The 287610-nt window shown below is 45.6% G+C and overlaps 2 protein-coding genes across 10 annotated transcripts; one reads left to right on the forward strand and one right to left on the reverse strand.

Moving 5' to 3' along the window:
* Window positions 1-28407: 28407 nt before the first annotated feature.
* P3H2 (prolyl 3-hydroxylase 2) lies at window positions 28408-81630 on the forward strand. Of its 2 annotated transcripts, none has more exons than XM_052687452.1 (15): window positions 28408-28899; window positions 69483-69629; window positions 70463-70652; window positions 73063-73194; window positions 74075-74217; window positions 75417-75506; window positions 75727-75767; window positions 76159-76253; window positions 78496-78623; window positions 78918-79016; window positions 79093-79243; window positions 79729-79846; window positions 80305-80380; window positions 80572-80712; window positions 81423-81630. In XM_052687452.1, the coding sequence occupies exons 1-15, from the start codon at window positions 28456-28458 to the stop codon at window positions 81513-81515; spliced, it is 2088 nt and encodes a 695-aa protein (XP_052543412.1). In that variant the 5' UTR covers window positions 28408-28455; the 3' UTR covers window positions 81516-81630. The 2 variants fall into 2 exon arrangements, with proteins under 2 accessions (XP_052543412.1, XP_052543413.1); XM_052687453.1 differs by having other exon boundaries at window positions 28409-28899; window positions 78921-79016.
* Window positions 81631-88298: 6668 nt separating this feature from the next.
* On the reverse strand, window positions 88299-199007 carry TP63 (tumor protein p63). Of its 8 annotated transcripts, none has more exons than XM_052687459.1 (14): window positions 198899-199007; window positions 167466-167594; window positions 167049-167181; window positions 136959-137213; window positions 110712-110898; window positions 108866-108981; window positions 108421-108530; window positions 107409-107545; window positions 106498-106580; window positions 105487-105623; window positions 94564-94721; window positions 93575-93719; window positions 92604-92697; window positions 88299-91338 (listed from the first exon to the last, which is right to left on the reverse strand). In XM_052687459.1, exons 2-14 carry the CDS (start codon window positions 167537-167539, stop codon window positions 91042-91044), a joined length of 1926 nt encoding a protein of 641 aa, XP_052543419.1. In that variant the 5' UTR covers window positions 167540-167594; window positions 198899-199007; the 3' UTR covers window positions 88299-91041. The 8 variants fall into 8 exon arrangements, with proteins under 8 accessions (XP_052543419.1, XP_052543416.1, XP_052543414.1 ...); XM_052687456.1 differs by lacking the exon at window positions 198899-199007 and adding an exon at window positions 183684-184051 and having other exon boundaries at window positions 107421-107545; XM_052687454.1 differs by lacking the exon at window positions 198899-199007 and adding an exon at window positions 183684-183866.
* Window positions 199008-287610: the final 88603 nt, after the last annotated feature.

A 287610-nucleotide genomic window follows, 5' to 3' on the forward strand; every position in this document is an offset into this window, starting at 1 on the left:
TTTAGGGTCTGTGGTTCCTACAGTGACTTGCTGAAGACACCAGGAGACCCTGACCATGAGAACCCGTGGGTACTTCCGTGGGTCTGTACACTAGGCAGCCTGTTGGCTTTGCCCTGGGCACGAGAACTGCCTTCTGTTCCTGCCTGATTCATCAGTCAGTCCCAATTTTGTATCAGGGACCTGAATTTTGATGTAAAGTTTCCCATATAAAGGTTTGTTGTTTTTATTTCAATTTTTGCCTTGCCCAGGGCTGCCAGACTGGGCTGTGGCAGTGTGTCACGTTATGGGACATTGCACAAGTTCTTTCTTAACCTGATGTGCCTTTCACCACAGCATCACAACTCTGGGAGGTGCATTGTGGGCTTTTGTCCAGGAGTCACAATCATTTTAGATGGAAAGGATTTAAAGGCCATCTGATTCAACTCTCTGCAATGAACAGGGTACCTGCAGCTCCCTCAGGTACTCAGAGCCCCATTCCCCTGATATTGGGTGTCTGCAGGGATGGGGCACCCACCACCTCTAGGCATCATGTTCTAGGAAGGTGGAAGATGTCTCTGCTCTGACAAAGGACTGTGCCTTCACATCAGGCTGAGAACAAATAATCTCATCACAGTTTACAACATGCTCTAGCAATCCCAGTAAGGACTCCCAGAACTGAGAGCTACAAAACCAGCCTTTCTCTGTGCCCTACAGTTTGCAGACAGCTTTTCATGGTGAAAAAGCTGAGACCACAGTACAGGAGGCAGGGAGGGGAATACAGCTGGTTCCAAGCTTTCTCACTTCCTTCCCTCCTAGGAGACTCAGCTACCCAAAAGCTGCTGTTATTTTTAATGTTATTTTTAATTTGCGAGTGGCACAGAAGGTCCAGCAGGTGGGAGGGTGGGATGCTGCACTCCCAGCCCTGTGCTCCCGCCTGCCCTGTATCAGTTCCCCAGCAGCACAGCAGCAGGGGGGCTGTGAAAACAACTTCAGCCAAGAGGAAAAAAAGCAAGAAATAGCATTCTTATTACAAGGTAAACAGCTTTAAGTCAGTCTTAGGGGAGTAGAAACAGCACAGCCCTGATAGGTTTCTCTGCCCACAGCCCTGGACGGGTGCTGGAACATGCTCCACCCTCTGCTTGTGTAACACTTCCCGTGCCACAGCTGTAAATAATCATTTACCTGTGTGTGCTGTGTTCTGGGGGGGACTTTTCTTGACTTTGGTTGCGTAGAGATGTGTGTGCAGAGCGGTGCCATGGGGCAGTGTGGGAGCCCATAGCTTCAGGTTGCTCCTGAGAGCTCACTGCCAGTGAGGGGGATGGGAGAATGTGGGCTGCTTCAGTTGTTTTTTTCCAGAGAAAAGAGCTTAACAGTTCATTTTAATTATTCTTTTGGTTTTGTTCTTTTTTTCCCTTTTTTTTTCTTTTTTTTTTTTTTCCTCAGACCTGTGATTGCATTTCTCCACACTTCTCAGTTCTGTGGAAAAGGCCTGGTGAAATCACATCCACCATAACAAGTCTGCCAGGCTGCCTGCTTGCTTGTTTACCTGCTTAAGGACTTCCCAGCAGGTGCTCTGGGGAATTGTCTGAGCGGTTCCTCATTTCAGGTGCTCAGAAACTGGGGGACAGCGTGGAGATTCCCATACTTCCCTTCATGCATTTAGTTGGAGGCACAAGCTAACATGAAAAAAGGCAGCTTTCAGTGTATGCATGGGATGGAGAGGTTGTCCTCCCCCAAAGAAACACCTGTGCTCAAACATCTCCCTGCACAAATGCCTGGAGACACATGTCCCATGCCCTGCAGAGCTCCCTGGGTGCACTCAGCGTGCTGTGATGGGACCAGGACTATGCCTGAGCATGTGGCCCCATGCAAGGAGCAGAGGAGCTGACTTTCTTCAGGGAGGGATGTGCTCCTGGTCTGGCAAGAAGAGCCTGCACAAGAGGGAGTCTAATTTACAGTGCCCTGTAATTTGCTGATGCCATAATATGTTTAGCTTGGGGAAAAGGCTCTGTTGATACTAACGTGTTTGCTCACATCGGAGCTGCGGTATGTTCTATCAGCATGAAAAACAACAACAGACTGGGCTGGGCTGGGTTAGCCTTGCAAAAATAACGGGGCAGAAGAGCAGGAGCTGGGCTGGGAGTGAGCCTACCAGGGCTGCCTTAAAGGGGAACAGCCTGCAAGCCCCTCAGCTGGGCACTGAGAGCCTCCCTAGCTTCTGCTGCAGGAACACTGGCTCTTGGGTGAGCTATTGCCCAGACAGACAGACAGCAAATAGTTACTGTGTTGCAAATCGGTCTTGTTCTGGGATACAGTATTGTCCTCTTCATTTGCCTACCAGGTTAATAAATCAGTTATTACACACACCTGTGCTGCGCTTGAGCTCACGGAACTGCAGCTCTTGAGCCCCACAGACTGAGAAAATGCCAACTCTGGAGCAAGTTCACAGAATCATAGCATGGCTTGAGCTGGAAGGGACTTTAAATCCCACCCTGCCCAACCTCCTGTCGTGGGCTGGCTGCCCCCACCAGCTCAGGCTGCCCTGGGCCCAGCTAACCTGGCCTTGAGCACCTCCAGGGCTGGGGCACCCACAGCTCTCTGAACAACTGTACCAGGGCTTTACCACCCTCTGAGCAAAGAATTTCTGCCTAAATGTCTAAGCTGAATTTCCCTTTTAGTTTAAATGTCACCTGTGCTGGTGCTCTAACCTTCAGCTCAGGAGAAAGACAAGAGGACCATGCTTGTGGCACTGGTGAGAACTGCAGGTCAGTAAACCTTTCGGGTTTTCTGCTGAATTTCTCATAAACTGGAACAAAACAATAACTCTGTCTGGTGTTTTAGGGGAGAGAAGGTCCAAGGCTGCAGAAAAATGACAAGCCTTTCCTTGTACACACCTAATTCTGCTAAAGGCATGAATTATTCCTGACACAGAGCAGCTCTTATCTCCACACCACCATGCTTTAATAGGAATTTCCTTACAATCTTTCTCCAGAACTAGTTCTGAAATGTGATGACATCATGACCCAAGTTGGGAGCAGACAAAAATTGCTGCGATAGAATCACATTTTGTGTGAACCCTTTCCCAAGGAAGACAAGCAAGGTGTATCAGATTGAGTTAAAAACATTAATTACGGCAATAACAGCAGTTCAAAATGTGGCAGGCCTCTCAGGACTTGTTGGTTACCACAGATCACAATGTCAATATTGCAAAAGTGTCTTTTGTTTCCATCATAATCAAGCTGTCTAGCACTGAATAATGGACTGGTGGAGGCTGCCTCTTTTTATCTTGGCATGCACAAAGCTTAGCAGTGTGTGTCAACACAAAGAACACTTGAAAGATTGCATTGCTTTGTCTGCCTGGGCCCAAAAACACAGGGTTTGGAGGAGATTCAAGCTGATTCCTAAAGTACCTGGTCCAAGCCAGCTCACCCCCTTTTAACATGGGCAAGCTCGCTTATCTGTGTTCTGGCTTCCAGAGGTTAGCCCTCCCTTTCCTCCTATTATCCACCTGGATAATGAAATGTGTGCTGTGCTGAAGGGGGGCAGTGGCACATTGTATGTGAACTGGCAGCTATTCCCATCAGTGCCCTGCTAACCCTGATTCCTCCAGTACCGTACGAATAGCAGCATTCCCCAGACCATCAATCCATTGCTTCAGTTTAGCTTTGTCAGGTGCTGTGTAAACAACTCAGAGCTGGAAAAATAAGTAATGTATCAAGGGTGGGACAGACCAAATGTCTGCACTTCAATTAGTTTTCTCATGCATGACTGGAGGCCAATAACAGCACTGGTGATGTTCAGTAACCCTGAGCACACACCATGAACCTGGACTCCCTTTCTGGAGGTAACTTGGCTGTTCCTACTGATGGTAAAGAAATTGTATCTATAGGGATATGAGAGCAAATAAAGTGCGGAGGGATAAATGGGGTGAGAAGGTGCCTCTGTGTGCCAGGTATTCAATAACATCTGAGCTACAACAAGTTTATTGGTGACAAGGTAAACGGGCAGAAGATCAGTCCTTTGAGGTTTACTGAAAACACAGTTCAGAGCAGGCCTGGGCAACTTGGAGGCTGGGGGCTCTCATTTCTCTGGCCATGGTGTGGTCACTCCTGGAGCCCAGCCAGGGGCTGTATGACCCCCGATCCCTATCAGCAAACCCTTTGTGGCTCCTAGGAATGTGTCCTGACCGCAGCCCATCCCCAGTTCAGTCGGTGCAGCATTCCTTACAGAATAGCTGCAGATCCCACACGAAGCACAGGGCAAGCACTGCTCCCTTCCTGCCAGAGGGGAGATTTACAAACGCAGCATTACAAGTGGCTCCATAAAGACATTTACAGAAAGGCCTCTGCGGTCCTTTTTCCACTTTGATGGGCAGTTTTGATTCAAATCTGGACAAATAGGAGCTGGAAGTGGTGATTACAGCATCGATGCCTTCCCATGGGAGATTATTCCAGAACTTCTCACTTACTGCTCTTTTTCAGAAGAACAGAAAGAATTTCAGAAGAAATGCTGATGAAAGCAGAACAATCACTCTTCCTCTCCCCTTGGAATTCATCTGCAAAACAACTTACAGTGCAGCAAACCGAAACCAGAAAGGTTCCTCTCAGGGCAGCGCCTTTTCTACTCGAGAGCAGTTGAGGTGATTTCCTATGAAAGGCTGTTTTTTCTCTGCATCTCTGATTGTGATTTCCTTCTCAGAATGACTGACCACACCTGAATGATGACACCTGAAGATGCAGCTGCTGATGGATGTACCTAAGGTGCAGTGGGGAAACTGGGAACAGCACCCAGCAGAGCAAGGGAGCATCCCCCTGGGCTCTGATCCCAGTGCTCCCATCCTTCCCATATCCCTTGGTGCTATGGTCTCCTCAGTGTCAGACATTTATTTTTTCCAAGTAGATGCTTACATATGAATTTAGTTCTGGCCAAAAGTGGTAAGCTTGGTGCTGGGAGGCTGCTGCATGCACAGTGACCAGAAGAATGGGGTGGGGGCAATGCCAGCTGCCCACGCACTGGCTGACCCAGGCAGGTGGGAAGGGAGTCTCTAAGCTCCCAGCCACAAACCTGTGGGGTGGTGAAGGGTGGTTACTACGATGACGGTATCTCTTCCAAAGAAGACAGGAAGAATGTGGTAGGTGCAATCTGGGACATGTTCCCACACCCATCTGTGTATACTTACACTCATTCAGCTCGAAAGTACAACGAAGCTTGATGGTAGCAATTAAAAGGAGCACCAGTATCTGCTCTTACTCATCTGTGAAAACCAGTTATTCTGTTACAATCAGTAAAACTTTAAGCTAGACTTTCAGGACAACTCCATCTTTTGGAAGCGCTGTGCCTGTGTGCGGGCAGCTTTCCAGCAGGGTGAGGTGGAACAATTTGCAGTGGGGAACAGGTTCCTGTTCCAAGCAGGACCTGCAGGGCTACAAGTGTGTTGGTGCCAGCGTGCACACGTGTGGGGACATATGCTGGGCTCACTCTGCAAGGGCAGATGCCAGAAGGTTGGAGAGAGTCACAGCATGTGCTCAAAAAGGGCTTCTAACAGCACTAACAGGGTATGGAAACTTGGGAGTGCTGCCATTTGTGGGGTGATTTCTGTTATTGTTATGTTGTGTTCCCACTGGGTAAAAGACTAAATCCACTTGTTTGTTGTAACAGCACAGGAAGGGAAGAGGCTTTCCTTTTATCCTGCTATTACAGCTACCTTTGTCATTGCATCCCTTTCCTCAGCTGCTTGAGGTTTGTATTCAGATGTGAAGTTCTTGTCCGTAGTTACCATCTGGTAAACAGTTACAGGCCACAGCTGCATTTATCTAGATGAAATTAAGCAAAACAGCAGATCAAAGACACAGCACATTTACCTTCCCCAAATCAGTACAGGAAGAGGTGCATTGGTCCCTCTCAGAAAAGGGTCCCTCTCTTGGTTCTGGCCATAAAACTGCCCCAAATGTGGCTGAGGAGCTTCTGACAGTACTCGTGGTGAGCCCATGCTCCATTTGGAGCTCTCATCAGTCCGCATCCAGGAAAGATCCCAATCTCTCCTAACTGTTACTGCTGGAAAATGCCATCACGTTTCCAGATCTGAAGGTGCCCCAGGGCAGCCCATGGCTATGGACTCTCACCATTCACCAAAACTTTTGACTGAGCCCTATCTCCATTGGATAACCAAGCCACCCGATCCCCATCTTGAATAGCAGTCACTCCCGAAAATGAAAGCAAGCTTATTTACTGATGTCAGCTGCCCATTTCTCAATGCACTCTTTGGAACTGTTGAATCATCCAGGAGGACGCTCCCCTTTTCTGTTAAGGTCAGGATCAGTTTCAGTGGGAGCAGGCAAGGTGCCCAGCAGAGCTGGCACAGGGCTGCAGGAAAGCTGCCCACATCTTTCTCTGCCATATCCCCTCTGCAATTCTCACACTGGTTGTGAGCTCAGTCACATGGCAGCAAGGCAGGGACAACTCCCCTGGACAGCTAAAGGAGCTCAGGTGTACCAGATGAGCAGCATCTGCCTGAGATTTCTTTTTTAAAACGATGCTTTTCTGATGCAAATAATTCATTTTGGTAAAGGTAGGTGCTGCCCCAGGACTTGTTGTAATTTGGGTCACAAACAAGGGATGGCTGCGAGGCTCAGAGCTTCACCTAACTTTAGAAACAGTTTCATATCTCTCTTCCAGCTAAAACAATGAGGACTTTTCTTTGTGCTCCTGTTCTCAGACAAACTCCCTTTGTTCTGGTGCAGTTTCTCCTCCTCTGGAATTTGCTGTCCCAAGAGTCTCACTGGGTCATGCTTAGGCTTGCTGCAATGCCAGCATCTCAGAAATCTGATGAAACCTCCACGAGCCCCCACTCCCCTTGTGTGTTTGTACCTAAATAGAAAGTTAGGGAGCCAATTTTGTGCAGTAAAAGTATTGGTCCAGGAGCACAGGGCAAGGAGCTGGGAGTGGCGATGGAGAAATCCCACTTGCTGGAGCCAGCCAGGTAAAGCAGAATGGGGGTGACGTGGTCCATGCCATGATGGTGTCTTATACAAACAGGCACACCTGGAGCGGGGGACACAGAACTGCCACCAGCCCAAGGTGAGGGCACTCCCTCAGGAACCCATCTGCAGCTTCTGAGCCAGCCAGAGGAGGAAGGCAAATCTTCCACCTCTCACGTGGACACCAGCCCCTGCACGTGCTCCTCTTCAACTCGGCCCTATTTTTGGCTTCGGGCACACCTGTGGGAGAGGCTGAGATTGAGTTCCTGAGACCCTGTGCTGTGCCATAGCACAGTTTGGTGACAGCTCAGGCTGCTGCTGGCTGCAGGGACACCCATACCCACCCACTGCGACCAGTCCTGATGGCTGACTCAACTACACTCCACTATTCACTTGCACTGAGAAGCTCCTTGTACATCACAGTGTTGCTTCCAACCCAGCTGAATCAGACAGTGGTTGGAGGCATCGCTCTGGGATTTATGGATTTGGGTGCAAACATCACGCTGCGCTGTCTGGGGACACTGTCTGAATGGCAACACTCACTGCAATGTGTAGGGCCACAAAGCTCTGCCCCAGGCTGCCCAGAGAGGTAGTGGGTGTCTTGCCCCTGGAGATACTCAGGGTCAAAGGGCTGGGCTCTGAGCACCTGGTGGAGATGTAGGCGTCGCTGTTCATTGCACGGGGTTGGACCAGATGGCCTTTAAAAGTCCCTTCCAACTCAAACAGTTCTATGATTGTCCGTCTTCTGTAAGAACCCTCTTCAGTGTCATTACCACGTATGGGGATACAGAATCAGGGCACCTGGAAGCCAGCATCATTGGACAGAACAAAGCTTCAACAGAAGAGATTGCTTCTGTCTATACCTGGAGGCAGAAGGGGGTAGGTTCAGGGATCCTGCCTTGAACCCATTCTTTTGCTCTTGTCTGGTCTGCCCTCGCTCTCAGGCTTTGTGGGAGCAGACCTAAAGTTTCAGGAAGCATCTCATTAAATTTTCCGTGTTTTGTAACAGTGTGACTCACCCTCAAGGCCTCTGTTTGCCATCACTGTATGCCAAATGGAGCACACATCCTTGCTGGCCCCAGAGTCCAGAGCAGGGGGCAGCACCAAAACCTCATCAGCTTCCTCCCTGCCCCCACCCCAAAAATGTCCCTTTGCAGCTTTTAGGCACAAACATGAATGCACATGAAAGGGCAGTGGGTGGGTGTGCAGAATAATAAGCAGGTCTGGTAGCAGCAGCCGAACGAGTCGGGCAGGTCTGGGGAGGCAATAGGAGGCAAGCAAGCTGAAACACTCAGGAAGGTGAGATGTAATTACAATCCCTCTGCACTGGGACATTCAGCAGCACCGCAGCAGTGTCACACGATGGGGAATTAGGCCCCAAGAGTCAACATGTTTACAGCCCCATGTTTGTGCTAGATGAGCCAGGAGATGGGTGAGAAGGACGTAGGGGGGAGATGTTTTCTTTATTTTGTCCAAACCTAAGTATATTTTGGATTTTCCCCATTTTCTATTGTGCATCAGGTGCATTTATGCTAAAGGGACTGCAAAGCAAAGATGAAATGAAGGTCCAGAGCCCAAGAAAGCCAATTCTGCCTAGCTGTTGGGGAGCGAAGATGCCAGAGCATCTCCATTGAATATCCTCTGGAAGCACACTGCTCACTGACACAGCCCTTGCTCGTTTTCTTTCTTTAGCTCTGTGAGATTTGCAATCTTGGCTGCACAGCCACACAACAGCAAAAGAGATGGATGGAGGGATGGCCATCATGAGCTCAAGCAAAGTTAAAAGCAAATCAGAGATGTAGCTTAACCTAACAAGGCATCACCCTGGAGTCAAAGAGCAAAAGCATTTTCACATTTCTCAGCCTCTGCAGGTGAAAAAGGAAATGAAATCAAAGGGAAAAAATAACAAGCAGGGAAATGTTGAAAGCTTTCATGCTTTCATGCTTTCATTCATCACAAGCAGGCGAAGGAGGGGGTCATCTGCCCCTTTATACGGTCTGTGTAAGAGCTAGATCCTTCTTCATTCTGAACCAAGGGAAGTTTTCCTTTTGCATTAAAAAAAAAAGCAACAAAACCCAAACATAATCAGGGCCATGATTTTTAAAAAGCTGAAATCCCAGGCTTGTTTTAGAAACAGATCCAAAAGCATGTGCTCACTGCGATTATCTACACCGGCAGTGTTTTCAGACATGTGGACTTCAGGAAAACAATAGCAAGCTCTGTTATCAGCACAAAGGAGGATCAGTTTGGAATTACCATACCTGTAACGTGGGCAGCTCAGAGGGCTCCCATTTGCTCTGCTATTCAGCCCTGAATTTACTTAAAACATTCCTGGAAAAAAAAAAAGAGAGAGAGAGAAAAAAAAAGGGGGGGAGTCTGGGGGTGCATTCCAAACTGCAGTGTGAGCAGCTAAACACTGCTTTTGCTTCAAACCCGGCGACTGTTCTGCCAGTGGAAATGGATGGCTTTAGAAGTAGGTAAAAACAACAGATGGGGGGGGGTTATATGAGCTCTGGGAACAGAAGAGGGAGCTGCAGCTTGAATGCAAAGACTACACAAGGTGAAGAGTTGTGGATGTGGCCCTGGTATGATGTTTCCCTGGGAAAGGTTGAGACCTCTTCAGAGAATCATAGGATAGTTTGAGTTGTAAGTGTCCCTAAAAGGCCATCTGTTCCACCTCCCTGCAACGAACAGGGAGGGACACCTACAGCTCCATCAGGTGCTCGTGCCATCCAGCCTGACCTTGGGTGTCTCCAAGGATGGGGCATCTGCCATCTCTCTGGGCAACCTGTGCCAGTGTTTCATTGTCCTTCTTGTAAAAAACTTATTTATATCCACATTTAAAACATAGGAACACCTCCCTGTATGACAAGCTATGCCAGGCACGTAGTGACATTGCTTAACCAAATTGCCAGGAGACTCTGAAAACCATCTCAGGGGCTCTTGGGTCCTTAAACCAAGGGCTGTGAACTCATGGTGGCCTGAGCCTGTGTGGCGTGTTACCACTGGTGACAGGCCAGCTGGTGATCCTGTGGCAGAGCAGAGCCCACCACAAATGGTTGAGAGTTCAGCCGCCAGCACAGGTACAGTTATCTGTAGCAGCCATCAAGGCTCCTGTGATTATCAAGGGGAAGAAACCAGTAGCAAGGTGCGATTCAGCCAACCCATCCGACACAGCATCTCCTGTGCCATCCCTTCAACAAACCCTGTCACCTGTATGGGTGATCCCTTGGCATCATCTGGAAGCAGCAATGAGCTTGTGTCACCTTATCTGCACTATCTCAGCTGTGCCTTTGGTTTCTCCATCTGGCAGAGGAGGAGCTGGGAGCTGCAGCAGGTGTGGTTCATGAGCTCTGCAGCTTGTTGTGCCATTACAGTGGGTAAGCCCCATGATGCCTATTAGTAATCACATATATAAAACACCAGGATATTTAGCAGCTAAGGCAGTGTGTGAGTAGGGTGCTTGTGTGCTTCTAGTCCTTGGATCTTGCTGGGGTCTCCCAATTCAGTGCTGACCCGAGATGGATGATAGCAAGCCAAGGTAATGTGCCTTGCTGCAGGGCTTTCCCCTGTGTGGGGTGCAGGTTCCTGTGCCTCCTTGGCAGCCTTATCTTGAGAAATTAACAAGCCAGCAAGAAGGGACTTGTGATGGAGATAGGGCACGAAGAGGAGGGTGATCTTGGAAAGGAAGGGAATGGGCTTTGCTGAAGGTTGAGGGGCAGAGCCTGGAGGTTTGGCTGCAGGGGATGATGCTCATGAAGGTGTAGGGTGAGAAGGTTAAAGCAGAGTGTGGGGCTGCTGCAGGAACCACCTCTGATGTATGTCCTGTGGCTGGTAGAAACAAGCTCTTGTGTGTGTAGAAGAAAGGGTGCATCCTAGTCAATAGCAGTTAATTAAGGAATGAGCTGGTAGGGTCCACACCAAACTTGGTGAGGCTTGAGAGTGAGCTGCTCCTGTGGGGCTGGGCAAGCCATGCAGCCAGTTTGTGCCCTGATCTGCTCTGATTAAAGTTTGGCTGCATTTCCAGCCAAATGAACCCAACTGATAAATAAGACAGCCAGCTGTGTATTTACCTTCCAACCTTGGCCAGTGCAGACATGCTTTACAAAGCCAGGCCCAGCTCCAGCAAGAGGGGGAGTGCCTGAGAATGCTGTGGTGAGGGTATGGGAGGATTTATAACTGTTGTGATAGCGGCTGCTTGGTCATCTGAGCTCAAGAAGCATCCCAGATCCTTTTTCTCCCTTGTGTGGCCTCCCAAGGAGCGGGATGCTGCGGAGCAGCCGAGCCCGTGGAACAAACTGCTGGAGATGCGTGAGCCTGCTGCTCCCAGCTGCCGCTGGGATGCTGGGCTCCCGCTGCTCCCAAAGCAGAGCGGACACTGCAGCCACCCGGGCGGCCGCGGAACTGCGCCCGGCTGGAGCGGAGCGGTTGCTCCGTGCGAGGCCAGGCTGAGCGCTTCGTACTGCCTGGAGAGGGGTCTGGGAGTTGTAGGGTTTTTTCCTTTGTTTCTTCACAAAACGTGGTTGTTTGTGGTTGTTTTTTTTTTTTCCTCCCTCTTCCTCAAAGATCACAGAGATTCGTGGCAGCAGGTGGAGTTTTTTTTCTTCTCCTTTAAGAAAAATATAAGGTTCAGGAAGGGAGGGTTTTGCTGGAGGAGACAAATCTGAGGAGAGGGTCTCCCCTAGCAGCTCCTGTGGTCAGGGTCAGCCTCTCTGGGTCAGTGGGACTGAATATTTACGCTGATTGCAAAGCCTGGTGTGGAGAGGCTGCCTTATAGCTCCGTGTTGTGGCAGTGTTGCTCTCTGCCTTAAACTGTACAGAATGCACTTTTCCTGAGCAGGTGTGCTGACATGTTTTGTGGCTATTTGTATGAGGACTTGTGCTTTTAGCAGGGCACTTTTCCCACTATTTGTTGGGTTTTCTTTTCCATCTCACTTAGAAGACCAGCAGCAAAGTGTCATCTTTTTCCTCCAAAGGAAACAGTCTCTGCGCAAATGGGGAACCTCAACCATCCTGTGCCAAAATCGGTGACCAAGGCAGCATTGCCTCTCCTGCACCCTGGTGATCCCTTGCCCAGTTCCTCTCCAGGCCTGTGGGCGTAGTGGGTGCTGCCTGTATTCCTGGTCTGCTTGTATAGCTCCATCTGCAGGTGCTGATCCTGCATAGACGCTGCACTGGCTCTCCAGAGCGTAGGTTTCCAGCTGGGCTGTTAATCAGCACAGGACTTGCATGCTCTGTCTGGATGATTCTGCTGAGTCCTTGCCCTTATTGCAACACAGAGGTGCTGTTTCCAATTGTCCCAACCATCTGCATAGCATGTCAGGCCCTTTGAACTGAACTCTCAGATCCTTCAGACCATATCAAGACAGAATTTCAGCAGGACATTAAGGAGATATTAGTCATCTAGCTGTGAGGAGAGGAAGGCTGTGTGGTGTTCTGACCCCTGCCAGGTGTGCACGCACCTAGGACTGGATGGTCTTCCCCCATGGCCAGCTCCTGCCTGTGACCCTCAGGTCTGTCTGCTCCCTGCGAGACCCTCACATCCATGTTTTTGAACTCCCCAGCAGTTTTCTTATTGCTGGGTTTCTCTAGGGACATAGGAAGGCAGTCCGAGGAGCATGCAGGAGTTCCTATTCCCATCCTGTATTTGGGAACTGCTGTTTCTGAAGTTTAGGCTTAGAGTAATATCACCATTTGTGAGATAAATGGGGAATATTTCTGCTTAAGCATCACTTGCTTGAATCTGTTATGGGGGTTAACTAATTAATCCCTGCAATGTGCTGTAGACATCTGAAATAGAATGATAATATTACTGTCTCCAGTGCATGCAAATGATATTCACTTTAATTCTTAACTTAAAGATGACATCTCTCATGAGGACTCCCAGAAGAGTTTTTGTGCCCTTCTGCGTATGTGATCTTGTTGGGGCTGATGGGACCCTGTTTTCTAGCAGTCAAGTGTGGCTCTTTCATCATCTGACCCAGATCCCATCATGTGGATTTCTGGCCCCTGGGCTGAGCCTGGTGCTGTACTTGACACACTGAGCTGCTGTTAGCCTTGTGGCAGGCTAATGAGAAGCACACGAGCAGCAGCATTCCACTGACACTTCACACACAGTGAATCTAAGTAGAGTGATCTGAAGCAGAGCTCTGATAGCTTCAGAACTGAAAGAATGCAGTTATAAAGGTTGTGTGGTGAGAAAACGAGGCCAAGCTAGCAGGATAAGGGTATGCCTGCTCAGTGCAGGGATAGGGAGCTGCTCAGCGTCCCGGGCAGAGCTGTGGGGAAGCTGGGGGGCAGCAGAGGAGCAGGGTTGGCAGGCAGAGGCAGCAACCTGGCTCTGCTGTAGCTGAGACAGGAGACTACAAAGCAAGCAGCAGTGATTGCCTAGGTTACATTGGCACACAGGGCCTGGTGCTGTCCTAAATAACCCTGGGCATGCCACTAGCAGCAGCTTTTCATCCCTACTTAGTGCCCAGCCTGTAGCTGAGGGGAGGAATTTATGTAGAGCCCATTTGGCCTCTTTCTTTCCCTCTGTTCTTGCATACCCCACTTGAATGCAGGGGCGGCTGTGTACCCGACTTGCAGGGAATGGAAGGCTGGCGACTGAGCCAGAAGGGAGGCATTGTGCACTGCTAATCCCCTTAAGCCTACACTTGTCAATAAAAGGCATGACTTTGCTCTAAAAGTATGTTTTCTGCCTCCTCCGTGCAGCCGGGCTGCTTTGTCCCTTGTAATGCTGACTGGCTTTTCCAGGGGCTGCCAGCTGGAACTCTGGGCACTGGCATGGAGCTGTGACAGAGCACCTTCATCCTGGGTTTTGTCTGCCTTGCACAGCATTGAGTCTTGTTACACAAGAGCGATGCAAACATAATCCCTATAGTCCAATCAAGTTCATTTTCCTTTCTGCATTCCCCTGTTACAGTGAGATGCTTCAAGAGGGAGCAGTGGAGTGAAGGGCTGAGGTATTTCTCCACACTGTCTCACTGCTTTGGCAGGATGGAACAGTGCTGGGTGGGATGTGTGCATGTGGAAAACTTGGGGTGGGTTTTTGGCCCTGTGTTGTAGAGCCTTGAACCAGGACCAGAGCCAAGTGTGCATGCCCACACTTGGGAGTGCAAGGTCTCCCCCGTGGCCTGCTCTTGCCTGAGACACTCTGGGGTTTTGGTGTCCCCTCAGGTCTGGGGATTCTGCCTGCCCCCAGAAGGATCCTCACAGCTTTCTCTTGGTCTTCCCCTGCTCTGATATCTATTTTAAGCAATTCTCCCTTGCTTTCTTTCCCTATGAAATCGGCCCCAGAGGAGGAGATGGTAGCAGCCTCGTGGGCAGACAGAGCTGCAGCAAAAGTTGGGGAAGGGGCCAGTGTATCACTTAAGTTCCCCTACAATCACTGCTCTTCAATGCATCTCAAGTTCTTCCTGCAACACAAACTTTTTTCTTGTTTGCTACCCTGGTCTGTCTCTAGCAGTTCCCCACCTACCTGCTATACACTCCTATATCCTCTTGCCCTAGGCTCCCTTCCTTCAGGAAGGGAGGGAAGATACTGTTGCTTCCTGTGGGATAGGGATAGCTGCTAGAGGTGTTGGGGGTGCAGTTCTGCAAGGAGCACCTGTGTCTCCATTTGGAAGGTGCTTTTCTTACATGGACCACACAAAACCAGCATCTCTCAAAGGGCCTGATCCAGAAATCTTGTGCTCTGCCTGTGGGGGGAAAAAAAAACACAATACAAAACACTCAGTTAAACTACAAGCTGAAGCTGAGGCTCCCAGGAGAGCCAGGAAAAATAGGCAGAAGTAATGAGACTAATTCATTTATCATCTTGCACTGGGAACCATCCATATGGCAGTAAACCAGCTAAGAGCTTTTCCTCTTTTTTTGCTCCAGTGCATGCTGCTCCTTCAGCTCCACAGCTGCCACTGTTTGCAGCACCAAGCTATAGAAGAGTAAGATGCTCATAAATTACAAATACTTCCTCTGAAGGTGCACTTTGCTGCTGCAGTTTGCAAAGTGCCATGACTTTTTTCTCCCTGCACCCATTGTAGCCACGAGGCTGAGAACAAGGTGAGTGGGAAGCATTCAAACTCTGAGTGGTTACAGAAATAGGAGTAATAGGAGTGTATTATTCAATGCTCCAATCCGGCCCAAGCCGAGCTTTGCTCCATGTGCATGCAGCAAGCAAAAGTTGGCCTTAGCTTTCATCAATCACACTTGAGGCCAAATCCTGTTTTACTTATGGCAGTTCTCCAATCAACTGGAGTAGACCAGGACTGACACACAATCTCACTAATGTTTCACATAGCCATACTTCTTATTGCAACATGATGGTCTTATTAGCGGTGGGAAGGCTTCAGAAACATGCAGAACACATGCAGGTAATTTGGGGTTTCCAATCTTGGGAATATTTGCACCCATTGATGTCAGTGGGATAGCTACCACTGCTTCCAGCGTGTGCTGGAATGCCTCTGCATCTTTTGGCTGAACAAATCCAACTGACTTAAGTAGAAGGAGGCATAGGTTTTCTGTTGGGGAAAATAATAAGCAGCAGTGAGTTCTGAAACTGGTTGTATTTATCACCTAGGTGTCTTTTATGCAAAAAAAAAAAAAAAAAAAAATCTTGCATAGGAGGAAAAAACTTTTTTTTCATTGTTAAAGTTCTGGGCATTTGGGGAGCTATGGGTTACCTTGAAGTGGTGATTTGTTGGGAATCGGGGTGCTTCTTTACTCCATCCTGGATCAGACAAGCTGGTACTTCTATTCTGAGCCAAGACTTGAAATCATAGAATTGATAATGTTGGAAAAGATCTCTAAGATCATCAAGTCTGACTGTCAACCCATCGCCACCACTGTATTCCTAATTATTCAGTAAAGGAGCCAAAAGCTCCATTCTCTTCTGGGTCAGAGGTGAGTTTCTGTTTGCAGTGTCAGCTTCTCATTCCCAGCTTAGTGAAGTAAGTACAATTTTGAGAGGTGCCTGGCTTCCTTTTTTCCCTTTTTTTTTAACCAAGGAAAGTTGCTCTTGCAAGGTATGAGGTTGATTCACTGCCTCCTGTGACCTTGAGAGGCAAGTCATTACAAGGGGATCATCTGTGTGGTGGGGTGAGATGTTTCCAGGAGAGCTTGGGAATCTTGGGCAAGATACAGAAATATCTTGATAAGGAAATGTTTATTTATTAGATATAAGCAGTTCTTTAAAGTCATGAAAGAAACTGCCTTTTGAGATTTTTTTTTCTCAGGGAACTTCACATTTTTCTAATAGGTGATAGAGAGAACTCTTTCCATTATCAAATCCTTGCAGCTGCCCCCAGCCAGAGGATTGTTTTCCCTGTAGTGTGTTTTCCTTTTTTATTATTATTTCATCCCTTTAATATTCCTTGCTTGTATTTCTTCAGCTCATAGCTACAGAAAGTAGCTTCAGCTGTTGCTGTCCTGCAGCCAAACTGATGTGTTCTGTGTAGGAGGCAGTATCCCGTGAGTGACCTTACAGTGACTTCACTTGGTGCCTCACAGTAACCTAGAGATACCGATGCTGTAAAAAGTAGGTTTAGTGAGAGGTGTAAATACAAATGCCATGAGATCACATATTCCAAACTATAACTGCTGCAAACTTTTGGAAGAAAATCTACTCAAAGTCCTCCTGGAAAAAGCTGTCAAGCACTTCATAAATTTTTCCACAACCCCAAATATGCCATGCATCAAACAGGCTTCTTTCAGAAAGTGGAGCTGTGACCCCATGAGGTCTGGACATCAGATTGCTTGTAACCCTTCCAGGATGGAGAATGGGAAGGGCTATCTTGAGGCTATGAATAAGGCTAAGGATACCATGATCTCATGGTATTCTTAGATGCCTATCCTCAGGATCCATCAGGGATGTCATGCAAGACCATCAGGAAGAAGACATCTAAGTTATTGCTCCACAATGTGAGCCTGTTGTGCCACGCAGCAACTTCCTTTGCCTAGGGAATGGTACCCGACCTGGCTACTTGCCTGCAGTCCCAGCAGAAATGCTGGGTCTTGGGATGGATCATGAAATTGTGCCATTCAGTCCAGCACAGGTCCTGGGTAACGAAGAGGTATACTGGCAAGAGAAGTCTTTGCTGGAAACTGCGTTGAACTTCTGCCTTTCTGGGCTCAGGTGCCATCAGTGGATCTAGGGCTCATATGCATACATACCCGCTTGTTTAATCTTGCTTTCTTTCCCTTATAGATTCATTAAAGTTGGAAAAGTCCTCTGTAGTGGGAATATTAAGTCATGGCTTGAAATAGTGATTGAGTATCTGGTGGAAGGCAGGGCCAACCTGGGGGAGCTCAGGTGCATCCAATGTACCTGAGTGATCGGAAGGGGTGAAGCCAGGATCCACCCCTTCCCAGTCCTCATTTAAGTGTTGGCAGTGGGAACAAGGGTATCTCATCTGGAGATCCTTGCCTGCTTGAAGTCTTCCAAATGTAAGCAAATTTTCTTCCTTCATTTCTGCATCCCTCGCTGCTGCATTTGGGTTTGTCCTCGTTTGCTGCAGCCAAAGACTTTGTCACCTCACTATTATTGCTGTACTTTCCATCACATTAGTGTTACAACCTCTAAGATCATAAAATTCAACTATAAAACCATCACCGCTATGCTCACTAAATAATCATTGCATCCACTAAACCATCAGCACTGGGATGGAGCCTGATCTGGAAATGCTTGGCCCCGTTAGGATGGCATCAATGCAGTCCCACGTTCACCCAGCTGAGCCCTTTTATTAGAAGAAATCAAACCAGAGGGAGGATAGTTGAGGGAGGATAGTTGAAGCAGGACTCCCAGCACCTCATTGCCCTTGTTCTGAAGCTATCATCCTTCAGTGGAGATAAACCACCCTGGCAGATGCACCTGCTTGCATTCAGAGTAGCCAACATCTGCTGTGCAAATGCTTTAGTGGCAGTTAACCCAGCTGTAAAAGGGATGCGTGTGATGACAATTGCAGGATGGCCATAGGAGGGTCAGTGCACTTTACAGCCTACCTCAACCCCCCCCACGGGATCTCTTAGGGTTTTGTTAGTGTCTGGTGATGTTGCAGGCAATCAAAAAGAATTATGAGCTTAATTAAAAACCACCATCATCATTTAACTGGGCATAATGATGCTACCCAACCTGCAATTTGCGCAGCGTTTAAACAGTCACTGTTTCAAATGAGAAGAATGGTTGGGAACTGTTTTACAATTCAGGGGAAAGCAGCATGTCCAGTCCTCCAGCTCTTCTCCTTCCAGCACGAAGGATGGACATCTACTGCATGAATGGGCAGCACCTCCCAGCAGAAGATCTCTCTGTATCTCTGTTGAGCACTTTGAGCTAAAGGTTTCCATGTGGGCTGTCTGCCTCAGGCATTTCTGCATTTTAGGGAAGTTTCAGCTGTAATCATCCCATTTTCTGTGGCTAAGATTTGGGATAGATATCTGGTTCTGAGCATTCTTCTCTCTGATCTGTTGAGTAAACAAAATGCTGCCTAAGCTTGGAGGTTTGGCAGGATGTGATCACCTTGAGAATGAAATTTGCTGCTTTCTCCAGCTTTGGCTGAGTTATAGATGCTTGAAAACTTTTTGGTAGCACTTGCTCAGGAGGTCAGCATTGCCTGTGGATGCTGAGGGCTCATTGATGCAGCTGACATTAATAGAATTTGTCTTAGATCTGTTCAGTACATTTTCATTTTTTATGTAGTGATCTTATTTATTTTCTTTTATTTAGCAGCCATCCATACGCTATCTTGTCTCAGCTATCTCTGGGAGTCTGGAATGGGGCTTTCTCACAAAGCAACCACCTTTGCACAACATTAAGCTTATTTTCAAAGTATATGATTCTGAGGCTTTTCAGGCATGACTCACAAATTCCTGGTGACAAATGTGCTGAGGTTTGTCTGAGATGAGGTCAGCTTTCATGAAGGACAAATGCTGCAGAGGGGGTTAGCTGTTAACTGGGTTGCCATCCCTTGTGTGTAGGAAGAGGCACGCCAGGTCCAGCACAGGCATGGTGGCAAGGGCAAACACAAGAAACTGCCACCTTCTCCTTTCACCACCTATCCCTACTGAGTTTATATCTGGAAGCAAAAATATCAGCAGTTCCTTGGAATTTGGTCAGTGCTGACAGCCATGTGGCACACTAATAGGGATGGAAGCAGACAGAAAAACAGGGAAACGCTGCAGGCAGCACTAATGTCAGACCTGCTTTTGTTTTAGCTTTCAAGGTGTTTTTTCAAATTTTGTTATGTTCAGCAGTTAAAAACCGCATTCATTTATTCATAACAGCGTATTGGACGTCCCTGTTCTTGTTTTGATTTCTAGGCATTTGTGAGTTTTAATAAGATTTTGTGTTTGTTTAGGCAATTATTGCCCACCCAATTGAAAGATAATGGGACGCTGTAGCCTTGCCAAGAGTTTTTATACTTCGATAAAACAACGAGCAATTTACACAAGGCAGTAAAACAGTACCCCGCATGCCTAGTGAAGGAAAACAAAGCAGTATTTGAAATGTCTAGCTTGGAAAATAATCCACCCTTACTCAATGCACTCCATAAAAAAAGGGGCACAAAATCCCCCTTGCGCTTCCCTTTTCCCAGAAGCTTGGAAAATTAGCACAAGTTGCTCCTGAAGGTCCTGTAACACGTTGCTGTCTACAGACAGCAGACTGACTGCTTGTTCAGACTGCCAAAGGAGCGTAGGCATGATCACACACTGTGTTATCACTGATTTCTCCTCTCTCTGGGTCAGAGTAGCACTCTCATAGTCTGCTGGTGGTGCTCCTTTCAAACACCATCAAACCCAGCATTTCCAAGCATATATTATTTCAAAAGCTACTAGCTGTGTTCACATGAGGTACCCAAAGATCAGTATCCAGCTGTGGTTTGGGGCTTTTTTAATTTTTTTTTTTTTTTTTAAGGGCTTCATCTCCTCCCAGCTGTTAACCCTTTGGGAATGCCACATGCTCTGTTTGGAATTGCTGTGCTGACCTTTCTTTTGGAGCACCCTCTGGTCTTAAGCAGCTGCAGCTCAGTTATCCTTCTGGCTGGTCACAACTGGGGCTGTTCAAAGAAATAAATACACAGTTCAGCCAGCTGCAGAGCTGGGTTCACAGCCATCTTTCTTGACAAAGGATAAGGTCAGAACCTTCTTAAACAGAAACACGCCCTGGCACAAGGATTAAAGCTTTCACGTATCTCTTTTGCTGTTAAAATCCCACTTCTCATGAGAAACCTCCCTCCTCCTTCCATAAAGCTTCCAGCCCTCGAGTCACCCGATTGTCAGTGGATGATGGATTAATGCAGCAAAAGCTGCTGAAGCTTTTAGCTCTCCTTCTCTGGGCATCTACTTCAAACAGCACCCTTGGCCTGGCACACTGAGGAAACTTCACTCCTAATCCTGAAGGCTTTGCTGGGGGGGAGATGCCTGTGAGACCAGATCACTGTTCTCTACAGAAATTAGAGGGGTCAAAGAAGTAAGCACACTCTAATTTCTAACAGCTGAAACCTTTGATTCAGGGAGCTGATACAAAAGCAGCACTGTCTATAACTTACTTTTCCTTTCCTATATTACAGCAACAGGAAAATGAAGGAAATCAGAGCCCTTGCTACTGTATTCAGAGGTCTTCTACCCCCAGCTGCCATACTGAATCTCTTTTTGGACACGTCCCAGAAGTAATGCAGTCTAGGAGAGAGGGAGAAAATACACTCTGAACTCTATTTTTAGTGGCTGCATAAGCCTGAGATGTGCTCCACCCTTGCCACCCAACCATCCTCAGCCAAATAAGGTCCTGGAAGAACTCCTGAAGTTGTAGTGAATACCCTGTGCCACGCAGCCCTGAGAGAACCTGGGGTGCTCTCCTTTGGTGTCTGGCTCTGTAAGGGATTTCACCACGTGAGGTCTCAGGGGAGAGAAGCAGGACAACTAGTCCTGCTGCACAACACCCTGAGTGTTGGGAGTCTGTTCCCTTGGAGAAATAGTTGTTAATCCAGTGACATTGCAGCTGGGAACAGAGGTGAATTTTCTTCCTGTTCTTCAGCACTGTTTCTCTTCTGTAATTTCTCTAATTATAGGAAACATTTCAGTGAGACAGGATATTTCATCCTCTTGCTTCATTATCACCATCTGGACTTGCTGCTAATTCCATACACTCCCTAGCTGATGTTAGCCACCCAATGCAGTGTCGCTACCAGTGTGCAGCTGGCATTCCTGGCACTACCAAGGGAAGTAGAAGGTGGACCAGGAAAGATAAAGGCAATTTCTGATCTTTCAGATCAGAAGAAAACTGGCGTCATTATGCATCCTTACACCATTGCTCCATCATGCATCAGTCCCATGTTTCAATACTCAGCTTTTCTCTAATTGTCCCCAGACCACATAGCTGGCTTTGGTACCTCATCTCCAGAATTACACCCATGTGAGGAGAGACCAGGACCCTGGGAGGTCTGTGGGTTACACCAAATGTTAGCAATTCAACTTCTGCTTCCTTTCCCAGGGGTAATTTCCTTTAAGATGTTTTTTTTTCTGGGGATGTCCTGGGTTGGGTCCCCCCTCACATCTGGCTGGGAAGAAGTGGGCCAGCAACTTGTCTGCTGAGCAGCTGCAATGAAGTGAGTTTTATGTCTATAGCATTAGCAGAGCATTTTAGGATTCTCTAGAATGAAAACTACTGCCATATAAATCTAGCACCTTGCAGTAAAAATGATTCTGCCAAATGCACTATGCACTATTTAGTTTTAACCAGATCTGGGCCTATATCTCTCCTTAGTCTGGAGAAGCAGAGGCTCAGGGGAGACCTTATCGCTCTTTACAGATCCCTGAAAGGAAGTTGTAGTGAAATGGGGGGTCGGCCTCTTCTCTCAGATAACTGTAATAGGACAAGAGGTAATGACTGTAAGTTGTGCCAGGGGAGGTTCAGGTTGGATGTTAGGAATCACTTCTTCTCAGAAAGAGTGGTGGTGCACTGGCACAGGGCTGCCCAGGGAGGTGGTGGAGTCACCATCCTTCGAGGTGTTCAGGAGCCTTGCAGATGTGGCACTGTGGGATGTGGTTAGTGGGCATGGTGGGGATGGATTAATGGTTGGACTAGAAGATCTTGAACAAGTGGTCTTTTTCAACCTTTTATGTCAGTGATCTGCCCCAAATCACCCTCATTAAGATTTTTCTATTCCTTTTTGAGGAGATCAGGGAGCAGGCACAGAGCTAACCTGGCTTGTACATAAGCACATGCCATTTCTTCCAGTTTCTCCTGCATTGTGGAGAATTGGCCAGCGGATGGTTGAGTTACGCTTCTTGGTTGGATTAGTCAGAGCTGCATCAGTGCACAAGAAAGATGGACTGTAAAAGGGAAGCCACAGGAAACTCGATCCTAGTGAAATAAACGAGCTCAATGTTGTTTATAGCCTCTCACAACACCCCCACATCCCCTTGCCTACTCACAGAATCATAAAGATGAAAACGAGGAAGGTCTGGCTGCACGAGAGCTGCACGCGGGCTTCCCGCTCTGCCTGCGCCAAGGGCCGCTTGCTGGGCCTGGCAGTGCTCCTGGATGGGCTTCTTCCAGCAAGTTCCTCTGCAGCACCCGCTGCCACGGCCAAATTCAGGCTTAGTTTCCTCCGTGGATTTTTGCTACTTCTTGAGCTTCCCTCAGAGCTCTCTTCTTTCCTTTGATGTTGTGTCTAGGATGTTGGGTTCCTGCTGCTACGCTTCTCTGCTCACTTGTGTAGAGATGTCATCCTCAGATGCCTCTTCTCCAAGTCTGGCATTTCCTTCATTCTTCCCACACTATACTGGGGTCTGGAGTGTGTGGAGAAAGGAAATATTTACCCCTGGAGACCCAGTTGTTGCTAGACAGCACAGGGGAAATGTCTGTGGATGAAAATCTGTTGCCAGCAATTGCAGTTTGGAGCAGGTTGCAGCATCTGCCTGAGCTGGCTTGACAGCCCAGAGATTTTACATGATTGTTTCTTAGGACATTCTAAAGTGTGGAATGACATTTTGAGGCTGGACCAGAAGCGATAAAGGCAATGACAAAAATAATAAGTGCATTAAGGTGACCAGATTATTCAGTAGTGTGTAGGAAAAATAAGCATAAGGTCATGCAAAAATGTGATTCTCCCGTGTCACTCAGCAACTCAGTCTTTACTGCTAGCAGAAGCTGCCCCACTGCAAGCAACACAGCTGCCGGCACAAGGAGACCTGGGAAGCAAAGCCAACAGGTGCTCACTTCAAAGATTTTCATGTTCATGAATTGTAATGTGCTGATAAAAAACCTCAAAGCAGGTTTGTTGGGTGTAATGTGTCTCTTCTGTCTCCTTTCACACCGTGGGCACAGTGCACTTGCTGGATGGAAATGCCATCTGTGGCTCTGTCTCTCCTGGATGAAACCTTCACACCTTCCTCAAACAGGCCAATAGTCAGTCCACCTGCATCCAGTCTTTTGCATGGGTCCTCCTAAAGCTATGACTGGGCTCCATCTGTGTGCACACGTGCAGCCCTTAACTCGTCCTTTGGCAATGTCACTGACATCAGCCCAATTACACCAGTCATGAATTGGACCCTGTTTACACTCTGAAACTGCCATAGCTGACAGCCAAAGTTCAGACTGTTATACAATGAAACCATTCACACGTCTCATTAACTCTGCACTATGCACTGAAAATAACCACGCCACATGATTCTGTGATTTTCTCCATTTATATCATTTATAATGCTTTTTCCTCTTCAGAACAGCGACTCTCAATATTGGAAACATTTTAGGCTGTCAGTGTAGCAGAAGTGCGACGTAGAGCAGAAAATAGTAACTATTTGGTGTTGTATTAATTGTCTTCATCTTAAATAATACACTCCATGAAGGTATTTTAAACCCAAGCTCAAAGACGTAGGCTTGTGGCCAACTTCTCTGAGACACCAGTGCGCCTGTGGTTGTATATTTTATACTTTTTGAACTTTATTTTTATTGGTTTTTAATTTATAATGGCAGTAAAGTACAGTCCAAGTTTCTGAGTAAGCAAAGTGTACAAGCACTTGGAATTTTATAAACTTATACTGTTGCCTACACATGGGAAGACACAAGAGTCTTCTGCTCATACGATTTATATTATTGTATTTCTCTGCTGAGTGCCAGCAACAAGCCTTGTGTTGTACATGACTGTGCTCTTGTATAAAGGTTTGTATAACAGATCCAGCACGTGAATATCTGGAAATCACAAAGCGCTTGCAAAGTAAAGCATATGTTCCCAGCCTTGAGAGGCACAATAGAGGGATTGCTGCAGAGATGGCTCTGGGGGTTTGCTTTGGTTTGTGCTCCAGGAAAGAAGAAATGGTGGATTCTAGAGCTAAAAACCTATTCCAAAGGAGGCAGATGTACAGTAAGTCCCATGCAACAAAGCAGAGAGATGGGCTGGGCCAGGACGAAGAAACAAATGAGCTGCCAAGGCTGGTATTAACAATGGAGTGTAGCACAGAGTGGAAAAGCAAACCTTTCACTGGGTGCTGAAAGGGAGGATATGAGATGGTTATGAGTTTGTGTGAGGAAAGATACACAGGTGAATGATGCATTTAGAGCAATGTAAGTGTAAGCAAAGCTTTGTTGGCAATCATTTCATCCGTATGCAAAAGTAATGTGGGAAGTCATGAAAAAGAGACTGTTGGCAGCTCAATATGAGAGGACATACATTGAAGTAATGCCAGGTCAGAGGAATGTTAGGGCAGAGGATGTCTCAGGTGCTTGTGATTGATTGTAGGTTATGGAAGCAGAGCATATGTTTGATTACAGGTTAGATATGTTTGGGAGAAGAAAAACAAAGAGAGCTGTTCACAGATCCTGAGCATGGATCAAATAGAAAAATTGCTAGAAATAAGTAAAAGGAGTCTATTTCATATTGCTAGAAGGAAGTAAAAGTGAAAAGGGTTTTGGAGGAAAAATTAAAGACCTCCTGTTCACCCGTGCTGAACTCAAGTCACTGGTGAGCCATCCTGAGCAACATGTCAGAGACAGACTGAAAGAAAGAATGGAACAAGAGGCAGGTGGGGAAGCAGATTTGTAAGCTGTCATCAATGAAACAACAGATACAATTCAGAGGAGATGGGGTGGCCATGCACCTTCTATTTTCTCCATCCTTACATTGTTCTGTTGCAATGAGCATTCATCTTGCAATAAATAAGAATAATAACTTAAAGAGAATGTTCTTCCTTTGGTTTCTCATTATTTCACCCCTCCTGAAGCTAAAATATTTTTGTTCCTGATGATAGATTTTTTTTTCCTAGAAAAATGGTCCCAAAATGTGATGCACAACTATTACTGCATCAAATCTTCTGATGTTCATTTCCTGTCATCCATTGACATCCACAATCACTCCCACTCCTTGAATAAAGAAAGGAGATGGGCAGATGGAGACATTCGACAGAATTCAGGTCTGTTTTTAGGTCTAAATCATGAAGTACTTCAGTAATGGTTTTGATATATTCAATAAAACCTGTACCTATATATATTATGCAAGGATCAAAGCCCTTCAATGAGGCTACGTTGTATTTTTCCATCTGTTTCAAAATTCCCTCACTAAAGTACATGGCTGAAGAGGTCACCTGTGTTTGATTTGGGAATTATAAAGTTTGTTCATGAATTAACTAGGAAGGCAAGTCTACAAATGAAACAGAGAGGGCTTGAAACATAGGTCTGCTTGTAAAATGCATGTTGAAAAGCCATTTTGAAAGACATCCTAAAATCTGCTCTTATCTTGTTGCCAAGTCATCAGTGGTTTGACCCACATATCAGAACTTTCCTTAAAAAATAATAATTAAAAAAAGCTTCAGATGAATCTATTTACGCAGGAAAAAGTCTTTCAAAACAACTGCACAGGGGCCAGGATCAACATCTGAACACGGGGTGAGTTGTAACATATTTAGAATTATTCCTTTCATTAGAGGCATGAGGGCTATCTCAGGCATCCTGGGGACTGATTTGGAGTTGAAATGTCCTAAAGCAGTGACTGCCTTGTTGGGTCAAATCCTGCCTTTGTACATGCAAAGCTTCTAATTCCAACTCATTTCCACGCTGTTGCTGCCACACAGGACTATACTAAGGTGAACCCACCATTTCCAGTGCCACTCTGGTGTGGCTGTAGCAGCTGCATTGCTGAATTGGTATGATTCAGATCTTCTGCAAGGAGACGAAACCCACTCCGAGGACCACCAAACTTTTTTCCATCTGATGTTTGCCTTTCCATTTATGCAGTGAATAGACACATGGAAAAAACAGTGATTGCTCCAACAACTGCATTTGAGACGCCTGGGGTTCAGTTCCGTCTGTGTGCCAACTCTTGCTGAGCTCTGAGCAATTAGGTAGCAATGAAGCATCAAGGTGAGGAAAAGCACAAACTATTGTGAACAAAGAAAACATGACCTTAAGCAGAAGGATTGTAGAGCGAGGTCGGGGGAGACTGGTGCCAGAGTGAATGGGAGTCTGCAGAGAAACACTTTTGAGAGTGTGCAGTGGAATTGCACTACAGGATGTCAGAACTAAGAATTTTTCTTTACTGTTCTGAAAAGGATTTTTTTTTTTTTTTTTTTTTAATGACAGAAACATCTGGATCAGAAAATGTAGCAGGCTGAAATAAAGCATTTTGTTTTGTTTTGTTCTCTCTCCACTCATTTATGCACTTTCTGCATTCCTTCCTGCGCAGGGCCTCAGTGTTATCACTGCGCACACAGAGATGCTGCTGATGTGGAAACAACATGGAATTACATACAGTACTTTTGCAGATAGATCATTTCGGCTGCATCTTTCACAAAGCCCAGCCAAGGAGACAGGTGTTTTATCACTGTGTTTTGGAGACAGATGACCCCAATCTAAACTTGCATGCTCACCAGTCGTGCGTCTGTCTTGTGTCTAGGCAGCAAATCCTCACAGAGACCTTTGAGAAGGTTGAAATAGCCTTCCTATAACCTCATATCCATGCCCCAGGAGTGCTGATTACACTTTCCTTGGGAAGGGCTTTATCTGGACATAAGAACTCATACTAAATGGGCAAGTGCTTGTAGCACATACCTTTCTCAAGGGGACCTCCTTCACTGTGTTTGGTTCCAGGAGAAAGGACACCCAAAACTTTGTGCCAAGGTACAAGAAAGCAACAAGGAAGAGCACTATGAAAGCTTTGCTGGATGGGAAAGCTCTTCACCAAGAACTTATGTAAATTTTCAGCTGTGTGGGAAGAAAACTTTCCTGATGTGAAGCTATTGTGAACAAGGCTCCACAGTGTGATGCATTGCCCAAAATAAGAATGCTGAATCCTGCTTCTGATCCTGGACTTAGCAGCAGAGAATGGGAACAATGTGACTGAAGCCACAAGAACAGCAGGGGGAGAAGCTCAGCAGGACCATCAGGAACACCTGGTACTATGCACTAATGAAAACTGGACCAAATGGGTTTGAGACATCTCCCATTTGCTGCTATTTCAGTCTGTGAAGGGATAGCCAGCTGCTATAGAGATGTTCCTGAAATGTCTGCAGTAACTATAGCCACAGTCCCTGGTGAGAGACCCTATGGAGCACAGTGCACAGGTCTGCACAGGTTTTAGAGCGTTCAAGCACAGAACAGCTTCTAATGAGATGAAGGATTTGCCCATTCAATCTCACTTAGGAAAAGCTGATTTCAGCCAAATTAACCTTGTTAATATTAAAGACATCTTGCTGACAGGTGTTCAACACTGAGCTTATTGAAAATGCCAAGTAAGATGTGTGTGTGTGTCACAGGGCCATGTTGCCAAATGTCTCGTCACAAGAATGCCTTAAAATTCATACAAACATGAGTAACATTTTGGCATGGCAGGGTTTTCCAGCACTAGAAGAGAGAAACCCTGGAGGAAGTGAGACGTACATGCAGCTGGGAGCTGAAAGAGCTGCAGCAGCCACTCGCTGTGACCATCCCCGATGATTTATCTGCAGAATTCCCAGCAGCAGGAGGCTGTTGGGGCAAGAGGGCACAGCGAGAAACGGCTCTAAGCAGAAGCCTCGCAGAAGGGCATCCTGCAAGCAGTGATGCTGGGACGTAGGAGGGGGGCAAGAACGGCAGAGGAGTGAAGAATCATAGAATCATAGAATCGAATCATAGAATCATAGCACTAATAAGTGCTGCACTGCAGGGGGGAAAGGGAGGGGTTATCAATTTAACAAAGAAGGAAAGGAAAGGAAAAAGGGATTGAAAAAATAAAGGAAAAGGGGAAAAAGAAATAAGAAAAAGGAAAAAGGAAAAAAGAAAGGGGAAAGGTAAAAAGGAAGGGAAAAAGGAAGGGAAAAAGGAAAAAGGAAAGGAAAACATCAGGGCGATTTGCAGAGCGTGGAGTAGGGATGCTCTGCGCCGCGGTTGCTCCCTCTGCGGGGGGGCCGGGGCGGGGCGGGCCGGCGGCGCGGGGCCCTTTAAGAGGTGCGGGCCGGGGGAGGGCGCGCAGGGAGCCGGGCTGGGATACCGCCGCGTCGCTGCTATCGCCACCGAGCCGGTGCTCGTGCGGCGGGCATGGCACCGAGGTGCCGGCCTTGGGGGGCCGTGCTGCTGCTCGCGGCGGCGCTGCCCGCGGCGTGCGGGAACTGCGGAGAGGAGGGCGGCCCGCTGGAGCCCTTCGACGCGCTGTACGCCAGCGGCGTGGAAGCGTACTACGGCGGCGACTTCGCGGGCGCGGCGCGGTGCCTGGAACGAGCGCTGCGCAGCCGGCGGGAGCTGCGGGCGGAGCGGCTGCGGTGCCGGCGGCGCTGCCGGGGGCAGGTGCGGCTGGCGGCGCTGGGAGCGGGGTCCGCCGGGGAGCTGCCCTTCTTCGGGGCGCTGCTGCGGCGCGCCGACTGCCTGCGGAGCTGCGAGGAACCGCGCCTGGGAGCCGCTTCCCGGCACCGCGCCGCCGAGGAGGTGCGCGCTGACTTCCAGCGCAGGGTGCCCTACAGCTACCTGCAGCGCGCCTACATCCAGGTAGGCACCCGCTGCCCGCCCCGGGGGATGGCCTCGCCTCCGTCCTCCTGCGTCTCACGTGCTGTCCTCGCCTTCAGCTCCGTCGAACCCAGGTGTTGTCCCTGTCCCTTCTCACTGTCGTGCACAGGCTGGGGTTCGCAGCGCAGGCTCAGTCCTGGTGCTTCTTTTGGTTGGATGTGCTTCGTTTCTCCATCTCAGAGTGCTTTTGTTTGGCTTTAGTGTTGTGTAGTATAATTCTGAAAAGGCTGCCTTTGGCTGCTTGGCAGAGAGAAGCCCCACAGAGCTCCACTCTAACACCCGGATGCCCCGTGCAGGGGAACTTTGCCTCTGATGCAAAGTGAGCTGATGCCGTGCTTGCTCCAAGGGTGAGGAGTGTGCGTGGCTGCGCGGTATACAGGCTCTGCTATCCAATGGTCTTCATCCCGCTGTGTGATGCAGAATCCTTTGTGTGATGCCGTGCAGTCAGTGTTTAGCAGCCTCTGTCATCTGAAGTATCCTTCCCTAATACCGATCACTTCTGCCTTATAGATGTTGCCTTCTGTCATAAAAATGACATTCTTCATCTACTTTTTTTTCCCCTTTCTTTTGGCGAAGAAACCTCACAGCTGGGTAGTTAAAGGGACTTTTCTAGTTCAGAACCTGTGCTCCATAAGGCAAGTACCTGCAGTAAGTCTTCCTGTCCACGTGGGAATTTTATTTCATGCCAAGCCGAATGTATAAAACATCTCTGGGATATTTCCTCCTCAATTTCTGCTTCATCTAAGCGCAGTCATAACCTTTTTGTTGCTAAAGGCAACTTGAGAGGTGAAGACCTGCACAGCTGAGCAAGGGGGGGAGAGGAGGGGTCTACTGAAATCTGCTTCCACTTGGAGAAGTAAACCTCTGTCTTAGGCAGTGCTGTGACTGACAGCAGTAGAACAAGGAGGTGAATCGGCTCCTGCTTTTTAAAACCTTCTGAAATACAACAGCTGTGTTGCTTTAGCTATAGTTCCTTTTTGTCATTGCCTTAATGTCATTTTTGCAAGTCAGAGGATGGAAATGCCTTGGCTTTAACTCTGGTGTGCATGTGCAGAGCTCCTGAAAGAAATCCTGGGAGAGAACTGAAGCTGTAATTTGGCATGCGCTGAGGCCAAGTGAAGCTAGTGGAATTTTCCTGAGGTCCTTACCCTGAAAGATGCTCTGGCTGTGCAGTGTCACTGTGTGTGGGAAGTGACACTAAATTTGTCATGATAAAAATGATTTATTTTTATGAACTCAAAACCTTTCCCAGAGTCACGAAGGTTGGCTCATGCTAAGCTCATCAAACAACTTTCTTTTGATCTAGGGAATGAGATTTCTGAAATAGGAAACAAAATAAGCTAAAATTGGTATACAGAATTCCACACGATTGTGAGTCATGGTCTGTCTTCTACTTCTGGATCTGATGTTTTTATTTTCTCATTTAAAAATGTATTGTAAACTTATCAAAGCAACGTGTTGAGAAGAGCCTTTTTTTCTTGTGTATAAGTCATCTTAATTTGCTTTTTGCAGTGTCTGGAGATTTATGTTAATTCTAACACTTGGACCTTCCCCCTCTCTGATGGTGAAAGGGCTGTTATTGCTACCTGCATGGGTGCCCAGGTGTCAGGCAGGTACTGTTTGAATGGAGCTGTTCTGTTTTAGTACCTCTTCTTTAACTCTTTCTGTACACCAGCTGCTCTTGGGGTCCTGGCTGGCTTTGTAAGCAGTGCTGAGACCAGCTCTGTCCTTCTGAGGAAGCTGTAACACTTTGTCACACATCATCTGGATTGCTCTTTCCACCTGCCTCAGCAGCTCTGCATGCAGCAGAAAATGTCCCATGCTGGGTTTGTCTGCGCTTTCACATACATGAGATCTCACATCCAGCACCAGCGCGTGCTCTGATGCAAACCATCCTCCTGTGCCAAGGCTGAGTGAACACTTTGGCATGTCCCCTGAGGGCTGGGAAGCACCTACAGGGAGACCTTGCTGCAGCATCCACTTGGCTTTCTGGCTGCAAGGGTGTGCTGCAAGAAAGGGCTCACATAGAGTATGACTGCTGGTGGTGCCTCTCCCTGGCTGTTTGACCCCTATTTTGCTCCTTGAAACCAAAAAGAAAAGAAGGTTGAACATCCTGCTCTGTGTCCTGTTTGGTCCCTCTACAGGGTGTATGAGAAGCCCTGGCCAGTGGGCATGCACATGAGGTCTGGCTGGTTGAATGGAGATGATGGTATCGATGTGTTTGAGGAGGAGCAGCCTACAGTGTGCTTTCCATCACCCTCTGCCAATGGCTCTGTGTTTGTTTGGTTCTCAGGAGGAGAGAGATGTGTCCCTTTGGGAGGGAATGACACAGCAAGGAATAGATTTAAAAATAAAAAAGGGAAAAAGAATGGAAGGGGAGAGGGGAAAAAAAAAAAAAGAAAAAGAAAAAAAGGAAGGGTTTGACACTCATGCAGTGCTTTGAAAAATGGTGCTGAATAAACATGAGCTAATCCTTGCAGCACTCCTGTGGGGTATGAAAAGCAAAGGCTTTGATTCCTGCTGGACAGATGCACTGGCCAAGGTCTGGCTTGCAGTGTGTGAGTCTGGGTGCTTTGGGGTAGCAGAACCATGGCTCTACCCATGCCTCAGCTCCATCACTGCTCTGGACTGATGAATTGGTGGAGAACTGATGTTAGGATTTTAGATTAGGGGCTTTGGTGCATCCAGGACCAGTGGCAGCCCCGAGCTGTGCTGCTCCTGCTGCTGAGTAGTGCTAGAGATGCTGCTGCATGGAGCGCTGTGGAGAAGCAGGGGTGGTATGGTTAGATCAAATGCTTATATTCTTATCTCTATGGATATGACCTATTAGTCATTAAATCTGTGCCATCCTATTAATTCCCTAAATTATTTCCTGCAGTAGCTTCTGTCATGTCCAAAAGGCATAAGGATAGTTTGCTTGATGCGGATGGCTTTCTTTGGTAGCATTCAATGAAATACCCTCTAGACTTGGCAGATGGGTGTGAGGGGGTGTCTCTGCTCTCTGAAATATTTTTATTAATCACATCCTCCTCACTTTGCTGCCTGAGTCATCTTGTTTCTGTTAAAACCTAGCCTGCAGGCTGTGATGTTTCTAGCCACCCCCTTTCTTGGGCTTTTTAGCTTTGAGAGCAAGCAGAAGAGGAAGCCACACACCATGAGAGTGGGGCTGCTGACTCAGCAGCCTGTTGCTCTTCTCTGAGTGATGCCACGTCACTGATGGAGCAAAAGGTGCAAGACTCTGACCCTGTCTTGCTTATTCTTTGTGCCGAGTTCCTCCTTGCCATGTCTGTCTTGTTACTTCAGTTCCTAGACAGTGTTATCATCAGAATTTCACACATTGCAAACATTAAACATTAGCGGTTATAGTTTTTTTGTGTTGGAGAAGAGACTGTTTATTTGTTCTTTAAAGTTGCTTATTTTTTCTGAAAATCTTTCACTGTTCATATGGATTTCATACAAGCAGCTTAATCTTTCTAGTAGCTGTGGGTGGGGAGAACTGCAGTCTTCTCTGCTGGGCTTCCAGTTCAGCAGTTCAGCAGTGCTGAAGGTTCTGCCAGGTGTGTGTCCTTGGGTTGTACCATATTTTCTTGCCTGCTTGTACTGCTGTAAGATTTCCAAAATGCAACATAGACACAACAATGACTTGATGAGATAACAGAGGGGGGGCAAAGTGATAAATGGGAAGGAAGGAGCAGAGTGGGAGCTTGAACTCGTGGAAAGATTTGTAGTACAGGTTATAGCCCTTCTCCAGTTCTGCCTTTTTAAAACTCCGTTTGTGGACATTCAAACTCAAGGCATGGACCTGTACGCATAAAATTAGGCCTCTGACCACTCCATGCTGACCTCTCAGTCTTTTGCCAGTGCTTATGTGAGATTTGCTATCAGCCACACTTGTCCAGGCACTTGCAGTCAGCTTGAGGCTCTTTTCAAGACATCTCTACCAAATTCTTTCCATCTCAAGTAGCTCCTTGCTGCCTGTCTCTGAGGTGTTGTGCTGTGCCAGAGTCTTTTGTCTCATTGACAGAAATCTGGAGTATTCACCTAGAAATTGTGGAGTAATCTGGATCAGCACCAGTGTGGTTACTTGCTAATTTGGCTTGTTTCACTCAAGCTCCGATGAAACTTTCCATGAAAGTTTGTTCAGTTTTCTGTGTGCTGCAATTCCACGTGGACTTCAAGGGTACTGTCTTGGGATGTGCTGCAGCCTGTGGAAGAAGGGTGGTAATCTCACTTGTGGCATCTCATGGGTAGTGATGTGGAATAAGGTACAAAATCCCACTGCGTACAGGTCTCTGTATGCAAGAAGCCAATTCCCATTCCAGCCACCACCTATGTGCAGTGTCCTCGTTTGGTCAGCCTTGTTTTCACTGGGTTTACATGGCACATCCCAGACAAAGACCTATCATAGAGCTGTCAGATAATCATTATTATTAGGATTATTACTGCTGAAGGTATTTATTTATCTTTAATCTTGAAAGTTGGTGTTACTCAGATACAGGATATATAATAGATCCCAGGAGTAATCTTTCAAAGTTCCCTTTATTTAGTTTCTCTGAAAGAGCATTCCTGGCTCTCACTAGAGGGTAAATGTTAGTGCTCAGGCATTTAAAATTATGTGGACAAAAATAAACTCAGTTTATAGGATGGAAAATTCTTAATGGTGGGGTCAGTGTTCTGGGCTCAGGGCAGGTCTGAATATGCTTGTTCTTGCTGACCTACACCAACCTGCTGTGAAGGGAGCTGCTGACTCCAGTGGGGTTGCCTGTGGTGTGACATACCACATTGCTTTGAGTTTGTGGGAGCTGTAAATAAATTCCCTCTTACTATGAGTTTCATGGTGAAACTAATAAACCTTAGATGCTCAGAAGGGGATTTTAGTATTCTTCACTTTGATGAAATGGTGGAACCAATTGGAAATTACTTGAGGCTGCCTCATTGTCTTCACAGGAAAGTCAGTCTTCCTTTTTCAGATTATTTCTGCTCTGTCTCCAACAGAAACTAATTGCAGCCAGCCTTCAGGTTGGTGCTGTAGTAAAAGTTAGACAAAGTGATTGTGATGGTTTGCTGCTGGTGGTGGAAGGATGCAGCCAGTTAGTGCAAGCTGGTTTTAGGCCCATGAAGCTCACTTTATGCAGCCTGGTAATGAGCCATTTGATGGCCAGAGCTACTTTTTTGTCTTGCCAAGTTCCTCTTTCTCACCTCATTGCTATGCAGCAGTGCCAGGACTCCAAAACAACTGCTGGCGGGACCCAGCCTGCAAAACTTATCTGTCTTTTGGAGAGGGAAAAATGGTAAATCTGGATTCCTCCTTATTTCTTGGCGTTCTCTAGTGCTGGGCCTTGGATGATGGAGAAGACAGTGCTGTGACTTGCACAGTTTCACTGGATCGTTTGGGGCCTTGTCCTGAGAGCATCCCAGCACAGGAGCTGGGCTGCCATCCCACCTCAGACAAAGTAATGAACCAATAGCACTTTTGAACCCTCTGCCTTTAGAGACCAAAGTCCTGCTGTGTGAGGCTTTATGTTGTCATCTGGAAGCAAGCCCTGCCCTGCTGCGCTGTCTCCATGCTTCCCCAGGTTTCCTGCCCCTTGCCCTTCACACGTCTCCTGAGAACCTTTTGGCACTGCTTGGCTGCTGAGCTGCTCTATGCACCCTGGAGTTCATTAAATGCCTTTTTGCACTGCCTGCTAATTCTCTTCTGTATGTCCTAGTGAGTCCTGCTCCGACTTCTGCTGAGTCCTCTTGTTGTCCTTGGCCACAGGAATAACTAATGGCAGCTGATAATGAGCTGCATGTGAATGAGAAGTGCTATTTAGCCCTACTAAGCAAATTTGTGCCCAGTACTTACTAGCTGTGCCTGAAGTTTCAGCAAGGATTATTCCCATTTCCTCATATGAGTGGTGATTTCATCATGGATAGTGTGGGCAGTAATGAGAAGCCATCATTTCAGTAACTGAGCCGCCTGCTGCCAATGTGCTGAGTGCTGCAGGAGCCCTGCTAGTGGGCCCTGGAGGTGCAAGCAGTGCTTGACATCTGGAGCAAGGGATTTGGGGCTCATTATCCTTGTTTCTTTTTCTTTTTTTAATTATTTTTTCTTTGAGGTGATTTAAATTGTTCACGGTGATTGGGCTTGTGCCCACAGTGTAGGGACCTTTGCACTTTGCATGGGGCATATTTTTCTGCATGTAGTCCAGACCAGAGGTCATGTTGAGTTTGATTTCATCTACATGAACCTGCAGTGACCCAGCCGGTGCCTATGGAGTTTATCTCCATTTACACAGTGGAAACTGAGGTCAGAATTTGGCCTGTGCTTATTAGCAGTAACTGATGGCAGGAGTGAGAGTGTGAGGTTCTTTGGATGCTTTCATTTCTAGCCAACGTATTGGCAGTAAGGTATTGATGTTTTTACTTCTTGGCCATGGAGGGTGATGGCTGATGACGGCAGGGGCTTTGCCTGTGTGTGGGTTCAGGCAGCAAGGAGCTGCTCCTCATCAGCTCTGAGCCAGCCCTCCTCCTTCCCATGACAACTGGACGGTTGAACAGACTCTCCAGAGCTGACGTCAAGGGTCAGGGGTTTGGCCACTGAATAATTACAGCAACAAAAATAGCATCCCCTCTCCACCCCTTCCTTCCCACACACTCCTGCTGAATCCCTGTTCATAAATGTCCTTTTTTTTTCCTCCTGTTCTTGGATGGGAAGCAAAACCCACATGTATTAGCTGGAACATATGGCAGAGTTTGGCTGCAGCCCATCAGTTGCGAAGGCCAAATACTTGCTTGTAGCTTCTTGCTCATTAAAAAAGGAGAAAAAAAAAAAAAAAGAAAAAGCTGAAGAGTGGGGAGAAAGAGAAGAACACGTTCTTTCAAGATTGGATGAAAGGCTGAGTCTGTGTTCGTGCTGAGATGGGAAGTAGATAGGGTGTGGGACAGCATGCTGCTCCTGCTGCCATGCCAAGGAGCACGTCCATGGCAGCACAGAAGGGACAGGCTGGCCATTGAGGTCAGCTCTGTGCTGGCAGCTGCCACTGTCCCACATGGATGCAGGCTCTCTTGTCACGCCTTGTAAAATGTCTGCTTCCAGTGTTTGATTGCATGTTTTGGAGATGTTGGTTGTAGGGAGCAGTGCAAAGTGCTGTGCTGCTTTGTTCAAAAGTGTACTGCATGTGTCTGAGCTTGCTTTAGTGTTGTGAGCACAGTTACTGCAACACATTACTGGTGTAACTGGGCTTGGACACAGCGTGGCAGTGAGGAAGAGTTGCTGCTATTCCAAGTAGCACTGTCCTTCCTTTTCATGGAGTTTTGCACCAAAGAGGAGCATGCAACTGCCTTGGGTCTTGCATATGCTTCTCACCTATTCAGAACAGGGAGATTTGGTGATGGAGTAAGAAAAAGATCAGGAAAATGGCAACAAAAACACCAATGTGCTGCTTTCCATCCTGGTTTTCTCAGGTCAGCTCTGGTTGTGGCTATGATCTCATACTGTGTCCCCACAGAAACAAGAGCCTGTTAAGATTAGGTAGGGCACTGCTTAAACATGTAGCTCTTTGAGGTCTGGACCAGATTCCAATGGGAGTGATGAGGATGTGTGCTGTAGTGCATTGCCCAGGCCAGCAGCAGGACAGGGGATGCAATGTCCTTTGAAGATGGAGCCAACAGTGTCCCTTCCCAGAAAAGATCAGTGTGGTACAGAGAGAAAGAGGTTGGAAAATATGCTTGAAAATATTTGCTGAAGGTGTTGCTGTGACTGCACAGGGACTAAGCTGGAGTCTGTTGATTCCCTTGCTTAGAAAGCTATGTTTTTAAAGTGGCTTTTGCCAAGGCACTGCCTGTTCTGAGGCTCATATGTGTGTATAATATATATATATATATATATATTTTGGGGCATCCGTGTCCTGAGTTACTCTTTGGAAGCAGATGGGAATCTGTGAAGTTTCAGTGAAAGTCTGAAAGAAAGAGCACTGACTGGCCCTGCATTGCACTGCAGTGATGCTGGAGACCAGCCCTGTGCAGGGCTGTTGGTGTCATCCAGGGTCTGTGATAAAGCAAATGCTGGAGAGATGGGCAGGAAAGATCCTGGTGTCTTATCTCCATTTTTTTCCTTACAGAACTGTGTAATAAGCATTTTTTTTCCCCGAATACACTGGTATTCCTGAAATGCCTTATTAAACAGAACATTTCAATTTGTTCTCAGAAGTCTCTCTAGGGATAACAAATGGTAAAAGGACTTTTGGAGTTGTGTAAGTGTGATTAAGGATTGCTTAGAGGAGAATCACGTAGCTTTTGGGAAAGGCTTTTTGCTTCCTGGAGCTGTTCCCAAATCTGTGGTCCCTTGTGAAGGCAGGGGGTTGGAACAGGGCTTGCTGCAGCCTGTGCAAGTGATGCCGGGGCATCTCAAGCTATGCCTTGCTATTAGCCACAGATACACCTATATGCAAACCATGACCTGCTTTGGCTGTGTTCATGCCTTGTGACTGCAGGGCGGGTGCAGTGGTGAGGAGTGAGGTGGTTGGGTGTGCTCAGGCAGCCCTCTCCTCTCACTGCATGCCCAGGCTCCCAGTGCAGCCAGCACAGAGTTGAATCACTCTCATGCTTGGTCACTTCTGTTCTCTTTGCTTTAAATACCAACGTCTCTTGGAAGCCGCTTGTTTCCCTCTTCCCTTGGTTGGCAGCTTCACTCCATTTCTTTTAACATAAGCATTGCATCCTGGTGTCTGGATTCTGGCAACACTGCTGCTTCTCTGGAGCTGACTCTGCGAGGTCAGCCTGCTTGAGGGTGTCTCTTCCTCCAGCCACCTTGGCTTGTATTGTTCCTGCTAATAAAAGCATTATCTCAGTCTGCATCCTTTTACGAGGAAGGCAAACAGCAAATAAAAGAGCAGCGTGTGGTTGTAGGAAGCAGCATTTGTCAACTGTGCATCCCTTCTGCGCGGTGCCGGCTGTGCTGTGAGCTGCTGGGTGCTTGCTGCTGCGTGCTCGGCGGGTGTCCAGCTGGAAGCACTCCCTGCAGCTTCTATTTCTGTGCTGGGCTTTTACAGCCATGCTTCCCACTGCTTGGATTTGCTGCCTGCCACTGTGTTTTAATGCTGGACTAGAATCTCATTCCAGTGGCCTGGGTGCAATTAGGACAAAACATGCAGCATCAGTGTCCACCTGAGCCTGGTGATTGTCCAGTTGTTCCCCAGTGCCACACAATGGAGCCATGGCAATGGTGTGCAATGTGAGTTGCAGAACTGTGGCAGCTGTGGGGATGGGATGTGCCCAGCTCAGGTCTGAGGGTAACCCAAGGGAATTCCCCATCGTGGGGGCTTGCTCCAGCCTGGCTGCTGTTTAGATTGTTTTCATTCACATCCAAAACCTCTGGAAAATGACTTTTGCACTGCAGTAAGAGGCTTCCCACAGGAGTGTTTGTAGCTCCAAATCACTGTTATTTTAATCAGTGTGCTTCTGTTTTATAAATGTAATTTTGGATACCAGCTTTGAAATCTCACTAGGTGATAGAATCATAAATATACCATATTTAGACTTTAGTGTTTTCTGAAACCAGGTAGAGAGACCTGAATAACCATCCATGTGTCTGGAATTTGTTCTTAGAAAGTTACAGTGCTTAAAGCTGTCACGGCTCTGCCAGCAGCCAGATCTTCAAAAGTGCAGCGTGGAAGCCATCCTGCCCTTCATGTTTCTTTTGAGAAGTATCAGATAGGAAAGGTTTGCATACTTGGGGCACATTGTTTACATTCCTGTTGCCTTGCTGTTAGAAATGTTAGAGTTCAGCTCCATAGTGGAATAGTCAGCGCAGTCAGATGGCGGAGCTCTCTTTGATGTTGCAGCTAGCCTGTGCTGAACAGCAGAGTCCCACTAAGTGGGGTGAACAATTCTGCTCTTGCACATTTTGGATGTGCATCTGCAGGCTCTTTCCATGTGGGATTTTTCCGTGTGCTCAGACATGCATGGAGCTGGGGTGATGTGCTGTGTAATGGCATAGGTACATCTATTCTTTAATCTCAAGGCACTGAGCTGGATGTCGGTAGTTTAAACGGAAGGGAATGTGACTCAGCTTCTGCACAAAGACCTAGCTGAGCTGGTACCTGTATCAGCTGAGGACTTGCATAATGGCTTGGGTTGATGCCTGATGATGTGCCGAAGCACGACAAATGCACAGTATGTTGAGCTGTGTGTTTCCACCACTTAATGCTGGGTTTCCATTTTGCATCTTTTACCACCAACATCTCTGCTTGTTCTGGGTTCAGAAAACCTTAGCTGCGTAGGGGGGTTGCTTTGGTCGCCTTAGGGTGGCCCTTGCAAAAGAGAGTTGGTCTGACTACAGAATGAAGGATGCTGAGCAGCTGGTTGCAAGCTAAGGGAGATATGAGTGGCTGATTTCCCTTTAGATGTTACGTGTGATGTGATAGCTGGAGGAAGAATCAATGCAAATCAGTCTGCAGTGTTTACTCTGTTTTATGTGGGAGCAGGTGTCCTAGAGGGGTGCTGCTGTGACTAAGAGGGAAATGGCTGGGACTGATCCTAACCAGCCCAGGTTCATCAGGTGGGGAGGCAGTGCTCCATCCTTCACTTACTCATCAAGTGAAATGATGTGCAGGAATTGTGCACCACACACTTGGAACTGGGAGACATAACCAGTGTCACGTGTTTGGAGAGCATTGGTTGCACTGCATGATGTCGGTGTATGCTGTGACTGAACTCCAAGAGGAAGAGCGAGCGTAAGCAGGAGCAGATGAATTTTAAATGTTCTGCTCTTACAGAAACAAGTCCAATTTATGGAAGCAGTTTGCTCCAAGTCAGAAGTTCTCCCTGGTTTATTAGGGAAGTGTGACCTGGCCGTTCCGGTAGAAACAGGTGACTGTTCACACCTTGCAAAGCAGGAGACCTACGTGAGCCACAGGCCAGTTTCAGACACAACCCATTTGGTGGACACCTTACCAAGGAGGTAGACACCTTACAGCCTCTGTGTTTTGGCAGCAATCAGCTAACACTAGTTGTTAGGCAGTCTGATTACCTTTACAGAGATATTTTTGACATTGCCACCTTTTATTTTATTCCAGATGTTTTGCTCTGAGCTGCTACAGCTCAAAAACTGGCGACATGCAAGTGGCCTAGAGAGGCCTTTGTATCTCTTTTCTTGCTGAACCTCATCAGCAAAATCCCTGCAGTCAGCACAACCTGCTGCCAACAGGCAGAACCATACTCCTTTACTGCAGCTTATCCCATCTGCTTCTGTGCTGTGTGAGAATGGGCACTACGAGGGACTCTCCCTTTACAGCAAAACATACCTATTTTTCATTTATGTTTGTTTTAAAAGAGGGGGAAAAAAGAAGTCTCTGCTGGAAAAATACTTATTTCAACATCCAGTGAGTTTTTTTGGAAAGTAGATATTCTGCTTCATTTCACATCCGTGGAATAAACTGTAATTTCAGCTGTGGAGCACGTCTCAGTTTGTCTTTCCCCCATGGGAGAGCAAAAAGAGAAATGTGAGAAAAGTGGAGGAGGGTACAGAAACCGCAGAGAAATCCAGGGGGAGAGGAGCTGCAGCACTGAAAGGAGCATACTTCTGAGCCAAACCCAAAAAGGAGATGGTGGCTCCCACAGAGGGGCACTCACCTGTTTTGAGGGTTCTGGAGAAAAGTGGTGATGGATGCAGTTTGTCCTGGAAGGAGAAACTTGCTGAAAAGCTGGGTTTGAAGTTGGTGTAGAGAAACTGGTATGATGGTTTGTTATATAGATGGGAGCAGCCAAGCAGGGCTCTGCTGCAGCTGGGGAAGAGCATCTTAACCTGTTCATTAACAGCCTTTCTGCTACAAAAGAAGGTTTCCAGGGGCTTCTGGCCTCTGCTTTAGTTAAAAGGATACAGAGTCACAAAGGTTGAAAAAGACTAGTAAGATCGTCTAGTCCAGCCCCACATATCCCCACCATGCCCACTAACCTGTGTCCTTTAGAGCCACATCTACCCTGTTCTTGAACACCTGCAGGGACAGTGACTCCACCACCTCCCTGGGCACCATGTTCCAATAAGTATATGACTTAGTGTCCTCTGCTTTGCCCTAGCCAGTTACAGATCTGTCAGTATAGTAATCTGCTCTGTAAGGGATTTTGCAGAGCTGGGCTGGGAGTCATGTAGATTTGGGAGATCTTAGAGCTTGCTCATACATAGGAATTCACGTGCACTTGTGGGTAAAGAACTTTAGGAAAGAAAATAACAGTTGTATTCCTTGAATCCTTCAGAGTTCCCTACTGGAGGAAAACTTGGCAAAAATATGGCGATGTGAATTTGTAAATGTTTGCTTCTTTGTTTGCCTTTGCTCATATCCCTGGAGGAATGAAGTCATTTGTTTGATTTGCCCTGCTGCCTCGCGCTCCTACTCGTGAATGGTAGGGAACAAGGCTGTATGAATAGTCTGGCCATGTGTGGTTTTGAAAGACGTGTTCGCTTGCACATTGTTGTCCGGATAGCGTGGCTGGCTCTGAAATCTCATCAGTAAGGCTTTTGAGTAACTTAAAACCTTTCTAGTAGATGCTTGACATTTCTTCCACTCTGACATTGTGTAAGCCCCTGTTGAAGTCTTATTACCTCAGTAACCATAGAAAAGCGGCTGCCTTTTCACTCAAATCTTCACCACAAGGGTCTGGATTCATATTCTTTTTTTTCCTAGAAGGCAGAACACAGCTTATTGTAGTCTAAGTACAGGGTAGGAGGCCAAGTTCACATATGGATCTGGGTGGTGGTCATGCTGAAGATGGAATACGAATGTGTCTTTTCCTTTGGCTATGTCTGGACAACCTTGCACTAAATATGAAGAAAGCCTGTATAATTTTCAACATAAATAGGATATTTAGCTTTTTTTGGAGTGGCTTATAAAGGCCAGTCCTGACCAGCTGCTGTTTCATGGGTATTTTCCATGCTTTAAATAACCCCAGAGCTTCTTCCTGTGCTCCAGTGGGAGTTCTTCCCCATCTTTTCTCTGAAACTTCCTGCAGACCTTCAAGTGTTGCTTTAGGGATTCATCTCAGGGTCTGTGTGGGACTGTGGGTTGGGCAATCACGCGATTTCCATGAAATCTGAAGGAGCAATATGGAATCATTAAGGTTGGAAAAGACTGCTAAATAACATCTAGTCCAGCTGTCAACCCACCACTACCATGCCCTCTAAGCTTCATTTCCCTGCAGACAGACTTCAGCCCTACCCAGGGCAGCAGTGTCCTTCTTCCTGCCGCTTACCAAGCCCCAGTCAGGTTGTTTCCAACATGACTCATCCTGCTACTGGTACACAGACCACAGAAGCTACCTAGGAGAAGCTTAGCCTGTTGCTTTAGCCCATTTCATCCCAGGAGATGGTGACAATATGTGGCACTGTTATGTGGAGAGATTGAAATCTCTTTCTGAAAATTTGAGGCAAGCCTCTGCCAGCAGCCAATACACTGAGCTGCTGGGACCTTTCCTTTCACTTGGATACTGCAAGGACTCTTTAGCATCAGGAATGATTTTAATTTTGGCCTTTTGTAGGCTTTTTTATTTTATTTATATATATATATACACGTAGGTTGCCTTCTAGACAACAGAAATCAATGGCAAAATGATCATCAAGTGAAAAGTTTTAGACCGAAACCCCCAAACTCTCAGTTTAAATGTAGTCAACTTCTACTTCTCTGTGCTAGAGAGAGGAAAAGAAAAAGCCCTTTTTAGACATCAGACAATGCATGATATGTGTCTCCTCACACACTCTCATTTTCAGTTGTTTTTTTCCCTTCTCTTTTTTTGGTTCAGACACCTATAAAATTAAGGGATTGTTATTTTTGGCACAAAATCATTCCTATTTTCAGAAGCATCCAGAGCTGCCTCCAACACTGCAGTTACTGCTGCCGGGGGAATCGGTGCCAGGCAGCTGCTCTCTATTTTGGGGGAATTTAAGAAAATCTCACAGTGCTTAGCTGGTGCTTTATGTTTATGAAAGCCTTTGTTTTCTCCCTCAGAGACTCATTAATCACATTATTTGTGGCTTAAGCAGCAACTTAGCAATCAGATGGAAATGATTGATGTTATTTGATCGTATCTGATACAAAGTTATTGAAGCGTGAAAAGAGAAGAAGACTGAGAAAGGAAAGGTGCTGCTACTGTATGTGCTGCAGGGGATGTAATGCTGGAAGTTTCCTAAACTGAGTGAATAAGCACACAAAGCTCATCTAACAGCTTTCCATTTCATGCTGGTGATGGTTTTTTTGGTGTGGATTTCCTCCCCCCCCCCCCCCCCCAGCTAATGATTTTTTCATCTGTCACCTGTGCAGAGCCAATAATGGGCTGACAGACCTCTAGAGTTGGTGGGCTCAGCAGTGCTTGCACAGATGTGGCAGATAAACTGCTGAGAGGTGAAATGAGGAATGGATCTCACTTTGAGACTGGGTGCACAGCCTGCCTGGCATCAGCCACCCACCCCTCAGTAAAGTGAAAATGTCCGAAGAAGTTGAAAGCTTGAGCATATGCTTTGCTGTCTATCACACCATGCTTCTTAGAATTATCCAGTTTAGAATAAAAGGCCCTAGGAAACTGCCTTCCATAAAGTATGCAAAGTGGAAATGAGGCATAGCAGGGTAGCAATGGCAGATTGACCCGTGGGGCTGCTCTGTACCCTGCTACAGACAGAATAGTTCTCTTCAAGGACCTGAAGTCCACCTCTCTCTTTTCATGTTTAAATTGATTTCTGTCCTCTTTGTACAGCTGTTCCAGCTCGTGTGCAGGTGGGAGGTTTTGCTTGACACAGTTTCATTGCAGGTAACTGTGTAAAGGGAAAGCTTTACTGCACCCTGGGGATCAGGCTTCACTGTGTGCCTACACAGGCAGACAACAATTATCTCTTCGTTAGCAGACTGAGTGTTTGATTTAACCTGGTTGTGGGGCAGCAGGTGTGAATTGCCGCCTGCAACTTGTGTTTCTTCTGGCTCTCCTTCCCACGCTGGCCACTCTATGGTTAATAATGATTCTGTGATTCTGGTAAGCACAGCAACCTGTTTCTAGATAGCGGTTCTGGTGTGACTGAGCCAAATCCAAACAGGACATAAGGGGGCACAACTCTGTGTCTTTCCTTAGTATTTCCAGGATAGAGGTTTGCCAGTTCTTTCATTGGCAGTAGATTCGGGAACTGCTTCCCGTAGGTCAGCTGACATTTCAGATTCCCTATGGAGAAAATCTTGCCTTAAGCTACTAGATAGGGAAGAAAGATATTTTTATTTCACCTTTCTTTCATGTCCTGTTAGACTGCTTGTTAAGAATCTGGTTATGCCACAATTGCACGTTTTTGCAAGGAGAGGAGGAGGCTCTTGGTGGCCATAGATGCTGTCATACCCCCTCGATGCTTGCAGAGTCAAACAGATGCAGCCCAGAGATGATGGAGGTTGCATCTTAGACTTGCAGACCTCCCAGTTGGTTGTCACTGCTTCAGCCAGAAATAGCATTTAAGGGCCTTGATTCATCCCCAGATATTTCCCTCAGGGAAATTGCAGAGGAGGATCCTGGGTTTTTTTGTGTATTTTCTGTGCAGGAAGCATGGAAAGTTGAGGATCAACAGGAGATTGATTCTGTTACTTCAAGAGCTCATCATTTGAAGCTCTGGCAGGCAGCTCTGCAATGTATGGGATCTTGTAACTGCTTCCAGCTCTTAGCCCTGTACTGGGATATGGGCCTTGCTGTTACTGGCACTGTGTCAAGGAGGCAGCACTGATTAATAGGTCAGAGTGGAAATACCAGCTTGGCTTTCTCTGGAAAGCTGCAGAATGGACCATACCCTCACTGAGGGCCACTTGTTTACAATGTTTTGAAGCCAGAAACCTGAAGTTTGGCATATCATCCTCTAGGACACCAACTAGGTACGTTTTCAGAAGCTATGAGCTTCCATGAACCTCCTGTTGGTGTTCCACAGGCGAACCCTGGTGATGGCCTCTGCCTTCAGCCTTGGAAAGTAACTGTCTGTGACGCTGGGAAACCTGGCTGGGCTGGGAACTTAATGCAGTGCTGGAATGGAAGGGTAGATGGGGAAGATGGTGGAAGATGCCTATATTGTGTCTGTTGTCCAAAAGAGATTGTTTTCAGGAAGAGAGGAGCTATACTTTCATGGTTTTGCTTATAGGCAACCAACCTGGAATGGAGCCTGGAAAATATAGTCATTGGCTTTTTCATTTTTGATTATGTACTACCCCTTCATCTGCTCGTTGGCCCCTTGAGAAAGAGCAGAACTCTGGTTTATTTTTCATGTCCCAGCCAGGGCAGCCTAGTCTCATGGAAACTGGATCCTTACAGAAGAAAAACGGAGAGGGTTTTTTCTTTGCCATTTACCTTGCTGGAAAAGAAGAACTGAAGGGCTGGAAGTGAGGTACATCATCCTCTGCTTAATGTGCATTGTCTAGTGTTCTTTGGGATGAATCCCAGATTCGTTTGGCTATTTTTATCCTGAAAGGTGTGAAGTACTAATCTGAATTTCATCAGGTAACTTGTTGATGCTGCTCAACAATAGGCACTACTGTAGAGATGTCCCAGCATGACTTGGTGAGGGAACAGATGGAGGCCCAGCAGCAGCTCTGGGGAGAGTAGTGAGTTAGGCTGAAGCTGCAGGTACAAGCTGGGGAGAAGGCTGATGCAGACAGCAATGCCTGTGGCTTCAGTGAGGTCAGGATCCCAGCCACACAATGTATAGATGACCATGTACAATGATAAACCTAGTGTGCAGAGATGTTGCTGCACTAGGGCTGAGCTTGAGGCACTGATCTTGCGCTACAGATCAATTTGCCTCTCTTTCAAAGATACCCGTGGCATCAATTAAGCAACTGCTGTTCATCAGCCTCTTTCCCACGCCCGTTGCAGTTCATAGGTTCATAGAGTGCACTGCACAGCACGAAATCGGAGGTCATGCGCTGCCCAGCCACCTCAGGACTCCTTTGCCTTCAGGTTTCAGGAGTCAGAGTTGGAAGAGAATCATTTTCCCACCTGGACTTCCTAGTTTGGATGGCGGGAACCTTCTTAGGGATTCCAATCTTAATTGGGAATTTTCTGTTTCAGTTAAAAGCCCTTTCAGATAAACTTGAGCCACATTCCAGATGTGTCATAAACTCCTCCCTGCTATCCTGCTCCTTTGAAGCTCCTTGCAATGAGCAGACTGTTACCATGCAGTGTAGAAACCACATTCGGATTTTCTAGTGAGAAAACCTTTTTGTCCCAGGGCTTTTGTTATTGCTGCTGTTACTCTTAGTAACATTGTGTGCACTAGAAAACAGATGATTAATGTCATGGAGGGGTGGGGGGAGAGGCTTGTTGTTGTTGTCTTGTTTTTAGGCAACTGACAGAACAGCTGTATGCAGTTAGAGTAAAGGTCCCTAGGAGTGTCTGGCAGTGGGCATTCAGAGGACTGGAACAGAGAAGATGTGATGCTTTCCTCAAATTCTCACTGGCCTCTAGAATTTGTGGCTGTGAGTTTTTTCCCTTCTGTGAGTTTGTGTGGCTGCTGTTGAACTTAAAGGTTTTGCAGTCATGCCTCCTTTGGGGAGGGGTTCCAAGTGAGATAACGCTCTGTATGAAGACATGCCACTGTGCCTTTGAAACTCTCACCTCCTCGTGTGTGGTAATAGCTGTAAGTTGTGTCAGGGGAGGTTCAAGTTGGATATTAGGAAATGTTTCTTCTCACAGTGAAGAAAGAAGCAGTGGTGCACTGGCACAGGCTGCCCAGGGAGGTGGTGGAGTCACCATCCTTAGAGGTGTTCAGGAACCATAGAGATGTGGCACTGAGGGACGTGGTCATTGGGCATGTTGGAAATGGGTTGGTAGTTGGATTCAGTGATCTTAGAGGTCTTTCCAATCTCAGGGTTTCTATGGTATTCTTTGATGACATGATTTTGATACTCTAGTGGACTTTCTTTCATTTGTGTTCACTTTTCCCAAAGCACAGACATTACATTTCTGGTCCTGTATCCTGCAGTGGGGTTGCTGGTACCCCAAGATACACTGTTTGCTTGAGCAGCCCACGTTGTTCACATTCTTCTCGTGTTTACATTTCTGCAGAAAACAGTTTATTTTTTTGCAGGTGCATTAGCTGTGGCTTAAGCTTAAAAACAGGTAGGGCTAAAGAGGTAACGTTTCCTGGGGAAGAACACTTGCAGGAAGGGCTCTTCTTACTGAGGGACCTGCTGCAGATGCAGACCAAGGGTTGATGCTGCTTACCTATGAGTGCTGACAATACGTGTGAATGCACAGATGTTTTGGAGGCTACAGGACAAAGGCAGCACTTCCTGCTGGAGATGACTGATTTGCTGAAGAAGTTGTATTCAGGGCCAAAAGAGCAAGACTCCTGCAGGTGCTTTATTGTAGTTTTTGTTTGTGTGTGTTTTTTAGAGATTTTACTGATTTAATGCTTTTTATTGTTCAGTATTACAGCGGGAATTTCCCATTCCTGTGGTGAGAAAGTTGGTTATGTTCAGCCCCTTTAATGGTGCAATGTTCAATGACTGCTCTGCCAATGGGCACAAGATGTGATGCTGATGCCTGCTCCATCAGGTTGGAAAAAAGCAGAATGCCTAAGGAGGAGTCCAGAGCAGGGGCAGAGCTGTGGGGAACTGCTCTGCAAGCAGACTCTCCTGCCTTGCTGAGCCCTGGTTCGTGGGGTAGGATTGACTGCACAGCACAGATGAGTGCCTTGCTAGTTTGTTGAGTTGCCTGTGGTCACCCTGACAAGCAAATTCCCCTCTGCTGGATAATGAATTATCAGATCCAGACAGAGGAAGTCTCTCATCATTCTCCTCCTCTGAGGTAACTCGGTTACTTTATAAATTAGCTTGTTTTACAAACAAAGAGCACGGAATACAAGAACGGTTGTTAAAAATGTGCTCCAAATAGTACTCAAGTGGATGGAAACTTAATATAGGTCGGATCATTGTGCCAAATTCCAACTGTCCAGATTGGATAGCTGGCTTTATGCTTTCCTAAATCCCTTCTCAGATGTAAGCATCGTTAAGCTGCACAACTCATGCATCTCTATTTTAATAATTTCTACGGAAAAAGCCACACAGAGTACGTGCTCCTTTAATTTGAACCTCTTAGATGAGCTCTCCTTAAAAATAGCTTCTATTATCTATGACGTCAAGGAGAGCTGATAAACTTTCCTTTCCTTTTTTCTCTTTTTTCCTTTTTCCTCTCCTCTCCTTGGTATGATGGGGGAGTTAAAGTTCATTTGTTTATGGTGAGCACATTTTGTCAGCCTTCCAGGCAGCAAGTAGTGCTTGGCAGGGTGAAGCCTGCATAAGCCAAAAATTATAAATGCTTTGAAATTAAGGTTGTATGCTCCCAATTTCAGTTTTTATAGGAGGAAAAATGATTGCTTCATGTTACAGAAGGAAAGTGGAAGAAGTGGAGAAAATCCAGTGTTTCAAGCAAGGCTTAATCCAAGAAAGGTTTCCAAATGAGTGCTGTCAGCTTGTGGGCTTCCAGAAGAGGACGTGAGCTCTGCAGCATGCTCATGTGGCCGGGCTGCAGCTCTGCTGCTGGCATGATAACCTGACTATGCCATGTCCAAAACTGGGAAGCCCCATCATGAAATCATGAAGGGCTCTTCACGCTGCTTAGACTGTTTAGACAAAGGCTTTGGGAGGAGAGGGATGAGAATGGGTATCTTCCATTGATGTCCTCAAGCAGCTGTGGCAAGGAAGGTGCAGGAGGTCTATCTGAAAGGTGTTTTTCCTGTAAATTCTGGATTGCAGTGAAACCTAGGTGTGAAGAGGGCACTTGTGCATGTAACATATAAGATGTTCTGTGGTCATGCTGGAATTTAATAGGATCAGAGAATCATTTGAGTTGGAAGGGCCCCTTAAAGGCCATCTGGTCCAACCCACTGCACTGAACAGGGACACCCACAGCTCCATCAGAGCCCCATCCAGCCTGACCTTGGGTGTCAGATAAAAACTTGCATAAATCTCTGGGTTCAAAATAAATTGCTGTAGGGGTTGAAGGGTGATTTAGGGGTGAAGTGATAGGGTTTAATGGAAGAGCTGACTTTGATACGCTTTGTGAATTGAAAAAAGATCCTGGGGGGAAAAAAAGCCAACACAGTAAATTTTTTTCAGGAGCTGGCCACCAACATTCAAATACCAGCTATGGCTTTACCCTATGGTGTGACGTAGCAACCCCATTTAGCAGTATGTTGCAATTAAGGTGTCAGTTCCTCCTCTGAAACAGAGAGATCAAAGACTTTCAGAAAATGCTTCCTTCCCACATGGAGGGCTATTCCTAGTATTATTTTTGGAACTGGGGTTACCATAAATTTTCCAGGAAGAAAATTGTGAATCTCAGTGCTCCACAGGCCATCTGCTTAATTTCTTCCCTCCTCCTCCCCCCTCCTTTTTTTTTCTTCTTCCTATTTTTTTTTCTTTTCTTCTTTTTGAGACATTTTGGAGCCTGCATGTAATCAGACTGTTGTGTTGACTGATTCTGGCATGTTGCAGGACAAACACCTTGTATGCTGGACCACATGTGGGGCAGCTAATGAGGTGTCTGCAAGCAGAGTGTGAAAACCTGAAGCTGCGGCAAAGGTTTGGAATTTGATACCTCTTGAGGTCATGGAAATTAGTGCGTTAAGCAGAAGAGAACGTGCAGATTTGGGGAAAAGTGCATTAAAGGCAGTACGTGGGTTAGAAATGAGGGGTTACTTTGAAATATTTTATTCAGCTGTTGGTAGGAAGTAAGGTTGTCACTGTGCTGATGGGAACGAGCTGGGAATTGTGAGCTGTGTCACAGCTGTGACCAGAGTCCCTACCAAGGAGCACAGCTGCCAGCAGCCACAGAAAGAAGGCTGATGAGCAGGAGAGTGAGGTCCCTGGAGAAACTCTCATGGTGCTTCTTCACCTTTGTGGCAGCATTCTCCCAAAATAGCGTGCAATGTTTTGGAAGTACCTCAGAATACCTCAGGAGCTGGATTCAGTGATCCTAATGGTCCTTTCCAATGGGGATACTCTATGATAAGTGGATTTTCCTGTATCTTACTAGCACTAAGTGTTGAAGTGTTGCCATAATCTAGACAGACAGATAACTATTTGAAATGGACTTTCTCACTTTAGGGCTTTTGCATTTCTTTGGGACAGTGCTCTTCATTCATCTTCCTTGGGGAAACTCCGTGTGTTTGTTTTCCTCTTGCCTGTTTGGCACGTTGAAGCAAAATGATGTGGTTGACCTCCAGGGTTGCAGATAAAGCCTAATTTCCAGCCCCAATTAATTTAGGATAGCTGCAGGAAAATCTCAGAATCGCTGTAGATATAGCAGATAAAAGCAGAAGATGAATAGCTTGAAGAGGTTTAGCACTTTGGAAATTTGTAAATATTCAGCTGAGAGAGAAGTGGAGCATGGATGTGTGACAGATTTACTGAGTGTCCTTGGCAATATTCACCCTTACTGAAGCAGAGAGGGAGCAGCCACAATGATTTGAAAACAAACAAACAAACATGAAATCTCTTTGAATTTTGCTTATGGCTTCCCTGGCTGCATAGATCATAGCATGGCTCGGGTCAGAAGGGACCTTAAAGCCCATCTGCTTCCAACCCCCTGCTGTGGGCTGGTTGCCCCCCACCAGATCAGGGCCCCATCCAGTCCACTAAACTTCCAGTGGTGGTGTTCCTCTTCTATCATCCAGGCTCTGCAGTAATCACTCTTGCTTCTCCCAGCATCCCTGCTTATCCTGCTGTGCAGAAGCAGAGGCTCTAATGGAGTGAAGCTGCAGAAATTCATTTGGAGGCACAGGGTAATTAGTGACCAGGTTGTTTACATATCAAGCTTCCCCTTTCTGACCCAGCATATTTGGCAGTCAACCAGAGTCGCTGGTTTCATGCTGAAGCCAGCCTTTTCTCAAGGAACAGCAATCTCAGCTGTGAGAGAAGAGCTTAAAAAATGTGTTGCCTAATTGCTATCGTTTAATTGGAAGGAAGAGTGTGCCAGCACTGCCTCTTGGCTATGCTGTGGAAGGGGGAAGCAAAGCTGAGTGCTCAGGAAGCCTGGAGCAACATGGTTTTGTGTGGGTCTGCACAACGTTGTTGAACTTCCTCACTAGGTGTGAAGTTTTCTTTCTCCTGTGCCTTCTATTTTTTTGTCTCTGGTATAGATTGGAAGGGCTCTCCAGGCTTATGTCATAGGACTTTTTAATTTCTTGATGGGATTTTCCTACCTTGTGCAGTTGGAATTTGAGACCCAGATGCGGGATAGGTTGCACTGCTTTGGGCTTGGCTGCAGGGTCTGCTCCTGGGAACTGGAGGCTGAGCAGCCCTGGCTATGGCCACTGGTGGGAAATGCAAGCAGGGAGGTGTTGGACTGCAAATTCCATGGCCACCTACATCCATCCAGTGTGCTGAGCTGCGGTGGGGAGGCTGATTTTAAGCTGAACACCCACATGTGCCTCTTGGATGGCTGTGGAGTGGGCAAGAGGTATGAATGAGCGGTGTGCTCTTTGTCTTTCTGGAGACAAACATGCAGCCACTAACCTTGCGATCCATCTGCAGAAATACCCTCAGCCTTCGCCGTCGTTAAATGGCTGTTCAGACTTGGAAGGAAGGATGAAGATATAAGATCAAAGGTAAATGGATGAATGAGGCTGTGGGTCTCTGCCATCTGCTGAATGCATCACAGGTAGTGGGTCTGGCTGTGGTGCAGCTTCAAAATTCCCTATGTCTCTCATTTGGGAGGAATCACAGTGCCTGCATTACATCACTGCTGGAGTACGCAGGCTGCACTGCAATAGGTTTTATTCTTTTTCCAGATCAGCTTTTAATCCACTTATTTTTCAGTAGGCAGTTTGAATGTAAATGGATGTAATTAAAGGTACGTTTCCCAGCTGGACAAAGGGCAAGGTGGAGGAAGGCAGCTGGCCTGGGGAGAGGTGTGATGGTTTTGAAACAGGCTGCTGGGAGGTGCTCTGCTTCTTGGCTTGGAGTTGGTGAGCATCCAGCAAGGGAGGTGACAGGGAAAGTGTGGTTTGTCCTTATGTGAATGGCCTTGATCAGAATCCTCCTGTTCTCTGCAACAGCGTATGGGACTCAGCAGAGGAAGTGGTGAGAAAATGATTGTCTGAGATCCTTGTTACTTTGATTGCATGTGTATATATGTCATGCTGTTGCTGTAGATGTGTTGCAGTTATGTGATCTGATAACATGCCATGTAATGAGCTCTTAAGGTCGTTGGGTATTGGACTCATTCACCATTTTGCTGGATTAATCCAAATAAGAAAGTTGTTGAGCTGTGTGTTTGTTATTGCTTTCCCACCCAAGATTCTGGTATACCAGTTGCTTGTGCAGCGTGGTCACCAAATTTCTAAGGGACATTGCCAGCTCACAGAGACACAGCAAGGTGAAAATACCTTGTCAAAGTCTTAAGTTCTTTTCAATTATTTCTGGACCTCAGGTTTTGCAATTCCAGTTAAGGAACATCTGAGCCTGCAAATTACAGGGTTCTGTCAGACTTGTGTTCCTCAAGTGGGCTATTTCTTAAATGAAGTCTGCACCTGCATCTGAGCACAAGGAGGAGGCATGGTTCCACCTTGCTCTTTTCCAAGTACCCAACAGTCAGCAAATTTGCAGGAAGGGGGAAAATCTGCCTTGGCCCAAAAATTCTTCCTCTGTGACCAGCCAGGAGTGGTGTCTGGCTGACCTTCACCCTATTGCTGCCATTGCTCAGCTTGAAATCTGGACAGTAGAAATACAAAAAAACCATTGAAAATTACCTTCAAAAATGACCAGTGGCAAGGTTATAGATGGGCTCCAGTTCAACTACTGGAAGATTCAGAGATAAGCAAGCTGTTTATACCACTAGAGCTGTTGACCACTGCTGGTGTCCACCTGCTGGTGCATGTGTCTTCAACTCTGCATTTCTTCTCTTTTCCTGCAGCCAAACCTGAAACATTAATGCATGCTGAAGGAGTAGCGTGAGGGTCATGGCTCTAGCTGCTGACAACTGCTTCTGTTGCAGCCACGGGGCCAGGGGCATAAGAGATGGGGGGGCCCCCAGTCTGGAGCAAGGCGAGGTTAGAGCTGTCCTGTTCCCATGCTGGGAGCAGCAGGGAAGAGAGGGGAGTCAGTATTTCCAGCCTTGGCTTTTTATGCTTTATTACTGCTGCTTTCAGCAGCCTTGTTTGGCAGGAGGAGCAGGAGGGGGGCTGCAAACAATGGCTGCTCACATTTTCCAGCTGTCAGATATTTAATGACATTAACTCCCCAGCCCCCATTCCCCCTTTTTGGTAAGATTTTGTCTTTTTCCTCCAGCACAGCCTGCTGAAGCACTGCCAGTTGTGACCCAAGTCCTGGCTCTGATGACTCCCCTTCCCCTCCTACTCAGCCAGTGTGGGATGGGGGTCCCTGGCCTCTCCCTCCCCTTGAGGAGCTCTAAGTGTACATTAGGAGGATGTGTGGGAGGGAAGTTTCTCCTTGAAAACAAGGAGATAATTTGTTCTCTGTATGGAAGGGACATCAGTTCTATGTATGGACTACTGAAAGCATCAGAAACCATCCAGTCCTGGCATCTGGGAGCACTGGTCCTGGCCCAGTATCTGAGCATGTTGAGTGAGTAATTGATGGGAGCAGAGTCCACAGCAAGTGAATTTACAGCAAGTCTACTGCAACATTGGAACATTCTTAGGGGCTACAGCTGCCTTGTTTGTTCAGTCATTCCTGCAAATAAACAGGCAATTTCAGTTCAGCCTTTCTTGTGGTAAGGATGGTGGAGGAGGAGACAACATGGAGAAGAAAAGGGAAAGATACTTTGGACTCTGCTTAGCTCTGACTTCTGGAGATGAGATACGTTGCAGGATCAGTCACTGAGCTGAATGCTGCCTGACAGTAGTTTGGAGTGTGTTTTAGTGGCCCTCGGAGGTGGAAAGTGAGGCTGTTCTTCCTCCAGTGGAGCAGAGTGGGTGAGAAGCAGCATCTCTGGCTCGTGCCTCAAGGGGCTGGTGGTGGCCTGGAGGAGACACCAATTCACCAGCAATGTGGAGGTGGAAGCATGGGAGGATTCCCAGGACCTGAGGGTAGGAGTTGATAGCCTGTGCTTCGTGGACCTCCCAGTGGTCAAATGAAGGCTTTGAGCACTGAGGACACTCGGAGATCTGCGTTCCTGGAGACACCACATTATTGCAGACTGTTTCACGTGGGATTTTTCCTGTTTGCATCATTTTCCGCTTGACTGCCAGTGAAAGCAATATATGGGTTTGATATTAGCAGCAGTAGAAAGACCTAATCAGACCTTTTCTTCCCTTGACAGTATCTGCCCTGCCAGCCTGGGAGATGATCCAGCACTTCTGGCCAGTTGTGCAGGAATGGCCCAAGGGCTGTGGGACAGCATCTTGCTTCTGTTCCCAATGCTTGTCCCACTTCTTTGTCCCAGAAGGGCTGTGTGAAAAAATGGTTCTGGCTTGGTGAGCCTCCTTGCCTTGAATTGACATCACCCCACATTGCTTCGTGGCTATCAGGTCTCAGACGTGGGCTGGAACTTGGCAAACATTTTAGGTATAGCTGTGGGTGCAGAATCTACTGTTCTGTCTTGTGGGAAGCGTCCTGGACCAGGGACATAAACATAGAACAGGGTTCAGGTTTCCTTTTGCTGTAATTGCTGATGAGATGTGCATCCTCTGTCAGCTGTTATCTTGCCAGCTAAAAAGCAGTTGATCCTTGTTAGGGTCATTTGTTATGATGCTTAAAGTAAGAGAAATATGGATTTCTACCTGGCACTACGTAAGCTGTGGAGTCAGCCTTTACCCCTGAGGACAGACAATGCATAGGAATCCCCAGGAGCAGTGCCATCTGCTTTCCCATGGTTGTACCTTTAGACTTAGGAGGTCTGCTGCTGTCTGGACTGGTTATAAGTATTGATGCTTTCTTGCATCTGTACATGGACTCAAGAACATTCAGCATTATACTACCATACTGCCTGTCCTGGGGTGACTGCAGTGATGCTCAGTGCTGACACCTCCTGCACCCTGCACATCCATCTCCTCTCCCCTGCCAGAGCCACCTCTCTGCTCGAGAGCAAGACAGGCACCTTCTTGCTCATTGTGCAGGGCTTTCTCTCATTTTATTTCACCAGCTTTCTAATTTAAGTCTCCTTGTTACTGTCTCGCTCCAGAACTACTTCTTTGGCAGGGCCAAGCGGGTGAGTCACGGCCATGGGCTGTGATCCTGTCTCCTGCTTTGGATGCAGCACTGCTGCTGGGCTGGGCAACACAACCAGAGAGCTCCAGTGCCTCAGCAGGGACAAGTCCTGGGAGAAGGACAGGTCCCTAGAAGCAGGGGGAGTAAATGAGTACACTGAGAACAGAGCACCTATTCTGGCATGTGAACCCAGAGTTCTTCCTCTTACACTGCCTTCCAACCAGAGGGCTGTGAGCTTGCTGTGTAACCCCAGCAAACTGCTCCCAAAGGAATGGCCACTCCTAGAAGTAAAACTGTGTGGGAGACACATCTGTGCAGTGGCTGTCTCTAACATGAGAAAGTCCTGGAAAATTAAACCAGATTGTAAACAGAGTTGTTCCTTAGGGGTGGGATGGGTTTGGTAGAATTTGTGCTGATTCGGGGCATCCTTTCAAAAAAACCCCTAGGTTTTGTTCATTCTGCTGTTACCAAGTCTTGTACCAAGCCTGATAAGCAGAAATACCCCCTCACCTGTACTGAGTCTCCTTTCTGTGCTCCTGCAATGCATCCTGCACTGCCCAGGTGGGAGACAGCATTAGGTTCTAGGTAGTAGCATCGTAGAATAGAATCATTGAATCCTTAAGGTTGGAAAAGGTTGGTAAGGCCATCTAGTCCAACAGTCAACCCATCCATAGCATGCCCACTAGCCACGTCCCTCAGTGCCACATCTCCATGGTTCTTGAACATCTCCAGGGATAGTGATTCCACCACCTCAATGGGCAGCTCATGCCAATGCTTCCCCACTCTTCCTGTGAGAAAAAATGTTTCCAGAAATCCAGCCTGAATTTCCCCTGGCACAGCTTAAGGCCATCACCTCTCATTCTATTGCCATCACATGGGAGAGAAGGCCAACTCCAACCTCTCCACAATCTCCTTTCAGTTTCAATTTGTAGAGAGCAATAAGGTCTGCCCTGAGCCTCCTCTTCTTCAGACTGAGCAATCCCAGTTCCTTCAGCCATTCCTCTTAAGACTTTTGCTTCCCAGTTCCATTCCTCCTCTCTGGACGCACTCCAGGGCCTCAGTGTCTTTCTAGTAGTGAGGGGTCCAGAACTGAACACTTTATTTGACATGCTGAGTACAGAGGGGCAGTTACCTCCTGCTGGCTGCAGACTGAGAAGTGCCATAGCTTACAATCTTGAAGATTTCCAGGCTAGCATCAAGCATGGCGTGTGCTGGACAGACAACATTGTGCCTATTGAGCACATTTTGGGACAGAATACTGTTTTCATGGTGGGAGAAAGGAAAGGGAGGCTGGTGATCTGGTGTTGTATCGGCAGCTGTCTGGTAAGCTGGTTCCCTAGGGATGGGGGTCGCCCACATTGACAGGTCCTGTGGGAGGCTATTGCTCAGCAGGGTGGGTAGCGAGCCCTCTCTCCTCGCTGCTGTTTCAAAGAAAGCTTTTCAAGTAACGTGGGAGTCTGAAATTACCCTGCTGTGGTGTGTCAGCTGTTGACACAGCAACATGACTGTATGTCATCACTTATTTCCTGCCTGAGGAGTCGTAAAGCCTTTTCACATTATTTGGGCCCATGTGCTTTCCAAAAGCTGAGCTTTATTGTATGCCTCTTGTCCTTGCTGTCCTTCTCTTCCCAACTGGTCTCTGGAACGTTCCCTTTTTTGCATTCTTGAGCTCTGCAGCATGAGGACTCCCTGAAGCCTTCAGTTGGTTTTGCCTGGGAGAAGCCCAGGTTGGACATTAGGAAAAATTTCTTCTCAAAAAGAGTAGTGGGGGATTGACAAAGGCTGCCCAAGGAAGTAGTGGAGTCACCATCCCTGGAAGTGTTCAGGAACCATGGAGATGTGGCGCTGATGGACATGGTTAGTGGGCATAGTGGGGTTGGTGGTTGAACTGAATGATCTTAATGGTCTTTTCCAACCTTAAGGGTTTTGTGATTCTACCTGCTCTCTCTAGGCCACTGTCATAATATAAATAAATAACAGCGTTTCTATGGGGGGGTTAATAAGGACTCCTACTTTCTTGTGCAGTTAGTGGACTTGGAAGTCTGACCACTTTCTGCATGCAGCCTGAGACCAGAAGTGCTTGCAAGCTCAGTTGACCTGTTGGACACAAAAGAAAAGTGAGCAGTATGACAAACAAGTGAGAGGTGGATGTTGCCTTGAAGCCCTGGTTTGAAGTATCCAGGCATGGTAGAGCAGCCTTAGCATGTGCCTGGAGGGTAGTGTGAATATCAAGCTGCAGAAAGCTGCCCATTGTCCTATCCATGCCCTGGTGATGCCCAGGTGTGAAGGCTCAGCTGGAGCCACTGGTTTTTGTGATGCTTCACACAAAGCATCACTGTTTTTTTGTTTTTTTGTTTTTTATTCTGCTAGAAGGGTCAAAAGCTTCTGCTACTGTTTTTAGATTGATGTAAAATCCAGCCTAGGCTTCCTGAAGGATTGGAGGTGGATGTTTTTTCTTCTGACACAAGACGGCATTTTTTCTGCTTTGCTGTCCCATATATCATTGCTTTTCACTATGCCAGCGTCAGGACAAGTCGCTCTGTGCAACTGGGAATCAGACATATGGATGGTCTCATGCTAAACGTCTTTGGAGAGCTGCTGAAGAAGGAGCTTGGCTCAGGTCTTATGTCAAGTGGGACGAGGGAAGGAAATGCCTCCAACTTGTTTGTGGTCTGGCAGCTGGAGAGCTTTCTGCTGCTGTCACTGGAAACCATATATTTTCTTTTAATGCTTGCCTCATTCCTGAGATGTTTCTGCAGTGTGCCAGCACTGGAGCTCAGCAGATCAGCTGGGTGCGATCTGCAGACCCAGAGGCTCTGACACTGCTCAGCACGGGGCTGGAGAGATGGGCAGTGTGACCGGAGAGCCTCCAAAGGGAACCCTTGTGTTAGAGTGGCGTGACAGTGCTTGAATCCTCACTTTCCATTCACTCTTCATCATAAGGAGCATCCTGCACCCCATAAACATGGCATGAACCCCTGAGGGACACACTTGCACAGAGCAGTGCCAGGGAGAAGGGAGGAATGTTGCTGTCATTTCAAACATCTGCAGCTAGCAACCCACAGTGCTGAATGCAGAGCTGGTGATAGTTATGCCACTCTGCCCACGTATCCATTTGACTGACCAAATCACCATTTAGGTCTTGTGGGCTTTGTTCTGTGGCCCAGATTTACTTTGGATGGAAAGCCGAATGTTTCCAGCATAGTTACACCTGGGATGATTTATGCTTTGAGTCAGCCTCAGCAATGACCAAAACACATTTGTCAACAGTTCTCCATATTTATACTTTCTAAGGCTTTTTTTCTTTTCATTTTTTATAGGAAGTACACTCTTTAAGTAGTCTTTTTTAGTAGTCTAGCAGATGAAAGGTTTTCCATTGGCTTCTTGAAATGAACAGCTGTTGTTCACCACATTGAACAAAAAGACCTTGTGACAAGAATGTCCAAAGTGATTCTTAAAGAAAAATAAGATAGGAAGCAAGAAAAAGAAAACCAGAAGTTAAAGACAACATTACGGTTAGATGCATGTACCAGGGAGTGAGCCCTGGGGTGAGCCTTGTGGGTGCCATTAGCTCCAAGCTGCCCCACTGCTTTCTGTTACTTCAGTTCCATCTTGTGCCCCACTCAGTTGCAGCCCTGGTGGTCATCAGTAAGTAAATTATAGGAACTTGGTGAACTCAACAATGATTAGGTTCACTACATATAATTAGCATTATTTTCTTTCAGAATCCCTGCACTGCTGCATCTGTGTCTTTAAGCTAGGGAAAACCCAGACCTGGTACCAGACAGTGAGAGAGGCAGTTCCTATGACTTCATTCACGTCATGTGCTGTCACTGGAGCTGTTTGCAGTGTTTTCATTACTAAAAAAAATAATTTTTTGAGGGTTTCTGGTTTTGCAAAATTGGTTTTCAACAAACGGAAACATTTGCAGAAAGCAGGGGTGAATCAACATCTGGCAATTCCCTCAGCCACCAGATTTTTTTTCTTTTTTTCTTTGTGGATAATTGCAAAAAATTTTAAGTGAAGTATCTGTGCAGATAGAACCCTCACTGTCTGGGCGTGATTGATTAGGGATGCTTGCACTTTTCCTAATTCTCTTACTTAATCCTGGCACCATCTGCCTTTTCAGTCCTGGCTATTTCCACTGGAGATGGAGCAATTCTCTGCTAAGGGCAGGAGTCACCCACCCATGTTGGATGGATGGACAGACAGACTAGGGGGGAGTAGGCAGCCGCCCCTTCCTGGCCACAGCTCTGGGCAGCAGAACAGTAGTGAACCTCACCCTATTTGACTTCTGTGTAGATCTGTGTCTCTATAAACAGCCTTTTATGGTATTTGCCTTTCAAAGAGAAACCCGGGTGGGGATGGGAACAGTGACAAAGAGCCACTTATAAGGATTGAGGGAGCTCTTGCAGGAGACCAGTGCGTAATTTTAGATGAACAGAAAAATTTTGCAATGTCTTAAGTCCTGAAATGTCATCTGAGGTATTTAAATGCTGTCATTCAGCCTCCCAGCTACCAGAGTCAGGAGGTTTGCGCTGCTGTTGGACGGTGAAACTGAACCATAGAGAAGCTTAGAGACTTCTTGAAGGATTCCCAGCGAGTCAGAAGCCGAGCCAGGAATTAAAAGCAGAAATCCAGGCTGCCCGGCCCCAGTGCTGTGTTCAAACAGTGACTTCTTACAGGATGCTGACTGCAACTGTGTCCTCAGCTGGTCAGGCAGAGAGCTGTCCCACAGCCTCCTTCTCCTGTGTGGGGCAGGCGGAACGGAGTAAGCAGTGATGGAATAAATACCTGCTTCATTCCTGCAGGGCATGCACACATCCTTCAGGATGTTGTGGCAATGAGAGCTGGGAAATGAAGAGGCCAGCACTGGTTGGGGAGCCTGTGGGGATAATCAAAGTGTCAAAGGCTTTAATGATGAGTATACAGATGACATCAGTGGCTCTTCCCTTGTCCATTGATGCAGTTAAACCACAGTAGAATAGAGTTGGTCAAGCAGGACTTTTTTCCTTGGTGAAATCATGACTTGGTGACACCACAGCCTGGATTGTGGCTGGTATCCAGCCTGTCTGCATCTATATCTGTCCCTGATGGAATAATCAGTGCAAAGTGTCTATCCACTCAGCAGCAGATGTCAGGGCATTCTATCTGTTGTTTGTTACGTCAGTGCAGTGTGGGCTTCGAAGGGGCTCAGCAGCCTCTCTGAGCTCCAAGCCCACCGCAGAGACTTGCAGATGCTGTCTGATGGGCTGAGGTGGGCAGGTCCATGCTGCATGGCACTGCAGGGGCTGTGAACAATGCCAAGGGTCTGCCCTGCTCTGTGTGCAGCTTCAGGAATAGTTTTCCTGCTGCTGGATTGCAGATTTGCTTAAAAATTGGGCTCAAGTAGAGGCACTTGGGAGGGCCACAGCCCCGCTCCCCTGGGCATGTTGGCTGAGGGCTGCTCTTAGCAGGGCAGGCAGCAGCTCACACAGTGAAACCTATGCAGCAGCAGATCTTATAAGTCCATTACTGTGCAATTGTAGGGCTTTTTGTACGCTAATTAACCAGCAGTTTGATTTGAAGGCGATATGTCGTGTTCCATTACAAACAGGCAATTGTAACTCAACATCCTGGCCCTGTGGCTCAACAAGAGGCATGAAAGTGCTGCTCTGTGTGCAGGTCACTTGGCAAAGGCTCTCTCATCCCCCTCTTGGATTAAATGTCATGATGGAAAGATGGAGCCTAGAGGGCTGGTTTCATTCCTTCCTGGAATGAATCTGGAGATCAGAGCTGGCAACCCTGTGATCTGGTTGTGATTTGAGGGAGACGTTGGACTCCTTACCTACAAGCTGGGGAAAGTGATACCCCTTCAGGGGCCCTCCAGGTTCAGCTAGGATTAATAAAGGAGGGAGGGAGATGAAGTAGCTGTGACATTTTGTTTTTATTATTAATGATGTAGAGCAAAGCCAGGACATCTCTGTGAATTATCACTCTGGTTTGCCTATGGATTTGGCTGCATTTTTCCCATCCTCTACCCTCTGCTAATCAGAGCAAAGTTTGACTTTGCAGAGGAAGGGCTCAGAAAGCACCATTTCTCATTGTCTGAACAAAAACCTGAGCATTTCCTGGAGTAATTAGGTCCAGGCTCTCAGGAAATGAAGCCCGTCTAGTTGATAAGTGTTTAGCAGTGATTACCAAGCTACGGCTGGGGAAAGCAAGCAAAGTGTTTTCATTTCAGAAACGGCAAATCCAGCTGAGACTTGTGGTGTGTGTCATGTATGGAGGCAGTTGTCCAAATGGTATGTGGCCCTGCTGGCTGCAGCATGAGCCAGATTTACCCTGGAACAGCTCCACAAGAGATGACAGCAGGGTTGCACCATGAATCTGAGCTGTGTGTGCCCCTGGGTGAGGATGGGGATGTCATTCTGGAGGCTGGTGTTGTTCTCCTCAAAGCCAGAATTTCTCAAATTAGTATTAGTGGTCAGCAGAGCTTGCAGAGCTGGAATAGGGTAAGAGTAACATTTGGAAGAATGGGATAAGGTTGTCTCCAAGTGAAATACCTGCTTCTTCAGCAATGTTGGGTAAGTTGATAGAGAAAGCACAGAAATATGGCTTTATCAGTATGGTTTTGTGCCTAAGTCAACCTCAGCTGCAACAACCCCACATCTTCTGAAAACTCTAATGTAGCCTAGCAGCAAGTCTTGCTCAGCCGTACATCTGCTCTGCTGGAAATAATACACTGATGTCTTAAAATCTCCTACATCTCTTCTTTATTGCAGTTTATATAAATGTCTTCCAGAAAGGATTACGCAGCTCAGTGGAGGATAGGTCCAAGGGTGGCTTTAAGCACAGTGGTATAGAGGCAACTCCCAGTTCAGGAAACCTATGAGCTGCTGTTTGCAGTGATGATGCTCTGTGTGAAGGTCCCCATGTACTTGCTCCATCCTGGTGCACTGGTCTCTCCTGGGAGCTTTTAGACTGATCCAGCTTGGCAGCCCATACAGACAGTGCACTTTGCAAGACCTTTCTCGTATTTTCCAAAACAACCAACGTTATACTGCAGAACTGTGGATATATTTTCATTTCCCTCTTTATACCTTTTCCCTTTCTCAACAAGCTTTGCTTCCTGCTAAATGCAGTGGAATGCTGGCCCAGTGACTGCTGTGTCTGTCAGCTCAGCATAGAAGTTTCTTTGCAAAAAATGACAGTTTTTTTAAAGTCTTTACAAGATGTTCATTTAATTGGAGTGATGATGTGATGTTTTGCTTAATGAGGCCTGCAGTGCTGTATTGTCCAGCACCATCATGATGGTTTCCATGCATTCAACAATTGGGATTCATAATCCATTGGTTAATAATCCAATCCTGGAGAAGATACTCCAGAAATGTTGTGTCAGGGGAAAAGATGGTCATCAAAAACATTTCCTTAAAGACTTACGAGGCTTTGGGATGTGGTGGAGATATGTATGTATGCTATGAGTCTGTTTTCTCTTTGGGATTTAGTTTGTTTCCTTTTTCCTGTGCTGTCTTGCAGTTGCTTGGTGCAGAAGGAGATAAGAAGCTCTTTCTGGGATACGGCCCAGTGCTGTTTGCAGCCCACCCCCAGGGTTACGCATCCTGCTTTTTAAACGAATACTCTGGTACTTGTTTGTTTAATAAAATAATCTGACCTCAGTCACTTTTGGGAGTGGTTGGTGCCTTCTGTAAGAAATAGCCTTTCTATTGCAAAAGAGAAAAGCAGGGAGAGGCAGACTTCAGGCTCAGCACAGGGTTTCAATAAGCTGTTTGACAAAACTCCTGGGCTGCAAGAATGGGCATCATTTTGTCCACCATATCAGCCTGGCTTTCTGACTCTGGGATGCTCGTGAGTAATCCTTGCATGCTCATGTAGAGGCAGGCATTTTCTAGGGGCAAACAGGGCTGCTTGGAGGATCTGTTGTAACAGCAGACAAGTAGATTCATTTTCAAGGAAAGCTTTGGCCTCTGATGGGCATTCAGCAGCTCATCACATCCAAGGCTTTTAGAAGGTGCTGAGCCATTGCTAAAGCCTGGAAAGGGAGGAAATTTCTGCTTTAAGAATTCTTTTTGTCTCAGATTTTTGTGTTGTGTTTTTCTGAAGTGCTTTCGTTTTTATTTCTATGGAGATATCAGTGGGGAAGCAGCTTTGTCAGGAGTCTGCTGCAGTGCTTGATGTTATCAAGCAGTTGCAGTGTCCCAGGGTGCTGTCAGGGCAGCAGGATGCAAGAGGAAATCCACATCTGAACTGGAAGGCTGCTGCTCTGTGGGCCTCAAGGAAGGAAGATAGAGAAAAACAGGAAAACAAAGAATCTGGAGACAGCCCCTGGGCATTCTGGTCATTTTGGATCTGATCTCTGAGTTGCATTGCTGCATGCTTGCATACATAGCAGGGAAGTGCTGTTGGTGCTACAAAGGCAGAAGTAGCTGCTGTTGTACTTTCTTCTTAGCACATGGATGGCATCAGCCTGACAGGCACAGCCACCACCTGTGTAGCATTTATTCATCACTTCAGTCCCAGGAGCATAACCCCCATCCTCTTGTTGGGAGGAGGTTGCATACTGCTGGTATTGTAATGACTTCCTTTCCTGATGGGACCTGCTGCAGTGTGTTCTCGCCTTTGCCTTCACTGTTATAAACACTGCAAGTTTGTTTCCATGCAGATGTGGATCCCTGTGTTGTGGATGACACTTGTATTTGATCCTAGGTTCTGTGAGGCTGCCTGCGAAAGCACCGTCCTGATCCTGTTCCAAGTGCCTCCTGTCCCATCCCTGTGTCGTCGCATCTGTTCAGTTCTCTCTTCACAGATGAGCTGGCTTTGTTTCTGGTCCACATCAAACGCTCTTGGGTTGCTAAGGCTGGAAGACTTTGTGGAAAGGAAAAAGAATGTGATGTTGTTTTAAAGGTTGTGCCCAACCTTGAAAACTCTGTTGTAGAGATTTTGATTTTTTTCTTCTTTTTGCCAGGAGAGTCCACACTGTATTGTAGGAATTTTTCCTCATTAAGAATGCTATTTCTTACACAGCATAGCCATCATCAGAGTGTGTTAAATGCAGCCAAGTGTTTACATAGGACAGAATTTTGCCTGGAAGTGTTTTTCACAGTGGGTCAGGCCAAAGTTCAGTAAACACAAGCACGTTTCCCACTGCTTGCTGCATGGATGAGTTCTGCAGTGCATCAGTATGTTTGGGATTTATGTGGGAAGGGACTTTCCTGCTGGGAAATGGCTTAGCAAGAAGTCACTTGCCATGAGTAATGACCTGCTGCACATGAGGTGTTGGTTGTACCATGGGTGCATTTAAGCATATAATGCAGCAGCACAAACATGCTGAAATCTTTGTTATTAGTGTCTGGGAAGAGTTTTTAAAAGTGTGCTGGAGAGGAAGGGAGGGACGACCGCTCTTCCAAAGAGTGGTGATGCACTGGCACAGGCTGCTCAGGGAGGTGGTGGAGTCCCCTCTCTAGGCATTAAGAGCTGTAGAGATGTGGCACTGAGGGATGTGGTCAGTGGGCATGGTGGGATGAGTTGGTTGTTGGACTGGATGATTTTTGTGGTCTTTTATAACCTTACTAATTCTATGATTCTGCAATGTGTTGGAAAGAAGGGACCAAGGTGCTTTCTGGCTCTGAGCTTCAAAATGAGTTTGTCTTACTATAACTTAAGAGCACTCTAGTGCTAATCTTAACCAAGATCTCTGGCAGAGAAGAGTTCTTGTGTTTCACAGTGCACTCTTGGCACTTGGCGGATGCGGTTTGCCCACTCTGCACATCCACGTGAAGACTTATATAAAACAGCACCAGTGTGGCTCAAGTAGGAGGTCTGTTAGAATGTCTGCTTTCTTTCTTGGTTAATTGAAGGAAAAAATTGTTCCATGAAGCCTGTTGGTTTGCTCAGCTCAGTTTTAAGTTTCCAAGTATCTGCCACTTGCTTTAGATTAATCCAGTCAGCTCTTTTGACCATGCACTACCAATCCACATGTTTGTGTGCTGAAAAACTGTCTGCTGGAATAACAAAGAAACCCAAACACTTCCTAGGTTTCCTTTCTCGTGAGACATTCCTTCTCTGCCAGTTCTCCAGACGGGGTCTGCGGGCAGCTCAGGCACCTTTCTGCCAGCATACACGTCCATCAGCAGACGGAAAATTTCCTGATCAGCTCCTCCTCCTCCATTTGCAGTAATAAAACAGTTGAGACGAGGTCACACGTTATTTATAGCCATCTCATGCTACTTGCTTCTACTCGCCCAGGCAGTAATCTTTGCGCAGACACAGCAAGATTAATCCTTCACGACACCAAACCCTTTATTCCCCTTGTTATCTGTGCTTACCCGCTCCTGAAAGCAGAGCCGTGTGTGCTAAGCCTTTGATAAAACACAGCAGCAGTGGAACTGTGGAAAAGTTTTTTTAAAGAAACAACGTCAGGGGCTGGCCGGAAGGTTTGAGACCTTTCAGGGTCAGGTGAGTGGTTTGAGATTTGTTCTCTGCAGTTCCACACCAAACTCATTCACAGAGCTGTTCCCTGAGGTGTTATACAGAAACTGCAGGGTTATGGGGGATCTGCCCCATTTCCCAGTGTGTAAAGCTTCTTTTACTCCCAGTGAAGAAGTTTAAATTCCAAGTGTCTTGCATGCTGAAGATACCTGGAACAGGTTGAGTTATGACTGTGGTCTTTTAAAAACCGTCTGGATGTGATGCTCAGGGATATGATACAGAGGTGGTTTGTTAGTATGGTTAAGGTTGAGTTGGCCTTGATGGTCTTGAAGGTCTTCTCCAACCTGAGCAATTCTGTGATTCTGTGATTGCAATTGTAGCTGTAGATGTCCTTGTTTGTTGCAGGGGAGTTGGACCAGTGACCTTTAATGGTCCCTTCCAACTCAAACAATTCTGTGATTCTAATTGCCATTGTCTGATAACAGGTTCAGTGGCGTGGGAATTCGTTGTCAAAAGTTGAGTTCTTGGTTATATCATGTACCATCACCCTTCTCTCAACTAGGCAGAATCAACTGTGCAGTAGCATTGAGGTACAGCTGAGACACAGATTGTGCTGCCTGGTACATCCAGGCCAGTGATGTCTCTCATAGGAATGGAATAAGCATCTGCAGTTTGCTCAGTTTCTTTGATCTTAAGTTTTGTTTCTTAAAATCATCTTCAATTTTTCCATGGGAAAAAAAAAATGTTTTTCAATATCAAAACCCAGAAACACTTAAAAATTATGTTTTCCCCTTCTTGGCTCTGTCTGTTGTCATGGCAAAGTCAACATGGACAGGGTGCTCCAGGTCTGCCTCGTTGCTGATGTTCTGACCTGGTGCGTCTCCTTTGGCTGACGTACCCAGGGCTTGGTGCGAAGTTGCAGCAGCATTCCAGAGATCTCAACCCAATAATGTGAACAAGGAGATCTTAGAGCACATACCAAGGTTGTGCTTCCACTGTTGTCATTTTTTCCTTGCTGATTTTCCTTCAGCCTTGGTTAGTATGCTATGTTTTACATTCACATTATGTCCTGAGAGCCCTACAAAGATCAAAATCTGCTTGTGTAACGTGCTTTTCTTACAGTCCCTGGGTTACTTGGCATCTAAATAAACAATCTGATTCCCCTGTAGGATAAATACTTTTTTTTTTTTTTTTTTTTTTTAAATATTGTTACTCATTTAAAACAATGGAAAATCAGGCGCAAGGAAAACAAAGTGATTTTTCCAGTGACTGCACAATGAGATTGCGACAGGGCCAGGAACTGAGTCCAGGTGCCCTGAGTCCCAGCCCAGGCCTTTAAACACCAAAATATCCCTCAGTGCCTAGTGAATTTGGCAAAGGCTTCCCCAAAGTGTTTCATAATTAATGTCAGTGCAACTCTCTGAACGTGTCTTACTTACCAGTTAGGAATTTGCTTTTATATACAGACATCCACTTAGTAACTCCCCCAACCTTAGCAGCTGTTGGCTTCTTTGTGTTGCTTGAGTCTTTCTAAGGCAAGTGTGGGACATGATAAATTGAGAAGTGTTGAGTTGGAATGCTCTGCTTTGAGTCCGCTTAGCAAAATCAAAAGGTCATCTCTGCTGTGAGGAGTCAGTGAGACGAGGCATGGGGTGAGCCTTGTTTTGAGGGAAAGGGAGTCCTGTTGTGTCTAGAATTCAGACTTTGCCTATCTCATGGGGATGAGTTTTATCCAGGAAAAGCTAAGCCCGTCCTAGGATCTGTGACAATTTTCAGCAGCTTTCTGGAAAGGATGGTCTATCCCACGACCAGCTGACACCACTTGCCTCTCATGGGAGTCCCCCCTTGCTGAGTGTCTGCTTTCTTTTAAGTCTGCGTGTGCAGGATGCTGCCAGAACAGAAGGGACATCTGTGGTGTGGAAGGATGTAATTTCTCTGAGCAACCTTTGGATCAGGTCAGAAGCTCTGTCCAACAAACCTGTTGCTGTGTTACAGCCTCTCTGATTGCAGGCTGCAGTGGCGCTTCTGCATACACTCAGCGTGACCTGAAAATTCCCACTGTGAGATGCTCTGATCAGTACTTTATACGTACCAGACACTATCCAGCTGAGATGTGCTTTTTTCCAGGATGGGATTATGTTGAAATGAGTTTTTAGAGGATGGGATATACATTTCTGAATAAGAATTTCTCTCTTTCTTTTTTTAATTTCTTTTTTATTTCTACATGGAAAGGGTTGGGGTTTTTTATGTGCTGTCTCTGCTCAGACATTCTTACAGTGATTTTGCCCTCTTGCTGAGAAGTCAAGGCCTTATTCTCCGGAGTGGATGCTGGGGAAGCACTCTTAGGCAGAGTCAGTTCTGGAACTAAATGCGGGTGCTTTGCAGCCTGCAATTGAAAGAAACCCCAGAGTCAGAATCTGCATTAAAAGGAGTTTCTTAGCATTGGGAAGTCAGAGAATCAAGAGCTTGAGAGAGATCTGGTGCCGAGTCTCTGAATTTGGTTCTCATCTTTGCTCCAGTTTCTGGTTCAACACTGGGAAAATGACTTAAGGTATCTGTGAGGCAGAAGAAACAGAATTGCCAGTGGGAAATGCCAAGGGATGAACTGTTACAGATCCTCTCCTGGCAGTAAAAGCTTCTCTGTACCCACTGTCAGCACAGAGCTAATCCTGGAAATCTTCTAAAGTTTGCACAAGGCAAATTTTCTGCATTTCTATGGGCTGTGCAGCACAGTGGTGCTTCGGTGTTCAAAGAGCAGCTCTCGGGGGTGGGTGGGAGCCAGGATCTCAGCTCTTTGTCAGAGGTATTCGTGCGTGCATCCTCAGCCAGCCCTGCCCTGGCCTTGCTGGGAATTTGGACTGTGCTTGAGCAGCAAAACAGCAGAGCAGGTGGACTGGTTGTTCCTCCCATAGGTCTTCATGTGGCTGTGAGTCCCTGGGCTGTCCCCTGTGAAAGCCGTGGGCTTACGAAGGAACATAAACTGCTCTTCAAGGCAGATGTTGCTGCTAATATTTGTCCCAATATCTCCAAGTCACAGGGAGTAATGACTGTGACAGCAATTGCTTGTTTGATACCAGAGAGCTAATTTCACAACCCCTGATGGATTTGGTGATCCCAAGACTTCCTACTTTATATTTTAATGCACCTGATGGAGCTGTGGGTATCCCTGTTCAGTGCAGGGAGTTGGACCAGATGGCCTTTAAGGTCCCTTCCAAATCAAACAATCCTACAATTCTGTGACTTCATTAGATTTGCTGAGTGATTTGACGTGTACTTGCTGCTTCCAGAGGGACTCCCCCTGCCCAGCTGAACTGAAGCCACGGCTTTGCCATTTTGGATGTCAGTTGGACATATGTGCATGCCTCAAGCAGGATGGGCTTGAGGGAACCTCCTCAGCATGCAGATGTTCTCTGCCCCTGTCTCTGCACCTTGCTGTTGGGCAGAGGCATTGCTTTCCTTCAGGAGCAAGTGTCTCAGCTGAGTGACATCTGTCGTGATGGGTCATGCAGATGTCCACCTGAACATCTGGCCTGCTCCCTGCGCTTCTGCAGCTGTGGATGTGTGGAGGACTGTGTCTGTATTTGTTTAGGAGGTTTTCTCTGTCATGACACTAATGTCTGGTCTCATTCATGAACTTAAAAACCCAAAATAACTCTATGCGTCAAGGTAAACTCCTTCTTAACTCTCTGTCGTCATCAGCAGAGTTCAGTCTTTTGTAACTGTACACATCTGAGCAAAATAAATGGTCTCAAGTCCCCAGCCATTTTCTGTAGACTCTGCATTCAGGTTTACCTTGCTTATCCCTTCACTGCCCAGCCCATTTGTTTCTAAAAGGTGTCCAGGTACATCTCTCAGCAGATAGCATCATAGAATCAAAGGATGGCTTGGGTTGGAAAGGATCTCAAAGGTCATCTAGTTCTAACTCTCATAAACAGCTGTACATCACCAACTTGAATGGTCTTTCTTACCTTGTTACAGCTGAACAAACTGGAGGAGGCAGCAAACGCAGCTCACACCTTCTTCATGGCAAACCCTGAGCACATGGAGATACAGCAGGACATTGAGAACTACAAAACAACAGCGGGGAAAGTTAGCTTGATCGACCGGGAGGCCAAGCCGCACATGGTGAGTCTGAGCTGAAGAGGTGCCTGGGTTAAGTGTCAGTCTGGACAAAAGAGATTTGGAGGCCAAGAGAGCATCGTCTATGAATGGAGAGATTCTTGCCAAGGTCCATGTTACAATACAGCAAAACAAACTTTCCCTTTCAGAGCTCTTCTTTAAGCCAAGTCAGCTCCTGTTTTTCACAGCGCTGCCTACTGTTTTTGTGATGGCTCTGTCCCCATTTCAGTCCCTCCCTTCAGGGAGCTCCTAGGTCATTTGTGTCAATTACATACCAGAAGCTCTGATGGGTGCCCTCCTTCGCACTAATGAGCAGATCCTGGCTCATGTATGTTTCCTACAGGCTGGGTTCTCCCACTGGGGCAGGGCACAGTTGTGCTGGTGACAGTGCATGGTGACAGTCAAGGGACAGCTTTTTGTGCTTCTCTAAGGTGAAAGGCCAACATGAACACCAGAGCCATCTCCACCTTCTGATTTCACAAGATACTAGGAAGCTGGAGTGGCAACTTGACTGCCTTTTCCATTGGCATTCATTGTCATTGTTGGGTAAAAGGGTTATAACAGAGAAAAGAGTGCATAATCCAGCAGTGGTTCTCAGGGTGCTCTAAGCATAGAGGAGTTCAGAAGAGCATTTAGGCAGATCTACAAAATACAGGTAGTCCAAAAGTCCGCTGATGGCTTAAGTGTGGTTTGGTGCAAGTGCTTACGCCTGGTAGATAACTAAGGAGACAAGTTTTGTCCTTGCCCACTTGTACTTCTTCCAAAAAGCACCCATGGTTCAGGGGCAGGTTGCTGTGGTCTGTATCTGCTTATTGTCCTGTCTCCTGCTGGTTTCTCAGGAGGATTACAGTGCTGGGGTCAGGCACTACGACAAGGAGGAGTACGGGTTGGCCATTGCCTACTTGGAGCGTGCACTGGAAGGGTACTATGCTGAGGATGAGGATTGCCAGATCATGTGCGAGGGACCACAGAGGTTTGAGGAACATGAATACCTGGAGTATAAGGCTGGCCTCTACGAAGCTATTGCAGGTGAGATCTTTTCACATCTTACTGGTTCTCACCCAATGGACTGTCAGTGTTTTTAACTGTTGAGTTTGGGCTGTGGAGCAGAAATGCTAAGTCACAGCTTGAACTGGTGATTGAGCACCTGGTGGGAAGGTAGGACTAACCCAAGGAATCTCAGGTGCATGCAATGTACCTGAGTGCCCTGAGGGTGTGGAGCCAGCACTCACCCCTTCCCAGACCTCATTTAAGGGTTAGCAGTGGGGGTGAGAGTATCTTGCTGGAGATCCCTGCCTATCTGAGGCCTTCCAAAGGTAAGCAAATTTTCTTCCTTTGTTGTTGCATACATGGCTGCTGTATCTGGACTTGTACCTATTTGCTGCAGTCTGGGACTTTGCCACCTCTCTATTATTGCCGTACTTTCTGTCATGTTTTTACATTACAGTCTGTTGGCTGAGTTTGCTGAAATGTCTTTTCTCCCCTTGCTGCTTTTAGTGAGTAATGCTGCAGGATTAAGACCAGAAAGTGCAAATGTAGAGGATAGGGAACCAGGGCATCTCATTCTGGTCCTGAGTAGAAGAAACTGAACTGGAAGAATAATGCAGGTGTGTGGGGCATCAGCAGCATTCAGTTAAGACTGAAGTAAAGGTGCTTTAGCGTGAACTGCCTTGGTTTCCCCCTGTACACAGTCTCACTGCAATTAATAATTAGACTTTACTGGTTATATTTACTCTGATTTTCTGTGCATATGAAGAGAGCAGCTGAGTTGTCTTGGCCCTGCTCCAGATGGGCAGGAAAGTTGCCAAAAAGGCTCAGGACGTAGATTCCTTCCCATCCAAAGGAATGGATTTGTCATTAGTGGAGGCCCACCTAAGTATGATCTTGTCTGAAGTCTCTGGACAGAATTGAACATGGCTATGCAATCTTTGGATTTGCATGTGAGTGAGCCAGAGGGGATTAAAACTGTTTATTATCTCTGGGAATAAGATTTCACGTAATTAGTTGTAAGGGGTAGAAGAGCAATAAATTAAGAATTGTTTGCTGGCAGAACTCTTATTTATCTGCTCTTGGTCTTGGAGTTGTATCATACATTGGAGTTTTGCTTCTTTCATGGGAAGTATTTCACTCAGATGCAGATTGTTTTTGGTTTTGCATAGTTCTGCTTGCCTAGCGACAAGAAATCTAATGGAACCTACCAAGATGAGAAACCAGTGACATATGAACGTGCTCCCTCCACGTGTTCAGGCCAGGCTGCAGGGGGCTTTGGGCAGCCTGATGTAGTGGGAGAAGGACTTAGTTGGAAGGGACCTTTTAAAAGGCCATCTAGTCCAACCTAAACCTATGGATTATTGCTATAGAACAGGATGAGTGTTTACATTTCTCCAAAGCCCCGTTCTTTTTTCAGCTAATTTGCTGTGCCACTGCAAGGGGTGGAAACACTCACACTTCCCCACCCAGGGACAGATGCATTTCAGTGCACTGATTCCAGTATATACAGCCTGTTCCTTGGGTACCCTGACAGTGCTGACTGAAAGCAGTGCTTGTCAATGATGGATTTTTCCAGGTCTGGGGATGCTTAAAGAGGTTGAAAGGACAACAAAATTATTTATGTCCCTTGTCTTCTTGCTTTCCTTAATGCAAACCCTGGATGTATATTGTAAATCAGGCAGCTGCTCAGGCTACCTGCTTGGAGAAAATGGGGGCTGTTTCGAGTTTCCAATTGATTTCAGCACAAATTCCTCCGGCTGTTTTCTTGGCAGCTCCAAGAAGTGCTTTGGTAGCTGAGCACATGTTTTTTTTCAAGCCTGCGTTTGTTTCTGAAAGTTTTTTAATAGCGTACAGAAACAGAGCGAGCAAAGTAGATTTGTACATGCACTGCAGCAAAGGCTCCAAACGGGAATCAGATGTCAGCTTTGGCTTCGGCGTCATCCAGCTGGTACAGTGCCTGAATTGTGTACTCCCACCGATCAGAAAACGTGCTGATGGCAGATGTTTACCGCGTGCTTTCGTTACCCCAGGAGATAATGTTGAGGAGCAATGAGTGCATGGATTTTGCTGCCAACGTGAGCTGATTGGCGCTGGGAAAGTGGCCACACTGTCCTCACACTTTTCTTGCTTTGTGGTTGTCCTTGGAGTTGGCTCTTGGGTTGAGCCCCTACCTGTCACCTACCCTTCACTTTCCTGAGCAGTGGTGGCATCTCCTGGGGCGCAAAAGAGGTGCTCAGGCTCCCTCTACAGTTGGCAGAAGGAGAACAGCACTTCTCAGGGATGGGCAAAATGTGGTTGTGGCTCTCTGTTGGCTTTGGAAAGGAAGCTGAGCTTGTTCCTCTAGGTGCTCAGTTGCTGCTGGGCCAGGACTGCATGTCCTTCAGCCTGGGATGCGTGATGGCTGTCTGTATGGGTGCCAGCATCATCATTTTCCTCTTTCTCCTGTCAGATCACTACATGCAAGTCCTGGCCTGCAAACATGACTGTGTCCGAGAACTCGCCACGCGCTCGGGCCGCATCTCACCCATCGAAAACTTCCTTCCCCTCCACTACGACTACCTCCAGTTTGCCTATTACAGAGGTAAGGCTCATCTTCCTGCTCCTTACAGCTCCTGTGTGTTGCTGGGCTTTGTTCAGGTATGATTTGTTTCATGGGACATCAGGATGTTTCCCCGTGATGTCCGTGCTACCACAATACAGTGGCGTGGTCTGAAAGAATTAGGAAGCAAAGGGTAGGGGAAGCTCTGTTCAAAGTCCTTTTCCTCTCAGATCAGCTGAAATGCACTGTTACGTATTACATTGAAATACTAAAAGCATTTTAAACCACTAGCCAGGTTTTAAAAGCCCAAGCTTAAACATGATTATTCTAAAAGAGGCTGTTCTTTTGGGGGATCCTTTCATTTGGTTTTCAGTATTAAAATTTTGGGGGATATATAAATTCACAGCTTTCTGAAACCCATAAGGAGTTACAAGTTTATTTACGTAGATTGCTCCAAAAAGTAGTGCCTTCTATTTATTTCCATGGAAAGTACAACAAAAAGCACAGTAATGCTATTTGATAGAGCAGGTTCTCAGCTGTGGAACACCACTGTTCAACACAGTTACCACCATTAGCTGTGCTTTTTCATCAGTTTTGTGGTCCTGCCTGGTATTTTGTTGCGTTCTGTTCTAAAAAAGAAAGTCTAGGCAGAATTCTGACTATTACATATGATGGATGCTTTCCTGAAAAGGGCGGAATGAGTGAGGGTCAACATTTAGGTTCAAATCAAATGCTTCTTCATTCATCAGTGCAGTGGGAAGAGAGCTGGAGGAGTCAGTAGTGTTACACACATAGTGTGCAGCCTTTTAAAAAGCTTTATTTTCCAAAATGAGAGGTTTAATGAATTGGTGGAGAACCCCCCCAGAGAGCAGCTGCACGTGGGGAAGGCTGTGCCCCTAACACCTGCTGTGTTATCTCCCAGTTGGTGACTATGTGAAAGCCCTGGAGTGTGCCAGGACCTACCTCCTCTTCCACCCAGATGATGAAGATGTCTTGGAGAACGCAGCTTATTATGAGGGCCTCTTGGAAGGCACCCTGGATCCAGCCACTATCAGGCCCAGAAAGGTGAGGTTGAGTATCCCATACAGGGTTTAACAAAACCATCTGCTAGGAATTAGAGCAGCTTAGCAGCTTGGCAGCTTTCCCACACAGGCATCTCTTTGAAAGCAAATGTGGAGCTGCTGGGTCAGTGGAGATATGCTGATGGTAATGATGGAAGTCCAGAGCACGAGGGAGAAACTGGAGAGCAGGATCTTCTGTAAATGGAACCGTCAGCTTAGCAAAGCCTGAGGAAGGGTGGTGAGGGCAATGTCCTTGTGCCTCAAGCAGAAGCTTTCCCTTCCCTCTGTTCTGGAGGAGATGTGGAGGAGGAATGCAACGAGGCACTGAGCAGAGGGTAACTTCTGTTAAGAGAGTGCTGGGAAATATTTTCCCAAGGGAAGTTTGGGATGCCAGCGTTAATGCTCAAGTTGCTGCCTTGGAGTTGAGTGCTCAGCCTGTCCTGTAGGGAGCAGGATGAGGCTGGAGTCAGGCAAGCAGGCAGTGTTTTTCAGTCATCCAGAGGGATGGGCTTCAGGGCATCTTCATCCTCAGGCTCAGGGCTGCTGTTCTCAAGGTGCAAAAGAGCAGTTTCTCCTGTCCCATCACAGCCTTGCAGAGGCTTATTCCCGTTGGAGAGGTGGGCAGGAAATGGGTGTTCCATTCCTTAGGGAATTTAGTGAAGTGCTTGGAAATAGAGAGGTTAAAGAAGAAAACAAGAATAATCATTGTCTCTACTCAGAGAGCAGATCCAGGGGAAAAAAGAGATGCTGAGAAAAGCATTTCAATGTTATCCTTTGGTTTGAAGTTTTCTGTGACAATTGCTTTTACTTTGCGAAGTAGGATAAAGCCCAGTATTTTGTTTATAAGTCTTTCATTAAAAAAGAAAGCCTTGTCTGGATGATTTCCACCTTTATGATGGCCATCCAGTATCCCAGGCTGCAATGCTGCTGCCTGTGAGAAGGACAGGGAAACTGAGGCACAGCCCAGCCAAGGCCCTTGCTCCAGCAGCCTGGGCTTTCCTCCTGCTCTGGGTTCCACTAGTCACTGTCTTGCTCAGCTATTCAGAGGTTTTCCATGGTGCTATTCATACGTATTTGGGGATGTTATGCTTCCTGAGATTGCTTTAAGGCATGACCTAACCATCCCCCAGGTTAGAATAATAGAATATCCCAAGTTGGAAGAGATTCCACGTGCAACATCCTCTCTTCTCCTGTTCCTTTCAGGAAGCAAAAGCATTACTGCGTCGGCACAAGCTGGAGTCCCACCTCCTGCGGGTGGCTGCAGTTGGTCTGGGGTTCACCTACACGGAGCCGGTAAGGCCTGAGTCTGCTGCTGTGGGGCATTCAGGGGTTCACAGCCATAGGACCATCTTGGACCTCTTCCTATTGTAAAGTGAGTCCTGAGTGGGTGACTGAGGATCTGAGTCTTGGGCTGGTGTGTCCATTACTGGGAAATGGCAAAGCAAGGGAGGCAGCCAGGAGTGAAGGCTGTGTGTGGATGTCAAGTTAAGATCAGCCTTCTTTCTTCCCTCAGAACTACTGGAAGAGGTACGGTGCCCGCCAAGATGAGCACAGGTGAGCTGGCACCTCATTCAGGTCCCTGTGGAATGGCTGTGGTGGAGATAGCCATTCACAGCCTTCCCATCACACTGCATGGCCATGACGGGTGTTCCCACAGTTGGGTTCCTCAAAACAGACAGTGGAGCAGAGGGAAGTTGGTGGATAAAGCCAGCACTGCTCTTGAAGGGTTTGTTGGTAGCTCTGCTTTGCTGGTAGAAACTGTTATTCCCATTACTAAAAAAAAGCCTTTGGTTTTTCATTGGGTTTCTACTTGTGACATCTGTATGAAACGTTAATTTGCGTTGTTTTTAACATAGTGGCTTGTGATATATGCAAGGAACATAACTCCTAGACCTGGAGACCTGTGACCAAAGTCACAATGTTCCTCTTCTCTCTTGCTTCTCAGTGTCCCGTCAGGTATTAGCAGTGAGCCAGAGGATGGGCCCCGGCTGTCCCTAACAAAGAAACCTGCACCAAAACCAGATCGAGAGCTGAAGGAGGGTAAGTCCAATGAAAACGTGTCAGTAAAATCAGAGGATGTTTTTACTATTGCTACAGACTGGCAGCTGAGCATGATGGCCAATCCTACCTGAGCAGTAAGCTTTCCATCAGGTGCTTTTGAAGGATGTTCCCTATTGTGTGGGCTGCAGGAGGATGCTGTCAGCCTTAGCTTTGGGGAACACTGGCTTTGCTAAATGGGCTGGATTGCACTGCATTAACAACCACTTCTGTTTGCAGACTGGCTTGTTACATCATACTTTGGCTTCCCCCAAATGACTTAGTTTTAATTCCCATCGGCAGGGTTTTCAACTGATTTCAGCATATTCTCAGCAGCCACAGAAAATACCATAACGTCTTCTACTAACAGATGAGGTTTCCCTTGTAACAATTTAGAAAAACTAGGTTGTGGCCAAATACCAATACATGCTCCTCACTGCAAAACAACAGGATCTCAGGCCAGGAGGTGTTCTGTGGGCCAGCTCCACAGCAGCTGGCAGGTGAACCTCTGTGTAATCCAATGGATGGAAGAAATTCACAGCTTTCTGTGGCCCAAGTTCTCTCTTGCTGCTCAGTATCTTGTTCAGAGTCATTTCCCCTTCTTTAGCCACACACATAAAGTAGGAGGACACTGAAGAGCTGCTTAAGCCAAGCAATAAGCTTGCTTATTTATATTTGTTGGTTTGTTTGCCTTTGCAATGAAATAATTTCACTGTCTTTCTCTATGCTGTGCTTTTATTCTTGCTGGTTAATTTACAGAGAAAATGAAACGTTTCAAAGAACGGAAAGTATTTTTGTCTACCCTGCTGCTTTATTTCTTTCTATTTCCCTTTTTCTCTTGGAAAGAGAAAAGGTCAGAAGAGGAAAAGAAAGATGTGCTTTAATGTTGTGCTTCACTTTTATACTGAATTCTTTCACCCCTCCCCTCTTCTATTGGTTCCTTTGCTTCCAAAAGCCCAAAGAATTCCATGGTATCTTTGGGGTGATTTTTTTTTTATTATTATTATTATTATTTTTATTTTTTTCACAGAGCATACATGTGGATCTTTTGATCTCAACCCTGGATCCGTGGCTCTCTTTCCAAAACAAACCTATTGCAACTGTATCCTTAGGAAATGTAAAAGCCCACTAAGTCATAATGCACCACGGATCCTGGAGCATGCTCTGGCTTCTTGAAAAGCAGCCCAGCTTTTATTAAATAATAAATTTAAATAATCCCTATCCATCTCTCCTATTTTAAATGAACAGTGAGAAAGTGGTTGCCAAGGGCTGATCCATGGGTTAATGTGTTGTGTGCTCTGAACCAGGGCAGAGCAGAATGGAACGTGACTGGAGAAGGGTAGAGGAGCTCTGGTGTTGGTTCTGTGGCTTGTTTGGTTCAGGGCAGTCAGGATTAGGAAATGTTATCATAAAATATTATCATTATCATGTTGTGTTTAAAACTAAAGGGTTAAGTGACATGACACTGAACAATACAAACTAATTATAATATTGGGAAATGAAGAGAGATCTATATATAAAAGCCACGACACCTGGTTCCCATTTCCAAGGCAGATTATTATTATTATTATTATTATTATTATTTGGAGAGCAATTGAGAAAGAGGAATGATACTACATGTTGGACAAGATGATCTTAGTGGTCTTTTCCAACCTTAATGATTCTATGATCCAGGCAAGAGTGAGGGATTGTTGCATTGAATGGATGACTGTGGCAGTTCCATGGCTGCTGCAGGGGGCAAAGATTGTCCTCAGGGTCCCTTGGCTCTTAAATTCCCTAGTGGGATCAAGCACAAGTGATGTTTATTGCAAACCACCCATGTATTGGGTTTTCTACATGAGTAAAAGGCAAAAATACCCGCTGAGGATAATGGCAGAAAGTGGTTTTGTGTGCCAAGCCATCAGCAGTCACACAAGGAAATGCAGCGGACAGGAGAGTGAGGTTAGCCAGTGTCTCTTATTGTATCCTGTTGGGTTCTGGCATTTTCAGGATGCATTTGCAAGGCACTGCTAACGAGAATGTGGGAAGTGCTGACGCTCTTGCAGCAAATTGTTCTCACCTCTGGGTGTTTCCATTGCTTCTGTTTCTTTTGTTGTTGATGTGAAGCCAAGCTCTTCTCTCTGCTGTAAAGCCATTTCCCTGGAAGCACACCCAATGACTTCAGCTGGCCCTCAGCCATGGTACAAGATGTCAGTAAGGCCGGGTCATGTTCAGCAGGGTTGTTTTGTGTCTCTCTTTCCATCAGGGGGTCCGCTTCTCTACAGCGATGTGAAGTTTGTCTACAACTCACAGCAGCTGAATGGCACCCAACGAGTGCTACTGGACAACGTCATCTCAGAGGAGCAGTGCCGGGAGCTTCACAGAGTGGCCAGTGTGAGTGGGTTGTGTCTGTGGGGGATGTGGCTGCTTTGTGGGGTCGGTATTAGATGTCTCACAAATGATTGACTTGTCAGAGGTGGTTCAGGGAGGCTCAGGGCTTGCTCCTTGATCCTGAGTGTTGCAAATGGTGGGATGCTGGTGGAGGGCATTCAGATGCTTATCCTGATAATATACCCTTAGCTCCTCCTTGGGCTGGTCCTGGGGGATTAGGGAAGAGGGTCCTAGTTGATTGCTTTGCAAAACTTTCCCCCCCTGCTTCACAATCACCCATGTTTGTGTCTGTCCTAGCAGGGGATCATGTTGGCTGGAGATGGCTATAGGGGCAAAACCTCTCCCCATACCCCAAATGAGAGATTTGAAGGTGCCACTGTCCTCAAAGCCCTCAAGGTAGAGTCCCCTTTTCTCCTCTCCTTCTCCCTCTAGCTTGCACGGCACTAACTCCTCACCCTTTGTCCCTGCCCAGTATGGTTATGAGGGCCGTGTCCCACTGAAGAGCGCCCGGCTCTTCTACGACATCAGTGAGAAGGCCCGCAGGATCGTCGAGTCCTACTTCATGCTCAACTCCACGCTCTACTTCTCCTACACGCACCTGGTGTGCCGCACCGCTCTCTCTGGTGAGCCCTGGGGTAGCACTGGGTAGCACTGTTGAGTCCCCCATGGGGGGTGATGGCGTGGCAAGTGGGGATGTGAGTTTGGGATTCTCTCTCTGTTGTTTGGTGGTTGAAGTGATGGCCAAGAGCTGGGTGAAGTCACGCATCTGTAGTGTTGGCACTGCTGTCCCAAACAAGCTGGGGTTTCTCTTGCTCTTCGTGTCTCCAACTCTTCCTCCTTTCTCTTCTCTTTCCTCTGTCTCGCTGTCCCTTCTTTCTGTCTCCCAGCCCTCCATCTCGCTTCCCATCAATCACAAACAAGAAAAGCTGTGTGAATCTGACTCCTCAGGTTTGCCTTTTCTCCCCAACATTTTCTTTGCTCCTTTTGCTTGTCCACACCACCTGGAGAGGGGCCAGGGCATGCTGCCTCCATGACAGATCTCACACAGCATGGCGTTGCCACTTCATCCACCCCTTCTTCCCCCCTTCCTCCCCATGGCCCTGCCTAGGCCAGCAGGAGAGGAGGAACGACCTGAGCCACCCCATCCATGCTGACAACTGCCTCCTGGACCCTGAGGCCAATGAGTGCTGGAAGGAGCCTCCTGCCTACACCTTTCGGGACTACAGGTAGGAAGGACAGGGCTGCCCGTGTATTTTGCCCCAGGCTGAGCACGCTGCTGCAAGTCTGTAAACCCTAAAGCTGGTGCATCCCAGTGATGGCAGAAGTGACATCCAGTGGATCCTTGCTAATAGCAGCAAGCATTATGGCTAAGCTGCAAGCTGAAGTTTAACTGTAATAGCTCTGCAGTATTTTAGGGTAGGGAGGACCCAGTGTGGCCTTCAGAACTGTAAGTCTTTGAGGCTTTTTTTGGTGCAAAATGGAAGGGTGGAAGCCTGATGTGACTTGGGACATTCTGAGACTTGTCTCCTGGTCAGGGCTGATATGCTGATAATCAGCTATGGCTCCAAACCATTGGGCAAGATTGCTCTGGCTGATGTAGGAGGAAGTAGAGAGAGCTGTCACCCTTCTATCCTATGATAGACCCAGAGCAGTGACCTCCACAGGGCGTTCCTTCTTTCCACAGTGCCCTCCTCTACATGAATGCAGATTTTGAAGGCGGTGAATTCATTTTCACTGAGATGGACGCCAAAACAGTGACGGTAAGTCAGTGCCCTTTCCTGGCTGAGCTGAATGCAGCAGGTAGTTGCTGAGATGCATCCTGGTCAGTTCAGAGACTGCACCGTGCAGGAACCCTACAAGGTCCTGGAGCCAGACACCCAGCAGAGCCCTGAGCCACATGGAATGCAGACATGGCCAGTGCGTGCCACCTTCATTGCCTGTTTTCCTGCAGGCATCCATCAAGCCCAAGTGTGGACGAATGGTCAGCTTCTCGTCGGGTGGTGAGAATCCACACGGGGTGAAGGCAGTTACCAAAGGCCAACGTTGTGCTGTGGCTTTGTGGTTTACCTTGGACCCACTTTACAGAGAGCTGGTGAGTCTCTCCATTGCAACTTGAGGGGGAGATAGCAGGCACCCAGAGCATCCTTAGCCTGTGGTCCCGCTGTGTCTACTTCCATTCCCACGAGGGACACGAGGACACAAGGAGCTCTTAAGGGACCCCAGAGCAGTTTTCTCAGGCTGGGTTCGGATGCTGCATGGGATGGTGAGCAGAGTGCTGGAGGGCTGTGTGTAAGGCTGGGGCTGTCCGTTCCTGACACCTAGTGGCCAATAATCCGATGCACGGGAGCAGCCTGGGTGATAAAGGGAGCTTATAAGCAGGAGGGAAGATAACTTTTTACTGGAGTAGATACTGATAAGGCAAGGGGGAAGTACTTTAAACTGAAAGAGGGGAGAGCTAGATTCGATGTTAGGTGGAAATTTTTGACTGAGATGGCAGTGAGGTACTGACACAGGCTGCCTGGAGAGGTTGTGGATGCCTCATTCCTGGAGACTTTCAAGGCCAGGTGGATGGTGATAAGGGATTTGCAGTATGTCAGCTGTGCTCCATTCACCACAGCACCTTGGGAGGGAGGGAGGAGGGAATTAGGTATTGAGGGGAACAGCGACTTGGATTCATTCTGCCCAGCAAATCCTCATCACAAATGCCCTCCTTGTGCACTGAAGGTCGTGGGAGGAGATGTGTGCTGTGCTGGGTGAGTGCTGAGGCTCTGCTTTGTGGTTTCTCCCCTTCCCTTCTTGCAGGAGCGAATCCAGGCAGACGAGGTGATCGCCATGTTGGACCAGGAGCACCTAGGACCCAGTGAAATGAACATCAACCCAAAGGATGAGCTATGAACTAGGCCAAAGACTTTTTCTATTAAATATTTATTTAATATTGTTAATCTTATTAGAACCTTTTTCTATTTTTGTACAGAGATGCTGTATAAATTAACAGGTTAATATGATTGTGGAGTTTTTGGGAGTGCCTTTTCTGCAGTTAGCACAGCTCTCAGTGGGACCCCTCATCCCTGTACCAGCATCTCCTACTCGGACTGTCTTTGCTGCTGGGGTTCCCTGTCCTTCCTGAGCACTGCTTTCAGCCCTGCTGTACCCCTTAGAGGACCCCTCTTATCTTCCTCAACCAGAAGCAGCTGCTTCTCTTTAGCCTCTGCTAGAGAAATGTCTCAGGTGTGCTGATGGATCTTTCCCTTTCTGTGCTAAGCTGTGGCTAGAGACCTAGCAGTGCTGCCACAGAAACCACTGCCAGGGTCTTGGTTGGAGCTTACCTCCCTGAGGAGCTTCATTTTGCTCCCAGCTGCTTTTCTCCATGTTTTTTCAGTGCCTTATACTCCCCTCAGCCAGCACTGCCATTAAAACAGGCGGTGGAGACTTGGCTTTGTTCTTCCTTCTTTCAGCCTTAGCTGTGGTCTTGTTCCCTCGTCTCACTGGCCCCAGTGCCAGGGGCAAGGATAGTCTTTGCAGGGGGAGATCTTATGATCGTCATCAAATGGCTTAGGTTGGAAGGAACCTTAAAGCTCCATGCTCCAACCCCCTGCAGTGCCCTCTGGATAAACACTTGGCCAGGCTCAGGAGGAGATGCCATTACCCCATGGAAATCATGGAAGATGGAAGGTTGATGTGCTCCACCTCTTCAGCTGCTGCAGTGGCAGGCGAGAACACTGTGAGTGCCCCCAGGCTGCTGGTGTGCTTTGGTTCCTGGACCTCACCTCCCATCCCTTGAGGCTGTTCAAGTGCTGCAGCAGGTTGCCTTCCCAAGAAAAGACTCATGGTAATTACTTACCAGCCCTTTGTTTAACACAGCCCAAGGAGGTACTGGAAAGCAATGGGTGGCAGCTGGAAAGCAGAATCACAGGGTCTGTTGTCCCCTCTATCCCCTCCCCATCACAGCCTGGGCTTGGCTCCTGTGCTGCACCCTGACCCTGGTCTGTGCTGCTCCCAGGAGCTGGTTTGCTGCTGCAGTGTTAACTTGAGCTGTGCCTAAATCCAGGGCAAATAAAACAAATGAGACACCAAATTTGGGCTTGTGTGTCTTTATCGAAGTATGAGAGGGGGAGAGGGGGGCTCCTCCTGGACCTGCTCATTTCAGGGTTTCTTCCCTGGACACACATGGTGCTGCTGGAAAAGCAACAGAGAGTTCAGCTTCTTGGGACCTAGCTGCAAACACAGGATTCCTCAGCCCTGAAGCCTGAGGAAGGGCTCTGGGCACCCAGGGCTCTATCTTCATGCTGCTCTTTCCCATGAATCAGAGGCACTTTTCCAGCATTTTCTTCTGGTGAAGTCTCTCTTCGGAGGAAAACTTTAACTTCTACAGCAATAGTGGAGGTAAAGGCCAGGCTTCTTAGAGTAAGGCTGGCACATGCACCAAGATGCAGTGCAGGCTTTTGAGTCTCTTTAATTCTGTGAGTGGAGAGGCCTGGAGGCTGCGAGGGAAACAGTCTGCCCCAAGGGCAGCCACATATCCGAAAAATGGAAGATAGCAGGAAAACCCAGACTGTGCATGTATTACTCCCTGGGATGCTCCTGCCCCTGCCAGGCTGCTACCAGCTGCTCCCCAAAGCCCCTACAAGAAGCAGCTCCCTACCAGTGCCTTGCAGATGTGGCTGATGTGTGTTTGAGAGCATTTTTGCTCCTTCAACCCTGACTGAGCCCCCGAAGCTGCACCCACAGCTCCATTTCTTTTCATTAATAGAAGAGTGCCCCTTCTGGCCTTAATCATCAGTGCAGGCTGGATGAGCAGGGCTGATGCATGACAGCTGAGAAAGGAAATATATATATAATAAAAGAACCAACATAGGAGAATTTGAAAGTATTTGAAAACCAGTGGTTCTGTGCATGCGTGTCTGTGTGTGGCTGTTGCTCTGTGAGGTGCGGTTCAATGCAGATGCTCAGGTTGGGGTTGATTTTGACACCTTCTGGTTGGTATGAGTCAGAGCAGTCACCCCACACCAAGGGCTGTGGCAGCAGAAGGTGGAATGGATGCCTCCAAGTGCAATTCTCCAGCGATGAGGCCAAAGCACTGGGAGCTGTCTGTTTACCCGGAGGTAGTTAGACCTGTCCCCTTTATTTCCCAGGAGCCAAAGGAGAGCAGCAGTTTCATTCAGGGCTGAGCCTTGGCCAGGAGATGCTGAAGGAGTTGGGATGAAAAACCATCATTAAGGAGGGGATAAAAAAAAGAAGTTGTTCCACCCATCCACACCCTTGTCCTACCTTGGGGAAAAGGGGGCAAAACAGCTGGCTGTGGTAACGCTGGCAGTGAGATGAAAATGGGCTCATCCCACTTTGGAGAAGAATTATGTTAGAAAAGAAAGAAAAAAGCACTTCTCCCTTTGGTTTCCACAACTGGAAGCCCACATCTCACCCCCTACCTGCAAGAGAAGTGCTGCGCTGTGGGTATGGCCCACACAGCCCTGCTGCCTCACAGCTGCACACTGGTGGAGCTAATGCCCATCATTTCTGCACAACCTCGGTCCCGGAGCCCATGGTTGGCACCCAGAGACAGCTGCCTGCTCCTGGGGAGGCCACAACAGGGGAAAACAAAACTCACCAGCACCTCGAAGGCACCTGGGGTTGTTTGTTCACCTCTCCTTTCGTTTCAACACCTCAGAGCTGGCAGTGTGCTGCAGCAGTGCTGCCAGCACCGAGATTGCTGTATGTGAGCTGCTGGCCAACTAGGGTGGATGGGTGGAGACTGATTTTTCCCTTTATTTGTGTTTCCAAAAATCCCTTCTGGCTCTGGGTGAGGCAGCAGGAGCTGCATGGTTTCAGGTCTGTCTCCTGGTGACAGTTACCTGCCTACAGCTCCTCTGAGCAAGGCGCTGGGCAAGGAATGCCCTCAGCCTCTCCCCACTGCACTTTTCTTCTTCCTTTTTCACTCTCTAGCGAGTCCTGAAAACAGCTCCAATGTGAGGCAGACATTCCAAATGTGAGAAATGACAGAGGAAGCCTTTCCCTGATGCAGCCCATAGAAGCAGGAAGGGATGGGGCTGGCTGAGGTCTGCCATAAACTCTAGCTTGAGCATAAGTGTCTTACACTCACCAGGCTCCAACCGGTGTTGGTGCTCACTGACTTCAGCTCTCCCTGATGCCTTCAACTTCACCATGCAGATCCCTCCCTGCACTGCTGTTTTCCTCCGAAATACTTCCTGTTCTGGGAAACATCCATTAGGGCTCCTTGCTTTGTCCTCTAGGCAGATATGCACCAGTCACCATGGCCCTGGGACACTGCAGCACAATGACCTGGCACTCTTAGAATCACAGAACATCCTGAGTTGGAAAAGACCCGCAAGGATCATTGAGTCCAACCCTTGGCTTCACACAAGACCACCCAGAATCCAAACCCTATGTCTGAGAGCATTGTTCATACACTGCTTGAGCTCTGGCAAGCTTAGTGCCACAACCACCGTCCTGGGGAGGCTGTTCCAGCACCTGACCACTCTCTTGGGAAGATCTACTGGGTTGAAGGGAGCAACAGACAATTGTGGGCAGATACAGGGCCCTCCACCACTACCCACAAGAGAGGTGTCCTGCCCTTCTACCAGTCCCACATGGCTTCCCAGTCAGCACTGCTCTTCTTCAGTCACAACAGGGATGCTCATACTCTTCCAGAGCAGCACAGATGGAGGGAATCAGCTCTCACCACTCCCAAGACCTCTCTGTGCAGCAGAAGGACGAGCTTACACAGGACACAACATACCCACCAACTGTCCTTGCCTGCCTTCTGGTGTCCCTGGCAGGGATCTCTGTTATAGCCAGTTTCCTCCCCCCTCAGGCACCTCTGTAACCCCAGACAACCACTGCCTGTGGCCAGACCACGCAATTCCTACCTGAGCAGTTGCCTGCTGACAGCTTCTCCTCCCCCTGGGGGCAGTGAGGGCAGGTGGGGCACATCCAGCCACCCCTCCACCTGAGTCACCACTCTTACAGTTGAGCAAATCCAAAGCACGCATGTGGTTTAGGCACCACTTTTACCACCAGCCCTCAGCCTTCCGTGCACAGCACAGCTGCTGGAAGCTCCCAGCCACTGCCTTCCTTACCAGTTTTTTTGCACATTGGCACTTAGCCCCATGCTGGATGTGACCCTCAAGCTCTCACCACCCCCATACCCACGCCAGTGGCACTTGGTTGCCTCCTTGGCACACCGTATCCATGCCTTTATCTCCCATTTCGCCATGACGCATGGATAATTCGATGCAATTGTGCACCCACCCACACCTTTAATTAATCAGATTTCTTTTTTTTTTTTTTCCATGTGGCACTGTGCAATATTTTCTTTCCTAACTGCAGAGTGCTGGGAGCTGTTGTAACATTTCTTACCCAATTCCAGTGCTGAGGGCTATGCAGCCCAGAAGTTGGATGGCATGTGTAGAAATCTTCAGCACCATCTCCAGAGGCCATTTCCAAGGAATCAGAAGCTGAATTAATCAGACGCTTGCTGAGGGATTTGGGAAAATAAAAACAACCAACACAAAACAACCATAAACAAAACCCAACATCCCTGCCAACAAACAAAAGCAATTTCAGGAGAAAAACAAGAAGAAAGCAGCTGAATCCCCAAGGTGCCATTTAGGAAAAACAGGAGGAAATCAGAGACCAGCACCTGCACTGCCCATCTCCGAGCACAGCATGTACCATCCTCCCTCTCTCCCCATCTCCTCCTTATAAAATATCTCCATTCCCACACTGCAGTGGGCACCTGTCCACTGCAAGGAGCAGCTCTCCCCTTTGCCCTTCTCCCACCCCAAAACCACACTACAGCCATGCTTAGCTCTGAAAGCACACAGCTGGCAGGGAGCCCCAGGGTGGCAGCACCCTGCAGGTGCACAGTACAGAGCTGCAGGCAGGTGGGCCCTGGCAGGGTGCCTGACTCCCCACCCAGACTGGCTCAGCTGGGTGCTGCCGTGGGAGCCCCACACTGAGCTGCAGAGCCAGGTGCTGCTGTGGGAGTTCCTGGCTGGGAAGGTAAAGCGCATTTCAGCCTGGTTGCTGCGGGGTGATGCTGCATGGGGGAACAATGGAGGGCTGCAGCCTCCAGGGTGGGAGGGAGGGAGGCTGTCCCCGGCTTGCTGTAGGAGGAGCGGCCCCAGGAGCCCCGAGTGCGGCCCCGGCAGAGGGCAGTGGTGCCCCGACCGTAGCGCTCCACAGCGGTACGGAACCCATGCAAAAGAATGGGTCAGCACGACAGGGACAGAGCAGCAACCCATTTCTTTCTTTTTAATTAAAAGAAAAGAAGGAGAAGAAGAAGGGGAGGAGAGGAGAAGAAGGGGAAAAGAAAAAAAAGGAAAAAAAAGAAAAAAAAATAAAAGCCTCTGCCTGCATGGAAGCCCCCCATGTCCAGCTGATGGCTGTTGGAAGAGACAATGTAAGCATCCCCCTCACATGCCGTCATGGTTGGTAGCAGCCCAGCTGCCTTAGATAAGTACTAAGCATGCCAGGATGCACCCACCTCGTGTCAGAGCATGCAGCCCCAGCGATGGAGGAAGTGGCACAGCCAAAAGAGCCAAGGGCTGCAGTGATTATGGTAGTAAAGGAGAAAAACAAAAAAAAAAAAAACACCCTTCATACCTGTGAAGGAATTATCCCATTATCCAAAGACAAGATTCCAGCAGATCCATATATATACGGCTGGTGAAAAGCAGCAGTGTGGGATTCCTCAGCACATAAACCCTTGCTGTAATATAAGCCAAAGTTATTAATCCAGCAATGGTTCATAGTTACTGCAATCAACAGCAAACACATTTCAAGCTTACCTTGTTCACAGAAACCAAAATCCTCTTTTACCTGATTCAGTTAGCTCGTCTGGAGGCATGGAGCTGAAACAGCAAGTTCCTGCATTCCCAGCAGCACTTCTCTCTTTGAGAGCAGCTTGTTAGCTTTTTTTTAATGCCACATTTGAGCACCCCCTGGCTGTCACAGCAGAACCCAGAGTGGAACGATGCCTCCAGGCAGCAATACCCAAAGACAGGAGCTTCTCTGGCCAAGAACAGCAACAGAAGCAACTGAAAACGAAGGAAATCAGAGAGGTATTCCCTGGGTAATGGTAAGCATGGAATTAACTCCCACAGGGAAGAATGGAGTTTTCCTCTCGAGAGATCTTTATAGGGGTGGTTTTGTTTTGTTTTGTTTGTTTGTTTTTAAACAGACCTTTTGTTGCCTTCCTGAGCCCTTCCACAAGCTCAGAAAGTCATGGGAGACAGATATGAGCTCTGTGCAGAAGCCACTGATGGTGTTACTGTCAAGCTCCATATGACTCAACACTCCAGACAGACCAAAATTCAAACATACAGACATACTTCCAATGGAGAAAGGGAAGTCAGCTCAAGGCATGCACACACAGAGGGAATTCTCCCTCTGGAGTATCTGCAGGGAGGCAGACACCTTCCTGGTGCAACTAAATGGGCCCAATATGAGACAGCACAAAACCATCTCCACAGCCCCTGCGCTGGGCCAAGTCAGGACTGCAGAAGCAGCCACCAAGGAGTGCCTATAGGGATTAAAGGGCACGCACACAGAGGAGACACTGTCACAGTCCCAGCTGCTCAGCTGGATAAGCGACAAACTCTCCTGCTCATTTCCAAGGAGGCGCACAGGCAAGAAAAGAAACTGCTTGGGAATGGGATGTCATTTTCAATCTGGCTTTTATTTTCATTGACTTCAACAACAAGGCGTTCCAAAACAGACACAAGACCTGGTAGAGGAAACCCTGTCATTACTAGAAGCATCAGTGGACTCTCAGCTCAATTTTCTGATAGGCTTTGATATATCAAAACAACAACAACAACAACAACAACAACAACAAACCAACAACAAAATCACAGCTCTACAGGGGAGGGTAAAAGCTGCAGCTGTTCAAACTCGCTTGAAGATTCCAGGTACACAGAAGTACGCTCCATAGTGGTACATAGAAAAGTTTTCACAGCATATATTTTAATCACTAGTGATGCAGCAGCAAAGCTCCATCTCACTGCTGAACTGAAAAGCAGATACTGACGATTTTGTGCCCAGACTGCGGGCACAGCATTAACCTTTATAGTAGTCAGAAGCTTGTTCCTAGAACGAAGAGACTTTTTGCATCAATATCTTACAATACTGAAGCAGCTCCGAAGGATTACACAATGGAGATGCAAAACCGCAGAGGGCACAAACCTGGTTCCCTGCCAGGAACCTACAGAGTACCCACACTAACACTGCCCTGCCTAACACATCCCTGCTGAATTAATTCTCGTGTGGAGTCAGGAGGCTGACTCGCTTCTCTTGTAGCATACTAGGAAGAGAAAAAAAAAGACATAGTAAGTTTTCACACTGAGCATGTTAAATACTTTGAAATCTAGGACGCTGCTCTTTGAAGTGTTACAAAACAAAGTGATAAAACAGGCTCTCAGTTACCTGCCCCTTCCTCTCAACTGCAAAGTAACACAGGAATCTCAGTATGAAAAATACAAATATATTTGTCGAGTGGCAAGTCATTTGTTACAAAGTATACTGTAAGCATTTGGCATAAAAATAATAATTAAAAAAAAAAAAACAGAACAAAAATGAAAAAACATTTTATTGTGGTTCTGTCACACCCGGTAGCCCAAGAAAAAATAAAAAAAAAAATGGCATGTTATGCTGTAGGAAACAAATTACACATACAAAAAAATATATATATACACACTTTACAAGGTAACCATCTTGCAGTACCGTTCAGAGCTATCCAAAACTAGGCTTGCACAGTTACCAAAAGGCAGTCTTTGAATGCAACCTGGCACAAGGGACAGACAGAGGATGCTAACCGTGTTACATCCACATAGAGGCACACAGCAGGGCCCAGAAAAACACCTCTGCATTGAAACCAGATTCGTTGGTTGTAACAAGGTAAGAGGACAAGTTATTTAAAAGCTGCTTTTTCTATCTTTCTCCAGTAAAGAACCAAACAGCAAACAAGCCTCAGACTTACTGTTAGCAGTAAAAGCCAACTTGAAAGCAGCCGTGCTTAGTTGAGCCTCTTTAGATTTGTTTCCGTACGTCAGCCTCACTACCTTGGCCAATATAAATGTGAAAACACGTACTCTGTTCAGTTGCTTGTCCACAGACACTGGCAGTCATAGAGGAAATGCCTCAGAGCACAGCTGCTGTTTAACCAATGAAGAAAAACAGAAAAATCATTTCAGTTCATGTAAACAGGACTTTTTGCAGTAGCAGTACCAAAGAACTGGTGCTTGTTCCAAGGCTGTTGGAAAAGATACAAATATTTATTTACTCTCCACTTCCAGTTGCTGATCATGTAGTCACCAGCAACAGAACAGACTCCAGTTATTGCAGGCATCGCTAAGGACAGCTCTACCTTTAACTGGCAGGAAACCAATCTAACAAGATCTACGTGAAGGACTGCCTGGGTTTAAGGTGGCCAAAGCCCTGCAATCAGCGTGCAGCTCCTGTTTTGTCCTCTGTTCAACTGGAGGACAGGCAGGCAAATCCTTCTGCTAAACTAACCAGGCAGCACATGTTGCAAAGCCTAATTCTCTAGCTTAAATGTCAGTAGTAGTACAGAATGGTGAACAACGGGTGGGGGACAAGTCTGAATTATTGATGGCTGCATTTGTATTTATATCCTGAAATAAGTAAACCAGGAAATGCAAGGAAGTCTACATTCAAGATGAGAAGACAGCAGATTGCTTTTGTTTTTTTTTCCCTGTGGAACACAAAGGAATAAGAAGAAGTTTGTTGCAGGAGGTCGTAAGTGCTGGCCTGTCCAGCAAAGTGCACGTGCTGTCTCCGCTGGAGAATATTACACACGAACAGAGCACTGAGCTCTGTGGGAAGAGGCTGTTTAAGTGCAATGTTCAGCAGACCAATTCCCATTTGGTTTTTGGGATGAGCTGTCAGTTTGGGGTTTAGCGACTTTGGTCTTTTCTTTTTTGATTATTTTTTTTTGATTATTATTATTTTTTAAATGGGGCTTTTTAAAACTTATTCTAACCATCCCGGCTTTTCAAAGTGGGACTGCTGGATGAGAGAGAGACAGCTTGCAGGTCAGGACACTCACAAGGTGTACGAGGGTTGGAAAGTCAAGGAAAGAAGCCCCTCTTCCCACCAAAAAAAAAGGAAACCAGGAAACAAGAACAACACCTTCTTACGAAGGCCGACACCTTTTGAGGAAACACCACCCGCCGTCCCCCTTCGCTCAGCTCCTTCTGTCGCAAGAGCTGGGGTGGAGGTCGCGGTCCAGGAGTGTGACCTAGACAGCATCAAGGGCATAAGTAGCGTGAGCGAGCAAGGAGGCTCCCGCCGCCCTTCATCCAGGGATACAGTAGCAGAAGGAAGACAAATGAAGGGCTGAGCAGTTCACGTCCGAGGCGGGGTGGAGCGACGTTGGTGGGGCTCACTCCCCTTCCTCCTTGATGCGTTGCTGTTTGTTGCGCCGGGCATCCATGTCGAAGTTGAAGTCGTTCCACTCGTCGCGGGGCGGGAAGGAAATGGTCTGGCGGAGAGTGAAACGGACAGCATCGATGACCCGCTCCCCCCGGGTTTCGCTGGAGCCCACGCTGACGGTGGAGGCACCGCTGGGAGTACGCAGGAGGTGGGGAGGAGAGGAGAAGTCATGGAGCTGCCGGTGGTCCAGGATGCCCTTCCAGATGGCGTGGCGGAACTGCTCCGGGATCTTGAGGCTCACCAGATCCTGCAAGGCAAGGAGCAGGGCTTAACGGGGCAGTCCCTGGGCAATCCGGAGGGGCTGGACTCCGGTAGAAGCAGTAGAAGCAGCCTCTGGGCCTCTCTGCTCATGCTTATGGTTAACCCGTGGTGGCTGCGATGCGCTACAGAAGCCACTAATCCTGAAGGTGGTTGTTTGCTGGCTCACCACTTCTGAACAAGCACATGGAGCTGAGAGGCAGCAAGGACTGATGACCCAAGGTCCGTTCTGAGGTGACACATTCATGCATAAGGTATGATGACCTAAAGCTACAAGTTTAACTGGACTGTAGGCCTCCAAAACACTGTGGAGAGTTCTGCAGGTTGTCTGTGGTGGGGGGATGCTGGACTGCAGAAGTTCAACAGCTTTGAAAACTTCAGTGTTTATTTCAAAGCCTGCAAAAGGATTTTACAATTAAAGTTTGGGCTCCAGTACTCAAAACTCTGGGTCTGATGCTATTAAAACTGCCTTAATTACTCAAACAAACCCAAAATTTAGGACAGAAGCCTAAACTTGAAGAAATATTTGGACTTTGAGGCCCTGTATTCTCTACAGGTACGTTACCTGAGGGCAGCATTACCTAGCTCTGGGAAATGTGATACTGGCTTTTGGAAAAAAAAACAAAAACGAAAACAACCAGCTTTGGTTAATTTGGGTAAGCTTTTCTAATTAGAGCATCAGCAGAAGGCAGGCAGCCCACTCTAGAAAGCATTATAGCCTTGCAAAGTCTTGGGGCAGAAATGGGAGGGCCAGCTCTCCAGAGAGCAGTGGCGCAGGAGAGGAGGAAGCAACCCTGCAAGAAGAGCCATGCAAGAGAAAGGAGAGCTGGGCTGAGATGCCAGTGGCAAGAGAAGATCTTTAAAGCAAGGCCAGAGAACAAGAGCAGGGAGAGAAAAATGCAGACCACTTTTGGACAGCCTACTTGTCTGCAGGCGAGTGAGGCGTTTCAGGGCAGTGTAAACTGAAACCAAGCCTTGCAGAATTAACAGGCGTGTGGGCTAGGGCCGCTCTGGGGGCTAAAAAGGACAGCAGTGGGAAGGAAGAGGTACTCTCTTTGTGCTAGACAAGGCAGTTACAACACTAGTGCTGGCATTGTGTCCAGCTTCTTTTTACCTGCCAGTATATCTTCTCTGGTGTGCAACAGCCTTAAATCCAACAAATCACCAAAAATAAAATACTGAGCCTGGATTTCTGACTTGGTCCTACATCAGGGCCAAGAGCGCAAACAAAGGAAATGGTGAGGAGTTACTTACATCCATGGAGTAATGCTCAATCTGATAGATGGTGGTCAGCCCTTGGGTCGTGAAATAATCCACACAGGATGAGCAGCCCAACCTCGCTAAGAAGCTGCAGAGGAGGAAGGAAGGAAGGAGAGAGAAAAAAGGATCACCCTGGCTGCAACAGCCCAAACCACAGAAAAACCAAACAAACAGCCAACCTGCAGCAACAGGAGATGAAGCTTTTACCCTTTGCTTGACCTTCTCCAAGTCATCCCAGGCCAGCAAGCCACATAGCTGCCGTATCAAATGAATGAGGGAGTCCTTTAAGCTTGCTGCCTAGCAGACAACCCTCATGACAGCACTTTGCAGTAGTCAAAAGCTGATGCTGCAGCCCAGATCTTGGGGCAGGAAGGCTCATAAGATCCATTCTGCCAGCTCGCTTCACCCAGAAGGCAGCTGAGCCCACGGCAGCACATCACATAGATCGAGGTTGTCACCAAAGCAGTTGTTTTGGGGCTCAGACACATCACACACCCAAATTCACATCAGCATATTCCTCTCTAAGCAAAAAGGATCATGGGGAGCATCTTTCAACCTGTTCAACTTAATGGAGGGCAAAGGGGCCACATCAATAGGGAGGTTGGATGCATTCCTGACCCCAGTCACAGCTTACTGCAAGTACACAGGAGAAAAAGATACTAGTGCCAATAAAAACATCTACAAGATGCCCTGTCTTAGTGCAGGGTGCCCTCAGCTCCACCAGTCCAGCAGATGCTGCATCCTTTGGCTTTCATGCAGTCCTTCAATCCCTGTTTCTCTCAGTTGCTCAGAGGTGGGGAGTTTGAGGCTTGGGTGCCCAGAGGGTGCCAACCTCAGGACTGCCAAACCCACCAGATCCAGTGCTCCGGGAGAATGGAGTGAGGAACCCAGCAGGGCCCTTCAGGGTCCCAGCACGACTCCTCTGCTCCCCAAAGGTGGGAGATGTGCAGCCTGCTTCTGCTCACCTGACAATGCTGCAGTCTGTGGGGTATGGAGGAGGGGGAGTGCAGTGGGACGTTGAAGGCATGGAGAGGGGAGGAGGCAGCGCCTGTGTGGGGCTGAGGCCATTCATGTCGCCGGTCATGGCCATGTGGGTGCCCATCATGGGAACTAGAGAAGAGAAGGAGGAAGCACATTGTTATCAAAGCATCCCTGCACCCTGCTTCACTCCCAGCACAGCACAATCACAGCCCAAACAGCCTTGAACTGTTGCAGAGTAGGCTGCTGACATATTTAAGGCTTCAATGACTGTACAAAGACCAGATGACATACTGTTCTTCTGCTGCTCTCCTTTTACTGAAGCTACTGCTGATAGCATTGCCTCTGCATCACCTTTCATTGCGAGCAGGCTCAGCAACAAACCTCAATGAGCTGCGGGCATCTCGTCTTTCTTTGCTGCAGGAAAGGAGAGGAACTGAGCCAGCAGAGTAACCCAATACAGAAGCCAAAGAGTTTTGTTTCAGAGACACTGAGCACCCAAAGGGGGATCAGCAACAGGTGTGGGCGAGAGCCCAGCACTTTCGAAATACAACAACAACAAAAAAAAGCATCTTTTAGATCCCAGAACCATGTCTGTCATCCTGGATTTACAGGGCTGCTGAGCAGTCTTCAGCAGCCAGGAGGAAGCAGGTTACAGAGCTGCAAGCTGCAGATATTTCCTCTGAAACTAAGAAGTGCTTTAATTGAAGTGAGGGGAAAAGTTTGCCAACATTTCCAACTCCTCTGCTGGGAAAGGAAGATGAAACACCTTGAAAGACAGACAGCAGTGCGGCCAACAAGATTTGCATTGAGAAGGGGCTCTGTCATCCCTGTGAGACTCAGAGCAAGATGCTGAAGGCCTGGAAAAGGGGGGTGATTTCCCTGTGGCACAATAGCACCTCAGAGATACAGTCTCCTTCCCCAGATTAGCAGGGAACATGCAGAGAGCAGGAGAAAGAGGAGGAGGGTCTCTTACTGTTTGTTCCCATGCCGTCAGGGATGGTGGTTGGGGTCAGTGCGTTGCGCTGCTGGGGGTTTATGAGCTGGCTGACAGAGGGCAGCTTGTTCATGCTATTCATCTTGCTGAGAGGTGGCGAGTTGGAGCCATAGGATGACTGTGACTGAATGGAGGTCCTGCAAAAGAAAGAGGTATTACAACAGGAATCACAGCACTTGATCAGGAGTGCGCATCCAAGAGAATACATTTCTCTGTTTGAGGCAGAGCTGAGCTACTGCTAGTGAAATTACCAACAGCATGGGAGAGCTGCAGCTGAATATCATTGGAGAAGAACTAAGAGATTTCCCAGAGGTTCTGGGGATTCAAGGTACAAAATAGGGAAAAACTGAAGAAAAAAGAAGCTTTGCTTTTGGTTCTGATTTTTTCTTTAAGGAAAACATTTCCACATAGCTTTTACTGTTGAAGAGAACATGAGTTGAAGAGAACATATGCAAAGCCAGCTAACAGTTGCTAGAACTTGGAAAAAAAATATTTCCGTGCCAAGCTCTCTGTGGTCAAATGCTTTTTCAAAAGAAAAAGAACTGAGAAAGCTATCTCATGCCATCCTATCTAATCCTAAAATCTGATTTCAGACAATTTTCAGAGCAGGAAGCATTTATCACCTTTTTTTTTTCCTCCAAAATTCAGTCGTTCACATAATCAAACTATTACCACGTGTATATGTAAAAATCAGAGGCTCTTTGCTCAGGACAGACTCCCCACACCTCAGGGAACAAGGTGCTGAGATGCAGCTTTTGCTGGTGTTGAAGAGAACTTGGCATCCAGACCCTGCAGGCTGCTTGCGGAGAGTATCAGATTCCTGCAACCATTCAACAACAGACTGACCTCCCTCAAACCCAGACAGCCCCAGACTCCATCCAGCATATCCATGAACAGAGCCAGAGGCTTGCTGGCAAGCTCCTCCCTCCCCAGCCTCAACAGGGCTGCAATCCCACCTCATAAGCAATCCCTGGGGCTGCTTAAGAACAGCAGCCCAGCTTTCAGCTTGGGTTACGCCTATGGCAGCCCATCCTGAGTGGGGTCTTAGCTGGAATATGTAGAACACGATCATTGAAGTGGGCCCACCAGCACACTTGGCAGAGGGCTGCCGTGCCAATAGAGCAGGTTCTCTCTCTGCATACCAAGGGCATTCACAAGACTGGGCAAAGACACTCAGGAAGCAGGCACACTTCCCAAACATGACATACCCTCACAAGCCCGCTGGAGATCGGTGCTCACTCAGCAGCAGTGCATGTGAAAGGGCACATTCCCTCTTATTTCCCACCGGGAAACTTGTCTATCTGGGTATAACTGGCTACACACCAATTCCTGGGAACTGGCTTTCCTTCCACGCAAAGGGAACAGTTACTGCTTACAATAAGTGCAAAGGAAAAAAGTGCAAAGTGCTTATTCCTGGTAATTTATTAAAGCCTTCAGCGCTCAAGGTCAAGTCTCATACAATTACACTGTCTCCAACTTCCTGCACTTTCAAAGCTCGTGATGTTGGGTGGAGAAACATCTATGCTAACAGGCTAGAATATCTAAGGCCATGAAAAAATGTTAGCTAATTACACAATTATAGGAGGTACTGAAGGGTGTGAACTGTCCTTCGGCAGTGAAGATGCAGGACAAGATCCAGCAAACTTCATAGACTCAAGGAAGTAGAAAGCACAAGAAGCTTCACAAATTAATATTAATGACAGCATCAACTCCCAGGGGGAAGTGAAACCAAGCCATGAAGTTCAGGCCCAACTTTTGAGAGTGAAGAGAACGATTCAGATCAGAGGTTTCAGCTCGCCAATTACAAAGTTAAGGCTAGCCATAAAATTCAAGTTAGATGGACTCCATCCTTAACTCAAAAGGCCTCTGGATTTAGGACTAGAATTAATATTTCTATTTTACAAGTTTATGAACCCAGCCTGAGCTTCAGCTGAAGTTAATGCACCCAAGTATTCTCTTAGGGCAAAGCCTGCATGATATGCAAGCGAGGAAGTCATAGTGTACAGCAGCCTCCACAGCGAAACTCTGCATCGAATCAGACACTTCCCAGAAGAGATTGCTTTTGACTAGTTAAGTTCAGGGCGGGTTTTATTCAGTGAGTTCACAGTTCTGTACCATCTTTTAGCCTATTGGCACAAAACAAGATTCTCCAAGCAGGTCAGGAACGGCCTAACTGTGCTCCCTATGCTACCAGCAGTGATCTCATTAAAATTAGCTTGGCTCCTACAGAACACAAAAAAAAAGCAAACAGACAGAAGCCAACTCAAAGCACCCTGTGCTACATGAAGCAAGTGCATACTTCCACTTCCAGCTTATGGGCTCCATTCTTAACTCACTCGTACTTATGACAATCAAGAGAATCAAGAATCAAGCAAATAAAACCAAAGAGAAACAAAAGTACAGTATTTTTTTGTACCCACAATCATTTTCAATTAGATCAGTCACATAAGCAGACGTGAAAGTTCTTAGGAAAACCATCTAGCCAAAGAAGAGTCCCAAGATAAACCAAGATGCAAAATTTTATTCAAAATTCATGTCACACATCAATATAGCAACAGCCTTAGAAACACAAGAAAATGTTTTTGGTATTAAACACACAGTCTACATGGCGTTCTTGGATTCATTTAAAATATATTGCTTTTTTTCCTTTTTTAAAAAATAGATATTGTAAGAATGTCATGCACAGTGATTTTCATTAAAATCACACATACTACATCTCAAGAAAGATTAGAAGTAGAAGCATTAACATTTCTTTGATATCAATGCCAATGAAATGCATTTTAATATCAAGGTATAAGGACTTCAATTAAGAGACTATTATACTTCTTGGAACAGCCTGATACAAAAGGCACTGAGTCACATTCTGCAACTGATTTTTCTCTCTTTAAGTGGCAAGGTAATTATTTATCCAGTAAGGTTTGTAGTTATGCAAGCTTATATGAGGGCAATCAACTCTCATGCTTCAAGGCATATACTGATCATCTCAAGAGGTCAGGAAGGAACTTACTCTCCCACATATTAAGCACAGTTCAGTTCACAGGTTACCTTATACAACTCTGTGCTTTCCCAGCTCAGCAAGTATCAGCCCTTTACTAGAGGTAGGGAACTGCTTGGATACATCTACTATCTGATTCAGTAGGAACCCTCATTAACTTTAGATAAGCACACCATAATGTAAGCAGCATTCATGTAAATGACGAAGTTTCACTAAGTGCAAGAGCAGGACAGCTCAGAGTTGGAGAGTAAGAATTCCCCCAGCCCCAGTGCCTACGATTTGCTGTCCCTGAAGACCTAGAGCTACTCACAGTGCAGAGACCCAAGTTCCCAGCCTGCTTTTCCTTATGTTGGCCACAGCAAAGACAGAAGGATTGCACCCTAAGTTCATATATGGTTTGTACACCCAATAACAACTTTTTTTCAAGTAGGGATGCCCACTGGACTGCATAACCTTGGGATGTCAACATGTCTAATGATGACACAAATAACACATGCTCAGTTGCACTCACCCATTTACAAGGCTCATGAAACAGGACATTGAGAAGCAGAGATTGCTCTTCACATCTCAAAAAGGTGCAGTTTTAAGCAACCAACAGAGCATCTTTTTGACCACTAAAGTGGTTTGCATGCTTAGTGACCAACTGAGAGCACGGAATGGAGAAGCTCTAGCAGTCACAAGGCAGACAGCAGCTACAGCACAGAGACAAGGGCGGAACTAATAATTCCCATTAGATATCAGGTTTGGGAATTTCCCAACGTAAGCAGTGGATGTGATATGCTCTTCAGGGAATACAGCTGCAAGTGAATATACATTAACCAGTTGACAAAGACTGACCTGACTGAGAAGGCCCAGTATTAACTGCTTATTCCTTGAAAGGCTTACTTTTCTGAAGTAAAAGGTGAAAAATCTGAAAGACAGCTGTCTGAGACAAGGGTTTTTGTTCTTTTGTCTAGCTGCAGAGGAGAGACAGAAAAGCAATTTCGACTACTTCCAGCTCCAGGTTATTTGATGGAAAAAGCTGCGCTTCCTAAGATAATCACCTTCTAGCTGGACAGCAGAGTCACCATTAAGACCACCTTCACAGTCACTTCTAAGCAAGGTGTACAAACATAAGAGCCTTTCCAGAGGACAGAGGGATCCAACTAATTCACTTGCTTGCTTTGTGCAAGTCCCAGGTGCTGTGTTTGTATTGCCCACAGTGATACAAGAGTTTTCACACAGGCCAGGCTAAACAATGAACTGGAGCATCAGCTGGGACCTGCTGATGGTGGGCTGTGGCTACCTGACACCTTTGATAGCTTGCCTCCTCGAACTCACCAGCAGGCAGGCCTTAAAGCAAACCTCTTGATATGCATTAGGTACCCTTATCCCAGTATTTACTCCATCCCAGTGTTTCCACATTGCCATCCATAAGCAGACAAACCAATGTAACGAACCCATTTTGGAAGGGCTGACTAACGCTGCCAAGCCCACATTTGGGCTGCATTTGCAGTTCAGATTCTTTCCCTGGGTGAGAGTTGAGAATAAGTGTTGCCTTTCTTGTCCCAAATAAAAAGGCACAGGGGGAAAATTATCTTTTCTGTGATCTCAAAGTACTTCTTGCAGTTCCCAAACAAAGCGAAGAGATACTTGATTTGACTGATTTTATATAAGGAACAATGGTAGAAGTGCAACTGCATGAATAGTAAACTGCTGGTGTTCAGCTATTATTTATAGTTAATCACTTTTCTGGGGCTCTTCTGCATCAGCTCTCCCCCACACTCTTACGGTAGAAGTCATCTCATTAAGACAACAAAGGAGATATTCAGAGATGGAATACAGCTCTCAAAAGAGATTTTGGAGCGAGTCGTCACCTGCTTAGATCACAGCTCTATTGCCTGGAAGCAGATGATGAGATGTTCAGAGATAAGAGATCTCCCACTGCATCAGGCCTTCTCTTTCTTTGTGGGTGGCCAGGAGCCCTGTTCCATGTTTGAAAGGCATCTTTTCTTCAGGCTGTGCCTAACCAGAACTGTATCAGTGGTGGATATGCACCTGCCTCAAGTAGTCCAGTGCAGAGCTACAGGTACACAGGTTCCCATTAGTATTGATCCAGCCCCCATGGACAGTACCCTTCGCTACTGCCGACAGTAGCGAAGGGTACAATGTAGTAAGCTTAATGAAGGAACATCTAATAACTGCTGAAAGTCTGCATGGAAAGGAGTGAGCTCTGATCTTTGGATAAGCTTTCAATAGGTCATGCAATGAACAGATTGTGCTTTACACCCTCAATAATAAAGGAACAGGGACACTGGGTACACATGGATGTCATTACACAGCAAGACTCCAACTTCACCTTCACTTGTCCACTTGGACTGAGCTCATGACATGGACAGCTGATCCCTGGCATATGCATCCAAGCTCTGCTCCATGAACAGCACTGATGCAGACAAACATCAGCATGCAGGAAGCTCCTTTCCTACTGCGCCCCTCAGAAAGCTTTTCACATTTCTACTTTCCACAGCCATGAACACCGGAGGCTTCCCTAGATGAGATGCTACCGTCTGAGAACACAGGCAGAGGACACTTTTCTATCAGCATTAGGGACCACAACTCTTTGTGAAGATAAGCCACAGCAGGCATCCTCCACAGCCCCTCTCTCATCTCCAGTATCTGCTCCCAGAGCCACAGTCAGCAATACCAGTTGAATTCCATGGCATGTTTTACTTGCCTGTTCACCATGCTTCCTTTGTGCTGATCTGGGTTTGGCACTTAGACATCAAACTTCTGAAGAATACAAACTTTGTTAAGCCCCCTTCAAACACCTTCCAGAGGTAGATTTGACACCAGCAGTATAAAGGGTTACGAGTCCTTGGTGAGAAAGGGTCTTCTGTGCAGAAATTGCTAATTCAGACCACTTCATGGAGACACTGAGCAAAAGCAATGGCTACTGATTGCAAGATTACTGGACAAAGTAGGAATGGCTTAAGGCCATCAGGCTGAGCTATCTCTAACAGATGCTGGCACATCTTTGAGCTGCTGACAGTAGCAAAGGGTACAATGTAGTAAGCTTAATGAAGGAACATCTAATAACTGCTGAAAGTCTGCATGGAAAGGAGTGAGCTCTGATCTTTGGATAAGCTTTCAATAGGTCATGCAATGAACAGATTGTGCTTTACACCCTCAATAATAAAGGAACAGGGACACTGGGTACACATGGATGTCATTACACAGCAAGACTCCAACTTCACCTTCACTTGTCCACTTGGACTGAGCTCATGAGAGCAAGGAAGGAGCTTTTTAAGTTCAGTACATCTAGACTAAGCCCAGAAGTTTCAGTGCAAAGTCTGACAGCGTTGTCCAGTCTTCCCTGTAATTTTTATCTATTTTAGATAGACTTTTTATGAAATAGAGGGAAACAATTCGTAACACCAAACTAGAAGGCATTTCTACAGGGGAAAAATGACTTAATTAGTGCCAATATAGTTACTATCTCCCTCTGTCCAGCAGTACAGACACTTCAGCTAATTGCACTATTACTGCATAAATGGCATTAAAACAGGCCTAACAGATTAGCACAGACTTCAAAACATCCACCCTCTCCTCCTATCCCCACCCAGCCCCTGAATACTTTCTTAAAATTTATACAAGACAAGGCATTTTAAAATTGAGACCTGCTCAGAGAAACCCTATGTGTTTCACAAATACAGAAGTTAACAGGAAAGAGATTACAAAAACAAGAAGAAAAAGTTACACCAAGACAGACAACATCATGGTTCCAGAGCTCCCAGCGCCACCGGCTACAGCTAAGAGATCTGTAGAAGCGTCTGTTGTTTTGGCAAAGTTTGAGTCCCTTCAGGAGATTACTCTCACTATGTACTCTGTTGCTATCAGGCTGCATATTTGCCCCAGTGCTCCTAGTCCCACGAGCTGGGCAAAGCCAACCCGCCAGTTCCATTTATGGATATACTGATGGTTTTGGGGGGCTGGAATGTTTTAGGATGGTATCGGTCTGTTTGGGAGAGTCTCTCCTTGAGTCCACGAGTTCACTCCTGAAGCAGGCCGAAAGGAGACTGCAGAGAAGGAACCAGAGAAAAGAAGAGATGAATGTACAGGGCCCTTCATCAGACAGCAAGAGAGAAACAGCCATTTTCCACCTTCATGATCACAGTACGGACTCGACAGACAGGATAAACTGATGTCTTAGCACCTGCAGTGAGGGTATGCAACAAGCAAATTTAGGAAGTTGGAAAGCCCCAGGTGTGAGTGCTTGGCAAAAAAAAGCAACTATTTGATATGGCAATCGGATTTCTGCGTCCCAGTCACACGGGTGCAAACGGTACCTGATACTGTTCCCAGCAGAGCTCAAATGAGCCAAAGAAATATGAGAAGAAAAAAGCACTCAGCCAAATGCGTGAGAGATGCAGCTTCCTCAGAGTTCCTTTCAAACTTTGGTTACTTAAAAACCAGAAGCTGGTGCTAGGGAGATGGCGGTGCCTGTCGTGAATGAGCTGTACTGATTCTATCTCAGGCACTCTCCCTTGGGAAGGCAGAGGGCCTGAAGCTGAGAGGGCGCTGGGACTGCCACCTGATGCAAATGCACCAACCCTCAGTGCCAGCAAAATGAGCACAGCATGTCTTCACGTACCTAATCCCACACATTTTCTTGCTTACTTTCAGCCTGGTAACGCTTCAGTTGAAAACAGCATCCAAATGCCTGGAGCTCACAACACACGCAAGCACAACACTACAAAACCAAACCATGTAGAAATCCACCATAGCTTCTACAGCAAAAATGAGAATATCTAGGTGGGGGTATGTAGAATTGAATACTTCTCCCACCAGCCTCCTCCCTGCCACGGTGAGCAACAGTTTTTGTCTCAGCTGGAGCACACCAGACACTGGATAGCTTTGCTCCATCACACCTGACTTACAAGGTCAATCCCTTCTCATTTGGGTAATGAACTGGGCTGCTCACTAGAATGAAAGGCTACCACTGGATTGGTGGCTGCAGCCCTGTTAATACAAAAGAAACATCTGCTGGAATATATAAATCACCTCCTCAGTGGGCATTGGAAGTCTTTGCAAACCTCTTTCTAACGTGCTCTGACCAATTCAAATAGACTGTTCTGAAAACAGCAGGGGGAAAGCCACAACAGGAAGTCTCATTGAGTATGAAAAAGTGTCTTCCAGTATTCCTTGAGAACACTGGTTGTAAATGCATTTTGCAACATACGACAGAAAAAAACTTTCCTTCCGCATAAGAAGTGTGGGCTCTGGTATCTTTGGAAGCAAAAATATTCTGGTCAACCTTTGACAGAAAGATTTTAAACATCAGCAGCAAAGCATGAAAAGGAAGCCTTCTACGTAAACGTGTGTGCTGCTCTTCACAGGATTTGGCAGTGGAAAAGGAAGAACAGAAACTTCAGAAATCAAAACCAAAAAAAAAAGGCCTTCCCACCTATGATCATGAAGGTATTTGGCATAACAGTAAATAAGGTTAGTAAGAGAAAACCATGCACAAAGGAGCAAACAGAGAGAGGAGATGAGACAGAGAAAGATACGGTCCGGCACAGCATGGAACAGCGCAGTATTTTTGATCATCTTGTGGGACAGGCAGCTGACTGTCACCAGATCTGTTCTTTTTTTTTTTAATTACAGAATTGTAAGACAGCACTGCTGGTCCGTGAAATGCAATGCTGGTCTGTATTATAGTGTTTCCAAAAGTCAGATTTTATTTTATTTTATTTATTTATTTATTTTTTTTTTTTACAAAAATTACTTTCTACCACAATCTCATTCTTGCTCTTCCTAACCTTCAGAAAAAATGAAAACGTACAACATGTTGTTAGCTGAACCCACTCACATGCAAGACTGCTCTTACCAAAGCCAGCTCCTACAAAGTGCCTTCTCTCCTTATTCTCACATCACGATCTGGAACTCTGAGGGGGCTTTTTGGGGGGGTATAATCATATCTATGAGTCTCGCCAGCCCCAATTTCCCTTTGCCCTCAACACATTCCTTCAGAAATTAATACATACCCTAGATGATCGAGGCCAAAGTGCTAGAACCCAACCGCACCTAATGTTTGAAAGTACATTTCAGTACAGAGGACCTTATTTCATGGCAAGCTGTCAGCAGAGATAATTCCAGTAGCTCTGGACAAACACTGAAAGATAATTCCCCCCCACGTTCTCGGCATCCTTAAAAGCTGTTAATCTGTCTCCCCAATACCCCAGCACACTCAGCAGCTGAGAAAAATGAGTATTTAACTGGACAAGTGCCAGGAGACATGCCAAAAAGAAGTTTCATTAAATTAAATGGCGAGACTCACGCATGCTAGTCTTAAAGGTAACAAATACCAACTTCAGTTGCCAGGAACCCATCCTATTGATAGAAGAATGAAAACAGTAATTATGGCCACGCAACTGTCAGCACCAAATGAAAGCTGTCATCTGCTGCCATCCATTTCTGCTTACACAACCATTTCTCAACTGAAATGGCTGCAGTTCAGGTGGAGCTTTGAAGAGATGCAACTGAGTGCACAAAGGCCACAATGCCTAGCAGCTAGTAAACACAAGTTATAATATACACAAACAGCTCAGATGACTGAATTTTATTTTTATTAAAAAGTATCTCAGATTGCCCAGAGCCCCTGGATGCTCCAGCCATTTCAGCACAGGGCTATAAAGCCTCTTCAAGACTCCAGCTGACACTAAAAACACACAGGTCGAAATGCGAACATATGCAGAGATCTGGCATAAAGCCGTGGTATTGCAGAAGCCCTGAGACAAGGCCAAGGCATTGAAATAAATCCCTACAGGCTCACACGGGACTTAAGTGGTGCCTTGGCCTTGTGCTAACCTCTGCAAGGGAATGAGATATACCCACTGCCTCCTGACGCGTGAGGTTGCCAGGAGGAACGCACAAGATGCTAAGCACTACCGCTGGCGGCCACCTACAGCCTGGCCAGCTATGTGCTGCCACCTGACACAGCAGGTGAAGCAAGGCCTGTGAATGACACCACTTGGGGTCTGTCTGCAAACTCATTCTGTCACCCAGTCTCTGTAACTGTAAAGCATTAGGAGCAGAGAGGAAGACTGAAACCAGACACTTATTTGGCCCTTCTTCTCCCTATCCTCCTGCCACTTACACCACTTGAAGTAATCCTGGTAGAGCCTTGCTAGCAGACAGCGGCTGTGTCTGCCCAGATGGAAAGTTTCTCATGCACAACATGAAGAGCCAGTCACAGAGTACTTTTTTTTGTTTGTTTGTTTAAAAATGCTTTAAAAGTGCCAACAAAGAACCCTTCTTTGGAGTACCCATTGGTCAAAGAGCAATTCTTGACTGTCAAACCCTCAGTCCCAATTGTCAGCTTCCAGTGTTACAGTTCAGGAGATTGCAATATCTACATCCCACCAAGAGACAGCCACCAGCCCTTCAACAACATCAAATCAGTGCAGCAGCAGTATTCAAGCACATGGGCAGGCTGATGCTCACAGTTCCAGCACTGTATGCTCCTTGCAAAATGTTTCAGAGGATTCCCCAGAGAAGGGGTGGAGGGCTCCACATTCACTGCCATTCCCACAAAGCTGGGAAAACAGCACAGCCCACCCTATGTTCCTCGGCTTGGTCACACACATGTAGCAGGTAGAAAGGGACCTGCAAGCAGTCAGGACCTGCAGTTAAGAAAGGAGGACTTCTTTGTCCCATTGCAAAATCTCTCTCTCAAGTTCTGGTATTGAAGTTTTTCTTCCTGGTATTGACTTCTACCGGCTCTGTGTAGGAGATCAGCAGTTTCATACTGTTGGTTAAGCACCACGTCCCTATAAACACCTGTGCAGAAGTTTTCTGTGTCTCTCTCCTCTCTCTTCCTTCCCCACAATCCTCATTACAGAGGTCACTGCAAGCACATCCATACTTACTGCTTCTGGAGCAAGTGCTGGTGCTGCTGTTGCTGCTGCTGCCGGTAAGTTTCAATTGTGTGCTGGGGAAGGTACTGCATAAGTTCCAGGGACTCCTTTATCTTGAGTAGCATTTCATATGTTTCTCGTCCCCTCACCTAGGTCATAGGAAGAGGATGAAAAGAAAAGCCTTAAGGAACTGCATCTAAAGTGACCACCACTTCAGTGAGCTGTAGATACATTCAAGTAAACAGCCACAGCAGGATGCAAATACTGCCTATACTCAACATGTAAGCAGTAAAACTGCTAAGTCTTGTGTTAGATGTACATCAGATAAATGTTGAAGAGATAATCTGACACTGCAGGCTAGTGAACATCTTGAGATTGTCATCTACCTTGACATAAATCTATACCTGTCAAAAGCAATGTTCTGGTCCAAATCAAATGTGGTGATGAACTTTGACTTATGCTTAAGAAAAAAAGGATTACTGAATTTGGATGTTAAGTTTAGATCTCCCTTCTCCCCCAAGAAGGCTGCCATTTGTGTTCCACCCAGCTAAACGTGACTTACAGTGAAAGCAGTTCAGTGGCCAATTACTTTCTTGCCTTTTCTGATTCTACACTTATTACTGAGTATTTTATCTCTACCATCCCACTGTAATGGTAGTACACAAAACCCACAAGCTTCAGCAAGAAAGCAGGATTCAACACATCATCTCTATAGAAAATTCAAGTGCTACGGACTCAAAAACATCAGAGGAGGAAACCTAGTTAGGTCTCCATGATGGTGATCCTACCCTCTGCTTAGCACAAGCCAGTCTCAATCAACAGTCAGTAAGATTTAATTTTTTTTACAAAATTTGTTCGGAACACGCATTTAAAACAGATGCATCTCTAGGGAAAGTATTCCACACTCCAACCCTACCCACTGAACACAGTTCTCTATGATGTCTAGGTGAGCAGTTGACCTGCCTCAATGCACTAAGGAGGATAAGAAACATTGGATAAAAGCAAAAGATAGAGAGAACTCACCGGCAAGTACAAGAGCTCATCATCTGGAGAACGTCTTTTCTTGATAGATGTCATCTGTATGCCATGAGTTCCTTGTCGAAAAGCTAGAAGAAAACAAAAAAGCATCCCATTAAACTAAAGCAAAACACAAACAGCAAAGGAAGTAAAAAAGAAGAGATAGAGAAAGAGAGAAATCAAGCATAAGCCTGGTGTTAACATGCAGTGCTTTGAAAGGATCTCTGCCTGAACCACTCCAAAACTATGTGCATAGCTACTGGCTTTGTAAAGCAGACAACCTGCAAAGAGCCATTGGTGGATCAGTAATCCACAGCGAGTGGATGAAGTGAGCATACAGAACCCACTGTGGAAATGAAAATCTCCTATTTGTCTGTCATTGAAGTTTGCCTCTTTGCTATACAACCCAGTGTTATCACTGAGCACATATGGGAAACCAAGACTGAGTTTCCATTTTTTGCACTTTTGATGAGCGTGTTGTACTCCACAGAGCACAGAAAGAGGCTACTTGCCTTAGGACCTCAGACACACAGCACAGTTTGTGTGAAGTCTTTATCTAGATTCCTGTTTGTGGAAGACAATTGCTAAAAGGATGAGGGAACAACAGCACAGTCCCAAACAAAGCGGTTACAGTGTGGAAGTGGTTACAGTCCCATCCAGGTACCCTGAAGGTGTTGAGATAGAGTCATCCCCCTTCAGTCAGAACAAACAGCGCTTGTAACACCACTACAGATTGTCAAACGTTTTGTGAACACCGGCTCATTTTGCAGATTGATTCACCCAGTGAAAACAGACATTTAATGCCCTCCTGCTTCCAAGCCCATGCGCAGGACCGCTCCATCCCCACAGCACAAGTGCCAGGGCTGCACCTGCTGACAGCGTCATCTGCAATCCGCCCAGCTCTGCCAGCTACTTACGGCGTTTCGTACCATCACCATTCTTTGTGCTATCAGAGACTTGCTGCTTGCGGATGCTGTCCTCATCTGCTTTGCGATCTCTGCCTGGGCAAGCACAAATGCGAGCTTCAAAACATCGGCGGCCCAAGACTTGCCCACTGGGAAGGAAAGTGAAAGAGGACATCAGCCAGCGGATCAGATAGTCACCGTCAGCATCCCTCACACCTTCAAGCTTACAGGAGGCCAAAATCAGAAGCTAGCATCTACTCCTGCTTTACTCCCTCTAGGCCAGTATTCATGAGTTCCATCTCCTGGAAGCTCATCTTAGACACGGTTAGTAAATAATACACAGATTCAACACAAGTTACAGAAGTGAACGGATTCAGATTATCTATCTGCACTGATCCAACTGTTGACTTGATCTTCCTAAACGGAACCTATGCAGAAGGGATGACATCACAGTCAGATTTGAAGGAATCACACAACTACTTAGGTTGGAAAGGATTTTCAAGATCATCAAATTCCACTTTCAATGACTTAAGCCAAATGTGATCAGCTAGAATAGCTGCCAGATGCTTTGTTTTGCTAAGTCTAACCACTGGTCTCCACCTTTTCCCTGGCAGTTTCACAGAAATTTGCTATATTAGAGAGAGGGCATGAAAGCACTCTGCTCAGTGGACACAGAGCAAAGCATCCAGCTATTCACAGGAGGATTAAGCCAGACAGACATACTGGTGAGACTTCTTCCATGTATTGAAACTTTTTATCTGCATCAAAAACACCCTTATCTACTTCACATAACAGCACAGTAAGTACAGAACCTGAACGGTTTGCACCAGACTACGCGTTGATCAACCCAAACCCCCCAAGTGCCAGTCAATATCCAGTTACTGGGCAACTCCTATCTCTCAAGATTTAAAAATGTTCCACGATCCCTAAAATCAAATACATCCCTAAGGACCTTGCAACACTGCCCTGAGCAAAAGAAGAGCCAGAAGGCCATCTCAAGCTACACTTGTTATGCACCACTTACTCTCTGGTTTCCAGTGTGACAATGATGAGAATTGGGCGACGGTTCATCCCTCCTACACAGCTACTGTTACACATGAAGTTGTACAAGACTGTTGTGAACTCAGTACCAACCTGGATGAGATGGAGAGGATGAGCAGAAGAGATGGTGAGTGGTAAGCTCTGCTTTTTCTAGCTGTCCCTCTGAAAATCCCTCCCACTCCCACAGCTGTACAATAAAGAACTAGGCTATCATCAAGTCTTCTCCACAACAAGGCTTCCTTAAATTACAAAAATAAAGAACTCATACTCTGAAGGAATGTAGAGAGTGTCTAAAACCCTGTTTCTGATGAAGAGGGATTAACAGTGATGAGGACAGGGCACGTACAAGATCTTGGCTCCTTTGGCTACAGTTTGAACTCCAACCCTTTTGAATGTCAGGCTGCCCCAGCCCTGAGCTCACAACATACCTGAGGTGGCTCATATGGGACCAGCACACTCTGTCTTCCAGTGATTGGGTCTTCCACGTACTGAGCATGGCTGTTTCCTTCCACTCTGATCAGGTGGCTAGGAGGTGCAATCTGCCCTGCAAGGGCAGGGAGACAAAAACATCACTGACCAACACAAGCTGAAGTGCAGGGCAGCAAGACTTCCCAACCAATAGGAACCCACACACTCTGTCCCACAGATCTATCACAGCACACACATGCCTCCCCAGACCTTGAAACACCTCTTCCCAAATTCTCATCTGCCAGACAAAAATCAAACCAACAAACAAACAAAAAAAAAACCACACATAAAAACAATGCTTCCTTAGCTAACAGATGCAGGGAACGTGATGTTTCTAGGCACCTTTTCAATGTAAAAAAAAACAACAAAAGTTTCCCCTCTTTCCTGCAAATTTTCTTTAGTGTTTCTACAACACAGTTAAGTTCTGAAGAAAGAAGTGTGTCTCAGGTTCACCTAAAGAACTCACAGAATCACAGAATGGCTTGCACTAGAAGGGACTCTTAATACCATCTAGTTTCAACCCCCCTCCTATAGGCAGGGATACCTCCCTCTAGATCAGGTTGCTCAAAGCCCCATCCAGCCTGGCCTTGAATACTTCCAGGGAAGAGGCATTCACAACCTCACTGGGCAGCCTGTTCCAGTGTCTCACCAACCTCACAGCAAAGAATTTTTTGCTGATATCTGGTCTAAATCTACTTTCTTCCAGTTTAAAACCATTACCCCCTTGTCCTGCTGCTGCATGCCCTTATGAAAAGTCCCTCCCAACTCATTTTGCCTCCCAATTCATTTTGTGCTTGAACTGTTAATTTCTTACTCAAAATACAGTGTATGTTGAGAAAACTACTTTCAAAACACAAATTCAGCATTTAAATCACATTCCTCCTTAAAGGTATGTCACTGAACCAAGTATAAACTCTCAAAATAATATTCACATTCTGTCCAAAGCATTTTAAAACAAAAAGCTTATTTCAAAGAACTGTCTCACTTCGTTCTGACTTTCATATCCCAAGTCCCTGCTTGTTTTTATGCTTGTCTAGCTGACCACACTGTACCCAGCCAAGGGATCCAGGCTCCTCAAACACCCCGTTAACTGACCCTTTTTTTTTTTATTTATTACAGTAGGAGGTGAATAATGCACATAGACTAAAACAGATGCTCATCTGAACTTATGTGAACTTAAGCAGCCACAGAAAAATGGAGTCTAGCTCATGAGTTTGCAGAAAGCCCCGTGACATTTTTATAACAGCTACTACTTCACAGTAATCGTGTTTTAATCTTGATTCTTCTCATATGAGTGAACTGATAATGTTAAGCATACAGGAAGGCTGCCTGCAGTTGATGCTGGCACTTAGTGTTATCCTGCCAGAGATAAACAGCCCCTCTGTCTTTGAGACGTGGATTAAGGACTGGAGATGATATTGCATCCTGTTACTAGATCCCTGCCCCAGCGACATGGAAGCTCATTCCTGAGCACAAAAACAGCTGCTTCTCATCGAGGGAGCACAAGCAGAGTGGGGAAAGGTTGCCAGAAAGGCACTGCCTGCTACGGGGACAGACATCCATCCAACCTGGGCAGGCACGAGGTTTATTTTCGTACTTTCTTCTCAAGGACACACTTGCACAGGAATAACTAAAGCACAGGACTAAGCTTCCTGCTAAGCACAGGGAGTAAAAAGCTAAATGAACCACTGCAAGGAGGCCTGCTTCCAAAGGCTTGCTGTGAAATTGCTGCAAAGCCCCTGCACTACTGCTCATGGGCCAAGCAGCTTTGGAAAGGGACTATGAGCAAAAGCACTGCCCTCTTACCCTCGTTGAACTCCCGGCTCAGCTCGTGGTTCGGGCAGCGTTTGACCACTTCGGTGACGTGCTCTGCTTTCTTGTAGACTGGCATAGCCCGGATGACGGCTCCTTGGGGTGGTGGGGTCATCACTTTGATCTGAATGGGGCATGTCTTGGCAATCTGGCAGTACAGCTTCTTCAGTTCGGTGGAATACTGAATGAGGGGAAAAAAGGTAAAAAGAGCAAGAGAGTCAGGATGGTCAGTTAGAGAGGTGGAGGCATACCAGAAGGATGGAGTTGGATTTATACATATGCCAAATGCACATGCACTGCATTTGTTCAGAGAATCACAGAGTCATAGGATCATTGAATGGCTTGAGTTGGAAGGGACCTCAAGGATCATCAAGCTCCAATCTCCCTGCCACACTTCCAAACAAGTGACAAAACAAACGTTAAATCTCTACTTGTTTTAGAAAAGTAGAACATAAGACTAACACCTAGTTTTCCCAAAGACAAAAATGTTCAAAAAGAACTGTGCTATTATATGATCAAATACAATCTTTATTTCTCTTATGCATCCCTTGAACAAGGAGGGGGGTGAGGGGGGTTGACAGAAGGGCAGCGTGTCTATACAAAAATGGAAAGCATTCATTTTACGATACCCTGTAATCCTGGAAGCACTGAAAACAACACATGTAAAGTAATTCATCCTGTTTTGTTAAAAGCCCTCCTGGTTTTGAAAATGGAGTAAAAACCATGAAGCCTGGAACTGAACAGTATTTAAAAGCAAGACCCTGACCAACCTGAGAGTTGTGCCAAATCTGACTTGTCAGTTATCTTTTGAAAGCATCTCATACCTATGCTGAATAACCTACATCAGTCTCCTTACTTTTAAAGTTAAGTATCTCATTCACCAAGGCAGAGAGAAAACGGTGAAATAAGATGCACACAGACCTCAAAGCTCCGAGGAGTGAAAACATTCCAAAAGACCTGGTCCACGTTGGGACCTGGAGCACAACTTAAGAGCTGGTTCCAAAACAGAGGCAGTCACCATCCTGGGGGTTATGTAATGAACACCCTTAGCTAGGACACTCCTACTCACTGTGCTAGTTCACAGCATATTAGATTCCCTTTTAGGACATTCTTGCACTAACGTGCTGGCGCAGCACATCCCCAAACTGCGTTCGCATCTGGAAACCTTTACTCAGCAAAATGCGTGACTTCAGCATGGGCTGAAGTCACTGGTTTCTGTTTAGAAGCTCTAGCTGAATTAAGAATACTCATTTAACAGGAACAGTGAAAAGGAAACTCTTACAAGGTTCACTACACTGTCACCCTAACCCATTTTTCTAGATGTCCCCTGTGCAGAAGACTTTTCACCCTTCTCTGCTGTTCCAAAGCAATGCAGTTCACACTGATACCCAACTTCAGAGCCATTCAGGTTTCTCTTGGTGTTCAGACATCTGTGAATGCCAAGCTCTTCCATAACTAACCACGTAACCCACAGGAATTGCTGGCATTTCCCCACTTCCATCTCTTTGCTTCTAGCAGGGAAAGAAGTGAAAGCTCCAAGGTGGCTGTTTTCTTGAACAAATGTCTCTAGCAGCCATAGTCGACACAGCCCAAGTCCCAGCTGTTCAAACACGGCACCAACAGGTTCATACAGGTCGGGAGCACAAGTTGGCCGTCCACCCTGCTAGGATGGGAAGAGCTGGCACACGAACGGGTGGGTGGTGGGTGATGTGGCAACAGGAGCATTAGCTAGTGATATCCAGAGATTATTTGCATTTCAAAGTGTGTGCGCTGCTAACAGGAAAACCAAAGCTGGGGAAACAATGAAGGGGGATTAAAATTAAGACGAAGTGATCTCTTCCCTCCTCACTCAACACCACCTTGCCATACGGCATGGAGATGCTACAGGTATTTAAGCCAAGGAAGAAGATTCTCTGAAATGCAAAGGCCAAATTGTGCAATGCATTTTATGTGCCTGCAGGCTAGAGATTAAACCCACAAAGGATTTACTCAGCCCGCGGAAATGGGGAACATGCCAAACAATTACAAAAAAAAAAGTTGTGAAACAGATCTAGATGGTGATTTATATCAGACATCTTTTAAAACCTGAAATTCCTTATTGTTTTTTAATTAAAAAGCAATTCCTTGCTAAAGGTAAGAGTGAGCTCACTGCGTTGTCTTTTCACCCCAGAAGTAGGAAAAGATTCTTATTTGAAGGAGGATGAAAGTTTAGAAAGCATACACAGAAAGCCACGTCATCGCTTGGATGTCCCTGTGTCAAGGAAGCGAGAAGAAACCATGCACCCAAATGCAGAGGGACAAAATGAAACCATAAGTACAGCAGCACACACCAGGAGTGAACGTGTCTGGCGTCTGCAAGCATTCAGAGAAGTGAAGAAATGGAAGGAGATGCACTCCTCTGGTGGTGCTGATTATAATTTTACATCTAATATTTTCACTGAGGTTGCAGAGAAGCAGAAAACAACTGCTTCTAAAAGGACAGGAGAGGTGGGTGTGCAACTCAAGCACAAACACAGCAGATAGCATGGGCAAAGGTAGAGCTGCCCCTCAACAGCTCAACTGCTTTGAGCCCTTCAGCTACAATCAGAAGGGAAGAACAGGACCTGCAGCTTACATCTACAGAAACAGCAGCCAAGAACTAATGAGTTACAATGAAAAGATCTCTCCAATAAGGATGCATCTTCCCAAAACTTAGGTTTTGTCAGCCTTTAGACCCAGGAGCTCCAGGCCCTGAACACCACCGATGTGAACTTTGCTTATCAGAGTAATGATATGCAGACCAGAAGCCCATCAAAGGTTGTGATGCACATCTCCACTTTGGGAGGCAAGCAGCAGCAACCCATGCAGAAAGACAGTCAGACAGGATGGCTGCAGCACCTTTCTGTCACCGCCTGCAAGAGTTCAAGCCTCCTGGCTGTTGCAAAGAGCTCAGGGCTGCAGCACACCACAGCTTGGCAGAGATTTCACATCCACCCCAGCACAGTGGCCCACAAGCCTGTAATTGTCAAGAGGCCAGTCATTTAACACTGGTGTAAATCTGTCCGTGGGGTATCTGCTGTCAGACAGTAAAGCACTTGAGCTTCCCAAACTGCCAACTTCGCCGTGACCATAGGTAAACTGATGCCCAGTCATCTACCGGCATAAATAGATGCAAACAACTCGGTCACAGCAACTTCATACTGGATCAGTGATAATCACTATATCCACGGAGTAAGACAGGATATTGTATATAGATTTCAAAGCAAATATGTATGAGAAAACCCTTGAAGCAGGAGCTGTCTCTGTGCATTCAGGGAATGCCTGCATGCATTCTCCTCAGTGGTCCCCAAATCACCCCGCTTTGCAGGAGGTGACAGGCACCCTGCCCATCATTGTGCTACAGGAGATGACTGGTGCTCGCTGCATGAGGGATGAGATCAGGAGATCAGTCACACCCATCATGGAGACCCAAGACAGATTCAGTACCCTTATGCCACTACCTGGGAAGGAAGGACAAGATTGTTGTTTGAAAAACAGTGATGTCAAAAATCAAAACAGAGCCAACATTTAGCACTAGACCAGACTGAAAATTGCCAATAAATGAATTTCTGCCTTAAGTACCTCTTAACTGCCTCCATTTCAAGTATTTAACAAGTCTAAAGCATCACTATTAACCAATATACTTCTGTTACTTGCCTGAGTACGGAAATTAACCTAATTAGGAAAAAAAAAAAAAGTACTAAAAATGAATCTGATCTCTATCAACAAGCCTGTCATTTAGCGACAGTCATTTCCTAGCATGAGGAATAAAAGCTGCGCCAACAGCCTGAGGAGTGGGAACATGGCTTTTACCAGACACACAGCAAAGCTATTGGAAACAAAAGAAGGAAGCCTGGCAACACGTTATCCACTCAGGAGTGAGGGGAAAAGCTTGGCTCAGATTTTTCTTTGGGGTTCAATTGCTGCACGTCATGCCCAAATAAGCAGACTTCAAGAGACTGCTAAAGACAACAGTGAATTTAGCTTTTTGCTTAATAATATGTTTTAAACGGAAAGAAGAAAACATTCCAGCACCCGCAGCCCTGCCCTCCCCACCTGCCTGTGCAGACATACTGTATTACCCACTCTTGGCACCCTGGCTGGTAATTCAGTATCACAAAGCGCACGCCAGCCACCATCAGGCAACACCTGCCTGATTTTTCAGCAAGCCCCTTCTCCAGAAGGTGTGTCAACAAAGGGCTTAAGGGAGAAAACAAAACACTTTTTCACTTCTCAAATGGAAAATTTTCACTAGGAAGGACAGAAGTCTCCTGGAAGTGCTTTGTGCAACATAAGCTGCAGTGGCTTTTCAGCAAGCGCTCAATCCCCCCACAGAACTCTGATGAGGTAAATTCCCCCAAACACTACTTTGGAAATCTACCTCTAATATCTGCCTTACCCTCTGATCTAGCCAAGGGATTACAGCCCTTAAATCTTTAAAAGGAGTGGGGTTCAGCCAGCTCTGCAAATGCTGATGAATGTCAACTTGAAGGTGATCCCAGAAGTCAGCTTACACCGTGACAGCTCTGAGCCCCTTCTGCTCACATCAACAGGTTTTTCAAACCTTCTGCAAACTTCTTTCAAGAAGTCACGTTTCAGCCCTACTCAGTTAAACACTGGATTCATTTCATTTGACGTTTTCAAAGCCATCGTTCAGCTGCAGTTCTCCCCTAACAAACTAACTCTGAGAAAAAAAACAATGGAGAAGCGACGTTTACTTGTGCTGAAGTATGCACAGCTGAGAATAAGGAGTTATGAAACAAGCAGAAAACCTGTGTAAAGCAAGACAAGGTTTACTCATTTAGAATAAAAAAGTGCAGAGAAAGGAATTTACCTGTGTGGAATAAAGAGTAATATTTATGCATACACCTTAAATAGTTTGGCTTTGCCAAACAGCGATCGAACATCTAATTCGCAGTTGCTAGGGATGAGGGCAGGTGTCCATGGGCGCAAAGCTGCTTGTGGTCATCTATAACACGCACAGCTGATTTGTTGCCTCTCTGGGCTGAGATCTTCCATTTCATCAGAGCACAGAGCATACAATCTGCCGCTAGCAGACGTGCAAACCAATGACACGATAGATGAGCTCAACAGCTGTCGGCACCACGCCAGATCCACCACATTTCAGTTCACGCTGGGCCAGCAAGAAGCACCTGTGAACAATTCGCAGCGGATGGATGCCCCACCATGCAACAACTGGGAGGACTGGAGCAGGAGGGGATGCTGACAGCGCCAGGAGCGCTCTGAAGACTTTTACCAAATTCCTGTGCCCCAGGCAAAGGAAATCACAAGTCATCCTCTTTTTCCCCCCCCCTTGGGGAGGGGCAGCCTCACCCACAGGAATCCGCCTGTGCAGAGACTTCAGCTTCACCTTCCCCTTCAGCTCCCCTGCCCCTTCCCTGGCCCTGCCGCCGCACGGCCCGCGCACACGAATGGTGCTCACGAGCTCTTAAAATCTTTCCTCCAAGCGCTTTTCCTCAGGAGCTGCAGCCAAAGGCCGCCTGTTGCCACCTGTCAGCCGCGGGGATTAATTACCTGCGCCGGGCTGGGAGCGGCACATTCCTCCCCAGCCTCGCCCTGCAAGATGTTGACATCAGGCAGGTGGGCCCCGCGTCCCCCGGCTGGCAGCACGGAGGGGACAAGGGGGGGAGAGAAACATGACCCACACGCTCAGCCGGGACAGACAAAAAACACAGAAAAATGGAAAAAGAAGTGGCAAGGAGCATGTTGGTGCAGCTCTGCGCTGCCTCAGGGCATACCGCGTGCCCAACGCCAGGCTGGACGCTGACGGCAGCTTGGAACTGCGGTGAAATAAAGATATATGTGTCTGCGTTGACCTGCTTAGGTAAATGGGAATGGGGAGGGGTGGCAAGGGAGGAGGATGGAGAAACGTAGCCTCCAGCCTAGGATTCAGCAGGCTGGGGCCTGGCTGCCCTCCTGGCACACAGCCCTGCGGGCAGCGGAGAAACGGAGCTGGGCAAGTGGCAAAGCCTGCCAGGAGGTTGCAGCAGACTTAAGGAGGGTGAAAAAGAGGCCTAGAAGATTTGAACACCACTTTCAGAGAGAAACCAGTTCCTCGTTCCCCCCTCCAATTGTTTTTCCCCCCTTTACTACACTTGTATCCAGTCCCATGAGTATCGTGCAAATGCCCTTCCCCAGCAACACAGTACTCCTCAAGGACAGTGCTGAAGGAGCTGAGAAACTGACAGACATGGGGACATGCACCTAGACCCACACTGAAATCCCCCCCCATAACACTAGGTTTGGAGCATCAGCTGAATTCTCTCACCTGAAGGAGAACTAGACCATTCATTCATGCGAATGCTTCAACATCTCCCCAGAGATCTTTACGTAAAATGATGTTGATCAGGAAGTATTCTCTACATTAGGAAGAATTCTACCTCGTAACAGCAGCAAAACCAGAACAAGTAACACTGATATTTTGTAAATTTACAAACTTTACATTTAAGGGCTTTTGCATGTCACTTTTGCATTTACAGACTCGATTCATCAATAAGTAAAGACCTTTCAAGGTTTGGCTTGAAAACTTTTTTTATACACTGAATTTCTCTACCCGTTTCTAAACCGAAACTTCAGCTGTACCACGTAAGTTTCAGATACTAATAATGTCTAGTATTTGCATTTCTGATAGGCTACTTGGCAGAGGAAGTTTTGCAAATGAGGTGAAATGATGAAATGACTAAATTAGCAGCATGCATGCTGGAAAAAACAACAATGCAAGCCAATGCTGAACATCCTTCCCTACACCCAGTAAGTACCCAATGACTGTGGGATTCCACATTACAAAATGCATAGGTATTTTCACACTGAATGAAGTAGCTTCCACAGGGAAAACTTATTCAATATTGCCTAAAATCTGAGGTACATTTCCAAACAGCTGCTTGTAAACATAAATTTACACAAACAAAATACCCTGAAACTATCCCAACTGTAGTACAGCTCCCTCAGAAGGAACAGGACAAAGCAACTGTGCTTACCTGGCAAACTTACCTGGCTTTGAACACTGTATCAACTCCCATAGGATTAGAATGCGTCTCAGAGTTTGACTTTGCATATCCCTGTGATGTTATTTTCCACAGACTCTATCAATTAACTGACATTAACACTGCCAATTTACAAGCCATCAGTAAAACATTAAGTCTATTGTACTTCCATCCTTGAAGAAGGTTTCTTTAGGATCATTTTGCAAATAAGGCCTCTAATGGGGTCTCAAGATGCACTGCTTTGCTTTTACCTTCTCCTTCACCCTCCCCACTTCAAGAGGTGGGCTGGACACAGGCTGTTATACTGTTTAACTCTCAGCCTCTTAAGCTGACATCTGCATATCTCCTGGTGGCTTCTGTATTACAGATTACCACACAAGACTACTGCACTAAGAAATAATCACTGTAGAAACCCCACTCATGCTAACCCTAATTAACAAACACTAACTTCTGGCAGAACGGTGCATAAAGAAAATAACAACCAACCACCAAACCCTGGTTCCATTAACATGAATAAGCTGTAAGAGCCCCATATAATATTAGAGCCTTCTACAGAGAAGACATATGCTCTGGGTCCTCAGCATAAGGATCTCAGCATGGGATACAGCCACAGGTTTAAACAGCTCCAGACAAGCTGAAGATCAAGGGGATGAAGCTGGGTACAAGGAAATTTCAGATTTAACTTCAAGATGCTTCTTAGTTCCCTCATCTGCAAATAAGGGGATTTCATGGATATCTCAGAGGAAGATGAACAAGTCATTAGCACAGCATCTGTTAGAGCAAAGAAAAAACCAAGCTGGATGAGAGAATAGTGAAAAAGTACCAAAGTTGTTCTCGCAGCACAGTCTTTTCCATTAGCAACATCTCAAGCAGTGATTTTTGCCAAGTCAGACCCAGAGGTATCAGGCACCATGCCAGATTCTCTACCAACCATTCAACACCCTAGAAAGCAGGACACTTTGCTAGAATGATGATAGATTTCCACCCAAATTCCGGCTCATACCAAACGGCTGACCTGCTTGCAAAATCCTACAGGGTCAGCATGTTGCATGTTCACATGTCAAACATCGACCCACCATTCCAGCTGGGTCACTGACAGCCTCAGGAATGATTTGCAGAACTGCAAGCCTGTCATCTTTGCACACTTTCCTTCTGATGAGCAGCTACAGGAGAGAAAATTCAGATGAGTCAAAGCTAAAGGCAAGTTTAGTGTCTTGTAACCTCTCATACTTAATACTGCTCTCCAGATACATTTTCTTTTCTGTACCCTTTTGCTTGACTTAAGCTCTAGTGTTCTGCTTCGAGGACAAGTAACACCTGAAGAAATTCACATAAGTGTAACTTATGTTTTCCTTGCCTCTCTAAGTGCCACTTACAACACAAATGGACTTATCTTACCTATAAAGTTCTGTTTGCATGCCTATGATGGATTCTTCCTTTCTCCTTTCCCTATAACCTGTGTGGGGATCAGGTATTCATCTTACAACACCCTCCATAAGACCTGGGTTTCATTACCTATAGAAGAACCCACAAGAATCCTTCTGAAAGGCACATTATTATCTTTCTAAGCACAAGCAAGATACTCTCTGCTTCTAAAACAGTGAGCAGCTGCATCAAGTCAGTGACCATATAGTTTCTTGACTGGGATGGACATACCCTCTTCGGAGCTGTGCTATGACCACCTGCAGAACTGCTCCCTCACTGGCCCTTGAGTGCAGAACTGGCTACTGCAACCCAAAAGCAGGGCTGATAGCCTACCAAGATGGGAGGATCTCAGATGTGAACTTCAATGCTCTGATGGAAAAAGGATCTACTATAAGAAGTCTATGAGCTCTTTTGTATTTGTGCTCTTAAGACAGACTGAACAGCTCAGATGTAAAAAGGTCATCCCTTTCCTTCCCTTTTTACTATCCCTTCTCCCTCCATTTATTCCACCTAGGGGAAAGTACAAATGCCTCTCCATCCTTCTAATAAACCAAGGTATTAATCACACCTATGGGAGGCGATCGAGGAAAGACAGAAAGTATTAAAAACTGACAGGATCTCAAAGCAGCAATGCCAGTGAAATGCATCATTAAGGTGAGTAATTTTCCTGTTTACTTCACAGGCTCCCCCTATTCCCCCCCTTTTTTCCTCCCCGCCTAAGATGTGGGCAGGACTCATCAAGGCAAAGCTTGGAAGCAAGAAGCAGCGTCCCCAGTTTCTACATAAATGCTGCAGGCCAAAGAGCAAAGGCAAGTTCCAACTGAGCCCTTGACAATAATCAAGCTCTGCGGCGCCTCTGGTCTTGTCTTGTGCATACCTTGCAAGTAGCATCATGTCTTCCTGCTGAGATTTCACTGGCAGCGCACACAAGCACCTTGTCCCTTGGCTTCTATTTCAGAAAAAGAAAGTCCTGAACACACACACACACACACACACCCCTGCTTTTCTGCTTTGAGAAAGACCATTTGCCTCTAAATCCTCAGCATCCTTTCAGATGCTGAATTTACAGGTCTTTTCTGTTCTCTTGCAGGAAGATTAGAGTGAGTCCCTTGCCAAAAGGGCATTGAGTTTTTTCTACTCACGTCCAGGAAACTTTTCTGAGTCAGATCTTATTACTTTTGAAACAACGTACAGGTACCAACAAGTCTCTTCCATGATAACAGCCAGGGCCTGTTCCATTTCCTGATCACATTACGCTCAATTTCCAGAATTACATCTATGCAAATATTGTTCTCCTGCTTGCAGAGCATTTCATTGAATAATTAAACCAAGGAGCCAGCAAAGCTTTTCTGGCCATGACAGACAGCATGGCCAGCGATGCAACAAACAAGCATGCAGATAACAAGCAGGCCTCAGTTTTCTTCCTCTAGACGAAAACTGTTTAAGATGCTCTGCTTCTCCTAAAGGACAGGAAATCTAAACAGAACCAAGTAATTTCTACAAGCATCCTTCTGTTTTCAGGATTTGCCAACCTTAGAGGACATATTCTAGGTCTGAGTTGCAGCAAAAAAAACATAAGGATGAAAAAAAAAAAAAAGAAAGAAAACCAACACGTGTAACATAGCAAGTTAGATTTATGTGGTAACTGCCTCAGATTTAAGTTAGATAAATAAAGTACAACAGCAGCTCCACCACACTCAGGATGAATAATGACTAAGTCACAGCTTTACATCTTATTCACACAGTTAAATTTCGGGGATGAACAGCAAAAAAACTCAGAAGAATACAGTGTCACTAGCTATTAACCACCGTTTTCAAGGTTCCGGGATCTGCATTTTATCCAGATCCTCCTCTCTCCCAGCCCTCCCCTTCCATTCTCAATGACCCAGCTAAGCACAGTCCTCAAGTCAACTGATGTGGTTTCTCCTGAGCCTACTTTCAAAGTCAAGGCATGATTCAGCAAGGTGTTTAAGCAGATGCCTACCTTTAAGGATGGGAGCAGTCTTGCTGACTCCAACAGAACCCTACATTTCACAGGGAATATTCACGTGCTAGAGGTTATGCACTCCCTCAAGTGCCTTACTGAACAGAGACCCTCGTACGATGGGAAACAGTTTATCAAGACCACATTGAGGAACACAGTGTCACTGCTGCAGCTGTGAGGCCACCAAAACATTCCCACCTCCAGAACACTGTGCCTCAGCCCCAGGCAGCTGGTGAGGTCAATGCTGTGGCATCTTCTCTGCTAGGAAGATCAACAAGCCCATCCCAGGCTCCAGGTATTCCTCCAGCTTTCTCCTGCCAGCAGCCCTAAAGCTATGCAACTGCAGCAACTAAGAGAAGACAGCCATTCTGTGGAGCAAAGCAAAGAGAAAAGAAGGCTTTGCAGTGCTACCAGCTGCCCATCCTAGACCTCTTCTAAAAAAAAAAGAAAAAGAAAAAACAAAACCTTCCATTTTTTCATCTCCTACCCCAAAAAAAGGGGAAGGAAAAAAAAAAAGTCATGTTCCACCTCACACACAAGCCAAAGGAACAGTTCACACAAAAAGGCTCAAACACAGCACAGACAACACATATTCCAGTCGATTCTTCGGTAGCTTTATAACTTTGGAAAGAATGCACAACTGCATAAAAGCTGCATGGATCTGGATGCACTGTAAAGGCAAATCCGCAGGTCTGAGAGATAAACTCAGCAGGGATAATCTTCCAAACCCTTCATGACTATTTCAGATCTATAAATTATTGGAAACAGATGACAGTAATTAATACCTAAGCAATTGATTTCACTTAGTAACTGAAGGATTACCTTGCCATCCACGTGACCTAACTGGAAACATAGCAGGAGTAAGTGTTGATTTAGATGCAAATCCTCATGAGTCTTGCAAGTGGCTTTTCAAGAAAAATACCAGACAGCTCTTTGTCCCCACTACCCCTGGAGTGCTCCACTAGGAAGCAGCAAGTTCTGAAGACCCCAAGCCACAGACGCTTTTTGAGAAGACTTATCATTTAAAGGGACACTGCTATCCCAAACAAAAAGCATCTCTGTTACTAGATTACAGTGAGAACAGGAATAGTTCCTGGGAACCACCATTTTCAAGTCAGATTTCCCAACTAACCACACCCAATTAGTAAGTGATGCCATATATTTTAAAATCATTATTAATTTTTGAACAGCAGATTTTTCACTAGTGAAGCTTCGGGATTTCCTTTATCTTTCCACTCTCAGTGTCCAATAAACCCAGCATCCTCACAATCTTATATGGGTTAAAGGCAACTAGAGACAAACTCCTTCCCTCTTTGAAAAGAAATAAAAGAAAATGAAGCAAAACAAGACAAGAGTTTCAACATCAGAACAAGTTATTGGCTCACACTGTCTGGCACTCCTTATGCATCATATATGAGCTGTAAGAGAAAGGTGCAAAGCTCCTATGGACAGAACATGCTGTTGTTCTGCAGAGTGCTGTACAGATGAATTAAAACCCTTACAGGAAGTCAGCTCTGAGATAGCTACATAGTCAATCTCTTGAGCTGGCCACACTGCAAATGCTACTAAGGGCAAGGCCCGTGACAGCTAACAGAAGATGCCATTAAACCACCAAATTAACCCAGAAGACACTTTCCGTCTAAGCACTAATGAATCCATGGAGAAACAAATATTTAGATCTACAGTTGCAGACAAAGCACCAAGATGCAAGAATGAGCCCTAAACAGAACCAGAGATCACAAAACACACCACATGGACACAACTATGCTACTGATGCTGTTGTGCCCATCACGGCATCATTATCTCAGTGTAAAAACCGTGCCTGCTCAAGGCACTGGATAAAACACAAAATCAGAATGCAACAGATAAAACTAATCCAGGGAAAAATACTTGGGAAGAAGCAAGCTGGCGAGGAAGGAGAAGCTCTAGTCACAGCACAACAGCTACCTGACCCTAGAGAACAGCAAATGACAGAGGCCCAGATAGACTGCAACTGTTGCTACACACTCCTTATTTAAATGCAATTTGTTTAATCTCAAATCAGATTCAACCATCAAAGGCTCTCTTCTGTAGCATACTGACAGTTCACTTGAAATCTCTGCACCTTTAATCCTTTAATTAGCTAACAAAAATGCTATCTCGACTCTTTCACCAACTGAAGCTAATTTTCTGCACGGAGCTTCCAACTTCTGCAGGTAACAGGTTTTAGCTGCTCACGTAGCCAAGGGGAAAAAACTAAGCAAGTCCCCAGTCCATTCTTGTACAAGCTGATATACGCTCCTCTATATGCTGCATCTCCAAAGAATATGCTTCTGAAAGACTCCTTCACAAAAGCAAGATGGACCTATTCTCACATTGCTCTGATGGGCTGGGAGGCATAATTAGATTGCACAACTCACTGAGAGCGAGCAGATTCTTCGTGTGTTGGTACAGAGGCAGCTGAAGGAACCTGAGGAATGGGCAATGCTTACACAGGAGCAGGACAGAAACATGAGTTAAGCCAACATTTGTGCAAGACAACATCACTTCTGCCGTGTACCTTTGGCCACTTGCCTTGATGATTTTGGGATGAGATCTCTGAAGGAAGCAAAGCAACTCCCCAGTAGCCAACTGTTCTGGAGGCTACCTCCAAAAGATTATTTCTTCAGAGATGAGCTCTGCTATTGCTCAAAACTGCCAGGACAACACAGCTCCAGAACCAGAAAATGAAGAGTGCATGAATCATCAGCACATCAGGAAAGAAATCCATTCAGGCAGCTTATATTATACATCAGATATTTTCTTCAGTTCAGCAGAGCTAACAACTCTGCCCATCCTGCAGGGCAAGAGGGCCACCTAAAGTCTCTTATCAGAAGCTCTGAATAACATGGGAAGTGAGGTACATCATGCACCTGAATGCAGCCCTGAGGCCTCCTGAGGTCACGATGCTCCCTGCAGGGCAAGGCAAAAGCAACCAGCACTTGCTTGAGGCTTGCAAAGAAGGCACACCCATAGCACAGCTGCAGGGACTGCTGGCTCAACACAAACTAATCCAGCACGTGACATGCTGGAGAATGGGCATCACACACTGCAAAGCCATCACTGCACAGCCCCCCAGTCTGGCATGCTCGAACTGCAACATGCCAGACCTACTGAACTCTGCCTGTTGCTGCAGCACTACGCAGACACATTTCTTTTTCTAGACGCAGCCTTGCAAATCCATGCAGCATAGATGAAGCCTAACGCTTGCTCTAGCATAGGTGTCCACCTGCTAAGCCTGGCCAAGTCACAGGAGGCTTCGCTGTTGGCCAGCCAGCGAATACAGGTGAAGAACAGCACAGTCATCAGAGACTTGACCAACGCATGGAAACACAGAGGTAAGTATATCTGTGCTCTACTGAGCACAGTGGAAAAGCCCTGCCTACATCAAAGGCAGAGGACAGGACATTCTACACCTTGCAGTTCCCTAATTTGCTTGTGCTCTGGGTTCCTTGAAGAACATTAATCAAGCTCTGGTCCTGTGCTAATCAAGCACTCATGGCAGGATTTGGTGCTAGGCAAGGGAGAAAAAAAATAAAAGATACTACCCAGGTAGTATTACAAACTATACCATGCATAACAGAGCACTTTGAATGCACTTCTCCTTTGGCAGAATTTTAGAAGCACTACATTCACATTCTGCATCTTATTCAGTCCAAATGAGTGAACCCAGCTCACTAGCTGGAAATCCAGCCCACAAGCCCAGGAGAAAGATCTGAGCAAGCAGCTGCACCCTGCTAACAGCAGATCCCACAGTCATATGCAGTCTACACATCCAAAACTCACATGAGTTGTATGTGTAAACTAGAAATATGGCTGTGTGTGCATCTCAGGGGCACGCTAAGGAAGAAAGGAAAGTAATGCAGAGCTCACCACTAAGCAGAACAGGATAACCTCTCCTACCTGCCTAACCATTTCTGCTGCTCCTGAGTCATATAAACGTTCTATGCTGCCACAGGCCTTAAAATGAGGCATTTCAAGTGCACAGTTAGAGGCAGGCAAACACACTGTGCTAAGTGCAGCTGCTAAAGTCTCATTCTACATTCAGTTCTTACAGCACACAGAGGACAGGAGCAGCTGGCAAGGAGCGCCTGATCGGGAAGCTGCATTCTGGTGTCTGGGCAGTCTGCCTGGTGACTGGATCTCCACACTCCTTGATCAATGTATTACCAAACAGCCTTCTGCTGACAGTCCTCAGAGTAGGTACGCCAAAGCTGTCAACAGTTACCAGATTTGCTCCAGGCCAGAAATCAAGCTCATTTTGCAGTGCCAAGATGAGCAGGATTCTTTATTCTTTATTTAAAAAAGAAAAAAAGTTCTACAGCACTCTGAAAGCAGCTAATCAAATTATTAAAGTGCTTAAAAGTTTAATGAAGAAATCAAAGCTATTAAGCAAACATTCAGCCTGATGTCTCTTTCCCTTCTTACCCACCCTTCCTCAATGCATTCAAAACCTCTTTTTGCTATGCTACAACATGTTTAAACAGGTACTGAGATACAAACAAGTCTTGGCCCCATCTCATACAGAATGGATTGGTTGCAGATGTTCTCCTGCAAGCTACATCTTGCCTTCTGCAAGAGCATTCATCTCCAAAACACATCATTTCACCTACTTTGCCCGAAGCCAAAACTCAAAGGTTATTTAATTTTATTTTTTTATTAACTCTAACATACCTACAGCTGTGCAAGCAAAACGCCAGCTAGTTTATCAAGGCACAAAGAGGTGAGTGACTGAGTTTAGATAAATGTGACCAAGTCAGAGCAGACATCTTTCTGTTCACCTATGCAGCAGCCAACAGCAATGTCAGGGATGCAATAAAACAAAAAAAGTGCTGTATTTCAGAGAAGCCTGACATATTTCACTATCTTCCTAGGACAAGTCAGACATGAGCTCATACAGTGGCAGGTGAGTCAGTGACGAGTCAGACAAGAGCTCCTTAATTAAGCTTTAGGGGTGGATGATCCCTCGAAGGTGTAATCAGATTGGTATGGCCAGTGGGAAAAATAAAACAACCAAAAAAAAAACCAAAAAAAAACCTACTGGAGTGAATTGCTACACCCTTGGTGATCCATGCCAGGCTGGCCAGAGAGCCCCCAGCACACAGCAGCAACTACTCTACACCACTCCCCAGAAGCCTGCATGCTGAACCCTACTTCTCCTGGGCACTGGGAAGTGCTGACTTTCCCATAGCGAGAAGGTCATGCTGGAGTCACATCACAGACACGGTGTGATCCAGGGGTGCAGGGTAAGGTGAACCCCAGCAGTTTGGGCTTCAGAGCCAAGCGGGCAACTGGTAGCAACTCCAGCCTGTGGGGTGGAGAGAAGCAGTCACAAGTGAGCCATTCCCAGTCACTAAGCAGCAGTTAATCTTGGCCATATGCTTCAATGACACTTAAAATACTACCAAGCAACCCTACTCAAGAAGACCCTGTAAGTTCTACGTTTAGGAACCATCCCTAAAACGCATTTCAAAACACACATCAGAACAGCAGCGTATTAAAAACAAAACAGCCCCATTAAACAGATTGAGATCAGTGGTGTGACTAACAGCATCGGAGTGTTTTGTGCTCACAACGTTAGACATGCAGCATGGAAATGGTTTTCTTCCAGCACGTGTCCCTGCAAATGCAGCCTGGAACCAGCGCATTCACAAAGCTGCTCCTCCCAACAGCTCTTCCATGCATACCAGCAGCACCAGTGCAATCCAGTATTGCATAGAACAGCTGGAAAATAAGCCCAGAAACAGAATCCCACCTTTGTAGTACCTTAAGAGAGGCATAGCAAAGGAAACCAAGAAGTGACTCACCAGAGAAGTCAGCATATTAAGGGGCTAACAAATAAAGATTAAATTTAATTAAAAATGTATTAATTATTTATAAGACCAGTATTTTAAAGTAGTCAGTCCATGTGCTCCATTTCTGAGAACCTTTAATCTTTACAGAACTAATGATTGCTCTTCTGAAGCTTTTCCTAAGGGCTGTCATCTTTTTTTTTTTCTGTTAGTGTTGACACTGTAAAAGTCTTTAGTGAGAGAAGTAGAATTGCAAGCGATTTTTGGAGTCTCCTTTGCTCACCAAGTGCTGGTCAAGAAAGTGACTCAGAATGAATAACACAAGCAGTGTGCAGCAGAAGGGACAGGAAACAAAGAACTCATCATAAAACCAGTCGCCACCTGACTTGATTAATGAACAGATGACATTTAGTGCTCAGCCACCTAAGAAACATCTCATGAGAATACTTTGCCACCCATGGTGATGCTGATGCTCGAAACACAAACAGAGAGGGCATGCTGCTGGACACTGAGCCCAAGAGCTCTGCTCCCATCCATTTGCCCTAGGAGAGGCTATAAGGACACATCTGACAGCAAATCTCTGCTCAGCTCCATTTTTTTTTCCCCAAGGAGGCCAGGAGCAGGGCAGCTCCCCGGCAGAAGCTCCCAGCTGCAGCTCCCACGGGTGAGCTGATGAGCCCCGACAGCAGCAGGGCGTGTTCAGCCCAGCTCATCACTGCAGCTAACACAGCACAGCTCACACACTGTCACACTCCAGATACACGAGGAGGAAGAGGCTTTCCTTTGTGCCATAGCCTCCACACGGCCTCTGCATCAGCATATCCCATACCTGATGGGCCTCATGCTGGTAAATAGTGAGCTCTCGAGAGGGGAAGCAATTAACCTAGTCAGGACTTGGGCAGTTCTGAGCTTTAGCCTGGAGATATACTTAGGTTTGCAAGACAAATCTTTTTACAAATAAGCTTTCAGGCCTCTTGATTAAGTCTAGTGATACAGGCTGCAAGCAAGCAGCAGCCCCAGCCATTCCCCCAAGCATTTCACATTGGGGATTTAAGTGCTTTGCAACGTGGTAGCACAGTCCTGACTTTGAGGGTGGGCACGTAGAAATGCAGGGGAAGAAATGGAGGCAGAAGGAATGCCTTGCACAACGTTACCCAGATCAAATCTAAATCACAGGGCTGGGGCAGCACAGAGGCTGGGTTCAGGGTCAAACCCTTAGCTCATCTGTACTGAGCTCTACCCAAGCAGCTCGGGGCAATGCTGCTTCTCTCCCCAAGAGGGAAGCACAGTGAACCCCAGGCTCCAGATGATCCACACAGGGATGCTGCTCTTTAAACCTTGCAGAGCAGCATGATCATTACTACTAAAGCAGGAAAAGCCAGAAAAATAGACCTTATTTTCCTTATTTTGGCAACTGATGCACATCAGCAGAACATGAAGCACTCATCCTCCTCAGAGGAGCAACTATCTTGCCCTCTTTCAAACAACAAACAAACAACTGTCATAGAATACATCTGATAAGATGATGGAGAAGTAGCAGTTCACTTCTGTGGATGCATCAAGTTTTGCTCCAGTGTTTAAGTGTTATCTATAACAACTGGAAATGTAAATTCTGTATAACACAGAGATGCCATTTCTCCACCCTGGTCTATTTGTCAGAGAATCTAAGCTCTTACTTGAGTAGCTTATTCTACTCTGTTTACCATAACAAATCTGACACACCTGCACATGAACAGATTTCCATTGCATAATAAAGTTCATGCTCTTTCTATACAGAAGTCATCTCTACTCAGCATCCCTACTCAGGACACAAAAAAAAAAAAAAAAAAAAAAAAAAAAAAATAGGACATTTCTTCATAGGACATGGTCTGCCAAGCACTGAAGCTAAACCCTCAGTATACAGAGCACCACCAAAGCAACACAAAAACCATCACGTTTGCCTCAGCACACCACCAACTGTTGCTTGTTCTGTATCAAGTTGTCAGGGAAATAAGATGTACATGGCTGCAGTATTTCAACTGATCTGAGGACAGGAACAATCACCTCCCAGGCCGGTCTTTGTCTGCAAGGCAAGCAATACTTCTTATATCAACCTGTCAGAAAAACCTTATCGGAAGTAATTTAACATCACTCATTGTTTTTGCTCAACATTTGTTTAGTTTTTTGTTTTTAGGGGTAGTTTGGTTGAAACATCTTCAAGCAGTACTCATTTAAGGCAACTTTTTCAGAAGCTCTCCATGCCCCAGAGCATGCTGCCTCCTTCCTGGCCTGGCTGGCTACGACCTGCAGGAAGGGAAGGAGGCAGCTCCTGGGATGCCACATCTGAGCAGTGAAGGCTGCTTTGCAGTTCACATGTTTCACGCTTATAAAAATCCAAGAGAGCTCAGCAGCTTTTAGGAGCTAGCACAGAGGCAGTCCCTGTGCTGAACAGTACGAAAAAGCCCTGAAGCATCCAGAAACACCACCCCAAAAAAACACCACTCCAATAATCCGACAACGAAAAAAATCCCACACCACTCCAAAGGAGTGCTAGTTTGGAAACACTGGGACTTCTGGCACCTTGGTTTCCCTCCTCTAAAATGGCAACGACATACTGATTTTCCTACCAAGAAAAGGTGTTTGCTGATTAGGGGAGTAATGTTTGTGCAGCACCTTTGAAGATTTAAAGTACTACATTAATCCTACATGTTGTTCTTCGCAGAAGCCAATTTTTAACTAAGCACAGGAGAAAAAAAAAGAAAGGTGATTTAAATAGTGACCCTCCCCTACTTCAAGATGTTCACTCATCTCCCAGCATCAGCTATTCTTATCTCTAAATGTTTTTTTAACCCTTCCTTCTCATACTTCTCAGAAACCGCAAGGCTCATTCAGCTTTTATTCAAAAAATGGCTTCTTTCCAGGCTGTGGCTGCTTCTTGTAAAGTTAATTCCTTTGGTAATGCTGCTGGAGGCACATCGGTATGTTTGGTGTGTATGTGTATATACATATTTTCCCCCTTTTCACATGGTGTTGTTTTTATATACGTGTAGTGAAAGATACCTAATCCAGGATTATGATTCTCTTTATTCCTTTCTCATGAAAGTAGGTGGGGCTTTTTTGTGCCAGTTGCGTTGATGAAAATTATGTTTAATTAACGCTTTTCCTCTCCACAGATGTAAAAAGTTCTCATTAAGAACCCAAGAGGTTTCTTACACTTAGTTCTCTCCCTCTGCATTTTCTCTTTGGAAACAACTAAAACTTGAAGACAGTTTTGCCAGCTTTCTGAGAAAAAAAATAAGGCAAAAATAATAAAACAGACTGATGCCAGTACAGCTAGAAGTCACTTGAGCAAAGCAGCACGTAAATCTTCTTCCCCTGGAGGTGCCAAGAGAAGACAACCTCTCCACAATTACTTTCTCCATCCCACTGTGCCCATCCCTAACATCTCAGTGTTTTGCACTTGCAGACCCTGCAGTGAGCTCTGTCTGGTCCCTTGTTTTGCAGGGAGAGAGAAGGCACAAACACAGCAACCAGGAAACTAAATCCTAGCTGAAAGAAAAGAACATTCACACCATCAATTTAAATAAATACCTTCCTCTTGTCTCCGCATCATGCAGGACACTTGGCTAATGAAAAGCATCTACCAAAACTCAGCACTAGAACAGTTGCACCTCAGAGAGGTGCGCTACATTGCCTTGTAGGATTTACAAAACAACGAAGGATGCAAAAACAGAGAGAGGCAGAGAGAAGCAGAGACAAGCTCAAAACAAGACATTGTCTAGAAATCATTACAAGGAGCTCTGGAGCTGCTGGTAAGGAGTCAGAAAAAGATAACTGGTAATAAAGACAGAATATACATGACAATGAGCTTGGGGGGGGGGGAAAAAGCATAACTGCATGTTAATAGGAAGCTAATGAACTTGGATCTCCTTTCACTCAAAGGAAAAAAACCAACGAAGAAAAAAACAGAAGACAATCCAGCAGGCCCCTCCTGGACTGGTTCTCACAGGGGAACTGGTTCTTCCCAGCTCTGCTCGCTTGAAACACATCCCAGCCGTGAGAACGGCACCTCCTGCACAGACAGCAAGCTGCTGCCCTCCTTCCAGGCAGATGACACAGGACAAGTTTCATAGGCACCAACAGTCTTAACATCAGGCCCTGCGGTACTACACAGAGGGAAACACTTCAGCTCATTCAAACAGGAAGACACAATCGCAACCTTTCTGTACATGACAGCTGTCGCAGCAACCAAAGCCCATCCCTCTCCCTGCTCTGAGCAGACAAAGGGCACACGCACTAGGAGCAGCATCTTCAAAAACAGGTAAAGCTGCACAGAGCCTCAGGAAGCCAGTTCCCACCACTTCTCACCCAGACAAGTGTCCAAATAAGGCAATGCTCCTGCTTTGCTGAGATCTGTGTGGAGCCAAGCCCTGAGCTCACAGCATTGCGTCAGTTCTTCCAGTCTGTGCATCAGCAATCGGTTGGGTTGAAGAGAAAACCTAAAGTCATGAAAGGATTAGCAAAGTGTCCAGAAGGGGACCAACTGCAATGCTTGGAAACATCCACAGACCCTGCACTCACTTCTACAGGGACCCTTCTTTTAGCTTTGTGCTAACAGCCAAAGCCCACAGCATTGCTGACAAGGAGGCTCTAAAGTAGACAAATTCAAAATCCCATCATCCTTCTCCCAGTAGCTTTAAGGAGGGTAGAAATCAGGACAGCTCAGACTGCACTGCCTAAAAGACAACTAGCTGGTGCAAGTGGCACATCACTGAGGTGTAACAAAGCTAAACCTTCACATTAATACCCAGCACAGCCCTATGTGCAAGGTCTTTAGGGAGACTCACCAGCCCTTAAAAAGTTGCCACATACAATGCAGAAAAACGACCAGCAGAAGCAGCATTAGCAGAGCGTTGTTCCAGTCGCACTATTTGAACAACTTAGGTAAGAGAACATACAATTAGAGCCAAGGCAACGCATGCATCAAATTGCCATCTCACTGCTATGCTATCCCCATGGACATCATCCTCCAATTCATTTTATAGATGGGAAATGAAGCTTCCCATTTTATACCAGGTGATTCAGGACAAAATTTTGTTTTTTAAAGCAGAAGTGGAATAAATCAAATCGAAATAAGACGAGTGAGATAGACCAGCCAAGGAATCTGTACTCTCAACCACAGAAACCTGTTACTCCTAGCAGGGACTAATTTAAGCACATTCCTTTCACCTTAAGAACAAAACCCTTCTGAATCTACTAACCCCAGACTGCACAATGCATTTACTTGCTTTCTTGCATGTTGCACAGGTTGTCACCTCGCCTTGACAGCTAAGAGTCTGAAATCAAAACGCTTTAACAGAACTTGAGGTACAATCAAGTTTACTGAGCACAGGAGAACCAAAGTGCCTGACTGGAACACGGATTGCAACTTTGTGGAGCTCTGTGTTTCATAACAAAGCTCTGCAAGGACCAACCCTGCTCAGCTCCAACCTACTGCAGGGCATGAGAAAAAACTGCTATGCTCAGCTATTGCCAACACTCCCATTATGCAAGTCTTGCAGGGCTTTCTTCAGCAAAATCAAAAACAATCACAAGCAAATTTTGGTTTTCATGCAAAAACTTAAAGCTACTTTTGCCTTTTTCCTCTACTCTCGTGACTACCCAGAAATGCTTTAGAAGATTTAATAGATGCACCCTAAAGGCTCAAAAACCTGAGGGAACATCCGAAGAACCTGTTTGTCTTTAATAAAGTCTCATGACTTATAAGGTGGTATCTTGCTTATGGGGATAGGAGGATCTGATTTGTTTCTTGATAGCCTGAGTTTGGCAGCAGTGTTAACTTTACTAACCTTGACATAATTATTTCTTTAAATTATTTTTATTTTTTAATCTTCCCCACTGCAACCATGTTCTTCTCCAAGCAAGCAGTCATATAGCAAGCCCTGTGCTAGCAACAGGTGATTGCCAAATCTTTTTTTAGTGGGAAAAGCCAGTGCAGTTATTTATTTACTTGCACTTGGAGTGGGTGGGAACATCTGCACACAAAGTTACTTCCAGAAAGGGAAAAAAAAAAAAGTCTGAGGTGGCACGCTTTTGAAACGCCTTGTTTGCTTCTGCTGCAGAAATGGGAGGAGATCTCACAAGCCCAGGTATATGAGAATTCTCACAGAGGAAGTATCCCACAATACATGACGCACAGTTCTGGATAAGCTTCACCTAATTTCACCAAATTCATAGGGCTTCTCTCTCAGACTTAACGACCTTCTGCCTACCAAGCAATAGCTGCTTGATCCACTACTGGCTTTCAGCGAGCTTAAACTGCAGGAAGAGCTCCCCCAACCCCTGTATGCATGTGAGAAGCTCTGTTCAGTTTAGATTATCAAGGCTTTTGTTTTTAAAGCCTGAAAGAGAGTGGCAATCGTTAAAGATTTTCCTTCTGAAAAGACTGATTAACTTGGTTATATTCTTGTGTTCTCAGGTCATTAATTAAAAAAAAATAATCAAGGATGCTTATAAAGTCCTCCGCAATCCAATCTCAATTTGTCATCATTAATTAGTTCAACGTTGCATACAAATGAACAGCTAACCTGATTAGACAGCATGTTTTACTGGAATTCCTACTTAAGGTCATGAAAGACTTCACAGAGAAAATCTGCAATATTTTCAAAGCAAACTGCTCATGCATAAGAAATCACTCTCACTTAGCAGCAACTGGTGTTTCTCTGCAGTTTTTGGCCAGCTCCTTCTCCCCTTGAGTTAGGAGCCCATCACAAACCTGAGCAGAGAAGCAGCCCTCCCAGTGTTACATTCATCTCTTCCCCAGCTTATCCTACACGAACAGCGCTGACTCAGCACAGGGTGTCCTCTGCCCTGTGAAAATAAACCTGCCCCAAAGAAAACATCACCATACTACAAAACAGGTTTGGAGGGGTACGAGTAGAATTTGGGGCTGCTCGCAGAGACCTAGCTTTTTTTTTTTTCCCCTCCCTCTTTCTCCCACTTCCAGAAATAACCCTGGGATAACTATGTCTGATTTCAGATCATTTTTCCCTCAGAAGCTAAGCACCAAAAAGCCTGAAGCATCTTCACAGATCTCCAACCCTCCCAAAGCACCTTTGCTTTTTCAGGGGAAATAACCAAAGTCTTCCACCCAGGCTGCCAGCCTTTGCTCTCCCATGACCTAACCCAACACAACTCAGCTCCAAACAAACTCAGATGAGCTACAGCAAAGCATCCTGTCAGCCAAGACTCGAGATTCACTGCCTGCCCCCACTGATCCCTCCTAGCAGAGCAAGGTGGGTCAGCTTCACTCATCCACTCCCAAAGTGGGGAAAGTGAGACACAAGTTTCCTTAACGCTGTCACCCTGGGGAATGCAAGAGGAAAAAACCCTAAGAAACAAGGCTTTCAAGTTTTGGACTCTTAATAAGGGTGGGGCCATCTAGTAATTAAACATTTAATAGGTCACTGCAGTGGAAGAAACTCTTCCAGTTGGGTAGGTTCCTAATCCATCATTAAAAAAGAAGATGACGACAGGCATTAATCAAAGCACATGAAGTCACATTGGGGGGGGGGGGAGGCTAGTGAGCAACTCAGAGAACTTGCTCCTGCTGTGAGGATGGGGCAATCCTTCTTTCATCAACGTTTCACACGTGTTTCCACATTTCTCAGGACAGCAGCAGGAGAGAACCTCCAAGTCCCTCCACACCCACCCCGCTGATAAAGCTGTCGAACACATTACCAACTGCTCAACAGCCCATGTGAAATGAGTTGGTGGATTAATTAGCACAAGGGCAGAGCTCTGAAGATGGAAAGATGCTCAAGTGTGAAACATAGATTGAAGGTCCCCGGCAGCCACCACAAGACTGTCATCAGCCACTGCATACACACAGCTCCTGCACAAGCAGCTCCAGGCTCAGCACAGGGACACCAGGACACTCCTCCATAAACAGAGAGCTGTTTTGGAGGTTGCTCCTTGACTAAAACATACAGGCTTGTTCCTGTGCCACAGACTGCAACAGCTACAGGCAACCCATGTGCCTGTCGCACGGTTCACGTCATGGATAAAGAAAATGGAAAATGCCTGCCCCCAAGGAAAGAAAAAAAAGCGACCACCATGCAATCTGATCTGACTACTACCTAGATCCACGTTAAATCTCAGCCTCACTTCTACCCCCAAGAGCTGCTGTCATTGCAGTGAATTCCCTCAAGTGCTTGCTCAACTTCACGCTTGCAAGCAGCTCGTCTTCAGCTCTTCTGGAACAGCCTACCACTGACGTTCAAAACTCATTTCAAAAGACCACTTTTCATAGTTGAAAGGATAGCATCAAACACTCCTGTTCCCTGCAGCTGCGTTAGATAATTCTTTGTACTATATTTATCAAAAGAGAATGTCTTTTCATATCTCTCTCAAAGGACCCTCTCCACAGCAGCCTGCAAAAATCCAAGGGCAGCATTTTCTTGCCCTGAGAAATGGAAAGCAGACCTGACAATTTCCTTACTTAAAAGGGGAATGAAAATAAAAAGTGTAGTGCAAGTAGAGAAACCTGGACATGAAAAGCATGAACTACAACAAGACATCACAGCCAGTACAGATAAAGAAAAGATGCATTTCAACCTCATTTGGATTTCCACGGATTCATCCATAAAGAAATAAGTAAATTGCCCTTGACCAGACAAAACATTTCAACTCTGTGAAACATACCCTTAAAACAAAGGTATTGTTACCAGTTTTAGACAAAAGTTCACTTAAAAAGAACTTTTACATATGAAAGATGCAATTTTATACTGATTCATTATTACACAACATCTCTTCCCATCTGTCCAATAGGAAGCATGCAGGTTACAGTGTTTCCTACCAGCAGTGGCCAGTTGCAGTTTCTAGATTGTATTTACTCTGAGACCAAAGGAGTTCCTTGGACTAAATATGGAAAGGAAGAAAAGCAAATGTGCTTCATTTTTGGTAAAAAACAAAACAAAAAAACCCAGAAAACAAACAAACAAAAAAACCCAAACAGCACTTTAAATTAAAAATCCCTGCAACTCACTGCTTTTGTTTGTGTAGTTTTAAAGACAGAAAACAAGTGTTGGATAATCTGATATCATTAAATAAAGTCACCATAAAGTGAGATACTCAAAACAGCTTTGAGTGAAGAAAAGTAAGACAAATCATACTATGATGGAAGCTGAGATTCGACCTGCTGCTAGAAGAATCAATACGTACATCTGAAGGGACAAAAAAAATAAAACAAAATAAAAATAAATTGGTTGCCTCCACTGGGGATTCAAATCTGATTTCCTTAATTACCAAGCACAGCAGGGGTTACTGGTAATACTTGATTTAGGCATCTAACTCTAGTGTTATTCAGAGGACCAAGGTTCAATTTATCTAATTCTCCTCACTCACCACACAGGGGTTTATTCACTGCACTGATTTGGAGTGCTTGAAGTAGTGGAAGACAAATACTGAACATCTTAGCAATGGAGAATATTGCTATCTTAAAGAATCTCTACTCTAGAGCCCTAAACCACACCGGGACACACAGCTAAGGAAAATTTTTATGTTTAGAAAAATATTAATAGTAGATCAGGGCAAACCACCTCTATCCTGTACCTCTGTCCTACTAGCACAGCCCCGCACATGGAACCCAACACATACCCATGGATGAAGGATGCCATGGGAAACTCTGAAGCCATCTTTATGCCCATCCCAGGTTTTAACTTCAATATGTTACACTTAAATAAGAGAGACACTGTTTCATCACACAGTCTTTAAGTGACTGTCTTTTTGCGAGGCATTTTATTCACCTGGGATTTAGTAATATTACTGAGGGTTCAATTCCCACCACACCCTCCCAGAGCAGCCAAGATAAATCTCTCCCTTCTGTGTGACATGTCGTGCACTTCAGAGGACACAGGTCACTCTGTTCTTGCACAAGCCTGGATATGTATCAGAACAGCAGTGTCACCATTGGCCACAGGACTGAAGCTAACGAAGGAGCGAGGCTGTGCTGCATCCTTACCGTCCATGTTGCAGACTTTGCTGTGCTGGATTGTTGAAATGATACATCGAAGCTGTGAGGTCCTGGGTAGTCTGTGTTGGAAGGGATGGCTGGGGAGGGCGAGAGGGCATCAAAAGTGGAGCTGGGCTGGGCGTAAGGCGAAGGGGCCGTGACGCTGTTCTGCGCGTGCTCCGTGTTATAGGGGCTGGTAGAGGAAGAGCCATTCTGAATCTGCTGGTCCATGCTGTTTAGGAGCCCCAGGTTCGTGTACTGCGGCTAGAGGCAAAGAAATGCACAGAAGGAACGTTAGCAAGGACCAGCTTGACACAGCGTGGACATCATGATCTCAGCACCACCCTGTGCGTGTCATTCAATAAGGAAGGATATTTGCAGAGAAGATACTCCATTTTCCATCAGTGACTGAAAGACAAAGAGGTAAAGCTTCATGCAGCCACACAGTAGATCAACAGTATGGAACAGAGCTGGAAAAAAAGACACCATGCACACAATGAAGAGGTGATTCACAGGGCAGCAAGCCATCACAGGGGGCAGGAGCCCTGTGTCTAACAACACCCAAACCCAGACCAGGTGGAGGGAAGGCTAATACCTGATACAAATCATCCTTTTGTTACAGTGAAACCAGCTGTATCATGCACAAGGCTACATTGTCTCATGGTCTCGTGTTCTACCTAAAGACTACTCCTCGTAGATCAGATCCCACCACACATATTGACATTCTGGACACCTGTATCAAGTGGTAACTGCACTGCTACGCCACTGGCAAAGGTGCACAGCCTTCAAACCATGACTATAGCCAGAAAACAGTCAGACAGCAGCACAGAGGAACTGAAGATATCATACCAAGCAGGAGCAGCTCACTGCATGCAACATTTCCCTGCTATCTACTGGCTATCTACTATCTACTGAACTCCCCACAGGCTATGGACAAGGCACACAACCTCCTGTTTCTCCAGTCATTTCAATCATGGAAGAACAGATGGTTCCCTTCCAAGGATAAATGCCCTCCCTGTGCTCAGGAACTGTGCACTCTCATCTGTTCTTTCAAAAGAAGGTGGTAAAGCCACCACAGAACTCTTCCTTGCTCAATATCCCTGGAAAATGCTGCTATACCATTGAGCCTTTAATTAAAGGCCCAAGGCAAGACTGGTGTTCTTGGGTCTTCAGTGAGGTACGCAGAACCTACCACAAAGGGTACAGCTTGCTACTAGGAGAAGGAAAAGATCTGGTAGAGAACAACATAGGGAACTCATTATGGGATGGTCTGCAGAGAAACCAAGCAAAGGAAGGATGGCTGGATCTCTCCCTTGCCCTGCCAGCAGCACGCCGTGTCCTTAGACAAGCCACTTTGCCTCCCCCTCCACCCATGGCCTACTTCAGGCTGCAAGGTCTGCAGGGCAAGGATTGCTCCTCACTATGTAAAAAGCACTCCACTTAATGGGCCTTCACTTTGACTAAGGCCTTCAGGCAGCAGAGTAATAAAAGCAATTACATATTGAGCCCTAATCCTGGGTGAAGCAGCGACTTTGTTGCCTCAGGTTAGTAATTTACCCTCGCTGCCTCAGTTTCCCCATCTGCAGCAGAAGAGAAGACAGTGGCTGACCCAGTACTTGTGTTAGATGGCTGAGCCCACAACTGGGCTCAAAGCACACTAAGTAGCTGTCACAGGAGGCAACAACCCAGACTGGATCTTCCTCTCAAAGGAGAGATTGCAGCTTCAGCAAAGCAGATGACCGTTATATCTTACCTGCACAGGCAATCCAACAACCAAGACCTATTTAACAGACTAACTGTGTTTTTGCTGGAGCCAGATGCTGATCTGCAGTGCCAGGAACATTCTTTTTGTTGGTCAATGTTTTTTGCATTCAGTTAAAAAAATATATATATATACATACACAAGAAACCCAACCTCTCCATCCTTCTTCTGCATCGTACAAATAAACAACAAAACAGATTTTGGGATCATTTACCCTAAATTAGTCCCACACCCCTGATCCTAACAACACCTAAAGACTCCTCAAAAAAAAAAAAAAAAAAAAAAAAAAAAAAAAAAAAAACAGTAAGAATACTGCTCAGTTGTTTTATTTCTCATGGAGATTAGCATCAGACACACTCCCTAACCAGTCCAATGATGAAAAGGCAACTGTGATGAAAACAGTCATGAAAACAGTCTCCTACAGCAGCTCAGACAGACAGCAAAACAATAGTGCTTTAGCTTTCACTTAGACTGTTCCTTCCAATCCCAAGCTACTCAGAACTGTGGGGAAGGATGACCAAACAGCCAGCTGATGTTAACAAGACAGCACCATTAGGAAATGTTGAGGGTGCTGCCTGGACACCAATTAAAAAAAAAAAGTACCCCATTAAAATTCAAGATATCCTTATGAGAATCAAAGATCCTTTACGTTCCATTCAGTCCAGGAACCATCTGTCTAAATGTTACCAGAGGAGCAGCCATTCCACCACATTTATATGCTCACATGCCACAGCCAAATGCCATGTCCCCATTTGCTCTTTAAATAACTATTAATCTCCTTGCATTTATCCCAGCGTTGACACAATCAGCTGTTGGCCTTCCCTTCTCCCCTTTGTGTCCCACCAGCTTTTCACCTTCCCCGGCCCCTCATCCCCTCCCCAGACAGGTGCTCCCACCCCGGTGACAAAGCAAGCTTGCTGGCTTTGAGCTAAACCTGCCAGCTATGCCCCGAAGCTGAGCTGTGTGCGCTCGAGGGGTCAACATCTGAATTGCTTGCAAGGCCTCTGGAGGAATCAGATAAGGCTTTTGGAGGCACACGCCTCCTGACAACACAACAATTAGAGGGGCAGCAGGCCCAGGAAGGCGCACGCTGGAATCCACCCGTACAGCAGCTCCTGCTGCAATAAAACTGCTCTGGCCCAGCAAGGCTGAGGCCGGTGAGCACTGGTGAGAACAAAGACATCAAGGGTGGTGGGCACAGCTGCAAGGCATCACCCTGCAAAGGAGTCTGCTGCTGGGCATGTATCTGAACACACACAGCCTCCCCTCGCCATACAGAGAGAAGGAAAACTGTGTTTAATTCAGAAATAGATTCTTGCCTACATTGATGGCCCAAAATTCAGGTCACATTCCGGTTTTCATGTAGGGTCGTTTGAAATGACTGCGGGATCCAGCCCCAACAACGATGCCTGGCAAAGCAAGAGTGCTAGCTGGTTGGCAATGGCAAGCATGCAGAGCTGAAAGCACAGATTATCAAGTTCTTAAGCCTTTGTTCTCTATTTTGTTCCCCCCCCCACCAAGTTTCTGGAATCATTAATAACCAGTAAAACACCGCAAAACCTTCAGGCAAGTTTAACTGCAAATAATTAGAGAGATAAATTATATCCTAGATTACGTCTTTTGGAACACCATTTCAATAACATATCTTGAGCTACCAGTTTCACTTCCTACATCCCATCAGCTCTGCTTTCAGGTTTTCATGCTAACTCACACTTCTGGACAAGCAAAGCCACAGTTTCACTGGAGATGCTGCTGAATTGAAAAAGCTGCAAAATTCTTTAATCCCAAATCCAGCTGCACTGGGGCATCTGCCACAAGAGGGCAATACAAATGCTGCACTGCACAAGGCAGAGCTGGTGTGCCCAGAAAGGTTCCCCAGATCACCCGAATTGAGAGCCTCCTCTACAGAACGAGTGCTCCCAGTCTTATTGGTTGTACCTCACTTTACAATCCAACATGTTAAAAGGTAAAGCTACAAATGCATCTGCAAAGAGATCCTCCCATTACTACTGCATGAAGGAAGTCAGACAAGTGATTACAAAGAGACTTCACACACATGCAGAAAAGCTCAACCAAAAAACACATTTCCAGTCATTAACTACTCAGTTATCAGTATCTCACAGCTTTGGTATTTTTCCACTTGAAACAATGGAAAACTCACCAGCTTCACACGTAGAAAACACTGCTGGCTGCATCCCTACCTGTCAAAACCCCTCTCCACACCTCCATAGGAACACGCATCTACACTTAGTCTTTGTTTTTAGCCACTGGGCCTAGATGGCTAAAAAGCACTGTCCAGCTACTGAGAAAGCCTTGCAAAACACCACGATTGGGGCTTATTTTCCCAAGATACAAGATTACAAAATCAATATAGCAAAATTCCACAGATATTAGCAACAAGATTTTGCAAGGCATTTTACTACTCTGGTGCTTTGTCCTTAACTGCACCACAACTGATGCACCAAGGCTTCCAGTTGAAGGTTACAGTGATATTTCAGATTCAGATTCCTGATGGAGAAGAGATCTTCTAGGAGCAGCAGGATAAATGTTTTCCAAAGTGCTTGATGCCTATCCAAAATAGAAGACAGACACCTTAAGCTTATCAAGATAGATTTACATCAACTTAGTTTTTCAGACCTTCCCAAAGAAAGGCTTAGAAGGTGGAAATAAAGCACTTAAGCTCAACAGAAGTGCTTCTATCATAATTATTAATCAAGATCCTGCTGAGTGCAGAACTGTGCAGCTTTGTCAGTTGCTCAGAAGGCAGCTGATACAACACCCAATGTAGGCAAAGTGCTTGTGCCATTACAAAGAAGTGCCAAGAAATTAAGGGTTCCACCCATGCCCCTCAGCTAAGATCAGAGCTGAAGCTGAAAGATATCTAACTCATCACAATGAGATGTATGATTTCGTTTTCAATCTCTAGCCTCTTTTCTCAACAAGAAAGACTGAAAAAAACCTTCTGAACCAGTGATTCATAAAGACCTGTGAGAAAGAGCTCAGGACTGCACATCTTTCAGGAGGAACACATCAGTTTGGACGTGGTCCCCTCCTGGCCATGAAGAAGGAGCACAAAGTCGCTGCAACAGCAGCTCAGGCCCAGATGCTTGCTGAGAGCCACGGTGCTGGCAGCAGGTTACACAGCCTCCATGCTCCTCCAACTCTACTTCTGAAGTGGAAACAAATCCAGTGGGCTATTTTGAAGAGGCTTCCTTCCAGACTAACAGCACAGCTAAATACATCAAACATTTAGAAGCCCTCAGATCAAACGATAACGCACTCAACGTGAAGAGTGAGCAACCAAATACCTTTGGTCGAACCAAAGGGATCAACACTTAACCAAGATACGAGCTTTAATGCCTGGGAACCTACGCTCTATTTATCAAAGGTCATGGACTTTAGCACTACATCAAATCGACTTAAGTTTTACTGCTTATTCCAGTAAAAGAGACTACTTCACATCTGAGCAGCGTTACAGGCTTCCAACACAATGGGATTCACTGGACCAGAAGAGTTCCTGCAGTCAACAAGTCTCATCTCGGCTCTTTGACCAGCCACAGCACAACCAGAGGTTTAACATCTCCTCAGCTCAATCCCACCTGTAAAGCAGGGAGCACAAGTATTTCTGCGCCCTGTTTTACTAAGAAGGGAATTTATTTGGGATTGACGGAGCTATTTGCAGAGGAAAAGCCTGGCTGATTTTCACTGGCACTGGCTATTCCACTGTGCATGTCATCCAACACCTGTACTCCTCAGGTTAACACACATGGCACAACTATAATGGCCATACCCAGCAAACTGCAACCAGCAGGTTTCTATTCAGACAGCTCTGTTAACAGCAGCAGAACTTCTCATGTGAGGAGTCGAAGTTCAAAAAAGCAGTTATTTTTAAGCTTAGAAAATAACTCGGGTCAATGAAACACAACACAAGCCCAAGTTCCTGAGCGCCCAGAGGGCTGCAAGCTTTGGAGTTTTCTTATTCCCCCCTAGCTGTACTTGTTTTCCTTTTTAACTAAACTCTGAGTTTTGCCCCTTGGTTAATTCATTTACTTTAGCTCAGTAAGAAATATTTTTCAGCCAGAAGCAGGGTGCTTTTAAAACAAGCACAGCCCAAAGCAGGAATGCCTGTAATTCCTGGCTCCTACCACCTGCCACAGGTTCAGGTAGGAGAGCTTGTCTAACTCAAGGATTATCAGGATGACAGTGCATCCCATTTCACAGTAAATCTGGATATCCTGTACTGTTCAAGTATTTTAACTGTTTTCCAATGCATATAAAAATACTACTACTGAATTCCTAAAAGCTGTATTTTAGGCCTTTAATGGGAAAAAAAAAAAAAAAAAAAAAACCCTCCAAACTGAGGTCCTTAAAAAAATACCTCCTTGCACCAAAACCAATTTCATCACTGAACACCAAATCATTTCATGCAGACTTCCATTAGAGCATCTAGGCAATGCTTAGTTATTTTGAAAACGTAGCTACATTAAAATAGAAAAAAGCCCCAAATCCATCCTTTTACACCATACTCTGTCATTTCTTTACTCAGTTTGTGCTCAGCAATCTATGTGGCATATAATAGAAAACACATAAGCAGAGGAAGAAGAAATATCATATCATCTCTGTGAGATGCCAGACATAATGGGACATGAGAACTCCATGATTTTAAAGCAAACTGATTTATAACCCAAAACACTTAGCTTCCTAAGGCTAAAACAGAGACCAAGAGCTTCCCTATGTTCTCCTATTACGAGCTGGACAACATAATGTCAACAAAGATCTGAAGAGCCAGAAAGTACAGGCTATTTGGAAAGGCTCCCCTTATGCTCCCAAGAGAAGTAAACGTAACTGAAGACAACAGACTTACAACAGGAAAAACAGAAGAAGCAAGGGGTGTTTTTTTGGTTGCTTTTTTGGTTGCTTTTTTTGCCTAATTTCAGCGGCTGAGTGATTGCAGGACCACAACGCGGCAGAAATGCTGTGTGTCAGGTTGGTAAGTAAGGTCAAGAGTCGGATCAAAGAAAAAAGGTGAGCTTTAAATATCAGGCAAACAGATTAAAATTCTAAATTGGGGGGTGGGTGAGCTGGAGAGGAAGACTACAGTAGCTGATTAAAGCTGCCTTGTTTCTTGAACTCTTAACTGAGTGGTAATCATTGATGGTTATCAGTCATTTCAGACATGCAGCATTTTATTGCGCTGAGAGGGCAGCGTTCGGCTGGACAGGATATCTGTGTGTCATCCACACTGAAAGGCAGCGGACACTAACCAAAGTATGGCCATAGGGCACAAAGACAATGAGTAATCGGGGTCAGAATAGCACCAGGGATTGCAGTTAACTCCCAAATTTGTCGTTTTGCTAAATAAAACCAGAACGCATCAGCTCTCAGCCAGCAAGGTAGAATATTTCAGCTAGGTAACATTTTAGTCAGAACGAGAAATTCAGATCATCTGCAAGTTAAATAAATCAAACAGTTAAAAAAAGCCAAAGAAACCACACAAACCCCCACACCCACTCTTTGAAGCATGGTGCAGCTACAGAATATAAGAATTCAGAAAGAGTTACAGGAGGGCAAAGGGCAAATTAAAACAAGTTAAAGCAAGCACAGAAAAAGGGTTATACTGTGGCACCAGAGTCCCCATAGATTAAAAGGAACATCTACTGGGTTTTCTATGTTATTTAGCCACCTCATCTCTCCAGAACAGAACACACAGGATGGCATTCTCAAAAAGCCTGAGACACCAAATAACACAAGCAGCACCACTGACTGAGAAGCTTTTAAGACTGAGTAGGGGAAATTGAGAGGACTGGCTGCCAAATCCTAATTATGCCCCAAATGCAAAGAATAAAAGGAGGCAGAGCTTTGTCTTCCAACATATGGCTTTATCTGGTATGTTAAAATAGCTCCTGTCCTGTAGAGGTACAACACCAGAACACCCCAGAAGCCAGCCTTTAAGAATGAGGCGAGTGTGCATGCAGGTATACATGAAGTGCACGCAAAGGCTGGGCTTCTTCCACGCCACCTTCACTGCATCAGCCTTGCAACCCTCCAGAATATTTTCCCAACCATTTAAATGACATTACCACAATGCATTCATAGAATTTCCACGAAGCTGTTACAGACCCTCCAGTGTCTAATAACAACCAAAATCACCTTCCAGCATTTCCCTCGCTGTGACTTCAGCACACACTAAAACAAATGGTGCCACAAGCACCTAGGGCCAGGCACAGGTTTGGCCATGTACCTCTGAGACACTGAACTGAGAAGTCGATAGGTTTGTTGTTCAGTACAGAATCACTCGCGTCAGCAAGATAGTGAGAACTTTTTCAGAGCAGTTTCCATTAGTTTAGTAAATGCTTCTAACTGCAAGGTATTTCTAGTTATTTGTGGTCACCGCAGCTGCGTGCAGTTTCAGCAGCAAAATAGAGAAAGGGGTTCTAGATTTCCGGGTGACAGCATGCCCATCAGTTTCCATTCATATTTAACTCATTACTCCTCCAAACTAAGTATTCAGATACTTTCAGACATAGAGCACAGTGACCCAATAAAGGCAGTTTTCTCACTTTATTATTCAACTAGTAGTTTCCTGCTTGCAAAATGACTAATATTTTTTAGATCAAGCACAGACAGTGTATTTTCTAGTTTCCTCTTCAAGGACTTCTTGCATGCTTATCTGCTGCTGAAAGGGGGGTTAAAGGAAATTCACCCACTGACTTAATCCACTCAGTCATCATCAGTGCTCCTGAAGGAGCAACAAAATAAAAACACAGAGTAAAACTGTGGTGTAAGAAATCACAGTAAAGGCTTGCAGAGGCTACTAATGATTTCAGAAACAACTTAAGTTTGTAGAATCTGATCTCTGCAGAGCAGCCTGTCAGAATTTTATTCTTTACTTTGAGCAGCTGCACCCCCAAAAAGTATTTTCTGATGACCAAGACACAAGTTTACTTAAAACATAAAAACCAAGCAAGTTTAACTAATTCTCTCCTTATAGGAGAGACATTCACTGGCTGACTTGATGCTTATTAACAGCATACTTATACTTTGAGAGTTCCTACAGTTCTGCTCACACCAGCTCCTGAGGCACCACACCAGTCCTACACATCAGGTCCCTCATGTAGCTGGACTTGAGCTCTGCGCTGCAGGGATTTCCCCTTAAGCAGCATGCCCAAGAAGCCTAGCACTGCACCTCCTCCCTTCTCCCTGCTCCCAGAAGTCAGCAAGAGTCTTTGTATTTACTTCCTAGATGTGGATTAAAACTAAAAGATCCATATCTGCCGAGACACAATCCATCCCTTTCATTCCCAGACACTACCCCACCATAAAATATTTCTCCCTAAACTGGGCGTTTCCTCCCACTCTCTTGCCCTTGGTAAAAACATTCATCTTCTTGCCATCTTGAGGAAGTTGGACTCATCTCAAATTTCACCAGCCCCCTTGTATACCACTTCCCAAAGTCCTTGGGGGGAAGTTTAAATCCGGATCCAAACTCTGGAATCAATCCCAGGAGACTGCCAGGCTCCAATCAATGCATTAATTTTCAAGCATGCTCAGCCTTGCTGCTTGGGTCCACTTCCAAACAGAGGATGACTGGGCACAGCCTCAGAAACACATCGCACCTCAAGCCATCTATTCTAGACATCAACACGCACATCCTGGTTAAAACACTGCTCCTTTAGTTGTACCATTCAGGCTCCAGGTGAAACAACAGCAGGCAGAGGATTTGGAAAAAAAATACCAGATATCAGTGAGCATTCTTGGCTCGACTCCCAAATCACTCAAACCTGGTACAATTAAAAAACAACAAAAAAGCATCCCACGTTTTTGTTACTGCTTGTGCCCTATGAAAAAGGGAGCTTTCCAACAACGAAGTTTAGACTCAAGCTACCAAAGATGATTCAACATCACTCTGCCAACACCAGAGAACTAAAACATGCTATGTACTCATCAGAGCCTTCTTGAACAATATTTCTTATGATTTTTCCTCTTAGTATTTATCTTTAAAGTAAGACTGCAGTAATTTTAACCCCGTGCAGCTCTATTTTTTCTGTGCAGAAGGCAACGGCAGGCAGCTAAGCAAAACCTGGAAAGGAAAGTCTCTCATCAGCTTTTCTTTAGAAGAAAAATCAGAACTTCTGCAGGAGTCAGCCTGGTTAAGAGAAACAAGTTCAACCCTATATTCCACTGCACTTTCTTCTCAGTAGCTTTCTGCCAAGTAACAGCCTGCATATTTTGGCTGCCCTGCTAAATCTTCATCCTATGGTATACTCCTATTGAAAAAGCTGCTCTCTATTCCCTCTGACAGGAACATCTTCTCAGAGCAAAGCAAAGCCCTGATGGAAGCTCCACATGGGAGAGTGAGGACTGGAATATTTCTCATAAATTACGAAATAATACAAGAACACAACACAGATCAGGACATTTTTGAAGAATGGCAAGTCGACTCACTTGGAGAGATCCATTCAAATCCTTAACTATGGATGGACTCAAGTATCACTAATGATCACAGTCTCGTTTTGTTGTTAAGGCACTGCCAGCCGATGGCAGAGAATCTAGAAAACGTGTGCAACTGAAAAAAAAGTTGAACTTTGACACTCTTGGAAAATAATGTTTTTCCTCTTAATTCCATCTGATACCAAAAGTGACTTGACACTAATCCAGGCCAATCTACACAAAGTTTGAGCTCCCTTCTCCACTAGAGAGGCTGAAGTGGAGCATTACTGCTGGTATATGAGAAGCTACTCTCCTTTCAGATGATTTATGCAACCTTGCTTTAAAAGAGTTGCGCTCATTTTATTGCCTACTCTGCACATTCTCAAGAAGCGTTGGAGGCAGTGCCAGAAAAATAACAGGGCTTAATAGTGTCTAGCACAAATCCATCGGTGCAAGAGTTCCTTTCTGAAGCGTTTCCAGATTTTTCAGTGGGAACATTTTGTAAATAGAACTTAAAATTTGCCTTGAGCCAGGCAACACCCGCTTTTATTCAGCCCTTCACGATAATGAAATAAGCAGTTTCTCCACTACCCATAGCCAACATCTTCCCGAGGAAGGAAAGTACAAAATACATGGTTTACAGGAGACACCCTCTCACATCCTACATCCATAGCTTTCCTGCTTCCTCATGGATCTAGCAGTGCTTCTGAAACATGTAAAACAAGGCCATGCTAGGAAAAACTCTTCTGCTAGGCATAACTTGGCACATGCAACCCAAAAGGCTTCCACCAGATGGGCAAGGATGCATTTCAGAGGCAGACAAAGCTCCCTTTTGTTTTTCTACATGCTTTTCTTCTTTCTCCTGTCCCTGAGCAATTTCACTTGACTTAAAACCATTACTTATTAATTTTAAAAAGAAAGTGAAAAGAAAGAAGGTACACTCCTAAGGAATTCATGCAATAGGACAGTAAAATAGTCTGCTTGTGGTAGAAGAAATGCAGAGAACTCAGTTGTCGGTGACAAAACAAAACAAAACCAACAACAACAACAACAAAAAAAACACCCCACAAGTGGAAGAAATAAAATAAAATAAAATAAAATGGACCACCATTTATAGTCAGCAATTCAAGAAAACCACCCTCACTTCAATGGCTGCTCCTTTACATTGACTTCTTTTTCTTTTTACTATAGAAAGTATTTAGAATTGGTTTCCTCCCAAGTGAAGCAAACTAATAATTTGCTAACTGCAAAAACATCATGCCCCAATACTCATCCTCAATTTAAGCAAAGGATTAGAAACTGCATCTCCATTTTACAATCTGATGTCCAGTACCAACGCATTACTGTGCAAACCACAGTACGTTACTGAGCAATAATTTTGCACAGACTACCCTAATTTCTGCAGATGTATCACACAGCACCGTCAGAAGTTGAGGCTGTGCAGACAGAACATCATCTGGTTTCATTTCTGTCTATTAACAAACAATCTTATTCAATTATTCCACCCACATACAGTTTCAATCATTCATTTCTGAGCTGTACCCTATGACTGCGGAGGGCCAGTCCAGATCCTCTGCCTAAAGCTAGGAGGATTTTTTTCAAGTAACAGTTCCAATTCACTACCCTACAAAGGATCATGTCAGTTCCACTATCAGTGCTGCTATCACCCAAGCTTTTATGTATCATGTTACAAAACAGAAGACCACCCATGACATGACAAACCTGCTCTGATAGTAAACAATTAAACCCTTGCATGACACAGATCCAGCTCTTGCCCTTCCCCATGTTTCCTCTGTTGAGTGGTCCTCCTATTTCAGCTGGCAGGGGGATGGGAGCATGTGGCAAAAGGTGTATCTCAGCTTCCTGAAAACTCTGGGCTGCTTCAGTTTCTTTACCAGAAAACCAACCACTTCAATTCTCCAAAAAGATAAGGTATATGCAAGTCTACTTCAGCTTTTCTATTATAGGGCAAAGATCTGCAACTGAGGTGTTCAAACCTCTCAGAGGAAAGGGTTGGCTATGCAGGGCCCCTATATCCCCACAGAAGACCTCTGCAGTCTAGGATAAGCTACTCATCTCACAAGCTTGAACAGAAGACATCATATGACAAAAACTTAGTTCTTTAAGTACAATTTCAGAAAAAATGAGGGGTGAATAGACAAGAAGACAAGAAGACAAGAAGCATCTTTGTCAGCGTCCAGCTGGCAAAAATCTAATCCTCAGTGCACTTCATTACTTCTTGCTCATAATGAGGGCCTGCACCCAAACAGGCAGGGTGTTAGTATCATCTCAATATTCAGAAGCCACTGAAAGGCATGGTGCTCCTACCTGAACCCTCCACTGCTTAGAAAGAAGTTCCCTCCCAGGCATTGGGAGTTAACATCTCCCTAATCAGAGGCGGCTGAACTCCAAGACACCTTCACAAATGGAAGGAGGAAAAAGACAGGTTCCAGTCTGCAGGAAGGGAGGACAGTGGTTCCCTTGGGAGTGACCAGGTGGCCTTCTCCCAAAATTCCTTCCTTTACCCTAGGTTTGTCTGAGGGCCACAGAGCAGAGTAAGACAGAACAGCGGCAAACAATGCCACATCTGACAATCAGTCAAGGAAAGCAACACCAGAAGGGCCACAGCTTTGTCCTCTCAGGTGGTTGACAACCAAGTTCAGACAACAAGGGTGGTGAAACTCCAACCACACTTTTACCGCACACTGAAGTGGGTGATACTCCAAAGCCAGCTATATCTCAATTTCTAAATTCCTTAACCTGAAACTGTTTGCTAAAGCAACATCCCACACCAGTGCATGTTTCTCAGGCCTCACAGAGGTGGCCCAACTCCTTCAGGACATCCTTCCAGGCCACCCTTCAGACTTGCCTGGCTGCTCCTAAAGAAGGAATACTCACACCCAGGGCACTACAGGTCAAACACACTCGTTTCAACTATTAGTTCAAGTTTTTATTTATATAAACACACACTATATGAGATCCATCCTTCTTGAACAGGTTATTCTAACCTTGAATCAAAGTTGTTTGCAGCAATCCAACTACAGCCTTTTAGACTTCTAGCATGAAGGAATGTTGCCAAAAAGCCGTAACAGGAGAGCACTAGAGGTTTTAAAGTTTTGTCTAAAATTCATTTCCCCATTCCCCTCCCAAAACTATGATAAAAATCTTAACGGAAAGAGATGCTTTAATTTGCCTCTCTCCCACAAAGAGCAGGAAGATCTTGGGGAAGAAGGAGATGATCAAAATTCACAGCACACTTCTTATCAGCGTTTGAAGAAGTTATGTTTATTCTTTTGGCTGTGCCTTAAATTTGATTTGAGCAAACACATTAATCTCTTCAAATCATCATCTCAGTCATATTCCAGAAGAATCAGTCCCCAATGGGATCTCTTTACTGCTCTCATCCTCCCCATTCAGCACCCAAGAAAGGCAGATAAGATTGGACAGATTTACACACAGAATCATTAAGGTTGGAAAAGACCTCCAGGATTACCTAGTCAAGCTCACTACCTACCACCAATATTGCCCACTAAGCCATGTCCTTAAGTACCACATCTAAATGTTTCTTGAACACCTCCAAAGACCCTCCTCATGGAGCACAGCCAGTTTACAAATGCATCCCATCTGGGGCACAGCTCCTTGCAGAAGTTTCTGCACAATACCTAGAACTGCCAGATAGAGAAACAAGGAAGGAGAGCAATCCAAGATCCCAAGATTCCTGTTAACCACCACTTCATTGTCCTGCTACATTCTAGCCATGCCACATATCCCTCCTGTTCACATCATCTACTCAACATAAGGATCTCCAGAGCCACCAAGTCCAGCACTCCGCCAAAGAGCTCAATTGCTCCTTACAATCAACCCAGATCAAACTCTGGATTGCATTAAACTGCAAAAAAAGCTTGGGGCAGGTCCCACCTCCAGCCTTCTGGCCTGCAATTGACTCCTCAAACCTTACTCTCAACTTCCCTTAACCAAATTTTGCCTGCTTAGAAGCAACTCCTCATCTCACTGTGGCATTTGACACCATGCTCGCGGGCACAGACCTCACAGGGCCGCGGGCCACAGCACAAGCTTGCTGCCCTGACCACGCAGGCCTGGCCGGGCCTTGCACAAGGCTCAAGCTGCAGGGCAGAGCGGGCAGAGGACAGCACCCGTAAGGAGACAGCGCTGGAAGGCAGCGAGCATCCCAGGCACAGCAATGGGGAAGAGAGAAAAGGAAATGTGTTTCAGTGGGAGGGAAGCCAATTGTTCGCCATTTTTAAGTCTGAGTTCAATAAACTGAAACTCCTACATCCATGCTGCTAGCTAAAGGTAGTTTTTTCTTTTTTATTTAACTTCTGTGAAAGCCGACATCTTTTTTCCAAGCCTAGGATGAGCAAGGTTCATCAGGACGCATTCTCACAGAGTTCACAGGTCTCCATCTCACTCAGAGGGTTGCTATAAGGGCTGCTGTATCAGTAATAAAGCCAAGTCAGCACTAATTGCATTTTCCTTCCACAGCGTTCAACGCTTCACTGAATGAACAAAGCTAGCGCATCAAGATCAAATGTAAGAAGGTAAAAAAAATATATATATAAGAGAGCTAAAGCCTCTTACAAGCCTCCCCTGCTGCTACAGCAAGCAGCATTTAAGCGGAGCACGAATGCTCCCGAGCGCATCGCTTCTGACAGATGAGCCCAGCAAGTCAACCATGGGGACTCCACAGCCCCACCGCTGCTATTCAGAGAAAGTTGATCAGATAGCAGGAGACAAATAATGCCAAGCAAACACGCCAAGAAGTGCTCTCTCCCCATTTAAGAGTTTATAATTAACCTGAGAGAAAAAAAATAGTCACTACATTAGTGTCTTCTGGGCACAAGAGCATACCGTGTGTTTGCACACCCTGAAATACAGGAGACCTGGAAAACACACAGGTTCCAGTTTATCTGAGTTGCAAACCGCCATCCCAGGTGTGCAAGCCCCAAGCGTACATTTAACAGGCTTTTCCTCGCCAGCTATCGCATCCCCTATCTGCGCTCTCCACCGTGCAATTCCTGTTTTGTTTTCTTTTCCAAGTGGCTGAGCTTCTGTCTGCTGCAGGTCCCACACCCCATGCACTCCACTTGAAGCATTTTCACCAGGAATACACACGCGCACATACACACAGAAGATTTTGCTGCATCGCCATTCTGACGAGTGTCAACACAGCTGCTGTCTCCACTGGAATGTAAACCAATATTGTTGTTAGATCTGCCTCAACCCCAGGTAACTTCCTTCAAAGATTTGCACAGTATGCAGCAATTCACTCAGCTTCTACCTTACAAAAACACCGATCTACTGGGCTAAAAAACAAACAAAAAAAGTCTGTAGCTGAAGTTTGCGTTCCACTTGCACCCACACAGTGCAACAAGTTGCATCCATTGTGTGAGAATTTATCCCCACACAGTGTTTACGGATAACCTGTATAAAGTATCTTGCTGCTGCTTCAAGACAAAAAGCATTAACAGCACCGTGTAAAGGAGTTATTGGGGTGGACGCTAACGCAACTCCTGCGGCAGAGAACCTCTGCACATATTACTTAAACGTAACCAAAGAATGGAATTAGTGAGTTTTTGGTTTATTTCCTAAACCCATTTTTAACAATGAGCAGCGATTTTGGCAATAAAAAGACTAGCTAACGAGTTATAATGCACTCAACACAGATACTGCTCATACTGCTACAGGAATGCAAACTCTACGCATTGCATACAGTAAACGACTACTTTGCCTTGCTTTACTAATGCAAAAAATTATATATTTTTTTAACTACGTATATTTGGTTCATCAAGGCTCCCAAAAGAAATTTGCTGTCACAAATGTAAAGGCTTCAAGTTCATTGTCATTTCAATATCTAGCTCAGCAAACTCTACTTGCCATTTGGAAGGCGCAAAGTTTCAGAACAATAAATGCATCTTGCATGCCTAACATCGGGACTACAGGGGTGAAAAGTTGCACGATTTCACTACAAATAAAATATATTAAAAGATATCACAGCTCAAACCTAGGATCCTTACCTCGCTATACTGGGACTGGGCATTGTTTTCCAGGTACAACATGTTAGCAGTCAAATTGATCAATGCTGCTGTTCTTTCTTCTGGCTCCAGGATTTTGACAAACACCTCCCACCCCCTAGAAGACCCTGAAAAGGTATGTGATGCTACTTGGAAGATAACAGGACTCGGAGTGTGCCTCTCTGCATAATTTAAGTTTCCCTTATATACCTAACTATAGGCGAGGAGGAGGAGGTGGGGCTCTCCTGCCTTACCTGTCCAATCTGTCAAAGTGCCACCTGGAGTCCTCCACTCCAATGGAGAGAGGCCTCTCCCAGCTCATTAAGTAGTTAGAATTCCTTATCACCAATCTCTAAAAAGCAAAGGGAAGGAGGGGGAATGACAAAGGGGGGGGAAAAAAAAAGGAAGAAAAGAAAGGAAACTACAACTTTCCCCTGTCACTTTTTGATGAGTTCAGAAACTCAAAATGCAGAGCTGCTCCCAAGCAGCTGCTCCGAAGAGCCTCTATTTATTTATTTTCTTAGAAGACTTTGGAGTTTTCTCAAGGCACAGCCTTGGCTGTGACCAAAGCCCAAACAGCTCGGGAAGACACTGAGATGCATCGCTGGAGACCGGGAGGGCAGCAGCACAGCCAAATCTCCGACTGCTGCAGCACTCAGCTTTTGGACAAAGCACTAATGGGGCTTTCTGAGAAGCAATTCTTGTTCCATGGACCATAATTCAGACACATGCTCTGTCATCCACATGCTTTCATCCACGCTCATGGACATAGCTGCTCTCTAGCTACATATCTTCCTCCTCTGCAATTGCATCTAATTCTGCAGTAAACTTTCAAATCACAATGGTTACAAATCAGAAAAGCAACTCAACCAGAGGGAGTCGTGATTTTGAGCTAGCACATGGGAGAAATCGCTGAGTAATCCTCAGCAAAAACCACCCGAACGCTGCGCCCACAGCAACTAGAGATTTCAGAAAGACTTCGGAGTGGGGAAAGCAATCTGCCCGTCTGCTTTACTCTGCACAAACCCCTCAGGATCCCACTCCGGCAGCCGTGCAGCAGAGCTGCCGGACCGCCCCGAGCCGCGAGTGGGATCCACCGCTGCCGTCTCTCCCTGCGTGGGATGCATAGAGAGAACAAAAGGCAGCTCTCCTCTCCTGTGCTTCGGGAAGAGCGGGGCGAGCTGCAGCCGAAGAGGGGAAACAAAACACCTTTTTAAAGGGGCGGGGAAGGGGGAGAGAGAGAGGAAACCGAACATCCAGATCAGAGAGCGGCCGCCCGCCCTCCCAGCCTAGCGACGGTGCTCCAGACTTTGAGGACCTGCCGTGAAGCCGACCGGTGGCTAATTGCTAAGTACCCGCACTGCTGCAGCCGTTCGCAACGAAAACCGAGTTTCAGTGAGCCAGTGACCCATGGGAGCTGCGTAGAGGGAAGGAAAGTGAGGTCCCTAGCAGAGCTGCAACCCAAGCCCAGTCAATACCTCCTGCCAGAGAGCTGCTTCTGCTCTCTGTCACAACTCCTTTGCCTTCAGGCATCCTTTAACCTCAACGTCTTCGGGCACACGAGGAGGGGACATCAGTGTAAGCAGCCTGCACTGCTGCAAGCCTCAGATGCCTGCACCAGCACAGGACAGAAAAAGCCACCCCTGGCTTCCTGCCACCCTGAATTAGAGGACACTGAAAGCTCCACCAGCTTCTTTTCTTCTGATAAAAATGGGACAAAACCACAGCCAGAAAGGAACCAACACCATAGCAAGCAGCAGAGGATCACAGTGCCTTCTCCATTGTGCAGGAGCTCCTCTCACCATGCAAAGAGCTGCAGCTGTCTCATTTAGCTCTAACCCTGCTAGTATGACATGGCAAATGCCTGCTGGCCACCTGAGCAACAGATTGCAAACATTTCCCATGCATGTTACCCATTCTTTCTTGGGCAGCACAGCACAAAGAGGTGCCCCCAGGAACAGGGATTAGCATGGAACCCTCCCCAGCATCAAAAACCCAGCACAGCTGGAGTCCCACACATCCTCACTGCTACTGAACCACCAGCAAAAGCCTGCTGAGCACAGAGCAGGTTTCCAACATCACAGGGACAGCTCAAGAGCCTGCTGCAGCCCCTTCATTTTTAATTCTGTTCACCTTTCCCAGCACTACAGGCTGATCTCAGTGCGTTTATGTGATCTCACCTGAGATGGGTACAAGCCAGAAAACCACATGTGCTAATCTGAAGGTACAGGCGAGGTTTGCATGGAGCAGCCACAGCACCGTTAGCCAGGCAGGTCACTTCGCAGCACTACTGCAAAGTTTGCAGAGCTAGACACTGAAGCTGCAAGTCACCTGTGGAGTTACAGCTGCCTAGCAGTGACAAAGTGGACTGGCATGGATGACAGGCAATTCTGACTCCTAAATATTATCAGGATTTAAGTTTTGATACTGATGCACGAGCTCAAAAGCTATGAAGGGGAAGCACAGAAGGAGGCAAGACACACACATCTCCCAGCTTCAGCAAGCCACTGCAAAAACTTCATTTGCTAGTTGTGCTATGAAACAGACAAGAACCTCCTTTTCCTCCTGTTCCAAGTCATTAACACAGCAGTGTTGTGTTAAGTATCTGCTATCTTCTGTCCCACAGGTGGCTGGAGGTGGCTGTGGGTGAAGCAACACCCAGATGAACTACATAGAGATGTGTGGAAGTTTATCCAAGGAGATCTGCATGTCAAACACGAGGAGAAATGTATATAGCATGAATAAATTGACATGTCAGCACAAATCCCTGCCCTCTGTACACACAGCCCTGACATAGCTCTGTGTTTCAGAAGCAATAGCCTGTACAATCATCTTGAAGTGGATGCTGGACAAGTGGCCTTTTGCAGATCAGTCATCCTCAGGTGCCACAAAGGAGGTCACTGTCACCCTAGCATAGGTGGCTGGAGGTAACAGCACCCACCAGAGCTCCCAGGCTGCATGCAGGAGACAGCAACCCCCTCAAAATAAATTAATAAAAAAAAAAAAGGAAAGAAAAAACTCCTTGTATGTATTCGATTTCCCTCCTCTTGAAGGTCAAAAAACAAGCCAACAATGGCGAGGCAGCATATCACAGAAGCAATCTTAATTCTCTGAACTGTATACTGCTAAATGAACATCACAAAGCTAAAAGGACCCCCCTTCAAACTGCACTCTCACTTCCCAGCAATGGGATTCATTAATCTGAGCCTTTTGGACAGGTCTCCAAGGAAAACACTTTCAGTTCTGCTGTGACTGTGATGGCCTGAAGTCATAAGCAAGACAATCCTTGTAGATAGAGGCTGTAACTTATTGCACCAATCAGCTTAGTCAAAGAAAGCAAACCATTTGAGACAGAGACCTTCATTCTGTGTGCTAAGATATATTATTCCTATTCACATTGCAACAAGGTTTTAACTTTATTCTTTTAGTCCAGTGAGCTTCCCTCAATCCTTCCTCTCCTACAAAATGAAATTAGAAAATAAAGAAATAAATCAACCCAGAGCATTGGGTTTTGCAAAGCCTGCTGCTCAAGCTTTGCTTAGCTCGCTGATCTTAGACAAGCAAAGCAGCTCAGTCTTTGGAAGGGAAACCTCTCGACTTTTAAATAAAGTTACCTCCAATACCCTGGGAAACCAAAAATAATCATTACCAGTTAGATCTGAAAGTTTCAAGTGCAACCCTCCCAGGTCTGACTTCATTGCTCCAGAAAAACTCTGGCAATGCTTTGCAGCTCCCACTGGTATGCTGAAAAGTAAAGTAAGGCACAAACAAGACCCCTAGGTTTCCAGAATGAGGCATCAGCCAAGTCAAATCATCAATTCAATTTTTTGTTTTGTTTATTCTTTTAAACAATTTACTTTCTGCATGCTCTTACATGGTCCATGCCAGCATCTCTGCCTGGTTACCACGAGCAAGCCATCAATAAGCCTTCCTGAAAGCAAGGTAACCGTACTAAATCATGACAATTTAAAATACCATTGCCACAAGTCTTTAATTGTGGCATTAATTGGAGATTGTGTAAGTTCTTGGAGAGGAGGGGGGGAAATACACGAACTTGCCTGCTTGTTAGGTGGCTCATGTAGAATTTCCTGCACATCAAAGGGAATAACTCTGCTCAGACCTCTCCACTCTGTTGTAAAAATAGCAGCTGGATCAACCGCGTCACCACGGACTGTGACATCCACTCAGCTCAGAAATGTTTACAAATTAAGACTGAGATAACAGAAGGAGGAGGAAAAAACAGAATGCGTTTCCCCCCCCTCTCATCTGAATAACTGCTGAATGCTCAAAACTGAGCCTCTGCCAATTAGCTTTGGGAGCTTTTCCAATGAAGACTTTATGGACACACACACACACCCCAAACCATAGCAGCAGGCAAAAAACAAAAGTCACCCTTCCTTCCCAAATACCAGTGCAGAGGTATCAGCTGGTCTTCATTGCTCAAACCAAGAGAAGAGGTTAGGAAGGAAAAAAACTGTGTACTGAAACAGGGACTTTCCCCTTTAAAAAGTGTTATGGCAAGGCAAAATACAGAAGAAAAAACACCCAAAGAGATGCTGCTGACCCTGCCCACCATCAACCGGAGCAACTGGACATGGCCTCATGCGCAGCCATCAAGCTACAGACATACCCTGATCACACTCACTATTCCAGAATCCTCTATTCCAAGGACTTCCAACTGCATTTTTCCCTATTTTGCAATGCAGGGAAAAGACACCGACTTGCCTCGGGCAGGAGGGGAGCCCTGCTTCTGGTCTGCCTGAAGCACAGATCAGCTTCTCCCTTCCCAAAGGAGTCTGCCCTCCCCAAGGCAATCGGCTGTCACAACAGGTCTGCCCTCCGACCCTGGGTAAACATCTGCGCACGCTGCTTATTTGAGCTCCTACAGCCTCGTTATCTCCCCAGTACACCCCCAGGGCTAATTAGAGAGTTAATGGCACCACATCAAGAGATAACGCTATGTGAGGGGAGCAGGGAGAGGGAAGGTGGAAAAGAATTGTGAAACAAAACCAGTTCTCTTCACAACCCCGGTGCAATATTGGTTTAGGAAGGACACACGCAGCCCCCAGGGACTCTGCCCCTGGGCTGCCAAGCTCCATTTAATAAAGCAGCAAAGACACTCCTCTGGAAAGATTCAGCTTTCCTGCCAAGATGATGCAAGGTCTCTACATCTTCCCCTACCAGCTGCACAATCCAACCTCTCCAATCCTGCCTCCTGCTCCTATGGATATTCCCACCACAGCCAGCAGACTTGCCTCCCGAAGCTGGAGTACAATGCAAGATGGAAATCAAGCAAGATAATTTACTAATCAAAAAGCTTTCTGTTTTATTCCCGATTCTCCAGTTTTTCCTCACATTTTGGTACCTTAAAAACTCTTTAAAGACGAGTTGCTTTTTGCTAAAAATGCTCAGGAATGAAAGTTAACAACCTCCTGCAGAAAGAAACATTTCTAGGGCAGCTGATAAACCTGCAAAGCCACTGGCCAGAAGTGACACTTGTTCACTGGTAGGTACAAAACTATGGGTTAGCAGACATTTGATGACCTGGCCATGCAACTCTCTGCCACCAGTAGCACTTTTGCCTGAGTGACAGCAATCAGTGTTCAAGTTGCATTTTTGCTTGACCTTTGTGCATTCCATTTCCCATCAAAGAAAATTATGCAAAAATTAAGTTACTCAAGAAAATTCAATGAAGTTACAGTCAGATACTTAAGTCTTGAGCAGCAAAACCAGCCCCATCCATCCAGCTGGAGGAAGATGTGGGTGCAGCACAAACCTGCATCTCAGCACGGGACAGAGCGCTCTGGCTGGGGACAGGGAAAAAACAGGAGATAGTGACAGATTAGGGAGTCTTTGTTTTTAGTTAGGAGAGAAGCAACTGTTGACAGATCATGTTTGTTCTTGCTCAAACAGCTGAAGGGAAAGTGTTGTTCTTCCCTTATCTTGTATAAACTACAGATCACACACAGGAAATGCGCAACTGTTAACAAATACACAACCACAGCAGCTCTTCACAGCCAGTCCCTACACCTTGCCTGTTTTCTCCCCGTACCCCTCGTACGATAGCCTAATGTTTAAGGAGTCATCAGGCTACAATAATTTGAAATTGGTCTACAAACTCTCTGCTTAAGCCCAGATGCTGCAGCTGTCAGCCACCGATGCTCCCCACAGGAGTGCATCACTCCATGTTTGGGCTAACCAGCTCTTAGCTCTTGTTGCAGGACACCCAAGCACTGCTGCAGCCCTTCCAGCCAGGGAGCTGCTTGTTTCTTATGTTTCCCATGCAGAAGCATTCAATTTACAGTTTCAATCTGTGTCCAAGTACCCTCTGCATAATCTCATATGCCACATCTGCCACTGGTATAGGAACACTTATAGTGAATGGCCATAGTTATCTGGCCAGCAAGGTTCTTCAGAAGAATTATCATTACTCTCATTTCAGACTTGTTTAATCCAGCCTGGAAACCACTGCGAGGTCCACCTTACCCAGCTGTGCCTGGAGAGAGGAAGAAGGGTATTTTGGGGTTACCTTTCCCTTCTGCTTAAACAGGCTGGAGACAAATTCATGTTTTAGAGATGACAGTTACATTCATTACCAAAAACTCCTTTGATCTTTCATTAACCTCTGCAAATTCAGATGCTGATTAGCAAAGAGCCTGTTCAGCTGCGAGTGAACTTAACCCAGGCCAAAAGGCACTCCTTAATCTATGCTTCACAGACACTGATTTAATTTTCTGTGACTGCCTGACAATTCACTCATTAATTTAAATGCTATCAAATCAATGACAGTGAGGTGAGAAGCAGAGGCGCTTGGAGGAAAACATTACCTTGCTCACAAGTCTCATCATGGAGTAATGGAGGAAAAATAATAGTCATTAACAGAACTGCAGGAAGAATCTGTAGAACCACAAAGCAACACATAGCAAAACATTGGATGCACCAGGCTTTCTTCAAAGCAGGAATCCTAATTAATGCAAGAGAAGTCTTTAAAACCAGAAATTACACCCCATACAGCACAGTCACTTTGGGAAGGGAAACGGTGCTCCAAAGGAGCACCCCATGAACCTGCAGCCCACTCACAGTGCCAAACTGGCAAGGGCAGTGCTGCAGTTTCACAACAGGACTGTAGTGTGCTTTCCATCCATCCATCCCGCCTCACAAGAAGGGGTTCCACGAAGTTCTGCAAGGTCTTTATCTGGCTGGAGGTGAACAGCTCAATTCACCACCTTGTTTTCAGGTAACAAGACAGAAGTGCCTTATTTTCCTCTTTCCATTTATTTGATGGAAAAAAACAAAAACAAAAACAACAGTCCAGATGAACATGAAACTCCACCTCTGTTGGTATTCAGCTGCTTCCCATGGATTGATGGAATGCCAGCTGTCCACAGCTGCCCAAGTGATTGGCTGCTTCTGGCTCTAACACAATCAAAATATTCACAATAAATAACCTGGAAGTACATTTATAGGGTTTTTTTTGTTTGTTTGTTTTCTTAAAAAAAAGGGGGGGGGGGATCCTATCAACTAAACAGAAACTTGTGCTGTAAAGTTCCAAGCATGATAGCATAAACTTCAGCTTGCTCTGAAGGCAAGAAGTGCCTGCGGTCTGTTATTCTAAGATTAAGATCCTTTTTAATTAAGCATTTCTGCAGAGCTTTTAAAGATGTAAAGTAAGCAGTAGCACGTCACTGCTCCATACCTACGCAAGGCACACGTGCAGCGCCATGGAAACTTTTGGAGGCAGGCCTAGCTGCTCAGGAAAGACATCTTCTGAAGCGACTGCTTCTTTTATTCAGTGGTATTTGCACGTAGACAGGATCTGCAGTTGCAACACTCTTCCACCTCAACCGCTGCCTGCAAGGGGAGCTGGGGATTTAAAACCAGCCCTGCTGAGGAGCTGCTGCAGCCCCTTACACTACGACATGCTGCAGAGCACCCTGCCTCACATGGCTCATTCCCAGCGTAGCAGGCTTGTGCTTTTTAACTTAAAATGGGTTTATTCCCTCCCAAACTGAATGCAAAGCAATGTAGAGGGTAGAAATATTTTAAAGAACTGTAAATAAGCTTCCAAAACGGTCTGTATCAGAGCAGGCATCACTCAGCTTGTTTTCTCCAGTACCATGAAGAACTGATGCAAAGTGACATTAAAAAAAACATATGCTCAGTGTCACCATGCTCATTAACTGGTTGCATTCCTACAAAAAGAAATGCAGCCAGAACCAGGGCAAAGCAGTGCAGGTAAGGGAGCAATTAAAAACTATTGCAAAGAAATGGGAATATTTCAGAACACTACAACACAAAGAATAAGAGAACTCACCAAGCCTCATTTTGCTCAAATTGAATACACGAGTGCATTCTCTAGATGCATCCATTATCTGAATGAATTGGTCAGTTCTGGATTTAGATCCACCACCTTTAGCGTGACAACTACACCATCTGAAGGGACTCCATGCTGCACAAGATTAAATATTCAGCAGTGTCACAAAACCAAGTCTAAATTAGGAGAGTCTGGGAGTTCAACTGCAAACAAGATGTGCTAGAGGGAAACTTCCAACAGCATAATGCATTTGCTCATTATGAAAATGCCTCTGCATAATCTCAGCTTTCTTCACACAGCTACGGAACAAATAAATACCCACACAGAAGAGAAACTTGGCAGACCTCAAACTCTCTCAAGCACAAACCAGATTGTAATAAAAGCTTTAATCATGAATCTGTGCTGTACAGAAGTCCTTCCTTCCCTTCCATGGTCAACCTGGGAACACTTAGGTATGGAAACAGCCACACAACACACTTTGCTTCATCTACTTATCAAATCAGCCTTATCAACCAGGTGAAAAACAATTTCCCAACAAAATTCAGGGCTCCAGCACCTGCCAGAACCCTGGGAAGTATACATGACATGCTGCCAGCCCCTGCACAGAGTGCTGCACAGACAAATTTCCTGCACCACACAGCCATACTGTGCCTGCTCCCTGCCTGCTGTTGAAGCACAGAGACATCCTCCTCATTTCAGTCTCACCATCCTGTCATCACCTTCCATTCTCTTCTTCAACCATTTCCTTGCAGCAAGCAGAGCTCACTTCTCCTGACACAGCAAACACTTTTAAGTAAGCAATTAAACTAACAGAGATCAGAGCCTGCCCATTAATATTAAAGCACTAGATAGGATGCAACAGACACTATAAATTCTTCTGGACAAAGGGTCAATTTTGTTTGTCTGTGTATTGCATTCCTGTTCATAACAAGATCCTGATCTATCCTAATCAGTTGATAGGCTCTTAGGTAGCCAGGAATTTAGTGTATGGCCACCAAATATAAATTACGGAACTGTTTCATACAATGGTAAAAGTTAACAGTATGCCATAGAGAGCCACCAGCTACCCAAGGGCCTCAGCCCCACTGCTCTCCAGCTGCCCTGCACAAGCTGATTGGGGTGGCACCTCCAAAAAACCTACAGCAGGTTGAAGATAATTAGAAAAAGGTCTCCTGCTCCCCATCAAATACCAACAGATCTGCAGTGTGAGGACTGAGGCTGAGAGCACTGACACATCTGTGCCCTATACAGGCTGCATCCTGCCTCTCCCACAGCCCATTTTTTCCTCCATCTAGGCCTGAGCAGCAAGGTTACAGAATTTAAAGCACACTTTGCACTTCCAAAACTTCTCAACTTGCCAGGTCTGGGACACCCAGTGCCTGAGCTGCAGACTCAAACCCAAAACACCTCCCTGACTGAAGTGCACAACACCATCAGTCCTGCAGTGGGAGCACAGCAGTGCCTAACCAAGGCAAAGCAGACACCCATGACAGCAGGTGAGGAAGGACATAAAAATAAAAGCAAGGAATTTTCTCCCCCTTTTGCAGGGAGGGACAGATAGATACAGGTTAAGAAAACTATGACCAAAGCAACTGTCTGCAAAAAAAGCATTCCACTGAACTGGTTAGGCAAGGGGCCGTGGAGGACGGCTTGCTCAGGGGCACGAAAGGAAGGTATGTACCTGGGGGAGGGGGGCCAAGCTGCTCCATCACTCAGGACAGCACGCCTGCTCCCATCAGTGAGGACCCTCAGGGTCCCTAGAGCCCCCCACATGCTGCTGGGACAGGGGCAGGACAACAGGATATCTCCAGGCTCTGCAAGCCCCACAGAACACACTTTTTCAGGAAGCCTCCTGCTAAAGTTGTTAACCCAGAGTAGCTTTGTTTGGGTCTAGCTAGCACCCCTTAACACTGCTGACTTAAAAGGACTTCTAAGGGGTGAAGGAAAGTCATAAGGGCTCCAGGGCAGTGGAGGGGTTATTGCCCTGCCACACACTCATTCCTTGAGGAGCCCTCAGACCCCTCCCTCCACAGCTCCAGGGAGCTCCATCAGTCAGAAGAAATCTGTTTTTCATACATCACCTGGCTTCCAGCACCACAGGAGACTCCTTGGAGGCACCATCCCTCTGCAACTCCAGGAGCTGGCCATCACCCCACCACAGGCCCCACAGTCACAAGCTCTATCCTAGGCCATGAAGGAGATCAGGGAGCAGCATCTTCTTGGGTGAAACCCAACAGTGGCTCATAGGATGCACGCACCACTTACCTTTTTGGGTGCCTGCAGCTCCACACCACACCAGGGCCATGGCAGATTCTAAATGCTATCTCTGACTATAGGGACCACCAGCCTTTCTACTCTGCTACATGGGGAGGTAGATTGCTGCTGGGGCTTCCAGCCTGCTTGTGGTTAAAGCTATGGGAGAGAAAGAGGCACAGCCAGCAGCCTCACAGACAGGCATCCTGAAACCAGCTGCACAGGACATTGTGAAAGAGCTGGTCACAAGGCACGAGACAAGGGGAAGGCTGCTGACTGTTTAATTTCACACCAGACCCACAAATTCTCTTCCTGTCCCCTCCAGCTCATCTCACCCTAAGGTAATGCCAATTGCCAGTTTCTCCCACTCCTTTCTTCCACAGAATGCAGGAAGAATATTTCTTCCTTAAGAAGAAAGAGCATGAGAACTGCAAGGTCACAGACGAGCAACAGACATGGTTGTAGCTTGGACATAAGGGGTTCCTTTGTAACCATCTTCTCCTTCAGCTCTCTCCCAAGAGAGAGTTGCTCTTAAAAAGAAATGGATGCAACTGGTGGCTGTTCAGCAGAGAAGGACCCAGCAGAGAAGCCCACCAGTGGGACAGTTTTCTTAGGGCACTGCTCTGAACACCAATGCTCATTCTCCCCTACCAGTTCTGTTGCTTGCAGGCAACTGTACCAAAATCAAAATAAAATCACAGCTCTTGCCAGCAAAACTCTTAGGATCAAGGATGAAACATCTCTTAAGGCTGGAAGTTTCATTTTTCAACTGTAAGTTGCATGAAAGCACAATGCTTATTTCAAACCTCAGTTGGGATCTCTTTAAAGTCCACAGAAGGACAATGGCTTTGAATAAACCAGTATCATTCACCATGAGCCTTTTAAGATATCACACAGTGGTACATCGCAGAGACAAGCTGGCCTCGCTCTTTTCCAGAGACAAATCTAATAATGAAAAGCACTCTGCCTTGATCTCACTGTTCATCTTTCAGGGCCCCTCTGTTTCTGCTGCATTCCTTTGTGTTTATCTGCCCTCTTCAACTCTTTGCTGCAATCAGCTGCGTGCAGCACCTCGTGTCTAGGAGTGACATGGCTGAGGTTACAGAGAGACAGGTGCAAGGGGAGCTCTTGCCCCGAAGCTATCCAAAGGAAAAGAGAAGCTGGAGGGGAAGAGGGTTGTAAGGTATTTCAGATTAAAGCCGACAAACAGCAAACACCTTGCCTGAGGCTACACATTCTCTGCCAGTGCAAGCTGCAAGCCCCAGAAACAGCAAAGCAAACACAGACTTCTCTGCAAGGGGGAGTTGTCACCTGTCAGGGATGTTTGCAAATTTATAGGGAGGTGGTGGTGGTGCTAAGGGGAGTAAAAAGAGCTTTCCTCCTTTTAAAAGACAGGCTGTTTGCACAGGTTTGCAATGCATATTTCGCTTTGTGAAGGCTTTTGTGCAGCACTCAACTAAGCAAAGGTTCTGTCTTCCAGTGAAGGCAAACTGGAACTTTTATTAATGAACATGGGGACACCCAGACTCGAGCAGTGCCTGACCTATTGCTTAACAGTAAAGGCAGGGATGGGATGGAATTTCCCCACTCCCCCTTTAGCTGATCACTGGGGTGAAAAACACTTAAAGATGTTACCATGCATCTTGGCCTCCTCAGAGATGCCTCCTGGAAGGCTGGCATCATAAGCAAGAAATAATTTCACAGCTAAAGCTGCCTGCCCTGCTTTCCCAGCTCCAGAACTGACTCCAGCAGTGGTCAGAGAGGACAAGAAGGGGTTTTCCACTGATGTTTCGCTGCACCACAGACAGGAGAGGGAGACTTTGAACAACAGCTCCAAGATAGCCTGGCAGCTGCTGCTGTGCACTGCTGACAGCTCAGAGAAGCCAGAGATATAAAGGCTTTGCTAGTACTCAACACAGCAAGTCCAGGTGTAGACATGGAAGGTGCAAAGCTACTTTAAAGTACCAGGGATTGTTATACACGGGGGCATAACTAGTTCAAATAGAAAACTACCAGTCCAATTTGAAAAGCAGATATTCCCTCTTAAACACAGACAGTCTCTTGAAAAAGCTGAAGAGAGAGATGCCATTTTACTGGAGCTTTAGTAGGGCAACAAGGAAATTTGAGAAGTATCCTTTCAGACTCACATTGCAGGCTTGCACACTCAGTGCTGCCCCTCTGAGCCCACCCCAAATCAAGAGATAACCAGACAGGAATCAGCTGTGTCTCTGTGGAGTGGCTGGAGTAGCTGCACCCAACCTCAAAATGGCCTTTCCACCCTTTGCAGTTTCACAAGGAAAGTGGCACACACTACCCTGTCCTGTTTCAGCAGTCACATCAGGCAGGCAGAAACAGGTCAAACATTCTGGTACCCAGGAGTGCAGTCAGCGTAACCTGGGAGTTCTTCCTCTGCAGACGCAAACCTTTGGGTTTAGGTCTTACCGACACCAGTGCTGCAAACACACCATGGCTGAACACAAAAGACATTTGTTGATTAGCTAGGAAATTAAACTGTAGTTTCTCAGGACAAAAGTACAGAGGAACAAGAACATTTAGAAAGCAACCGACTCCAAAGCACATAGGATTTTTGCCCTGAACCTAAGGCCCAGGAAAGTGTAAACAAATAGCTCAAACTCCTGACACACCATCTGCTCCAGCCTGCAAGAGCAGCACCTGGCTTCTTCACCAGAGCTATTGGTATGAAGGAACTGGCCACTCTGTGCCAAAGGCACACACCAGGGTTTGATACACATTCCAGCCAGAAAGGATACTGGCAAGACACCCACAGCTAAGAATCTGGAAAAACATGGGGAGAAAAGAACAAAACAACCATGATCTGAAAGCAAGTTTTCATTCATCTGGTCTTCAAGCCAGTTTAGCGCTCAGAACTATTTTAACCTTTGGGCCACAAAACAAAGTTCTAAGCAAGGAGAGAGCAGGGACAACTAAGCACCTGGACAAGCACAAGAGTTGGCTCTTCCACATGTTTACCTGCCTCATCCCTTTGCTGCCCTTGCTTTAGCAGGAGAGGAGTTGGTGAAGAGTCAACCTGTTCCCCCTGGCAGCTCCAAAGGCTAAAAAGGGCTCTCTCAGCATCTCAGCTAGCCACAAGCACTGGCACCACAGCTTGACACCACCACAGTCACCTGGTAGAGTCACACTCCCAAACAGCTTCCATGGGCAGAAGACAACAGAAAGCAGCCACAGAACCACCAGGAAGGGGAAAAGAATCTCAGAGCAATGCAGCAGGAATGGCTTCTGCAAAGAATCACCTTCCTCTAGGGGTTAAAGAAATCCTCGCTACTCACCCACATTGGGTCACTCAGCTCCGTATCCTGCAGACGGACACAATCCATGCTGATCTCTATCTTGTTTGTAGGGCCATTTTCAGATGGGTCATCAATGAAGTTCAAATCAATTGGCTGAACTGAGCATATTGGCCTATGAGGAACAAAGCAGTGTAGTTAAAATGGGCCGAATCCCATTCCCCTCAACTCCCTGTGTGTCAGGGTGTTCCCCAGGACTTGGGTGCCACCATTAAACCAGACTCAGCATCAATTAAGGAATTCCCAGTGAGCACCCACTCCACCACCCTCCATGCTGACCAGGGCTGGACGTGGAGATACAGAAGACTGAAATCCCAAAACCACCTCAGACAACAAAACTGCAGGGCTGTCCTGCTCCTAAACACCTTCTTCCATAGATCCCACTGAAGGGTAACTTACTGTTCCAGGAAGTCCCAGATATGCTGGATCATCTCTGGGCTGAGGAACTCCCTGGGCTGGGAACTCTGGGACATGGCTGAGCGGTAGTAACTCTCCTTCCAGGAGAAATGGCTCGGAGTTTCTACAAACCTTACGAAAGAAAAGCAGAAAAAAAAGAAAAAAGAAAACACACAAAGATATGTTGAATGCAAGAGTCCAACTTGATGAAAACCCATAAATAGAAGCTATTGTGTGAAAAAGGAGAACACTGAATGCCTGTAACATTCACAGCTGTACAACACACATTCCACACTGCTGCAGATGCTGTATTTAGACAGCAGAGAATTCAACCACTCTTCTAAATAAGTTAAATACATCTCAGTGTCTACTGGAATGATGCATCATAAGAAATCCCAGAGAAAGAAAAAATCTCTCCATTTTGCTCCTGGAACTTCTCACGTAGAGTAGGGAATGTTGTGCAGCAGGTACAGAGTACCTAAATGGTGCGCAACTCCCCACTCTGCACTGCACAACCTAAAGTGATTAGGTGACTCCATCTACGTCTGCAGCTCAAGCCTTGAACTAAAATATATTAAAAAACAACAATATAACTATTTTTCCTTTTAATCAAGGAGTTCAGTTATATCACATCAGGATATGCCTGCTTCTCAACCACCTTTCACAGCCGCAATAATTTCTGAGCCACCCCAGCTGCTCAATGCCGGATCCGCTAATTACCTCAGCCATTTTTATCCCCTTAAGCTGCCACAAGCCTCACAGAAATAGGTGGGCCCTAGAGGAGTGGTGACGAAGCTGGAGCACTCACGCCTCCCACAGCTGCACATTCTCATCCCACTGCCCCATTGCTAAATTCAAACGCAGCAGTTCTTACGCCCGGGTCAAAATACTCAACGGCTGCAGGGATGCACGGGGGAATTTCTCAAATATATTTGCACTTGAGATCTCAGTTCAATTTTTAATTCAACCATCAGCCAGGTGACTGCTTTTCCTCACGGGAGGATGAAGGCACCATTTTCATGGAAGAGTCCTTCGGGCGCAACACAAGGAAACAGCAGCAGCCCTTGCCCGAGGAGCAGCTGTGACAGCAGACAGGACTAAAACTGGATTCCACAGAGAATCGAATTAACATTTGTTTTGGTGCATTTTTGTGCTGTTTAAGACAACAGTCAGAACAAGATGTATGGAAAAGTCAGATTTACTAAGCAGCAAAAATTAATAAAAAGTGTCTGAGAGGGAAGATCGCACTACAGCTGTTCTTTTCCTCTACTTATTCCTGAAGCATCTATTGTTGACTGCTGCTAGAGGGGGAATCCAGCTCTTTATATTGAATTTATAAGGCCTCTCATGCTTTCAGAATGATTCGGAGCTGCAAAAGCAGGGATTTCCTCACTTCTGCTGCTCACAAACTGCACGCTCTTCAAAAAGGGCAGATAGTTTTCCTAAGCAAAGAGAAATCAAGTGGCTTCAGCCTCTAGAGGCACAGCTAAGCATGTGTCAAATACATCATGGAATTGTATGAGTTGGAATGGCCCCTTCAAGACCACCTGGTTCAACTCCCTGAGGTGAACAGAAACACGCACAGCTCCAACAGAGCCCTGTTCCAGCCTGACCCTGGCTGTCTCCTGGGATGGGGCACCACCACCTCTCTGGGCAACCTGTGCCAGTGCCTCGCTGCTCTCAGTGTAGAAAGTTTCAGCATCACTTCAGTTACTCATCCATTTTTTCCTGTGATTAAGATTAAAAAACCCCTTTAAAATACCCAATGACAGCATGCCCACGCTGAACATAAACAATCACAAGTCCTCCGAGAACAGCAGTTATCCCACAAAGTACTAGAAATTACTCCTTTTAGGCTTTCAGTCTTGTAAGGCACTTTCAGGAGTGCCATATTGAAACCCAGACCAGCAGACCTGCCCCGAAGCTGCTATATAAGCTGAGCATCAGTGACACAACAAGCTTTGGAGCAGAACATCAATACAGCGAGCCCCTAAGGTGACGGCCCCCAGCTGCTCTGCCACTGATCGCATTTAGACTTAACACTTATTAGGAACTAAGTCCCTAGGTAGTGACAACAGAGCTATATCACATCACTGCTACTTCCACAGGAATCGAATTCACCAAGAAGTTGCCATGAAAGAGACTGCCTCTCTTTCAAAAAGCCTCAGAGCAATGATGTTGCTGCATGCCACAATGCTCCTGCCCACAGCTGGGCAGTCCCAGCTCACAAGAGCTACAGCAGATTTTACCCGACAGCCAAAAAGGCATATTTCCCTATACCAAATGAGAAGTTCCCTGGTTAACTCTTACTTCCATGGAAGTAAAAGTGAGACCCCTTCCACACTCCCCATATGCAAACCAAGCTGTTTCCTTCCCTTATCATCACGTATTAAAATATAAACCCAGTGCCACCTTCCTTAACAAACAGCCTTTAACAGAGCAAAGTAGCCTCTGTCTACCAACGAGTCCACCAAATGAAGCAAATTTGCTCTTCTGCTAGAAAATAACACAACTGAAGCCTGGGCAGGATCTATCTGCTCATGAATTTCACTTCTCCAGCTAACTGTTCTCTCCCACATCAGCAAACCCTCCTCTCCAGTAAAATAATCCCTGAGTACCTGAAGTTAATCACAAGAGAGCAGGAGCTTGCATTGTTCAAATTGCTCCTTTTATTAAGGGATGCTCAAACAAAACCCCTTTCACCCGCAGCCACTCATCCCAAAATGCATCACAGGAGATAGTGGTGTTGATCACAGCCTCTTGTACCAAACCACTGACTAGAACGACACAAAGCATGGTGGTAAGCCCTGTCTAGCCCACCTTCTGCTTTAAGCCTACAAACTAGACTCTTAATTCACTTCACTAACTGCCGAAGGAGCCTGCAGGCAGCTTGCCACAAGCTGTAAGTGCACTAAGGTAGAACTGCAGAAGGATTTATGGGCCCCATCAAGCTGTGAGCTGAATAGACATTGCACCCCTGAGTCCCCTCCTTTAAAAGCCATAAAGGGATCTTTAATTAACAAAAATAGCCATTTAAATCTTCTGCAAGATGCAGATTCTTACCCAGAATACAAGGTTTACTGGCACTGTTCTTCAACCACTGAGTCCCAGGATGAGATTTAGCCAGCAATGCAAACCTGCTCCCATCAAGATCTACCCCAGTCCCATTCTGCTTATTTTACAAGAGTGGGTGAAGCCACAAGGCATACAACAGGTGAAAACACTTTCCAAGATTACTTTTCAAGATCTCTGAAGCCTCCTGCTTCAAAATTGTTTTGCTCTCTGCTGATCACCTTGACTACACAGCTTTGATAAGCCAGCAGAGTGGGGCTGCATCCCAGCTGATGCACTTTGCCATCATGCAGATGAGCAAGAGCTCTGCAAACTGCCAACGAAAGCAGCGATTTTCAGCTGTGCCTACACAGTAACCAACATCAGAGTCTCCCTAGGAATGTTAAGCTTCACAATAAGGAAATTAATTTAAAAAAAACCAAACACCCTGTCCACCTCCCCAGAAAAGAAAACCAAAAGAAAACCAGCAAATAAAACCAGTTGGCAAAGCATTTGCTTTTCACAAGCTTTAGCCTACCTGCTCTGTAGCTGTCCTTCCCTAGAGCTAAGGCTCCAACCCTGCTGGGGATAGTCCCAATGGCTCAGAGCAGCACCTCAAGAACCAGTGGCAAAGCCCAAGGAAAACAAGGCATTTCAGCTTGTTCCAACCTTGTGCTTTCCACTCTTCACCACGTTTTTCCCCTTCCCACCTTTATATGAAAAAGACCAGAAAAAAAAAGCAGCACCACAAAACAAAACAAAAAAGTTACCTTCTGCACTAGAAAGCAACAACAGCAAACCATTAAACTCAACCATTGCAGCACAATAATGCTTCCCACCCTAAAAAGCCATCTTCCACCACACACAACCTTCCACAGAAAGAAGCTAAACCAAAAAAGCAAGGCTCAACTCACCAGTGGGACAAGCCAGGAGCTCCTGTACAAAGCAGGACCTGGGCTTTATACAGAGCATGCTCAGACCCCTCTCTGTAGCCTCAACCTTAAAGGCAGATGCCTCCCACTTTCACAGGGTGGGTACCTGATGCAGGATACAGTTGAGCATTACTGTGGCATGTGCTCAAGACCTCCTTAGAAAATAAAAATGGTTGCCACAGCCAGGAGATAGTGTGATTTTCCTTGGTTTCCCCTCCAAAACACACTTGTATCTTCATCATCTCAACTGCCCCAAGGTTAACATGGGGAAATCAGAAATGAATAAAGCATCATGTCCTGCTTTGGCTTTTGAGAGATCTGAGCCCTTCCACTTTTCCTTAGCTTCCCTGGAGCTCAGCACCCCTGGCACCACTTTTATGAGGGTTTACATTTCCCCCCATACAGTGTGTGAACTCTCAGAAGCTGTCAGCGTGGTTTGTATTTGCGGAGCTTCATGGTTCAACATCAGTTCTATGCATTATAAATCCTCGGTGCGAAATGTGGGAAGAAATCATTCATAGTACGGAAGCACAGAATGATTTGGAGCTTTTTTCTGTTTGCTGCCCATGTTCAAGAATGTCACTTTCTGCTTCTTCCCTCTGCTTTCATTGGTGTACAGTTTCCTATCACTGTAGTCAGTCTCTGGACATGCAGATGGGGCCAGAGAGGTCCCTCCTTGTAAGGTACTGTGTTTTTTCACAAAATCTTCTTCAGGAGCAGGTGGCAGACAATTTAGGAAACCCTGATGCAAAGACAACATCTGCTTGTATGAAGAAAGCAATTCCACATCACACAAATGAACCGAATGTATAATTAATAATATCTAAGTGTTATCTACTGTGTCTCATTTTATTCATATCTCTCAAAGTGCTCTACAAAGGAAGACAGAGTCATTATTCCCATTTTACCTGTGGGAAAACTAAGTCACCAGGAGGTCACAGGATTACTAATGGTTACTCAGCAAGCCAGAAATACTGCCTTGGTCACCTAACTCCTTGGGCTGGTGCTGCACAGAAGGGAACTGGTGGTTTTGGGAGGCTGACCTTTCATGAGGGCAGATAGTGGCAGGACGAAGGAGAATGGTTTTATACAAAAAGAGGGGAAATTCAGATTAGAGATTAGGAGGAAACCTTTCACTTAGAAGACGGTGAGGCCCTGTCATAGCTGCCTGGAGAACTGTAGGTACCCCAATCCTGGAAGGCTTCAAGGCCAGATTACCCTGGGCAGCCTGAGCTGGTGGGGAGCAGGCAGCCCATGGCAAGGTTCTGGGACTGATTTAAGGTCCCTTCCAACCCAAGCCATGCTACAATTCAGTGATTCTGAGCATCTTGGCACAGACATTCAGAAAAGGCCTTGAATTCTTTGGGTAGAGCAGGCACTGCACTCCCTAGAATAAAAAACCCTCAGCCTCACTTATCTTAAGGCACCAAAAAGCTGATGCCCAGGAATGAAAATCACAGCTTCCAAAATGCTGTGACTTGCTGTGAGCCACACTTAGAACTCAGGGTGGAAGCAGGACTCAAACTCAGATGTCTAGGCTGACACCTAACCTTTCTTCCTGGGTGCTTTCAGCAGTTAACTGTGCAGCAGCCCCTTGTTCATGCATGCCTTCCTGTATCAGCCCACTGTTGTCACAGTACACAGGCTTGGTAGGGAAGCAAGCCACAAAGCAGAGAAGTCAGCAGCCTCCAATCTGACTCATGCAATCCCAATCATGGATCCAATCCACCCGTGCTGGGTGCTGCCTTCTCTGGTTACACATCGAAGGGCATAAAAAGAAACGGCAGACAAACGGTTTTAAGTTGATGAGCACTCCATTTAATTGCCCAAATCTTGCCATTAGTTGCGTTTCAGTCCTTGAGTGGGGAGGGGGCTCCTCCTCTGACCCCATCATTGACACTTGAGGAACTTGGCAGCGCTTGTCCTGCTGGAATTCCCCCCGCTCTGCATTCTGACACTACCATGATTTGCAGACCTCGCTACCTAATGAAGCGCGCAGCTGTGCGAGGGGAGAAGGAAGCGGGCTCTGGCAGCACGGGACAGGCGTGTGTCTGGCAGGAGGCATCAGCTGGAATTCCCCACAGTGGGACCACGCTCACCCTGGCCTGTGTGACCAAGTGCACCCTGGAAGAGCCCAGCAAAGACCCTGCCCGGAATGCAGACTGCAGCAGTAGCAGCATAGGATCGTCATAGAAGCATCGTGTTGAAAGGGATGTTTAAAGCCATATAGTTCAACCCCCTGCAATGAATAGGGATGCTGGCAGCTTGATTGGATGCTCAGAGCCCCATCCAGCCTGACCTTGTGTGTCTCCAGGGTCAAGGCATCCACCACCTCCCTTGGCAACTTGTTCCATTATTGTGAGAATGGTAGCTGGGAGAAAAGAGAATGACAGAGATGTGCAGTAGAAATCTGAGGAAGCTGACTGCCCAAAGGGTGAGCCCCAGCCTCGGAAGCCAGCAGCCAAGCATATGAGGGAGGCATGAGAGGGGAGCTGAGAGAGACAGACAGCAAAAGGGGCCTAGGGGCCTGTGATACTGCTGAGGCCCTACAGCATCTTTCAAGGACTGGAGCTTTTTCCTGCTCCATAAGCGAATGACGCCTGTACTGTATTTGCCCTGCTTTGGCTGTAAGATGTACATTTCATACAATTCTGTCTCAGAGGAATGCTGAGTGCATTGCTTTAAAAATCTCAGCGTTCTGATAGCCTGCTGTATGTGCATTCTGGTCTCCCTGTGGCTTAAATTTCTCTTCAGGGTACATTTGTATGTGTGAGTGGAGGGGAAAGGTGGAGGAAGAATGGCTCAGCTTTCCACATGCTCTTTGCTCAAGCCTTCAGGACAAAACTGGCCCATAGCAAAGAAAGTGAAACTGCCTGCACAGAACGGTCCTCCTCATTCACCATGCTGAAAAACACATGGGGGATTTTCTCCCATTCATCATCTTCTTTCAGTTAGAGTCAGCCTGCGTTTGATAATACCCGCAGTGAATGCAGCATTTTCAGCCCTGCAGCATCCCCTTGGAGCACATTACATCACCACACCCCACACCAGCACCAGCTCCAATGCAGGCATCAGAGCTCTTCCAAAGGGCTCTTGGCCTGGGCACTGCACAGCCCACTGCAAACCACTGCTGGAAGCCAGACAGATTCAGAACATCAGCAGCCCAGGAACTGCATCTCATCATTCTCAGCCTGAAAATAGGGGCCGCTTCTACGTGTCAGAGGCATTTCTTTGTCCTCAGGGCTTCAGGAAGCAAATGGCCCCGGCAGGACAAGAGATATCATTATCATCTCCTAATTGTTGTAAGAAAGTCACTCTTGCTCTTTTTCCTTCCATCCGTTAGCATTATATGAACTTTCCCAGACCTCTCTCATCACCCATTGAACTCTGGACACCCCCTTCTCCACCCTCAGCTTCTCACCCATCCTTGGAAACCACCTTCTCACCCAGCCTCAGACATCCCCTGCCCTCCTGCATGTCCCAAACACCCACTCCCTTTCTCAGCAAAGGCAGAGAGGGACAAAGCTCTGACCAAGGTGTCAGCCCTGCCACAGCATGTCTTGTGCCCTGCAAGATGTTTTTCTGCCCGCTGCTTGCTTGTACATACTACAGAGCCCTTGCAGCCTCCAGAAAACCACTCAGGAGCCTGAGCAACCCGCTTTGGGAAGCCTGAGGCTGGAGCACAAGGCTGGGGTTCAGCACACCCCAGCCATCTTTAGCTCAGCTGCTGACTTGGCCATCTTTGTCTTTCCAGTTCTCAGCTACAGCAATGCCATCAGCTTTGTAAAGCACACAGGGACCAGCTGACAACCAGTACATTTCCAGGGCAGCACTGTCTCAAGATTTTCCGAATTTAAAAGTCAAAAGAAAACTGAAATCTTCATCCATTTTTGAAAAGCACTAAAAAAACCTATCAGAAAGCTGTTGTAACTGTATTCTTTACTAACTCACCTATCCAGCCACCCCCAGCCCAAGCTTATTTGGGGTGCCCACAGAGAGGGAGCAGTGGGAGCTGTCAGGCAGAGGGCAGAGCCTTGCTGCTGCGAAGAAGGCTTCTTGCAAGCAGCAGTAATGCAAAATCCAGGTATTTTTAAGGCAAACTCGAAAATGAGAATTGCAAGGTAGACTTGACAGGCAAAGTATTCAGAAGCCATAAAACATATTCAAGTCCATTACAAAAAAAAAAAAAAAAAAGAAAAGGAAGAAAGAAATACCTTTGGTCTAAAGAAAAAAAGGACTTATCTTGCAGTATTTTAGATAATACTGCATGGTAAAAAAGGAAACCCTGGTTTCATTGGGCAGCTCTGTTCCAAAAGGGCAAGAGAGCAAAGGCAGGCATTAAACACCCAAAGCAGCCTAAATCACAGCCCAGAGCAGCTCACCGTGTCCCTTCCAGTTATTCAATTCCCTGCAGCACCAGGGAGCAGCAACAGAAAATAAAGCAAAACAACCTCAGAAGAACGTTCATTTTTAAGTGACTACAGTGCACGGCTATGACAGGCCTTCATCACTGCTCTGGAGCAATTTGGGGTACACATAAAGGAAAATCAAGCTGGAAACCTGACCTTCCTTAGATTTCTGAATTAAACGTCCCCTTTTCAGCTTTGCTTATCAGTGTCTTTCCACAAGCTCAGCATTTACCCATAACAACTTTAGCAGTTCACTGCTGTCCGTTGTTAATGAGGAACTTGTTCTTAGTATTTCCCACAGGAAACAAGGAGACTTGGGTTTTCCCTCTTCTAACTATTGTCTGCTGAAACGTTGCAGTGCTGAGCACAGCCAGTATCTCTCAGGTTTCACTAGCTTACCTCCACCATGCCAGCACAGAGACCACAACACAGAATGAGAAATTGCTGTACTTATCACAGGTGGTAAAATAACTCAGCCACACACATCAGAGCTTCAGGAAAGCAGCAGGGCTTCATGCATGGGCTCTCATGAGATGCTGTGTAGCTCTGAGAGGGGCCAGAACCAAGAAAGCACTGGGCATCACAGCACACCGAGCAGCCAGTTCCAAGATCACAGAAATGACCTGTAAAATAATCTAAGCCAACCATCAACCCATCATACCATGCCCACTGACCATGTCCCTCAGTGCCACATCAATGGCGACTCCCCAAGCTCCCTGCACAGCCTGTGCCAGTGCATCACCATTCTTTCTGGGATGAAACGTTTCCTAATATCCGTCACCTGGCACAAATTGAGACCATTTCCCCTCGTCCTATCGCTGTTACCTGGGAGCAGAGTCCAACCCCCACCTCACCACAACCTCCTTTCAGGTTGTAGAGAGCAATATCTCCCCTGTGCCTCCTCTTGTCCAGACTGAACAATCTCCATACCCTCAGCCTCTCCTCATTGTGCTCCAGACCTCTCACAACTCCATTGCCCCTTGCTCAAGGGCCTCGATTTCTTGTAGTGAGGGGTCCAAAAGTGAACACAGTACTCAAGGCACAGACTAAATGCACTCAGCATTACACAACCAGATGCTATCGCCCCCAGGCACACAGGACAGACAGGCGACTGGTGAGGGGACATCCCAGCAATGGGACACCTCAGGTGGGTCTCCATGTGGCCCCCCACCAAGAGGAAGCAAAGTGAAAGAAATCCTGCAAGGTCCTGCTGATCCTCAGCCCCGGGATACCACGTGTGGCAGGGCCTGTCGTCACTTAAATGTAATCGGAGAGGGGAGGGACTGCTTCCCCAGACAGCAAACACTAAGTTATTTTTTAGGACAGGAGGGTCTCAGACTGTTGGCTATGAGAGGGTGGTGACATTTTGAGCTGAGCCAGGTAAGACTCTCGGTCCATGTGGCACCTACTCTTCCTGAGTCTTTGGTTACACAAATTCTTTTCTCGATGAACTGCTCGGGGGATGCACGAAATCCCTCTCTCAAGCTCTAAGGAGGACTGAATTTTACAAAAAACATAAATTAAACCATCACGATAATGCAAAAAGTCCCCAAAACTCTTTAGAAGCAGGAAACTGTAAAGAGCAACATCCTGTGTTTCAGTAAATAATTAAAATGCAAAAGAGAAACACCAGCAAAACAGATGTTAGGGGCAGCCCTGAAGTCTGAATTTAGCTGAAGGTCCCCCACAGCCAACCTGCTAAGTCCAGTGTGCTTTGGATGATTAAAACAAACACCCAGTTTCCTACCCTGCCACCAGTGATGCTCCTACAGGAGTACGAGGTCTTCTGCTAAATGCAGAGCTGGCTGCGTTTTTCAGCATTGAGCAACTCTGTGGCAGGCCTGCTATTGCTAAGCCCAAGGGCAGAGAATCCTTCTCTCAAAAATAAGAGCACTTGCAAAAACCTTTCACTATGTCGCAAAATACCTGCTAGACAGGGCAGATGAAGGACAAAGGATTAAGAGCAGATTACAGTCCTGGAAGACAAGGACAAGAGAAGCCCTTATCAGAAACACAACGAGCGTGCAGGGCAACAGTTCCTGCCCTGCTCACAGAATCTTTGCTTGTGCAACTGCACTTGGCGTTAAGAAATTACAGGGTACGCTCCCTATAATTTCATCAATACGCTGCCACTCCTCTATGTGATCTGTGGTTTTTGCTTGTGATTATCTCAGAGCACGAAGCTCCTGGAGTGCTGTAAATACACCAGAGCCCCCAGTTTTATCACAATTAGGAATCACGTTGCCAGGCCTGCGTATTTTAAGAAGAAAATTCTCAAATGAACAAACTTGGAAAAAATAAAATGTAAAAGCATTTTTCAATTAAGTTTTCAATCCCATGTCTGACCACCTAAGCCCATGGCTTCACCCCATCAGCTCTTGGAGTTCAGACAGCTCTGCGGCCGATTCAGGGCTGCGCACACAGCTGCTGCTTGCAGAGCCCAGCAGCTCAGCACTCCTTTCTATCCATTTTTTTCAGCATGTACCAACTCAGAGGCAGACCAGTGTTGTCCAGCAGGCACTGAATGTCCCTAGGGCAAGGTTTTGTAAGCAGATTTCTTTTGGTGTTGCCAAGAGCCTGCTGAACCCCCCCTCCCCCAGTGGCAGGGTTTCCCCCTGTTCACTCTTTATAGCTCCATGTGCTAAGTGAATTCCCCTCCCTGCATCAGTGTTTATCACATCAGGCCACCTGTGGCATTCAAACACCTGATAGGAAATGACTCAGCAGCAAAATCCCACCAGGAGATGGTCTGTTATGCCACAGTAAGACACTAAAATCATACAGGTAAGAAGTAAGAACAGGTACAGATGTTTTCACGTAAGCAGGCAAGACAACATTAGCAGATCTAATCAAAGAAATCTCAGAAATCTATTAGAGCTAAACGTTTTTCTTCTAATTATTTCCACTTTAACCACAGGTTTCAGCTTCTCAAAAATGAAATTAAACAGAAGTCAAAATTTCTACAACAGAATAACTACTGGCTCCCAGCACAATGCTTGAGCTCCCAGGAAGGTTTTCCGAGAAACACAAAACTAACTTAAAGCTCAGTTCCCTGGGAAGGCATCAAATAGATACCCAGGTTTCTTCAATTTCTTCCTTGACCAGGACATCCCTTCCTCACCCTTGCCTTGTGTAACCGAAGAACGTTTTCCCAAAGGGACTCAATACCATTTGGTCACTTGGACTTTATCTCAGGCCAGAAATCCCTGTTTGTTGAAAGAAGCCATGGCAAATCAGCTTGTAGCAGGGTGGTACCACACAAATCAGCAGGGGATTATATTTATAACCTTTACCACAAACACCCTAAACGTACCTAAACAGATGAGCTATTGAGAGTTTGATTCTTTAATCTTGTCAGGGTTTTTTTCTTTTTGGAAGTTGAGCAAGATCCGATGAAATTAGGTATTCTCTCTTCAGAGGAAAAAGGACCACATGAAAGACTTTGCATATTCTTCTTCCAGTCCTTTGGGAGTTGGGAAAACGTTGATTCAGTTCCACCTTAATCCTTTAAGCAGCACTAAAAGGGCCTCCAAGCAGTTAAGCATGTTTTTTTTACTCTGAAGAACCAATACTGTGCTTTGAAGAGGAAAAGAAAAAAAGTGATGTCTTTGGCAGTGACTGGGATGGGTCCCAGCATCTTCAGCACTATGAGGTTTCTGTCATAGAGAAGAGATCTGGTGGAGAACAGAGGAGGGCAGTGAGGGAAGAGCAGAGCTTGTGGGAAAGGATGAAGAACCATAAGCTGCTCTTGGGCAGTATTTTGTAAAGATCTTCTAATCCCATCTTCTGATGAGACAGTGCTATAAAAGCAGGAGAACAAGCAAAGAACACCTCAAAGATAAAAGGAACACCTTCCCTCTCACCTCCACACATCCTTAGCGAGGTGGCAGCTGAGATGTCCAGTGCTGGCAGTGTATCCCCTGCAGAACTGTGCCACGAAGCCCTGCCACTCATAGGGCCACACTGCATGCTGACCCTTTCCTCATGTCCTGCACCACGAGCTGCTCAGGACTGCTTCTGGTCCCTCTCTACATCTTTGGAAAGTACCTGCTGCACCCCCAGCTGGTTCTGCAGAAAGATCTGTACCGAACCACGTGCCATTCCTCACTTGGCTTCAGGTCTTTCTGCTAGAAGGGCAGATTTGGGCTCCCCTCTCAAAGGTGGTGGCAGATTAGACTTGTCAGCCCCATCACAGCAAGAGTTAGGTTATTTTATTTAGCACAGAGCACAAAGAAAGAAAAAAAAAGCATGCAGTTGCCTAGATGCAAGCATTATGCAGAGCTCTGCACATGGGATGACATCTTCCTGCAAGCTACTGCCTTGTAACAGCGTAAGCACTGCTCTGCTCCAACATCCCCACCTAAACCAAACTAGAGTAGCTTGCAAGGTTCACCCGAATATGGTCCCTTCCAATCCAAAAGGAAGAAAGCTGCTTAATTACTAATCATTAATGAGAGAGAACTCTGCCTATTAGCAACAGGAAGAGGTACAGACAGTTTTTTGCCTTCAGTGCATTGCAAGCATTAGCATTGGTGAGGCTCCTAACTGAGAATTGCCATCTGGTTGCCAGCTCCATATGGTAGGTGTGGGAACTGAAGGAGAGAGGTGAAGTCACACGTGCAATGCTCCTGATGGAAGATCCCTGCTCATCAAAATCCGTATGGCTACAGGAACCAGCAGAAGATGCTGTCATGTCTTGTGCCCTTTCCTTCTTCCTGGCTCCAACACACTTCTGATAGTTTCCCCAGTTCTCCATTACCAACAGGTTTTCTGCATAACTGGCCAGTTTTTGTTTGTTTGTTTTCCCCATTTGCTTGATGGCTTGTTCTTTCATTTATTCTTAGCAACTGCTCAACTAAAACCCAGGGCCGTGTCTCCCCTTGTGCTGAGAACACAAAAACATAAATAAAAGAGGAAGAGTGAGATGCAAAATGCCTTCAAAGAGGAAAAGACTGTTGATGCATTGGCACCAGCTGCCCAGGGGGGTGGTGGAGTCACTGTCCCTGGAGGTGTTCAAGAACTGTGGAGATGTGGCACTGAGGGATGCAGTCAGTGAGCATGGAGGTAACGGGTCAACAGATGGACTTTATGATCTTGAAGGTCTTTTCCAACCTTAGTGATTCTATGAAAACCTCAGTGACCCAAAACGCTGGGGCACCAATTAGCAGAGCACAGGGTGAGCAGGGTAGGACCCAGCATAGAGCACAGGCAGGTGCAGCCCCAAAAATAGGCAGCTCCTGGGTAAAGCACAGCCTAATGACCATTATGTATCCAAGAACACAAGTAACTTATCTGTAAACAGCACTCCCACAACCAGGCATTAGCTGGAAAAAAAAGAAAAAGAAAAAAAAAGCAGCTTTGGAGAGTGAAGCTAATTACATAGCTCTGAACAGCTGGACTTTGATCATAATTACAGTGCCGTCCTCCTTCAGCATTAGTGGCTTCCAGCTGCAGCTAGGTGGGCATTTAGGGAAGGTGGAGATCCTTCCCCATGCCAAAGGAGGAGGGAGTTGTCCCGTGTCACAGCTGATCTGGCTGTCAGCAAGACCCTCCTGTCCCCCCCCATTTTAACAGCATTTCTAACACTTTCCACAACTGTTTTGCCAGCATGCCTCAGCTTAGTGTTATCAGTTTGCTCTTTAGATTATTATTTACATATAATTTTAAGGAAAGATATTAATGCAGCCCAAGTTGCAGAGAAGCACGTTGGTGTTGGCTAAATAACGCGCTCTGACCACATCAAAGCAAAAATGTTTCAAAGCGTGTAAAATAAATGCAGTTATGAAACCGTTCAGTTTTGTTAAATCAGTCAGAAGAATGTCACCCAGCACATCCCGAGAGGCATCCCATGGGCAGAGCCCCAAGCTGAGCACCATAATGTCTTCCCACTGAGAAAAGTATTTCAGGGACCAGCTCCCAGCTGATTCTGACCACGCAGAGGACAGCCACTAATAACTGGACAAATGCCACTCTCCGTTCATAAAAGCAGACGTGGAACAGCTGAGAGCGTTATTACCCTAAGCTACATCTTGATCGGGTTTTACAACTGAGGGGTGTCACAAACTTTATCTGTCCCAAGCTGTCCTGAGGCTTCCTACAACACAATGGCCGCTTACAGAGCCTCGTTGTGCCGCTAAGGCACATGGCTGGGACCAGTGATTTGTTGGAGGACACAGACCTAGTGGTGAGGAAGGCCCACTCCAATGAGTCTACAAAGAACAGCTAAGGGAGTTTCATTCCCTGATTCCTCCTCCAGCTGGGATTTTTGCCTTAGTCACAGTGCCAATTCTACAGCTCTGTTCTTTGACACAGGATGGGACAAGCTGGCAGAGTTCACAAGCTCTGGGAGGTAGCTCCACAGCTCAGGTACCATTGCTGGTGCATCTTTGGACTTCTCAATATATCAAAAAATATTTTTTCTATTTTCTACCTGGGAATTTGCTTAGCTGTATCTTCCAAACACTGAAAGTTGGATTTGAAAGGAGTAGGATTTGGTGATCCTCATGGGTCCTTTCCAACTTGGGACCATTTGTGATTCAATGATCCTTCAAGATGTTAAGACCCCACTGCTCCAACCTCCAGTGCCTCCAACTTCCCAGATGGGTGCTGCTCCCTTAGTGGGTTTTTGGGACAGCAAAGCGTGACTGCATGTAGCTGGCAGCCCCATGTTGGTGCTCTGGAAGAGAAACCAACTCCCTCTGCTTCATTCCACATTCCTGCACTGCGGCAGCATGGCCAAGTACCGCTCGCTATTTCCCAGCTCCCCTCCTCTGCTTTCCCAGCACAGGGAGCACCAAAACCACAGTGACACGGAGCACGTTAAAGGGGAAAACAGAATGCTGCAACAAATCCTGGCAATGGAGGGGAAAGAAAAAGAGATCGCAACGGCCAAGCCCTCAGCTATGCAACACATGCACCGTGAAGAGGAGCAACACATGCACCATGAAAAGGATGAGTTAAGAGTTAACCCTTCTGCAGACGGAATACCGACAGCAGCCAGGGCTTTGTGCAAGCACGGCCAGAAAGGAGCCTTAAAGCAGCCCAGCAAGCGACTGTGCTCTGAGGATTTCACCTCTCCGAACTTTACGACTGGAAAAATACCATCTACATGTCATTTACATGCTTAAATATAGTATCTCCTATTGGGAGAAACAAACAGTCCGACAATGTGACACCGTGATACCTCGTGCAGACACGCTCTTTTATCTGCTGGAAAGTTCTAAAACTCAGCTTAACAACAAAGCTAAAATAAGAGTGGTTGTCAGGCTCTGTGCTGGCTGCTAAACAGAATGAAAATATATTCTTTGAAATGTGCTTTCCCTTAGAAGGAGTTTCCTTTCTGGATCTTTTAAATTATTTATTTATCTTTTCAATTTCCAAATCTCAGAGCTTAGGTTAGACTCGATGATCTTTAAGGTCTTTTTCAACCTGACTGATTCTGTGGTTGTATTCTTCCCATGAGTTTTTTCACTTAAAGACACAAACAAACATATATCTTGCTATAGAAAGTAACAGCAATCCGTGCACTTCCCAAAGCTCTGAGTAACCTTCACCTCCAAAACGCTATCAGCTTTCAGGTTATTTATCTTATATTTTTCCTCTAACGCCAAAGAGGAAGAGGCCGATATCTTAAGCGGATGCCTACAATTAAACAGTAACCTGTTAGAAAGCCAAAAATAATAGTAAGCTCCACTGAGCATGAAGAGAGCGGCACATTTTTTCCGCGTGCAGCCCAGCTGCCCCCGGCCGATAGCAGCAAGTTAACAATTACACGAGTCACAGAGATCAGAGCCGCGATAGGAGAGGGCGACGTCAGGCCCGGGACTCACCGCGGGATGCAGGGATCGGGGTAGTACTGCAAGGTGCTGAACGGCGCCGCTTCAAAATTCATCTCCTTCCAGCCCCTCTGAGGGCACGGGCAAAAAAAATAAATAAATAGATACAAAGCCAGCCGGCCAAAAGCAATAAGGTCAAGTGGTACGCCAGATACAACTTTAGAGATTTATTTTGCACTTGCAGATGGGTGGGATCTCCCAGGGGCTTGGCCAATGGGATTCATCAAGTGACCTGAGTATCACCACCCGTCCCTCCTCACCAGCTGGGCATCTTCTGCGCCAGTATTTCCCCTCCTCTCACCATCCTTAATAAACTCCGGTGTACGTCGGCCGCACTTGTTGTTGGGAGCTCATCTGGGGCATCTCTGAACTTCTGATCTCGTCGGCCATTGGTTGCCTTCCCGCCTGACTTCACAGTTTAATTTTGGCAGCTCTTGCGATTTTGCAAACTGCCACAGCCGCTGGTCATCCTCAGCTCCAGCTGGCCGGAGCTTCCCCTGCCCGCACTGCATTTTGTCGCGCTCTAAAAGCTTCCCTGGGGCCAATACCTGCATGACACAGCCTGGGGAAATTTTCTTTTTCAATCTCTCTCTCGACGCAGTTCAAACTGTCTGTTGTGGTTGTAGTTTCAAAAGCAGAATGACAAAATACGGGGAAATTCCTCATTTAAATTTAGCTCTGAACTTCTGTGCCTCTGTCCCCCCCTTCATCTTTTCCCCCCCTTCCCTGCCCCTGCCCTCCCCCCCCCCAAGCACCAGAGGTAATTGTTAATGTTTCACTCCATATCTTTTTATGTTTTTTTTTTCCCCAAAGAAAATTGAGATATTTGTGTTAGCATTCTGAAAATATATATTTTCCATGTGATACAATACTTTCAAATATCCTGAGAAGTACGAAGAAAGAAAATAGGGCTGATGTCTTTTTCAAACCACTAAAGCCTGAAGAAATAAGAGCAAAATTAAGTCCTAAGGTGAGAGGAAGATCAGATTTTCCTGAAGTAAACTGAAAACCAAGAAGGGCACTTCTAATCCCTTCACCTTGCCTTTTCTTATTTTTTTTCCTCTCAGACCATCATTTCAGAAGGCAACCTGCTTTATTCCCCTGTTTTTCCCCCTCCATAACTCATCTAAATAGCACAGGCTGTAAACCTATCCTGGTTTTGTGGTTTTGGAGAATGAATGAAATATGAATCAGGAGCTAAATTAAAATGGATTCCAGCAGGAAAAAATAGCATCCATGTATCTATGACCCAATGGGATTGCATCTTGCAGCAGACATGTATGTTTGTGTACATAGAGGGTGCTGCTCCATTGCTCACCTACTGAGCATCTCTCATGCTGATGTCAGCACGAATGCCAAAGTCCTGAGCAAAAACCTGAAGCCCTCTGAGAAGGCAGCGACTGACTCTTATTTTTCTCTCTGCTCTTTCCTTGTAGGAAATTTTGGTTCAAAGAATGTCATGTGGAAACATTTTCTTTGCTGCCTGTGCCAGGGGAGCTATTTCGGACTTGACATTCTCCACCCACACTCAGCCTGATAGTTCCTAACATCTGTGAATTGTGAATGCTGTAAACTCGTAGTGCTGATCCCTGCCCAAGCCCAAGCAACTTTCACTGATCCCTGCTCAAGCCCAAGCAACTAAGTGGTGTTGACCAGGGAAGAGAGGCTGGACACAAACAACGTGTTTATTAACTGAAGCTAAGGCTTTCCTTGCTGCTAGACACTGCTTCTGCCTGGCATAAAACATCAACTCTGCACCATGCAGAAGTGTAAGAACAGCAAAGCAGGCTGTGCTGCTGAGGAGATGCAAGCTTTGAACAATCTCCCTGTACTGAAGGCAAAGAACAAGGAGATCTCCCCATGCACTCCATTTCAGCACAAGTGTGAGGCCATGCTCCCCTGGCCTTAGGATCCAGCTTCAATCCTCATGAGTGCAGACAATCAGCCTGGCTGGAGAGGCATCAGGCTGGGCTCAGCCTCTTGCTCCAGTCCACAGGAGTACACTGCTGAGAGCTTCTGCCTGCCCCAATAGACAGACCAGCAGCCTGCTGGATCTCTTCTACCATGCCCTTGTGGAACAGGCATAGCTTTATGCAAGTTGTTATGAGTGTGTCCATTCTGGAAGAGTTTGTATTTCCCGCTAGATTTCAGCCCAGAAGAGAGAAGTCTCATGAAAAAGAAATGCTGTGTGAAAATGGAACTGCTCACGCGCTGTTCCATTGGAACTAGAGAAGCCTTTGCCAGCATGACGTGGGTGCCAAAACCAAAATGCTGGAAGCAGGGAAAGACTGGACAACTCCCACCCCACGATCCAGACCTGCCCCTCTGCTCTCAGCCCTTCTCCTCACCTGGCACTGCCCACTTAATACTGTGAGGTCAGACAAGACATCCCAAGGGCTGCTCCTGGGATTGGAGCTGCTGGGCCGCCTCTGCTGCCAAAGATGAACTTCAGCTCTGCTCTTACACCTCATTAACACAGTACAGCAGCAGTGGTGCAAAAAGTCTTTCTTTGCAACACCTAAAGAAAATTTGCCAGGATCGTCCAACATCCACATGCCCTTCCATGTGCTCCTCGGTTCCTCAGTCACATTAAGCCCAAGTTTGTTACAGCCCAAACCACTCAGCCTGTGATTCCTGCTTAGAGAGCCAAACACGTCTAGCAGCACCCCAGTCAAGATGAGGCAGCCAGTCTCCAACTTGTAATTCACACCAAAAGAATATCTGCTCCTGAAAAAAACTAATTAATTTTAAAAAGCAGTACCACATAATTGTAATGAGCTCAGAGCAGGACTCTCTTCTCGCTCGCACGGCATCGATGGGAGGGGATGTCTAGCAAGGACATTTCCATAAAAAACTTCAAAAAGGGCCACCAGCTGCCCAAAGTCCTTACCAGTCCTCACATCCAGGGTTGGACAAATGCAAATGGTTCAGAGTTTGGCTCACGCTGGCAGCACATGCAGAACGCGGCTGCCTTTTCCCAGAGAGCTGGATGTTTTCAGCTTCCCCCCAAGATCTAGATATTCTTTGAAATGGTTGAAAAGATCCACTGCTTGCTTTTCCCATCAAAAAGCAGAGCCATGGGAAGCCATGGGTGACAGCCAGGCAACAACTACCTGCAACAATCTAACCCCATCTTCCCTCCTGCCCTTCACTTGCAGCCAACGCTGAGCCCAATGTAGATATCTGCATTTGCAGCTAGACTGCATTAACCTCCCTTCAGCTGCAGGGCGCTCCTTGCGCTCCACAGCCTGCAGTGGAATCACAAGCCCCAGGGTGGGTGTATGCTTATTGCCAGAGCTCTGTGAATAGCTGGGAGGCTCTCCCATTATTTGGCCAACCCCATTCACGCTGCCTTGAAGAAAATCTGCTGTGAAATGAAGCTCTTGTGGTAGCAGCCTTCAAAGGTGGGCAACTCAAGAGGAAACGGGGCTTATGACATCCCCAGCATTCCTTGCCCACTCTGGGATGCCTGCAGGCTGCTCCGAGAGCAGTGCTAACCCAGCAGCAACAGATGCATGCCCTGCAGGAGAATGATGGAAGCCAGGCTGTCGGGGATCTGTCTGGCCAGTGGATTTCCAACCCAGTCCACAGCGCTTGCGGTGAGCTGGCGGCATGGGGATATGCAGAGGAAGCATGTGTGTAGGTGGGCAAGAATGCGGGGCATCGCTCTGTCGCTGCTGCTTCCACGTCTGGGAAAGCCCACAGCTGTTTCCTGCCTGTTTTTTTATTTTCTCATTACCCCTGCATGCACCCTCTCCATACGGTTCTCAAATGTGTATGTTTTAGCAGGGACTGCTACAGATTTACTTGCCACCACCCAGATTCAGCGCCAAGATGCATGCCAACCCTTGTCCTGAACAAGGGTGAAAAACAAAGCAGCAGTTCCCTGACACCCCTGTGGCTCCAGGGCCATGGATCTGGGGCCATCTGAGAAGCTCAGGCAGCTGGGGAAAGGCAGGTTCAGCTTTGCTCTCAGCCACCTTCCCAACTACTGGGAAATCAGCCCCACCCTCTACACTATGGGGATGAAACATTTCTTTCCTAGTTTGGGATTTCCACAGGAGTGGTTGTGGGTTGTATTTTTTTTTTTTTTTAAATGAATTTCTTTCAAAAGTGAGAAACTCCGTGGGATATTTGGGGATTCTTTTTGTTCAAAAAACTTGGAGGGGGGAATAATTTCCCACTCCTGGCAAAAAGAAATCTTTATTTTGGCTATCTGAGGGAAAAAGATCACACTATGTCAACATCCCTCCTGAACACATTTTCCAATTTCAACTAAATTTTTACTAATATTTAAAGGTTTCAAATATGTTAAGGCTTCAGGAATTCCAGCAACAGAACTAAGCTCAGAGGAAAGACACCTTACCAACAACTCCACTGAAATGGAAGGGTAGCAGGTGTGCAACCTCACAGGCCGCAGAGCACCTAGCCAAACACCAAACGGTGGTGGGAGAAGCCTCCAGGTAACAGCAATCTCTGGTTCCATTTCTCCACAAATGTCAGACTTCCGGCCTTGTGCTCATGCAAACCCTTGCCCCTGCTCTGCTTGCACTGAGAGAAGGAGACTTCATAGAATAGCAAACTGAAGAGGGAGAAGAAAAAGCCATTTTACTTAATACTTTCCCCTCGCACCTTTCGTCTGCAGTGCAAGCAAACAGTGGTACTCTGCAATATGCTCATGTTGACTGCTAAGTGTCACCTAGAGCTAGGAAGAAATGAAGGAGGGCACCCTTCAAACCCTCCTGAAAGCAACAAAAAACACTTTCAGAGCTGTTTGCCTTTGGTGACATGTCTGTCACATCTGCATGGTCAGAGCACCATCCACTTGCAGGAAGCAGTATAGTCTGGTGTTGCTCTCAGAAGGAACAGCAAACAGTGTAATTAAGCACAAACTGCTTTTGGACCATTGGTCCCCAGGACTCTGTCTCAGGAGGTGACAAGAAGGCAGGCTTGGAGCTGACCATAGATCTTGGGAAGGGAAATAAATATTGAAGGAGATTCTCTTGACTCTTCCTAAACATCAGGGCCCTTCTCTCTATTGAGAGAGAGCAGAAGGAAGCAGCTCAGAAAGCAGTACTAGGACATCACCAAACTGCAACTGCCGTTCCCTGGCCTGCATTAGAACAGTCAAACCCAGTCCTCATGATATGGGGAAGAATGTGAGGCTGAGATAAACCAGAAACATGGACAAAAAGGCAGACTCCCACACTGCAGTCAGCTCCCCAACAGCATATTCTAGTCTTTGCCCTGTCCTCAAGACCTGGCAGGACACTGCACTACTCCAATGGGAATCTCCCATTGCTCTTAAGGCAAAAAGGGAGCAATAGACCTGCTGGGCAGAGGGAAATTCCCTCCCGGAGGTCCCTGCAGCTGTGCCACCATCCCAGGGCGTTCCTGAGACACAGCAGGGCCTCAGGCTCGGCTAAAGCTGGGTTGGAGGCTGAGCGGGGCTGGGACAGGTGGCAACGCTCCGCCATGGGGTCTGGTCTGGGTTGCATATCAAAGCAGAGGCAGGAGCTGTGTAGGTGGAAGGCTTGGCTTCCCTGTACAGCTGTCACATGACATGTCTGGCATTCTGGCCAGAATCGTGCTGCAAATACACACGGCGGCGGCGAGCCCTGTGGGGTCAAGCTCAGGTTGCTACCAGTAACCCTGGGAGCTGCATCCTGCAGGGTGTGTGGCAAGGCAGGGCTAGCAGCTCCCTGCTGCTTCTCTTCACTCCCCTAGCACAGGCTCACCCTCAGCCTCTCACCCCAAGGTCCATCCCGGAGTTTTCTTCAGCTTTGCTCCCACCTGAAGGCTTTCCCACCAGATGCCACGGAGGTCAGTGCATAGGTATTAGGGCTATTCCTATCTGCTTCTGAAAGTCAGTGGCACATAGCAGCACCACACCATAAGTGACTCCAAGGACAAGTTTCTTCTACGTAAAGCAAAAAGCTTCCAGCAAGTCACCAACACGGAGAGACTCCCTCTGAGCTAAAGTCACTCACAAGGATGGCATTTGCCTCAATGGGGGAAACAGGAATGCTGCAGACTGAAGACTGCTGCATCACTCCTCGTTCACTCCCTCGAACTTTTCCTTGTGAGTCAGAGCTGAGCTAAATCTCAGCAATGTCTTGCTACTGTTGCTATTGTCCCCTGGTGTTTCCCCATCTCTGCATAATCTGCATGCAGGCAGAAACCTCTCTTTTTGCCAAATCCTCCATGCAATAGCATAGAGCTCAATAGATTTTTCTCAATTCCAAACAGGATACAGAATAAACTCACTGCTTGCCTGGCAGGACTCCACTTCCCAGCACTAAGGCTATGTGCCTCTATTGCAATCCAAGGTGTAAGCACAGCTCCTGCAGGCATACCCAAACGGATGGGATTAAAGCCAGTCTGAGAACCAGTAGCAATTAAAGCAAAAATTCCCCAAAGCGTTAACCACCAGCAATGGAAGCTCACAAACCTGCATATCCTCTGTGCAGCAGCCTGCACTCCACATGGGCCCAGCTCACCTGGATCACCACCTTTGCTCCTCCAGGAGCATCAGGCAGGCTGGCTCACTTTTACTCACCCACCACAGAGGCGATCTGACATCTTAGAAACCCGGTCCCTCCTCCCCAAGCACCCACCTACCTACTGGGTGCGCAGAGCTCGGATTCCCGCTGTGCCGGGAGGGTTCCTCGCGCGGCCGGCCGTGACCTCTGACCCCTGACCCCTGACCTCTCCGGCGGTGCCACGCGTTCGGGGCAGCGAGCGCTGGTCGCCCTGAGGCCGGGCCGACGGCGGTGCGTTATAGCGCCACCTACCGGTGCCGCCCCGCCCGGCCGTGCTCCGTGACCGCTTCTCTGCGCCGTGTCACTGCTGAGCGCTGCCGCCTCAGTCGCAAAGGCCAGCAGGCCGGAAACGCTCGCGTTGGGACCGGAGATAAGGCTGTGGGTTCTTTTTTTCTTTTTTTTCTTTTTCCATTTATTTATTTATTTTTGATCCCGCAAGCACAAGTGTCAGCAAAATTGAGCTTGGTCTCACTCCCGTCCTATTACTTGCTCCCCACAAAGCCACAATCCAGCCCCTCTCAGTACCTCTTCAGCCCCCCGCCTTCCCACAGCCTTTTCCAGGGTCTCCCAGTCACTCTGAGTCACGTCTCTGGGTATAGAATTACAGGGCCACCTTGTCACCATTTGCCTCCTAACCTCACGTCTGGGATATGCACAGAGCTGGGGAGCATTTATGACTGCTTCAGTCGCCCTCCTCAAGGGTAGGAACTGTGAAGGATGGTGCAAGTCAACTCAAACAGCATCCATTCAGAAAGCCTCAATGCCACAGGCATTGCCATTCAGCTCCCAGGGTCTGCATCAGCTCTTTGCCTGCTCTCAGTTCTAGCACTGTCTCCTAGAAAATGAACAGCTTAGCCACTTGCTTCCACTTCTAATGGCACGAGGTGTCTAATGAACCATACTTGAAAGTGGTATTAAATATGCATTAAATTATTATTACTGATAATACCTTTTAAAGCAGCTTTATAAATAAAACGTATTCTTAAGAACATTTAATTAATGCCTTGCCAAATAACTTATCCTAAAGCATTAACAATCAACTATTAGGCAGACAGACTTTAAAAGTCTCTGCTATTATAGATTGCAAAATGCAGATTCTGTGCTGTTTAAACAATTCACATGCCTTTTTCACATAGAATTTCAAGTTACTAAGGTAAATAAGACCACACAATATAACTTAATACATAGCAATCAAAAGTTTCCACACAGTCCTTTAATATAGAGCCACGTCCCTATGTAAGAAGTGATGCAACAAACTTTCCCCGAAGTCTCAATTCCTGCAATTGAAGCTTAAGCCCAGCAAAGAAAGAATTAAAATTCTTTGGTTGCCGCTGAATCACTGGCTGCATTGGACTATTTCACTGTGCATTACACTTTAATTATAACTAAGCTCTTGCCATCTGTTCAACTCCCTAATTATAGCTGCAACAAATATTTCACAACTCCTACCGTTAAAGAGCGCTAAGAGAGCTCAGTCTGTGGTGCGCAAGGTTGGCTTCATTAGGATCCTTGTGTAAAGTGCTCAGGAAGAGGAAAGCATGCACTGTACATGTGGCCAGCTGTTATTAATCCCAGAGGGCTTTTGCTACGTCTGCTTTCATGGAAGGACTGCAGGCTTCACTCACCAGGGCACTGAGAGCCCCATCAGTGCTACCTCCTGGTGGCCTCCAGCCCAGATGTTGTTGGGACCACGGGAACTCTAGAGAAACAAGAACAGTTCAGGTCACCTGCTCAAGGCTTATGCCCTGGATCTTGCTTAGTCACAGAGAACACCTCCACCAGCCTTGCTTAGCACCAGCGTCAGCCCTGGGGCTGGCCACCCTTGTCCTTGGCAGCAAATTGAGCAGCATGGTGGTCAGCCCAGGAAGAGAAAGCTGCTACAGACTGCAGCCCCACAATCGCCCTCCCAGCACCTCTGTCTGATGTCCCAAAATACAGCCAGGTGACCATACCACCTCCTCCCTGCCCCATCCATACAGCACTGCAAGCATGCTTAAAGCTATGGGGTGTGCAGGCACCTACACACCACCCAGGCAACTGCCCAGTGTTTTAGAATTACTCACACCGCCACTGATCTAGGCAACTCCTTGACTAACTACAAACGGTCAGATGCCCAGCAAGTTCCAGAGCTATTATTCATCATAAAAAGATTTTATTCCACAGCAGCAGCGTGCCACTGCGTTCATACCCAGATGTGGAGAGGAAGGTATCTGCTTTTCAGCTATGCCAGAGGGAGCTGGCATTTTTGAGTCTGGGGAGAGCATGAAAAAAGTGGACAGGAGAAGCAAACGCTGGATTCATGGCAGCTAAAATTTGAATGTATACCAAAGAAATGGAGCTTTGTAGAGAAAAGAGAGCTGAAAAACAGCATAATAACCCAAAAGAGCACACGGTTTTCATGGTGGGATTTCACATAGCTGCATGCATTTAAAACTATCTTCTCCTTGGTGTCCCCAGTAAGTTTTCAGATGAGATCCAGTGGTTTCTCACCACAGCCATATGCAAGGCCTTCTTTACATTTGTGTCTGCTTAGGTATATGCCCAGACTTTCACTCTGAATGTAATGTTAAAGTGAATTAAAAAATAAATAAACGCTCAGCCAACGCCATTCTGCTGTGCTTTGACGAAGACCCAAAACCACCACGTTTCTTGTGGTTTCCTTCTAAAATCATTATGACAGGGTTGAGTGGAATCACGAGGCAGGCTTGCTGAGTGGTTTGGTTCTGAGAACATAATAGAAGTCCAGAGTCAAAGCATTTATCTCTGGCATCAGGGCAAGGGATCACAGTGTGGATACACATAACCATGTGCTTGCACGTCCTGGACTCCAATTGATTATAAATCACATAAGGTGACAACATGTACACTGACAATAGCTCTGCAGGAAACATCAGGGATGGAAAGAAGCAGTTCTCCATGATTTCCTTGAAGTTTGCTGCAGAACTAAAGCCAGAAAGTCCTGCTCCGTAATTCTAGCTCAACTTTAACCCACAAGCAAATCAGCAGCAAAATAATAGGAGTTGCTTTGACCTCAAGGAGAAGTAGATCAAAGCTTAGCATTTTCCAAAGATCTCCCAAAGCTTTCCACAGCCATGCGCTGAGCTCCCTTTGACCTCAGAGAAGCCATAGTCTTACTTATCTGTGCAAATCTCCTGCAGACTGGTGGCTTCCCTTTTCTCATAGGTGAGTGCCTGGTTTAGGCTTTGATGTAACCATCAGAGAGGTGACCAGAGCCGGCTCTTATAAGGATGGTCTGTGAATGAGAGTGTAAAACCCAACTATAAGCAGAATTGAGGCTCCACAGGCACAAAGCCAGGACACATGGCACATAAACTTGGGATGAAACTCTGTCCTCATTCAAGTCGCAGCAGAATTCTCACTGATTTAAGGCTTTTGCTGCTGGGATAACCTCTTCATTTTAATTAATGGGCTATAGCTATATCATTCCCCTGTTGCTACTTTCCCATTTCTCATGCCCTGGGGTGTACTCAGCAAGCAAGCAGCCTGGGGAAAAGGTATTCAGAAATCCCTCTTAGAGCAGGAGCCGACATTGTGAACAGCTTTTTTTTTGTGCTCAGACAGTGGCACAGACGCTGAGCAAATGCCTGCCGGGGAGCCAGATGAGGGGATCTGCTTAAGGAGATGAAATCATTCACTGTGGCGTTTTTCAAGAGCTGAGTTAAAAGGAAAACAATCTCTTAATTTGAATGACTTTTTTTCCCCTTACATGGAAGGATTAAAGACTGCTGACTTGCTACCGATGAGCAGTTTTATTCAATATTATTTCTGTACCTGATCCACCCAGTCTGCATCCACCTGGAACTAGCTGGATCAATAAGTGCAGAGTGGAGGAAAGCAAAGCATTATGGTGAGAGACTGCAACACAGATGGGAGCCGTGTGCTTTGAGTCAGCACATCAGATGTGTGTTTTTACTCACAGCTGTAGTACAAATTCTGAATCAAAAGCCAGGATTTTCCCCACCCACCACCACTCTATATTCCCTGAGTGTCGCCAAGCAATAAATTCAACACATCATGCAGGGAGATTAAGTTATGCTCCCTGCATAGCAAGGACAGCTGCACTGCACTAAGGATACACTAACAATGTAGATTTTTATTGATTTTGGCTGATCTCAACACTGTTGACCTCAAGACGTGTGATGCTAGCTGGAGATGAAGATTAATGGTGAGGAATCTGGATGGGATCGATTACTGGCTTCTACAGACACGCATTTGGCATATCTGTGGGATAAGTATGCTGAGCTGCTCTGTCCTGCTTTGAGCAGACACACTGAGCCCTGTTCAGACCAGGACCAAAGCCCATGTAAGTTGCACGAGCCTGGCTGAAAGTCCTGGCCAGCATATCCTTATGCTCAGTAATGCTGGCACCGGAATAGCCACAGCCACACAGCTCAGACCAGCACTGGCTTTTGTCCAGCTGGAGCTCACATCTGCCTACACACACTACATTGCCACCCTCTCCCTCAGGTGAGGTGTGACCCAGCCAGGCTCTGTGCTGAGGACGTGCATCATCCTTCAAAATACATCTAGCATCACCTCAGGTGAGACCATCAGTAAAGCTGCATGTGAACTACTTGCACATTTCAAGATGGTTAGGAAATGCGCAAACCGGGCTGGAGACAGTATTCAGTAGGTTCAGGCTGCCCTTGAATGCTGCAGCTGACCTAAAGCAATGATTTGCAGGTGAGTGGATAGCAGTAAAACAAGTCATCCCGCCTGCAGGGACAGAAAGCATCATAAATAAGCGAATTACAGTAACTTTCCAGAAAAGAAGAGAGAGGAATAAGTGGAGACCTGCTCGGAGATGAGTAACTGGATGGAGTCATCTGCCCTAACCGCAGTGCACCTGCTCTCTCAGGCTCTCTTGCTCCAACCCTCAGCACCCTCACCTTGCCTTTCCTGTGCCACCACATCAAGGCAAGCATGAGGCACCTCGTTGTGCCCGAGGCAGCTCTAGAGTTCCCAGCAGTGCAGGAAAGGGGCAGAGCTGGGACACAGAGCTGGGAAGGGTAAGAGAAAGGGCAAAGAGCCCTGAGGCTGCTGCTCCTGTTGCCACATGGAAAGGTGAGGAAGCATAGCTTCACCAAGATCTATGGGTCATATAATCCACCAATAACTATGGGTCAAGCTCGCCCCACTAGGAACACAACCAGTGCGGCCATCAGCATGGCTTTCCAGGGCTCCAGTCACAAAGACACAGGGAATGCATTTTGCCAGATCTACTTTGTAGCTGGCTAACAGGGAGCCCTAGAGATGAGAATGTCAGGATGGCTTTTGGTAGGAGTTTCTGGGGAAAATACAAGGGGTTTGTACCAGCTGAAAGGTGTAAAGAGATGTGTAAGAGTAGGGGAAAAAATAATAACTGTCAGTGACTAGAAAAGCAGCCCTAGAGCAATTAAAAATAGGAAAGCCTGATTATAACAGACTGCATCCAACAGACAGGCCCTAGCAAGGAGTCCCGGATCTAAAGCAGTAGGGTCTATCGGAAGATATTTTTCAGCACAGGTCTCTTCCAAAGCTGAAAATGTAGGTGTAGAAGCTGAAGTTGGCAGAAATGGATCAGCAGCTCACCCTGTTTGTGCAGCTGATTTGAAGCATCTGCTACTCTGCAGTAGCCCTCTGAAGGGCCTCTTTTGCAGTCATCTTAGAAGGATGCTGAAATAGGAGGGGATCTCCTAAGGTATGGATGGGGGCAAAAATCAGTGTACAGATACAGCAGACATTTGGCCAGCTTCTATCAGTTGTCAGTATGAGCTGTTCCTTTTCTTCTTTTCAATAAGGGTGGGTTGCAAAAGGAGTTACCATTACAATTCTCTTGCCTTGATGGGACAAGCTGAGATAGGGCAAGCATTGCTGTGTTTGATACACAATGTGTGCTAAAACTTAAATGTCTTAACCTGGTCATACAGCCATGACCTTCATTTTCAGCGAAGGAACTTTTACAGCAGAGAGCTCAGGCATATGGTCAGTGACTCCTGTAAGTGCCACAAGGTTTCCTTGCTGGTTCATACTATGGGTGTATGTGGCTGCATCACATGTCCAGTGAAGGAGCAAACAGAGCCCTCAAAAGCATGCAAAGCAAAGGAGGAAAAAAATCATGGAGAAAGTTCTCTGTTTCACACTAACTCAGGTGCCAGGAACCATGAAGCTCTTTGTTCTTGATGAATCCTTTTTACTTGTGAAGCTTGATACCTTCTAAGAAAGCTGGGCTCAAACATGTGCTTTCTAATGGAAATGACCTGCTGGGTATTGAACCTTGCGGGTTAATTGCTGGTGCCAAGGAAGAACAATTCACACACTATTCTAGAAACATTAAAACTCAAAATATTAATCTATGGCTTGCAAATGAACGCCACTTCAATTACTGAGATGTTAACATATGTTTGCAAATGTCCGAATCCCCAGGGCTTCTATGGGTGTGGGGAACAGCCAGGCTGTTCTGATCTGGTGCATCAGCACCACTACAAATAAAACAGGAGCAAACCGAATCTCCTCCTGCCAGAGACAGGCAGCTGAGCACAGTGGTGCATCGTTCAGCTCTGGCAGAACAGAAGATGAGGATAAGCCACGTGAAATTTAGCTTGTCTACCTTGGGAAATCGACTGAAAGCGGCATTGTGAAACACCATCACCTGCCCTCCGCAGTGCCTCCTGCTTGGCTATTCTGTCCCTGACCTGAAGCACCTTGAGCTCACAGCACTTTGGAGACAACGCATCATCTCCGTGTAACTCATCCTTGGTTTTGCAACCTCAAGAGTGGTTCTGCTCAGTGTGCTCTGGGAGACAAAGCCCTGGGTCCTAGACAAATTCTGCCTTTCTAAAGCAAGATAATTATACCCAACATCAGCAGCAACGAAACAATTAATTCCTAATTCCAAAGTGCTCATACAAATAAGATGGAGATAAGAAAAAGAACAAATCCTTTGCAAATGCAGCAGAGCACAGAGTGCCCATGTGTGCCTCACTTAATTATCTATTCAAAAGGAACAAAGCATCTTCCTTACTGTGACTCCAAAAATTAATTAGGCTCAGATCTCATTAAATAATGATCCAGTTCAGCTCTAATTAAATTAGGCTGCCTCTGACAATCGGTTGCTGTCAGCTGCAGTCTAGTTTCTGACTGAGTGGCTCCTTTCCCTGTGTCTCTCCCAGGTGTAGGCAGTGGCAGCCTTGGCTCTGCAGGATTCAATCCTGAATTTAACATAATTCCCACCTGCGCAGAGGTTTGGATGTGCTCAGGATGGAGGGATCTGATTGCATCCTGCAGAGCTGGTGCCCCTGCAAGTCTCATCAGCCTACAGGTGAAACATGACAATTCACATGCCATATTTTCTGCTCTTTCTTACAGCTCTGAATACAGGGACCAAGCCTGGTCTATCGCAGGGTCTGAAGAGCTGTCGCAGTAGACCAAGCTCACCAGGTCCCTGCCTGGAGCACATCTCCAGGCTTCAACATCATCCAGCTTTGGATGAGTAGCATTAACAAAGCTGTGTATGTTGCCTTGGTCTACCTTCCATTAGTCTGCCTACTTTAAAACTGGAATGAACTTGAATCCACATCTTAGCTCTTTCTTCAAAAAATCCACTTCAATAAAATCATTAAGAATCAATGGATGATCAAAGATGAAGTTTGACCAGATGACCAGAGATCCAAACATTTCCCAAAATCGCTGGAAAATAAAAGGGTGGGAAACATCCACACTGAAGAGTGTTCCCCTGTAACACTTCACAAAACACAGAAGGAAGAGATATGGAGGCAGGGAGATTAGAACTGTTTATAGATCATCATCAGCAAACCACAGATAAGCATTTCAGTGAGTTTGCATAATAATCTGTGTTAACATGCTGCCAATAAAACAGGGCTGAATGGCAACCTTGTAAAAAAGAAGTCCAACTGTCCAGCAAAAAGTTTCTTCACTATTCAGTCTAATCTGCAAATAAGCATGTGCCCATCTCCCTGCCACTCTGGCACCTTTATTTCTCTAAGCAATAACAATATTTGTTCAGTTAATGCCTGCTCCAAAAGAAGGGCAGATAGACCTGCTGCCTCCTTAGCCACTCATTTCCCAAAGCCCACCAGACCTCTGTGCTCAGATCTGTGGAAACTTGTAGTGTTCCAGCAAGTTAAAATTACCCTGAACTCCCTGAAATCTGAGAGCACCCAAAGTGCCCCCATATTAAGGAGATTACACAAAAATGTGAAATGCTCGAGTCATTTGAAATTGCCATGTGATCAGCACAGGGTAAAGGGACATTACTGAACTGCTTAGAATGATTCTGTAAAGCCTTGTAGCTTGGGATTCAACCAGCTCTAGGAGATGTCCACACATCCCTTAAGAGGTATCAGACAGATGGAAATGGGCAAAGTGCTGTGGCAGGGAGAGGCTCCTTGGCTCAGGTGAGGTGCACACAGCAAACTGCATCCTGATGGTGCAGCACTTCTCATTTGAAAAATACCTTCTGGAAATCAGTGAATGAAAACTATCCTGTATAAAATTATCTATTATATATACACAAAAGATGGTGTTTGATTGAAATGGGGAGAATCTTGGGAGCAGAGCAGGAAAGGAAAGAAAGCACTAAAATCAACAGCAAGGATGTAGCCATTTTCTGAAGCGTAACAAAAAGAAGAAAGTGTTTCTACTTACACCCCTGAAGCACATGAACAGAATCCTCCAGAAAGCTGGAAAGGCGCCTTTCTTCAGGAACTGCTTCACTGTGTTACAGCGTCCAAAGGCTGAGTTCCCATCTTCCCTCACAAAGATTTCAGCAAAAGGCAGTGGCTTTCAGAGAACTGCAGAATGACTTATGTTGGAGGGGACCTTAAAGCCCACCCAGCTCCACTCCCTGCCGTGGGCTGGCTGCCCCCCACCCACCAACTCAGGCTGCCGAGGGTCCATCCAACCTGTCTCTGAGCACCTTGAGATGGGGCACCCACAGCTCTCTGGGCAGCAGTGTCAGGGCCTCACCACCTCTGATTAATGAATTTCTGCCTAAATCCAACCTAAATCTCCTCTCTGGATTTGCAAGAGAGCTAACCAGTTTCCCATTACTGCTGGCCGAGGTTCAGAAAGAATCCGATTTCCTATCAGTTCTGTGCTACTTGATGGCGAGGCAAAAAGAAAGTACTACAAGTGCCTTGTGCTCTTTAAAGGGAAGAATGTAAATGTGCTTCAGCTTTTAATAGATAGGAGAATTGGTACATGAAAACATTCACGAAGTTGGGTGTAGAAGTACCTATGGGGCAGACTATTTTATTAGGTGGCAGGGAATCCATTCCTTCGCCAGGGAATCTCTCTGCTGTGGATTTCTATGCACTGCAGCCCCAATAAGGCACACTGGGGAAATAAAAAGATTTGAGGAAAAATAAACCACCACCAACAAAAAATCCCACGCTCGTTACCACAGCCATAGGAAATCTGGCTTCACTGTCTTGGCCAATCACAGAAGCAAGAGCTGAAGAAATTGTGGTCTATCTCAGCAGGGGAGGAAAAGAGCATGGGAATGCATTCATTTGATGAGTCTTTCTCTCCCACTGGCATAAGTGGGAAATGGTGCTGGTGGCTTTTCTGTAGAAGGAAGCAACACTGAGCTCACATCCTGCAAAGGAAGAGCTGCCCAGAGCAGGTGGGTTAGCAGAGCTTCCCCAGCACACAGGTGTTGGCTTCAGCTGCAGTGCAGCACTGATTGCAAACGCTTCCAAAGTGCTGCAGTGAAACCAACCAGCAGTGCTTTTGTAGGGAAGGACATCTGAATGGGAGCTGAACTCCAAGGAACAGATGCACACTTGTACCCCAGCCCCAGAGATACCCCCATACTGCCACTGAAAAGTCATCAGTGGGTTGCAGGATTAGTTGCTCTGGAGATGTAAAGTTGGATGAGCTACAGCATGGGTGTGTTAGTTTGGATGCCAAGTATCTTTTCAACTTAGTATGGTTGGTTGCATTAAGGGAAGAGGAGGCAGGGAAGGAGGAGGCTGAATTCCTCAGTTGAAGCAGAAATACAGCTTCTCAAGCCACAAAATAGGGAGTGTGCAACAAGCAGAGCCTCAGTTGGGGGGAGGGAGGGTGAGGACAGAACTGCTCCTCATTGAAGGTGTCTATTTAACTGGGGTGAGAGATGCACAGTGGACTGTGGGTTGGCCCATGAATCAGAAAAAGGCCACCCTGTTGCCCTAGTAAACCAGCAGTGGAGAAGCTGTCCTGCCTCCTGTGCCCCAGGAGCAGTGATGGATCCAAAGCTTTTTCAAAGCAGTACCCAGAGCTCAAATTTATGCAGTGATGACAAGCTGGAAGAGGATTCCACTTCTTACACTGCACATATGAGCATTTCAAGGGCTTTTGACTTCATCTAATCAAAAGCCATTTTCACCACAACACTCAAAGCCTTTGTGTGAAATCAAGAGAGTTTCTATTCCAAATTTTCTCTGAGTAAACTACTACTTCTTACGAGCCAAGCAGAGTAAAAAGAGAGTAACAAGTTTTAACATTTTTCTCTGCTATTAGTCAGAGAGGAGAGCTAAACCACTGAGGCTTAAGTTTTCCACAAATATTCAGTCTAATTAAAAAGAAAAAATGCATAGGAAATTTTACCAGGGTTGCTGGTAACAGGGACAGAGAATAGAAAAGCAAAGATAACTTGAGGCAAATCAGGGCCCTCTGCTCCCCTGCAATAAGTTATGTCTCCGCAGTGGATGAGTGCATTTTGCAGAAGTTCACCCTGAGGTACTTGTGCCCAAAATTCAGAGACTTCCCACACCACAGGAACAAAAGCAAGGATCTCTCACGCTGCTTTTGAACATTTCTGCAAGGCTGTGCCTCACCCAGTTCTTAACAGGAAGCTTCCCATTAACAAAAAAGAGAAGGATGATGAATGAATGCTTAAACACTCTCCAAACACATTCATTTCTAATTGTTTTGTGATACAAACCATGCTAAGTCACACAAACGTTTCAAGAAACATATGCTATGCATTCAAGATGGACTAAAATGGTTTTGTGTCACAGACCGTCACCACACTGTAGCAGTAGATCACACCAACTTCCCTGCAGGTGATCATAAAATGATGCTGTTATCATACAGCACAAGCACTGCAAAAACCCAAGAACAGATCTGCATCCTATAAGTCCACATTTCACATAGCTTTTCCTGGGTATTGATAAAAATGGAAGGGAATAGTAAATCAGCCTTCTGTTCCACAGAGATGAATGCAAAGTCACATCTGATACGCTGTGACTAGCCCCCAAGAGCAACCCCACACAAAGAAGCTTGCAGGAATTTCCCACTGACCACCTGCTCTTGTAACTTCAGGGGGAAAACCCAGCGTCTCTGGGATGAAGGGTGCTCAGTTAAAAACAGCCCTTAACAATTACAGCTGCAGGTTATTTTTAATTGAATTCAGATGATGAATGTGAAATAGATGATTTCAAGTGAGATAAGCAGGGAGATTCTTGCTCTTGTCAAGAAGGTTCAGAGCACGCCTTCTCCCCAGCTGGCCCAGAGAGTAACCTTTTAATCACTGAAAGAGAAACGATCTGTCCAAACTATCAAGGTTCTAGTCAAAATGAGCCAAGGGTGAGTCAGCAGGAGCTGAAGGTTCCCATCTCTGGACAGACTCAGATGGTCCAAGAAGCCTTTTCTTCAAGAAGTGACTGCAGGGCTGCTGCACAGCCCTCCTTCCCACAAAACGCTGTCCTCAGCTCTGGAGGAGAGTGAGGAGGGATGCTCTCACATTTACAGCTGCACTGGCTGCAGTCTCCCAGCACAACCTCAGAAGGGTTGCTGAAACTGTGCAATAGATCCTTACCAACAAACAGGGTCAAGGTTTCCTTTGGCCCATTCTTTGCCTTGCCCATCTATGTTGAGTTCTTTTATGCGCAAGAGATACAGTGAATCACCAAGGCAGCCAGAGTTTTTGATAACCATGGAATCATGAAGATTTGAAAAACACCACGAAGTTCATCTAGTCCAATCAATAATGTATGAGTATCAATACCTGAACTTTGACTTTGGCCCTCCAATGCTGCATTTCACTTACTACTGCATTCCACTGGATAATTGGACCACAAAACAGATGCTACATGGGCACAATGGATGCCCTCCTGGCACTGACAGATGCTATGAATAGGCTTGACAAGTTTAGGATATTTTCCACAGAAGCTGACAAAAACATTCATTAGATGAGAGCCATTTTATGCCAAGCCAAATGCCAGCAAAGCATGAATGTGTGCACAGACTACCCATATCCTGACATCTTCTATTTAGATTCTGACCTCATTTTATCTATACGCACAGTAAAACTGCAAGAACAAGTACATAAATAAAAATCTATTCTATTGTTACAAGGAAATACAAGTAAATTAACTCCAGCAGAGCTTAATCAACCCTCATTTCTAACATAATGAAGAACACTCATGCAGCTCCTCCAATCCTAGGGCAGACCTCTGTGGGACATTATTTCCTTTAGGAAAAAAATGAACTGTAAATCTCATCTGTGAAAAAGAAAGGGATTAGTAAAGCTGGGAAACAAAATTAAACAAAAAACAACATGCTTAAAAGCATACACAGTGTTTTACAGGATAACTATAGAAGAAATGAAAAACCAAACTAGAGATAGATAAATGCAGACAGCCTATGCTACATTCTCATGATCACTTCAAGAACATTTTAAGGTAAAGGAAAATGGAGAGGATGGATTTCTACTAAGCCACTTCCTGGTATTTCAAAGATGTGTAAATGAGTGTAGAAGCACTCCTGAGCAGTCACAGGTCTTGCACAGACTGTACATATTCAGACTCAATATCTGTTTGCTTGGAGCAAGACATAGCTCAGCGCAAGATAGATTCAAACTATTTCCTAAAGGCACTCCACAGCTACCACATAACAAAAGAATTTCAGTTATGACCTAGATAGGCGGGATCTGGGCTGGCAAGTCCCCTGAAAGCACCCTGACAAATCTACACAAAGCCTGCCCTGCTGCTCTCACTGCATTAGATGTGAGTTAGAGGGATAAGTTTAATAATATCATACTAGGAAAATGAAAGGAAATCCAGCAGCTATCCACTACAAATTAAATGGTGGGTACATTTCAGGAAATTGCTGCCCAAAGAACTAGATGAAGAGACCTTGAAACCTTGAAGAGACCTATGCAAACCATAGAGCATCCCCCACCAGCCCAGCTTGTCCACTGGGAAGCTGGAGGCCCTGCCCAAAGGGAACGTCTCAGTGCTCTGCCCTGACTTTGCTCTGGGCTCCAGGCAGCCTGCAGTGTTAGCTTCCCAGAAGTAGCAGGCACCACGCTTCTACCTGGAATGTAAGCTGATGTGTTAACTGGCTATTGAAATTAGTAATCCTCAGTTGAGTCAACAGCCAGGCAGTTGCTTATATTACCTTACATGGAAAAAATATTGACACTTTCACACTGTAAACAGATTTGGAAGTAGGCAAATATAGACAGAGATAGCGTATTCAGATAACCTGCCAACCCCTGTCATTTGCAAGCAAAAATATAAACACAAGGCCCTGTGTTTAACAAAGATGTGCAATAGGGTATCAGCTGCATGAAGAACCCTAGAAACATCTTCTGAGAGGAGTTTAAGGCCAGAGGAGTATTGCTGTGTTATCTGATTTCCAGCCCAGAAGAGCTGCTGACGTTACTAGCTTGAGCAGCTGGAAAGTGATCCCCTTGCTCCCCTTAGTAGTGGCAACAGGAGTCTACAGACTCAGCTGCAGTTTCTGGATAACCCAATCAGCTGGAACAGCCTAGATTTTGAACTACCTTAAACCAAAATCTCTACTGCCCCTATTGATGTCATCCTGTTGTTGACTGGAAAAATGGACACAGATATCCCTAGTCTAAAGGCCACCTCATATTTCAGGGATGTAGTACATATCCTTGTTCTTCACCCCTTCGTTTCTTTTTAATACAAAAGAGATAAATATCAGAAGACATTATGCCAGAAAATATATTGGATTATTCTGCCTCAAACTTCTTCTTTCTTCTAAGCCTTCTTTCATTGCTCTTGTAGCTTTTCTTCCATATATAACATAGATGTCCTTCAGCTACTTCTCCAGTGGGACTTCTCCTTAGCTCAGCTCTTTATACAGGTGGGTCAACATACACTCCCCATGACATGAAACACATCTCAGGAGGTCAGCTCCTTCCAAAAAGGTCAAACCTCCTTTCACAAAGTCAGGCTAATTATTTTTCTTCCCTAGAGCAGCTGGCACAAGGGCTGAGCGAGTGCCTGGTTACCCTTTCAGCACTGAGTTGTGGTTAATACAACTAGAAATGTTAGAGATAACTTACTCTGCAAAGATCAGTTGTCTACACAGCTATAATTACCAAGATTGCCTTAAGGTTAAAAATCAACCACTCCACCTCTCTCCACGCAGGCCCCCACTCTAATTTTTCTAAGTCAACTCAGAGGAAGACCATTAAATTGCTTTCCTCACGAAAACCACAAAGACTCTCCAGAAATGACAAGTGGCTGCTTAGGCTAACCACATGCATCTCCACAGCCCCTACTTCCTAATGCACTCTTAGCAAAGCCGAAGGGATGTGTTGGTTTGTGGCCCTGTGGGGAGTAATGCTCTAGTGAAGGCCTGAAGCCCACACCAGTCCAAGATTAGCATGCATGGAATAAATACTGGCTAGTGTTCAAACAATTAACCTCAAGGGAGGGTAGAGGTGCAGACATGCAAGAGGAAGATTTTAAGATATCAGCCATACTTTTCACATCATCTATGAAAGTTCAGTTCTGAGGACAGGCATGTGCCAGATTTGGGTTTGTGAGGTGGAAGAAGATACCGTTCAGGCTGAGCCTATCAAGAAGTGGGCAAAGGTTCAGTACGAGCTGCAATTTCTTCTACCTGAACCAGTTTGCCCAGACCTGGAGATACTCAATATATTAGGTTTGCTGAGGTTCCCACCTGACATCTTTCAAGGAGGGCAGAAGGGCTCAGGGAACTTCAGCTCCACCTTGGCTTATAAACTTGCCAAACATGTTTCTTGGCAAGGTAGCAGAGTTATTGCCCCAAAGGCATGGCGGTTTTCTTCGTCTTTTACCAGGTTCTAGCTCTGTGGTGCTAACAGTTGTCACTGGGAGACAATCCTAAACCAAGAAGGCAAGGCAAAAAAAAAAAAAAAAAAAAAGTAAATAAATAAAAAGCAACAAAAATGTTAAGACCACAACTGTGCACAAAAAGGACACTTTGTTGAGCAGACAAAAGCCAAGATGGATGAAAAAAAATGACTCACTTCTTTTCATAAGTTTTTCTCTTGTTCCAAAGCAGAAACAAATGGTAGAATAAGTCATTTCCATTGTGTTTAACTGCTCTCTGTGGTTTTTACCAGTAGCCACAATTGTCTGTGTTGACTTAAGTATTATTTATAAGGTACGAGGAATGAGTTGTGAAAAAGCCAGTCAGGGATTTGACAAAATATAAGAGAAGACCTTGGAAGCTTTCTTGCTCTTCGCCATGCATGGAACTTACCACTACCAGCCTTTCTTGTCCCTGGTAGGAGAGTTTTGCTGTTTCTTCCTTTTCCATATGCAGGCTAGGAGAACCTCTCCAGAAAAATGGCACCCTCTTTCAGCAGCAACAACAACAACAGAGGAAATGCAGGAACCTTATTCTGATCGATTCCCTAGGAGATCCACAGCCATCCAATCTTGATTGAGACTAAATTTCCTCAAAACATTGAGACATAGAGATACCTGAGAAGGCCATGCACATGGCAGCCTTAGATTACCACTATTGAGGAGGGCAGCACAGATACTTCTGTGCTAATGGTGCACAAATCAGCTTGGCTCCAGAAACCATGAGGCCACATTTCCAGGCACTGTGGTGCACACCCAGTCACTTTGTTTCTGGACAGGAGTAACGTGCTGAAATGGCACTTTTCTTGCCTATAGTTATCTTGCCTGGCTCACATTTCCAGTTGACAGATCCCTATTTTATGCCCTACAATGGCAACACCACCTGGTTCCTCCCATGGCAAAACCACCTGGTTCCACTCTTCTCTCTCTTTCTCTTGCCTTTCTTAGTTCAAACATAACTGAAGATAAATTTCCAAGCCAGCCAAAAATTTTCATTTTAAACCTACTTTCAGAATTTCAGAATTGTTTAGAAATACTGAATACCTGAGGAAGGAAATGTGGAAATGTTTTATTTCAATCAAACATATTACAGAAGTTTCACCGTTTCCAGGTCAATGTATTGTGCTTGTAAAAAAAAAAAAAAAGCACTCTTAGTTTAATGAGTGTTTTGGCATTTTCTCCCACTTAGGATGAATCTAAACATATCTTAGAGTTACCCAAGTGGTATAAATGTTCTTTCCTCTCCAATTCTACTTTGCTAGCCATGTGAATGTATTGGCTACATATCAGGACCTGGAGCTGACTATTTACAGGAAATCTGGGCATGGAAACACTTTTCTTAAAAGGTGTTTCCAGTAGAAATGGCAGTGAGGCAACCTGGGTTGATAATGGAGGAATTTGGCTAATGCCTTATAAAGCCAAATGCTCTGAACCTGATCATTATAACATAACAGGCTTTAAGAAATTGTGGCAACATTCTGTGGCTTGATTATTACAAGATGTCTCACCTGATTTCCTTGCCTCACTTCTGGACATATCAACCTTTGCCTAAAATCAGCACATCATGATTCACATGCCTCCCACCTCAATCCACCCTCTCCTTCTTGGAAAGTCATCGTCATTCACTCTGAAGTTATATTTCTCTCAAGTTAACATATAGGAACTATAAGTTATCTGAGTTGTTTGGGCATAAACTGGCCTATTAGAGAGGCAATCTTACTGCAGAATGCATCAGGATAGTGAAAAAAAGCCAGCAGGGCCATGCAGTTCTTGTGCCTTCTGCTCACTTAAGTTTGTCTTACACAAACCACAGCAACTCCACCAGCACACAAGCCAAATCAAAACAGAACACAAACTGTGGCAAATAATTTGAACTACACAACCTTATCTTCTGATTTTGGACATCTTAAATCAAGGCTAAGGGCAATGCAAACTTGAATTAACCCAGCACAATCCTTACCCCATAAAAGAAAAATAGCTAATTTAATCTGATGTCAGGTAAATCAGAGAAAAGAAAAAGAGGTCCAGTTCCAAAACCAAGGAAACCTGGCGAGGTACACACAGCAGCTTCATTTTCTTTGCATCTTGTGCTCATGCTGACCCTCTCCTAAGTTTTCTTGGCTAGACTTCTTGCAGGTCAGTTTTAAGTAGGTGCTTCATTAACCTCTCTAAAGCAAGATATCCTGCCCCAAGCTATCAGCCTCTTATTTGTACTAGTTCCTCATGAGAGTGCAGTGAACTGCCATCACACTCCCTGGCTCCCCGAAGACAACCCTTGATAATGTACATCTCAGATTCTTTGAATGTGCATATGAAAACTTCACAGGCACAGCCATTCTTAAGCCATGATTAATAATCAAAATAATAAAATGTAAAAAAGAAAAGTTAATTACACCCATGCTGGTAACTAAAGCGAATAGATCTCTTGCACACAAAACAAATCCCTGTACATTGACTTCCTCTGAGTCACGCCCCAATACACCCAAGCCTCGCCTCACAAAGGTATTTCTCATGTCATCATAGCCTAAAGCAAACACCTACACTCTCTTAGAGCGTGCAGAAGAGAAAATCCAACCTTGCACCATGGAGATCAAAGGTGCAAATGCCACCATCTTCCCCAGGATGTCCTGCAATTAGCTGGCGATAACACGGAGATGATGCCTTGGCCTGAGGACATTTTTCTCAAGGGAAAGAGCATGTGATGGCTTCTGCTGCAGTAATGGGCTCCAGACAGTGTGCCAGCTGCAAGGGAGGAGCCAGAACCCCTGGCCTCATTCAGCCTGACCCCTCTGAAGGCCACAGATCAGATGGAATGAAATGGGACTCTTGCACAACCAGCCTAATTTCACAGTGGGACTTGTAGAGATGCTTGGACAATGAAAGAAATGGCAATGATACAAGAACAAACAAACAAACAAACAAACAAAGTGAAAAAAAAAGGAGGAAGGCTGGAACACTGGAAATGCTTTCAAGAAAACAGCCTTTTGCTCATCTCTGGTCTGTTCTGTTGAGTTTGTGTCTGTGAGCCTATCCCCATCTTGTAACTCCAGCTGTGGTGCCACAAAACATTCCAGGCAAACACCTTTTTTCAACACCCATGGGCAGGGTGTTTCATAGATGAACTCTTTTTGTGCAGTGGCCATCCACAAAGCAACCTTGCACAAGCTCTAGCCCCTGAAGAACAGTGTTTTCCACCAGACCTACAAAACGTAATAAGGATTCAGTCTCTTGGGTTAAGAAGGCAGGTCATGTTACGGTCATGTACTGCCCTTAGCTTGTTTCAAACCAGCCTCATGTGAAAGCCTCAGTAAATCTCGGTCTCCACAAAATGACCTCAGGTGCCTCTGGGCTGCAGCTGCTTCTCCTCACTGCAGTGTCGTGCAGCCTCAGCTCCTTGGACAGCCTCGTGCCTGCTGTGGTTGGCCTGTCAATACTGCAGCATAGCTGGATACCGGTTCCCAAAGCTGACAGTGGGAGCCATGGTCTGCCCCACTACCATTATGTAGTCATCACCCAACATACTGCACCTGCCCTGTGCAAGCCCTCACTTTTGTCCTGTCTTCCAAATGCCTGCTGGTAACAGGGTACAGGACTGTGACTACATTCTCCGTGGGACCACTAGGCTTGTTGAGGATGGCTTTGGTGGGTCACTAGCAAATACTCTCCATCCCTTTGAATTGCTGCAAAGCTCTCAGTCACAGCTGGAGTTGAGCTCTCAGCCTAGAGATACATAATCCAGTAACTCATTGGGTTGGATGGTGCTCGTCTCTTTCTCCATCACTATTTACTTAGAGTAAGATTTGTACTTGCAACATTCAAGCTTGAAGCAACAGTATTCATGCCTGCATGGTGACCAGTGTAACCAAGACCAGAACCAGGGACATTAGATATAGAAAAGACATTGAATGACCACTCTTCATGGTCAATATATCATCCGCAAGGCTTTCCAGCCTCAACAATTAGGAGGAAAACTTACAAATGTAATCAACAAAGTGAGTGAAGCAGAAGTGTGTTGTCACACACAGCTGTGTATGGCAAGAAACCATCCTGCATTTCTGCGGCTGGATCCACTGAAGTGGATTTTCAGCCATAGTGCTCCTGAGATAGAAAAGGATTTGTGAGGATCCTCACCTTCTTCTCAGCTCACACAGACATGGACTGCATCTCTGGATTTGCAACTGCCAAAAATCCCAGAGGGAGCAATTAGACCCACGTCAGTAACTTCTTTTGTAGCTGTCTGTGCCAGCGGTGTCCCTACCTTTCCTAATGCTATGGAAAAGGAACATCATTAGCAGCATGCAGCACTCTGATGTGTTTCAAAATCTTGACTGGAATACCAACACCCAACCAAGCAAACAGAGCAAAGCACGCTGCAATGAATATCTGCCCCATCTACAAATAAGGGCTCTCCTGATTTCAGTATTAGTAACCTGCAGTGAAGAATTCTACCCACAGAACTTCCAGGTCTGTGCCAGGCAGACATGCATCAGGATTTCTTTGCAGCAACCAAGCACACAGAAACCCATGGAAAGGTGATAGTGATGGCACAGTTGGATAGTCCCGAAATACCAGTTTCCCCATAAATACGCAAATCAATTAAAGGTTACGAAATGTAGTAATTTTCTATGGGTGTAGCTACATGCTTCAGAATTTAATGAGCAAGTAAATGAAGTTGGGAGAGGGAAAGCAAAAACACACTTTGAAGCTTCTATTGTTCTGTTCCTCAAAACCTACAAAACTTCACAAGTCTTAGGTCACAACTGGTGACCCTTATAGGACCTTCAAGTTAGTGTCATCTTGCAGCCACTCCTGCCCACTGTCCCTCTAAATTAGATGACTCCTAGAAGGAGAATTGCCTATCAGGCACAGAAAGCCTGGCAGTAGATGGTGTATAGTCCAACCAATTTTGCAGTGAGATTGAGACACGGAGAAAAGAAACAGGCAAGAAAAAATACCACAAAACAGAGACTTGCAGAAAACGTTTAGGACTGAAAGTGTAATTCTCACACTAATATTGCTTTCATTTTCTTTCCTTCGATGAATGCTTTAACAGCTTTCCTTTTCCAAAGCTGGATAAGGCACTTTAAGCATCTAGAAAGATTTCACATCACCTGCAAGAGGATGTTCCCTATCCTTTATGCAAAGGACAGCCATCTGTGGGTGCTCCACTCTTTAGAAGAGTGAGACCATTTCCCAGATGAACTTCAGGTTAACTCTTCACGTTGCTCCAGCTTTGCCCCCTGGCTTACTACTTGATCTCTCCAGTATCCTACCTTTAAAACATTTGTTTGATGCTTTAAGGCAAGCATTCACCTACATGTATGAATCTTTCAGTTCTTTCACCTCGTTCACTTTACGCAGCGAATATTTCTGCTAATCCAGAGTGATGACTGAGAACTTTGCCCTCATTTCATTCTCTGCTTGACTTCTTATTGTGGTCATCTTTTGCAGCAACCCATTTCTTAAGTAGAGGTGATGTAGTGAGTCATTTTGCTGGCTTCTCAAAGCTGGGGGAACAATGAAGACTAGTCCATGCACAGACAATAATAGGTTTTGAATCATTCTACAGCAATTTCTTGGCATTGCACTTGGGAGATGAGATACACCTCCAGATTTCTCCATTTCTCAAAATAGAAGATACTGCTATTGGGGCACATTTAGTAAATGAAAAATTGGGATTAGAGTTGCTTTGCCATTGCAGCAGTTCCAGCTGTCCATAGAATTTCGTTATTTCATTTGTCGGTGCTCAGTCCCACATTTGGTTACATTTTGCTGCTTTCAAACCCACTGCTGTAGATTTGTCATGCTACATACTCTAGTCCTAAATGCTCCAGCCATGTTCAGATGTCCCAAACTGAGAAACTGATGCTTGTAGACCAGACCAGAGCTCTGGCATTCCTTCCAGGAGAGGGCAGTAGCTTTCACTCAACATGATCCAGAACTGCTTTCTGCTCACCAGCAATTTTTATAGTCAAAACGAGAGATTTCTGCCTTCCTGGGATGCAGAGAATTAGACTGCTTTCATTGAACAGAAGATGTTGAAAGCAACCATATTGCTTCTGATTGAAATGTTTTGCTTAACCAGCTAGAGATTGCTTAAAAGAATCCAGAAGTTCAAACAGTAAAGCATAAACTTAAATGAGAAGAAAATTCTTAGATAAAATGTTCTTCTAGTCTACTCCACTCCATCTCAACCTTAATCCTCTTATTTAGATCCACTCCAAGTTCACTAATTTTCCAGAATTAAGAACAAACAAACAAAAGAATTGTGTGGAGATGGATATCACATAACATTTAGGAACCAAATAATCTTTTTCTTTTTCTTTTTGTTCCCTGTAAGGAATGGCAAATATTTTTTCTGGCCTGTAAAACATGGACAATATTTGACTGCCAGCACTAGTATACCTGAACAAGGTGTTTAATTAACATGTATGTACCAGTAGAATCAACATGACAGTATTTACATGCCAGGATAATTTCCATTTCCTTGCAGTTAAAGAAGGGAGATTATGAATGTAACTGTTAACATAAGACCACTCAAAACCAACACTGTGCTTCCCCAAACCACATCTCAGCTTTTCATATACACTGAACTCCTCCTGGGGTCAATTCACTGACATCCCACTCTCTGTGCAAAGCAGCATGGGGAATTCATATTACTTCTAATAAGAACCAGTCCACAGCCCTTATTTAAAATTTGCATTACACAGAAACCTTTAAAAAGAAGGTGTCGTTAGGCCAGAGGAGCTGGCTCTGCAACATGCTTCTAAGGTAATAATATCTTTCACATTCTGTAGCTTCTGAAATATAGGTATGACATAAACCCCACAGGGGCTCATATCACCAAGATACTGTTAACTTGAGCCCTGCAGCCCATCTCATTGGGTACAGGGGTAAAATGCTGCAACCAATCATCCTCCCAGAGCGAGTAAAGATGCTAGGATACTTTGCCCTGGAGGTATGTCCTGCCTTCAGGGGTAACCCTAGAAAGACTATCTTTTCAGTTTGGTCATTACATAATTTACAAAAATATCCCAGGCAGTGATCCCAGCACAAAGGGCACATGAGAGCATAGGTGGAGGTCTGCCTTGTTTTGAGAGGATGCTACGCTAAAACCAATGGGGAGGGCACCAAGGGCAACATGTCAACTCTGGCTTTCTGGAGATGTGGCCTGGTGCTTGGAGAACATTTGTAATTGCTCTGCCCCCTGCTTTGAGATAGGTTTCTTTTCAAACCAGAGGCATGTAAGATTGGATTTATTGTTTTTCTGCTAGAATGAAGTTTTGAGGAAAAATACCTTCAGGAGGGTTTTTTCAGCTATTGTGATGATACAATCGCACAAGCGTGCCAGGAAGTTAGATGGTCTTCTTCCTGTATTTCTCCCACACTGGTCAGGACATGATGCTCAGGTACATGATAGCACTGCTATTGTGTAACGATCTATTGCGCATCACCCGACATGAAGCAAGAGATCATATCCTGCTCCTAGTCAAATGCAGCTTGGCTCTCCTTTCTCGCATGCTAAAGGTAATTTACTACATGGAAGATTTCCATGTACATGCTGTTATGATACAGCAATGACTATTATTACAATTCTGTAACGTGAACAGTGCCTATTATCTTTCTGCACAAAAAAAAAAGGCAGGCTTGACCTCAGCAAGTCCATAAGAACACACTTGCTAACTCAAGCTGCTCAGCTGATGTCAATATAACTTCTTTCACGGCCATGTGCAGTTTCCATGTGTCAAGGACATAAACACAAAGAGTGCCTGTATCACATTTCACTGGACCAGGTAAGATTTTTGAGAAATACCATCCCCAAATCAACCCACTGTAAAGCATAAGTCTGCTTGCGTAGTTTGTAAATAACTTCTGCATCTGGAGGTAGGACAGTTTGTTCTTAGATTGTCTTCTATTTATATTAGATAGAGAGGTGAACCAGTTGAAAAACAGTTCTTATTTTCCTAGGTAGCTGCATTTAACACAGTAAGCAGGAAATCAATCTCTTCAATGAAAACACTAAGACTGTGTGCCTTGTAAAACAGGATGGATTTAGACAAGGAAATGGGAAAAACAGAGCTTGAGAGGAGCAAGGATCACTTTTACAACTTGCTGAAGGAGGGATCCCAAAAGTCCTGAAGGAAACAAACCAGAAAGCTCTTGAAAACTCCACGCATATTAAGAAACTTTTAGAGTTATACAACTTTGTATTTCTGCAACTTAGTCATGGGCTTGCACACCTAATATCTGAAACTTAGCACAAGGAGCCAGGCTTGTGGGTTATCATTAGTCTCATCTGAGACAACTTTCCATAATTTTGACAGAAATGCAATTGGTAAATGCATAGATAAGACAACCTGGAAAATCCCATGCAGAAAGCAGGACAAAAGATTGAGCTGCTATTCCCCAGAGGCATTAAACTTGGGAACTCTCAGCTTTTAGTTTGTGAAATACTTCAGCTACAGAGAACAGTACGAACAAAATAGCATCTCAGAATCAGGCAGTCTTCCAAACTCCTTTTCCCTTCTCTTGAGAGTCCATCTGACAAACCCCTGGTATTGCAGAATAAGAAATGCTGGAAGGTTGGCACCTTTGGGTGCTCCTCTGAAGACTCAGGTACTTCAACACGAGCGTGTATGCTCTTGGATAAATACTGCTTCATGGAACAAATTTATTTCAAGAGCATTCACTTTATGTCTAATGAAGAACATCCTTCCTTATGAAAATTAAATAAATAATTTCTCCCTCTCCTCTCCTCTCCTCTCCTCTCCTCTCCTCTCCTCTCCTCTCCTCTCCTCTCCTCTCCTCTCCTCTCCTCTCCTCTCCTCTCCTCTCCTCTCCTCTCCTCTCCTCTCCTCTCCTCTCCTCTCCTCTCCTCTCCTCTCCTCTCCTCTCCTCTCCTCTCCTCTCCTCTCCTCTCCTCTCCTCTCCTCTCCTCTCCTCTCCTCTCCTCTCCTCTCCTCTCCTCTTCTGAAAGTCCCTGGAGAAACACAAGGGAAGGTCACAAACACTCTTCAGAGAGGCACAGTCACCCTGAAAGTGCTTGTGTGGGTATCATGAAAATGTTGTGGGCTAAAGCTCGCTTGGGGAACGGAAGCTGTGCTCTTCAAGCAGGTGATCGAGGAGACACTCCTGGCAGCAGCTGATGGGTGCTGGAGTCAGAACCATAGCCATGGTGAAGAGCATCTGATCTGCCATCAGGGTGAGAACACGGCCAACGAATTCTAGGTGAATAATTTCACGCAAAATGAATTTGTCAAACTGTTTGCAAAGCATGACTTCATATTCAGGGAGGAAATTTGGTGGTACATTTTGAAGCGAGAATAGATGAGTGGACTGGATTTCAGAGACAAAAGGAGATGTTTTATGAGAGTCGCTTTTCTATTTGAGAGCTTCCTTTTCCTTTGCTAATCTTGACCCCAGCACAATTCAGAATGCTGTTTGAATGGGAAAAGCCATGGTGTGCCAGAACAGAGCTGTATTTCCAGTATTTTCAGGGGTGATCTGCGTTGCCTGCAGTGTGTTGCAGGGGGGACTACCCGAGTGTCACAGGAGGACAAAACACACTTTGTACAGCCTAAGCAATACATGGAGAATTCCTCCTAGCTAGATGCAGTTGGCTGTGAGCTTCAGGGTAGTTTTGCAATTTTGGATCCAAAGATGACAGCTCATTTATATCTCGAAAAGGAGCATAAACATACACAATGCAAACTTGGCTGCTAGATTCAGATCATCAGTTGTTCTAGAAACTTGGACTACATTAGGCAGTAAATAAAGAGAAAAAAAATGACAACTGCTTATGGACTCTACCAAGATGCAAAAGAAGCAGTAGGTAGCCAGCAAGGAGAAGAGGCAGACAACACTAACTTTTGCACATAGATGTGAAAGTCTACAATCCCGACATAGTGCTTTTAAAGCACATTTTTCCCTCCTTGTCATGTACTTTGTGAACACCTAAGAGGTAGATGTTATCCCTTTCCAATGATTGGATATGAGCTAGAAGTTTCTTAAAAATTGCCTGCCATTAAGTTATTAGTAGGATTTTTCTTAGCAAACATGAAAAAAAATTCACCCTCATAGAAAATAACCTTCTTGTCCAAACCCTCTCTGCCCAGAAAACAAAGATAGCCTTTCAGTAAGTAAGTAAATAAGTAAGTAAATAAATAAACACACACACACACAAGCAAAAAAAAAAAAGCTTATTAACAAAGAAATACACATCTAATGTGTAAAGCAAGGATAGTGGCACATGCTAGGACATCACAGTTGGCCCTCTGCTATGTCAGGGTTTGCCAACCTTGCCAGGCACAGTATTTTCAATGATGTGAACTGGGAGCCTTGCAGATCATCTTTCCTTGCATTTCAATATAAGTACTGAGGTTGACTTCATACAAGCATGGAAGAGGACAAGCTGCAAATTCATATGCAGGAAAAATCTGCTAATCTTCCCTACAGCCCACCTGTAGGGAACCCAAAAACATATGGTTACTGAGGAGCAGCTAGATGAATGCCATACCAAGAACATTGTTGTAAGCGATGCAACCAACATCAGTGCACTTTTATGCTGATTCATCTCACAGACCCCTTAATGAGCTTGTAAAAAGGAAAGAAAGAAGAAAAAAAAAAGCTGAGCAAATGAGCATGAATTGCTCTCTGAGGGCCAGCAGGTCTGGTAACACCCCAAAGGACTGCAAATGTCTGCACTAGCTTTTTGTCAAGGCTCTTCTGCAAAGGGTCATCCAGGGAGCACAGGGAATGACAGCACGAGCTGAAAGATGAGAGGGAAGGAGCGGGATACACAGAGGTGCCTGGGCAGCACTGCCATCCATCCGTCAAAGCAAGCAGCTGCCAGGTCCCTGAGAGCAAAGGCAAAGGGACGTGTGTATCCAGTTTGTTTTGCTTTCACCGTGTTCCCTGTGCAGGCTGTCACGGGCCTGAACTGCCATGGTCCCTTGTCTGCACTGAGCCTGTTCCTGCACAATGTGGTTTTTCCCCTCTGTGCTCAGAGTGGTTGATCTCAGTCCCTTACCGGGGCAATGCAAACACAAGGGAGCCTCTGGATCTGAGTGGCAGGACCTGAAGAGGCAGGAGCTGGCAAGGCCCAGCAAGAGAAAATCTCATCACCCTGCAGAGGCCCTGACCCATGCAGAGTTGGACAGCTTCCATAGGGCATGAAGGATCCCTCAAAATGAGGGTCTGGCATTCCTGGTGCGTAGGTAAGTTCAGCACAGAAAATGTCATGTAACCATCCCCAGGCTGCCTTGGAAGGCTCCTAAGCAGCATGGGCAGGCTTAAGGATCACCACACACTTACTCCCTTGTCTAGCAAGCCTGTACAGATGTGCTTTAAAATCCCACATAATACCTGTGAGTTTTCTCTTTCAAAAGGCAGGTACATAAATCCTTCATGCAGACATGGACAAGGACTGTCTCCATCTCATTCACATAAAAGCACTGGGTTTCCTAGTTACAGTTACGAGAGGTGGTAAGTCCACAGCATTCGTCATGGCTGCATTCAACAGTCTCTTGGCTTCTGCCATGGAACAGGAGCCAGAAACCCAGCAGGGTAGCAAGCCACCTTGCTGGGGCAGGACAGAGCAGGAATGCTCTGTAAGATCTTTCAGCAAATCAGCATTTTCCACCAAATCCAGCAAACTAAATTCAACTTTTATGAAATTTCCCTTGAGTTGGACAGGTTTCTAACATCCAAAGGGGGATTTACGATGGCTGATGGAAGGAGAATAAAAAGAAAGCAAGCAAGTTCCTGCTGCACAATGGCATTGTGATCACATGGAAAGCTAGAAACCAAAGGCTAGGATCAGCTCAAGGAAAGACTAGCTAAGATACTAACAGCTTACAGGGGTGAAAAAGGTGACCAAAGACACTCAGGGAAGTTGCAGCTATCAAGGATCAAGAAAATACTAAGATACTCAGCAAAAAGACACATAGCAAGCACCACTGCTTGTCCTGTATTCAGACATACTCCAAACCACAAATGACTGGGGAACAGCCAGAGGCAGGATCTGGGATACACACATCCTCAGCTGAAGTCAGTATGAACGTTGCTTACTGACATGTACTTGACTTGGTGGGTTCCTCCTGGAGTTCTGTTGGAACTTCTTCACCTCCGTATAAATGCCTAAATGTTTGTATGAGCACTGGATGCTATAGTTCATAGGTCAGAGGCAGCAGCTGGAACAGAAAGCTTTATCATAAGTTCCCTGATTCTCTCTTTGACTTCAGCATATGAAAGCTTCTGATGTCATTGCAGTGAGACCCCACAGGATAATCTTGAGAACTTCCCTCAAACGTTTCCCCTTAAAACAAACAAACAAATAAATAAATCCCCAAATATGCTACAATATTACAAGCTGGTGGTATCTCCCAAGATGCTGGCAAAGTGCTCAAAGGTCTCAAGCTCTGCTGGCAGGTAACCATGGCACTGCAAATTTTGTTTGCTAAATACTGGCCCTGAAAGGAAAGGCAAAGGTGAGAAGCTCACAGGCTACGGTGCATGTTGCTAAGCCACTCAGCAATAACATGCCATGCGTCTTACGGGTGTGATGGCATCAGTCAGAACAGGCATGTGACTCAACCCTACCAACATGGAACTGAACATAAAGCATGTGGCCAGATTTCATTTTCACCTCTTCGCATGCTTAGGTGATACTGGAAGAATTTTCCTCGAATGCTGTCCTTTGGCCAAACATTTTCATGCCCCTGTTGGGACTGCGCGCCTTTGAAAATATTACTTTTCCATCCCACAGTCTAAGCAGAGACAGGGGAAAGAGGGAGGAAAGAAAGCAAACAGCCATCCAGCATGGCAAGGGGGGTGCAGTTAGCAGCCGACCTGCTGAGTCACTCCTTTCCAGTACGCTGGGTTTTTAGGGCAGGATAAGGTTCTTGCCATTCACCTTTCCTGGCCACCCTACGCAGGTGTTTCTTGCAAGTATGAGTGTTGAAGAGCCTCAAGTGTTTCTGCAGACACTAACTGAATGTGGTTAGTCCAAGTCATAATTTACCAATACCAGCTGGCTCTTGGGATGAGCAGAAACATGCTGGGGTCAGGATGTGTACAGTAACTCTAATAAATTATTTTTCACTGGCTGCCTGCACTCATGCTTATTAACGCAGTTTGTGCATAGCTCAGGAAAGAAGCTGTGGTGAGAACAGGTGAAGGAGAGGACGAGGTTCATGCTCCCTGCATGGACGGCCTGCAGTCTGCACCATGGCGAGTCCTTGCTTTGGGATCAGCTCCAGCACGATGCTCAGACTGGAGGAGAAAACTGATGTCAGGGATCAGCTCAGACGTTCCCTACCTTATAACAGGCAACATCCCAAAAGAACAGACATTAATGATTAGTGAGTGAATTGGGATGGAACAGAAGCACGCTATTGCTGCCTTCAGCTCCTGCAGCACCAGACCTCTGTGCTATGGAGAAGTCTAAGTTTACTTTCTCTGGTTCTTTTGATTCCTACATACTACAGCCCTGTCCTTCTGCAGCAACATTCCCTCCAGAACACTAAAGGTTGGGTTTTTGTTTTGTTTTCTTCAGAAAATCTGCTCCCACAGCGTTTTCAACTCAGTTTAGGGCACCAACACAACCGGCTCCTCTACTTGTACCCAAAACTACTAACCAGCAAGATTTCTACCCCACATCTGTGACAGTTTCAGGGATAGGTCAGCACAAACCTCTGGCTTGGAAACTGGCTATTTTCACAGCGTATAGCTCAGACTCAAAGGCCTGCATACAGGATCAAAGCAAAATGTGGCCCCATTATGTCAGTGGCAATATTCTCATGCTTCATAAAGGATCCCCAAATGCAAGTGTACCACCCACTGCATGAAAGCCTCCTTCAGAAGCACAATACACCCCTATTACACATCAGATGTCCAAAAGGCACTTCCTACATACTCCATTGGCCATTGCTAGTTATGTGTGTACCGCAGCACATTTTGAGGTCATTCACAAAGTTGTGGCACCTCCATTTCAGTATCTACATCAGAAGAGAAATAGCCTATGAATCAATGGGAGATGCCTTTCTGGATAGGGCGGAACATGCTATACCGAAGTTGAGGTATGGAAAGAGAGCATCACTAACATACAAGAAGATAAACTAGGAGCTAGTTCTTCTCAGCATCTGATAGAAAGAGGGGTCAGCAGGTCCTTCATCTCCCTCCCCCACTAGCAGCGTTATCTGTGATGGGATTCTGTCATCTGCTTACATAGACCTGGTCCAGCTGGAGAAGCAGCTGTTTGTAAAGGAAAGGATTGTGCACAGAGGAAGTTCATACTGTTCCCTCTTCATTTCTCTTCAAGGACCCAGATCAGCCATAATGACTGCTACATTGCCCTTAGGGGGAGAAGTATTCTTGGAACAAACTGCATACTTTTCCATCCCCAGACCTCCTCCACCCTCCTTCAGATTCCACCCAACATCTGCATCTGTACACTCTTTGGAGCAAGGGCTCATTTTTCACGTATATATGGCAACTAGCAAACACCATTCCAATAACATGGCATTATCAGCAAAAACACAGCAACAGTTTCAAACAGAGACCCATTACAAACCTGCTCCGTTTGGCTGTGAGGGTTTTAACTGCATTAGGATTGCAAGAGCCATGGCACATAGAGAATATTTTTCGCTAACCTCACTAAGCCCTTTTAAAAAAAACGGCTTATACGTGACAAAAGGCCCTAATTAAGCACACAGCCGCCGGGGCAAGATCGTTGTATTACCTTGTTGAAGGCACATTCAGCTAATCCTCGCGGAAAGTCCCCTCCAGTCCCCTGAAGTCATTGTAACATACGCACAAGTGTGCGTGCATGGGTATAAATAAAAAAATGCATCATGGACCTTGGTCACCAAATCTGGCCTTGTTTGTAAGCATTCTGCTTGCCACAGCCTTTTCTAGCCTTGACGTGATGGGGAGGAGGAAGGTGTCACCTGTTGGTGTCCTTGACAGATGTAAGTGTGGGAATGCGAGGAGAGGTATTTTAGAAACAGGGAAGGAGGCAACACCGCTCTCAGTGGCAATGAAGGGTCCGACTGAGGCTCACGATGAAAGGTTCAACACCGAGAAAGGAAATCTTGGAGTAAAAGAGAATTAGGGACTGGAGAAAACACAGGGCAATGCTTCTCGATTCTGGAAGGGATGGAGAGTGCGAGTAATGACAAATTGTAATAGCACACAAAAGCAGCCTCCATGTAACCTGTTCAACCTAGAGGTGATCAGAGGTCACTAGGAAGTTTCAGAGAAAGCATATGGAAAAAATACCTTTTTACTACATTCATAGTACAGCTGTAACACAATCATTCCCCTTCTCTATGCAATGTTTTTCTCATGTAAGCTGGAAGATGCAAGAACTTTCAGATTTTATGGCAGTTTTCATTTGTATTCTTAATTGGGCTTTACAAGAAGACAAAAAACAACTGTTTGGATTTAGGGATTTTCCCTGAAAATTTGAAACAGAAATGAGAAGTCGTTTCCTTGTTATGCTTTCTCATGTGCTTGAAATTACCAAGAAGAACATTTTCATATCATTTTACAGATGCTGCTCTCCTCCTTCACCCATTTCATCCTCTTTCATCATCTCACATTCTCAGGCTTACATATGTGTGAAAACTTCACCACACAAAGCAGAAAGCAAGGTCAGACCATCTTGCATTCTGTGCGCTGTGGTAATGCAGCCACTAATAGCACTGTGCAGTTTAGAGCACAGGAATGGCTCCATAAGGATGTATATTAGTTATCTATCTTTGGCTTCTGCTTCTTCAATCAGGAAGAAATTTACCCTTGAATTATGGCGAAAGGAAATTGATTTACAGACTGTCGTTATGCATTCATATGTACATACACATGTACAGAGTCTCATGCAGATCGCAGTGAGGATGCACACAAACCCCATTCTCCTGTGTGTTAGCAATGCCAGAAGGCCACAGGGAAAGAAAAGCAATCCCCACTTAGCTGAGCACTGGAAACCTGTATTTCAAGTCGTTTCTGTTTGCAGAACTAAGCTGAACTCCCCTGCACCCCAAGGGGGAGGCAGAGCAGCCCTCAGCTGCAGAGCTCCCCAATGCCCATCTGCATGGAGGGCTGCTCACATCTGAGATGGCAGCTCTGCTAATCCTCAGTGAGCTGAAAGGCAGTGAAAGAGGAGCCTGGGAAGCTGCTGCTTAGCTACCAGGGACTGGTCCTTCAACCTCCAGTGCCAAGGGGCATAGAAAATGCCCAATGCCTCATTGCTATTTCAGCATTTGGGCAGCCAGGATGTTTCAGCTTGGAGCAAGTTTGGACAGGAGATTGCAAGTGTTCCCAACACGAGGGATGCCCCATTTTCTACACAACCACACAGCTTCCATTCCAGAACTGGGCAGAACTGGAAAATTATACCATATATTAATGCAGCATGTGAGAGGGTTACGGTTTACCTTTTGTTCCTACTTAATGAGAGGGCGGGAGAGAAGGGGGTTAAGGGAGGGGTGAGATTATGATAGATGAAGAGAACTTGCTTGGCTAACTCTCCACAGCCTGTAGCTACTGCAATATTTATGAAAGAGAAGGTGCATCTTGGCAAGTTAACCTGCCTGAAATTGGAAGGCTTCAGATGAAAGGGAAACCCTGCAAGGTAAAACTGAGCTGTGCTTGAGAGGAATACGATGGCAGAAAGAGAAAAGCTTTGAGTGCTCTATCTCCTCACCAAGAGTTTCCATTCCTAAATGCGAAAAGAAAGCAAAGTGCTCCCCAAGCACAGGAACCCAAGCACCTACAGCATCAGACTCTCTCTTCTCCATCCAGCCTTCTGGCCTGTGTTAGCACTGCAAAGGAAAAAGGACATTGGCTGATTTTGGCCAAATTTTGAGATTATCTGCATAGAAAGAGCAGGGCCTCTGGGTGTCCATTACAGAACTGCTTTTTTCAAGAGGAAAACCTTGAGGATGCTATCATTGAAGACATTTCCTGCTTCCTGTATAATTCTTATTGACTCTTAAAAACAACAAAAGAAGACTTTTCTTTCAGCGTTACCAAAATTTCTGAATTACCCAACACCACATCTGAGCAGTCCTTGGACTTTTTAAAAGAATAAAAATATATCTCCTAGATGAAAAAAGTACGTCAAGATCCCACAAAATATACTCCTGATTTCTTTTTAAACACGAGACATGGAAACAACTTTGAAAATGTTTAGAAAAAAAATATATCTTTGATATAATATAGATAAACTTTAATTAAGATCTTGCCTTTGGGCAGATCCACAGCCCTGGCATCTCGGTTCTTATCTACCAGCATGAGGCACTCCCAGTATCCAGCGCTCTTTTGGAAGGAGCAAGCTCTCTGCAAGCAGGGATGGGTTTATGTGTTTGCTTAACTGTCTCCTCCAGAGAGAGAGCTCCAAAGCACAGTGACTTGATGATGCTAGAACCAGAGAAGGGCTCATTTCTAAATGTGGATGAAAAAACAATCTAGATCTTTCTCATTCTCCCCGCCCACCAAAAGAAAGTATTTCAGCCAAACTGGATGAGTGGCTATATTTTCTATTGCTTTCTTTTTTTTTTTTCTTTTTTTTTTTAAATTATTATTTCCCTAATTTTGATCTCAACATATCAGTAAGTACAAGAGAGCGGTTTCAAAACTTCAAAGGACAGTGCAGCTTTTCCAGTAGTTTTTCCTTATTGTCCCTCCCTTCCCACGCCAGCTCCAGCATACGGGGGCCGGGAGGGGAGTGCATGGCAGTCTGGAGGTTCTCACACCCCTCTTTTGTCTAGACCAGGGCTACGTCTGATTTTCCACCGCCCTGAGGCTACAACTTCCAGGGAAGAAAATACTAAACTTGAAACATTCTGCCCATCTCGGCTCCTTCCAAGAAGTCAAAGCCTGTCAAAAGCCAAATTCCCACGTCTGGCTTCAGAAACCATCCTGCCCAGTTTGCAGCTTCTATGCCTCAGTTGCTCAGCCAGCACTGCTGCATTTTGGGCACAGATGGGCATTCACACAAAGCAAGCATTTCATGAGGACAGGAGGAAAAGCATGGAGCAAAGTCCTGGGAGCTGGAGAGGCTTTAACCAATCTACATCTCTTCCTGAACGCTTGGTCTGACTCACACTGCTGGTCCTTCGACCTTTTCATCTGGGGACCTTTGGCTCACCTGCTGCAGGCTGGGCCAGGGTTCTACTTGCAGCATTAATCACAACCAGCCCTCCCGACATCTCTTAGCAAGCTGGGGTCAGCATTGGTGTGCTGGGAAGGGGGAGGAATACTGCGAGTCGGTCAATCTGCTGCCTGGTGTCACCAGTGATTTATGGCCTGCTTCAAACATGGCCATTGATCTGCTCTGCTTTCCCCAGCACACTTGTCAGCATGCAATAAAGCCAGTGGGAATTCCTGTGTGTTGACTCAAAGAACTGAAATATGCTCAGGTTTGCTTAGTTAAAAAAAAAAATACAACAACACACCTGAAGTCTCCTCATTTGGGAAGCAGCTCAAGATTTACAATCCTGTAGAAATTTGCAATGGTAAGAACAAGAAATACAACCCCAACCAGCCCTTCAGGCAGCTGGCCAATTAATCTTTCCTTTGCTGTCTGCTGCCTGTTTGCCTTTCTGCCTTTAGCAGTTTTGGAAGATCTAAGCAAGGCAGCAGCGGTAACTTCCTCCCCGCCTGGCCCGCAGTGAACCCCAAGAGCCGTCCCAGAGGTGAACCCACACAGAACCCTGGGCTGAGTCTCCCACGAGGGCTGAGGAAGTCTCCTGCCCCTGTGGGAGTTTGTAGCCATGCAGTGTTGAAGGAGAGCAAGAACTGCAGGGCAAGCAAAGTGCTGTGTCCAAGAGAATCAGAAAGGTTTGAAAAGACCTCTAGGATTATCTAGCCTGACCGCCTACCTGCCACAGATATTGCCCACCAAACCATGCCCCTAAGTGTCATATCTACATGTTTCTTCAGCACCTTGGGGGACGGTGGCTCTACCAGCACATACATTGCTGGTCACAAGGGAACTGATACTGCTCTGCCCTTGTACGGTTTGGCCTTGCAGTTGTAGCACCAGGTCACTTCCACTACTCAGTGATATGAAAGCAGCACTCCACTGCTGGGCATGGATTATACACTAAATACACTGAAGGGGTAACACTTGTTTAGTACAAACACAGGGAGGGCACTTATTCTCCTTATTTGCACTTACAAAATACAAAACTCACACCCCAAACCAATCACATTTCTCAGACAATGTGTAAAAATGTTCTAACTCAGATCAGAATGCTTTCAAGTAAAGACAACAGCAAACTCCAAAAAACTCTCTCATCTAAAGGAGCCTTCCTAAATGCAGCACTGACTGATGGCGCTAATCAGAAAAAAACTGATAAGCCCATATTCTGATAAAAATATCCACTTTGTCTGCAAAGAAAAGTGCCGTTAACAATTACCATGCAGTAGAACAAATCGAACTGCAGAGCGGAGCTTCTCCTCTGCCCTCATTAGAACGGCTAACCTAGGAGTACAGCCTTCTCCATTTGAGAGCACTCGCAAATACTCAGCGAATACTCACCCAGAAATGCAGGGGTGAACCACTGACATCGCGTACCTCAAAAACCACCAAATTCCCAATCCAGTGGCCATTAAGATGTTGGCCCCAGTTCAATGAATTTTCAATCTCAGCTACCGTACATGTCATAACAATCAAAGCACATAAAAAGAGGCACAGACAGCGGCAGGTTCCTAAGAAATATTAGCGCCAAGTCTTGTTGAGTAATGAAGGAAAACTCTCACCTATGGGACTTTCCACAATTCTTATCAGTTATCAAAAACCCCCAAGAGACACACATTCTCCAGTCTTGCTTTTTTCTGGGGTGAACTTCCCAGCACCCTGGTGAAGGGGGGGAGAGGAGCGGGAAGAATAGAAAAACCTTCTTGAACAAAACATCAACATTTAAATGGCATTTACTTTAATGTTTAAAACACCTACTCTCATTTGGGCGGCCTGGGAAGGATACTGAGGACAGCCCACAGTAGTGCTGGATTCCCCAATCCAACGCGTAAAGCAGCCTCTTGTTTTGCCCAGCCATGAACTGTTTCCAATCAAGCCTATCCTCATGATTGTATCTTCCCACCCTGAACACACAGCAGGATTGGGAGACTGGGGAGGAGGTTACCCCATGAGAAAAGAAGCCATTTCATCACCAAAATCATAATTGCTAGGACAGAAAGAGGGATTTCTTGCTTTCTGTACTTTGATTTTATAACAGAACTGCCACTTCAAGGAGGGCAGAGACATCAAACAGCTGGCACCTCTTGTGTTGAGATCACTACTGAATTCTTCTCCTCTCTGGAGCAGCTTCTGTGGCTTTTCTTGTCCATAAGGCAGTCTCAGGGTAATGAAGTTTGTCTTAGCAGCAAAACAGATGCTGCCTCATCTCTATAGCAAAGGGAAGCTTTTCCCCAACAGACCCTGCCTGGCTAAATCCTACTGTAGCAACCAGCTGGAGTCTGCACGTAAACAGCACACACATCCAGAAGCAGCTGGGCAGCGTGTGTAAATGCTGGCATCTGCAGTTGGGCACTTGGATCCCAGCTCAAATCTTCAGCACAAACCTCGCAGTAGGGGTCTCTGAGTTTCATGAGTGAGCTCAGGAGTGGTTTCCCTAAGAGTTCTAAGACCAGCACAGATTAAAATGTCTGCAGGGGAAAGACTGCTGCTATGCTTTAGCCTCTGGTTTCAGTGCTATCATGTCCCAGGCATCAGTCAAGAAATATATGGCACCCTTACGGGTGAAAATTAAAAAAAAAATGAATAAATAATCAGATGTGTGGGACTGGGGGACATAGATGAAAATATAGTCCTAAATATCTCATAAAGCATGGTAGAAACCTGTGCAGAACACTGCCAAGAGGGATGCTCTATCCCAGCGCTCTACAGAAGAAAAGACAGAAGCAGATTTTAACTGCTGACTTCCCCCAGATCACCCAGTGGAGGTCCAGCAAAAGAAGCGTCGAGTACCATGACAAATACTCCCTCACATTTTCCCAGATAAAGACAGAGGAGTTGTTCTACCTCCCAAGCCTTGAGCAAGGCAGTTAATTTGAGGAGGGCAGTTTGATTAGGCTCAAGATTGCCTAGAGTAAAAAAAAAGCATCCATCAATGAACACAAGCTAATGGGGTGGTACTTTCTGGCTACAAGCATGCACTCCAGTGGATTTGTCAGAGCTAAAAATGATAAACTGAGGTTTAACATAAGGCTCTAAAACTTCAGATAGGAAACAAATGCAAGAATCGCTGATGTTGGAAAAGACGACCACCATCATCTAGTCTAACTGTAAGATGCTCAACTCTTCACAATGCAGGCAGCAGGAAAAGGGACACAGCAAAATAACGCACAGACACCTGGCCATGCACTGCTCGGATACCACTGCAGAACAGGGACTGCCCCACCAGCAATGGTCAAGTCGCTTTTAAAAACCAGCAGCATCAAAGCATCAGTGAAAGGTGGGAGATAATACCCACATATCCTACTTCCCCAGTTAAGGAATGAGTGCGCAGCCACAGCCATTTTATTCTATCAGTTTGAACGCTATTACTTTGCTAAGCCTACCCCAAAGACAGATGACAGCCCTTCCAGGAGGCAGAGCTACAGAACCACTCGGTGCAGATGCAGATTGATTGCTGCTCTGGTGTTGTGTTTGCACTCAGTCGACGATGTTGGAAAGTGTTCTGCTCAGCTACACGTAAACTGTCTCACTCTGTGACTGTGCATGCATGTCCACCCACTCATCAGGCTCATTCACCACTCTGCAGTATTTTCTAGGCACAATCTGATGAGCAGCCCATGTTGTCACAGCCTGAGGTATACAGCCACTAAGCTCATCTATCTGCATTTGATCTCGCAGCAGAAGAAACAGTCTCTTGGGACACCCAATACAGCTAAGGGGAAAACCAGCTACTCTAATCACACGGATGTCTTTGAGAATACTTGTGGGTACTGCTGTAACACGGTATCTGTTTTTTTGTGCACAAGCAGGTTCATTTAACATGAAATGGGTAACATTTTTACTGCCTCTGCTTGCTTGGGCCAAGGGGCAGAATGCACTTAGGACATGACTACCCCACAGTCCTTTTGGGCCTGAGCTTATGGCAGCATACTTGAAAAACTCAAGAGTAACTACTTATTGGGTAGATTTTAACAATAGCCTTTGTGCTCTGCCTGTGTGGTAACAGAGTCTGCTCAAGCCATTGACAACACTGAGTTCCTTGAAGTCGCTAATGGGTTAAAGCTGGGACATCTGGTGAAACACTAGCCTCAGCTGTTCCTCAAATGACATCTTCTTGGGTCAAATTTATCTCTTCTTGCCAGTCCATCTGCTCGCAGCATGTCAATGGTAAACACTTGAGAGTCACAGAGCGAGCGAGGCGGCAGACAGCAGTGAAGGACAGCATCTTGGAGTCTAACTAGATAGCGATACGGGAGCAAAAATAGCGCCTGCCTCCACCCACCCGTCATCTTCCTCCCACTGTGCTGCAGGGTCAGGGTCAGGCCAGGGAAGTGGCATGCCACCCAGAACACACGGCCCAGACCACCCGAGGGCTAACGAGGGACTTATTTGTTCCCTAAGGCAACAAGGGAAAAGCCAGCACATGCGACTCAACCCACTAAGGTCCTCGCTCATGTTTCCAATGCCCTGAAGGAACGGTTCACACCCATGCTGCCAGCTGGGGAACCGTCCTTTCATTTAGCAAGACGTTCCAAAGCCTCCTGGCTTTTGTTCCCACCCCTGCTCACAGAATACCAGCCCAGAGCAATGCAGAAGGAAACGGGGGGCTGCCAGCAATGTGCTTCCCATTTTCCAAGGAGTTATAAACATCAGGGTCAGCATTTTTCCCTCACCCTACCCCCCGTTTCAGAAATCTCAGCACTTGCTTCTGGTTGACGTGTAACCCCAACACCAAGGGATGTCAGATAGGGATTCATACCTGTACCAGCACTGAATCATGATGGTAAGTGCAGCACAGTGGCACTGAATTGACTTTACTGGCTAAAAACTAAGGGAGAGAACAGCGGTCTGAAACCAGTGTGAAAGACAGAACATTCTAAGGATTTCTGGAGGTCATCTGGCATGTGAGAGTGGGCAAGGAGTCACCTCATGGCTAGGGTAGTCTGAAAAAAGCAGTTAAAATTGCCCGTGGTGTTGGCTGAACAACAGCTGCCCTTTGAGATACATTAAGCCAATGGACTGTGAATGGTGATATGATGGTGAATAAATCTTTTAGTTTAAAACAGGAAGGCATGGGACAAAGGCTACAGTTTGCCCCTTGGGTTGCAAGGATATATTCCTGGTTAAATAAGCCCTCCATGCTGTTGCAGCTTGCTGCCATCGTGGTTATGTCCTGCAATTAACAAGGATCTGTTTCAAGCTGGCTCTCTGCTTGATGAGAAATTTCTACCTTAGTCATACAGACTTCCACAACAGAGTCAGAACGCTGCACTGTGCTCCTGTAGGCATCTGCTCAGAGCCAGATGCTGCCCAAGAGAACATCATCATGAGCCCCATGAAGCAACAAGACTTCTCCGCATGCTATGGATACTCCTGAAGAAATCAGTTATTTCACTCTTCCAGTGCTCTCCATTTGCTCTGAGCCACAGGACTATAAGAAAAGCATTTGTTTTCTCCTCCCTAGACTTCTCCATATCTGCTATAAACTACATTAACAATGTAACTAACCCCGTCCCCCCTGTGTGCCGGCAACTGGCAAAGCCCATGTTTCAAGACATGCTTGGTGCATTACTGCACAGCAGATCAGACATTTAAGCGTGCGTCAGACACTGTATTTCTCCATTCTCGAAACTGATCCTGCCAGAGTGTGCTCGCTGCAGAGCCAGGACTTTAACCCGAGAGCGCAGCTGCATTTTTAGGTATCATGTTAATACAGTGCTGTGGTGGGGAATTTGTTCAAGGGAGGGTGGCTCCAACCTGACCTTCGGCTCCACAGGCATGCATTAAAATTAAAACCTCGCTTCTTGAGTGACCCAGCACTCATTTTGCTCCATTCATACAGTAGCATGGTTTTAAGACTTGGACACATTCTCACCTAGCAGCGTACATGGCACTTTGCATCGGCAAACATGCCAGCAGAGGCCAAGAGAAGAGCAGTATATTCTCTAATATTTATAACCCAAGAAGTCTGTTACAAATATATACAAACAGACAGATCTTGGTATTGTCCATTTGGCCTGGTGGTATGCCAGCTCTGAGCTTGTGGCTCTTACAGCCACAGATCAAGAAGTAACATTACAGCCAAGAGTAAAGCCAAGCCAAGAGGCTGCTGCAGGATCTTGTACCCTGAGAAGAAAGGAGCAAGGAGCATGATGGCCAGGGGAGGCAGAAGCAGCACTGGGAGACCTGCTCAGCCTCTGTTGCCAAATGTTCTTGCTTTGCCATGGCAATCTCTCACTCTGCCTTGAACTCTCTCCTGTTCCCGTGTTGCCCCATCCGTGGGTAGGGGAGCCTGGAGGTACCATGTGCCTATCAGGGCTGCAGAGGGCCTGGTATCCCCTTCCTGAATCACCTGGGAACAGCCAGCTTGATTTGATGAAATGTGACTTCCTTATATTTTTAATTGTGCTACCCTCTAGTGGTCAGTCCCATCCCCTTGAAGCTCAGATCTTTGCTCCTGGCGGAGTTGAGGCCAGACTGCAAAACATGAAGACCAGAAACCAGCCAGGTGCTGGACAAGAATGACTTGCACATTTGAAAGGAAAGAGAAACCTGGAGAGGTCAAGTGCTAGCCCAGACAGAGAGCACTTCACCACCCATCTCCAGGATGGTGTGAGGAAGGGGCAGATCCCCCTGCTCAGGCAGAGAGGACTTGGAAGGAGCAGGGTGAAGCCAGCTCAGCGTCAGGTGCTTGCAACACAAAAACCACCATCATCTCTCTTGGAGAGCGTCCAAGAGAACGTGCTTCCTTCCTCCTCCCTTCTTGCTTCCCCCGCTCTCGCACACCAGGCTGTCCGGCAGCTTAGATGTGGAGCAGAAACACTCCACGTGTCAATGAAAATGGGTTAGAATTCAAGGAACGTCCTTACAATTACTAAGATAATTGCTACATTTCAGAACAAACGTTACTTAATGGCGCTCAATTATCCTGTGGCAGGGCCTGCAATGGCAGCAACTAATTGCCTAACTAAAGGCTTTCTTCTTTCCACCCTGTGTCAACATGCACAAGTTGCAATCAGACCATTGGTGCAGGGAGGACATAGCTGCTATGAAGAAAAGGGGTTAAGTAGTAGCCACAGTCATATTTCTAAGCTCAGAGGACAGATGTCTTACCTCAGATGTTACAAAGATGCAAAGCAGAGATGCAAAAGCCCAGGAGGGAAGGATATAGGTTTTTTTCTTTCTTTCTCAAATAGAGAACTCAAGTGAATGCACAGTGTGACCAGGTCAGCCCTTACAAGTCTACATACCCTCCAGGCTTAGCTGCATTTCAGTGGCCTTGCATAATTTATCAGTCTGGAGAGTACATGGATACTAGCAAGAAATAATAATAAAAAATTCAACTATATGAAGAGCTGCTTTTTGTTCTTTCACTGAATCTTTCTTTTGGCACTCACTATTTGCCATTTCATCACTTCTTCCTGATCTTCTCTACTATCTCAATAAACTCTCACAAGGAAGGAGTCCTTCACTGTGCCTTGGCAGTGGAGGAGTACTCCCTATCACCAAACCACCATCCCTTTTCCCTGGATTTTCAGTCTAACAGAGGAAGGAACACAAGACCTCAGATCAGGGCATTAACCTTGTTAAAGCATCAGATTTTGGTTTCTACCCTCCTTTCTGCTTGTGTTTCATCTGTTCTTCCGACCACACAGAGCTTACCACAGAGCCAGCCCCAGGCCCTGTCTCCTGAACACTGGGTACCCTGCATCCCAGGGCTGTTCCTGCTCAGCTCAGCATTTCCAGACTCACACTTCTTAGACATGAATTCCCAAGGCCGTTCTCTTGTTCAATTAGCAGCTCAGCTCCCTCCCTTTGAATCCCCTCTTTAGTTCTCCTAATGCTATTTTTTTTTTTTTCCTCTCCAATTCATCACAGTTTTCACAGCACCAATAAACAAACTAGGGCTGACTGCCCACTGCAAAGACCTCCTTAGAGGCCTTCAGCTTTGTGGAAAACTGCCTGTTCTCATCCTGTTTCTGCAGTCTAGACAGTTTCAAATCATGGCAATAATTTACCGTCTTCCTTCAAATCACTGAACGATCCCTTAGAGGTTTGAGACAAAGGCTTCAAGACCCCCAAATTATACTTTCAAACTTACTTTTCCTCTGTGCTACATTAACAGCTCACACAAACCAAAGAACACAGTTCCTCCCCCAGAATACCATGGCCATTTGCTCCTAGGATTTTCTCCCTACTGTTTAAGTTTACTGTGCTTGATCTCTGGGCGCATATTTTGGCTAACAGCCTAGGAAGGAGACAGGAACCAGTGGGGCATTAACTGTATAATAGTTATATATAAGTAGGCTCAAAATGGTCACTTTGACAATTGGTAACTCAGCAGGGAGCAGCTAATCGCCCTTAAACTTGTGGCTAGTTGTCTAGCAGACACTTAGTTTGCTAGCAATGCACTCTCTATTTTCACACATGTACACATAGGCTAATTGTTTCACAGTGCTAACCTCACCTGCAATTAGACACTGCTTCAAGCCTTTGATCTTTACAGCTCTTCAGAGGACAGCAAGATTCCCACATAAAAGCCCTTTATTACTTTATACTGCACGTGGGAGTGACCCTATACTCCTGTATTTATTAAAAAAGGAAAGTCCTTACTTGATCTCAGAGATTCCCATCAAGTTGAGTGAGGCTACAGCAAGGTTGAAATCTCATTTTAGGGAATGGCTCTCCCAGGTGCTAAGGATAAGCTATCAATGCCCCAACCTGATGGCCTTCACCTGCTGTAGACTGCTGCTCTGCAAATATCCCAAGCACCAAGCCCATCCTAGAAATGACCTTCTTGAGGCATGCCTTGTTGAATCAATGGTTATTTTTGCTTAAGCGATAGCCCAGCTCACAGTTGAGGCTCAGCATGTTATTCCTTCGCAGGGATCTCTTCCATGGCCCTGTAGAGGAGAGGACATCTTGTCCCCTAGCTCTGCACCGTGGCAGGATGGCACACGTGCCTTCTGAAGAGCCATTTGCCAAATTTTGCCCACTTGTTTTTCAGAGAAGGGGTTGAGACAGCGCAGGTAGCTCAGAGGCCCAAGCCACAGGTCTGGTCCCGAAGAAAACAAAACGTCAGGGCCTGAAGGCTCTTAATTAACTCTATTAGAGTGATAATCAAGGCCAGCCCAGCCCCACAGGAATGGAAAAAACCCTCCAGTGCGAGACAGGCATAAAGGCACTGGGCTGAAACGTGAATATTTTTATCTGCTGTTAGTGGTTAGAAGGCAGTGAGAGTGAGGGAGGGGGAAAAGGAGAGGAGGAAAGATCCTCAGCCCCTGCTTTAGCACCAGCATGTAGAAAGCAGCATAGAAAACCATAGAGATTTCTGTGAAGAGCTTTTACTTTTTTGTGGGGCTGCTTTCGAAGCAGCTGAAAGGTTCAGATGCTGTATTTTTTACAGCTCATCAGTGCACAGTAAAATGTGCCCTTAACCACTTCCTTTTATTATTTTTAATTTGATTTGGCTTAAAAATAAGTATCCTCAGCATTTTCTTGCACTGGAGCTGATGGGATGGTGCTAATTTAGGAGAGCCAGTATTGCTCCCCATGTCCACGTGCAAGAGTTGGGTTCTAGATGTGGCTTTTTATCTCTCACAGGGATGTGCTTCCAGAGACTGCTCTGAGGTAGTAGAGATCCTTGCCCTTGATAGGTAGCTTCTGGCCCTTTCCAGAGAACTGCCCAGGGTACAGCCAGCCTGTGGAGATAATCTGCACTGGGGAAGTAAGGCCATGCTGTCCTACATTACTTCCTTAACCAGTGTGTAGAGGAGATTCATGTAAAGGAGATTCTCATGTGTCTAATAAGCCATTTTCCCTGTGACAAATGGAGTTCTATCACTTGGGTACCTCCTAGCCCTCTCTAGATGTCAAAGGGGCCTTAAAGCCATCCCACACAATGAGCACTATGGAGCTGATGCAAAAGGACCCAGCAACTGGCAGGCTGTAGGAGTCAAGACCGACTCATATCATTCAAACTGTGTGGGTTTGGGGTTTCAGAGGTAGGTGCTGATGGAGATGCTGTAATTAGAGTGCCCCAGAGCCTACTTTAAATTATGAAATCAGCTTATTTTTTGTGCTACTTCTGGAAGGAAGTGAAAACTTCATGCCACATTTCTTCATTTGAGTCGGCAGGCAGCAGATACTGACCTGTGCCTTTCAGCACGATCTGCAGTGTTTTCCCCTGCTGCTTGCAGCTGTGCATCTCCAGCACATTCCAATAGAGGACTTTTTAGAAGACTGCCTGAATGACAGTGCTGGCAGGCCTGGCAGACTCTCTAGACACTAATTGGTACCAGCATCTCCCAGCCGCTGCCCACCAGCGTGGTACCTTTGTGAGTAAGCACACCGTATATACATGTTACCAAATGCAAAATCCCTCACTCACTAAGCAATCAGTTTAACCTGAGGTTTCAGACCTGAGACATCTCTTTTGGTTGTAAAACCTGCAACATGAGGTCATTATTCAGAAACATTCCATATCACAAAATGGCTCTTGAGCACGGCTTGCCCCAGTTGCAAAAATCAAACAATCACAAATAATGTCTATTCAGAATGATTGTTAAAGGTTCCCTTTTCTTTCTAGTTTCTTTGCTTTCAGGCAACCATTTCACTCTTTCAGAAATCCCTTTGCAGCTGTGGGAGCTAGAAATTCACTTTGATCTTAATGAACAGAGACTGGGGCAGGGACATGCAAGTGAAAGACTGGCCCTGGCTTAATGCATGTGCTCCCCAGGTGAACCACCACTCACCCACTCAGACCACGATGTGACCGCTTGGTTCAGCTGATGGTCTTTGCTCTGCACTGAAGGAGAATTTATTCTGGGAGCCTGAATCCCCCTGCTGTGCTTCTGGAGCTGCCGCACTGCAGGGGAAGAAATCAGGAAAGGGCAAATAACACCAATTTCCCAATTAAAATCACAGAACAGTGACACTGGAACTCCAAGTCAAGTTTTGTTTTCTGCTTTGATCCCCAAAAGCCCATCACCATAAAACAGATGAGAACAAAACTGCTGGGGCTGTTGCCATTCAGCTGAGCACAGGACCTTCCTTGCTGGCAGCTGTGGATGCTGCAAAGGCAGTGAGGAGTTGGCTGGATGTGAGCCCTTCTGTGTTTGTTGTTCCTGGCATTACCACATTGCATGGCCAGCAGACATCATCACCTCTCTTCTTTCATCTTACAGGCCTCTTATCTTCATATGCAACTGGAAAAAGCCTGTATCAGCCAGAGACCATGGTCTGTGCTGTTCTGGTACCTGTAGCATTCAACAATAGGTGCTGCAAGAGTAGGGCTGCTGCTGCCCTTACTCTTGTGCCAGAAGTCTGTCAAGCAGCTGCTCTCTCTAAACTGCCCTGCTTAATGGTGCCTTCCTTTTTTTCCTTCTGCCCCTCCAGAGACTCATATTTCTCACCTCCCACTGAAACACTTATTGGAAAGTATATCCTTCACCTCTGGCCTCAGTGTCCCCTTCCCCAGGCGGAATGCAAAATCATCGATGATGGGGGTGGAGGGTGGCAGCTTGTTCTCAGCTCATCAATCTATCACATGTGTCACAAACTTTTGCAGAGGCGAGCTGGCTCCAACCCTCATTTATTTTCAAGTGCAGAGGATGTTTGTGTTTGATCGGATATGATGGATAAATGATTTCAAGCTGTGGGTTTCATTTCATCACTAATCACAGATACGGGTTGCAATCCTGTTCATGATGTCAGCGGCTAAACTTCTGTTGACCTCCCTGGCAAGATGGGACACCGGTCACCCTGAAATAAATAACAAAATAGATCAAAGGGGACATGAGAGGGGGATATGTAAGATGACAATGGCGTTGATATTATCCTTAACTTTAATCCTGTCTGTGGATTCATGTATGAAAGCGATATGTGCTTTCCTGTGTTACTCGAAGCTGTGAAGCAGGAACATGTCGTTAAGGAGTCTCAACATTCCAGAGAAGATAAATCCCAGAAGTTTCTCAACAAGGCACAGAATGCTCTTATAACATCAGTCAGACCTTTGGCTTAGCTAACAGCTTTGCAAAACCTCTGCCTCCTGCATAAAACCTGCCTGTGGGGTTCCCCCCATTCTGCTGGAAGTCACTCTGCAGTGCTCAGAGCTGCTGGCACAGCCTTTTGCCTTCAACAGCATTGCCTTCCCTTTTCCTTTGTGCATACAAAGTACCTAGACTCCCTTTCCAGTGACATGAAGACTCCCACTCTTCTCCAAGTCATTTGGATGCTCAACCAAGGACTGCTCCCAGGATTCAGGAAAAGCATCATAACTCATTTTATTTCTCACTCTTTTTTTCTTGTTTCTTTTCTTTTTTTCTTCTTTTCTGATGAACACCTGGCTCTTTTTTCACAAAGTCCCAAAGCTGCCATGTTAGAGCAGGGAAATGGATACTAAAGCATCACCTCATACCTCCTCTGTGCCCAACCAGGGACTTAGTGCTGCAGCCCCCAGGGACTAGCACACCCCCACACTTCTCTGTGGCACTTCTCTGGCCTCCAGAGACTAATTCCTGAAGTTAGGTACTAGGGCAGAGGTTTTTGGTTTCCAAAACAGACAGCACACTACAGAGTGGCCAGAGGCTGTGGGTACACCAAGCAAGGGTGGGGTAATTTGGGGGGAAGCTTTCTGCCTACAGGGAGAGCAGGATGCGTGAGAGCAAGTCTGTGGTGTTCAGCTGGAGCAAAATTACCTGCAGATCATCAACTTGATAGCAGAATTTAGCACAGGGAGAGCCAGGCCTGGTGAGTCACCATGCTACCACTGCCAATCGCCAGGGCTGCTGATGGCTGCAATATCCCAAAGAACACGGAGTGGGGACTGGCAAAGAGACTGCCAGGTGAGTTATGGAGACAGGCACCCTCACCAACTGGCAGCAGCTACCTGTGTCTGCCTCATCACAGCGCCAGGCCCTGGGATGACAGAGAAGCAATGAGACATGCCTGCTTTCACCACTCATTACTAGCAAGGGCTGTGCTCTGCACATGGCACGGCCATTCTGCTCTCAGGAATGGGGTGAGGAGCAGCCCTTGTTCTGCCACGAGCTCCTGCTCTAGGGCACACACAAGGAGCTGAACTGGGCACAGTCCCAGTATGGTGACAGTCAGTGAGCATCCTCCCTGAGTCTGTGGCTGAGCTTTTGGGCAACTCCAGAAAAAGGCTCTGAAAGAGCTAAAGCAGTGAAAACAAACAAAACAAGAAACAATCAATCTGGTCTTCAAGATCACCACGCCTTGGTAAGACAGGTGAAGATGCTCAGAAGGCTGGAGTACCTCTCCTATGAAGAAAGGTTGAGGGAGCTGTGCTTGTTTAGCTTGGAGATGAGAAGGCTCTGGGGAGACCTCACTGCAGCCCTCCAATACTCGAGCGGAGCTTACAAGTAGGAGGGGGATTGATTTTTTTACACAGTCTGATAGTGATGGGACAAAGGAAAAAGTCTCTAAGCTAAAAGAAGGGAAATTCAGACTAGATATTAGGAAAAAGTTATTTACTCAGAGGGTGGAAAGGCCCTGGCATAGGCTGCCCAGAGAGCTATGGGTACTTCAGAGATGCTTAAGGCCAGGTTGGATGGGCTCTGAGCAGGCAGGGGGCAACCAGCCCATGGCAGGGGTTGGGGCTGAGTGGGCTTTTAGATCCCTTCCAACCCAAGCCATGCTATGATTCTACAATTCTAGGCTCTATTGTCTTCTGTTAGGTCAGTCCCTCAGCTGAACAAGCTCCAATAGTTGCTCCTAACTTCAGACCTGCTCATCTCAGCAGGTACGTGCTGCTATTTTGATAAGTGGTATCCTACTTCTCCATGCAGCTCTAAACAGAACTGGGATGGACTCCCAAACAACTAAACTCTGTCTATTAATCAGGAGTCACATTGCACGGAGGGTGTGAAGAAACCCTTAGTACTAAAATGTTTTGACAATCAAACAAATATCCCCAAGTGATTGTAGGCATTGAGCACAGCTGATGCATAGGCACCCAAAGAAGCTTTGAAGAGCTTTGAACTGTCTAGCTATACAGTCACATAGCAGAGAGCTCAACAAATCCTTCCTGAAGAGGCAGGTGAACTCTTGGTCTATTGCTGCACTTGAAGCCAACTGTCCTGCCTGCACATCCAGCACTACCTTTGCCAGGTTGTCTAATGCTAGCTCCAGTCTGTGCAAACCAAAACAGTGGCATAGGCTTGTGCTGCTACCTGTACAGTTTTAACGAATTACATCTACCCTATATGGTACACTAGAGCCATTACCCCTTGCATACCATCTCACCATAGCTCCAGCAAGGGCTATAGAGTTCATGTTCTCTGGTTAAAATTACTGCAACTCCTGTTTAAGAATCAGTCACTTCCCCTACCTCACAATCAGGATCTTTGCTACATGAATGCAATCAGAGCCCAAATGCACCAGCCACCCATCACTGGGGTTCTCCCTTCCCTTTGCCACAGGTGGAGGTGGGGACTGGATGTAATGAGGTGGTACTTGGTTTGCAGAGGCTTTAGATGTTGCAATTGGTAGCACAGGGGTGCAGCTGGCCTAAATTAAGTTAGACTGGGCTAACCAGAGGGATTTTTCTGGGTTTCTCCAGCACCACATTAACCACAAATCATGAAGTAGCAAGAAGACCTAAGAAAACGCTCACATCTGAAATGCTTTCTCCCAGAGCGATCCAAAAAAATAAAAAGTCCCATGAGGTCAAAACAGAAATGAAAAGTAATCGTTGGGGTCTGAGGTTCTACAACACACAGAGTATTGAAATGACTCACCCAGCCACAGTCAAGCTGCCAGATTTCATGTTTGCTCAGCCCCAATCTTTGGGTGTTTTTCAGCAACTGGAACTATGAATTGAACTGCTACACTAGAAAACAGTCAATGACAATGGAGGTGGGGTAATTTTACAAGGTAACTCTGACACACCAATGTGAGAAGGTTTGTGATCAGATTTTGGTTTAAATTTGGAGACTAAAGTTCATCTCAGTTCTTATTTTGCTCAAATGGCCTATTCAGCTCGAGTACATACTTTGCATCCCTATTTCCCTCTGCTGCACGATGGAATACGATGCCATGCACACTGCTTGTCATAGCTCAGATCCTGTCTTACATTTCTCTAATGCCTCGCATGCTGCAGAGTCTTGGAGTGTTTCACAAGCTGCTGCATACGTAGCCAGCATCAAACATGTAGCCACTTCTGGGGTGGAAGACAGCAATAACTGCATGCTCTGCGCTAGGAAGAGCAAGATTCTGTCCCGGAAGAGATACTTTTGCATAACATATTATTAACGTCAATCTCTGAACAACCTAGCAGGCTGCTAGCTACATGTTTAGCTACCTCTGAAGGACTGGAAATATGACTGTTGAGGTGTGAATTTGCAGTTCTAGGCTATCTATTTCTGCTCAACCTGTCAGCAGCTGTTTTCATCGCTTAGGTACAACATAGACCAGTAATAGATAAATGTCAACGTAGTTCACAACCTTCTGTGCCCTCTGAAAAGAGTAATGCTTTCTCAAAGGATGCTTTCAAGAGCAGAGCTTACATCAGTTGGAAAAGGAGTTCAATTGCTGAAGAAAGTCATCTTCTGCTTCTCACTGCCCAAACTCTTGGAGCTGCATCTGGTGAAAAGGACAGAAGTGCAAGGAGTGCTGTAAATAATGCAGTTTGGGAGAGAAAAGGCAGAGATGCAGGGAGGTTTAATTTGTAATTTATGGTTTGGACTGTGGTTCTCAATAAACTACATTCAGAGACTGGGGATTGCACAGCAGTAAGGGTGTAATGCACTCTCTATTCTCCCTGGGTCTTCTGCAGCCCTCTCAGTGCTTTCACATCCCTCCCCTGGCTGAAGCCACGGCAGTGTGACAAGTCCACTGAACGCCACCAAGCAAGTTTTGTGTTTGGATATGGCATTTTCCCACTGAACAGACTCTAACTCACACTTTCAGTTCTACATCTGCATCAAATGCCAGGCTCTAGGCACCCCACAGCTTCAGCAACACTTACCTGGAGCCATCCACCACAGCTTGCCTGCTCATCTCCAACCCCTCTCCCAAGAGTCTGGTTGCCACAGGCATGTCCTGTTAGCCCAAGAGGCTCCAACACAGGTCCTGTTGAGGTACCCGCAAGTTACCTTGCAGTGCTTGGGATGGATGGTGCCAGTGAAAAGGCAGGTGACACTCAGTAAAGAGGAGTTTGACCAAGGAAATCCATAACCAGCTCCCAGTGCTGCTACCACCTCATTCCTTGGGTTATAGTTAACTTGCTGCCCTCTTTTTGACAGACCAACAATTCGTTATTCTTGGGGAAGGAGAAAGAGGAAATGAAATCCAATTCTCCTTGCCCTTGCTCCTTTCTTAATGTCATCCTGGAATCAAAGAGAGGAATCCCCCTTTTTCCTAAACCCCAGAAGGCACAGAGGGAAGAGCAGCTCTCATGGTCCCAGGCACTACCTAGCTAGCAGTCACAGACCTGTTTTCCATCTGCTCACCCAGCTGCTGCAGTGTGTGTCCTGCTCAGCCCAAATCACAGCTGCTGGTGGAAGCAAACACCCAGGTTTGCAGAGCTGCACCCAGCTCTTTGCTTTCAGGAAACCACAGCCCTGGTTATGTGCTCTAACTGTAACATGTGTAAGTAACGCTATGTGTATTCACAGTGGGCAATCCAGAGCTGTTTTTGAGATGGCATTTGCATTTTGGTGGGGTAGCATGGGCCTGCTGGGCCCATCCCAGGGCAGACAGCATAAGGTAGAGCCACTACAGTTGTGCACCACCGGCACAGCAACGAGTTTTGATCAAGTCTGTTCATCCAGTTACTGTGCAAAGTTTCCTAAAAATGCAGGAAATGATGTATTAATCAGCAGTGGGCAGCAGCAGAAGCCTGTTTTGCTGGGCAATGGCTACGTGACTGCTCTTTCCATTCCTCTCTAACCCTTTTTACACCAGTTTGCACTGTTGTAGGGATGACAGGTCCTCTTCTAAGCCCGTGCACCAGCATACCCTTATAAGATGCTGTAGCTGGACAGGACTGAGGACTAAATTCCAGTGAAGCTTGCACTTGGATACTGACGCTTTCTGCTCCCCAACTGCATCTGTGACCCTCAGAGTGTTTTACTGCACTTTAAACATGAATATGTGGATCTGTGAGGCAGCAAAGCACTCGTTTGATATCTCACAGCCATGTTACTGCCTCATCCATTTCTGCAGTCCTGATATGCACTGATGTGACAGCCCTGGGGTAGCCCATACCTTCAGCCCTCCCTCTTCTCCCCAAACACGTGCAACTCCAGTGCTGGTTCAAGCCAGGATGTCTGTGCTGGCATCCAACAATGCCATTTCTTCCATTGCCCAGACCTGTTGTTTTCAAAGGAGCAAAGGGCCAAGGGATCTATTTGTTGATGGTGTGTATGTTGGTTACTACCAGGACTGGCAGTTTTAAGGATTTTCCACGTATCGCGTGTCCCTCCACGTTGCAGTGCACTGACCCAGACACAACACTGACAGCTGCAGGGTAAATAAATAAAAACAGAGTATTTTGATCTTAGAGGGGGAGGTGATTTGGAGGGGAGAGGGTGGGGGTGTCAGCCAGACAGAACAGGGTGACCACAGCTGTGATGGGAACAGATGCGGCACAGGGAGAGGGAGCGGGGAATAAAGTTCTGCAAATGTAAGCAATGCTGGAAAGTCTTGGAGAATGGCACGCATATTTGGGACAGGTGGGAAGTGTTTACATTGAAATAAGAAGGACAACAGCCTGAAAGAATGCTGGTCACATTACCTGTGACCCAAGTTGACCGCTTGCAGCTCCAGAACATCTCAGACCACCATTTCACTGGTACACCAGAGCCCGCTGAATGCACGTAGAGTCTGGTACATCCAGCATAAGTGGGCATCCAGTGCTCTGCAGAACTCGTAGGTGTTTCGTCCCTCTCAAAAACAAGCTGACATTGGCTCCAAGCCTACCTTTATCCCAGTCTAGCTTACAGCACACCTCTGCAGTACTGCTTTGTAATCGTTCGACCTGGAGAGTATGAGGCAGTATCAAGACTATGCTCACCAGAGCCAGCAAGCCTGGCAGCATGGTCTCCAGCACAGCTGGCACACAGCTGGCAGTGCCTGGGGACATCTGTCCAGCTGACCTCAAAGAACAGCCCTGCCACAGCGGGGCCCAAGCTTGGTTAGACTTGTTTGTTTGTCTGCAGCCTAGCAGAAGCTCTTTCCACTGACACTACTGACATTTAGTGAAACAACCTGAGTTGCACTGCTGCCAGGAGAAGCTCAGAGAGACTCCTGTGGGGCAGGTAATCTGCTGTCAGCCCTGGCCTCCTGAGATCATCTTCAGGTACAAAGCAGTTGTTCTGTCTGGTCATTAGAGATAAGAAACCGTGTGGCTTCTTCCAGGGAATCTCTGCAATGCTTCAGTGAATTGCCTTTGCTGTTTTAGAGAAAGGACTCATCACATCTAAGGACGTGAACAAAATCCTACTTTTTTTTCCTGGCACAGCTCATCCCTTTCCATAAAACATTAAGAGCTGCATTTTTCAGGAACTCTGGAGGCACCTGTGTCCCTATTTAAAATTAATGGAGGGCTGAGAATCCGTCTCCCTAAGGTGTCCCTGAAATCCCAGCTAAATGAGCCGAGCCCAGCCTAGAAAGGGCATCTGCTGCAGCTCTGGTGTAGCTGTAGGATGGATGCCTCTGTCACACCTGCATTACCCAAGAGTGTTGAGGAGATGATGTGTCCAAGGTCATTTTATGCAGCGGTGAGGATCAGAAACCTCCTGAGTCTTGTGTCTGCCTCTAAGCCTCTCTATTGCTCCTGGCTGATCCCTGCCTCCTGCGACTCACGGGAGAAGAAATTCTTCCAATGGCAGCTATTTCACCAGAGGATGCTCAAAGGCAGCTTGCAAGAAAGTCTGAGCATTTCTAATCAAGTTAAAGGAGAGCTTACAGACATAAAGTCATGTTGAGAGACATTCTCTGAATTTATTCACACCCTAGCCCCTTGATAAAAATAGCTTTATATGTTAAGTTTAGGACCAGAGAGAGCCCAGAGGATAGTGAGGGATTATCAGAAAAGGGCAGGAAGGCAGTCAGAAAGAACCTAGGGGACATCTTGTACAATTTCCTTGAAGGGAATAATTAATTCGAAGTGTATACAGACAGCTCTGGGAGTGTCCACTGTAGAGATTTTCAAAGAGTTCTTTGCTGCTTTGGGCTCACTGTAAATCGAGTGTCCTAAAAAAAAAGTACTTCAGCTATGCATTTCATTTCAGTTATACAGTGCTTAAATGCCAAGGGATGAGGGAAAACGTTCTTATTAAAGAGCTGCAAGAGTTTAATAAGGTACGCAGTCATTAGAAAGTTGTTGAGTCATGAAAATAGCCTCAATAATTTGAAATTAATGTTTAGTGTATGCTGTACCATAAAATGCTTAGATGTTGTGGCCATGGATACAAAAGAAAAACCTTAAGGCCATGACTACACAAGCAAGTTACCGCAAGGTGAGCGAGGGTGTAATTTCAGAGCACGCTACTTACATTAAGGTAAGTTCCCATTTGAAGGCTGTTGTCCTGGGACCAGGGCAGGCAGCTAAGCCTCTGCTGAACCCTGCACAGGTTGCCCTTGAAGGGCTGCTGGCTGAGGGCATGAATGCAGCTGGGTACTGCAGAACAGATAAAGCAAAGTAAAACTGAACAGCAGCTGAGCCTTGAGTAACTGTGCTCTCTAGCACAGATGTAAGAATTGATGGATTATGTGAAGGAGTCAGTGCAAGAGAAATAGGCATAGTCAAGAAGCCTAATGGCAAGGGCTAGAACCTGATATAGAGCTTCTACTTCACTGTAAGAATACAAACACTAATAAATGCTTGCGAGTAATAATCAGGACTGCAGCTCCTCAGTACCACTGGCTCTGTTGAAGAAGCAGGGAAAAATGACTACCAAGGGTTTTGCTGTCTCTTCTCTTTTCTGGAAAAACACAACTATTTGAGAAGTGAGCCTGCTTCTGCTGATCTGCCCTTTCTTTTCCATCTCTGGCTTCTGCCAAGCAAAATTCTGCTTATGATTTTAAAAAAGACCAGAATTTCTGGATGCAGTTTGTTGTGGAATGTGTTACTGATAAACCATTTAAAACCAGGACAACAAACCTCCTATCCCAGTTTAAGGATTCATCCTGGAGCTTGCCCCTGAGCCTGTCCAGTGCTGGGTGGAAAAATCACAGCCTTTCTAATCCCAGTGTCTAGGGGCATCCTGGAGATTTTCCTTTTCAATTCATCAATTCAATTAACTGCAGGACTGCATAACTTTTATTTCCTCCTCCCACTAGTTAGTTCAATGAAGGGAGCTGCAACCATCGTTCTTCTCCAAATTTTGCAAACTGTTCGTATGTCCAACTGTGAAAAAAGGAGTGGATCTTCACCAAGAGAAACCAGTTACTGCACAGGTGAGCAGGAGGAAGTGTCTGAGGAAGCATCTGAGTTTTCCAAACAGATCTCCAGGAGCAGGTGGGCAATCCTGAACTTCAGATGGACTTTAGCAACCTTTGAGGAGTGAAAGAAAGAGACTACAAAGGCAGCCACAAGCCCAGTGAGTATAACTTTCACTGCATGTCACGCAGTTAGAACTTCATCAGATCACACTGCAGCTTCCTTTGGAGGGCTGTATTAGACCCAGCGATGACACCTAGTCATTCCATACATCCTTTTGTTACAGATCAAGGACTAATGATCCTATAACCCATGTTTGCTTACTTCCCTTTTGGGCTGGCCTGCAGATCAAGGCTATAGGAATCTTCATGAGCAATGTTCCAGATCCAAGGCAGAACTACAAATATAACCTGCTTATATCCTAAAAAAAACTCAAGCAGAACTAGGATGCCTTTGTAAAGCCTGGTTTATGCTACAAAAGCTTCCTAGATGGGAAGAGAAGACAAATTGGAAAAGGTAGAAAAATTGTTTTTTCCCCACAATGATTGCTTTCCTTCCTAGTATTCCAGTGCCTTCCTCATAACAATATCTTTCAGACCAAGGGAAGTAGGATGTGCTTTGAAGCCAAAATACCTTGTGCAGGTGTTTTGGGGAATATACCACAGTGGGCACTGCTCGGCATTGCTTATACCCCATGTGGACACAGAGGACAGGTTGCAGATCCCAGTCAGCACACCACCTTAAATTACATAGAAATTAAGTTCATCCACTAGTTAAGAATAACCTACATTTCTGCTCTTGCCCAGCTCTACAATGATGAAACATCATTCCAATGGAGTACAAAATACTGCAAACATCCACAAGCCTGCTGTCTTGTTGACTGTAGGCATCTGTTTTCTTTAGGTACTCACAGTGTCTCAAGAGTTAAGCCACTTGGAAGAAGGGGATTTTAGTAGAATATCCGGAGTGGCAACCATTATCAGCAGTGTTGATCTGTCACATCTTTCCTGAAGTGTACATACCACGCTCCATCACACTGGCATGTCATGGCCTGCATTGTTACGAGATGTGCTGAAGCTGTGGCCAGTCACAGTTTGGCATCTTGGTGAACCTTCTGATCCAAGAAAATACGGGAAAGAAAGAAAAAAGGAAGTAATTTTCGAAATAATAATGTAAAAAAAAAAACAAAAACATTAAAAACTAAAAAAAAACAAAACCAAAAAAAAAAAAAACAAAACCCAACTCACCTCTAAAAAAAGCAGCCAAAACTAACCCCAAGAGACATAATTATTAAGATGGACATTTTTCAATACAACTATAAAATAAATCTGTTTGTATTAAGATAGACCCTTGAATCCACACCACATAAAGGGTGCCAGACAGCCTAAAAACTAGAGCTATTCTTCATCATGTTTCTCTCCTATTCAAGCACATTCAAAGAAAAGAAAAAAAAACAAACAAAACACATTTGTTTTCCTGGTTCCTGTTTTCTGGTTCTGGCCAGAACCTGGCCCACAGCCAGGCTGTCCTGAAAACATCCTGTATCTGAGTCTGGAAATGCACCAGACTTGAGCTGGACCAGTCCTTGGAGTCTGCGCCACTGGGGAACACAGAGCCCACACCCCAAAGCCCAGCCCTCTGTGCAGACACCAGACTACAGACACCAGATGAGAGGGAAGGCTCTTGGCTCTATTGTTGTTGTTGAGCTTCTGGAAAGGAGCTGGGGAGAGGAAAAATATTCTGGAGAGGACGAAAAAAAGTCTCACAGGCATGGATGATCTCACTTGTCCACACACACACCCAGACGTACAAATATATATAATTAACTGGAAAATACTGTGTGGTATAAAGGTTTCTTCAGTTTGGGTACATCACACTTGGGCTAGTCAAGTTTGGTGCAGTCATAACAAAGAGTTCTTCCCACACACCTCCTGCTAAGAGCCCTCCTACCACATCATAGCATTTAGTATGTATTTAACTCTGTTGATAGGTACCTCTATGCTTTTCATACACATAAAACTAGACATGTGATACAATTATTAAATACATATGTAATAGGCTATGCAGTCATCGATAGAACATACAGATTTTCATGTGCACACGTGTTTTTATACAGGCAGCTTGTTGACTCTTTCAAACTACAACAAGTATAGGTGAATAGAGGGCAGAAGGTAAAGTCACATCCAATTCAAACACTGTAAGACAATTCAAAGCTCTGTGTGCTTCTGTCTCTGCATGGGACATATGCAAAAGAACAGAGGGACAGCAATTCCAGTAGCCCATACTGTATGATTTTAGGGCTCCTTAAGCAGCCCCATGACAACTTGGGCAGAATTGCAAAAAGCAGCCTAATACGCAGCCAAAACTTGACAGTTGCACACATATCACAAAAAATCTTCTACATCTCTTTCCTCGTTTGCTACCTTCTAAGGGACACAGCAAAGAAAATGCTTCTCAGAGCACAGCTCAGACCCTTACCGATACACCAAATCAGCAATGTCATTTCCATGCATTACCATGATGCTGTATGGCACGATGTACAGGCCCTGCCTCTATTCTGTTCCAAAGAAAGAGCTTTAATCTGGGCTTGTTTGTTTTAAGGGAAGTGCAGGGCTTCAGACATGAGCCTCTATTTGTTTTCATTTTATTTTGAAGGAAATGCTGTTAAGCAATCCCACATACTTTCTGCTCATCCTGTAGAGGAAGTTGCATCCTTAAATACAGCTGGTGGTGCACATTATTTCCACCCTGGATATGCACAGCTTCCATAGTGGGTATTCTCAGTTCTGACCAGGGCACACTGAGTCCTCAGGAACCGGTCTGATAGCAAAACCAAACACTTTTCTTGCAAAAAACAGTAGATCTCCTAAAATTTTGCAAAGGTCATGACTGGCTTAATACAAACAAAGGGGGGCAGGGAGGAAAGAGGAGCTGTGCTGCTTCTGCTGAGGTACCTCCATGGTACCTCATGGTTGCAGCATTAATAGAAATAGTTAACACTGTTCTTGCTAGAGCAGGAGCTGGTATGTTGTTTGTCTTGCACCGAAGAAGTAGGCCAGTGTTTCTCAACAGGAAGGCCTGTCTGGATCCCAGACAAAGAGGGCTCAGGAACACCAGCCCTCAAATAACCTAAGCACTCGCTCATCCCGAATCTTTACACAGTGCAGAAAACTCACCACCACAGCTGCACAACTGCATCCAGCCTCCCCACAAAACAGTTAACTTGATCCCTGAGCAGAGATACTAACGAGAGAAGCCAAGAATGGTTATTTTTTAGGTAACCAGAATGCCCTAAACTTTACTGGCCTTATGTGACTTTTAGCTTCTTGTTCCAAGTGCCGAGCTACTGAAAAGCTTGTCTGTTTTTTAAGACTCCAGGTCATTCCTTTCTCTGTGTCCAAGCTGTTCTTCCAATATCTTTTTAAATTGGCTGCTTGTTTCCAGTGAGTAGACTCCGAACGGCAGGAAAAACTCTGTAAGAGAGATTGTCTTCTTGCATATAAATCTTACTTTGAAAGAAGCTGGTATTTTTGGAATTCAAGGGTCGAGTTCTTTCCCTGTAATATTTTTTGCTCTGCCACTTACAGGAACCCCGTGTCTCTAAGAGGAAGATGCTTTCTCAAGTCCAACCTGAAACAAGGGCCACGAGATAAACATCTCCTTTTCCTCAGCAGATTTTCTCAATTAAGGAAGCATTCCCTTTTAGTCTGCTCAAGGCTTTCTTCATTTGTCTACATCCAGGTGTGCAGGTTTCTGGGAGGGAATTTGTCATCCTCCTAAACACAGCACAGCATGGGAATTTTTGTTTGATATGCCTAGCTTTTGATATCCCATGTTTCCCCTATTTGTGTATTAGGATCAATGGTAAGTCATGGTATAGACAACTCAGAGACGCTTTGAGGTTCAGTTACACATTGTAAGAGCCTTGACCAAAAGCATTATTTACTGCCAGTTGCTCCCAACAACAACACATGTAAACTTGTAAGAATGAGTTACGAGTGTCAAAGGAAGAAAAGCTCTGCCCTTGAGGCTTATGTTTTATAAAAACCTGATGGTCAAAAAAAGCACAACACAGTCAGACTGAAAAGCAGCCCAGAAAAGGGTCTGTTTAACATCATGAGTTTCAGCTGTACACATCCATACTCACTAAAGCCAGCTCCTCAACCTCGATGCCTTCCTGCGTCCACCCCTAGGTATATATTCCACTTATAGTAGAGCCTCTGTCATTGGGGAACAGCATAGCACAGTAGAACATCTAGCAGTCCCCTGGCCACATGTTTACATGTCACTTAAAAATCCCATTCTGTGACAGAAGCCTGGTGCTGTGGGCTTTTCTTTGCCATGGGACCCAGCATGCTCCCAACATAAGCTGTGGCAAGGTTTCATGCTTAGGCAAAGGAGATTTGGGGACTGTGTGTGCCATGGATGGCAGCTCTCTGTATACTGAGTTTGACATCCTATAAAAAGGAAAGTGCTTTCCTGCCCTGCACCTGGCTGGTTGCACCTCCTAGGTGTCCCCCAGCCACACTGGTAAGTTCATTATAAGGCAAAGAGGGATGTTTAGAATCATAGAACCATAGAATCACCAAGGTTGGAAAAGACCTAAAAGATCATCCAGTCCAACCACTCACCTATTCCCAATAGCTCCCACTAAACCATGTCCCTCAACACAACATCCAGCCTTTCCTTGAACACCCCCAGGGTCGTTGACTCCACCACCTCCCTGGGCAGTCCATTCCAGTGCCTGACCACCCTTTCTGAAAAGTAATGCTTCCTCATGTCCTAATGTATAAAAATTGAAGATGGGTCACTGGCTAATGGCTTTCTTTTCCTTTCTCATCCACACAGACAGTAGCAAACTCTAAGCTGAGAAGGACAGAACAAAGCAGCTTTCTCATCTGTTCATGCTTACATAGCCATATTTAACACCAAAAAAGGGACAGGACCCAGTCTGCCTTGCAGTGCAGATATCTCCCACTCTGGGCTCACAACATTGCTGATGGAAAAAACAGTTTTAGGGGGCGATTAGCAAGGCTTGTTTAGGCTGTCAGCTTAAGGTGACTCCATCCTTAGACACATCTCTTGCTCTCTGCTTGTTAGAAGGGTTATCTAGACAACTCAGGTGTGCCATGTCCACATTTGGAGGGGATGAATCCCATCTGACACCACCCATCTGTAGGGCAGCACACCACAAAAAGGGAAGGGAGGTCTCAGCCCCCACGGCGAGTTAGCAGCCTCACTGCTGGCTGACTTCCACAGTCAGTTGTGTGCTGCACAGGGAAAACTGTGCCCAAACCTCAACCAGCTCCTAGTGTTTCAGTAACTGCTGCTCTGCTTTTGGAGCTCTGCAGAGACAGCCAGGAGCCAAGCAGCTCTGACAATGCTCACAATTAACCCACCTGATGGATGGGCTTTTCCAAGCAACCTCAGCATCTGGATGCAAACACGAATACCGCCCTCACTGCTGCATCGTCTCCAGGACAACTTCTACCAGTGTGTACACAACAGGACAGTCAGGTAGCTGCCTGTGTGCCACTGAACAGCATCACAACCTTTTTATTCCTGGCATCAGGCTCACAGAGATGAATAAGGCTGATATGGAACTATGACACCACCTTGTTATAATGTGCCTGTCTCCAGTGTCAATCTCAAAGCCAATTACATTTCTACTACATACATTCACATACAAACACACCTCGCTGTTCTTTCACAATACTGCTCAGTAGTACCAGCACTGCTCACCTACAGAAGTTATGAAAGCCTCAAATCTGTATCTAACACGGCATAAGACATTAACATTTCTCTTTTATATGCATAGTTTGTTTATTTTCATTGCTCAGGGTCCAATCATAACCATATGCAGCAAAGGTCCACAATCATCATGTTTGTCTTTTGGGAGTGGGCTGAAATAGCTTGGGACTGAATAATGGCAGAGTGAATCATTTTCATTCAAATATCTAAATGCAAACATAAATTTGGAGTCCAGTCTTGCTTCCATTTGCAGACAATTCATTGAGCAGAAAGGGCCAACAGTAATTCTGGAGATATCTTGACAGAGAGAACAAGTGAGGTCTGCAGGATCTTCCAGACAAGTTGTCCCAAACACAAGGACTTCAAAGAGAGGATCTAATGAAAGAGATTTATTGCCTCATGCAATGGTCATTCACTTTAAAACTCCACTGTCTATGAACGAGGTGCAGCAATTTTACCAAATACATGACTGGTGGTGGTGTCTGATGACCTCTAGGACTTCAGTTTTCTAACATTTAAGAAACACTGTTAAACAAAACTTTTTTTTTTTTTTTTTTTTTTTTTTTTTTACACTTACCACACAGTATTAAGGTTTAAATTCCTATCATTCATTTGGTAATGATGATGATGATGATGAATTTAAGAACTTTTCAATCACTATAAGCCTTTCCAGAAACATGCCCAAAATACAGACCTGGAGATCAAGGGACAATGAATACTCTGACAAGTAGGTAGAAAGGGATTTGTGCAGAAATATCTGCATGTGCGTGTGCAAGGGGAAGAGACAAAGATGAACTAATCCCTTTCCTGGAGGCTATATCTTTGCTGTTTCAGACTGGCACGTGTCTCCTTTGTTTTCAATAATAGGGGCAATTATATCAGAAATATTCAACTGTAAATCCATCGTGCAATTAAGGGAATTCAAACTGCTCAGAACTAAGGGAACATTTAAAGATGGATTATGGTCAGAGATTCTGAAAATCACACACCATGTTTTCCATCACTCGACTCAAAAGCTCAGGCAGCTTACTGTTTTCCCCAGAGACCTGTCTTCCCACCACAGGATAACAGAACCACACGCTGATTCCAGTGAAAATCACTACTGCACTGTGGTGGATGAAAAGAGCCTTCAAAGAGGGATTTTTGGTTTGAGTTTCCTTTAAATTTTTTGACCCTTCTTATCACTAAACAAAAGCTTGTGGTCTTTCTTAGATTGTCTATAATTAAGTTCTTATAAAACCAAAGGCCTGGATAAAGGTAGTCTTATGCAACTTGGATGAAGTATTTTTCCCACTGTAATTATTATTGAAGAAATCTATCATTATATTTTATAGGGAAGCCTAAAATGCATGGCACTTAGTTAAAAAGCACCGATGATCTTCTGTAGCTCCAAATCATCCCACGCTCTACTGCCTATCTTTGAAGGCACAGACAAAAATAAGGAGTCTTGAAAGAGATCACAGGATCACACAAGTGAGGCTCACCTACTGTGGGCACTGAAGTAGGGAGTGCCCAGGCTTACCTTAAGTTTTGTCTGCATGAAAGCCTCTCTAGTTCAGTGATGGAGCAATGGTGATGGTGAAAGTGTGGGTCCCACATGCGGGGTCTGCTATCCTTTGTGCTGCTTCTCTCTGTTGGTGGCTGCCAGCTTGGCTTGAGCCCAAGGCATCGATCCTTCCTTAGCAAGGGTGAACCTGGACTTTCTGCTGCTGGGCTGGTGCGCAGCTGTGCACAGCTGGCCAGTGCTGCCAGGCCAAGGGAGTGGAATGTCCTGTTTCCTCCTCCAGAAAGGGAATACCATTCCACCACGTGCTTGTAGTAAAGGAAGGAGAGATTGGTTTGAGCACAGCCTCAGACTTCACCTGCAAAACTGAAGCAGAGCTCAGGAACTAGAGATTTCTGTGACTCCGATAGGTCTACCCGGTACTTTATGAACAGGTGAGCTGAATCTGACATGAGAGCAGAAACGAAAGTCATTTGTGGCTTCCTTCCCTTTCTTCTCAACATGAACAGAGAATGATTTTTTGGGTGATCTTTGGGTAAGGAATGCCATTACTTACGCCGCAGTCACTTGGGTAATATTTCTTACCGATAGCCTTTTGCAGGGCAAGCTCAGGCAAGGAAGACCAAATCTTTCCTTCAGGGCACCCATTGACTGCATATAGCTGCAGAAATGCCAACAACAACAAAAAAAATCAAATGAAAAATGGAACATGAGTGTACAGGGCTTGACTCAGAAACCATAATGTTTGGGGGAGGGTTTTTGTTCTTCATTTTACTTTGGGGTGTACTTAGGACACACTCTACATAAGTGCAAGGGCTAGAAGCACTTTTTGATTTTTGTTTTTTATTTTTAACAAAAATTAGATTTCTTACATAATAGCATAATAGTTATTTTCTTTTCCAAAAGCATAACATTGCAAAATTCATGATAAAATTATGAGAATTGGCTACATAGTAAATACTGATCCCACTTCTACGTGCAGCACTGCACAAATGTTGAGTTGATTAAAAACTAGACAACTTTCTTCCACTCACCACATTTGGATTGTTATACAAACCAAAAATCTTCATGTTCTGAGTATCACCCAATCTTACTTGAAGCCTTTTGGCTAGCCAGGGTTTGTTTCTTTGCTGGAATGAATGGGACAAGTACTCCACCCATCCTTTTAAATAGACTTAAGCTGTATCATTTAAGTTACTTGGAACAGGATGCAGGGACCATCAGTAAAGGATTAACTGTAACAAAATCTTTGTGAGGTTAAAAACTGGACAAGCTGGCCCTTCAAACTTAGTGATGGGCTATTTGCCTGCAGCAAACCAACCTTCCGAAAAACAACCTAATTACATGTGTCTGGCTTAAAGGTGGTGTGTGTGAGTTTCTGTTGTCTCTGGAAGATGCCCCACTGGAAACGCACCTACAAAGCTGTTAAGAAGTCACCAGCTCAGATGGAGTGGACAAGTGGACTACAGACTAGGATTTAATTAGTGAGAGGCGTGAAAAGCCAGCAATCCAGCCCAGCATTCCCTGGATTTCATCTCTGGCACAAGAAGGGGTTGCATGTTCCCCGCTTGTGGCTTCTATTTTAGCCTGTATTCATTGCTGAGATGCTTTAACACAGCTGTGCTGGTTCATTAACTGCTCAGCATGTCACTCAGCCCAAGCAAATGGCTTTGGGGTAGTATTTTCCAAGCACTCGAAGGGTAGACCTCTGTGAGGAAAAGAAGGTGTTGGTATAGGAGATATTTGATAATCTCACGAGATACTGAGAAGACGACTCAAGCAAAAGCAAGGCAGCTTCTCACAGTAAAAAGGCTGGTGCTTGACTGGACATTTCAGCAATAATCCTCTGCCACTCAGACCCTACTGAGACACCAATGAACCAAGAATTCTCTTTGAGTTACAGCTAACACCTTCAGGAAAGAGCTCACAGCTCCTGCAACTTTCCTTATAGGCCCAGAAGAACACACTTCGTTGACATGCAGCAGCCACCAAGAATGAGAGAAACAGATTTCCTCTTCTGCTCACTGCATCCTGTTCTCAGGCAAGAACTACGCACAGAATTATAGCACGCTCAAGCCTTGCCCTTGAATGCTTCAGTGAGGAAGGTGCCCTGCCCTAGCTGTGTCAGAGATGTGCTGAGCCGTGCAGCTGCTAGTTGGGCATTGTTTCCAAAGAAACAGGTTCCATACCATGCTGTAAGTGACTCATGCTGAGATCATCCTGCTCAGGAAGAGACAGGAGAGGTCCCACCTCTTCCTCTGGGGAGGGCCCATGGCATGGATGAACAAAGCAGGTGCTGCAAACAGGAAGGTTCGGGGCTTCCCAGTGCCTTGCCCCTAGGATCCCTGTTTCCTGCATGGCAGAGGGAGACAGGCCATAGAGAACATTTTGTCTGCCAACGCACACTGTGGCATCCATCACAGTGACAGCCATTGGCCATAAGCAGTCTGGGACAGGCATCCCTGGCACGTGGCCCCAGCATGCTGGCATGCCTCTGCTTCTCACCCTTGCCCTGCTGTAACCACTGTGTTACTCTATTATGGCTCAGACTCCCTGCTCCTGCCTCACCTTGTACATTAATCCAGCCCCTTGTAACTGCTCACTTCATCCTTCATGCAGGTAGCGTATGGAAGACCACTGTAAGTCCAGGCGGTGTAAGGGACCCAGTTTTAAATGGAAGAGATTAGGAAACCCACACGGCACTGTGGAAAGCACGGTCTTCATGACTATTATCACATTGGTACTGACCCTATCTGAATAACTAGAGACAACAAGGTCTCTGTAAAGCTGTTTCCTCATCCATCCTGATCTGCTCATCATTGGGCTGTTCCAGTCTTTGACCAGAGCTGTACCAGCTCTTCCCAAATAGGTTCTCCCTAGTAGTTGCCTCCTGTGCACGTGCACTCACACGTCAGCAGTACATAAGCTGCTTACGCCTGCTCTTCCAAGTAGTCATTGCTGCTCAAATTGCCATTAGAAACCCAGCTTGGACTAAAAACTGAAGAGATTGACAAAAACACATTTTACTGCCCTTCCTGCAAAACTCTTGAACTCCTCAAAGTTGAACACATGAAAGCAATCTGAGGTTAGCATGTAATACACAACCCACATAAAAGAGATAATTTAGTATTAGACACGTTACCAGAAACAGGTTGAAACTAATAGAGGTTTTGCACTGAGGTCATAAAATACAGCACTTTTATAATCTTGTGTGGCATCCCTACTTAATATGTCTTGATGGAGGATAACTACAAGTGCTCTTATGTTGATAGGAGCCTGAGTACAAAAATGCTTTCACCCTCTCTCCTGTTTTGAGAGAGATACATCCATAGGACAATCTCCAAAGGGCAACAGACCATTCTGAAGAGACAGGCAAAGCCTCGCCTCTCCTCTCCTCTTCTCTTCCTTCTTTTCCTCCATAACTACTGGAAGGCTACACCAACAAACAGAACCCAAGCTCTCTGTTGCATGCAGATCCACTCTGAAAAAGACTTTTCATAACAGCACTGTAACACTATCTTAGCACTGCCTGCATACCCTCCTTGGAGCTGCTGACTGGCCATGCCTCAGGCATGGAGAGACGAGTGTGGAGATCAATCTACCAGAGCTATGAAGGAATCCATATGAGATCTCTCTTCTGATACTTCGGGTAGCCACACACAGCCTATCATTAATGACTGTCCATTGCTGACTTCCATAAGCTTCAACCACATCACCTCTGTTTTTACAGACCTTGAAGCCCAGCCCCTCACTGTAAACCAGAAACAATGACAAATTCAATATATGTCAAGACAAACAGCTTCTGAAAACAGAGCAGTATTGCACCTTTAAAAAGTACGTTGGCTGAGAAACTCTCCATACTTTAAAAGATACCTTGGTACGAAAGAGCTACATAGCAAAATGCTAAATCTCTCCAGAGAACAGAGTTAAATAAAAGCAGATATTTCTTTTAACACCTTGTCAGCAAAATTCTGTTTCCTGGGCAAGTTTCTTTTTCTCTTTTGCAAAATTATTGTGCTAGCTTGCCAACGATGCTTTTCTAAGAACAACTACCTAAGCAACATAGCAGCTTTCTCATCCTGTCTCTTCCAACAGTTCAACACTCCCTCCTGCACCCCAAATAGAAAATTCTTTGCCTGGAGGCTTGCAATGAAATGTATAGAAGTTAACGGGAGAAAATGCTGTAAAGCCATTAAGGGCCACCAAAACTACAAAGATCTATGCTAAAAAAAACTTCCATTGTGACCAATGGCCCACCTTGCTCTTTATTCCCAATGATGAGCTGGGCAAATGGGATGTTCCAACTGATTTTGTGGTCTGCATTCAACTTAGTCTTTGGAGGAAAACCTTGGATGGAACTTGAATTTCAGCCTATCACTAGATAGCACACTATCACTGAGAATGTTTAGGACCTACCTGTAAACGGGGCAGTCATCAAAGATCACAGGAAAAGAAGTCTATGCCCAATTTTCCATTCTTTATTCATCAACCTAGAATAGCTGGAAGAATAGCAGCGATGTAACATGCTGACCTTAATTAAGACAGTGATTCACCCTTTGCTCTCTGAACACAAGCAGTACAGCTTGGTGCTGAAAGGCTTACCGGCAAAGTGAGTTAGGCTGAAAAGGGCAAGTTTACCATGCAGGGCCTCTTTTGAGGGAGAATATAAGGATACTGAGAGACAAGTCACAGAAAACTAACATATCCTTTTTTTTTCTTTTCTTATAAAACAAGGACTTCTTCAACCTGATGATACTTTTTTTTTTTTTTTTTTTTTTTTAATATATATACAATATAAATACAAACAGACAAACATACTACAGCATCCAGAAAACAGAAACTTACTTTTGGATTTTTCCCCACCTAATTCTTTTTCTGTTCCAGGTGAAATACTGCACCAGAATACCTCCAGAAAGAATGGCTACCTTGCAGGATTTAGTATGATATATTTCAGTATTATTTTTTGCTCTGATTGGATCCTCATGAAGTTCTTTTCAACAACAATTGTTTCCTACACTAACAAGACCCAACATTGACAGCAGAATGCAGAAGGGAAAATTTCTAGTTTTATACCCAAGTGGCTCCAGAGGTCTCCAGCTGATCCAAACCAAATTTTCAATAACACACTTCTTTAAGGAACAAATGTGTTAAAAGATATCAGGAACTATATTTCTAAAATTGATCTACAAATCATGTAATAATTACGCAGACTATCTTCAGTATCTATAAACCATCAATAACCAAAAATATTCAGCTTAGTTTAGAGTCATGACAGTAAATGCCTTCAGATGAAGAAGGGAACATGTCGGTAACAAACACTTCCCTACTGCAAAGCTCCTGGAGTTTGACATAAAAGACTTCAAAACAACATGGGCACTGAAGACAATGCAAATAATTTGGTGTACAGCCCAGTTTTTTGCAATCCAAGAGTAAATACTCTGTTGTTACAGCAGTGGCACGAATGGGCTGGAGCACTTAGCACAAGGGCAGAAAATGCACACACCAAGTTCACAGCTGCCCTCCTCCTAAGTGCTGACACGTGCCCTGGACAGCATCATCATCAATCTGGAGTTCTGGACTACTTTCTATGAAGATAATATGGAGGATTTACAGCTGACCAATACTTATAGGCATAACTGATGAAAATCCCATGAAAAAATGTTCTCAGGGAGTGAACCCTCACCAGAACGCCATTATAGATTGCTTGACCCTGCTGTCTCATGAATTCTCCCCAATGCTGCCACAGGCACTACCTCTGTGCTGAAAAGTTGTGTGCTGCCATGAGCAGGGGTGCATTGCATCCCTGCACATCCAGAGAAAGTGATTATATGTTTGGGATTAAAAGAGAAAAATAAGAAAGAAATGGGGAAAACTAAGAATTCGGGATCAACTCCAATCATAACGGAACCTGGGACTTAGAAAGGAGCTTCTGGAGAAAGCAAAAAGCCTTCATATAAAATTTAGGCCGAAGCATCAACAAAACTGCCAAACCTCCTATCATCCTGGTGACAATGCCTTCACTGTAGAAGGAGGCAAACTCAGAAATCAAAGCAGCCCAGCAGGGAAGCACAGAAAGCCACAGATCTGCTTTGATTTGAAGACTTTTAAGTGGTCCTAGACAAGCAGAGCAGAAAGCAGTGTTTCTAAAATGGAAACAAACTAAATTCAAGTCTCAGACATCCTACAAACTTGAGGCTTGATCACATTTAAAGAACATTTGGATTCGATCCTAAATTCAACAAACTGTGAGACATGGCATACCAATTTCTATTTTAAGGGCTGGAGAATATTTCAAGAAGACTTTCTTCTTGCAGAGCACACAGAGTGTGTGGATCAGAAGGGCAGACATCCTTACAGTGCTATTGCTAGTGTGTTTCTGTGCTGCCCAGGAGAAAACCTCTTGTTAAATAAGGGGGCAGGATAACGGCCAAGGCCATAGGATGCCTCGTAGTGAGAACTGTATGCGCAGGCTTTGCAAATCTAATCTCTAAGCTTCTCATGAGATCAAAATCTCACAAACAAATACAGTCAACAAATTCTTGTTTTTCCTGTCCAATTCTACAGTTAAACTGGAGAACAGAGTTTAGGATCCAGACTAGAAAGAAGTTGTTCTGAAAATTTTGTTTATTTAGATTAGGAGCAATTTAGAGAGAGATGTCTGATTTATAAATTAATGAAGTTAGAGGCAACAGTTATTCTTAGCCAGGTCTGACTTCTGAAAGGATGCCAGCATCAAGGTTGCTCTGAATGAATAGCTGCACCAATCAGGTGGAAAAAGCATCCAATCTCTGCTTGACAATGACAGAACAAGCTGTAACCCTGACTTTTGCTCCAAGAGTGGTGTTCATTGTCAAAAGTTGAAGCTCGCACATAATACGAACTTATCCAACCTTTGACTTCTAGTTCTTGTTATACTAGTGCCTAAAGGGACTTCTGTTTTTGAACTTATTTTCCGTATAAAACTTGCTTGAAAGCAGTACTCAAACTTTTCTTGCTGCTTGGTAAGCTAAGCAGATGGGCTCCACTGCTAAGGCATGTTTTCCAATCCTTTGGTCATTCTTGTGGCTCCTCTCTGAAATATCTCCAACATCCTTCTTTAATTGTGGGTACCACAGCTGGATGGCCTTTTTCCCAAAGCAGCTGTTCCTATGCCAAACACAGCAGTAAAGTGATTCCTGGTTATATAAACAGGGAATATCAAATAGGCATTTACGAGGATCCAAGGATTGCTTTAGCCTCTTTGGCAAGTTGAAGTGAAAAGTGACATTCAGCCAATTACCCATTCAAAACCTCTGTCATTTTCCAGGTTCCTTGTTTCCCAACACATTCTATCTCATCTGGTACACAAATTTCAGAGCTTTAATTTCCTTTACCTGTAGAATCCTGAAAAGTATTTGCCATTTCCATTCTATTGGGGGATCCAAACTATGCTAAGTGAGTCTTCATGCCATCTGCTAACATCAACAGTGTGGAGTCAATGTCTCCTCAGAGTCACTGCTACACCATACAACTCAAAGCAGAGACTAGATTACCAGTGGAAACCACCAGGAACATAGGTGTCCTATACGCTTACATTTCAAACCTATTGGCAAATCACACTTTGAGTTGTAATTTCATGTACCGCTTCATATTTGATCTGTAACATCTGAGTTTATGAAAGAATATCCAAGTTTGGGAGCAAGTTAAAGGCTTATGGGAAGTTCTTACACCAACATTAATTTAATAAGCAGGTGTCTTTTTTTTTACTTCTCATCCAGCTGTACCTGATTGAAGTCATTTTCCAATAATTCACAATTACTTCAGTATATCATTTATTGGATGAGTCCCTTTGAGTTTCCAGTTATTACTATTGGTTAATATTTGCATTAATTATTAATGACAATAGGAATTTATTTTAATTATTGATCTAAAATTAGATTTTCTATGTCTTTAGAACTTACCCACAAATGAAAGTTGTAGGGAGATCTTCAGTTTGTTACTCTAGGACTTAAATTAAAAAAAACAAATAGTGATTTGCATACGTAACTTTAGAATCTGATTGTTAACATATACCCAAGTATCAACAAAGTGAAAGTTACTTCCTTATCCAGAGAAAGTATTTGTCCTCTGCTTATTTGCAAGATACAAAGAAGGTCCTTTCTGCTCCATTACTGCAAATTCTATCACAGCTAGTCAATTGATTGAACTCATGCTGTTGAGTACAAATTCTAGTTTTCTTAATTTATCTAATTTTCTGAGTGAAAGCTCTAACCAGACCTTCTCTGGGGCACCACAACTCAATTTTAGTTGGGTATTCATGGGCAAGGGAGCAGAGGCACCACTCATGCTTATGAAAGTAATGAACTCAGGCAATCTGAAAAGATCTGGTTCACAGACCTTTTTCAAGCCAGAATCCTACTGTGAATGTTCCCATATTTACTTATTCTCCCCAAAAGTTGTAGGCTGTCCTCTGCCTCACTGAAAGTTAAGTCACGAAGCTCTCGTTTGCTTCCCTGAAAAGATGGACCTCTGGATTACCAGCAGTGGAATGACGAGAAAGATGCATTTTAAGAAATGTTAAGGTTGCGATTTTACTGAAGGTCATTTTCTCCCCATTTGCAAGCAAGCATGGCCTAACTGGTGGGTGTATTAAAATAAACAGATGCTATCAGCACCAGCAGCAAATTATCTTCTGAGGCTTTCTAATTTCTGGAGGGTGGCAGGTTGTGGCAAGTCGATTTACATTTAGGATGGAGAGGGAAGAGAAAAAGAGATTATGCCAGCATTAACATGTAATTCATAATAAGGGAAAACAAACAGTAAATTGAAGCTGGACACCTAGACTATGAAAGAATCTATTAGCTGTGCACCCATCTCACTCACAATGAGGTACACAGCACACCACATGTGTACACAAAGAGGTTTCACATCTGAAAAGAATTTGTGTTCTGTACTCAAGTGATGAAAGACCAGAAAGAGCCTCCTCTGAAGATGCAACTGTTCACACGAAACACTTCCTTGCACCAGAACCTGGAGGTCAGCAGCAGGTGGAGGTGCAGGTGGAGGCAGCTGGAGGGGAGCACCCAGTGGTTTCTTCCAGTTTCCAGGAGAGTACTTTCCCATGGCTGAGATCTCAGTTCCAAACTCCGATCTAATGTGGCGGAACTGAATTCAAGAATCCTTTCCCTGCTTCTCTGAAGGACTAAAAGGTTATGGTTTCCTACGTATCTTCAGATGCACAAAGTTTAGCCTATACTTATACACAAATGCAGCTGGATGAATGGCTGACTGACTACAGGACTGCAGTCCTCTGTTCAAAGCCAAGAATGCAACAGGAGTACTGAAATTTCACATAGGCTTCATTATTCTCAGCCAGGAAGCCTTGATTGATCTCACCTGTTAAACAGATCAGTCTGTTTTCTTCTTCCCGTGTATTCTCTCCATCCACTGTAGGAAACCATGGATAAGAACAACTTAGCTAAGCAAACAGTGCAGAAGAATTGTCTCACATTATCAGATGAGAAACTGAGGTGCCTTTAGAAAGACGTGTCTCTATACAGACTGGATCCCCAGGCATATCTGTGAACAAAAGAGAGCTTCTCTCTTCTTCTCTCATCCCCATCCCACCCACCAAGCTCTCATACTCACCTGGTAGGGCTTCAAAGACATGGAGAGCGCAATGTTTGCTCCCTTACGAGATAGAAAAGCTGCCCTCACCTTCATCAGCTGATTACATGGCATGACTACTGGAAAGCAATGGAAAAACTTCTTAATAAAACAAGGAATAGAGCCCTATGCTCCTAAAGCCCAGCTCAGAGTCTGTGTGAACATGAGCTTCTCTGTTTCCTTGACCCAAACTGTGTTTCTGTGACATTGAGAGATGGTGCACCTGCCCATTTGTCATGGAACTACAAGATAAGCCTATTTCTGAAGTTTATGTAGTATGTCACAACTAGTCACCCTTTAAAACTAATTCTGTTTTTTTCCACTGCATCTCTTCATCTAAATGACATGAGTTCTCAGAGGCTGCACTGCTTTTTAATAACATTTTTGTCAATCTAAGAAGAATTAATATTGCTGATCAGGACCAGGGAACAACGCAGCCATCTCTTGAAACCTTATTTTAAAAAATTAGCAGACACCATTTTAAAACCAGACTAACTTATCATAGTGAAACATGCTATCCTACACCAATGGTAAAACCAAGCACCTGCATATCTTCATGCAGGTGTCTGTTCCTGCCTCTGGATTCAACATGTCCAGGATTCCACCTCCCTTCCCATATTGGGCTGGCAAAAATACATTATTCCAGCACCCTAGGGCCTCACCATGTCACTTTCAACTGCTGTCAAGAAAATATCAGCAGATAATGATGGCTTTTGATATTACACTCACATCAGCCCAGTGCTGCCTACACAATCTGGCATTAGCTTTCCTTTTCCCAGACCAAAAAGGAAACTAATCCTACCAGACTTGAAAGACTTCAGTATAAATGTGATTGGGTAAGCCATGCATGCAACTGAAAGACACAAAAATTACTCTACAATTTCCACAACATCACATATCTAATTTTATTTTCCTGAGGAAAACAGACTGATAATGGGTAGGTGCAGGCTATGTTACATATAGAGGCATAGCTTTCCAAAAAAATAGAATTTGTACAGTGTTTTGAATATTACTGCGTTTTGAATATTATTGTGTTCTCTGTGTGCTCTTCTCTTACTTTTGATCACTGTCATATGATTGCAAAATTCACAAGGAGACTGTATCAGCTGCTCTAACATAAACCATACACATTTTCAACACAAGACCTCCTTTAGGTACCTTCAGGTTCAACTGCTGTCCTGATTCCTCATTCATGCTGGCAGAGACTGGTGAAACTCCCAGTACAATCCCTTGCCTGATGTTCTGTGAAGGTCTTGTCTTGTTGGGGCATCTGTAGACCACAAGTTCCAATGGAGCAGGAGTAGTCTGTCCTTCACACAATCCTGGGGCATTTGTAGGCCTTATTCCTTCTCCTACTAAACAACCAAAGCAGAACAAAGAAAAATGTTCAGTAAGATGTCTCAAAACTGAGAGTTCTCAACCATTTCAAGTTGTAGCCTTTCAAATTCCAGGGCAGCAATTTATGTACAGCTGAAAGCAATCAGCAAAAATCTAGATCATTCCATGAGCAGTCAATCACTGACTGCTTTGTTACCTCTTTTTCAAACTGATGGGTGATCTGTAGTACAAGGCAAAATAAGGCAAAATTAGACTGTTGTTTCTGTGATTTACAAGTATCCAACTCCAGAAATCAAATAATTCAGTGCCATCTCATTCACATGTTTCTAGACTGCTATCAAACATAGGGTGCAGCATCTCATCTTTCTAGCATAATATTTACCAAACTCTGCTGTTCTTCTCCCAGTTACTGCTGAGGTTTCTTGATATTCAGCTCAGTTGAAAACAAGGACTCTGTTATTTCTTCCCTTCACCTAATATCTGTTTGCACCTTTGGGAAATCTAGGTGAAATTTTCTGCAATTAGTTTTCAAGGCTTAGGTCTATAGATTTTATTATAGACAAATCACTGCACTCCTCAACATTTTAAACGATGCTGAAAAAAACCCTCACCAGAGGAAAAAGCCCAATTATTCTCCCAAGAAAACTGGGCTAGCATAGTTAAAGCAAAAAAATTTCCATAGCCAAAAACATTCACATCTGGATGCTTTTAACACTGTCAGCATGGCCAGACACCCACTTGTATCTGAGTGTTGTGCAATTCCAGCATGAAACTCAAACTCACGCCATGAATTCAGATGAAGCAGCCCAACACTGCCATCACACCCTTTCTTGTAAATATTCGGTTCTAGAGAACTTCTTCCAGCTCTAGGGTTTGGAATAACTTGTTTTCAGACCAAGCTGTCTTCTCCAAACTAAGTCCTGTATCCTGGCTGAGTTAGCCGGAGTTAAATCAGCATAAAACTAAAATAGCACAATGGAAAGTCAGGCCTACTGTTAAATCATGCTTCTATTTTTACCTGGCAAAGCACTTAAACATGTGCCTGAGATCCACATACCTTAAGCACAAGCTTATATTTAGTCCTGTGCTAAATGCACTGTTAAACCGGGTCTTATAAATCAATTGACTCTGTGAATCAGGCTGAAATTTTGAGATTCTTAAAGGAAAATACAAAATGCTGATTTCCACACATGAAAGGTATTAAGAGGCTCAAACACAGTAAGTTGCAAATGAAGCAGGAAAAGCTGAGTGCTAGCAGCTGGGTCAAAAGCTCAAGCAAACCTTAAGAAAGGAAAAGGAACATTACAAAGAGAACTGAGATGGCACAAAGCAGGCAAAGTAAGAAACAAAACTGGGAGTTAAAGCAGACTCAATTTTAATAGCAGAAGGATACACAAATGCTGGTGCATGGCACAGCAAAGCTTTACCTAGACCAACAGTTCACCTACAACACCTTCCAAAACTGGATATTTAAGAGATGTGTGATGCAGGCTTTGCAGAGAATGACCCTATTTTGGTCACAGCCTTCAAGTTTCTGGCTGTCAAAAAATTTAAGGATTTGGGGCAACCTCTCCCAAGCTCATACAGGTCTCTGTGTTTAGTAGCCTAGGATGAATGGATCCTATAGAATTTTGGTTGATCCTATTCCAAATTTATTTTCATGCTGCCATTTGCTGTATCCATTATAATTTACACAATATAATCACTAAAAACACTGCTTTCATTTTATCTGCTTTCCTAGTTCCTTTAGTACCCTTAGTTTGTTTATTGAAAGGAAGAGGGAATGATCATTTCCCATTCACCTCCTCTATACCACTCATAATTTCATCAGCTTCTACCAAATGCTTCTTCAGTTTTCAAGGCTGAGAAGCACTACTTTAATTACATTTAAAAATATATACATACATATATATAGACACTTGACATTTCAGAACTTTGGTTACTCTTACTGCTCTTTTCTATGTCTTTTCTACTTCCACTGCATCTTTTTCCAATTCGAGTGAGCAGTCCTGCACACAGCAGTGAAGATGCAGAGATGCAGGGCGCACTGTAGGGAGATCAATGCCTCTGTCCTTCTAAGATATGCTGCAATGACATAAGCTATTGGTTTTCTTCTCAGTTATTCTCAACTCCAACAATTCTTTTTGGTCATTGGTATGACTACTGACATTGGTCTGATATCCATGGAAAATCTGCAACAATGGCTTTACTGCTCATTTTCCTGAATACACAAACAATAGCTACCTAGAATCATGAATGGTAAAAAATATTTTCCCCTGGATTATTTACACTTTTTGACATTGACTTTCATCCACCATTTTATTGTCTAGTCTCCCAAGATCTCAGGATCCTTCTGTCTCATGCTTCCCTAGAAGCCTATTCATTCCTTCAAAGAACTTCAGGGTTTCTGATGCATTCCTTTATTTACAAAGGCTGCATTAGCACACCTGCAATATAACATTTATGTATAAAGTCACTAGCTCTGTTATAATTTCTTCTCACTTTTTTCCCTGATACTGAAGCCAGACTTCCAGTAGTTTGTTTTTTAATCTCTGTTGGAACCCTTTTTAAGTTTGGTGTCACATTATTTACCTCATCTGGGATCGACACTAACTGAATCCAATAGTTTCATACCAGAGTTATTTGGAACATTTGAGTGAATATCCTTTGTCCTGGTGATTTGTTATTATTCATTTCATTTATCTGTTTTTTAAGAGGAGAATTTCTTTAGAGGAGCTTTTAAGTTCCTCTATTAGCGGCTCAATAGAGGCCATTCCTTGGCCTCAGACCTTGGAGGACTTGCTATTTGGGAGGCACTGGATACCTTCTGCTATCTGTTACACAATAGCCTTACTGATCTCAATTGCTCCTTTCACACCTCGGACATTTGCTGATCCCAGCATTTCCAGGCTGACTTCCAGCTCCTGTTGTGTTTGGAAGAGCTTTTGTTATTAGTTTTTGTCTTTTGTGAGTCATTTCTCCAGCTATCTTAGTTTGTATTGTTATGGTCTTCCATTTAACTCAGTAGAAATTATATTTCTCTCATTTGTCTTCATTTAGGGATGATGTACACTTTTTAGAGGTACTTTTTTATTTTTAATGGTCCTCTTTATCTGCTGTTTAACTGTACCAAATCTTCTGTTGCTGTTTTTGGGTTATTTTGGGAACTAAAGAGGTATGTTTTTTATGATTTACAGGGATGTTACTTACACTCAGCTCATTTACATGCTCCTTTAGTGCTATTTAAGCTGGTTCTCAAAGAAAAAAAGTTCTCATGGTGTTTGCTTTTTTAAGTATTGAATTTGACTATGCAATGGACACTACTGCAGATCAACTCTTCAGGGCAATGACTTCAGTTGAAACCAGGCCTCAGCCAAGTGTGTCCTTCTCTGACTGCTTCATGAGTTTCTTCAAGTAGTAGTACAAAAATGTTGACTAAAACTTACTCTTTATATCCTACTGGGGACAGATCTTCCCCAGACCCCCCTTCTTGCATACTCCATTGCCAGTAATCTTTCTTAGTATTTCATAGTCACTGTCAGCTGCTTAAAAGGGTAACCCCATAATAATTTTTTTCTTGATTTGGTAAGGCAACATTCAATCCATAGAAACTGGGTGGTAAACGATGATACAGATAACTGATTTATCTTATTGGACTCTGATTTCCAACATACCGTGAGTCACTCCACCGACGGCAAAATCTATTCTTGTCATTTCTACATAATGAATATCCTGATAATACAGCTTCAAACTGATTAACTTCACTAAGATGTCTGGGAGGCTAGTACATTACAGTCCACCCAGCCTTATTTTATATACATTTAATATTTATAGAAAAGGACAAACAGTTTTGGTCTTCATCTAGTTGTCAATCTGCATGTGCCTTGTTTAGCTGTGGAATTACCTAGACTGATCTATTTTATATACCAACTGAATTTATTTGCATTATCCTGCTGTCCTACTTGGCTCTCCTATTCTACAACAAGGACACAGACCTATGGGTGTCTTCATGCTGGGGAACTGATCATCAAGACAAATGTGTTCTTTTCCAGGTCCTCATCTCAAATCATTTTTAAGGACTTCCCTACTATTTGCTTTTAACTCTCTATCCTGCAAAACATAGCCATCCATGGTTGGAGTTTCTCATTTTTCTAAGAAGTTTAAGTAATTCCTTCAGACCTCCTAACTTCTTTACCCACGCACTGCACTGCTATTTGTCTGGGTGACCTTGCACATGCTACTGGAAGTATTTTTTTAATACTGGAATTGAGTTCTTGGTCTTTACCATCCTCTCCTGTCAAAATATTACGTTTCACCTCTTAGAGCCCTCACGTATATTTTCTCAGTGCTCATACAACCATGACCAGACACAGTGCACAAGGAAGGTCATCATCTCTTTTCCAGTATCCTCTCAAAGGCTGCTCTGACACTGCAAGATACAAAGTCTCTAGAATTTAGGCAAAGCACCACAAGTTCCTTCTTGGAGCACTGTATTCCCAATTATCAGCCTCACGCAGCACTGCCACCTGTCTTTTCCTACCCTGCAGGACTGCTGTCCTTTCATCACGTATCTTGCATAAATGGATGCACAGTCACCTTCCAGCAAGACAGAGGGGCTACATGGACAGTATCTTTTGCGCACATTTACTCAGTCAATCTGTAACACAATTTCATGATTTCCCTTATTGCAATGTTCAAGTAGAACAGCAAATCAAGCCATCTCTCCTAAACGAATCCCTTCTATACGTTCACTAGATATTCAGTACCGAGAAAAGAGAAAGCTTCTCTTATTGCACATCTAAAACCAGACAAAAACAGGTGAACCCATATTTTCCAGGGAGGAAATCCAGAGCTTGTATTTCCTGTCACTCCATTCTCCTATATTTAGGAAAGTATTCTTTTCTTTAGAAGCAAGTATTTTGGGGAACACAATTGTGGTTTTCACATTTATTTTATTTTCTAAAGATTAACCCTGAGTTTCATTTCCAGAGAATATGCAGTAAAAGCATGTGCTATTAATGCTTATACACATGCTTATGTGTATAAGCACGCATATGGAGGGGGTTTGGCACAGAGACAGGAGGTGCCTTCACCCTTTGGAAAATTATACATGAAATGTAAAACCCAGCAGCAAGTCTTGCATTTAATCTTCTGCACCCATTTGCCCACTGCCAAAGACTCAAAATCCTTCTCCTAAGAATGAAAGATTGCAGAACACGTTATCAACTCCTTCCTTCAGCCCTCAACACTGACAGTTTTATCTCTATACACAAAGCTTCTCCCCCTTTCTTCAGCTTGGCAATAAAACCCAAGCACAACAAATATTTCATACATATGTGGTTAATGGAGCATTCTGGCTCCAGTCCATTAGGAACCTTACACAACGGTGTACTAACTGCTTCTCAATGCAACATTTCAGTCTGTCCAAAAGCGATGTGTTTGCCAGCTGAGCCAAAATACCATCATTGTCTTGTCAGCCCAGTTCCTGCCTTTGGTTCAAGAGCAGGGTCCTTTGTCACAGCACTTTGCCACCACTGTGCTCCCAGCAGCAAGCTAAGACAATTAGCCCAGGTCCAAAGACCTACTCTTCCCTCTGTATTTGAGGTCTGTATCTCGGGTGGGGTGAGGAATGCCTGCACTCTTTCTCCTTCGAAGATAAACACAGGGATAAGCAATCATATCACAGATTAACACAAGGGTAAAGTAGTTGAGATCTTCAATTCTGATGGAAACTAGCCCTTCATATTCTTTCATCAGCTCTGAAATTTTGGCCTTAAAATAGATCTGATTGAAAAATTGATAGCAGAATGATGACGTCTGGCAAAGCACTTAGTGTCTCACTTCAAAAACCTCCTCCGTTCCTCAGCTAAACAAACACCATTACACACAGAACACCACCTCCATCAGAACCAGCACTGAGTTATCTCAACAGAGAGATGGGCACAGATCATTCCCCTTACAGGGACAATATGACATTACAGTGAACATAAACAACACCCATGGTAAATGGATATTCAGTTGGACATTTGGAAAAACTTCACAAGAGTGGTCAAGCATTGGCACAGGCTGCCCAGGGAGGTGTTCAAGAACTGTGGAGGTGAACTGAGGGATGTGGTCAGTGGGCAGTACTGATGGTAGGTGGATGGTTGGACCACATGATCTTAGCAGCTGTTTTCAGCTTTAATGATTTTGTGATTCTGTTCTGTTCTATGGAGGGAAGAAGATTGCTATTGGATCTGTCAGATGAAGTTCCTTGTGAGAGCTGGAGTCTAGCTCTGACCGCTCACCTACACCTCCCCAGCAGCTTGGGGAGAGCACAGGCACTTCCAAAGCATGAATCATCCCAACCTAAGGCAGACGTCTAGAAGAGCTAAGATGTATGGCATGGGCTGTTTATCACTCCTCACTGCCTGAAGAGAGTCTAGATGACAATCTTAGAATTTATGTCTGAGTTTTAGGTAACTAAAATCAGGTGAGATGATTTCCAGCCTCAAGGTTTGCAGACTCATTTCCAGATGAGCCATAGACCCTGACAGACTTAGTAGGGCAGAAAACAACAAGACAAAGAAAAGTGCTGATGTGGAAGGACTGATCTCATCTCTTCCCTGCCCAAAAGAAGAAAGAGCTTACGTTTCAGATGGCAAAGACCAGCCTTTGCCTTTACGCACAGCTGAAGCACAATAGAAGAGAAGGGACCCCTCTTTATTGTTTAACCTTGTAAGGCTTTGTGATGTTTCTACAATATCTCAGTGAGGTTGCCATCCAGAATCACCAGACTGCATCAGAGTGGTCACCAGTCACAAGGTGCTCGGTTACTACTGACAAAACAAAACAAAAGGCCCAGGGGAGACAACTGCTTTTCAAAGAGGCACACACAGCAGATCCGTCATTCTGCCAATAGATAAGGCACTGGAACAGGTTGCCCAGGGGTGTGGATGTCCCATCCCTGGAGACACTCAAGGTGAAGCTGGATGGGGCTCTGAGTTTTAGGTATCCCTGTCCATTGCTGGGGATTTGGACTAGATGGCCTTGAAGGGTCCTTTCCAACTCAAAAATTTTTACCATATTCCAGTTATCAGTTCACTTTCTTCTTCTTCCCCGTTTCCTCTGCTCCTCTCAACATTTTTCCCACCTCAGATCAATGGAAAGTTCTGAGATACAGCCAAAAACAGCCAAAGCACCTAATTGAAGAAGGGAAATGGCAACTTCCATTATCTCGAAAAGCTGCACCTTTCTCCTACTCATCTCAAAGCTGAATAAAGGAATTAAAAACATAGCCTGGGGCAGTCAGCAAAGATTTACAAGAAGCAGACATAAGTTCTCACTCTAAAGGCTGCAAGTGTGTGTGAGCCAGAAGGAGCAAACAGAGAAAGGGAGCAAAAACATACAGTCGATGCATTTAAAACAGAGGAAGAAAAAAAAAAAGAGAAGAGAAAAAAAAGTCCTTTAAACCCTTCCTAATAAAACAAAGATCATCCTGACAACATGAAATGCTACCCTACTTTATTTATTTATCGACACAAAGAAAGAAGCAAGTTGGCACCTAGGAGGGTATTAAATGCTGTTTTTTTTGCTGACTGAATGACCTCAGCCGAAATATTTTCCATGACAAGAGCCCAGAAGACGCTGGCACAGAGTCAGACAATAAGATTTTCAGAGTGTATTTACATTCTATCCACGGCCCCAGGCTGTTCCAAACCCATAGGCAGGTGCTGCCTTTATCTGTTCTTTGCTCACCTGGCTCCCTAGCAAAATGTTCTGGGCCCGAGGCTCGGCTGCCTTAACTATTTGCTGCCTGGTGCTCAGAAAGCTGAGGAGTTCGGCTCCCTGTTGTTGTGAGCCTGGCAAATGGAGGTGGCGACTCTGGTCACCCTTTGAGCCTGACCTGAATGATGTGTAAAGAGATTTTCCAACAGGCAGTGACGCAATAGCAGAAGTCCTGTAAAAACTAGACAAATTGATGCTGTAAAGAAGTACTTTCTAAAAGTGGAAGGGAGAAGGTGGTGCTTCCAGGGATGTGCAGCATTTTCCATCATGTGGAGATCTTTAAGCTGGCTATGGATAGCTCTCTAAGAAAAACTCAACATCCAGTAGAAAACCAGAGGAGGAGGGTCACCGTTACAGCTCCAAGCACCAAAATCTGTTCTTGACAATACACCACTGTCAAGCAGGAGATGTTCAGCAACTCACCAAAGGGACAGAATCAGGCTAAGACACAAAAAAAATCACAGGCTTGTGTCTCCCAGCTTTGCAGCACAAACTCTTTGCATCACAGGCTTCCAGCTACATTTTCTCCCCACTACCCAGTTCCTGACCTGGACTTGAGCAAAACGATCTGTTCCATCCCTGCGGTGGAAACAACCTCTTCTTTGCTCAGTTTAATTTGGCTGCTGGTGCACAGCTCCTCTCTCTTGAGTAATAAGCCTCCAGGAGATGCTGTGAGAGGATACGCCCTTAATACCGCGAAACCAGGAAGAATGATAATTGCACTTTTAACAGCGTGATGTACAAGGCAGCCACCAAAGCAGAGGAAGCATGAATTAACACAGGATGAAAAGGAGGGGCTTTGCCATCTACCCAATAAGGTATTATTCATGCTTTTGGAAACCTTCCTTGCAGAAAGATAGAGAGACATAATAGGTAGTCAAAAGCAACTGCGTCTGGAAAAGCAAAGGCCTGCTTGCCATCTCACAGTTCCCTTCATGTACTCAGTCTCCGTCTTCCCAGCCTTCAGCTGCCCTTCCTTCACTACCTTCTTTCAATGCATCCTTTTTTAACCTATTTCATGTCCAAGTCCGCTTCCTCCTTCCCACGTGCTCAGGTCTGACCCACTCACATATACCGTCCTAGCAGTACCCTCCAGTCTCATTACCTAGACCTAAACAAGGATATATATTTTTTTTCCATTCTTCTTCTCTTTCTCTCATCCTTGTCTTCCCCATAGTGCCACTCAACTCAAATTTGCTCCAGCCTGCTATGGACAAAGCCTGGTACTTTCACCCACCTCCTCCAAAACCACACTTATCAGCTCACTAATGCCACCTCTCATCCGATGGGACACAGACATCTACTGACTGTGCTTGTAACAATACCTAAGCAGGGAAAGCTTTTGTCTGGCTTTGCTTTCCTCCGAGGAAGGAGGCATGTAACCTTACTCCAAAACACGTTTCATAATAAAAGTTTCATTCATGGTCCCAAACAATGCTGAATTTCATGCATCTTTCCAGAAGTAAATTAACTAAACTAATGCTCATTTATGTAATCTGTCGCTTTCCTTTTCAATCCTGACCACTTGGTTATGATAATTTATAAAGATCTTGCAGCCTCTGCCATTGCACAGAAGATAGAACCCCTAGTGGGAATTTGAAAGGATTCTGACAATTGGGTATTTAATGAAGTGAGGCATTGAGAAAGCTCTGTATGCATCTCCAGAAACTAAAATATCCATAGAAATTGGAACTAGGTGTTAAGTGCTTAACAAGGTCTTCGGAAGCTTCCTTAGCTTCTTTCTATGGATGCTCACATGCATGAGGTAAGACCACTATACAAGATGATGTGCAGAAAACACCTTACCAGAGGAATCCCTCTGCCAGCAACCTGCACTACCTACCCAGCATCATTATAGCCTGGCTGGAAAAACAAACAAACAAGCAAACAAAACAGACTCCTGCAGTCCTCATGGAACAAAATAAATATGCTATGAAGAGTGCCTCTCAGTTGGAACAGTGAGAGTATAAGTGGAAGAAAATACGAGACTAAGCAGGTACTGCACATCATGTCTGCTACCTCCCACTCCCACAGGAACTCTGAGCAACGCTGCTGCTAACGTCCAACCCAAGGACATCCTTTTAAACAATGCCTCACTGTGATAATCCTGTAAGGATTTTCAACTCTGTCCTGTATAGCATTTTAATTGCTCACACTGTTTCAGGAGCTCAGTCATTTACAGAAGGTATTTTCATTCCACTAATTGTAGGTTTCCCAAAGGACTCAGTACAGTATTTCATATCCTCAATGCTATTAAATACTTTAGGAAAACATCCAGCCTTCCAGAAGATTTTCTTTTTTTTTTTTTTTCCCTCCAGTATGTGAGTGTACGCAGGTCTGGAGAGAAAGCTGAAAAAGAAATAAAGGAAAATGACAGTATTCAAGATAACACTGTAATAGCCTCATCTAAGTCAGCAGCAAGGCTGGAAGCTGCCATTTCTAAAGCAACTATGCCCCTGCACACGGGAAATTTCACTAGTTAGTAGCTAAAGGTTGTGTCTGTATCACTAATGGCATCCACAGTCAGGAACTGTTCCAGCCTCCCAGGCCAGGTAGCACAAAACATCTCATGCCAACACCACCCCAAGGCTAGCTTGGCTTTACAGCAGAATGGCCATGCCCATAATGAGCAGCACTTGGCCTTGTGGCCATAAGACATAATAGCTGCTTGTGTGTATGCACTTGAAGTCAACACGCCTAAAGTAATTTGAGAGCTGTGTTACAGCCCACAAAGGCAATGTTTTACAGCTTGATGCTGATGGGCTGTGCTGCATGCCTTGCTTACGGGAGAGGTGGGAGGGCATGTCCAATAGGTCTGGGATCACATGGGGAAACTGTAAGGGGCACAGGGAAGCCAAGCTGGGCACAGTGCCACTGCCTGAAGGAACCAATCCTGCAGGTCTTCTTAATGAGCTCATCCCAATGTTGGACATGAAAATGTGCTGAGGAGATGAGATGTCTGGCAGTGCAGTCTTATGTACTGCAGGCTGTCATCCCTCTGAGCAGGTAAACATTAGAGAGCCAGAGGTCTGCAGCCTCAAAGTGCATTAACCAGAGCCATGTAGTTTGAAAGAACAGAACAAAAACAACAAAAAAAAGATTTCCAAGTGTATCTGTACAGCATATCCAAAAAGCAATAAGTGTATGCTCTTATACTCCCAGGAACAGCAGTAAGGCAGCATCATCCCTTCCTTCATGCCAAGGAAATTGAGACACAGCCTAAGGTAAAAACTGCACTTCTAGTGGAAAAAATGGCTAAGACCTACCAAGGCTCTGGAGCTGACAGCACTGGGAAAGGGGTGGAGAACTGATGGGTGGGGGTCTACAAACCAAAGGAGATCTGCTTTTTCTAGCCCCTTCCTATTGGGTACAAGGTGCTGAAAAGTGGAGATAATGTTCAGGTTTATTTTCCATAATCCTAGAGTGAAGGAAAAGCTTTAGGCTCACAAACACTTTCCTATAGATTTAAAACAATTGTGTATTAGCTGAGCAGTCAAAAACTGATCCAAAACCTTCTGTATGCATGCTCTTAGTCAAATGAAAAGTAGGTTTGGCATCTTGGCTTATAACAGGGTCTGCAAGTTGATCGGAGATAAACATTTAAGATGATGTACCTTCAGGATGACCTTGAGTCCTCAGGATAATAATTGTTGATAATTACGATCTCTGGACTGTTGTGGTATGCAAATCCCAGAAGGCAAGCCTGATTTACTCTGCCTCTTAGTGCACAAGAATCTGCGTCACAAAACCCATTATCACAGCTGGCATTAAACAGCAAGCATCTTGCTAATTATCTCTGCAAAAACGCCCAATTGAAATGGTCCGGGCAAGACAAAAAAAGCCCTGCCTGCAAGAGAAATGGCCATGCTGATGTGAATTGGTTGATCAGGACCTGAAAACAGGCAGCAGGTAGGTCTACCAGTGCCAGGTAAGGGACTTCCTCCAGTACCTCCTTTTGTAGCTCATCATAAACATTTTTCTATGGCAACTAAAGGTTATGGATCTTAGCTCTAGTCAGGAATTGTAATGAATGGAGCTAACCAAAAATAAAAAAGACATTCTGCAGTGGACTTAGAGCTTAGGACTTCAAGCGTGTTTCCACTCAAACAGGTGATGTGGTTTGAAAGGACAAGACCACAGAACCAGTCACCTGAAACTGTGACCTGTGGGTCCTGTTTCTACCAACAACAACTTTGGCTGCAGGAAATTCACTCGAGCTACCTGCAGCCCTGTACCCTGGCACTCTCACCTGACATATCTGATTGAGATAGACCAAGAAATGTTTTGAAAATGGATCTTCTACGTTCCCTGCAGGGGTACAAAGCACAGAGCAAATAGCATGACTCATATACTGCCTGGAACATATAATGAGGATATTAAACTAGATCATCATTTTACAGGTTACTTTATTTTTAATTTGGAAAAAAAAAAAAAAAAGAAAGAAAGAAAACACAGAAGCCAACCAGCCTACAGATTTGGCCTTCAGATGAATTTTTGGTTTTACATGACAGCCTTTTCCCCTACTTAAAAATTTGCATAAATACTGTCAAGACGGGACATGCATGGTGAAGAATAAGCAAAAGCCAGAGCTGAGCCCAGCTGCATGCCTCTCCCACTGCGCTCTGCCAGAGCAGCACAGATTGGCCAGGGCTGGCACTGCAAGCATTCCCTGCTTTTTCATGTCACCAGGTCAGGAACTTGATCTTGCTGACACACACAATGAGACTTTCTTGACAAGAAGGACCTTAAACTGAGAGGCTGTCTTCAGTTCACTTATCTCTTTTCCTGCACAGTCACTGATGGTGCAGGGGAAAGCTGGCTTATTTTCCTGCAGTGACCTCCCGCTATCAGAGCTGCTGCCATTCCTAGCAGGAGATAGGGGCAGGGCAGCAAGGCAGGGAAATAGGAGGATGCTGGAAAGAAGGCGTCACTGCCAGGTTGTTCTTACCCACATACGGGCACCCCTTCAGCTCTGGGCGACTTCACGCAGATTTAAATTAGCAGATGCAAAGTCTCCTGCAAGATGCTTACTTGGGGTTCAGGGAGGTTTAGTTCAGCTAACAGGATTAGGAATGGTTTAAGCTGAAGCAAAAGAGAAGAATGCAAACAAGTGCTTTCAAAGTTTAGAAAATAAACAAATACAGAGCAAATCTGCCTTTAGACACAGCCAAAGTAACCAGAGATCCCTTCCCAGCAGCCCTCTTCATAGAGCGCATTTTATCTAATGCCATCCTCTTCACTGCTTTTCCTTCTGCAACCCTACCTTACCACCCACTCAGCACAGAGAATTGCTGCACTTCACACCTACATGTTACTAAATAGCTTACATCACTCCAGAATTTGGCCCAAGTAGCCACAGCGAAACATGAAGAAGTGTACAAAACAGCTAAGCAAATGTTTTCTGTTCCTCTGAGGTAGCAGAGGGAGACTCCAGCCACTGTGCTGCATGAAGCACAACGGGGCTATTGCTCATACCAGGCCCCCAAGGCTTTCAACGTCCCTACTGGTAGGAAAACACCTCCTGTTTGAATGGTTCCTTTCCATCAAGGAGTCTTACTTGAACTGGCATTTGCTGCCTGATCAAGCAACACTGCTGCCTTCTGTACTGTGTTCTGCCATTGTTCAGCTGGAGGTACAACATGACCAAGCAGTGAAAGTAAAGTTTACTGCATCCTCCTGCAGGGGCAGGGTAGATCTCCATCTGCAAGGTGTGGTTGCCTTGAGATGGAATTTGGTTGGGACTCGGGGGTAATAGCAGAGCCTCGTGATGCTCACTTTCAAAAGGTGAGGATGTTGGTTTTACATTTCTTCCAAAAGGTTAGAAGCTGTGGTAAGCCTAATCATTCTGGCATTTCAGCCTATGCTGTCTAGGGAGAAGAGCACCACCTTCTGAATTACCAAGTCAAATTGACTAGCAATCAACTTTTCCTTCTAAGCCTCCCATCCAAAACAAAACAGGCCCAACCCTGCTTAATTTATGAGATCATAGCCCAAGGCACCATAGCTTTCTGGGACATCACTGCCTCACCCATCATCTACAAACATCGGTTGTGCAGGGATGGTAGAGATCTCTCTCAAATTTTACATATGCAAGGATCTCTGACCAATGACATAAGCTCATTAGAAAATGCCTGCAGCACCTCTCCAAGGTGGTAGGTAACCAGCAGAGCCATGGAAATAAGAAGAGAGCAGTGGAACATGCACTGCACAGAGCTTTAACCTCTCCAGGCTGGCAGCCAGTGAAAACCTCTTGAATGACAAGCAGCAGCTTGGGCAAAGGCTGCCTTTTGTGAACTCTGCCACACCAACACTTTGCTGCTGCTCAGCTCTACTCCAAGTAGCATATTCATCTCCCCATCATCACTTCAGAACCTATTTGCATTGTTAAATTACTAAAAGAAATTGTTTTTCCCTTGATATCTTACAATCAAAGCTGCCCGAGTTAGAGATCTTTCCAGTGTTAAAGCATGTTACTGCCCTTAATGGGTTTCTCAATGCATAAGCTATGCCTTACACTTCAGAAGTTATAATGTCTTATTGTCTTATAATTCAAGCCTGGTCCAATATCTGCTCAAGACAAAGCAAAGTTGTTCTTGATTTTTTTCTTGGATCTGAACTTTTCACAGCATCAATTCTCAGACCTCAATGCAGAAACTTTTGTCTTAAGAAGTGACTGTCCTTACCTTCCACGTGACAGAACAGAGGTTGACACAAGCCTCAAAAGTCTGTGAAATGTACTTTGCAATACCAAGAGAAACAAAGGAAGAAAAATAGCTATTGTCTCCTTCGTTAGGACAAAAACGTTGCTGCCTGAAATATGCAACTGGATGTCTGATAACCGTTTCATATCTCATTATCTTGGGTGTTCTGCTTGACACCTTATAGCAGAGAATGAGCTCCATTCAAAAGCTTGACAGGGGATCAAATGAAAACATTGAGAACATGCATACTACTTCTGCATGCAAGAAAGCTGGAAAGGGCCGACCTTATATTGAGCAGAGGGCCAGAAATCAAAATGATCTTGACTGTTTGAAAGAATTATGTGTGGGGAAGAGGTAATTCAGTAAAAATCCATGCAAGATACTACACTTGTACAGTAGTAATCAATTGCACAAACACCAGACAATAGATTCAAGGATGTTAGGAGTTCACAAAGCATCAATCACACTGGCACAACCAATGAGGCAGAAGCCACATACAAATGTACAAACAGCAGTTTAAGCTGAAGACATATGTAGGGAATCCTTCCTCCTTGCTCACCACAGGTAAGGTCTAGGCTGCAGTGCTGCCTCTAGAATCAAACTCACACCTCAGGAGGGATGTGGAATGGAGAGTCCAAAGAAAGGTAACAAGGAGGAGCAGAAAGCTGGGAAACATGAGCTCCAACAATCACATGAGCTGCAGTGTTTAGCCAAGGTGAGAGCTGGTTAAGGGGAGCAGGATGGACATCTTCAACCATGCAAAGGTCCACACAAGCACTTGTCTTCAGAAGCAGGTTGGATGGCATGACTTCTGACCAGCCCTCCCTCAATAAGTCTGTTTTGATTCTTCTATAATAACTGTACACTTTATAGCTAAGAAATAAGCTTGAAATGTAATTGAAGGCTAATCTAAAGGCTAAAAACATTGACTCATAAAAAAGAGGGAAAAAAAAGTTTGAAAAAGGTTTATCTTATGTCATGATTTGGCTCACGTTGGATGAGAAGATTCAGGATTTTTGATCACCATTTGGCAGTGCTTACTTGCTTCCCTAAAGGGTTTTAAAATGGCACCAACACGATCATTACAGCGTTACCTCCTCCCATTGCCAATGTCTTCACCACGTGTGCATCTCCAGCTTAGGACAGCTCCCAAAGTCCCAGCTTGCCACAGGGGTACCAAACCCTTTGCTGTAGTATTGCAGCTTAGCACCAAATTATTCCTCATTTTTCTGCAGAACTTTAAAAAAATTGATCTGATTCACTCTGCCCTGTCCTATGTAGGTTTCATAGCGCTCTCCATCTCCCCTATTTCGCTACCTGTGCACAACAAATATTAATATTCACAGCAAGTTTTCCCTCCAGGTATAAGCTTGGCTTTCTTTCAGAGCAATCTCATCTTCCTGCCTTCATGCACACTTGTATTTCCTTAAAGAGCTTGAACTCCTGTTAAATAGGAAAGTTGAAACAGCAAGTGATATTAAAATGCTTTTTCAACACATTCTCCTTCTGTAGGCACGCAGACTGGGCACCATCTCCAGCCCACTCAAAAAGCTGTGCCTTTACCGACACCAACATCTCTCTTTTTCAATCTTCATTTTCAATTCCGTGTAGACAACAGAAAAATATCAACTTGTGCGGATCGCATCTTAAACCACGTGCATAAGTTCAAAGATAATTAGCCTCTGAGTTGCTAAATGCTCTGCAGAGCACACATTTAACAGCTAAAACTGATTTTAATCTTTCCTTAATTCTTCTGCCAGAGTCCCATTCGTAGTGAGGCAGCTGTCTAAATACCTTGGCCCCTTGGGGCGAGGAAACGAGGAGCTTCATGCAGTGCTCTTGAGTGACCCCAGCTGGCTACTGCCCCCACAGCACCCCAGAGCTGCTTCCAGCACTTGTGGGATCATTGGCTACAGGTGGGCCTAGACACCCCAAGAAAGGATTTGTCAAGAGAAGAGCGCACAAGTCCTCACTCTTCTCAGTTCAGGCCATCCTTCTTAAGGATTAGCAGAAAATTGGGTAGCAAGAGTGGTAAAATTAACATAAAGCAATGTCCTTATGAGTAAGGAATTGCCTTCACACTGGCTGAAGAATGAAGGTCTGTCCCATAGGATGCTGAAATGGGTCTCTCCCTTTGGTCAAGGAGGGCCTGAAAGCCAGAAGGCAACTACAAAGGATACAGCAGTTGCACACGGTTGTACCTCAAGACTGATTTTTAATTTTTCCTTTCATAACACCTTGTATATGCTTTGCCATGCTATCAACACCAGCTTGTAGTAATACTCCTCAAAAACAAGCAAATAGGATATTTTTTAATCATCTCCAATGGCCTTCTGCAGAATGTGATCAGACATTAATGCACCATGCACACATCCACAGAAAGTGATGACTCAGGAACACTACAAAAACAAAAAACTAGTGAATCTATTCTCCGCAACCAGCAGTAGCTTCAAGGTTACTCTACTGCTGTATCTTAATACACTCCAATATTTAGGGTACCAAGTCATGACTGCATAACTAGACAATTACTCTCACCTGTGGGTACGTAATGCACAGAGGAGCTGAACTAAGGAATATGCTTATGCCTAAAACGTGATGACAAGATATATTTCCTCCTCAAGAAGGCTTGCGCACAGCTCAACTTTAGATCAAGGCTGACTATCTTTTCAGTATTAAAATGCTCATTATGATTTTTTTCTATTTTTGCTTGATCAGGTTCTCTCTTATTGGCTCTTAGGTTCTACAAATAGAGGGAATGGCATCAAAATTACATTACCTTCAATATGTTGCTGACATTTCCTTAGGCAAGGCTTTCAGCTATAACTACTCAATAGCTCTTTCTTCTGTAGACATGAGCAGCCCAGTAGACAGCCATGCTGGGAAGAGAAGGTAAAGAAGGGACTCAGATCGCACAAGCACTCAGAAAGCAAACAGCCACAAGATGACATTTTACTTTCAGGCCCACATTCAGACAGCCTAAATGTCAGTCAGTCTCTCTGCCAAATGTTTCCCGTTGGGTGGTTCTCTGCTCACTGTATTAATTTGGAACCAAGAACAACTCCCAAGAGACACAGTGCTGACTGGGAGTACCAAGAATCATAGAATCATAGAATCATAGAATCACCAAGGTTGGAAAAGACCTAAAAGATCATCCAGTCCAACCGTTCACCTATTCCCAATAGCTCCTACTAAACCATGTCCCTCAATACAACATCCAGTCTTTCCTTGAACACCCCCAGGGTCGGTGACTCCACCACCTCCCTGGGCAGTCCGTTCCAGTGCCTGACCACCCTTTCTGAAAAGTAATACTTCCTAATGTCCAGCCTGAATCTCCCCTGCCGTAGCTTGAAGCCATTCCCCCTGGTCCTATCACTAATGACACGAGAGAAGAGGCCGACCCCCAGCTCACTACAGCCTCCCTTCAGGAAGTTATAGAGAGCAATGAGGTCTCCCCTGAGCCTCCTCTTCTCCAGGCTGAACATTCCCAGCTCCTTCAGCCTCTCCTCATATGGCCTGTGTTCCAGACCCCTCACCAGCTTTGTTGCCCTCCTTTGAACACGTTCCAGGGCCTCAATATCTTTCTTGCAGTGAGGGGCCCAAAACTGGACACAGTACTCGAGGTGCGGCCTCACCAGTGCTGAATACAGGGGAACAATCACCTCTCTGCTCCTGCTTGCAACACTGTTTCTGATGCAAGCCAGGATGCCATTGGCCTTCTTGGCCACCTGGGCACACTGTCGGCTCATGTTCAGCCGAGCATCAATCAATACCCCCAGGTCCATTTCCTCTACGCAGTCCTCCAGCCACACCGCCCCAAGCCTGTAGGGTCGCCTGGGGTTGTTGTGGCCGAAGTGCAGGACCCGGCATTTGGCCTTGTTGAAACTTATCCTATTGGCTTCAGCCCAACTCTCCAGCCTGTCCAGATCCCTCTGTAGGGCCTCGCTACCCCCAGGCAGATCCACACTTCCAGCCAATTTGGTGTCATCTGCGAATTTACTGAGGGTGCACTCGATGCCCTCATCGAGGTCATCAATAAAGATATTGAAGAGGACAGGCCCCAGCACCGACCCCTGGGGAACACCACTCACAACCGGTCGCCAGCTGGATTTGACTCCATTTACCACCACTCTCTGTGCCCGGCCCTCCAACCAGCTCCTTACCCAGCCAAGAGTGTATCCATCCAAGCCTCTGGCTGCCAGCTTCTGCAGGAGAATGCTGTGGGAGACAGTGTCAAAGGCTTTGCTGAAGTCTAGGTAGACCACATCAACAGCCTTTCCCTCATCCACCAGATGGGTCACTAGATCATAGAAGGAGATCAGGTTGGTCAAACAGGACCTGCCCTTCATGAACCCATGCTGGCTAGGCCTGATCCCCCGGTCACCCTGCACATGCCGCATGAGAGTTTAGGAGTTTAGGAGGTGGTCAAAAGCCCTTCAAATGGCAAGGGAGTTTTATTTATTTCTCAATTTACTGAAGCTGCACAGGAAACTAATATCTTGCACAGCACTTCGAAGCAAAAAGCTTTCAGAACAGAGCATTAGAATTAGTCCTATAAAAGCTATCTTAAAGAAAAGACTTTCTTTCCCCTCACCCACCAGCTTTCCTATAAACCCAGCATCTGAAAAAGTATTATCTCACATAAGAATGACAGAAGGCTGATCTTGACTAAAACAATCAACCAAACTTGGAAATCATACCTAATAAATGATAGTGGCACTTGTCTTGAAACTAAGATTAAAAAATAACAACAAATCCATTTGGGAACTTTCAGACTTATTTCTGAGCCTTTCAGCCACTTTCACAAGAATTTGTACCCAACCTACAATACAAGCAAAAACAAAGGTAAAACACAAGCCAGGTCATAAAACCATGAGACTGACAGCCATACTCTTAATACTGCTACTTTCCCAAATTTAAGATACCTTTTCTCAGCTGTATCACCTAGGAAACTCTGTCCATTCCTTCTTGTGTGAGGTTGATGGGTGCTGAGGGCCTCCTACAGCTCACCGAAGGGCTCAGCACTTGCAGGGCACAGCTGCAGATCCGTGTTCTCAGCCTTATTGGATAGAAATACAAATAAATGAAGCCACATCCAAAAATCCCTTCTGGCAACCCAGGAAAAAAAAATAAAACCTAATAGTCATTATATTCATCTGCAGGAAGTGAACTTTCCCTGTCCTCACTGATTTCTCTTATTAAGCAATCATCAAGCACTGATAGGAATTTTTTGCAGGAAATGGGAGTACAACACGTTCATAAGAAAAGCACTAATAGAGCAGGCAGCCAGTACGAGCCACTCGACATTTCAGGAAATTAAGTTATACCATGGTCCCAGCTTATAAGTTCAGCGAGACCCACAAGGGAACTCTTCACAGACCTGCTGTGCTTTCATTTCAAATGTGACTGCCACGTAGGCTAATTGAGGGCAGTAGCTACGTGTGCTCTCCCACAGTCATCCTGCTGCCCTGCTCCTCTCCATGCAACTCCTGTGCTGCTCAGAGCCTGCATGCTCCACACAGTTTTGCCCTTTTGATGCTGAGTGAACTCTTCTGGGGGCAAGGAAAAAGAGGTCAAAACAACACTGAAAACAATAACAGAGTTTCAGAGAAAACCTCTGAGATCTCTGTCAAACAAAATCAAATATATATATTTTTAAGGATGGAAAGTACAAAGGCTGAAGCATCTCACCCCTAGATGACAGATCATGTGGGGATTGCAAGTATTGCAAGTACAAGCTGAGATGTCAAGGTTAAGCACTGAAGCCCACAAGTTTAGCAGCATTATAAGTTGCTCTTGGTCATGTTTTCATTGCTAAGAGGGCAGAAAGGAAAAGGCTGAGCAACAGTAATATTCAGGAGGTAGACAGACAAGGACCCTAAAATGAAGGCAGCAGCCACCAATTCTGGTGTTTGCTCAGTCGTATTCTCAGGGGAGCTCCTGCTGATAGGTGATAGCAAACCACCTCAGACAGACATCCTCTTCACCAAAAACAAGGCTGAAGCCAGTAGGGGAAGCTGTCTGTGAGCTGCCACCCATGAGCCCACATGCCAACAGGTTCTCACCTGCTAAGGTGGCAAGCGAAAGAGATACAGAAAAGTCAAGACATCCTCTGTAGTAAGGATAGAGAGAGAAGAGAAATTTGGAAGCTCCTAGGAGCTGCACCCAGGCAGCCCCTCTTCCCAGGGAGTTGTGTGCTCTCTGCTAGCACAAATTTGCTTTGGGAGACCAAGGACTGCACAGGTACAACAGCTCAGGTGCCCAAGGCTCCTGGCTGCTCTCTGCATCTGCCAAAGTACACTCAGAGCATTCTGGTAAGCCAGCAGGATTGCAGCCAATATCGCTGCTATTCCCAGTTAAAGGTACCTTTAAGGTATCACACAGGAAACTACTCATTCTTCCTCCTGTTAATTTGGCAGGTGCCAAGGGTCTCTACTTCTGCCCACTGAAGTGGTCAGGGTTTGCAGGATATGGCTTTGAACTAATGTGGGAGAAGCAGCTGGCCCACCGCTGCCTCACTATCGCCCCACGTGCACAGCCAGGTTAAGAAGGGTTTCAATCTCCAGCCAGCCATTGGTCTGCTCTGTGACACCAGGCAAGCAGTCAAAAGGGAGGTGAAGGGACCTGCCTGTGATCACCCAGCTGGTCAAGGAAGGGTATGCAGCAGTCATTACCCTCCAGTCCCTCTTAATCCTTCCAGTAGATCCATGCTCCTGTAAAAGAAGCAGTAGGGAATAATTCAAACCCAGCAAACTCCTCCAAGAGAAGCATTATGAGACCTGCCTAAGTGAGGAGCAGCCAAAACCTCTTGGAGAAGGGGCACTGGGAGCCCCATCACCTTCCATCCCCTGTAAAATGTGCTCCATCATTTGAAATGGGCTCATATGAGGAAGTCTTGGGAAGGTAAAACAACTAAATTAAAACACTAATGCTGAAAACGTTCACCTACTTGTAGGCGTGGAAACCTTCATGTTTCCTTTTTATTATACAAATAGGATTTTGCTTTTCATTGGCACAATAGAAGATAGCCACAAAAATTCCACACACACAGCATCAGACCCTGCGACCAGCCTTGACATGCAGAGCGTCAGTAATAAAACACACCCCTGCAGGGATTTAGCATGTTGGCTTGTGCTCAGGTGGGGGGGCTTGGGCAGGACTTTCACTCTTCAGACACCAAAAAAATATTAATTTCATCAGCTCTGTCATTATTTCAGCCCCCACACTCCCCTTTCCCTGTCAGCAAAGGGGAAAGGAGCCATATGCTGGCGGGATTGTAGGTTTTGCATGAATAATTTGGGACCGCGCATGCACGTGCATCTGCCCTAGAAATCAAACAGTAGCTTTGGAAAGGGCATCTTGGGAAGGGCCCTCAGGTGCCAGAGGAGAAATTCTGGGAAATATTCTTTTACTGAAACAATTACAGCAGCTGCTGCATGTACTTCCTTCTGCACACACAGGCACACCCCTCTTCCTGTCCATCACTCACATCCTCCCCGCCACAGACACTCTTGCACAACCAGATGACAAAGCACTTTTTGACTTCAATCTATGCAGAAGCCTGGACCCTTCTCTTACCAAAGTGCCACACATTGCTGGTATGCTTGTCCCTTCACACATACTCAGGTGAACATACTGCTCCCACCAGGAGAAAGCAACCCTCCAAAGCACACAGTCAGGGGACTTCACTACGGTCCTGCAGCCTGGAGGGCAGGCTGGGAGCATGGAGGCTCTTACACAGCCAAACAAAACAAGGCCAGAATAGGGATTCTTCAGATACTCTCTGCTCCTATAAACTTTGTTTTCCTCCATTCCCAAATGTCTTTTGCCACAAACTGAGGTAATGGTTTCTTGTAACAACCTCTAATCAGTGGTTAAGTGAAGGGTAACACATCAAAGTTTGAGTCTTAGCCATGTGCCAAACATCTCCGTGCTTGTTCATATGCATAGAAGAATAAAACAATAAAAATCATCCAACTCTCCTTCAGAATTTGCAAAACTGCTACCATAATGCTAGAAACTCTCTCCCCTTGGGTCTTGGTTAGACTAGTTGCAAGGTGCAGTTCCTGATTTTCCACTGCACCCTTCCATTTCACTGCCACTTCTTCTGACCAGCTCCACTCTACCCACTGGTCTGAGCCATTCCTCTTTGGCCTTTGGTCTGGTATCCTGTTTGGGAGTTTGATTGGGATGGCCGCCATGTTAGCTGGCTGTGTAGCAACCATCAACACAGGATACTGATTCACGTCTCAAGGCTCCAAGGGGGCATCCACAGACCTGTAACAGCAAGGAGCTGTTCTATCTTTCATCAAAAAGCCTGTAAAGGCAGAAAAATGCCAAAACACTGGTGTCCCTCCTCTCGTACACACACTTCCCTCCTTCCCGGTTTACTTGCAGTTCAAACAGTTTGGGAAGAGCTCAGGGCTCCGGCAGGATCACAGATGACTGGACGTCCTACATGGCTGTGCTTCCACTACAGGTGGCTGCAGGGCATAATCAGAAAATTGATACAGAGCAGCTGAACTGGTACAAGATGCTGCTTTTCAGGTCTGTCAGCACGGTGCCTTTGCTTTGTGCAGGTGTTGGTAATCACACTTGCATACAAAGAGGAGCAAGATCAGTGTGGGCAGGAAAGCAGCACTTCTAGGTGATTGCTGGCAGCTACGTCTCAGCTTGCAGGCTCCAACTCACACTGGGGCATCGTGATCCTATGAGCATGTACACCAAACACCACATTGCTCAAGAAAGGCATGCATTTTATCTTCCATAGCTGGCCTGTCCATGAGAATGGCACGCTGCTGTTCCAGCCAGCTCTCCATTCATTTGGGATGCAATGGGAGAAGCAAGAAGGCATGTTCCAGGCAATTGTTATTTAGCTTTGGAAAGGATGTGTCCTCTCCACACAGTTGTCATCCTACTGATCCCTATTACTAAACAAACCAGCCTACATCACAGTTGCACTCCAAGCAGGCTCTAGTATCAGAAGCAAAAGAAGATACTAATCAGCAGAAAGGCCTGGTGAAATTTAAATTTAAAGTACTTTTCTGGTTAGACTTGCTTGGGATAAACCTCTTCACTGCAACTCACTATGCCTCAGCTTCTCCATATGGAACTTAAACGGAAGTGATACTTCTGAAGGGACAAGGTTAAATAGCTGATGCACCTTTAACAACAGTGCTTCAGTTCTGAGAATTGAGGAAGAGTGAAAGTATTTGCAATGGGATGAATAAAGGACTCCCAGAAACACGACACCTAGACGTGCAAAGCATGGATGTCTACAAAATGTTTCTGCAGGGGCCAAAAACTGACTGAAGCCACGAAAGACCTAGCTCAGCAGCTCAGGCCATTGCCCTAAATAACAAGATGGTGGCATCCGGGATCCTCCCCCACCAGGCCCGCCAGCAAATACCCCAGCAATCCCAGTGTGCGTTCACCCCTGTCATCACGCTTCACTGGGCATTAGTAGCAGACAGCACCCCACCCCGAGAAAACATGGGGCATTTTTGGCACCTTGCCCCAATGGCAAGGTCATCAGACACTATGACAAATTCCTTGCCTGCCACATCTATAGTGGTATGTAGAGGAACACGATCCTCCCCCAAGCAAAAGCCAAGTTTGATTAAGGCTGATTGCTCTCAGATCCTTCCTGCAAGGACCTTGCAAAGAGGGAGTTACTGGCCATTGCTGGCCACCCGGCATGAGCCCAGAGGCAAGAACATGAAGGTTTGCAGGAGTTTAGCCAAGTATCCCAGAGATACAATACAGAACTGCAGAGTCCATCAGAACAGATGCTCCTTCTGGATAGAAATGCAGTGGAAAGCAACACTTCTCCTGATGCCCTACAACCCAGCACGCACAAGTCACCACAAATGGACACAGCAGAGCCTTCCAGAAGTCTGTTCCAACTTGGTGCTGGCTTGCACTTAGGAATAGAAAAAATCTGGCCTTTTCCAAAATGATTCGCTTGACACGAGGCTCAAATATTTGGCTGAGCAGAGCAGGGATCCACCCTCATTCTCCTTCAGGCACCCTCTGTGGAACCTTCTGTGGATCTGTCTTCTCTACTCCTTCCTTCAATTTCCTGTTGAGGACAACATCCCTTTCTCATCTCAGCTGAGAGCTGTGACTTAAATCACTTAAATGGTGATGGCCTCATTCCACCCCAGATGGCCCTGGGGCACAACCTTGTGAAGATTTCTCTCCTCCACCAGTCACGGGAAGAGGGTCTCACTTCAACAGAGAAGCCCAAGAAATGGCAGCAAAAGTCTGGGTCATCTTTTTCTTGTAGACAAAATACATCTGTCTTACCTGTTGTCTTTCTTCTCTCTATGATAGAAACCCACTCTGCCTCATCCAGCAAACAACTAAAGAAACAGCTGTTAAGAAAACTCACTCCTAAAGTCTCCCTGGCCACATTTTCTCCACCACCATTTGTTTTGCAAATGCAAAAAGCTAGAACAAACACCCCCACACACACCCCTACCCCCCTGGTAGCAAAATTATTTGCATCTCAGAAAACTACATGCACTCCTCTGCCAAAGTAAACAATCTCACAGACAGTTTTCATAAAAAAAGTGCACTAATTTAATTGTAAGTAAAGGAACAACAAATTGGTTCAAAGCTTGCCACAGTACACTCAGTGGAATCTTCACCCAGCTAAGACAACCAGGGCTGTTCAGCACATACCCTTCCTTTCAGAACAGCTAAGGAAGTGCAAACCAAGTCTTCCATGGCACATGGATTACGTGCCAGTGTACAGTTCAATAACCATTCAGCTAACTTAGGGAGAAGTCAGTGCATGGTCCTCTGGGCTGGCTGTGAGGAATGATGGCTATGGGCTAGGTAAGAGCTGTTGCGGAAAAATCCTGCACCTGACACACACTGGTTTGTAGCAGTATGATGTGATGATCTATCAAAACAAAAAAAAAAACATGAATTTTTCATC

This window comes from Tympanuchus pallidicinctus, unplaced genomic scaffold, assembly GCF_026119805.1.
Source record: "Tympanuchus pallidicinctus isolate F22 unplaced genomic scaffold, pur_lepc_1.0 scaffold22, whole genome shotgun sequence".
In the NCBI taxonomy this organism is placed as follows: domain Eukaryota; kingdom Metazoa; phylum Chordata; class Aves; order Galliformes; family Phasianidae; genus Tympanuchus; species Tympanuchus pallidicinctus.

What these genes read in the sequence shown, in the direction of transcription:
- P3H2 (XM_052687452.1), top strand. Translation starts at nt 28,456, where the DNA reads ATGGCACCGAGGTGCCGGCCTTGGGGGGCCGTGCTGCTGCTCGCGGCG. An exon ending in GCCCGCCAAGATGAGCACAG is followed by an intron (nt 75,768 to 76,158) that starts GTGAGCTGGCAC and finishes CTTGCTTCTCAG; the next exon opens with TGTCCCGTCAGGTATTAGCA. An exon ending in TGGACGCCAAAACAGTGACG is followed by an intron (nt 80,381 to 80,571) that starts GTAAGTCAGTGC and finishes GTTTTCCTGCAG; the next exon opens with GCATCCATCAAGCCCAAGTG.
- TP63 (XM_052687454.1), bottom strand. Translation starts at nt 183,745, where the DNA reads ATGAATTTTGAAGCGGCGCCGTTCAGCACCTTGCAGTACTACCCCGAT. An exon ending in ATCTGGGACTTCCTGGAACA is followed by an intron (nt 167,182 to 167,465) that starts GTAAGTTACCCT and finishes TGTTCCTCATAG; the next exon opens with GCCAATATGCTCAGTTCAGC. An exon ending in ACAGACTGCAGCATTGTCAG is followed by an intron (nt 92,698 to 93,574) that starts GTGAGCAGAAGC and finishes CCTCCTCTGCAG; the next exon opens with CTTCTTAGCGAGGTTGGGCT.